Raw genomic sequence first — 288,358 nt, 5'->3', positions numbered from 1 at the left:
GCGTCTGTGCGCACAGAAGCAATAGCGGACCGTTTCCCTCGGAGTGAACGCGAAAGAGCCGTCTATATACTCGCAGACACGCGAACGTGCCTCAATGCGGTCACAGAGGCAGCAGCTTTTGCACAGATGCTCCTGGTGATTCTGGCACTTTCCAGGCACACTCCTGAAAGTCGCGCACACTGCTGTTCACTCGCTAAACGACCTCTTGGGAAACACGTCTCCGGTCGACGGACCGCTCAGATTGCTTCTCGTGTAACTGTGAACTGTGTCAGCGCAGGGAATCCGTCTCTGTTGAGCAGATGTCAATCCTGCCTCGCTTTTGCTTTGTTGCCTCTACCAAGATGATTTCCCGTTTCTCTCTTCACTGGAGCAGGCAGACACAGCCAACGCACATCAAGTGTCAAGAGACACGCTCTGCTGAGCTCAACGCTTGTGCAGATGCACATGTGCGACGAAGTCAACACACGTGCTTGTGGAGAGAAAGAAAGGGACTCCCAGGCGTGTGGAGCGACGGGGAGAAAGAGCGGGCGCTGAGGAACACAGTTTCAAACAGACTGTCTCCACACAAACAGGCACCTGTCTGCAGGTATCCTAGATCTTGATTCTTGAACTTGAGGAAACACGCGTCTGAGCAAAACTCCCAAACGCTTCCAGGAAAGACACAGGCTCTCCCACAAGCACACAAGTGTTTGCCCTCAGCTATAGATCAGGGACAAGCCTGTGAAGAGCAACCAAAGAGCTCGTCCGTCTTTCCCTCAATAGATGGGAGTAGGCGCGCTTGCGGATGTGTGCGTGTGTGTGGCCACGCGTTTGCTTAGGCATCAGTGTGTGAAAAGGTAGGTGCTTTTCTCTAGCTGCGTGTGCGTGCACGTGGTGCTGGGTGCACATCCCTGGGTGCTCGTGGAAAGGTTTCTGCATGGTTTTCGCTGAGGAATCGTGTGTGTGCACATGGACAAAGAGAAGGCGCAGCAACCAGGTTCCAGCGCCGAAGAAGGCAAAAGGCGAGGTTTCCGGCGCTATCTCCTTCTCTCCCCAGAGCTAGTCGCGCAAAGCAAGCCGCTAAGCCGGCGACCGGCAAGAGAGCTACAACGAAGCATGCCGAACGGAGAAAATAGCAGCAGCTCATCTGTTCACACCTTGTTTCTGCCATGTGCTTGAACGCCAAGACGTTCGCGCTTCTGTGAGATGAAAGACGTCCTTCTGCATATGTGGTTGCTCACACCGGTGCACTTGTTAGTGTATCCATTCAGTCCTGGGCTGCGGGGCATTCAGAAGTGGCTCTGTGGAGACGTCTGCATAGAGGCAGCTGTCAGAACACGCACACTCGATTGTTCACCAAAACATATGCAGACGCGTCCTTAGCCTGTAGATTTGGATGCACAGAGTTCCCTGTGTTCGCAAGAGACAAGGGAATCGCGTCTGTGCGCACAGAAGCAATAGCGGACCGTTTCCCTCGGAGTGAACGCGAAAGAGCCGTCTATATACTCGCAGACACGCGAACGTGCCTCAATGCGGTCACAGAGGCAGCAGCTTTTGCACAGATGCTCCTGGTGATTCTGGCACTTTCCAGGCACACTCCTGAAAGTCGCGCACACTGCTGTTCACTCGCTAAACGACCTCTTGGGAAACACGTCTCCGGTCGACGGACCGCTCAGATTGCTTCTCGTGTAACTGTGAACTGTGTCAGCGCAGGGAATCCGTCTCTGTTGAGCAGATGTCAATCCTGCCTCGCTTTTGCTTTGTTGCCTCTACCAAGATGATTTCCCGTTTCTCTCTTCACTGGAGCAGGCAGACACAGCCAACGCACATCAAGTGTCAAGAGACACGCTCTGCTGAGCTCAACGCTTGTGCAGATGCACATGTGCGACGAAGTCAACACACGTGCTTGTGGAGAGAAAGAAAGGGACTCCCAGGCGTGTGGAGCGACGGGGAGAAAGAGCGGGCGCTGAGGAACACAGTTTCAAACAGACTGTCTCCACACAAACAGGCACCTGTCTGCAGGTATCCTAGATCTTGATTCTTGAACTTGAGGAAACACGCGTCTGAGCAAAACTCCCAAACGCTTCCAGGAAAGACACAGGCTCTCCCACAAGCACACAAGTGTTTGCCCTCAGCTATAGATCAGGGACAAGCCTGTGAAGAGCAACCAAAGAGCTCGTCCGTCTTTCCCTCAATAGATGGGAGTAGGCGCGCTTGCGGATGTGTGCGTGTGTGTGGCCACGCGTTTGCTTAGGCATCAGTGTGTGAAAAGGTAGGTGCTTTTCTCTAGCTGCGTGTGCGTGCACGTGGTGCTGGGTGCACATCCCTGGGTGCTCGTGGAAAGGTTTCTGCATGGTTTTCGCTGAGGAATCGTGTGTGTGCACATGGACAAAGAGAAGGCGCAGCAACCAGGTTCCAGCGCCGAAGAAGGCAAAAGGCGAGGTTTCCGGCGCTATCTCCTTCTCTCCCCAGAGCTAGTCGCGCAAAGCAAGCCGCTAAGCCGGCGACCGGCAAGAGAGCTACAACGAAGCATGCCGAACGGAGAAAATAGCAGCAGCTCATCTGTTCACACCTTGTTTCTGCCATGTGCTTGAACGCCAAGACGTTCGCGCTTCTGTGAGATGAAAGACGTCCTTCTGCATATGTGGTTGCTCACACCGGTGCACTTGTTAGTGTATCCATTCAGTCCTGGGCTGCGGGGCATTCAGAAGTGGCTCTGTGGAGACGTCTGCATAGAGGCAGCTGTCAGAACACGCACACTCGATTGTTCACCAAAACATATGCAGACGCGTCCTTAGCCTGTAGATTTGGATGCACAGAGTTCCCTGTGTTCGCAAGAGACAAGGGAATCGCGTCTGTGCGCACAGAAGCAATAGCGGACCGTTTCCCTCGGAGTGAACGCGAAAGAGCCGTCTATATACTCGCAGACACGCGAACGTGCCTCAATGCGGTCACAGAGGCAGCAGCTTTTGCACAGATGCTCCTGGTGATTCTGGCACTTTCCAGGCACACTCCTGAAAGTCGCGCACACTGCTGTTCACTCGCTAAACGACCTCTTGGGAAACACGTCTCCGGTCGACGGACCGCTCAGATTGCTTCTCGTGTAACTGTGAACTGTGTCAGCGCAGGGAATCCGTCTCTGTTGAGCAGATGTCAATCCTGCCTCGCTTTTGCTTTGTTGCCTCTACCAAGATGATTTCCCGTTTCTCTCTTCACTGGAGCAGGCAGACACAGCCAACGCACATCAAGTGTCAAGAGACACGCTCTGCTGAGCTCAACGCTTGTGCAGATGCACATGTGCGACGAAGTCAACACACGTGCTTGTGGAGAGAAAGAAAGGGACTCCCAGGCGTGTGGAGCGACGGGGAGAAAGAGCGGGCGCTGAGGAACACAGTTTCAAACAGACTGTCTCCACACAAACAGGCACCTGTCTGCAGGTATCCTAGATCTTGATTCTTGAACTTGAGGAAACACGCGTCTGAGCAAAACTCCCAAACGCTTCCAGGAAAGACACAGGCTCTCCCACAAGCACACAAGTGTTTGCCCTCAGCTATAGATCAGGGACAAGCCTGTGAAGAGCAACCAAAGAGCTCGTCCGTCTTTCCCTCAATAGATGGGAGTAGGCGCGCTTGCGGATGTGTGCGTGTGTGTGGCCACGCGTTTGCTTAGGCATCAGTGTGTGAAAAGGTAGGTGCTTTTCTCTAGCTGCGTGTGCGTGCACGTGGTGCTGGGTGCACATCCCTGGGTGCTCGTGGAAAGGTTTCTGCATGGTTTTCGCTGAGGAATCGTGTGTGTGCACATGGACAAAGAGAAGGCGCAGCAACCAGGTTCCAGCGCCGAAGAAGGCAAAAGGCGAGGTTTCCGGCGCTATCTCCTTCTCTCCCCAGAGCTAGTCGCGCAAAGCAAGCCGCTAAGCCGGCGACCGGCAAGAGAGCTACAACGAAGCATGCCGAACGGAGAAAATAGCAGCAGCTCATCTGTTCACACCTTGTTTCTGCCATGTGCTTGAACGCCAAGACGTTCGCGCTTCTGTGAGATGAAAGACGTCCTTCTGCATATGTGGTTGCTCACACCGGTGCACTTGTTAGTGTATCCATTCAGTCCTGGGCTGCGGGGCATTCAGAAGTGGCTCTGTGGAGACGTCTGCATAGAGGCAGCTGTCAGAACACGCACACTCGATTGTTCACCAAAACATATGCAGACGCGTCCTTAGCCTGTAGATTTGGATGCACAGAGTTCCCTGTGTTCGCAAGAGACAAGGGAATCGCGTCTGTGCGCACAGAAGCAATAGCGGACCGTTTCCCTCGGAGTGAACGCGAAAGAGCCGTCTATATACTCGCAGACACGCGAACGTGCCTCAATGCGGTCACAGAGGCAGCAGCTTTTGCACAGATGCTCCTGGTGATTCTGGCACTTTCCAGGCACACTCCTGAAAGTCGCGCACACTGCTGTTCACTCGCTAAACGACCTCTTGGGAAACACGTCTCCGGTCGACGGACCGCTCAGATTGCTTCTCGTGTAACTGTGAACTGTGTCAGCGCAGGGAATCCGTCTCTGTTGAGCAGATGTCAATCCTGCCTCGCTTTTGCTTTGTTGCCTCTACCAAGATGATTTCCCGTTTCTCTCTTCACTGGAGCAGGCAGACACAGCCAACGCACATCAAGTGTCAAGAGACACGCTCTGCTGAGCTCAACGCTTGTGCAGATGCACATGTGCGACGAAGTCAACACACGTGCTTGTGGAGAGAAAGAAAGGGACTCCCAGGCGTGTGGAGCGACGGGGAGAAAGAGCGGGCGCTGAGGAACACAGTTTCAAACAGACTGTCTCCACACAAACAGGCACCTGTCTGCAGGTATCCTAGATCTTGATTCTTGAACTTGAGGAAACACGCGTCTGAGCAAAACTCCCAAACGCTTCCAGGAAAGACACAGGCTCTCCCACAAGCACACAAGTGTTTGCCCTCAGCTATAGATCAGGGACAAGCCTGTGAAGAGCAACCAAAGAGCTCGTCCGTCTTTCCCTCAATAGATGGGAGTAGGCGCGCTTGCGGATGTGTGCGTGTGTGTGGCCACGCGTTTGCTTAGGCATCAGTGTGTGAAAAGGTAGGTGCTTTTCTCTAGCTGCGTGTGCGTGCACGTGGTGCTGGGTGCACATCCCTGGGTGCTCGTGGAAAGGTTTCTGCATGGTTTTCGCTGAGGAATCGTGTGTGTGCACATGGACAAAGAGAAGGCGCAGCAACCAGGTTCCAGCGCCGAAGAAGGCAAAAGGCGAGGTTTCCGGCGCTATCTCCTTCTCTCCCCAGAGCTAGTCGCGCAAAGCAAGCCGCTAAGCCGGCGACCGGCAAGAGAGCTACAACGAAGCATGCCGAACGGAGAAAATAGCAGCAGCTCATCTGTTCACACCTTGTTTCTGCCATGTGCTTGAACGCCAAGACGTTCGCGCTTCTGTGAGATGAAAGACGTCCTTCTGCATATGTGGTTGCTCACACCGGTGCACTTGTTAGTGTTTCCATTCAGTCCTGGGCTGCGGGGCATTCAGAAGTGGCTCTGTGGAGACGTCTGCATAGAGGCAGCTGTCAGAACACGCACACTCGATTGTTCACCAAAACATATGCAGACGCGTCCTTAGCCTGTAGATTTGGATGCACAGAGTTCCCTGTGTTCGCAAGAGACAAGGGAATCGCGTCTGTGCGCACAGAAGCAATAGCGGACCGTTTCCCTCGGAGTGAACGCGAAAGAGCCGTCTATATACTCGCAGACACGCGAACGTGCCTCAATGCGGTCACAGAGGCAGCAGCTTTTGCACAGATGCTCCTGGTGATTCTGGCACTTTCCAGGCACACTCCTGAAAGTCGCGCACACTGCTGTTCACTCGCTAAACGACCTCTTGGGAAACACGTCTCCGGTCGACGGACCGCTCAGATTGCTTCTCGTGTAACTGTGAACTGTGTCAGCGCAGGGAATCCGTCTCTGTTGAGCAGATGTCAATCCTGCCTCGCTTTTGCTTTGTTGCCTCTACCAAGATGATTTCCCGTTTCTCTCTTCACTGGAGCAGGCAGACACAGCCAACGCACATCAAGTGTCAAGAGACACGCTCTGCTGAGCTCAACGCTTGTGCAGATGCACATGTGCGACGAAGTCAACACACGTGCTTGTGGAGAGAAAGAAAGGGACTCCCAGGCGTGTGGAGCGACGGGGAGAAAGAGCGGGCGCTGAGGAACACAGTTTCAAACAGACTGTCTCCACACAAACAGGCACCTGTCTGCAGGTATCCTAGATCTTGATTCTTGAACTTGAGGAAACACGCGTCTGAGCAAAACTCCCAAACGCTTCCAGGAAAGACACAGGCTCTCCCACAAGCACACAAGTGTTTGCCCTCAGCTATAGATCAGGGACAAGCCTGTGAAGAGCAACCAAAGAGCTCGTCCGTCTTTCCCTCAATAGATGGGAGTAGGCGCGCTTGCGGATGTGTGCGTGTGTGTGGCCACGCGTTTGCTTAGGCATCAGTGTGTGAAAAGGTAGGTGCTTTTCTCTAGCTGCGTGTGCGTGCACGTGGTGCTGGGTGCACATCCCTGGGTGCTCGTGGAAAGGTTTCTGCATGGTTTTCGCTGAGGAATCGTGTGTGTGCACATGGACAAAGAGAAGGCGCAGCAACCAGGTTCCAGCGCCGAAGAAGGCAAAAGGCGAGGTTTCCGGCGCTATCTCCTTCTCTCCCCAGAGCTAGTCGCGCAAAGCAAGCCGCTAAGCCGGCGACCGGCAAGAGAGCTACAACGAAGCATGCCGAACGGAGAAAATAGCAGCAGCTCATCTGTTCACACCTTGTTTCTGCCATGTGCTTGAACGCCAAGACGTTCGCGCTTCTGTGAGATGAAAGACGTCCTTCTGCATATGTGGTTGCTCACACCGGTGCACTTGTTAGTGTATCCATTCAGTCCTGGGCTGCGGGGCATTCAGAAGTGGCTCTGTGGAGACGTCTGCATAGAGGCAGCTGTCAGAACACGCACACTCGATTGTTCACCAAAACATATGCAGACGCGTCCTTAGCCTGTAGATTTGGATGCACAGAGTTCCCTGTGTTCGCAAGAGACAAGGGAATCGCGTCTGTGCGCACAGAAGCAATAGCGGACCGTTTCCCTCGGAGTGAACGCGAAAGAGCCGTCTATATACTCGCAGACACGCGAACGTGCCTCAATGCGGTCACAGAGGCAGCAGCTTTTGCACAGATGCTCCTGGTGATTCTGGCACTTTCCAGGCACACTCCTGAAAGTCGCGCACACTGCTGTTCACTCGCTAAACGACCTCTTGGGAAACACGTCTCCGGTCGACGGACCGCTCAGATTGCTTCTCGTGTAACTGTGAACTGTGTCAGCGCAGGGAATCCGTCTCTGTTGAGCAGATGTCAATCCTGCCTCGCTTTTGCTTTGTTGCCTCTACCAAGATGATTTCCCGTTTCTCTCTTCACTGGAGCAGGCAGACACAGCCAACGCACATCAAGTGTCAAGAGACACGCTCTGCTGAGCTCAACGCTTGTGCAGATGCACATGTGCGACGAAGTCAACACACGTGCTTGTGGAGAGAAAGAAAGGGACTCCCAGGCGTGTGGAGCGACGGGGAGAAAGAGCGGGCGCTGAGGAACACAGTTTCAAACAGACTGTCTCCACACAAACAGGCACCTGTCTGCAGGTATCCTAGATCTTGATTCTTGAACTTGAGGAAACACGCGTCTGAGCAAAACTCCCAAACGCTTCCAGGAAAGACACAGGCTCTCCCACAAGCACACAAGTGTTTGCCCTCAGCTATAGATCAGGGACAAGCCTGTGAAGAGCAACCAAAGAGCTCGTCCGTCTTTCCCTCAATAGATGGGAGTAGGCGCGCTTGCGGATGTGTGCGTGTGTGTGGCCACGCGTTTGCTTAGGCATCAGTGTGTGAAAAGGTAGGTGCTTTTCTCTAGCTGCGTGTGCGTGCACGTGGTGCTGGGTGCACATCCCTGGGTGCTCGTGGAAAGGTTTCTGCATGGTTTTCGCTGAGGAATCGTGTGTGTGCACATGGACAAAGAGAAGGCGCAGCAACCAGGTTCCAGCGCCGAAGAAGGCAAAAGGCGAGGTTTCCGGCGCTATCTCCTTCTCTCCCCAGAGCTAGTCGCGCAAAGCAAGCCGCTAAGCCGGCGACCGGCAAGAGAGCTACAACGAAGCATGCCGAACGGAGAAAATAGCAGCAGCTCATCTGTTCACACCTTGTTTCTGCCATGTGCTTGAACGCCAAGACGTTCGCGCTTCTGTGAGATGAAAGACGTCCTTCTGCATATGTGGTTGCTCACACCGGTGCACTTGTTAGTGTATCCATTCAGTCCTGGGCTGCGGGGCATTCAGAAGTGGCTCTGTGGAGACGTCTGCATAGAGGCAGCTGTCAGAACACGCACACTCGATTGTTCACCAAAACATATGCAGACGCGTCCTTAGCCTGTAGATTTGGATGCACAGAGTTCCCTGTGTTCGCAAGAGACAAGGGAATCGCGTCTGTGCGCACAGAAGCAATAGCGGACCGTTTCCCTCGGAGTGAACGCGAAAGAGCCGTCTATATACTCGCAGACACGCGAACGTGCCTCAATGCGGTCACAGAGGCAGCAGCTTTTGCACAGATGCTCCTGGTGATTCTGGCACTTTCCAGGCACACTCCTGAAAGTCGCGCACACTGCTGTTCACTCGCTAAACGACCTCTTGGGAAACACGTCTCCGGTCGACGGACCGCTCAGATTGCTTCTCGTGTAACTGTGAACTGTGTCAGCGCAGGGAATCCGTCTCTGTTGAGCAGATGTCAATCCTGCCTCGCTTTTGCTTTGTTGCCTCTACCAAGATGATTTCCCGTTTCTCTCTTCACTGGAGCAGGCAGACACAGCCAACGCACATCAAGTGTCAAGAGACACGCTCTGCTGAGCTCAACGCTTGTGCAGATGCACATGTGCGACGAAGTCAACACACGTGCTTGTGGAGAGAAAGAAAGGGACTCCCAGGCGTGTGGAGCGACGGGGAGAAAGAGCGGGCGCTGAGGAACACAGTTTCAAACAGACTGTCTCCACACAAACAGGCACCTGTCTGCAGGTATCCTAGATCTTGATTCTTGAACTTGAGGAAACACGCGTCTGAGCAAAACTCCCAAACGCTTCCAGGAAAGACACAGGCTCTCCCACAAGCACACAAGTGTTTGCCCTCAGCTATAGATCAGGGACAAGCCTGTGAAGAGCAACCAAAGAGCTCGTCCGTCTTTCCCTCAATAGATGGGAGTAGGCGCGCTTGCGGATGTGTGCGTGTGTGTGGCCACGCGTTTGCTTAGGCATCAGTGTGTGAAAAGGTAGGTGCTTTTCTCTAGCTGCGTGTGCGTGCACGTGGTGCTGGGTGCACATCCCTGGGTGCTCGTGGAAAGGTTTCTGCATGGTTTTCGCTGAGGAATCGTGTGTGTGCACATGGACAAAGAGAAGGCGCAGCAACCAGGTTCCAGCGCCGAAGAAGGCAAAAGGCGAGGTTTCCGGCGCTATCTCCTTCTCTCCCCAGAGCTAGTCGCGCAAAGCAAGCCGCTAAGCCGGCGACCGGCAAGAGAGCTACAACGAAGCATGCCGAACGGAGAAAATAGCAGCAGCTCATCTGTTCACACCTTGTTTCTGCCATGTGCTTGAACGCCAAGACGTTCGCGCTTCTGTGAGATGAAAGACGTCCTTCTGCATATGTGGTTGCTCACACCGGTGCACTTGTTAGTGTATCCATTCAGTCCTGGGCTGCGGGGCATTCAGAAGTGGCTCTGTGGAGACGTCTGCATAGAGGCAGCTGTCAGAACACGCACACTCGATTGTTCACCAAAACATATGCAGACGCGTCCTTAGCCTGTAGATTTGGATGCACAGAGTTCCCTGTGTTCGCAAGAGACAAGGGAATCGCGTCTGTGCGCACAGAAGCAATAGCGGACCGTTTCCCTCGGAGTGAACGCGAAAGAGCCGTCTATATACTCGCAGACACGCGAACGTGCCTCAATGCGGTCACAGAGGCAGCAGCTTTTGCACAGATGCTCCTGGTGATTCTGGCACTTTCCAGGCACACTCCTGAAAGTCGCGCACACTGCTGTTCACTCGCTAAACGACCTCTTGGGAAACACGTCTCCGGTCGACGGACCGCTCAGATTGCTTCTCGTGTAACTGTGAACTGTGTCAGCGCAGGGAATCCGTCTCTGTTGAGCAGATGTCAATCCTGCCTCGCTTTTGCTTTGTTGCCTCTACCAAGATGATTTCCCGTTTCTCTCTTCACTGGAGCAGGCAGACACAGCCAACGCACATCAAGTGTCAAGAGACACGCTCTGCTGAGCTCAACGCTTGTGCAGATGCACATGTGCGACGAAGTCAACACACGTGCTTGTGGAGAGAAAGAAAGGGACTCCCAGGCGTGTGGAGCGACGGGGAGAAAGAGCGGGCGCTGAGGAACACAGTTTCAAACAGACTGTCTCCACACAAACAGGCACCTGTCTGCAGGTATCCTAGATCTTGATTCTTGAACTTGAGGAAACACGCGTCTGAGCAAAACTCCCAAACGCTTCCAGGAAAGACACAGGCTCTCCCACAAGCACACAAGTGTTTGCCCTCAGCTATAGATCAGGGACAAGCCTGTGAAGAGCAACCAAAGAGCTCGTCCGTCTTTCCCTCAATAGATGGGAGTAGGCGCGCTTGCGGATGTGTGCGTGTGTGTGGCCACGCGTTTGCTTAGGCATCAGTGTGTGAAAAGGTAGGTGCTTTTCTCTAGCTGCGTGTGCGTGCACGTGGTGCTGGGTGCACATCCCTGGGTGCTCGTGGAAAGGTTTCTGCATGGTTTTCGCTGAGGAATCGTGTGTGTGCACATGGACAAAGAGAAGGCGCAGCAACCAGGTTCCAGCGCCGAAGAAGGCAAAAGGCGAGGTTTCCGGCGCTATCTCCTTCTCTCCCCAGAGCTAGTCGCGCAAAGCAAGCCGCTAAGCCGGCGACCGGCAAGAGAGCTACAACGAAGCATGCCGAACGGAGAAAATAGCAGCAGCTCATCTGTTCACACCTTGTTTCTGCCATGTGCTTGAACGCCAAGACGTTCGCGCTTCTGTGAGATGAAAGACGTCCTTCTGCATATGTGGTTGCTCACACCGGTGCACTTGTTAGTGTATCCATTCAGTCCTGGGCTGCGGGGCATTCAGAAGTGGCTCTGTGGAGACGTCTGCATAGAGGCAGCTGTCAGAACACGCACACTCGATTGTTCACCAAAACATATGCAGACGCGTCCTTAGCCTGTAGATTTGGATGCACAGAGTTCCCTGTGTTCGCAAGAGACAAGGGAATCGCGTCTGTGCGCACAGAAGCAATAGCGGACCGTTTCCCTCGGAGTGAACGCGAAAGAGCCGTCTATATACTCGCAGACACGCGAACGTGCCTCAATGCGGTCACAGAGGCAGCAGCTTTTGCACAGATGCTCCTGGTGATTCTGGCACTTTCCAGGCACACTCCTGAAAGTCGCGCACACTGCTGTTCACTCGCTAAACGACCTCTTGGGAAACACGTCTCCGGTCGACGGACCGCTCAGATTGCTTCTCGTGTAACTGTGAACTGTGTCAGCGCAGGGAATCCGTCTCTGTTGAGCAGATGTCAATCCTGCCTCGCTTTTGCTTTGTTGCCTCTACCAAGATGATTTCCCGTTTCTCTCTTCACTGGAGCAGGCAGACACAGCCAACGCACATCAAGTGTCAAGAGACACGCTCTGCTGAGCTCAACGCTTGTGCAGATGCACATGTGCGACGAAGTCAACACACGTGCTTGTGGAGAGAAAGAAAGGGACTCCCAGGCGTGTGGAGCGACGGGGAGAAAGAGCGGGCGCTGAGGAACACAGTTTCAAACAGACTGTCTCCACACAAACAGGCACCTGTCTGCAGGTATCCTAGATCTTGATTCTTGAACTTGAGGAAACACGCGTCTGAGCAAAACTCCCAAACGCTTCCAGGAAAGACACAGGCTCTCCCACAAGCACACAAGTGTTTGCCCTCAGCTATAGATCAGGGACAAGCCTGTGAAGAGCAACCAAAGAGCTCGTCCGTCTTTCCCTCAATAGATGGGAGTAGGCGCGCTTGCGGATGTGTGCGTGTGTGTGGCCACGCGTTTGCTTAGGCATCAGTGTGTGAAAAGGTAGGTGCTTTTCTCTAGCTGCGTGTGCGTGCACGTGGTGCTGGGTGCACATCCCTGGGTGCTCGTGGAAAGGTTTCTGCATGGTTTTCGCTGAGGAATCGTGTGTGTGCACATGGACAAAGAGAAGGCGCAGCAACCAGGTTCCAGCGCCGAAGAAGGCAAAAGGCGAGGTTTCCGGCGCTATCTCCTTCTCTCCCCAGAGCTAGTCGCGCAAAGCAAGCCGCTAAGCCGGCGACCGGCAAGAGAGCTACAACGAAGCATGCCGAACGGAGAAAATAGCAGCAGCTCATCTGTTCACACCTTGTTTCTGCCATGTGCTTGAACGCCAAGACGTTCGCGCTTCTGTGAGATGAAAGACGTCCTTCTGCATATGTGGTTGCTCACACCGGTGCACTTGTTAGTGTATCCATTCAGTCCTGGGCTGCGGGGCATTCAGAAGTGGCTCTGTGGAGACGTCTGCATAGAGGCAGCTGTCAGAACACGCACACTCGATTGTTCACCAAAACATATGCAGACGCGTCCTTAGCCTGTAGATTTGGATGCACAGAGTTCCCTGTGTTCGCAAGAGACAAGGGAATCGCGTCTGTGCGCACAGAAGCAATAGCGGACCGTTTCCCTCGGAGTGAACGCGAAAGAGCCGTCTATATACTCGCAGACACGCGAACGTGCCTCAATGCGGTCACAGAGGCAGCAGCTTTTGCACAGATGCTCCTGGTGATTCTGGCACTTTCCAGGCACACTCCTGAAAGTCGCGCACACTGCTGTTCACTCGCTAAACGACCTCTTGGGAAACACGTCTCCGGTCGACGGACCGCTCAGATTGCTTCTCGTGTAACTGTGAACTGTGTCAGCGCAGGGAATCCGTCTCTGTTGAGCAGATGTCAATCCTGCCTCGCTTTTGCTTTGTTGCCTCTACCAAGATGATTTCCCGTTTCTCTCTTCACTGGAGCAGGCAGACACAGCCAACGCACATCAAGTGTCAAGAGACACGCTCTGCTGAGCTCAACGCTTGTGCAGATGCACATGTGCGACGAAGTCAACACACGTGCTTGTGGAGAGAAAGAAAGGGACTCCCAGGCGTGTGGAGCGACGGGGAGAAAGAGCGGGCGCTGAGGAACACAGTTTCAAACAGACTGTCTCCACACAAACAGGCACCTGTCTGCAGGTATCCTAGATCTTGATTCTTGAACTTGAGGAAACACGCGTCTGAGCAAAACTCCCAAACGCTTCCAGGAAAGACACAGGCTCTCCCACAAGCACACAAGTGTTTGCCCTCAGCTATAGATCAGGGACAAGCCTGTGAAGAGCAACCAAAGAGCTCGTCCGTCTTTCCCTCAATAGATGGGAGTAGGCGCGCTTGCGGATGTGTGCGTGTGTGTGGCCACGCGTTTGCTTAGGCATCAGTGTGTGAAAAGGTAGGTGCTTTTCTCTAGCTGCGTGTGCGTGCACGTGGTGCTGGGTGCACATCCCTGGGTGCTCGTGGAAAGGTTTCTGCATGGTTTTCGCTGAGGAATCGTGTGTGTGCACATGGACAAAGAGAAGGCGCAGCAACCAGGTTCCAGCGCCGAAGAAGGCAAAAGGCGAGGTTTCCGGCGCTATCTCCTTCTCTCCCCAGAGCTAGTCGCGCAAAGCAAGCCGCTAAGCCGGCGACCGGCAAGAGAGCTACAACGAAGCATGCCGAACGGAGAAAATAGCAGCAGCTCATCTGTTCACACCTTGTTTCTGCCATGTGCTTGAACGCCAAGACGTTCGCGCTTCTGTGAGATGAAAGACGTCCTTCTGCATATGTGGTTGCTCACACCGGTGCACTTGTTAGTGTATCCATTCAGTCCTGGGCTGCGGGGCATTCAGAAGTGGCTCTGTGGAGACGTCTGCATAGAGGCAGCTGTCAGAACACGCACACTCGATTGTTCACCAAAACATATGCAGACGCGTCCTTAGCCTGTAGATTTGGATGCACAGAGTTCCCTGTGTTCGCAAGAGACAAGGGAATCGCGTCTGTGCGCACAGAAGCAATAGCGGACCGTTTCCCTCGGAGTGAACGCGAAAGAGCCGTCTATATACTCGCAGACACGCGAACGTGCCTCAATGCGGTCACAGAGGCAGCAGCTTTTGCACAGATGCTCCTGGTGATTCTGGCACTTTCCAGGCACACTCCTGAAAGTCGCGCACACTGCTGTTCACTCGCTAAACGACCTCTTGGGAAACACGTCTCCGGTCGACGGACCGCTCAGATTGCTTCTCGTGTAACTGTGAACTGTGTCAGCGCAGGGAATCCGTCTCTGTTGAGCAGATGTCAATCCTGCCTCGCTTTTGCTTTGTTGCCTCTACCAAGATGATTTCCCGTTTCTCTCTTCACTGGAGCAGGCAGACACAGCCAACGCACATCAAGTGTCAAGAGACACGCTCTGCTGAGCTCAACGCTTGTGCAGATGCACATGTGCGACGAAGTCAACACACGTGCTTGTGGAGAGAAAGAAAGGGACTCCCAGGCGTGTGGAGCGACGGGGAGAAAGAGCGGGCGCTGAGGAACACAGTTTCAAACAGACTGTCTCCACACAAACAGGCACCTGTCTGCAGGTATCCTAGATCTTGATTCTTGAACTTGAGGAAACACGCGTCTGAGCAAAACTCCCAAACGCTTCCAGGAAAGACACAGGCTCTCCCACAAGCACACAAGTGTTTGCCCTCAGCTATAGATCAGGGACAAGCCTGTGAAGAGCAACCAAAGAGCTCGTCCGTCTTTCCCTCAATAGATGGGAGTAGGCGCGCTTGCGGATGTGTGCGTGTGTGTGGCCACGCGTTTGCTTAGGCATCAGTGTGTGAAAAGGTAGGTGCTTTTCTCTAGCTGCGTGTGCGTGCACGTGGTGCTGGGTGCACATCCCTGGGTGCTCGTGGAAAGGTTTCTGCATGGTTTTCGCTGAGGAATCGTGTGTGTGCACATGGACAAAGAGAAGGCGCAGCAACCAGGTTCCAGCGCCGAAGAAGGCAAAAGGCGAGGTTTCCGGCGCTATCTCCTTCTCTCCCCAGAGCTAGTCGCGCAAAGCAAGCCGCTAAGCCGGCGACCGGCAAGAGAGCTACAACGAAGCATGCCGAACGGAGAAAATAGCAGCAGCTCATCTGTTCACACCTTGTTTCTGCCATGTGCTTGAACGCCAAGACGTTCGCGCTTCTGTGAGATGAAAGACGTCCTTCTGCATATGTGGTTGCTCACACCGGTGCACTTGTTAGTGTATCCATTCAGTCCTGGGCTGCGGGGCATTCAGAAGTGGCTCTGTGGAGACGTCTGCATAGAGGCAGCTGTCAGAACACGCACACTCGATTGTTCACCAAAACATATGCAGACGCGTCCTTAGCCTGTAGATTTGGATGCACAGAGTTCCCTGTGTTCGCAAGAGACAAGGGAATCGCGTCTGTGCGCACAGAAGCAATAGCGGACCGTTTCCCTCGGAGTGAACGCGAAAGAGCCGTCTATATACTCGCAGACACGCGAACGTGCCTCAATGCGGTCACAGAGGCAGCAGCTTTTGCACAGATGCTCCTGGTGATTCTGGCACTTTCCAGGCACACTCCTGAAAGTCGCGCACACTGCTGTTCACTCGCTAAACGACCTCTTGGGAAACACGTCTCCGGTCGACGGACCGCTCAGATTGCTTCTCGTGTAACTGTGAACTGTGTCAGCGCAGGGAATCCGTCTCTGTTGAGCAGATGTCAATCCTGCCTCGCTTTTGCTTTGTTGCCTCTACCAAGATGATTTCCCGTTTCTCTCTTCACTGGAGCAGGCAGACACAGCCAACGCACATCAAGTGTCAAGAGACACGCTCTGCTGAGCTCAACGCTTGTGCAGATGCACATGTGCGACGAAGTCAACACACGTGCTTGTGGAGAGAAAGAAAGGGACTCCCAGGCGTGTGGAGCGACGGGGAGAAAGAGCGGGCGCTGAGGAACACAGTTTCAAACAGACTGTCTCCACACAAACAGGCACCTGTCTGCAGGTATCCTAGATCTTGATTCTTGAACTTGAGGAAACACGCGTCTGAGCAAAACTCCCAAACGCTTCCAGGAAAGACACAGGCTCTCCCACAAGCACACAAGTGTTTGCCCTCAGCTATAGATCAGGGACAAGCCTGTGAAGAGCAACCAAAGAGCTCGTCCGTCTTTCCCTCAATAGATGGGAGTAGGCGCGCTTGCGGATGTGTGCGTGTGTGTGGCCACGCGTTTGCTTAGGCATCAGTGTGTGAAAAGGTAGGTGCTTTTCTCTAGCTGCGTGTGCGTGCACGTGGTGCTGGGTGCACATCCCTGGGTGCTCGTGGAAAGGTTTCTGCATGGTTTTCGCTGAGGAATCGTGTGTGTGCACATGGACAAAGAGAAGGCGCAGCAACCAGGTTCCAGCGCCGAAGAAGGCAAAAGGCGAGGTTTCCGGCGCTATCTCCTTCTCTCCCCAGAGCTAGTCGCGCAAAGCAAGCCGCTAAGCCGGCGACCGGCAAGAGAGCTACAACGAAGCATGCCGAACGGAGAAAATAGCAGCAGCTCATCTGTTCACACCTTGTTTCTGCCATGTGCTTGAACGCCAAGACGTTCGCGCTTCTGTGAGATGAAAGACGTCCTTCTGCATATGTGGTTGCTCACACCGGTGCACTTGTTAGTGTATCCATTCAGTCCTGGGCTGCGGGGCATTCAGAAGTGGCTCTGTGGAGACGTCTGCATAGAGGCAGCTGTCAGAACACGCACACTCGATTGTTCACCAAAACATATGCAGACGCGTCCTTAGCCTGTAGATTTGGATGCACAGAGTTCCCTGTGTTCGCAAGAGACAAGGGAATCGCGTCTGTGCGCACAGAAGCAATAGCGGACCGTTTCCCTCGGAGTGAACGCGAAAGAGCCGTCTATATACTCGCAGACACGCGAACGTGCCTCAATGCGGTCACAGAGGCAGCAGCTTTTGCACAGATGCTCCTGGTGATTCTGGCACTTTCCAGGCACACTCCTGAAAGTCGCGCACACTGCTGTTCACTCGCTAAACGACCTCTTGGGAAACACGTCTCCGGTCGACGGACCGCTCAGATTGCTTCTCGTGTAACTGTGAACTGTGTCAGCGCAGGGAATCCGTCTCTGTTGAGCAGATGTCAATCCTGCCTCGCTTTTGCTTTGTTGCCTCTACCAAGATGATTTCCCGTTTCTCTCTTCACTGGAGCAGGCAGACACAGCCAACGCACATCAAGTGTCAAGAGACACGCTCTGCTGAGCTCAACGCTTGTGCAGATGCACATGTGCGACGAAGTCAACACACGTGCTTGTGGAGAGAAAGAAAGGGACTCCCAGGCGTGTGGAGCGACGGGGAGAAAGAGCGGGCGCTGAGGAACACAGTTTCAAACAGACTGTCTCCACACAAACAGGCACCTGTCTGCAGGTATCCTAGATCTTGATTCTTGAACTTGAGGAAACACGCGTCTGAGCAAAACTCCCAAACGCTTCCAGGAAAGACACAGGCTCTCCCACAAGCACACAAGTGTTTGCCCTCAGCTATAGATCAGGGACAAGCCTGTGAAGAGCAACCAAAGAGCTCGTCCGTCTTTCCCTCAATAGATGGGAGTAGGCGCGCTTGCGGATGTGTGCGTGTGTGTGGCCACGCGTTTGCTTAGGCATCAGTGTGTGAAAAGGTAGGTGCTTTTCTCTAGCTGCGTGTGCGTGCACGTGGTGCTGGGTGCACATCCCTGGGTGCTCGTGGAAAGGTTTCTGCATGGTTTTCGCTGAGGAATCGTGTGTGTGCACATGGACAAAGAGAAGGCGCAGCAACCAGGTTCCAGCGCCGAAGAAGGCAAAAGGCGAGGTTTCCGGCGCTATCTCCTTCTCTCCCCAGAGCTAGTCGCGCAAAGCAAGCCGCTAAGCCGGCGACCGGCAAGAGAGCTACAACGAAGCATGCCGAACGGAGAAAATAGCAGCAGCTCATCTGTTCACACCTTGTTTCTGCCATGTGCTTGAACGCCAAGACGTTCGCGCTTCTGTGAGATGAAAGACGTCCTTCTGCATATGTGGTTGCTCACACCGGTGCACTTGTTAGTGTATCCATTCAGTCCTGGGCTGCGGGGCATTCAGAAGTGGCTCTGTGGAGACGTCTGCATAGAGGCAGCTGTCAGAACACGCACACTCGATTGTTCACCAAAACATATGCAGACGCGTCCTTAGCCTGTAGATTTGGATGCACAGAGTTCCCTGTGTTCGCAAGAGACAAGGGAATCGCGTCTGTGCGCACAGAAGCAATAGCGGACCGTTTCCCTCGGAGTGAACGCGAAAGAGCCGTCTATATACTCGCAGACACGCGAACGTGCCTCAATGCGGTCACAGAGGCAGCAGCTTTTGCACAGATGCTCCTGGTGATTCTGGCACTTTCCAGGCACACTCCTGAAAGTCGCGCACACTGCTGTTCACTCGCTAAACGACCTCTTGGGAAACACGTCTCCGGTCGACGGACCGCTCAGATTGCTTCTCGTGTAACTGTGAACTGTGTCAGCGCAGGGAATCCGTCTCTGTTGAGCAGATGTCAATCCTGCCTCGCTTTTGCTTTGTTGCCTCTACCAAGATGATTTCCCGTTTCTCTCTTCACTGGAGCAGGCAGACACAGCCAACGCACATCAAGTGTCAAGAGACACGCTCTGCTGAGCTCAACGCTTGTGCAGATGCACATGTGCGACGAAGTCAACACACGTGCTTGTGGAGAGAAAGAAAGGGACTCCCAGGCGTGTGGAGCGACGGGGAGAAAGAGCGGGCGCTGAGGAACACAGTTTCAAACAGACTGTCTCCACACAAACAGGCACCTGTCTGCAGGTATCCTAGATCTTGATTCTTGAACTTGAGGAAACACGCGTCTGAGCAAAACTCCCAAACGCTTCCAGGAAAGACACAGGCTCTCCCACAAGCACACAAGTGTTTGCCCTCAGCTATAGATCAGGGACAAGCCTGTGAAGAGCAACCAAAGAGCTCGTCCGTCTTTCCCTCAATAGATGGGAGTAGGCGCGCTTGCGGATGTGTGCGTGTGTGTGGCCACGCGTTTGCTTAGGCATCAGTGTGTGAAAAGGTAGGTGCTTTTCTCTAGCTGCGTGTGCGTGCACGTGGTGCTGGGTGCACATCCCTGGGTGCTCGTGGAAAGGTTTCTGCATGGTTTTCGCTGAGGAATCGTGTGTGTGCACATGGACAAAGAGAAGGCGCAGCAACCAGGTTCCAGCGCCGAAGAAGGCAAAAGGCGAGGTTTCCGGCGCTATCTCCTTCTCTCCCCAGAGCTAGTCGCGCAAAGCAAGCCGCTAAGCCGGCGACCGGCAAGAGAGCTACAACGAAGCATGCCGAACGGAGAAAATAGCAGCAGCTCATCTGTTCACACCTTGTTTCTGCCATGTGCTTGAACGCCAAGACGTTCGCGCTTCTGTGAGATGAAAGACGTCCTTCTGCATATGTGGTTGCTCACACCGGTGCACTTGTTAGTGTATCCATTCAGTCCTGGGCTGCGGGGCATTCAGAAGTGGCTCTGTGGAGACGTCTGCATAGAGGCAGCTGTCAGAACACGCACACTCGATTGTTCACCAAAACATATGCAGACGCGTCCTTAGCCTGTAGATTTGGATGCACAGAGTTCCCTGTGTTCGCAAGAGACAAGGGAATCGCGTCTGTGCGCACAGAAGCAATAGCGGACCGTTTCCCTCGGAGTGAACGCGAAAGAGCCGTCTATATACTCGCAGACACGCGAACGTGCCTCAATGCGGTCACAGAGGCAGCAGCTTTTGCACAGATGCTCCTGGTGATTCTGGCACTTTCCAGGCACACTCCTGAAAGTCGCGCACACTGCTGTTCACTCGCTAAACGACCTCTTGGGAAACACGTCTCCGGTCGACGGACCGCTCAGATTGCTTCTCGTGTAACTGTGAACTGTGTCAGCGCAGGGAATCCGTCTCTGTTGAGCAGATGTCAATCCTGCCTCGCTTTTGCTTTGTTGCCTCTACCAAGATGATTTCCCGTTTCTCTCTTCAGTGGAGCAGGCAGACACAGCCAACGCACATCAAGTGTCAAGAGACACGCTCTGCTGAGCTCAACGCTTGTGCAGATGCACATGTGCGACGAAGTCAACACACGTGCTTGTGGAGAGAAAGAAAGGGACTCCCAGGCGTGTGGAGCGACGGGGAGAAAGAGCGGGCGCTGAGGAACACAGTTTCAAACAGACTGTCTCCACACAAACAGGCACCTGTCTGCAGGTATCCTAGATCTTGATTCTTGAACTTGAGGAAACACGCGTCTGAGCAAAACTCCCAAACGCTTCCAGGAAAGACACAGGCTCTCCCACAAGCACACAAGTGTTTGCCCTCAGCTATAGATCAGGGACAAGCCTGTGAAGAGCAACCAAAGAGCTCGTCCGTCTTTCCCTCAATAGATGGGAGTAGGCGCGCTTGCGGATGTGTGCGTGTGTGTGGCCACGCGTTTGCTTAGGCATCAGTGTGTGAAAAGGTAGGTGCTTTTCTCTAGCTGCGTGTGCGTGCACGTGGTGCTGGGTGCACATCCCTGGGTGCTCGTGGAAAGGTTTCTGCATGGTTTTCGCTGAGGAATCGTGTGTGTGCACATGGACAAAGAGAAGGCGCAGCAACCAGGTTCCAGCGCCGAAGAAGGCAAAAGGCGAGGTTTCCGGCGCTATCTCCTTCTCTCCCCAGAGCTAGTCGCGCAAAGCAAGCCGCTAAGCCGGCGACCGGCAAGAGAGCTACAACGAAGCATGCCGAACGGAGAAAATAGCAGCAGCTCATCTGTTCACACCTTGTTTCTGCCATGTGCTTGAACGCCAAGACGTTCGCGCTTCTGTGAGATGAAAGACGTCCTTCTGCATATGTGGTTGCTCACACCGGTGCACTTGTTAGTGTATCCATTCAGTCCTGGGCTGCGGGGCATTCAGAAGTGGCTCTGTGGAGACGTCTGCATAGAGGCAGCTGTCAGAACACGCACACTCGATTGTTCACCAAAACATATGCAGACGCGTCCTTAGCCTGTAGATTTGGATGCACAGAGTTCCCTGTGTTCGCAAGAGACAAGGGAATCGCGTCTGTGCGCACAGAAGCAATAGCGGACCGTTTCCCTCGGAGTGAACGCGAAAGAGCCGTCTATATACTCGCAGACACGCGAACGTGCCTCAATGCGGTCACAGAGGCAGCAGCTTTTGCACAGATGCTCCTGGTGATTCTGGCACTTTCCAGGCACACTCCTGAAAGTCGCGCACACTGCTGTTCACTCGCTAAACGACCTCTTGGGAAACACGTCTCCGGTCGACGGACCGCTCAGATTGCTTCTCGTGTAACTGTGAACTGTGTCAGCGCAGGGAATCCGTCTCTGTTGAGCAGATGTCAATCCTGCCTCGCTTTTGCTTTGTTGCCTCTACCAAGATGATTTCCCGTTTCTCTCTTCAGTGGAGCAGGCAGACACAGCCAACGCACATCAAGTGTCAAGAGACACGCTCTGCTGAGCTCAACGCTTGTGCAGATGCACATGTGCGACGAAGTCAACACACGTGCTTGTGGAGAGAAAGAAAGGGACTCCCAGGCGTGTGGAGCGACGGGGAGAAAGAGCGGGCGCTGAGGAACACAGTTTCAAACAGACTGTCTCCACACAAACAGGCACCTGTCTGCAGGTATCCTAGATCTTGATTCTTGAACTTGAGGAAACACGCGTCTGAGCAAAACTCCCAAACGCTTCCAGGAAAGACACAGGCTCTCCCACAAGCACACAAGTGTTTGCCCTCAGCTATAGATCAGGGACAAGCCTGTGAAGAGCAACCAAAGAGCTCGTCCGTCTTTCCCTCAATAGATGGGAGTAGGCGCGCTTGCGGATGTGTGCGTGTGTGTGGCCACGCGTTTGCTTAGGCATCAGTGTGTGAAAAGGTAGGTGCTTTTCTCTAGCTGCGTGTGCGTGCACGTGGTGCTGGGTGCACATCCCTGGGTGCTCGTGGAAAGGTTTCTGCATGGTTTTCGCTGAGGAATCGTGTGTGTGCACATGGACAAAGAGAAGGCGCAGCAACCAGGTTCCAGCGCCGAAGAAGGCAAAAGGCGAGGTTTCCGGCGCTATCTCCTTCTCTCCCCAGAGCTAGTCGCGCAAAGCAAGCCGCTAAGCCGGCGACCGGCAAGAGAGCTACAACGAAGCATGCCGAACGGAGAAAATAGCAGCAGCTCATCTGTTCACACCTTGTTTCTGCCATGTGCTTGAACGCCAAGACGTTCGCGCTTCTGTGAGATGAAAGACGTCCTTCTGCATATGTGGTTGCTCACACCGGTGCACTTGTTAGTGTATCCATTCAGTCCTGGGCTGCGGGGCATTCAGAAGTGGCTCTGTGGAGACGTCTGCATAGAGGCAGCTGTCAGAACACGCACACTCGATTGTTCACCAAAACATATGCAGACGCGTCCTTAGCCTGTAGATTTGGATGCACAGAGTTCCCTGTGTTCGCAAGAGACAAGGGAATCGCGTCTGTGCGCACAGAAGCAATAGCGGACCGTTTCCCTCGGAGTGAACGCGAAAGAGCCGTCTATATACTCGCAGACACGCGAACGTGCCTCAATGCGGTCACAGAGGCAGCAGCTTTTGCACAGATGCTCCTGGTGATTCTGGCACTTTCCAGGCACACTCCTGAAAGTCGCGCACACTGCTGTTCACTCGCTAAACGACCTCTTGGGAAACACGTCTCCGGTCGACGGACCGCTCAGATTGCTTCTCGTGTAACTGTGAACTGTGTCAGCGCAGGGAATCCGTCTCTGTTGAGCAGATGTCAATCCTGCCTCGCTTTTGCTTTGTTGCCTCTACCAAGATGATTTCCCGTTTCTCTCTTCACTGGAGCAGGCAGACACAGCCAACGCACATCAAGTGTCAAGAGACACGCTCTGCTGAGCTCAACGCTTGTGCAGATGCACATGTGCGACGAAGTCAACACACGTGCTTGTGGAGAGAAAGAAAGGGACTCCCAGGCGTGTGGAGCGACGGGGAGAAAGAGCGGGCGCTGAGGAACACAGTTTCAAACAGACTGTCTCCACACAAACAGGCACCTGTCTGCAGGTATCCTAGATCTTGATTCTTGAACTTGAGGAAACACGCGTCTGAGCAAAACTCCCAAACGCTTCCAGGAAAGACACAGGCTCTCCCACAAGCACACAAGTGTTTGCCCTCAGCTATAGATCAGGGACAAGCCTGTGAAGAGCAACCAAAGAGCTCGTCCGTCTTTCCCTCAATAGATGGGAGTAGGCGCGCTTGCGGATGTGTGCGTGTGTGTGGCCACGCGTTTGCTTAGGCATCAGTGTGTGAAAAGGTAGGTGCTTTTCTCTAGCTGCGTGTGCGTGCACGTGGTGCTGGGTGCACATCCCTGGGTGCTCGTGGAAAGGTTTCTGCATGGTTTTCGCTGAGGAATCGTGTGTGTGCACATGGACAAAGAGAAGGCGCAGCAACCAGGTTCCAGCGCCGAAGAAGGCAAAAGGCGAGGTTTCCGGCGCTATCTCCTTCTCTCCCCAGAGCTAGTCGCGCAAAGCAAGCCGCTAAGCCGGCGACCGGCAAGAGAGCTACAACGAAGCATGCCGAACGGAGAAAATAGCAGCAGCTCATCTGTTCACACCTTGTTTCTGCCATGTGCTTGAACGCCAAGACGTTCGCGCTTCTGTGAGATGAAAGACGTCCTTCTGCATATGTGGTTGCTCACACCGGTGCACTTGTTAGTGTATCCATTCAGTCCTGGGCTGCGGGGCATTCAGAAGTGGCTCTGTGGAGACGTCTGCATAGAGGCAGCTGTCAGAACACGCACACTCGATTGTTCACCAAAACATATGCAGACGCGTCCTTAGCCTGTAGATTTGGATGCACAGAGTTCCCTGTGTTCGCAAGAGACAAGGGAATCGCGTCTGTGCGCACAGAAGCAATAGCGGACCGTTTCCCTCGGAGTGAACGCGAAAGAGCCGTCTATATACTCGCAGACACGCGAACGTGCCTCAATGCGGTCACAGAGGCAGCAGCTTTTGCACAGATGCTCCTGGTGATTCTGGCACTTTCCAGGCACACTCCTGAAAGTCGCGCACACTGCTGTTCACTCGCTAAACGACCTCTTGGGAAACACGTCTCCGGTCGACGGACCGCTCAGATTGCTTCTCGTGTAACTGTGAACTGTGTCAGCGCAGGGAATCCGTCTCTGTTGAGCAGATGTCAATCCTGCCTCGCTTTTGCTTTGTTGCCTCTACCAAGATGATTTCCCGTTTCTCTCTTCACTGGAGCAGGCAGACACAGCCAACGCACATCAAGTGTCAAGAGACACGCTCTGCTGAGCTCAACGCTTGTGCAGATGCACATGTGCGACGAAGTCAACACACGTGCTTGTGGAGAGAAAGAAAGGGACTCCCAGGCGTGTGGAGCGACGGGGAGAAAGAGCGGGCGCTGAGGAACACAGTTTCAAACAGACTGTCTCCACACAAACAGGCACCTGTCTGCAGGTATCCTAGATCTTGATTCTTGAACGTGAGGAAACACGCGTCTGAGCAAAACTCCCAAACGCTTCCAGGAAAGACACAGGCTCTCCCACAAGCACACAAGTGTTTGCCCTCAGCTATAGATCAGGGACAAGCCTGTGAAGAGATGCCCTGCTATTCTTTCGCCTTATGGCATCATGTGTTTCGTTCCTCTTGGAGATCGATTGTTAAACGTCTTTCCTCGGGCGACTGTGAAGCATTTGCCAGCGGAGGAGAAGTAGCACGGAGCAGCATTCAGTACTGCCTACGAGTGTCTTTGCTACCCTACTAGCGGAGCTCCAAGAACAGGCACACATCTTCAGGTACCTTCCAAATGTGGATTCCCCTGCAGCCCCGTAGGCGGGCGTGCAGTACGCCAACCGTCAACGGACGTTTTTCCCCTCAAGCCTGTCAGGACGTTGCTCGTCCGTCTTTCCCTCAATAGATGGGAGTAGGCGCGCTTGCGGATGTGTGCGTGTGTGTGGCCACGCGTTTGCTTAGGCTTCAGTGTGTGAAAAGGTAGGTGCTTTTCTCTAGCTGCGTGTGCGTGCACGTGGTGCTGGGTGCACATCCCTGGGTGCTCGTGGAAAGGTTTCTGCATGGTTTTCGCTGAGGAATCGTGTGTGTGCACATGGACAAAGAGAAGGCGCAGCAACCAGGTTCCAGCGCCGAAGAAGGCAAAAGGCGAGGTTTCCGGCGCTATCTCCTTCTCTCCCCAGAGCTAGTCGCGCAAAGCAAGCCGCTAAGCCGGCGACCGGCAAGAGAGCTACAACGAAGCATGCCGAACGGAGAAAATAGCAGCAGCTCATCTGTTCACACCTTGTTTCTGCCATGTGCTTGAACGCCAAGACGTTCGCGCTTCTGTGAGATGAAAGACGTCCTTCTGCATATGTGGTTGCTCACACCGGTGCACTTGTTAGTGTATCCATTCAGTCCTGGGCTGCGGGGCATTCAGAAGTGGCTCTGTGGAGACGTCTGCATAGAGGCAGCTGTCAGAACACGCACACTCGATTGTTCACCAAAACATATGCAGACGCGTCCTTAGCCTGTAGATTTGGATGCACAGAGTTCCCTGTGTTCGCAAGAGACAAGGGAATCGCGTCTGTGCGCACAGAAGCAATAGCGGACCGTTTCCCTCGGAGTGAACGCGAAAGAGCCGTCTATATACTCGCAGACACGCGAACGTGCCTCAATGCGGTCACAGAGGCAGCAGCTTTTGCACAGATGCTCCTGGTGATTCTGGCACTTTCCAGGCACACTCCTGAAAGTCGCGCACACTGCTGTTCACTCGCTAAACGACCTCTTGGGAAACACGTCTCCGGTCGACGGACCGCTCAGATTGCTTCTCGTGTAACTGTGAACTGTGTCAGCGCAGGGAATCCGTCTCTGTTGAGCAGATGTCAATCCTGCCTCGCTTTTGCTTTGTTGCCTCTACCAAGATGATTTCCCGTTTCTCTCTTCACTGGAGCAGGCAGACACAGCCAACGCACATCAAGTGTCAAGAGACACGCTCTGCTGAGCTCAACGCTTGTGCAGATGCACATGTGCGACGAAGTCAACACACGTGCTTGTGGAGAGAAAGAAAGGGACTCCCAGGCGTGTGGAGCGACGGGGAGAAAGAGCGGGCGCTGAGGAACACAGTTTCAAACAGACTGTCTCCACACAAACAGGCACCTGTCTGCAGGTATCCTAGATCTTGATTCTTGAACTTGAGGAAACACGCGTCTGAGCAAAACTCCCAAACGCTTCCAGGAAAGACACAGGCTCTCCCACAAGCACACAAGTGTTTGCCCTCAGCTATAGATCAGGGACAAGCCTGTGAAGAGCAACCAAAGAGCTCGTCCGTCTTTCCCTCAATAGATGGGAGTAGGCGCGCTTGCGGATGTGTGCGTGTGTGTGGCCACGCGTTTGCTTAGGCATCAGTGTGTGAAAAGGTAGGTGCTTTTCTCTAGCTGCGTGTGCGTGCACGTGGTGCTGGGTGCACATCCCTGGGTGCTCGTGGAAAGGTTTCTGCATGGTTTTCGCTGAGGAATCGTGTGTGTGCACATGGACAAAGAGAAGGCGCAGCAACCAGGTTCCAGCGCCGAAGAAGGCAAAAGGCGAGGTTTCCGGCGCTATCTCCTTCTCTCCCCAGAGCTAGTCGCGCAAAGCAAGCCGCTAAGCCGGCGACCGGCAAGAGAGCTACAACGAAGCATGCCGAACGGAGAAAATAGCAGCAGCTCATCTGTTCACACCTTGTTTCTGCCATGTGCTTGAACGCCAAGACGTTCGCGCTTCTGTGAGATGAAAGACGTCCTTCTGCATATGTGGTTGCTCACACCGGTGCACTTGTTAGTGTATCCATTCAGTCCTGGGCTGCGGGGCATTCAGAAGTGGCTCTGTGGAGACGTCTGCATAGAGGCAGCTGTCAGAACACGCACACTCGATTGTTCACCAAAACATATGCAGACGCGTCCTTAGCCTGTAGATTTGGATGCACAGAGTTCCCTGTGTTCGCAAGAGACAAGGGAATCGCGTCTGTGCGCACAGAAGCAATAGCGGACCGTTTCCCTCGGAGTGAACGCGAAAGAGCCGTCTATATACTCGCAGACACGCGAACGTGCCTCAATGCGGTCACAGAGGCAGCAGCTTTTGCACAGATGCTCCTGGTGATTCTGGCACTTTCCAGGCACACTCCTGAAAGTCGCGCACACTGCTGTTCACTCGCTAAACGACCTCTTGGGAAACACGTCTCCGGTCGACGGACCGCTCAGATTGCTTCTCGTGTAACTGTGAACTGTGTCAGCGCAGGGAATCCGTCTCTGTTGAGCAGATGTCAATCCTGCCTCGCTTTTGCTTTGTTGCCTCTACCAAGATGATTTCCCGTTTCTCTCTTCACTGGAGCAGGCAGACACAGCCAACGCACATCAAGTGTCAAGAGACACGCTCTGCTGAGCTCAACGCTTGTGCAGATGCACATGTGCGACGAAGTCAACACACGTGCTTGTGGAGAGAAAGAAAGGGACTCCCAGGCGTGTGGAGCGACGGGGAGAAAGAGCGGGCGCTGAGGAACACAGTTTCAAACAGACTGTCTCCACACAAACAGGCACCTGTCTGCAGGTATCCTAGATCTTGATTCTTGAACTTGAGGAAACACGCGTCTGAGCAAAACTCCCAAACGCTTCCAGGAAAGACACAGGCTCTCCCACAAGCACACAAGTGTTTGCCCTCAGCTATAGATCAGGGACAAGCCTGTGAAGAGCAACCAAAGAGCTCGTCCGTCTTTCCCTCAATAGATGGGAGTAGGCGCGCTTGCGGATGTGTGCGTGTGTGTGGCCACGCGTTTGCTTAGGCATCAGTGTGTGAAAAGGTAGGTGCTTTTCTCTAGCTGCGTGTGCGTGCACGTGGTGCTGGGTGCACATCCCTGGGTGCTCGTGGAAAGGTTTCTGCATGGTTTTCGCTGAGGAATCGTGTGTGTGCACATGGACAAAGAGAAGGCGCAGCAACCAGGTTCCAGCGCCGAAGAAGGCAAAAGGCGAGGTTTCCGGCGCTATCTCCTTCTCTCCCCAGAGCTAGTCGCGCAAAGCAAGCCGCTAAGCCGGCGACCGGCAAGAGAGCTACAACGAAGCATGCCGAACGGAGAAAATAGCAGCAGCTCATCTGTTCACACCTTGTTTCTGCCATGTGCTTGAACGCCAAGACGTTCGCGCTTCTGTGAGATGAAAGACGTCCTTCTGCATATGTGGTTGCTCACACCGGTGCACTTGTTAGTGTATCCATTCAGTCCTGGGCTGCGGGGCATTCAGAAGTGGCTCTGTGGAGACGTCTGCATAGAGGCAGCTGTCAGAACACGCACACTCGATTGTTCACCAAAACATATGCAGACGCGTCCTTAGCCTGTAGATTTGGATGCACAGAGTTCCCTGTGTTCGCAAGAGACAAGGGAATCGCGTCTGTGCGCACAGAAGCAATAGCGGACCGTTTCCCTCGGAGTGAACGCGAAAGAGCCGTCTATATACTCGCAGACACGCGAACGTGCCTCAATGCGGTCACAGAGGCAGCAGCTTTTGCACAGATGCTCCTGGTGATTCTGGCACTTTCCAGGCACACTCCTGAAAGTCGCGCACACTGCTGTTCACTCGCTAAACGACCTCTTGGGAAACACGTCTCCGGTCGACGGACCGCTCAGATTGCTTCTCGTGTAACTGTGAACTGTGTCAGCGCAGGGAATCCGTCTCTGTTGAGCAGATGTCAATCCTGCCTCGCTTTTGCTTTGTTGCCTCTACCAAGATGATTTCCCGTTTCTCTCTTCACTGGAGCAGGCAGACACAGCCAACGCACATCAAGTGTCAAGAGACACGCTCTGCTGAGCTCAACGCTTGTGCAGATGCACATGTGCGACGAAGTCAACACACGTGCTTGTGGAGAGAAAGAAAGGGACTCCCAGGCGTGTGGAGCGACGGGGAGAAAGAGCGGGCGCTGAGGAACACAGTTTCAAACAGACTGTCTCCACACAAACAGGCACCTGTCTGCAGGTATCCTAGATCTTGATTCTTGAACGTGAGGAAACACGCGTCTGAGCAAAACTCCCAAACGCTTCCAGGAAAGACACAGGCTCTCCCACAAGCACACAAGTGTTTGCCCTCAGCTATAGATCAGGGACAAGCCTGTGAAGAGATGCCCTGCTATTCTTTCGCCTTATGGCATCATGTGTTTCGTTCCTCTTGGAGATCGATTGTTAAACGTCTTTCCTCGGGCGACTGTGAAGCATTTGCCAGCGGAGGAGAAGTAGCACGGAGCAGCATTCAGTACTGCCTACGAGTGTCTTTGCTACCCTACTAGCGGAGCTCCAAGAACAGGCACACATCTTCAGGTACCTTCCAAATGTGGATTCCCCTGCAGCCCCGTAGGCGGGCGTGCAGTACGCCAACCGTCAACGGACGTTTTTCCCCTCAAGCCTGTCAGGACGTTGCTCGTCCGTCTTTCCCTCAATAGATGGGAGTAGGCGCGCTTGCGGATGTGTGCGTGTGTGTGGCCACGCGTTTGCTTAGGCTTCAGTGTGTGAAAAGGTAGGTGCTTTTCTCTAGCTGCGTGTGCGTGCACGTGGTGCTGGGTGCACATCCCTGGGTGCTCGTGGAAAGGTTTCTGCATGGTTTTCGCTGAGGAATCGTGTGTGTGCACATGGACAAAGAGAAGGCGCAGCAACCAGGTTCCAGCGCCGAAGAAGGCAAAAGGCGAGGTTTCCGGCGCTATCTCCTTCTCTCCCCAGAGCTAGTCGCGCAAAGCAAGCCGCTAAGCCGGCGACCGGCAAGAGAGCTACAACGAAGCATGCCGAACGGAGAAAATAGCAGCAGCTCATCTGTTCACACCTTGTTTCTGCCATGTGCTTGAACGCCAAGACGTTCGCGCTTCTGTGAGATGAAAGACGTCCTTCTGCATATGTGGTTGCTCACACCGGTGCACTTGTTAGTGTATCCATTCAGTCCTGGGCTGCGGGGCATTCAGAAGTGGCTCTGTGGAGACGTCTGCATAGAGGCAGCTGTCAGAACACGCACACTCGATTGTTCACCAAAACATATGCAGACGCGTCCTTAGCCTGTAGATTTGGATGCACAGAGTTCCCTGTGTTCGCAAGAGACAAGGGAATCGCGTCTGTGCGCACAGAAGCAATAGCGGACCGTTTCCCTCGGAGTGAACGCGAAAGAGCCGTCTATATACTCGCAGACACGCGAACGTGCCTCAATGCGGTCACAGAGGCAGCAGCTTTTGCACAGATGCTCCTGGTGATTCTGGCACTTTCCAGGCACACTCCTGAAAGTCGCGCACACTGCTGTTCACTCGCTAAACGACCTCTTGGGAAACACGTCTCCGGTCGACGGACCGCTCAGATTGCTTCTCGTGTAACTGTGAACTGTGTCAGCGCAGGGAATCCGTCTCTGTTGAGCAGATGTCAATCCTGCCTCGCTTTTGCTTTGTTGCCTCTACCAAGATGATTTCCCGTTTCTCTCTTCACTGGAGCAGGCAGACACAGCCAACGCACATCAAGTGTCAAGAGACACGCTCTGCTGAGCTCAACGCTTGTGCAGATGCACATGTGCGACGAAGTCAACACACGTGCTTGTGGAGAGAAAGAAAGGGACTCCCAGGCGTGTGGAGCGACGGGGAGAAAGAGCGGGCGCTGAGGAACACAGTTTCAAACAGACTGTCTCCACACAAACAGGCACCTGTCTGCAGGTATCCTAGATCTTGATTCTTGAACTTGAGGAAACACGCGTCTGAGCAAAACTCCCAAACGCTTCCAGGAAAGACACAGGCTCTCCCACAAGCACACAAGTGTTTGCCCTCAGCTATAGATCAGGGACAAGCCTGTGAAGAGCAACCAAAGAGCTCGTCCGTCTTTCCCTCAATAGATGGGAGTAGGCGCGCTTGCGGATGTGTGCGTGTGTGTGGCCACGCGTTTGCTTAGGCATCAGTGTGTGAAAAGGTAGGTGCTTTTCTCTAGCTGCGTGTGCGTGCACGTGGTGCTGGGTGCACATCCCTGGGTGCTCGTGGAAAGGTTTCTGCATGGTTTTCGCTGAGGAATCGTGTGTGTGCACATGGACAAAGAGAAGGCGCAGCAACCAGGTTCCAGCGCCGAAGAAGGCAAAAGGCGAGGTTTCCGGCGCTATCTCCTTCTCTCCCCAGAGCTAGTCGCGCAAAGCAAGCCGCTAAGCCGGCGACCGGCAAGAGAGCTACAACGAAGCATGCCGAACGGAGAAAATAGCAGCAGCTCATCTGTTCACACCTTGTTTCTGCCATGTGCTTGAACGCCAAGACGTTCGCGCTTCTGTGAGATGAAAGACGTCCTTCTGCATATGTGGTTGCTCACACCGGTGCACTTGTTAGTGTATCCATTCAGTCCTGGGCTGCGGGGCATTCAGAAGTGGCTCTGTGGAGACGTCTGCATAGAGGCAGCTGTCAGAACACGCACACTCGATTGTTCACCAAAACATATGCAGACGCGTCCTTAGCCTGTAGATTTGGATGCACAGAGTTCCCTGTGTTCGCAAGAGACAAGGGAATCGCGTCTGTGCGCACAGAAGCAATAGCGGACCGTTTCCCTCGGAGTGAACGCGAAAGAGCCGTCTATATACTCGCAGACACGCGAACGTGCCTCAATGCGGTCACAGAGGCAGCAGCTTTTGCACAGATGCTCCTGGTGATTCTGGCACTTTCCAGGCACACTCCTGAAAGTCGCGCACACTGCTGTTCACTCGCTAAACGACCTCTTGGGAAACACGTCTCCGGTCGACGGACCGCTCAGATTGCTTCTCGTGTAACTGTGAACTGTGTCAGCGCAGGGAATCCGTCTCTGTTGAGCAGATGTCAATCCTGCCTCGCTTTTGCTTTGTTGCCTCTACCAAGATGATTTCCCGTTTCTCTCTTCACTGGAGCAGGCAGACACAGCCAACGCACATCAAGTGTCAAGAGACACGCTCTGCTGAGCTCAACGCTTGTGCAGATGCACATGTGCGACGAAGTCAACACACGTGCTTGTGGAGAGAAAGAAAGGGACTCCCAGGCGTGTGGAGCGACGGGGAGAAAGAGCGGGCGCTGAGGAACACAGTTTCAAACAGACTGTCTCCACACAAACAGGCACCTGTCTGCAGGTATCCTAGATCTTGATTCTTGAACTTGAGGAAACACGCGTCTGAGCAAAACTCCCAAACGCTTCCAGGAAAGACACAGGCTCTCCCACAAGCACACAAGTGTTTGCCCTCAGCTATAGATCAGGGACAAGCCTGTGAAGAGCAACCAAAGAGCTCGTCCGTCTTTCCCTCAATAGATGGGAGTAGGCGCGCTTGCGGATGTGTGCGTGTGTGTGGCCACGCGTTTGCTTAGGCATCAGTGTGTGAAAAGGTAGGTGCTTTTCTCTAGCTGCGTGTGCGTGCACGTGGTGCTGGGTGCACATCCCTGGGTGCTCGTGGAAAGGTTTCTGCATGGTTTTCGCTGAGGAATCGTGTGTGTGCACATGGACAAAGAGAAGGCGCAGCAACCAGGTTCCAGCGCCGAAGAAGGCAAAAGGCGAGGTTTCCGGCGCTATCTCCTTCTCTCCCCAGAGCTAGTCGCGCAAAGCAAGCCGCTAAGCCGGCGACCGGCAAGAGAGCTACAACGAAGCATGCCGAACGGAGAAAATAGCAGCAGCTCATCTGTTCACACCTTGTTTCTGCCATGTGCTTGAACGCCAAGACGTTCGCGCTTCTGTGAGATGAAAGACGTCCTTCTGCATATGTGGTTGCTCACACCGGTGCACTTGTTAGTGTATCCATTCAGTCCTGGGCTGCGGGGCATTCAGAAGTGGCTCTGTGGAGACGTCTGCATAGAGGCAGCTGTCAGAACACGCACACTCGATTGTTCACCAAAACATATGCAGACGCGTCCTTAGCCTGTAGATTTGGATGCACAGAGTTCCCTGTGTTCGCAAGAGACAAGGGAATCGCGTCTGTGCGCACAGAAGCAATAGCGGACCGTTTCCCTCGGAGTGAACGCGAAAGAGCCGTCTATATACTCGCAGACACGCGAACGTGCCTCAATGCGGTCACAGAGGCAGCAGCTTTTGCACAGATGCTCCTGGTGATTCTGGCACTTTCCAGGCACACTCCTGAAAGTCGCGCACACTGCTGTTCACTCGCTAAACGACCTCTTGGGAAACACGTCTCCGGTCGACGGACCGCTCAGATTGCTTCTCGTGTAACTGTGAACTGTGTCAGCGCAGGGAATCCGTCTCTGTTGAGCAGATGTCAATCCTGCCTCGCTTTTGCTTTGTTGCCTCTACCAAGATGATTTCCCGTTTCTCTCTTCACTGGAGCAGGCAGACACAGCCAACGCACATCAAGTGTCAAGAGACACGCTCTGCTGAGCTCAACGCTTGTGCAGATGCACATGTGCGACGAAGTCAACACACGTGCTTGTGGAGAGAAAGAAAGGGACTCCCAGGCGTGTGGAGCGACGGGGAGAAAGAGCGGGCGCTGAGGAACACAGTTTCAAACAGACTGTCTCCACACAAACAGGCACCTGTCTGCAGGTATCCTAGATCTTGATTCTTGAACTTGAGGAAACACGCGTCTGAGCAAAACTCCCAAACGCTTCCAGGAAAGACACAGGCTCTCCCACAAGCACACAAGTGTTTGCCCTCAGCTATAGATCAGGGACAAGCCTGTGAAGAGATGCCCTGCTATTCTTTCGCCTTATGGCATCATGTGTTTCGTTCCTCTTGGAGATCGATTGTTAAACGTCTTTCCTAGGGCGACTGTGAAGCATTTGCCAGCGGAGGAGAAGTAGCACGGAGCAGCATTCAGTACTGCCTACGAGTGTCTTTGCTACCCTACTAGCGGAGCTCCAAGAACAGGCACACATCTTCAGGTACCTTCCAAATGTGGATTCCCCTGCAGCCCCGTAGGCGGGCGTGCAGTACGCCAACCGTCAGCGGACGTTTTTCCCCTCAAGCCTGTCAGGACGTTGCTCGTCCGTCTTTCCCTCAATAGATGGGAGTAGGCGCGCTTGCGGATGTGTGCGTGTGTGTGGCCACGCGTTTGCTTAGGCATCAGTGTGTGAAAAGGTAGGTGCTTTTCTCTAGCTGCGTGTGCGTGCACGTGGTGCTGGGTGCACATCCCTGGGTGCTCGTGGAAAGGTTTCTGCATGGTTTTCGCTGAGGAATCGTGTGTGTGCACATGGACAAAGAGAAGGCGCAGCAACCAGGTTCCAGCGCCGAAGAAGGCAAAAGGCGAGGTTTCCGGCGCTATCTCCTTCTCTCCCCAGAGCTAGTCGCGCAAAGCAAGCCGCTAAGCCGGCGACCGGCAAGAGAGCTACAACGAAGCATGCCGAACGGAGAAAATAGCAGCAGCTCATCTGTTCACACCTTGTTTCTGCCATGTGCTTGAACGCCAAGACGTTCGCGCTTCTGTGAGATGAAAGACGTCCTTCTGCATATGTGGTTGCTCACACCGGTGCACTTGTTAGTGTATCCATTCAGTCCTGGGCTGCGGGGCATTCAGAAGTGGCTCTGTGGAGACGTCTGCATAGAGGCAGCTGTCAGAACACGCACACTCGATTGTTCACCAAAACATATGCAGACGCGTCCTTAGCCTGTAGATTTGGATGCACAGAGTTCCCTGTGTTCGCAAGAGACAAGGGAATCGCGTCTGTGCGCACAGAAGCAATAGCGGACCGTTTCCCTCGGAGTGAACGCGAAAGAGCCGTCTATATACTCGCAGACACGCGAACGTGCCTCAATGCGGTCACAGAGGCAGCAGCTTTTGCACAGATGCTCCTGGTGATTCTGGCACTTTCCAGGCACACTCCTGAAAGTCGCGCACACTGCTGTTCACTCGCTAAACGACCTCTTGGGAAACACGTCTCCGGTCGACGGACCGCTCAGATTGCTTCTCGTGTAACTGTGAACTGTGTCAGCGCAGGGAATCCGTCTCTGTTGAGCAGATGTCAATCCTGCCTCGCTTTTGCTTTGTTGCCTCTACCAAGATGATTTCCCGTTTCTCTCTTCAGTGGAGCAGGCAGACACAGCCAACGCACATCAAGTGTCAAGAGACACGCTCTGCTGAGCTCAACGCTTGTGCAGATGCACATGTGCGACGAAGTCAACACACGTGCTTGTGGAGAGAAAGAAAGGGACTCCCAGGCGTGTGGAGCGACGGGGAGAAAGAGCGGGCGCTGAGGAACACAGTTTCAAACAGACTGTCTCCACACAAACAGGCACCTGTCTGCAGGTATCCTAGATCTTGATTCTTGAACTTGAGGAAACACGCGTCTGAGCAAAACTCCCAAACGCTTCCAGGAAAGACACAGGCTCTCCCACAAGCACACAAGTGTTTGCCCTCAGCTATAGATCAGGGACAAGCCTGTGAAGAGATGCCCTGCTATTCTTTCGCCTTATGGCATCATGTGTTTCGTTCCTCTTGGAGATCGATTGTTAAACGTCTTTCCTAGGGCGACTGTGAAGCATTTGCCAGCGGAGGAGAAGTAGCACGGAGCAGCATTCAGTACTGCCTACGAGTGTCTTTGCTACCCTACTAGCGGAGCTCCAAGAACAGGCACACATCTTCAGGTACCTTCCAAATGTGGATTCCCCTGCAGCCCCGTAGGCGGGCGTGCAGTACGCCAACCGTCAGCGGACGTTTTTCCCCTCAAGCCTGTCAGGACGTTGCTCGTCCGTCTTTCCCTCAATAGATGGGAGTAGGCGCGCTTGCGGATGTGTGCGTGTGTGTGGCCACGCGTTTGCTTAGGCATCAGTGTGTGAAAAGGTAGGTGCTTTTCTCTAGCTGCGTGTGCGTGCACGTGGTGCTGGGTGCACATCCCTGGGTGCTCGTGGAAAGGTTTCTGCATGGTTTTCGCTGAGGAATCGTGTGTGTGCACATGGACAAAGAGAAGGCGCAGCAACCAGGTTCCAGCGCCGAAGAAGGCAAAAGGCGAGGTTTCCGGCGCTATCTCCTTCTCTCCCCAGAGCTAGTCGCGCAAAGCAAGCCGCTAAGCCGGCGACCGGCAAGAGAGCTACAACGAAGCATGCCGAACGGAGAAAATAGCAGCAGCTCATCTGTTCACACCTTGTTTCTGCCATGTGCTTGAACGCCAAGACGTTCGCGCTTCTGTGAGATGAAAGACGTCCTTCTGCATATGTGGTTGCTCACACCGGTGCACTTGTTAGTGTATCCATTCAGTCCTGGGCTGCGGGGCATTCAGAAGTGGCTCTGTGGAGACGTCTGCATAGAGGCAGCTGTCAGAACACGCACACTCGATTGTTCACCAAAACATATGCAGACGCGTCCTTAGCCTGTAGATTTGGATGCACAGAGTTCCCTGTGTTCGCAAGAGACAAGGGAATCGCGTCTGTGCGCACAGAAGCAATAGCGGACCGTTTCCCTCGGAGTGAACGCGAAAGAGCCGTCTATATACTCGCAGACACGCGAACGTGCCTCAATGCGGTCACAGAGGCAGCAGCTTTTGCACAGATGCTCCTGGTGATTCTGGCACTTTCCAGGCACACTCCTGAAAGTCGCGCACACTGCTGTTCACTCGCTAAACGACCTCTTGGGAAACACGTCTCCGGTCGACGGACCGCTCAGATTGCTTCTCGTGTAACTGTGAACTGTGTCAGCGCAGGGAATCCGTCTCTGTTGAGCAGATGTCGATCCTGCCTCGCTTTTGCTTTGTTGCCTCTACCAAGATGATTTCCCGTTTCTCTCTTCAGTGGAGCAGGCAGACACAGCCAACGCACATCAAGTGTCAAGAGACACGCTCTGCTGAGCTCAACGCTTGTGCAGATGCACATGTGCGACGAAGTCAACACACGTGCTTGTGGAGAGAAAGAAAGGGACTCCCAGGCGTGTGGAGCGACGGGGAGAAAGAGCGGGCGCTGAGGAACACAGTTTCAAACAGACTGTCTCCAGACAAACAGGCACCTGTCTGCAGGTATCCTAGATCTTGATTCTTGAACTTGAGGAAACACGCGTCTGAGCAAAACTCCCAAACGCTTCCAGGAAAGACACAGGCTCTCCCACAAGCACACAAGTGTTTGCCCTCAGCTATAGATCAGGGACAAGCCTGTGAAGAGATGCCCTGCTATTCTTTCGCCTTATGGCATCATGTGTTTCGTTCCTCTTGGAGATCGATTGTTAAACGTCTTTCCTAGGGCGACTGTGAAGCATTTGCCAGCGGAGGAGAAGTAGCACGGAGCAGCATTCAGTACTGCCTACGAGTGTCTTTGCTACCCTACTAGCGGAGCTCCAAGAACAGGCACACATCTTCAGGTACCTTCCAAATGTGGATTCCCCTGCTGCCCCGTAGGCGGGCGTGCAGTACGCCAACCGTCAACGGACGTTTTTCCCCTCAAGCCTGTCAGGACGTTGCTCGTCCGTCTTTCCCTCAATAGATGGGAGTAGGCGCGCTTGCGGATGTGTGCGTGTGTGTGGCCACGCGTTTGCTTAGGCATCAGTGTGTGAAAAGGTAGGTGCTTTTCTCTAGCTGCGTGTGCGTGCACGTGGTGCTGGGTGCACATCCCTGGGTGCTCGTGGAAAGGTTTCTGCATGGTTTTCGCTGAGGAATCGTGTGTGTGCACATGGACAAAGAGAAGGCGCAGCAACCAGGTTCCAGCGCCGAAGAAGGCAAAAGGCGAGGTTTCCGGCGCTATCTCCTTCTCTCCCCAGAGCTAGTCGCGCAAAGCAAGCCGCTAAGCCGGCGACCGGCAAGAGAGCTACAACGAAGCATGCCGAACGGAGAAAATAGCAGCAGCTCATCTGTTCACACCTTGTTTCTGCCATGTGCTTGAACGCCAAGACGTTCGCGCTTCTGTGAGATGAAAGACGTCCTTCTGCATATGTGGTTGCTCACACCGGTGCACTTGTTAGTGTATCCATTCAGTCCTGGGCTGCGGGGCATTCAGAAGTGGCTCTGTGGAGACGTCTGCATAGAGGCAGCTGTCAGAACACGCACACTCGATTGTTCACCAAAACATATGCAGACGCGTCCTTAGCCTGTAGATTTGGATGCACAGAGTTCCCTGTGTTCGCAAGAGACAAGGGAATCGCGTCTGTGCGCACAGAAGCAATAGCGGACCGTTTCCCTCGGAGTGAACGCGAAAGAGCCGTCTATATACTCGCAGACACGCGAACGTGCCTCAATGCGGTCACAGAGGCAGCAGCTTTTGCACAGATGCTCCTGGTGATTCTGGCACTTTCCAGGCACACTCCTGAAAGTCGCGCACACTGCTGTTCACTCGCTAAACGACCTCTTGGGAAACACGTCTCCGGTCGACGGACCGCTCAGATTGCTTCTCGTGTAACTGTGAACTGTGTCAGCGCAGGGAATCCGTCTCTGTTGAGCAGATGTCAATCCTGCCTCGCTTTTGCTTTGTTGCCTCTACCAAGATGATTTCCCGTTTCTCTCTTCAGTGGAGCAGGCAGACACAGCCAACGCACATCAAGTGTCAAGAGACACGCTCTGCTGAGCTCAACGCTTGTGCAGATGCACATGTGCGACGAAGTCAACACACGTGCTTGTGGAGAGAAAGAAAGGGACTCCCAGGCGTGTGGAGCGACGGGGAGAAAGAGCGGGCGCTGAGGAACACAGTTTCAAACAGACTGTCTCCACACAAACAGGCACCTGTCTGCAGGTATCCTAGATCTTGATTCTTGAACTTGAGGAAACACGCGTCTGAGCAAAACTCCCAAACGCTTCCAGGAAAGACACAGGCTCTCCCACAAGCACACAAGTGTTTGCCCTCAGCTATAGATCAGGGACAAGCCTGTGAAGAGATGCCCTGCTATTCTTTCGCCTTATGGCATCATGTGTTTCGTTCCTCTTGGAGATCGATTGTTAAACGTCTTTCCTAGGGCGACTGTGAAGCATTTGCCAGCGGAGGAGAAGTAGCACGGAGCAGCATTCAGTACTGCCTACGAGTGTCTTTGCTACCCTACTAGCGGAGCTCCAAGAACAGGCACACATCTTCAGGTACCTTCCAAATGTGGATTCCCCTGCAGCCCCGTAGGCGGGCGTGCAGTACGCCAACCGTCAACGGACGTTTTTCCCCTCAAGCCTGTCAGGACGTTGCTCGTCCGTCTTTCCCTCAATAGATGGGAGTAGGCGCGCTTGCGGATGTGTGCGTGTGTGTGGCCACGCGTTTGCTTAGGCATCAGTGTGTGAAAAGGTAGGTGCTTTTCTCTAGCTGCGTGTGCGTGCACGTGGTGCTGGGTGCACATCCCTGGGTGCTCGTGGAAAGGTTTCTGCATGGTTTTCGCTGAGGAATCGTGTGTGTGCACATGGACAAAGAGAAGGCGCAGCAACCAGGTTCCAGCGCCGAAGAAGGCAAAAGGCGAGGTTTCCGGCGCTATCTCCTTCTCTCCCCAGAGCTAGTCGCGCAAAGCAAGCCGCTAAGCCGGCGACCGGCAAGAGAGCTACAACGAAGCATGCCGAACGGAGAAAATAGCAGCAGCTCATCTGTTCACACCTTGTTTCTGCCATGTGCTTGAACGCCAAGACGTTCGCGCTTCTGTGAGATGAAAGACGTCCTTCTGCATATGTGGTTGCTCACACCGGTGCACTTGTTAGTGTATCCATTCAGTCCTGGGCTGCGGGGCATTCAGAAGTGGCTCTGTGGAGACGTCTGCATAGAGGCAGCTGTCAGAACACGCACACTCGATTGTTCACCAAAACATATGCAGACGCGTCCTTAGCCTGTAGATTTGGATGCACAGAGTTCCCTGTGTTCGCAAGAGACAAGGGAATCGCGTCTGTGCGCACAGAAGCAATAGCGGACCGTTTCCCTCGGAGTGAACGCGAAAGAGCCGTCTATATACTCGCAGACACGCGAACGTGCCTCAATGCGGTCACAGAGGCAGCAGCTTTTGCACAGATGCTCCTGGTGATTCTGGCACTTTCCAGGCACACTCCTGAAAGTCGCGCACACTGCTGTTCACTCGCTAAACGACCTCTTGGGAAACACGTCTCCGGTCGACGGACCGCTCAGATTGCTTCTCGTGTAACTGTGAACTGTGTCAGCGCAGGGAATCCGTCTCTGTTGAGCAGATGTCGATCCTGCCTCGCTTTTGCTTTGTTGCCTCTACCAAGATGATTTCCCGTTTCTCTCTTCACTGGAGCAGGCAGACACAGCCAACGCACATCAAGTGTCAAGAGACACGCTCTGCTGAGCTCAACGCTTGTGCAGATGCACATGTGCGACGAAGTCAACACACGTGCTTGTGGAGAGAAAGAAAGGGACTCCCAGGCGTGTGGAGCGACGGGGAGAAAGAGCGGGCGCTGAGGAACACAGTTTCAAACAGACTGTCTCCACACAAACAGGCACCTGTCTGCAGGTATCCTAGATCTTGATTCTTGAACTTGAGGAAACACGCGTCTGAGCAAAACTCCCAAACGCTTCCAGGAAAGACACAGGCTCTCCCACAAGCACACAAGTGTTTGCCCTCAGCTATAGATCAGGGACAAGCCTGTGAAGAGATGCCCTGCTATTCTTTCGCCTTATGGCATCATGTGTTTCGTTCCTCTTGGAGATCGATTGTTAAACGTCTTTCCTAGGGCGACTGTGAAGCATTTGCCAGCGGAGGAGAAGTAGCACGGAGCAGCATTCAGTACTGCCTACGAGTGTCTTTGCTACCCTACTAGCGGAGCTCCAAGAACAGGCACACATCTTCAGGTACCTTCCAAATGTGGATTCCCCTGCAGCCCCGTAGGCGGGCGTGCAGTACGCCAACCGTCAACGGACGTTTTTCCCCTCAAGCCTGTCAGGACGTTGCTCGTCCGTCTTTCCCTCAATAGATGGGAGTAGGCGCGCTTGCGGATGTGTGCGTGTGTGTGGCCACGCGTTTGCTTAGGCATCAGTGTGTGAAAAGGTAGGTGCTTTTCTCTAGCTGCGTGTGCGTGCACGTGGTGCTGGGTGCACATCCCTGGGTGCTCGTGGAAAGGTTTCTGCATGGTTTTCGCTGAGGAATCGTGTGTGTGCACATGGACAAAGAGAAGGCGCAGCAACCAGGTTCCAGCGCCGAAGAAGGCAAAAGGCGAGGTTTCCGGCGCTATCTCCTTCTCTCCCCAGAGCTAGTCGCGCAAAGCAAGCCGCTAAGCCGGCGACCGGCAAGAGAGCTACAACGAAGCATGCCGAACGGAGAAAATAGCAGCAGCTCATCTGTTCACACCTTGTTTCTGCCATGTGCTTGAACGCCAAGACGTTCGCGCTTCTGTGAGATGAAAGACGTCCTTCTGCATATGTGGTTGCTCACACCGGTGCACTTGTTAGTGTATCCATTCAGTCCTGGGCTGCGGGGCATTCAGAAGTGGCTCTGTGGAGACGTCTGCATAGAGGCAGCTGTCAGAACACGCACACTCGATTGTTCACCAAAACATATGCAGACGCGTCCTTAGCCTGTAGATTTGGATGCACAGAGTTCCCTGTGTTCGCAAGAGACAAGGGAATCGCGTCTGTGCGCACAGAAGCAATAGCGGACCGTTTCCCTCGGAGTGAACGCGAAAGAGCCGTCTATATACTCGCAGACACGCGAACGTGCCTCAATGCGGTCACAGAGGCAGCAGCTTTTGCACAGATGCTCCTGGTGATTCTGGCACTTTCCAGGCACACTCCTGAAAGTCGCGCACACTGCTGTTCACTCGCTAAACGACCTCTTGGGAAACACGTCTCCGGTCGACGGACCGCTCAGATTGCTTCTCGTGTAACTGTGAACTGTGTCAGCGCAGGGAATCCGTCTCTGTTGAGCAGATGTCGATCCTGCCTCGCTTTTGCTTTGTTGCCTCTACCAAGATGATTTCCCGTTTCTCTCTTCACTGGAGCAGGCAGACACAGCCAACGCACATCAAGTGTCAAGAGACACGCTCTGCTGAGCTCAACGCTTGTGCAGATGCACATGTGCGACGAAGTCAACACACGTGCTTGTGGAGAGAAAGAAAGGGACTCCCAGGCGTGTGGAGCGACGGGGAGAAAGAGCGGGCGCTGAGGAACACAGTTTCAAACAGACTGTCTCCACACAAACAGGCACCTGTCTGCAGGTATCCTAGATCTTGATTCTTGAACTTGAGGAAACACGCGTCTGAGCAAAACTCCCAAACGCTTCCAGGAAAGACACAGGCTCTCCCACAAGCACACAAGTGTTTGCCCTCAGCTATAGATCAGGGACAAGCCTGTGAAGAGATGCCCTGCTATTCTTTCGCCTTATGGCATCATGTGTTTCGTTCCTCTTGGAGATCGATTGTTAAACGTCTTTCCTAGGGCGACTGTGAAGCATTTGCCAGCGGAGGAGAAGTAGCACGGAGCAGCATTCAGTACTGCCTACGAGTGTCTTTGCTACCCTACTAGCGGAGCTCCAAGAACAGGCACACATCTTCAGGTACCTTCCAAATGTGGATTCCCCTGCAGCCCCGTAGGCGGGCGTGCAGTACGCCAACCGTCAACGGACGTTTTTCCCCTCAAGCCTGTCAGGACGTTGCTCGTCCGTCTTTCCCTCAATAGATGGGAGTAGGCGCGCTTGCGGATGTGTGCGTGTGTGTGGCCACGCGTTTGCTTAGGCATCAGTGTGTGAAAAGGTAGGTGCTTTTCTCTAGCTGCGTGTGCGTGCACGTGGTGCTGGGTGCACATCCCTGGGTGCTCGTGGAAAGGTTTCTGCATGGTTTTCGCTGAGGAATCGTGTGTGTGCACATGGACAAAGAGAAGGCGCAGCAACCAGGTTCCAGCGCCGAAGAAGGCAAAAGGCGAGGTTTCCGGCGCTATCTCCTTCTCTCCCCAGAGCTAGTCGCGCAAAGCAAGCCGCTAAGCCGGCGACCGGCAAGAGAGCTACAACGAAGCATGCCGAACGGAGAAAATAGCAGCAGCTCATCTGTTCACACCTTGTTTCTGCCATGTGCTTGAACGCCAAGACGTTCGCGCTTCTGTGAGATGAAAGACGTCCTTCTGCATATGTGGTTGCTCACACCGGTGCACTTGTTAGTGTATCCATTCAGTCCTGGGCTGCGGGGCATTCAGAAGTGGCTCTGTGGAGACGTCTGCATAGAGGCAGCTGTCAGAACACGCACACTCGATTGTTCACCAAAACATATGCAGACGCGTCCTTAGCCTGTAGATTTGGATGCACAGAGTTCCCTGTGTTCGCAAGAGACAAGGGAATCGCGTCTGTGCGCACAGAAGCAATAGCGGACCGTTTCCCTCGGAGTGAACGCGAAAGAGCCGTCTATATACTCGCAGACACGCGAACGTGCCTCAATGCGGTCACAGAGGCAGCAGCTTTTGCACAGATGCTCCTGGTGATTCTGGCACTTTCCAGGCACACTCCTGAAAGTCGCGCACACTGCTGTTCACTCGCTAAACGACCTCTTGGGAAACACGTCTCCGGTCGACGGACCGCTCAGATTGCTTCTCGTGTAACTGTGAACTGTGTCAGCGCAGGGAATCCGTCTCTGTTGAGCAGATGTCAATCCTGCCTCGCTTTTGCTTTGTTGCCTCTACCAAGATGATTTCCCGTTTCTCTCTTCAGTGGAGCAGGCAGACACAGCCAACGCACATCAAGTGTCAAGAGACACGCTCTGCTGAGCTCAACGCTTGTGCAGATGCACATGTGCGACGAAGTCAACACACGTGCTTGTGGAGAGAAAGAAAGGGACTCCCAGGCGTGTGGAGCGACGGGGAGAAAGAGCGGGCGCTGAGGAACACAGTTTCAAACAGACTGTCTCCACACAAACAGGCACCTGTCTGCAGGTATCCTAGATCTTGATTCTTGAACTTGAGGAAACACGCGTCTGAGCAAAACTCCCAAACGCTTCCAGGAAAGACACAGGCTCTCCCACAAGCACACAAGTGTTTGCCCTCAGCTATAGATCAGGGACAAGCCTGTGAAGAGATGCCCTGCTATTCTTTCGCCTTATGGCATCATGTGTTTCGTTCCTCTTGGAGATCGATTGTTAAACGTCTTTCCTAGGGCGACTGTGAAGCATTTGCCAGCGGAGGAGAAGTAGCACGGAGCAGCATTCAGTACTGCCTACGAGTGTCTTTGCTACCCTACTAGCGGAGCTCCAAGAACAGGCAGACATCTTCAGGTACCTTCCAAATGTGGATTCCCCTGCAGCCCCGTAGGCGGGCGTGCAGTACGCCAACCGTCAACGGACGTTTTTCCCCTCAAGCCTGTCAGGACGTTGCTCGTCCGTCTTTCCCTCAATAGATGGGAGTGGGCGCGCTTGCGGATGTGTGCGTGTGTGTGGCCACGCGTTTGCTTAGGCATCAGTGTGTGAAAAGGTAGGTGCTTTTCTCTAGCTGCGTGTGCGTGCACGTGGTGCTGGGTGCACATCCCTGGGTGCTCGTGGAAAGGTTTCTGCATGGTTTTCGCTGAGGAATCGTGTGTGTGCACATGGACAAAGAGAAGGCGCAGCAACCAGGTTCCAGCGCCGAAGAAGGCAAAAGGCGAGGTTTCCGGCGCTATCTCCTTCTCTCCCCAGACCTAGTCGCGCAAAGCAAGCCGCTAAGCCGGCGACCGGCAAGAGAGCTACAACGAAGCATGCCGAACGGAGAAAATAGCAGCAGCTCATCTGTTCACACCTTGTTTCTGCCATGTGCTTGAACGCCAAGACGTTCGCGCTTCTGTGAGATGAAGGACGTCCTTCTGCATATGTGGTTGCTCACACCGGTGCACTTGTTAGTGTATCCATTCAGTCCTGGGCTGCGGGGCATTCAGAAGTGGCTCTGTGGAGACGTCTGCATAGAGGCAGCTGTCAGAACACGCACACTCGATTGTTCACCAAAACATATGCAGACGCGTCCTTAGCCTGTAGATTTGGATGCACAGAGTTCCCTGTGTTCGCAAGAGACAAGGGAATCGCGTCTGTGCGCACAGAAGCAATAGCGGACCGTTTCCCTCGGAGTGAACGCGAAAGAGCCGTCTATATACTCGCAGACACGCGAACGTGCCTCAATGCGGTCACAGAGGCAGCAGCTTTTGCACAGATGCTCCTGGTGATTCTGGCACTTTCCAGGCACACTCCTGAAAGTCGCGCACACTGCTGTTCACTCGCTAAACGACCTCTTGGGAAACACGTCTCCGGTCGACGGACCGCTCAGATTGCTTCTCGTGTAACTGTGAACTGTGTCAGCGCAGGGAATCCGTCTCTGTTGAGCAGATGTCAATCCTGCCTCGCTTTTGCTTTGTTGCCTCTACCAAGATGATTTCCCGTTTCTCTCTTCACTGGAGCAGGCAGACACAGCCAACGCACATCAAGTGTCAAGAGACACGCTCTGCTGAGCTCAACGCTTGTGCAGATGCACATGTGCGACGAAGTCAACACACGTGCTTGTGGAGAGAAAGAAAGGGACTCCCAGGCGTGTGGAGCGACGGGGAGAAAGAGCGGGCGCTGAGGAACACAGTTTCAAACAGACTGTCTCCACACAAACAGGCACCTGTCTGCAGGTATCCTAGATCTTGATTCTTGAACTTGAGGAAACACGCGTCTGAGCAAAACTCCCAAACGCTTCCAGGAAAGACACAGGCTCTCCCACAAGCACACAAGTGTTTGCCCTCAGCTATAGATCAGGGACAAGCCTGTGAAGAGATGCCCTGCTATTCTTTCGCCTTATGGCATCATGTGTTTCGTTCCTCTTGGAGATCGATTGTTAAACGTCTTTCCTACGGCGACTGTGAAGCATTTGCCAGCGGAGGAGAAGTAGCACGGAGCAGCATTCAGTACTGCCTACGAGTGTCTTTGCTACCCTACTAGCGGAGCTCCAAGAACAGGCACACATCTTCAGGTACCTTCCAAATGTGGATTCCCCTGCAGCCCCGTAGGCGGGCGTGCAGTACGCCAACCGTCAACGGACGTTTTTCCCCTCAAGCCTGTCAGGACGTTGCTCGTCCGTCTTTCCCTCAATAGATGGGAGTAGGCGCGCTTGCGGATGTGTGCGTGTGTGTGGCCACGCGTTTGCTTAGGCATCAGTGTGTGAAAAGGTAGGTGCTTTTCTCTAGCTGCGTGTGCGTGCACGTGGTGCTGGGTGCACATCCCTGGGTGCTCGTGGAAAGGTTTCTGCATGGTTTTCGCTGAGGAATCGTGTGTGTGCACATGGACAAAGAGAAGGCGCAGCAACCAGGTTCCAGCGCCGAAGAAGGCAAAAGTCGAGGTTTCCGGCGCTATCTCCTTCTCTCCCCAGAGCTAGTCGCGCAAAGCAAGCCACTAAGCCGGCGACCGGCAAGAGAGCTACAACGAAGCATGCCGAACGGAGAAAATAGCAGCAGCTCATCTGTTCACACCTTGTTTCTGCCATGTGCTTGAACGCCAAGACGTTCGCGCTTCTGTGAGATGAAAGACGTCCTTCTGCATATGTGGTTGCTCACACCGGTGCACTTGTTAGTGTATCCATTCAGTCCTGGGCTGCGGGGCATTCAGAAGTGGCTCTGTGGAGACGTCTGCATAGAGGCAGCTGTCAGAACACGCACACTCGATTGTTCACCAAAACATATGCAGACGCGTCCTTAGCCTGTAGATTTGGATGCACAGAGTTCCCTGTGTTCGCAAGAGACAAGGGAATCGCGTCTGTACGCACAGAAGCAATAGCGGACCGTTTCCCTCGGAGTGAACGCGAAAGAGCCGTCTATATACTCGCAGACACGCGAACGTGCCTCAATGCGGTCACAGAGGCAGCAGCTTTTGCACAGATGCTCCTGGTGATTCTGGCACTTTCCAGGCACACTCCTGAAAGTCGCGCACACTGCTGTTCACTCGCTAAACGACCTCTTGGGAAACACGTCTCCGGTCGACGGACCGCTCAGATTGCTTCTCGTGTAACTGTGAACTGTGTCAGCGCAGGGAATCCGTCTCTGTTGAGCAGATGTCAATCCTGCCTCGCTTTTGCTTTGTTGCCTCTACCAAGATGATTTCCCGTTTCTCTCTTCACTGGAGCAGGCAGACACAGCCAACGCACATCAAGTGTCAAGAGACACGCTCTGCTGAGCTCAACGCTTGTGCAGATGCACATGTGCGACGAAGTCAACACACGTGCTTGTGGAGAGAAAGAAAGGGACTCCCAGGCGTGTGGAGCGACGGGGAGAAAGAGCGGGCGCTGAGGAACACAGTTTCAAACAGACTGTCTCCACACAAACAGGCACCTGTCTGCAGGTATCCTAGATCTTGATTCTTGAACTTGAGGAAACACGCGTCTGAGCAAAACTCCCAAACGCTTCCAGGAAAGACACAGGCTCTCCCACAAGCACACAAGTGTTTGCCCTCAGCTATAGATCAGGGACAAGCCTGTGAAGAGATGCCCTGCTATTCTTTCGCCTTATGGCATCATGTGTTTCGTTCCTCTTGGAGATCGATTGTTAAACGTCTTTCCTAGGGCGACTGTGAAGCATTTGCCAGCGGAGGAGAAGTAGCACGGAGCAGCATTCAGTACTGCCTACGAGTGTCTTTGCTACCCTACTAGCGGAGCTCCAAGAACAGGCACACATCTTCAGGTACCTTCCAAATGTGGATTCCCCTGCAGCCCCGTAGGCGGGCGTGCAGTACGCCAACCGTCAACGGACGTTTTTCCCCTCAAGCCTGTCAGGACGTTGCTCGTCCGTCTTTCCCTCAATAGATGGGAGTAGGCGCGCTTGCGGATGTGTGCGTGTGTGTGGCCACGCGTTTGCTTAGGCATCAGTGTGTGAAAAGGTAGGTGCTTTTCTCTAGCTGCGTGTGCGTGCACGTGGTGCTGGGTGCACATCCCTGGGTGCTCGTGGAAAGGTTTCTGCATGGTTTTCGCTGAGGAATCGTGTGTGTGCACATGGACAAAGAGAAGGCGCAGCAACCAGGTTCCAGCGCCGAAGAAGGCAAAAGGCGAGGTTTCCGGCGCTATCTCCTTCTCTCCCCAGAGCTAGTCGCGCAAAGCAAGCCGCTAAGCCGGCGACCGGCAAGAGAGCTACAACGAAGCATGCCGAACGGAGAAAATAGCAGCAGCTCATCTGTTCACACCTTGTTTCTGCCATGTGCTTGAACGCCAAGACGTTCGCGCTTCTGTGAGATGAAAGACGTCCTTCTGCATATGTGGTTGCTCACACCGGTGCACTTGTTAGTGTATCCATTCAGTCCTGGGCTGCGGGGCATTCAGAAGTGGCTCTGTGGAGACGTCTGCATAGAGGCAGCTGTCAGAACACGCACACTCGATTGTTCACCAAAACATATGCAGACGCGTCCTTAGCCTGTAGATTTGGATGCACAGAGTTCCCTGTGTTCGCAAGAGACAAGGGAATCGCGTCTGTGCGCACAGAAGCAATAGCGGACCGTTTCCCTCGGAGTGAACGCGAAAGAGCCGTCTATATACTCGCAGACACGCGAACGTGCCTCAATGCGGTCACAGAGGCAGCAGCTTTTGCACAGATGCTCCTGGTGATTCTGGCACTTTCCAGGCACACTCCTGAAAGTCGCGCACACTGCTGTTCACTCGCTAAACGACCTCTTGGGAAACACGTCTCCGGTCGACGGACCGCTCAGATTGCTTCTCGTGTAACTGTGAACTGTGTCAGCGCAGGGAATCCGTCTCTGTTGAGCAGATGTCGATCCTGCCTCGCTTTTGCTTTGTTGCCTCTACCAAGATGATTTCCCGTTTCTCTCTTCACTGGAGCACGCAGACACAGCCAACGCACATCAAGTGTCAAGAGACACGCTCTGCTGAGCTCAACGCTTGTGCAGATGCACATGTGCGACGAAGTCAACACACGTGCTTGTGGAGAGAAAGAAAGGGACTCCCAGGCGTGTGGAGCGACGGGGAGAAAGAGCGGGCGCTGAGGAACACAGTTTCAAACAGACTGTCTCCACACAAACAGGCACCTGTCTGCAGGTATCCTAGATCTTGATTCTTGAACTTGAGGAAACACGCGTCTGAGCAAAACTCCCAAACGCTTCCAGGAAAGACACAGGCTCTCCCACAAGCACACAAGTGTTTGCCCTCAGCTATAGATCAGGGACAAGCCTGTGAAGAGATGCCCTGCTATTCTTTCGCCTTATGGCATCATGTGTTTCGTTCCTCTTGGAGATCGATTGTTAAAGGTCTTTCCTCGGGCGACTGTGAAGCATTTGCCAGCGGAGGAGAAGTAGCACGGAGCAGCATTCAGTACTGCCTACGAGTGTCTTTGCTACCCTACTAGCGGAGCTCCAAGAACAGGCACACATCTTCAGGTACCTTCCAAATGTGGATTCCCCTGCAGCCCCGTAGGCGGGCGTGCAGTACGCCAACCGTCAACGGACGTTTTTCCCCTCAAGCCTGTCAGGACGTTGCTCGTCCGTCTTTCCCTCAATAGATGGGAGTAGGCGCGCTTGCGGATGTGTGCGTGTGTGTGGCCACGCGTTTGCTTAGGCATCAGTGTGTGAAAAGGTAGGTGCTTTTCTCTAGCTGCGTGTGCGTGCACGTGGTGCTGGGTGCACATCCCTGGGTGCTCGTGGAAAGGTTTCTGCATGGTTTTCGCTGAGGAATCGTGTGTGTGCACATGGACAAAGAGAAGGCGCAGCAACCAGGTTCCAGCGCCGAAGAAGGCAAAAGGCGAGGTTTCCGGCGCTATCTCCTTCTCTCCCCAGAGCTAGTCGCGCAAAGCAAGCCGCTAAGCCGGCGACCGGCAAGAGAGCTACAACGAAGCATGCCGAACGGAGAAAATAGCAGCAGCTCATCTGTTCACACCTTGTTTCTGCCATGTGCTTGAACGCCAAGACGTTCGCGCTTCTGTGAGATGAAAGACGTCCTTCTGCATATGTGGTTGCTCACACCGGTGCACTTGTTAGTGTATCCATTCAGTCCTGGGCTGCGGGGCATTCAGAAGTGGCTCTGTGGAGACGTCTGCATAGAGGCAGCTGTCAGAACACGCACACTCGATTGTTCACCAAAACATATGCAGACGCGTCCTTAGCCTGTAGATTTGGATGCACAGAGTTCCCTGTGTTCGCAAGAGACAAGGGAATCGCGTCTGTGCGCACAGAAGCAATAGCGGACCGTTTCCCTCGGAGTGAACGCGAAAGAGCCGTCTATATACTCGCAGACACGGGAACGTGCCTCAATGCGGTCACAGAGGCAGCAGCTTTTGCACAGATGCTCCTGGTGATTCTGGCACTTTCCAGGCACACTCCTGAAAGTCGCGCACACTGCTGTTCACTCGCTAAACGACCTCTTGGGAAACACGTCTCCGGTCGACGGACCGCTCAGATTGCTTCTCGTGTAACTGTGAACTGTGTCAGCGCAGGGAATCCGTCTCTGTTGAGCAGATGTCGATCCTGCCTCGCTTTTGCTTTGTTGCCTCTACCAAGATGATTTCCCGTTTCTCTCTTCACTGGAGCACGCAGACACAGCCAACGCACATCAAGTGTCAAGAGACACGCTCTGCTGAGCTCAACGCTTGTGCAGATGCACATGTGCGACGAAGTCAACACACGTGCTTGTGGAGAGAAAGAAAGGGACTCCCAGGCGTGTGGAGCGACGGGGAGAAAGAGCGGGCGCTGAGGAACACAGTTTCAAACAGACTGTCTCCACACAAACAGGCACCTGTCTGCAGGTATCCTAGATCTTGATTCTTGAACTTGAGGAAACACGCGTCTGAGCAAAACTCCCAAACGCTTCCAGGAAAGACACAGGCTCTCCCACAAGCACACAAGTGTTTGCCCTCAGCTATAGATCAGGGACAAGCCTGTGAAGAGATGCCCTGCTATTCTTTCGCCTTATGGCATCATGTGTTTCGTTCCTCTTGGAGATCGATTGTTAAACGTCTTTCCTCGGGCGACTGTGAAGCATTTGCCAGCGGAGGAGAAGTAGCACGGAGCAGCATTCAGTACTGCCTACGAGTGTCTTTGCTACCCTACTAGCGGAGCTCCAAGAACAGGCACACATCTTCAGGTACCTTCCAAATGTGGATTCCCCTGCAGCCCCGTAGGCGGGCGTGCAGTACGCCAACCGTCAACGGACGTTTTTCCCCTCAAGCCTGTCAGGACGTTGCTCGTCCGTCTTTCCCTCAATAGATGGGAGTAGGCGCGCTTGCGGATGTGTGCGTGTGTGTGGCCACGCGTTTGCTTAGGCATCAGTGTGTGAAAAGGTAGGTGCTTTTCTCTAGCTGCGTGTGCGTGCACGTGGTGCTGGGTGCACATCCCTGGGTGCTCGTGGAAAGGTTTCTGCATGGTTTTCGCTGAGGAATCGTGTGTGTGCACATGGACAAAGAGAAGGCGCAGCAACCAGGTTCCAGCGCCGAAGAAGGCAAAAGGCGAGGTTTCCGGCGCTATCTCCTTCTCTCCCCAGAGCTAGTCGCGCAAAGCAAGCCGCTAAGCCGGCGACCGGCAAGAGAGCTACAACGAAGCATGCCGAACGGAGAAAATAGCAGCAGCTCATCTGTTCACACCTTGTTTCTGCCATGTGCTTGAACGCCAAGACGTTCGCGCTTCTGTGAGATGAAAGACGTCCTTCTGCATATGTGGTTGCTCACACCGGTGCACTTGTTAGTGTATCCATTCAGTCCTGGGCTGCGGGGCATTCAGAAGTGGCTCTGTGGAGACGTCTGCATAGAGGCAGCTGTCAGAACACGCACACTCGATTGTTCACCAAAACATATGCAGACGCGTCCTTAGCCTGTAGATTTGGATGCACAGAGTTCCCTGTGTTCGCAAGAGACAAGGGAATCGCGTCTGTGCGCACAGAAGCAATAGCGGACCGTTTCCCTCGGAGTGAACGCGAAAGAGCCGTCTATATACTCGCAGACACGCGAACGTGCCTCAATGCGGTCACAGAGGCAGCAGCTTTTGCACAGATGCTCCTGGTGATTCTGGCACTTTCCAGGCACACTCCTGAAAGTCGCGCACACTGCTGTTCACTCGCTAAACGACCTCTTGGGAAACACGTCTCCGGTCGACGGACCGCTCAGATTGCTTCTCGTGTAACTGTGAACTGTGTCAGCGCAGGGAATCCGTCTCTGTTGAGCAGATGTCGATCCTGCCTCGCTTTTGCTTTGTTGCCTCTACCAAGATGATTTCCCGTTTCTCTCTTCACTGGAGCAGGCAGACACAGCCAACGCACATCAAGTGTCAAGAGACACGCTCTGCTGAGCTCAACGCTTGTGCAGATGCACATGTGCGACGAAGTCAACACACGTGCTTGTGGAGAGAAAGAAAGGGACTCCCAGGCGTGTGGAGCGACGGGGAGAAAGAGCGGGCGCTGAGGAACACAGTTTCAAACAGACTGTCTCCACACAAACAGGCACCTGTCTGCAGGTATCCTAGATCTTGATTCTTGAACTTGAGGAAACACGCGTCTGAGCAAAACTCCCAAACGCTTCCAGGAAAGACACAGGCTCTCCCACAAGCACACAAGTGTTTGCCCTCAGCTATAGATCAGGGACAAGCCTGTGAAGAGATGCCCTGCTATTCTTTCGCCTTATGGCATCATGTGTTTCGTTCCTCTTGGAGATCGATTGTTAAACGTCTTTCCTAGGGCGACTGTGAAGCATTTGCCAGCGGAGGAGAAGTAGCACGGAGCAGCATTCAGTACTGCCTACGAGTGTCTTTGCTACCCTACTAGCGGAGCTCCAAGAACAGGCACACATCTTCAGGTACCTTCCAAATGTGGATTCCCCTGCAGCCCCGTAGGCGGGCGTGCAGTACGCCAACCGTCAACGGACGTTTTTCCCCTCAAGCCTGTCAGGACGTTGCTCGTCCGTCTTTCCCTCAATAGATGGGAGTAGGCGCGCTTGCGGATGTGTGCGTGTGTGTGGCCACGCGTTTGCTTAGGCATCAGTGTGTGAAAAGGTAGGTGCTTTTCTCTAGCTGCGTGTGCGTGCACGTGGTGCTGGGTGCACATCCCTGGGTGCTCGTGGAAAGGTTTCTGCATGGTTTTCGCTGAGGAATCGTGTGTGTGCACATGGACAAAGAGAAGGCGCAGCAACCAGGTTCCAGCGCCGAAGAAGGCAAAAGGCGAGGTTTCCGGCGCTATCTCCTTCTCTCCCCAGAGCTAGTCGCGCAAAGCAAGCCGCTAAGCCGGCGACCGGCAAGAGAGCTACAACGAAGCATGCCGAACGGAGAAAATAGCAGCAGCTCATCTGTTCACACCTTGTTTCTGCCATGTGCTTGAACGCCAAGACGTTCGCGCTTCTGTGAGATGAAAGACGTCCTTCTGCATATGTGGTTGCTCACACCGGTGCACTTGTTAGTGTATCCATTCAGTCCTGGGCTGCGGGGCATTCAGAAGTGGCTCTGTGGAGACGTCTGCATAGAGGCAGCTGTCAGAACACGCACACTCGATTGTTCACCAAAACATATGCAGACGCGTCCTTAGCCTGTAGATTTGGATGCACAGAGTTCCCTGTGTTCGCAAGAGACAAGGGAATCGCGTCTGTGCGCACAGAAGCAATAGCGGACCGTTTCCCTCGGAGTGAACGCGAAAGAGCCGTCTATATACTCGCAGACACGCGAACGTGCCTCAATGCGGTCACAGAGGCAGCAGCTTTTGCACAGATGCTCCTGGTGATTCTGGCACTTTCCAGGCACACTCCTGAAAGTCGCGCACACTGCTGTTCACTCGCTAAACGACCTCTTGGGAAACACGTCTCCGGTCGACGGACCGCTCAGATTGCTTCTCGTGTAACTGTGAACTGTGTCAGCGCAGGGAATCCGTCTCTGTTGAGCAGATGTCAATCCTGCCTCGCTTTTGCTTTGTTGCCTCTACCAAGATGATTTCCCGTTTCTCTCTTCACTGGAGCAGGCAGACACAGCCAACGCACATCAAGTGTCAAGAGACACGCTCTGCTGAGCTCAACGCTTGTGCAGATGCACATGTGCGACGAAGTCAACACACGTGCTTGTGGAGAGAAAGAAAGGGACTCCCAGGCGTGTGGAGCGACGGGGAGAAAGAGCGGGCGCTGAGGAACACAGTTTCAAACAGACTGTCTCCACACAAACAGGCACCTGTCTGCAGGTATCCTAGATCTTGATTCTTGAACTTGAGGAAACACGCGTCTGAGCAAAACTCCCAAACGCTTCCAGGAAAGACACAGGCTCTCCCACAAGCACACAAGTGTTTGCCCTCAGCTATAGATCAGGGACAAGCCTGTGAAGAGCAACCAAAGAGCTCGTCCGTCTTTCCCTCAATAGATGGGAGTAGGCGCGCTTGCGGATGTGTGCGTGTGTGTGGCCACGCGTTTGCTTAGGCATCAGTGTGTGAAAAGGTAGGTGCTTTTCTCTAGCTGCGTGTGCGTGCACGTGGTGCTGGGTGCACATCCCTGGGTGCTCGTGGAAAGGTTTCTGCATGGTTTTCGCTGAGGAATCGTGTGTGTGCACATGGACAAAGAGAAGGCGCAGCAACCAGGTTCCAGCGCCGAAGAAGGCAAAAGGCGAGGTTTCCGGCGCTATCTCCTTCTCTCCCCAGAGCTAGTCGCGCAAAGCAAGCCGCTAAGCCGGCGACCGGCAAGAGAGCTACAACGAAGCATGCCGAACGGAGAAAATAGCAGCAGCTCATCTGTTCACACCTTGTTTCTGCCATGTGCTTGAACGCCAAGACGTTCGCGCTTCTGTGAGATGAAAGACGTCCTTCTGCATATGTGGTTGCTCACACCGGTGCACTTGTTAGTGTATCCATTCAGTCCTGGGCTGCGGGGCATTCAGAAGTGGCTCTGTGGAGACGTCTGCATAGAGGCAGCTGTCAGAACACGCACACTCGATTGTTCACCAAAACATATGCAGACGCGTCCTTAGCCTGTAGATTTGGATGCACAGAGTTCCCTGTGTTCGCAAGAGACAAGGGAATCGCGTCTGTGCGCACAGAAGCAATAGCGGACCGTTTCCCTCGGAGTGAACGCGAAAGAGCCGTCTATATACTCGCAGACACGCGAACGTGCCTCAATGCGGTCACAGAGGCAGCAGCTTTTGCACAGATGCTCCTGGTGATTCTGGCACTTTCCAGGCACACTCCTGAAAGTCGCGCACACTGCTGTTCACTCGCTAAACGACCTCTTGGGAAACACGTCTCCGGTCGACGGACCGCTCAGATTGCTTCTCGTGTAACTGTGAACTGTGTCAGCGCAGGGAATCCGTCTCTGTTGAGCAGATGTCAATCCTGCCTCGCTTTTGCTTTGTTGCCTCTACCAAGATGATTTCCCGTTTCTCTCTTCACTGGAGCAGGCAGACACAGCCAACGCACATCAAGTGTCAAGAGACACGCTCTGCTGAGCTCAACGCTTGTGCAGATGCACATGTGCGACGAAGTCAACACACGTGCTTGTGGAGAGAAAGAAAGGGACTCCCAGGCGTGTGGAGCGACGGGGAGAAAGAGCGGGCGCTGAGGAACACAGTTTCAAACAGACTGTCTCCACACAAACAGGCACCTGTCTGCAGGTATCCTAGATCTTGATTCTTGAACTTGAGGAAACACGCGTCTGAGCAAAACTCCCAAACGCTTCCAGGAAAGACACAGGCTCTCCCACAAGCACACAAGTGTTTGCCCTCAGCTATAGATCAGGGACAAGCCTGTGAAGAGCAACCAAAGAGCTCGTCCGTCTTTCCCTCAAGAGATGGGAGTAGGCGCGCTTGCGGATGTGTGCGTGTGTGTGGCCACGCGTTTGCTTAGGCATCAGTGTGTGAAAAGGTAGGTGCTTTTCTCTAGCTGCGTGTGCGTGCACGTGGTGCTGGGTGCACATCCCTGGGTGCTCGTGGAAAGGTTTCTGCATGGTTTTCGCTGAGGAATCGTGTGTGTGCACATGGACAAAGAGAAGGCGCAGCAACCAGGTTCCAGCGCCGAAGAAGGCAAAAGGCGAGGTTTCCGGCGCTATCTCCTTCTCTCCCCAGAGCTAGTCGCGCAAAGCAAGCCGCTAAGCCGGCGACCGGCAAGAGAGCTACAACGAAGCATGCCGAACGGAGAAAATAGCAGCAGCTCATCTGTTCACACCTTGTTTCTGCCATGTGCTTGAACGCCAAGACGTTCGCGCTTCTGTGAGATGAAAGACGTCCTTCTGCATATGTGGTTGCTCACACCGGTGCACTTGTTAGTGTATCCATTCAGTCCTGGGCTGCGGGGCATTCAGAAGTGGCTCTGTGGAGACGTCTGCATAGAGGCAGCTGTCAGAACACGCACACTCGATTGTTCACCAAAACATATGCAGACGCGTCCTTAGCCTGTAGATTTGGATGCACAGAGTTCCCTGTGTTCGCAAGAGACAAGGGAATCGCGTCTGTGCGCACAGAAGCAATAGCGGACCGTTTCCCTCGGAGTGAACGCGAAAGAGCCGTCTATATACTCGCAGACACGCGAACGTGCCTCAATGCGGTCACAGAGGCAGCAGCTTTTGCACAGATGCTCCTGGTGATTCTGGCACTTTCCAGGCACACTCCTGAAAGTCGCGCACACTGCTGTTCACTCGCTAAACGACCTCTTGGGAAACACGTCTCCGGTCGACGGACCGCTCAGATTGCTTCTCGTGTAACTGTGAACTGTGTCAGCGCAGGGAATCCGTCTCTGTTGAGCAGATGTCAATCCTGCCTCGCTTTTGCTTTGTTGCCTCTACCAAGATGATTTCCCGTTTCTCTCTTCACTGGAGCAGGCAGACACAGCCAACGCACATCAAGTGTCAAGAGACACGCTCTGCTGAGCTCAACGCTTGTGCAGATGCACATGTGCGACGAAGTCAACACACGTGCTTGTGGAGAGAAAGAAAGGGACTCCCAGGCGTGTGGAGCGACGGGGAGAAAGAGCGGGCGCTGAGGAACACAGTTTCAAACAGACTGTCTCCACACAAACAGGCACCTGTCTGCAGGTATCCTAGATCTTGATTCTTGAACTTGAGGAAACACGCGTCTGAGCAAAACTCCCAAACGCTTCCAGGAAAGACACAGGCTCTCCCACAAGCACACAAGTGTTTGCCCTCAGCTATAGATCAGGGACAAGCCTGTGAAGAGCAACCAAAGAGCTCGTCCGTCTTTCCCTCAATAGATGGGAGTAGGCGCGCTTGCGGATGTGTGCGTGTGTGTGGCCACGCGTTTGCTTAGGCATCAGTGTGTGAAAAGGTAGGTGCTTTTCTCTAGCTGCGTGTGCGTGCACGTGGTGCTGGGTGCACATCCCTGGGTGCTCGTGGAAAGGTTTCTGCATGGTTTTCGCTGAGGAATCGTGTGTGTGCACATGGACAAAGAGAAGGCGCAGCAACCAGGTTCCAGCGCCGAAGAAGGCAAAAGGCGAGGTTTCCGGCGCTATCTCCTTCTCTCCCCAGAGCTAGTCGCGCAAAGCAAGCCGCTAAGCCGGCGACCGGCAAGAGAGCTACAACGAAGCATGCCGAACGGAGAAAATAGCAGCAGCTCATCTGTTCACACCTTGTTTCTGCCATGTGCTTGAACGCCAAGACGTTCGCGCTTCTGTGAGATGAAAGACGTCCTTCTGCATATGTGGTTGCTCACACCGGTGCACTTGTTAGTGTATCCATTCAGTCCTGGGCTGCGGGGCATTCAGAAGTGGCTCTGTGGAGACGTCTGCATAGAGGCAGCTGTCAGAACACGCACACTCGATTGTTCACCAAAACATATGCAGACGCGTCCTTAGCCTGTAGATTTGGATGCACAGAGTTCCCTGTGTTCGCAAGAGACAAGGGAATCGCGTCTGTGCGCACAGAAGCAATAGCGGACCGTTTCCCTCGGAGTGAACGCGAAAGAGCCGTCTATATACTCGCAGACACGCGAACGTGCCTCAATGCGGTCACAGAGGCAGCAGCTTTTGCACAGATGCTCCTGGTGATTCTGGCACTTTCCAGGCACACTCCTGAAAGTCGCGCACACTGCTGTTCACTCGCTAAACGACCTCTTGGGAAACACGTCTCCGGTCGACGGACCGCTCAGATTGCTTCTCGTGTAACTGTGAACTGTGTCAGCGCAGGGAATCCGTCTCTGTTGAGCAGATGTCAATCCTGCCTCGCTTTTGCTTTGTTGCCTCTACCAAGATGATTTCCCGTTTCTCTCTTCACTGGAGCAGGCAGACACAGCCAACGCACATCAAGTGTCAAGAGACACGCTCTGCTGAGCTCAACGCTTGTGCAGATGCACATGTGCGACGAAGTCAACACACGTGCTTGTGGAGAGAAAGAAAGGGACTCCCAGGCGTGTGGAGCGACGGGGAGAAAGAGCGGGCGCTGAGGAACACAGTTTCAAACAGACTGTCTCCACACAAACAGGCACCTGTCTGCAGGTATCCTAGATCTTGATTCTTGAACTTGAGGAAACACGCGTCTGAGCAAAACTCCCAAACGCTTCCAGGAAAGACACAGGCTCTCCCACAAGCACACAAGTGTTTGCCCTCAGCTATAGATCAGGGACAAGCCTGTGAAGAGCAACCAAAGAGCTCGTCCGTCTTTCCCTCAATAGATGGGAGTAGGCGCGCTTGCGGATGTGTGCGTGTGTGTGGCCACGCGTTTGCTTAGGCATCAGTGTGTGAAAAGGTAGGTGCTTTTCTCTAGCTGCGTGTGCGTGCACGTGGTGCTGGGTGCACATCCCTGGGTGCTCGTGGAAAGGTTTCTGCATGGTTTTCGCTGAGGAATCGTGTGTGTGCACATGGACAAAGAGAAGGCGCAGCAACCAGGTTCCAGCGCCGAAGAAGGCAAAAGGCGAGGTTTCCGGCGCTATCTCCTTCTCTCCCCAGAGCTAGTCGCGCAAAGCAAGCCGCTAAGCCGGCGACCGGCAAGAGAGCTACAACGAAGCATGCCGAACGGAGAAAATAGCAGCAGCTCATCTGTTCACACCTTGTTTCTGCCATGTGCTTGAACGCCAAGACGTTCGCGCTTCTGTGAGATGAAAGACGTCCTTCTGCATATGTGGTTGCTCACACCGGTGCACTTGTTAGTGTATCCATTCAGTCCTGGGCTGCGGGGCATTCAGAAGTGGCTCTGTGGAGACGTCTGCATAGAGGCAGCTGTCAGAACACGCACACTCGATTGTTCACCAAAACATATGCAGACGCGTCCTTAGCCTGTAGATTTGGATGCACAGAGTTCCCTGTGTTCGCAAGAGACAAGGGAATCGCGTCTGTGCGCACAGAAGCAATAGCGGACCGTTTCCCTCGGAGTGAACGCGAAAGAGCCGTCTATATACTCGCAGACACGCGAACGTGCCTCAATGCGGTCACAGAGGCAGCAGCTTTTGCACAGATGCTCCTGGTGATTCTGGCACTTTCCAGGCACACTCCTGAAAGTCGCGCACACTGCTGTTCACTCGCTAAACGACCTCTTGGGAAACACGTCTCCGGTCGACGGACCGCTCAGATTGCTTCTCGTGTAACTGTGAACTGTGTCAGCGCAGGGAATCCGTCTCTGTTGAGCAGATGTCAATCCTGCCTCGCTTTTGCTTTGTTGCCTCTACCAAGATGATTTCCCGTTTCTCTCTTCACTGGAGCACGCAGACACAGCCAACGCACATCAAGTGTCAAGAGACACGCTCTGCTGAGCTCAACGCTTGTGCAGATGCACATGTGCGACGAAGTCAACACACTTGCTTGTGGAGAGAAAGAAAGGGACTCCCAGGCGTGTGGAGCGACGGGGAGAAAGAGCGGGCGCTGAGGAACACAGTTTCAAACAGACTGTCTCCACACAAACAGGCACCTGTCTGCAGGTATCCTAGATCTTGATTCTTGAACTTGAGGAAACACGCGTCTGAGCAAAACTCCCAAACGCTTCCAGGAAAGACACAGGCTCTCCCACAAGCACACAAGTGTTTGCCCTCAGCTATAGATCAGGGACAAGCCTGTGAAGAGATGCCCTGCTATTCTTTCGCCTTATGGCATCATGTGTTTCGTTTCTCTTGGAGATCGATTGTTAAACGTCTTTCCTCGGGCGACTGTGAAGCATTTGCCAGCGGAGGAGAAGTAGCACGGAGCAGCATTCAGTACTGCCTACGAGTGTCTTTGCTACCCTACTAGCGGAGCTCCAAGAACAGGCACACATCTTCAGGTACCTTCCAAATGTGGATTCCCCTGCAGCCCCGTAGGCGGGCGTGCAGTACGCCAACCGTCAACGGACGTTTTTCCCCTCAAGCCTGTCAGGACGTTGCTCGTCCGTCTTTCCCTCAATAGATGGGAGTAGGCGCGCTTGCGGATGTGTGCGTGTGTGTGGCCACGCGTTTGCTTAGGCATCAGTGTGTGAAAAGGTAGGTGCTTTTCTCTAGCTGCGTGTGCGTGCACGTGGTGCTGGGTGCACATCCCTGGGTGCTCGTGGAAAGGTTTCTGCATGGTTTTCGCTGAGGAATCGTGTGTGTGCACATGGACAAAGAGAAGGCGCAGCAACCAGGTTCCAGCGCCGAAGAAGGCAAAAGGCGAGGTTTCCGGCGCTATCTCCTTCTCTCCCCAGAGCTAGTCGCGCAAAGCAAGCCGCTAAGCCGGCGACCGGCAAGAGAGCTACAACGAAGCATGCCGAACGGAGAAAATAGCAGCAGCTCATCTGTTCACACCTTGTTTCTGCCATGTGCTTGAACGCCAAGACGTTCGCGCTTCTGTGAGATGAAAGACGTCCTTCTGCATATGTGGTTGCTCACACCGGTGCACTTGTTAGTGTATCCATTCAGTCCTGGGCTGCGGGGCATTCAGAAGTGGCTCTGTGGAGACGTCTGCATAGAGGCAGCTGTCAGAACACGCACACTCGATTGTTCACCAAAACATATGCAGACGCGTCCTTAGCCTGTAGATTTGGATGCACAGAGTTCCCTGTGTTCCGAAGAGACAAGGGAATCGCGTCTGTGCGCACAGAAGCAATAGCGGACCGTTTCCCTCGGAGTGAACGCGAAAGAGCCGTCTATATACTCGCAGACACGCGAACGTGCCTCAATGCGGTCACAGAGGCAGCAGCTTTTGCACAGATGCTCCTGGTGATTCTGGCACTTTCCAGGCACACTCCTGAAAGTCGCGCACACTGCTGTTCACTCGCTAAACGACCTCTTGGGAAACACGTCTCCGGTCGACGGACCGCTCAGATTGCTTCTCGTGTAACTGTGAACTGTGTCAGCGCAGGGAATCCGTCTCTGTTGAGCAGATGTCAATCCTGCCTCGCTTTTGCTTTGTTGCCTCTACCAAGATGATTTCCCGTTTCTCTCTTCACTGGAGCAGGCAGACACAGCCAACGCACATCAAGTGTCAAGAGACACGCTCTGCTGAGCTCAACGCTTGTGCAGATGCACATGTGCGACGAAGTCAACACACGTGCTTGTGGAGAGAAAGAAAGGGACTCCCAGGCGTGTGGAGCGACGGGGAGAAAGAGCGGGCGCTGAGGAACACAGTTTCAAACAGACTGTCTCCACACAAACAGGCACCTGTCTGCAGGTATCCTAGATCTTGATTCTTGAACTTGAGGAAACACGCGTCTGAGCAAAACTCCCAAACGCTTCCAGGAAAGACACAGGCTCTCCCACAAGCACACAAGTGTTTGCCCTCAGCTATAGATCAGGGACAAGCCTGTGAAGAGATGCCCTGCTATTCTTTCGCCTTATGGCATCATGTGTTTCGTTCCTCTTGGAGATCGATTGTTAAACGTCTTTCCTAGGGCGACTGTGAAGCATTTGCCAGCGGAGGAGAAGTAGCACGGAGCAGCATTCAGTACTGCCTACGAGTGTCTTTGCTACCCTACTAGCGGAGCTCCAAGAACAGGCACACATCTTCAGGTACCTTCCAAATGTGGATTCCCCTGCAGCCCCGTAGGCGGGCGTGCAGTACGCCAACCGTCAACGGACGTTTTTCCCCTCAAGCCTGTCAGGACGTTGCTCGTCCGTCTTTCCCTCAATAGATGGGAGTAGGCGCGCTTGCGGATGTGTGCGTGTGTGTGGCCACGCGTTTGCTTAGGCATCAGTGTGTGAAAAGGTAGGTGCTTTTCTCTAGCTGCGTGTGCGTGCACGTGGTGCTGGGTGCACATCCCTGGGTGCTCGTGGAAAGGTTTCTGCATGGTTTTCGCTGAGGAATCGTGTGTGTGCACATGGACAAAGAGAAGGCGCAGCAACCAGGTTCCAGCGCCGAAGAAGGCAAAAGGCGAGGTTTCCGGCGCTATCTCCTTCTCTCCCCAGAGCTAGTCGCGCAAAGCAAGCCGCTAAGCCGGCGACCGGCAAGAGAGCTACAACGAAGCATGCCGAACGGAGAAAATAGCAGCAGCTCATCTGTTCACACCTTGTTTCTGCCATGTGCTTGAACGCCAAGACGTTCGCGCTTCTGTGAGATGAAAGACGTCCTTCTGCATATGTGGTTGCTCACACCGGTGCACTTGTTAGTGTATCCATTCAGTCCTGGGCTGCGGGGCATTCAGAAGTGGCTCTGTGGAGACGTCTGCATAGAGGCAGCTGTCAGAACACGCACACTCGATTGTTCACCAAAACATATGCAGACGCGTCCTTAGCCTGTAGATTTGGATGCACAGAGTTCCCTGTGTTCGCAAGAGACAAGGGAATCGCGTCTGTGCGCACAGAAGCAATAGCGGACCGTTTCCCTCGGAGTGAACGCGAAAGAGCCGTCTATATACTCGCAGACACGCGAACGTGCCTCAATGCGGTCACAGAGGCAGCAGCTTTTGCACAGATGCTCCTGGTGATTCTGGCACTTTCCAGGCACACTCCTGAAAGTCGCGCACACTGCTGTTCACTCGCTAAACGACCTCTTGGGAAACACGTCTCCGGTCGACGGACCGCTCAGATTGCTTCTCGTGTAACTGTGAACTGTGTCAGCGCAGGGAATCCGTCTCTGTTGAGCAGATGTCAATCCTGCCTCGCTTTTGCTTTGTAGCCTCTACCAAGATGATTTCCCGTTTCTCTCTTCACTGGAGCACGCAGACACAGCCAACGCACATCAAGTGTCAAGAGACACGCTCTGCTGAGCTCAACGCTTGTGCAGATGCACATGTGCGACGAAGTCAACACACGTGCTTGTGGAGAGAAAGAAAGGGACTCCCAGGCGTGTGGAGCGACGGGGAGAAAGAGCGGGCGCTGAGGAACACAGTTTCAAACAGACTGTCTCCACACAAACAGGCACCTGTCTGCAGGTATCCTAGATCTTGATTCTTGAACTTGAGGAAACACGCGTCTGAGCAAAACTCCCAAACGCTTCCAGGAAAGACACAGGCTCTCCCACAAGCACACAAGTGTTTGCCCTCAGCTATAGATCAGGGACAAGCCTGTGAAGAGATGCCCTGTTATTCTTTCGCCTTATGGCATCATGTGTTTCGTTCCTCTCGGAGATCGATTGTTAAACGTCTTTCCTAGGGCGACTGTGAAGCATTTGCCAGCGGAGGAGAAGTAGCACGGAGCAGCATTCAGTACTGCCTACGAGTGTCTTTGCTACCCTACTAGCGGAGCTCCAAGAACAGGCACACATCTTCAGGTACCTTCCAAATGTGGATTCCCCTGCAGCCCCGTAGGCGGGCGTGCAGTACGCCAACCGTCAACGGACGTTTTTCCCCTCAAGCCTGTCAGGACGTTGCTCGTCCGTCTTTCCCTCAATAGATGGGAGTAGGCGCGCTTGCGGATGTGTGCGTGTGTGTGGCCACGCGTTTGCTTAGGCATCAGTGTGTGAAAAGGTAGGTGCTTTTCTCTAGCTGCGTGTGCGTGCACGTGGTGCTGGGTGCACATCCCTGGGTGCTCGTGGAAAGGTTTCTGCATGGTTTTCGCTGAGGAATCGTGTGTGTGCACATGGACAAAGAGAAGGCGCAGCAACCAGGTTCCAGCGCCGAAGAAGGCAAAAGGCGAGGTTTCCGGCGCTATCTCCTTCTCTCCCCAGAGCTAGTCGCGCAAAGCAAGCCGCTAAGCCGGCGACCGGCAAGAGAGCTACAACGAAGCATGCCGAACGGAGAAAATAGCAGCAGCTCATCTGTTCACACCTTGTTTCTGCCATGTGCTTGAACGCCAAGACGTTCGCGCTTCTGTGAGATGAAAGACGTCCTTCTGCATATGTGGTTGCTCACACCGGTGCACTTGTTAGTGTATCCATTCAGTCCTGGGCTGCGGGGCATTCAGAAGTGGCTCTGTGGAGACGTCTGCATAGAGGCAGCTGTCAGAACACGCACACTCGATTGTTCACCAAAACATATGCAGACGCGTCCTTAGCCTGTAGATTTGGATGCACAGAGTTCCCTGTGTTCGCAAGAGACAAGGGAATCGCGTCTGTGCGCACAGAAGCAATAGCAGACCGTTTCCCTCGGAGTGAACGCGAAAGAGCCGTCTATATACTCGCAGACACGGGAACGTGCCTCAATGCGGTCACAGAGGCAGCAGCTTTTGCACAGATGCTCCTGGTGATTCTGGCACTTTCCAGGCACACTCCTGAACGTCGCGCACACTGCTGTTCACTCGCTAAACGACCTCTTGGGAAACACGTCTCCGGTCGACGGACCGCTCAGATTGCTTCTCGTGTAACTGTGAACTGTGTCAGCGCAGGGAATCCGTCTCTGTTGAGCAGATGTCAATCCTGCCTCGCTTTTGCTTTGTTGCCTCTACCAAGATGATTTCCCGTTTCTCTCTTCACTGGAGCACGCAGACACAGCCAACGCACATCAAGTGTCAAGAGACACGCTCTGCTGAGCTCAACGCTTGTGCAGATGCACATGTGCGACGAAGTCAACACACGTGCTTGTGGAGAGAAAGAAAGGGACTCCCAGGCGTGTGGAGCGACGGGGAGAAAGAGCGGGCGCTGAGGAACACAGTTTCAAACAGACTGTCTCCACACAAACAGGCACCTGTCTGCAGGTATCCTAGATCTTGATTCTTGAACTTGAGGAAACACGCGTCTGAGCAAAACTCCCAAACGCTTCCAGGAAAGACACAGGCTCTCCCACAAGCACACAAGTGTTTGCCCTCAGCTATAGATCAGGGACAAGCCTGTGAAGAGATGCCCTGCTATTCTTTCGCCTTATGGCATCATGTGTTTCGTTCCTCTTGGAGATCGATTGTTAAACGTCTTTCCTCGGGCGACTGTGAAGCATTTGCCAGCGGAGGAGAAGTAGCACGGAGCAGCATTCAGTACTGCCTACGAGTGTCTTTGCTACCCTACTAGCGGAGCTCCAAGAACAGGCACACATCTTCAGGTACCTTCCAAATGTGGATTCCCCTGCAGCCCCGTAGGCGGGCGTGCAGTACGCCAACCGTCAACGGACGTTTTTCCCCTCAAGCCTGTCAGGACGTTGCTCGTCCGTCTTTCCCTCAATAGATGGGAGTAGGCGCGCTTGCGGATGTGTGCGTGTGTGTGGCCACGCGTTTGCTTAGGCATCAGTGTGTGAAAAGGTAGGTGCTTTTCTCTAGCTGCGTGTGCGTGCACGTGGTGCTGGGTGCACATCCCTGGGTGCTCGTGGAAAGGTTTCTGCATGGTTTTCGCTGAGGAATCGTGTGTGTGCACATGGACAAAGAGAAGGCGCAGCAACCAGGTTCCAGCGCCGAAGAAGGCAAAAGGCGAGGTTTCCGGCGCTATCTCCTTCTCTCCCCAGAGCTAGTCGCGCAAAGCAAGCCGCTAAGCCGGCGACCGGCAAGAGAGCTACAACGAAGCATGCCGAACGGAGAAAATAGCAGCAGCTCATCTGTTCACACCTTGTTTCTGCCATGTGCTTGAACGCCAAGACGTTCGCGCTTCTGTGAGATGAAAGACGTCCTTCTGCATATGTGGTTGCTCACACCGGTGCACTTGTTAGTGTATCCATTCAGTCCTGGGCTGCGGGGCATTCAGAAGTGGCTCTGTGGAGACGTCTGCATAGAGGCAGCTGTCAGAACACGCACACTCGATTGTTCACCAAAACATATGCAGACGCGTCCTTAGCCTGTAGATTTGGATGCACAGAGTTCCCTGTGTTCGCAAGAGACAAGGGAATCGCGTCTGTGCGCACAGAAGCAATAGCGGACCGTTTCCCTCGGAGTGAACGCGAAAGAGCCGTCTATATACTCGCAGACACGCGAACGTGCCTCAATGCGGTCACAGAGGCAGCAGCTTTTGCACAGATGCTCCTGGTGATTCTGGCACTTTCCAGGCACACTCCTGAAAGTCGCGCACACTGCTGTTCACTCGCTAAACGACCTCTTGGGAAACACGTCTCCGGTCGACGGACCGCTCAGATTGCTTCTCGTGTAACTGTGAACTGTGTCAGCGCAGGGAATCCGTCTCTGTTGAGCAGATGTCAATCCTGCCTCGCTTTTGCTTTGTTGCCTCTACCAAGATGATTTCCCGTTTCTCTCTTCACTGGAGCAGGCAGACACAGCCAACGCACATCAAGTGTCAAGAGACACGCTCTGCTGAGCTCAACGCTTGTGCAGATGCACATGTGCGACGAAGTCAACACACGTGCTTGTGGAGAGAAAGAAAGGGACTCCCAGGCGTGTGGAGCGACGGGGAGAAAGAGCGGGCGCTGAGGAACACAGTTTCAAACAGACTGTCTCCACACAAACAGGCACCTGTCTGCAGGTATCCTAGATCTTGATTCTTGAACTTGAGGAAACACGCGTCTGAGCAAAACTCCCAAACGCTTCCAGGAAAGACACAGGCTCTCCCACAAGCACACAAGTGTTTGCCCTCAGCTATAGATCAGGGACAAGCCTGTGAAGAGATGCCCTGCTATTCTTTCGCCTTATGGCATCATGTGTTTCGTTCCTCTTGGAGATCGATTGTTAAACGTCTTTCCTAGGGCGACTGTGAAGCATTTGCCAGCGGAGGAGAAGTAGCACGGAGCAGCATTCAGTACTGCCTACGAGTGTCTTTGCTACCCTACTAGCGGAGCTCCAAGAACAGGCACACATCTTCAGGTACCTTCCAAATGTGGATTCCCCTGCAGCCCCGTAGGCGGGCGTGCAGTACGCCAACCATCAACGGACGTTTTTCCCCTCAAGCCTGTCAGGACGTTGCTCGTCCGTCTTTCCCTCAATAGATGGGAGTAGGCGCGCTTGCGGATGTGTGCGTGTGTGTGGCCACGCGTTTGCTTAGGCATCAGTGTGTGTAAAGGTAGGTGCTTTTCTCTAGCTGCGTGTGCGTGCACGTGGTGCTGGGTGCACATCCCTGGGTGCTCGTGGAAAGGTTTCTGCATGGTTTTCGCTGAGGAATCGTGTGTGTGCACATGGACAAAGAGAAGGCGCAGCAACCAGGTTCCAGCGCCGAAGAAGGCAAAAGGCGAGGTTTCCGGCGCTATCTCCTTCTCTCCCCAGAGCTAGTCGCGCAAAGCAAGCCGCTAAGCCGGCGACCGGCAAGAGAGCTACAACGAAGCATGCCGAACGGAGAAAATAGCAGCAGCTCATCTGTTCACACCTTGTTTCTGCCATGTGCTTGAACGCCAAGACGTTCGCGCTTCTGTGAGATGAAAGACGTCCTTCTGCATATGTGGTTGCTCACACCGGTGCACTTGTTAGTGTATCCATTCAGTCCTGGGCTGCGGGGCATTCAGAAGTGGCTCTGTGGAGACGTCTGCATAGAGGCAGCTGTCAGAACACGCACACTCGATTGTTCACCAAAACATATGCAGACGCGTCCTTAGCCTGTAGATTTGGATGCACAGAGTTCCCTGTGTTCGCAAGAGACAAGGGAATCGCGTCTGTGCGCACAGAAGCAATAGCGGACCGTTTCCCTCGGAGTGAACGCGAAAGAGCCGTCTATATACTCGCAGACACGGGAACGTGCCTCAATGCGGTCACAGAGGCAGCAGCTTTTGCACAGATGCTCCTGGTGATTCTGGCACTTTCCAGGCACACTCCTGAAAGTCGCGCACACTGCTGTTCACTCGCTAAACGACCTCTTGGGAAACACGTCTCCGGTCGACGGACCGCTCAGATTGCTTCTCGTGTAACTGTGAACTGTGTCAGCGCAGGGAATCCGTCTCTGTTGAGCAGATGTCAATCCTGCCTCGCTTTTGCTTTGTTGCCTCTACCAAGATGATTTCCCGTTTCTCTCTTCACTGGAGCAGGCAGACACAGCCAACGCACATCAAGTGTCAAGAGACACGCTCTGCTGAGCTCAACGCTTGTGCAGATGCACATGTGCGACGAAGTCAACACACGTGCTTGTGGAGAGAAAGAAAGGGACTCCCAGGCGTGTGGAGCGACGGGGAGAAAGAGCGGGCGCTGAGGAACACAGTTTCAAACAGACTGTCTCCACACAAACAGGCACCTGTCTGCAGGTATCCTAGATCTTGATTCTTGAACTTGAGGAAACACGCGTCTGAGCAAAACTCCCAAACGCTTCCAGGAAAGACACAGGCTCTCCCACAAGCACACAAGTGTTTGCCCTCAGCTATAGATCAGGGACAAGCCTGTGAAGAGATGCCCTGCTATTCTTTCGCCTTATGGCATCATGTGTTTCGTTCCTCTTGGAGATCGATTGTTAAACGTCTTTCCTAGGGCGACTGTGAAGCATTTGCCAGCGGAGGAGAAGTAGCACGGAGCAGCATTCAGTACTGCCTACGAGTGTCTTTGCTACCCTACTAGCGGAGCTCCAAGAACAGGCACACATCTTCAGGCACCTTCCAAATGTGGATTCCCCTGCAGCCCCGTAGGCGGGCGTGCAGTACGCCAACCGTCAACGGACGTTTTTCCCCTCAAGCCTGTCAGGACGTTGCTCGTCCGTCTTTCCCTCAATAGATGGGAGTAGGCGCGCTTGCGGATGTGTGCGTGTGTGTGGCCACGCGTTTGCTTAGGCATCAGTGTGTGAAAAGGTAGGTGCTTTTCTCTAGCTGCGTGTGCGTGCACGTGGTGCTGGGTGCACATCCCTGGGTGCTCGTGGAAAGGTTTCTGCATGGTTTTCGCTGAGGAATCGTGTGTGTGCACATGGACAAAGAGAAGGCGCAGCAACCAGGTTCCAGCGCCGAAGAAGGCAAAAGGCGAGGTTTCCGGCGCTATCTCCTTCTCTCCCCAGAGCTAGTCGCGCAAAGCAAGCCGCTAAGCCGGCGACCGGCAAGAGAGCTACAACGAAGCATGCCGAACGGAGAAAATAGCAGCAGCTCATCTGTTCACACCTTGTTTCTGCCATGTGCTTGAACGCCAAGACGTTCGCGCTTCTGTGAGATGAAAGACGTCCTTCTGCATATGTGGTTGCTCACACCGGTGCACTTGTTAGTGTATCCATTCAGTCCTGGGCTGCGGGGCATTCAGAAGTGGCTCTGTGGAGACGTCTGCATAGAGGCAGCTGTCAGAACACGCACACTCGATTGTTCACCAAAACATATGCAGACGCGTCCTTAGCCTGTAGATTTGGATGCACAGAGTTCCCTGTGTTCGCAAGAGACAAGGGAATCGCGTCTGTACGCACAGAAGCAATAGCGGACCGTTTCCCTCGGAGTGAACGCGAAAGAGCCGTCTATATACTCGCAGACACGGGAACGTGCCTCAATGCGGTCACAGAGGCAGCAGCTTTTGCACAGATGCTCCTGGTGATTCTGGCACTTTCCAGGCACACTCCTGAAAGTCGCGCACACTGCTGTTCACTCGCTAAACGACCTCTTGGGAAACACGTCTCCGGTCGACGGACCGCTCAGATTGCTTCTCGTGTAACTGTGAACTGTGTCAGCGCAGGGAATCCGTCTCTGTTGAGCAGATGTCAATCCTGCCTCGCTTTTGCTTTGTTGCCTCTACCAAGATGATTTCCCGTTTCTCTCTTCACTGGAGCACGCAGACACAGCCAACGCACATCAAGTGTCAAGAGACACGCTCTGCTGAGCTCAACGCTTGTGCAGATGCACATGTGCGACGAAGTCAACACACGTGCTTGTGGAGAGAAAGAAAGGGACTCCCAGGCGTGTGGAGCGACGGGGAGAAAGAGCGGGCGCTGAGGAACACAGTTTCAAACAGACTGTCTCCAGACAAACAGGCACCTGTCTGCAGGTATCCTAGATCTTGATTCTTGAACTTGAGGAAACACGCGTCTGAGCAAAACTCCCAAACGCTTCCAGGAAAGACACAGGCTCTCCCACAAGCACACAAGTGTTTGCCCTCAGCTATAGATCAGGGACAAGCCTGTGAAGAGATGCCCTGCTATTCTTTCGCCTTATGGCATCATGTGTTTCGTTCCTCTTGGAGATCGATTGTTAAACGTCTTTCCTAGGGCGACTGTGAAGCATTTGCCAGCGGAGGAGAAGTAGCACGGAGCAGCATTCAGTACTGCCTACGAGTGTCTTTGCTACCCTACTAGCGGAGCTCCAAGAACAGGCACACATCTTCAGGTACCTTCCAAATGTGGATTCCCCTGCAGCCCCGTAGGCGGGCGTGCAGTACGCCAACCGTCAACGGACGTTTTTCCCCTCAAGCCTGTCAGGACGTTGCTCGTCCGTCTTTCCCTCAATAGATGGGAGTAGGCGCGCTTGCGGATGTGTGCGTGTGTGTGGCCACGCGTTTGCTTAGGCATCAGTGTGTGAAAAGGTAGGTGCTTTTCTCTAGCTGCGTGTGCGTGCACGTGGTGCTGGGTGCACATCCCTGGGTGCTCGTGGAAAGGTTTCTGCATGGTTTTCGCTGAGGAATCGTGTGTGTGCACATGGACAAAGAGAAGGCGCAGCAACCAGGTTCCAGCGCCGAAGAAGGCAAAAGGCGAGGTTTCCGGCGCTATCTCCTTCTCTCCCCAGAGCTAGTCGCGCAAAGCAAGCCGCTAAGCCGGCGACCGGCAAGAGAGCTACAACGAAGCATGCCGAACGGAGAAAATAGCAGCAGCTCATCTGTTCACACCTTGTTTCTGCCATGTGCTTGAACGCCAAGACGTTCGCGCTTCTGTGAGATGAAAGACGTCCTTCTGCATATGTGGTTGCTCACACCGGTGCACTTGTTAGTGTATCCATTCAGTCCTGGGCTGCGGGGCATTCAGAAGTGGCTCTGTGGAGACGTCTGCATAGAGGCAGCTGTCAGAACACGCACACTCGATTGTTCACCAAAACATATGCAGACGCGTCCTTAGCCTGTAGATTTGGATGCACAGAGTTCCCTGTGTTCGCAAGAGACAAGGGAATCGCGTCTGTGCGCACAGAAGCAATAGCGGACCGTTTCCCTCGGAGTGAACGCGAAAGAGCCGTCTATATACTCGCAGACACGCGAACGTGCCTCAATGCGGTCACAGAGGCAGCAGCTTTTGCACAGATGCTCCTGGTGATTCTGGCACTTTCCAGGCACACTCCTGAAAGTCGCGCACACTGCTGTTCACTCGCTAAACGACCTCTTGGGAAACACGTCTCCGGTCGACGGACCGCTCAGATTGCTTCTCGTGTAACTGTGAACTGTGTCAGCGCAGGGAATCCGTCTCTGTTGAGCAGATGTCGATCCTGCCTCGCTTTTGCTTTGTTGCCTCTACCAAGATGATTTCCCGTTTCTCTCTTCACTGGAGCAGGCAGACACAGCCAACGCACATCAAGTGTCAAGAGACACGCTCTGCTGAGCTCAACGCTTGTGCAGATGCACATGTGCGATGAAGTCAACACACGTGCTTGTGGAGAGAAAGAAAGGGACTCCCAGGCGTGTGGAGCGACGGGGAGAAAGAGCGGGCGCTGAGGAACACAGTTTCAAACAGACTGTCTCCACACAAACAGGCACCTGTCTGCAGGTATCCTAGATCTTGATTCTTGAACTTGAGGAAACACGCGTCTGAGCAAAACTCCCAAACGCTTCCAGGAAAGACACAGGCTCTCCCACAAGCACACAAGTGTTTGCCCTCAGCTATAGATCAGGGACAAGCCTGTGAAGAGATGCCCTGCTATTCTTTCGCCTTATGGCATCATGTGTTTCGTTCCTCTTGGAGATCGATTGTTAAACGTCTTTCCTAGGGCGACTGTGAAGCATTTGCCAGCGGAGGAGAAGTAGCACAGAGCAGCATTCAGTACTGCCTACGAGTGTCTTTGCTACCCTACTAGCGGAGCTCCAAGAACAGGCACACATCTTCAGGTACCTTCCAAATGTGGATTCCCCTGCAGCCCCGTAGGCGGGCGTGCATTACGCCAAACGTCAACGGACGTTTTTCCCCTCAAGCCTGTCAGGACGTTGCTCGTCCGTCTTTCCCTCAATAGATGGGAGTAGGCGCGCTTGCGGATGTGTGCGTGTGTGTGGCCACGCGTTTGCTTAGGCATCAGTGTGTGAAAAGGTAGGTGCTTTTCTCTAGCTGCGTGTGCGTGCACGTGGTGCTGGGTGCACATCCCTGGGTGCTCGTGGAAAGGTTTCTGCATGGTTTTCGCTGAGGAATCGTGTGTGTGCACATGGACAAAGAGAAGGCGCAGCAACCAGGTTCCAGCGCCGAAGAAGGCAAAAGGCGAGGTTTCCGGCGCTATCTCCTTCTCTCCCCAGAGCTAGTCGCGCAAAGCAAGCCGCTAAGCCGGCGACCGGCAAGAGAGCTACAACGAAGCATGCCGAACGGAGAAAATAGCAGCAGCTCATCTGTTCACACCTTGTTTCTGCCATGTGCTTGAACGCCAAGACGTTCGCGCTTCTGTGAGATGAAAGACGTCCTTCTGCATATGTGGTTGCTCACACCGGTGCACTTGTTAGTGTATCCATTCAGTCCTGGGCTGCGGGGCATTCAGAAGTGGCTCTGTGGAGACGTCTGCATAGAGGCAGCTGTCAGAACACGCACACTCGATTGTTCACCAAAACATATGCAGACGCGTCCTTAGCCGGTAGATTTGGATGCACAGAGTTCCCTGTGTTCGCAAGAGACAAGGGAATCGCGTCTGTACGCACAGAAGCAATAGCGGACCGTTTCCCTCGGAGTGAACGCGAAAGAGCCGTCTATATACTCGCAGACACGGGAACGTGCCTCAGTGCGGTCACAGAGGCAGCAGCTTTTGCACAGGTGCTCTGGTGATTCTGGCACTTTCCAGGCACACTCCTGAAAGTCGCGCACACTGCTGTTCACTCGCTAAACGACCTCTTGGGAAACACGTCTCCGGTCGATGGACCGCTCAGATTGCTTCTCGTGTAACTGTGAACTGTGTCAGCGCAGGGAATCCGTCTCTGTTGAGCAGATGTCAATCCTGCCTCGCTTTTGCTTTGTTGCCTCTACCAAGATGATTTCCCGTTTCTCTCTTCACTGGAGCACGCAGACACAGCCAACGCACATCAAGTGTCAAGAGACACACTCTGCTGAGCTCAACGCTTGTGCAGATGCACATGTGCGACGAAGTCAACACACGTGCTTGTGGAGAGAAAGAAAGGGACTCCCAGGCGTGTGGAGCGACGGGGAGAAAGAGCGGGCGCTGAGGAACACAGTTTCAAACAGACTGTCTCCACACAAACAGGCACCTGTCTGCAGGTATCCTAGATCTTGATTCTTGAACTTGAGGAAACACGCGTGTGAGCAAAACTCCCAAACGCTTCCAGGAAAGACACAGGCTCTCCCACAAGCACACAAGTGTTTGCCCTCAGCTATAGATCAGGGACAAGCTTGTGAAGAGATGCCCTGCTATTCTTTCGCCTTATGGCATCATGTGTTTCGTTTCTCTTGGAGATCGATTGTTAAACGTCTTTCCTCGGGCGACTGTGAAGCATTTGCCAGCGGAGGAGAAGTAGCACGGAGCAGCATTCAGTACTGCCTACGAGTGTCTTTGCTACCCTACTAGCGGAGCTCCAAGAACAGGCACACATCTTCAGGTACCTTCCAAATGTGGATTCCCCTGCAGCCCCGTAGGCGGGCGTGCAGTACGCCAACCATCAACGGACGTTTTTCCCCTCAAGCCTGTCAGGACGTTGCTCGTCCGTCTTTCCCTCAATAGATGGGAGTAGGCGCGCTTGCGGATGTGTGCGTGTGTGTGGCCACGCGTTTGCTTAGGCATCAGTGTGTGAAAAGATAGGTGCTTTTCTCTAGCTGCGTGTGCGTGCACGTGGTGCTGGGTGCACATCCCTGGGTGCTCGAGGTAAGGTTTCTGCATGGTTTTCGCTGAGGAATCGTGTGTGTGCACATGGACAAAGAGAAGGCGCAGCAACCAGGTTCCAGCGCCGAAGAAGGCAAAAGGCAAGGTTTCCGGCGCTATCTCCTTCTCTCCGCAGACCTAGTCGCGCAAAGCAAGCCGCTAAGCCGGCGACCGGCAAGAGAGCTACAACGAAGCATGCCGAACGGAGAAAATAGCAGCAGCTCATCTGTTCACACCTTGTTTCTGCCATGTGCTTGAACGCCAAGACGTTCGCGCTTCTGTGAGATGAAAGACGTCCTTCTGCATATGTGGTTGCTCACACCGGTGCACTTGTTAGTGTATCCATTCAGTCCTGGGCTGCGGGGCATTCAGAAGTGGCTCTGTGGAGACATCTGCATAGAGGCAGCTGTCAGAACACGCACACTCGATTGTTCACCAAAACATGTGCAGACGCGTCTTTAGCCTGTAGATTTGGATGCACAGAGTTCCCTGTGTTCGCAAGAGACAAGGGAATCGCGTCTGTACGCACAGAAGCAATAGCGGACCGTTTCCCTCGGAGTGAACGCGAAAGAGCCGTCTATATACTCGCAGACACGGGAACGTGCCTCAGTGCGGTCACAGAGGCAGCAGCTTTTGCACAGGTGCTCTGGTGATTCTGGCACTTTCCAGGCACACTCCTGAAAGTCGCGCACACTGCTGTTCACTCGCTAAACGACCTCTTGGGAAACACGTCTCCGGTCGATGGACCGCTCAGATTGCTTCTCGTGTAACTGTGAACTGTGTCAGCGCAGGGAATCCGTCTCTGTTGAGCAGATGTCAATCCTGCCTCGCTTTTGCTTTGTTGCCTCTACCAAGATGATTTCCCGTTTCTCTCTTCACTGGAGCACGCAGACACAGCCAACGCACATCAAGTGTCAAGAGACACACTCTGCTGAGCTCAACGCTTGTGCAGATGCACATGTGCGACGAAGTCAACACACGTGCTTGTGGAGAGAAAGAAAGGGACTCCCAGGCGTGTGGAGCGACGGGGAGAAAGAGCGGGCGCTGAGGAACACAGTTTCAAACAGACTGTCTCCACACAAACAGGCACCTGTCTGCAGGTATCCTAGATCTTGATTCTTGAACTTGAGGAAACACGCGTCTGAGCAAAACTCCCAAACGCTTCCAGGAAAGACACAGGCTCTCCCACAAGCACACAAGTGTTTGCCCTCAGCTATAGATCAGGGACAAGCTTGTGAAGAGATGCCCTGCTATTCTTTCGCCTTATGGCATCATGTGTTTCGTTTCTCTTGGAGATCGATTGTTAAACGTCTTTCCTCGGGCGACTGTGAAGCATTTGCCAGCGGAGGAGAAGTAGCACGGAGCAGCATTCAGTACTGCCTACGAGTGTCTTTGCTACCCTACTAGCGGAGCTCCAAGAACAGGCACACATCTTCAGGTACCTTCCAAATGTGGATTCCCCTGCAGCCCCGTAGGCGGGCGTGCAGTACGCCAACCATCAACGGACGTTTTTCCCCTCAAGCCTGTCAGGACGTTGCTCGTCCGTCTTTCCCTCAATAGATGGGAGTAGGCACGCTTGCGGATGTGTGCGTGTGTGTGGCCACGCGTTTGCTTAGGCATCAGTGTGTGAAAAGATAGGTGCTTTTCTCTAGCTGCGTGTGCGTGCACGTGGTGCTGGGTGCACATCCCTGGGTGCTCGAGGTAAGGTTTCTGCATGGTTTTCGCTGAGGAATCGTGTGTGTGCACATGGACAAAGAGAAGGCGCAGCAACCAGGTTCCAGCGCCGAAGAAGGCAAAAGGCAAGGTTTCCGGCGCTATCTCCTTCTCTCCGCAGACCTAGTCGCGCAAAGCAAGCCGCTAAGCCGGCGACCGGCAAGAGAGCTACAACGAAGCATGCCGAACGGAGAAAATAGCAGCAGCTCATCTGTTCACACCTTGTTTCTGCCATGTGCTTGAACGCCAAGACGTTCGCGCTTCTGTGAGATGAAAGACGTCCTTCTGCATATGTGGTTGCTCACACCGGTGCACTTGTTAGTGTATCCATTCAGTCCTGGGCTGCGGGGCATTCAGAAGTGGCTCTGTGGAGACGTCTGCATAGAGGCAGCTGTCAGAACACGCACACTCGATTGTTCACCAAAACATGTGCAGACGTGTCTTTAGCCTGTAGATTTGGATGCACAGAGTTCCCTGTGTTCGCAAGAGACAAGGGAATCGCGTCTGTACGCACAGAAGCAATAGCGGACCGTTTCCCTCGGAGTGAACGCGAAAGAGCCGTCTATATACTCGCAGACACGGGAACGTGCCTCAGTGCGGTCACAGAGGCAGCAGCTTTTGCACAGGTGCTCTGGTGATTCTGGCACTTTCCAGGCACACTCCTGAAAGTCGCGCACACTGCTGTTCACTCGCTTAAACGACCTCTTGGGAAACACATCTCCGGTCGATGGACCGCTCAGATTGCTTCTCGTGTAACTGTGAACTGTGTCAGCGCAGGGAATCCGTCTCTGTTGAGCAGATGTCAATCCTGCCTCGCTTTTGCTTTGTTGCCTCTACCAAGATGATTTCCCGTTTCTCTCTTCACTGGAGCACGCAGACACAGCCAACGCACATCAAGTGTCAAGAGACACACTCTGCTGAGCTCAACGCTTGTGCAGATGCACATGTGCGACGAAGTCAACACACGTGCTTGTGGAGAGAAAGAAAGGGACTCCCAGGCGTGTGGAGCGACGGGGAGAAAGAGCGGGCGCTGAGGAACACAGTTTCAAACAGACTGTCTCCACACAAACAGGCACCTGTCTGCAGGTATCCTAGATCTTGATTCTTGAACTTGAGGAAACACGCGTCTGAGCAAAACTCCCAAACGCTTCCAGGAAAGACACAGGCTCTCCCACAAGCACACAAGTGTTTGCCCTCAGCTATAGATCAGGGACAAGCTTGTGAAGAGATGCCCTGCTATTCTTTCGCCTTATGGCATCATGTGTTTCGTTTCTCTTGGAGATCGATTGTTAAACGTCTTTCCTCGGGCGACTGTGAAGCATTTGCCAGCGGAGGAGAAGTAGCACGGAGCAGCATTCAGTACTGCCTACGAGTGTCTTTGCTACCCTACTAGCGGAGCTCCAAGAACAGGCACACATCTTCAGGTACCTTCCAAATGTGGATTCCCCTGCAGCCCCGTAGGCGGGCGTGCAGTACGCCAACCATCAACGGACGTTTTTCCCCTCAAGCCTGTCAGGACGTTGCTCGTCCGTCTTTCCCTCAATAGATGGGAGTAGGCGCGCTTGCGGATGTGTGCGTGTGTGTGGCCACGCGTTTGCTTAGGCATCAGTGTGTGAAAAGATAGGTGCTTTTCTCTAGCTGCGTGTGCGTGCACGTGGTGCTGGGTGCACATCCCTGGGTGCTCGAGGTAAGGTTTCTGCATGGTTTTCGCTGAGGAATCGTGTGTGTGCACATGGACAAAGAGAAGGCGCAGCAACCAGGTTCCAGCGCCGAAGAAGGCAAAAGGCAAGGTTTCCGGCGCTATCTCCTTCTCTCCGCAGACCTAGTCGCGCAAAGCAAGCCGCTAAGCCGGCGACCGGCAAGAGAGCTACAACGAAGCATGCCGAACGGAGAAAATAGCAGCAGCTCATCTGTTCACACCTTGTTTCTGCCATGTGCTTGAACGCCAAGACGTTCGCGCTTCTGTGAGATGAAAGACGTCCTTCTGCATATGTGGTTGCTCACACCGGTGCACTTGTTAGTGTATCCATTCAGTCCTGGGCTGCGGGGCATTCAGAAGTGGCTCTGTGGAGACATCTGCATAGAGGCAGCTGTCAGAACACGCACACTCAATTGTTCACCAAAACATGTGCAGACGTGTCTTTAGCCTGTAGATTTGGATGCACAGAGTTCCCTGTGTTCGCAAGAGACAAGGGAATCGCGTCTGTACGCACAGAAGCAATAGCGGACCGTTTCCCTCGGAGTGAACGCGAAAGAGCCGTCTATATACTCGCAGACACGGGAACGTGCCTCAGTGCGGTCACAGAGGCAGCAGCTTTTGCACAGGTGCTCTGGTGATTCTGGCACTTTCCAGGCACACTCCTGAAAGTCGCGCACACTGCTGTTCACTCGCTTAAACGACCTCTTGGGAAACACGTCTCCGGTCGATGGACCGCTCAGATTGCTTCTCGTGTAACTGTGAACTGTGTCAGCGCAGGGAATCCGTCTCTGTTGAGCAGATGTCAATCCTGCCTCGCTTTTGCTTTGTTGCCTCTACCAAGATGATTTCCCGTTTCTCTCTTCACTGGAGCACGCAGACACAGCCAACGCACATCAAGTGTCAAGAGACACACTCTGCTGAGCTCAACGCTTGTGCAGATGCACATGTGCGACGAAGTCAACACACGTGCTTGTGGAGAGAAAGAAAGGGACTCCCAGGCGTGTGGAGCGACGGGGAGAAAGAGCGGGCGCTGAGGAACACAGTTTCAAACAGACTGTCTCCACACAAACAGGCACCTGTCTGCAGGTATCCTAGATCTTGATTCTTGAACTTGAGGAAACACGCGTCTGAGCAAAACTCCCAAACGCTTCCAGGAAAGACACAGGCTCTCCCACAAGCACACAAGTGTTTGCCCTCAGCTATAGATCAGGGACAAGCTTGTGAAGAGATGCCCTGCTATTCTTTCGCCTTATGGCATCATGTGTTTCGTTTCTCTTGGAGATCGATTGTTAAACGTCTTTCCTCGGGCGACTGTGAAGCATTTGCCAGCGGAGGAGAAGTAGCACGGAGCAGCATTCAGTACTGCCTACGAGTGTCTTTGCTACCCTACTAGCGGAGCTCCAAGAACAGGCACACATCTTCAGGTACCTTCCAAATGTGGATTCCCCTGCAGCCCCGTAGGCGGGTGTGCAGTACGCCAACCATCAACGGACGTTTTTCCCCTCAAGCCTGTCAGGACGTTGCTCGTCCGTCTTTCCCTCAATAGATGGGAGTAGGCGCGCTTGCGGATGTGTGCGTGTGTGTGGCCACGCGTTTGCTTAGGCATCAGTGTGTGAAAAGGTAGGTGCTTTTCTCTAGCTGCGTGTGCGTGCACGTGGTGCTGGGTGCACATCCCTGGATGCTCGTGGAAAGGTTTCTGCATGGTTTTCGCTGAGGAATCGTGTGTGTGCACATGGACAAAGAGAAGGCGCAGCAACCAGGTTCCAGCGCCGAAGAAGGCAAAAGGCGAGGTTTCCGGCGCTATCTCCTTCTCTCCCCAGAGCTAGTCGCGCAAAGCAAGCCGCTAAGCCGGCGACCGGCAAGAGAGCTACAACGAAGCATGCCGAACGGAGAAAATAGCAGCAGCTCATCTGTTCACACCTTGTTTCTGCCATGTGCTTGAACGCCAAGACGTTCGCGCTTCTGTGAGATGAAAGACGTCCTTCTGCATATGTGGTTGCTCACACCGGTGCACTTGTTAGTGTATCCATTCAGTCCTGGGCTGCGGGGCATTCAGAAGTGGCTCTGTGGAGACGTCTGCATAGAGGCAGCTGTCAGAACACGCACACTCGATTGTTCACCAAAACATATGCAGACGCGTCCTTAGCCGGTAGATTTGGATGCACAGAGTTCCCTGTGTTCGCAAGAGACAAGGGAATCGCGTCTGTACGCACAGAAGCAATAGCGGACCGTTTCCCTCGGAGTGAACGCGGAAGAGCCGTGTATGTACTCGCAGACACGGGAACGTGCCTCAATGCGGTCACAGAGGCAGCAGCTTTTGCACAGGTGCTCTGGTGATTCTGGCACTTTCCAGGCACACTCCTGAAAGTCGCGCACACTGCTGTTCACTCGCTAAACGACCTCTTGGGAAACACGTCTCCGGTCGATGGACCGCTCAGATTGCTTCTCGTGTAACTGTGAACTGTGTCAGCGCAGGGAATCTGTCTCTGTTGAGCAGATGTCAATCCTGCCTCGCTTTTGCTTTGTTGCCTCTACCAAGATGATTTCCCGTTTCTCTCTTCACTGGAGCACGCAGACACAGCCAACGCACATCAAGTGTCAAGAGACACACTCTGCTGAGCTCAACGCTTGTGCAGATGCACATGTGCGACGAAGTCAACACACGTGCTTGTGGAGAGAAAGAAAGGGACTCCCAGGCGTGTGGAGCGATGGGGAGAAAGAGCGGGCGCTGAGGAACACAGTTTCAAACAGACTGTCTCCACACAAACAGGCACCTGTCTGCAGGTATCCTAGATCTTGATTCTTGAACTTGAGGAAACACGCGTCTGAGCAAAACTCCCTAACGCTTCCAGGAAAGACACAGGCTCTCCCACAAGCACACAAGTGTTTGCCCTCAGCTATAGATCAGGGACAAGCTTGTGAAGAGATGCCCTGCTATTCTTTCGCCTTATGGCATCATGTGTTTCGTTTCTCTTGGAGATCGATTGTTAAACGTCTTTCCTCGGGCGACTGTGAAGCATTTGCCAGCGGAGGAGAAGTAGCACGGAGCAGCATTCAGTACTGCCTACGAGTGTCTTTGCTACCCTACTAGCGGAGCTCCAAGAACAGGCACACATCTTCAGGTACCTTCCAAATGTGGATTCCCCTGCAGCCCCGTAGGCGGGCGTGCAGTACGCCAACCATCAACGGACGTTTTTCCCCTCAAGCCTGTCAGGACGTTGCTCGTCCGTCTTTCCCTCAATAGATGGGAGTAGGCGCGCTTGCGGATGTGTGCGTGTGTGTGGCCACGCGTTTGCTTAGGCATCAGTGTGTGAAAAGGTAGGTGCTTTTCTCTAGCTGCGTGTGCGTGCACGTGGTGCTGGGTGCACATCCCTGGGTGCTCGTGGAAAGGTTTCTGCATGGTTTTCGCTGAGGAATCGTGTGTGTGCACATGGACAAAGAGAAGGCGCAGCAACCAGGTTCCAGCGCCGAAGAAGGCAAAAGGCGAGGTTTCCGGCGCTATCTCCTTCTCTCCCCAGAGCTAGTCGCGCAAAGCAAGCCGCTAAGCCGGCGACCGGCAAGAGAGCTACAACGAAGCATGCCGAACGGAGAAAATAGCAGCAGCTCATCTGTTCACACCTTGTTTCTGCCATGTGCTTGAACGCCAAGACGTTCGCGCTTCTGTGAGATGAAAGACGTCCTTCTGCATATGTGGTTGCTCACACCGGTGCACTTGTTAGTGTATCCATTCAGTCCTGGGCTGCGGGGCATTCAGAAGTGGCTCTGTGGAGACGTCTGCATAGAGGCAGCTGTCAGAACACGCACACTCGATTGTTCACCAAAACATATGCAGACGCGTCCTTAGCCGGTAGATTTGGATGCACAGAGTTCCCTGTGTTCGCAAGAGACAAGGGAATCGCGTCTGTACGCACAGAAGCAATAGCGGACCGTTTCCCTCGGAGTGAACGCGGAAGAGCCGTGTATGTACTCGCAGACACGGGAACGTGCCTCAATGCGGTCACAGAGGCAGCAGCTTTTGCACAGGTGCTCTGGTGATTCTGGCACTTTCCAGGCACACTCCTGAAAGTCGCGCACACTGCTGTTCACTCGCTAAACGACCTCTTGGGAAACACGTCTCCGGTCGATGGACCGCTCAGATTGCTTCTCGTGTAACTGTGAACTGTGTCAGCGCAGGGAATCCGTCTCTGTTGAGCAGATGTCAATCCTGCCTCGCTTTTGCTTTGTTGCCTCTACCAAGATGATTTCCCGTTTCTCTCTTCACTGGAGCACGCAGACACAGCCAACGCACATCAAGTGTCAAGAGACACACTCTGCTGAGCTCAACGCTTGTGCAGATGCACATGTGCGACGAAGTCAACACACGTGCTTGTGGAGAGAAAGAAAGGGACTCCCAGGCGTGTGGAGCGATGGGGAGAAAGAGCGGGCGCTGAGGAACACAGTTTCAAACAGACTGTCTCCACACAAACAGGCACCTGTCTGCAGGTATCCTAGATCTTGATTCTTGAACTTGAGGAAACACGCGTCTGAGCAAAACTCCCTAACGCTTCCAGGAAAGACACAGGCTCTCCCACAAGCACACAAGTGTTTGCCCTCAGCTATAGATCAGGGACAAGCTTGTGAAGAGATGCCCTGCTATTCTTTCGCCTTATGGCATCATGTGTTTCGTTTCTCTTGGAGATCGATTGTTAAACGTCTTTCCTCGGGCGACTGTGAAGCATTTGCCAGCGGAGGAGAAGTAGCACGGAGCAGCATTCAGTACTGCCTACGAGTGTCTTTGCTACCCTACTAGCGGAGCTCCAAGAACAGGCACACATCTTCAGGTACCTTCCAAATGTGGATTCCCCTGCAGCCCCGTAGGCGGGCGTGCAGTACGCCAACCATCAACGGACGTTTTTCCCCTCAAGCCTGTCAGGACGTTGCTCGTCCGTCTTTCCCTCAATAGATGGGAGTAGGCGCGCTTGCGGATGTGTGCGTGTGTGTGGCCACGCGTTTGCTTAGGCATCAGTGTGTGAAAAGGTAGGTGCTTTTCTCTAGCTGCGTGTGCGTGCACGTGGTGCTGGGTGCACATCCCTGGGTGCTCGTGGAAAGGTTTCTGCATGGTTTTCGCTGAGGAATCGTGTGTGTGCACATGGACAAAGAGAAGGCGCAGCAACCAGGTTCCAGCGCCGAAGGAGGCAAAAGGCAAGGTTTCCGGCGCTATCTCCTTCTCTCCGCAGACCTAGTCGCGCAAAGCAAGCCGCTAAGCCGGCGACCGGCAAGAGAGCTACAACGAAGCATGCCGAACGGAGAAAATAGCAGGAGCGCATCTGTTCACACCTTGTTTCTGCCATGTGCTTGAACGCCAAGACGTTCGCGCTTCTGTGAGATGAAAGACGTCCTTCTGCATATGTGGTTGCTCACACCGGTGCACTTGTTAGTGTATCCATTCAGTCCTGGGCTGCGGGGCATTCAGAAGTGGCTCTGTGGAGACGTCTGCATAGAGGCAGCTGTCAGAACACGCACACTCGATTGTTCACCAAAACATATGCAGACGCGTCCTTAGCCGGTAGATTTGGATGCACAGAGTTCCCTGTGTTCGCAAGAGACAAGGGAATCGCGTCTGTACGCACAGAAGCAATAGCGGACCGTTTCCCTCGGAGTGAACGCGGAAGAGCCGTCTATGTACTCGGAGACACGGGAACGTGCCTCAATGCGGTCACAGAGGCAGCAGCTTTTGCACAGATGCTCTGTTGATTCTGGCACTTCCCAGGCACACTCCTGAAAGTCGCGCACACTGCTGTTCACTCGCTAAACGACCTCTTGGGAAACACGTCTCCGGTCGATGGACCGCTCAGATTGCTTCTCGTGTAACTGTGAACTGTGTCAGCGCAGGGAATCCGTCTCTGTTGAGCAGATGTCAATCCTGCCTCACTTTTGCTTTGTTGCCTCTACCAAGGTGATTTCCCGTTTCTCTCTTCACTGGAGCACGCAGACACAGCCAACGCACATCAAGTGTCAAGAGACACACTCTGCTGAGCTCAACGCTTGTGCAGATGCACATGTGCGACGAAGTCAACACACGTGCTTGTGGAGAGAAAGAAAGGGACTCCCAGGCGTGTGGAGCGACGGGGAGAAAGAGCGGGCGCTGAGGAGCACAGTTTCAAACAGACTGTCTCCACACAAACAGGCACCTGTCTGCAGGTATCCTAGATCTTGATTCTTGAACTTGAGGAAACGCGCGTCTGAGCAAAACTCCCAAACGCTTCCAGGAAAGACACAGGCTCTCCCACAAGCACACAAGTGTTTGCCCTCAGCTATAGATCAGGGACAAGCTTGTGAAGAGATGCCCTGCTATTCTTTCGCCTTATGGCATCATGTGTTTCGTTTCTCTTGGAGATCGATTGTTAAACGTCTTTCCTCGGGCGACTGTGAAGCATTTGCCACTGGAGGAGAAGTAGCACGGAGCAGCATTCAGTACTGCCTACGAGTGTCTTTGCTACCCTACTAGCGGAGCTCCAAGAACAGGCACACATCTTCAGGTACCTTCCAAATGTGGATTCCCCTGCAGCCCCGTAGGCGGGCGTGCAGTACGCCAACCATCAACGGACGTTTTTCCCCTCAAGCCTGTCAGGACGTTGCTCGTCCGTCTTTCCCTCAATAGATGGGAGTAGGCGCGCTTGCGGATGTGTGCGTGTGTGTGGCCACGCGTTTGCTTAGGCATCAGTGTGTGAAAAGGTAGGTGCTTTTCTCTAGCTGCGTGTGCGTGCACGTGGTGCTGGGTGCACATCCCTGGGTGCTCGTGGAAAGGTTTCTGCATGGTTTTCGCTGAGGAATCGTGTGTGTGCACATGGACAAAGAGAAGGCGCAGCAACCAGGTTCCAGCGCCGAAGAAGGCAAAAGGCAAGGTTTCCGGCGCTATCTCCTTCTCTCCGCAGACCTAGTCGCGCAAAGCAAGCCGCTAAGCCGGCGACCGGCAAGAGAACTACAACGAAGCATGCCGAACGGAGAAAATAGCAGCAGCTCATCTGTTCACACCTTGTTTCTGCCATGTGCTTGAACGCCAAGACGTTCGCGCTTCTGTGAGATGAAAGACGTCCTTCTGCATATGTGGTTGCTCACACCGGTGCACTTGTTAGTGTATCCATTCAGTCCTGGGCTGCGGGGCATTCAGAAGTGGCTCTGTGGAGACGTCTGCATAGAGGCAGCTGTCAGAACACGCACACTCGATTGTTCACCAAAACATATGCAGACGTGTCCTTAGCCTGTAGATTTGGATGCACAGAGTTCCCTGTGTTCGCAAGAGACAAGGGAATCGCGTCTGTACGCACAGAAGCAATAGCGGACCGTTTCCCTCGGAGTGAACGCGAAAGAGCCGTCTATGTACTCGGAGACACGGGAACGTGCCTCAATGCGGTCACAGAGGCAGCAGCTTTTGCACAGATGCTCCTGGTGATTCTGGCACTTTCCAGGCACACTCCTGAAAGTCGCGCACACTGCTGTTCACTCGCTAAACGACCTCTTGGGAAACACGTCTCCGGTCGATGGAGCGCTCAGATTGCTTCTCGTGTAACTGTGAACTGTGTCAGCGCAGGGAATCCGTCTCTGTTGAGCAGATGTCAATCCTGCCTCGCTTTTGCTTTGTTGCCTCTACCAAGATGATTTCCCGTTTCTCTCTTCACTGGAGCACGCAGACACAGCCAACGCACATCAAGTGTCAAGAGACACACTCTGCTGAGCTCAACGCTTGTGCAGATGCACATGTGCGACGAAGTCAACACACGTGCTTGTGGAGAGAAAGAAAGGGACTCCCAGGCGTGTGGAGCGACGGGGAGAAAGAGCGGGCGCTGAGGAACACAGTGTCAAACAGACTGTCTCCACACAAACAGGCACCTGTCTGCAGGTATCCTAGATCTTGATTCTTGAACTTGAGGAAACACGCGTCTGAGCAAAACTCCCAAACGCTTCCAGGAAAGACACAGGCTCTCCCACAAGCACACAAGTGTTTGCCCTCAGCTATAGATCAGGGACAAGCTTGTGAAGAGATGCCCTGCTATTCTTTCGCCTTATGGCATCATGTGTTTCGTTTCTCTTGGAGATCGATTGTTAAACATCTTTCCTCGGGCGACTGTGAAGCATTTGCCAGCGGAGGAGAAGTAGCACGGAGCAGCATTCAGTACTGCCTACGAGTGTCTTTGCTACCCTACTAGCGGAGCTCCAAGAACAGGCACACATCTTCAGGTACCTTCCAAATGTGGATTCCCCTGCAGCCCCGTAGGCGGGCGTGCAGTACGCCAACCATCAGCGGACGTTTTTCCCCTCAAGCCTGTCAGGACGTTGCTCGTCCGTCTTTCCCTCAATAGATGGGAGTAGGCGCGCTTGCGGATGTGTGCGTGTGTGTGGCCACGCGTTTGCTTAGGCATCAGTGTGTGAAAAGGTAGGTGCTTTTCTCTAGCTGCGTGTGCGTGCACGTGGTGCTGGGTGCACATCCCTGGGTGCTCGTGGAAAGGTTTCTGCATGGTTTTCGCTGAGGAATCGTGTGTGTGCACATGGACAAAGAGAAGGCGCAGCAACCAGGTTCCAGCGCCGAAGAAGGCAAAAGGCAAGGTTTCCGGCGCTATCTCCTTCTCTCCGCAGACCTAGTCGCGCAAAGCAAGCCGCTAAGCCGGCGACCGGCAAGAGAGCTACAACGAAGCATGCCGAACGGAGAAAATAGCAGCAGCTCATCTGTTCACACCTTGTTTCTGCCATGTGCTTGAACGCCAAGACGTTCGCGCTTCTGTGAGATGAAAGACGTCCTTCTGCATATGTGGTTGCTCACACCGGTGCACTTGTTAGTGTATCCATTCAGTCCTGGGCTGCGGGGCATTCAGAAGTGGCTCTGTGGAGACGTCTGCATAGAGGCAGCTGTCAGAACACGCACACTCGATTGTTCACCAAAACATATGCAGACGCGTCCTTAGCCTGTAGATTTGGATGCACAGAGTTCCCTGTGTTCGCAAGAGACAAGGGAATCGCGTCTGTACGCACAGAAGCAATAGCGGACCGTTTCCCTCGGAGTGAACGCGGAAGAGCCGTCTATATACTCGCAGACACGGGAACGTGCCTCAATGCGGTCACAGAGGCAGCAGCTTTTGCACAGATGCTCTGGTGATTCTGGCACTTTCCAGGCACACTCCTGAAAGTCGCGCACACTGCTGTTCACTCGCTAAACGACCTCTTGGGAAACACGTCTCCGGTCGATGGACCGCTCAGATTGCTTCTCGTGTAACTGTGAACTGTGTCAGCGCAGGGAATCCGTCTCTGTTGAGCAGATGTCAATCCTGACTCGCTTTTGCTTTGTTGCCTCTACCAAGATGATTTCCCGTTTCTCTCTTCACTGGAGCACGCAGACACAGCCAATGCACATCAAGTGTCAAGAGACACACTCTGCTGAGCTCAACGCTTGTGCAGATGCACATGTGCGACGAAGTCAACACACGTGCTTGTGGAGAGAAAGAAAGGGACTCCCAGGCGTGTGGAGCGACGGGGAGAAAGAGCGGGCGCTGAGGAACACAGTTTCAAGCAGACTATCTCCACACAAACAGGCACCTGTCTGCAGAAGCACGAACGTCTTGGCGTTCAAGCACATGGCAGAAACAAGGTGTGAACATATGTGCTGCTGCTATTTTCTCCGTTCGGCATGCTTCGTTGTAGCTCTCTTGCCGGTCGCCGGCTTAGCGGCTTGCTTTGCGCGACTAGGTCTGCGGAGAGAAGGAGATAGCGCCGGAAACCTTGCCTTTTGCCTTCTTTGGCGCTGGAACCTGGTTGCTGCGCCTTCTCTTTGTCCATGTGCACACACACGATTCCTCAGCGAAAACCATGCAGAAACCTTTCCACGAGCACCCAGGGATGTGCACCCAGCACCACGTGCACGCACACGCAGCTAGAGAAAAGCACCTACCTTTTCACACACTGATGCCTAAGCAAACGCGTGGCCACACACACGCACACATCCGCAAGCGCGCCTACTCCCATCTATTGAGGGAAAGACGGACGAGCAACGTCCTGACAGGCTTGAGGGGAAAAACGTCCGTTGATGGTTGGCGTACTGCACGCCCGCCTACGGGGCTGCAGGGGAATCCACATTTGGAAGGTACCTGAAGATGTGTGCCTGTTCTTGGAGCTCCGCTAGTAGGGTAGCAAAGACACTCGTAGGCAGTACTGAATGCTGCTCCGTGCTACTTCTCCTCCGCTGGCAAATGCTTCACAGTCGCCCGAGGAAAGACGTTTAACAATCGATCTCCAAGAGAAACGAAACACATGATGCCATAAGGCGAAAGAATAGCAGGGCATCTCTTCACAAGCTTGTCCCTGATCTATAGCTGAGGGCAAACACTTGTGTGCTTGTGGGAGAGCCTGTGTCTTTCCTGGAAGCGTTTGGGAGTTTTGCTCAGACGCGTGTTTCCTCAAGTTCAAGAATCAAGATCTAGGATACCTGCAGACAGGTGCCTGTTTGTGTGGAGACAGTCTGTTTGAAACTGTGTTCCAGGGTGTCACCATCGACCTTGGGGAGAAAGTGGGGTCCCCTGAATGTCACAATGGGCCTTGGGGACAATGGGGGGTCCTGGGATGTCACCATGGGCCCTGGGGGCAATGGGTGGTGCTGGGATGTCACAACTTTCCCTGGGGACAAAGGGGGTCCCCATGGTGCCACAAGGGGCCCTGGGACAAAGGGGGGTCCCCAGGATGTCACAATGGTCCCTGAGGACAAGGGGAGGTCCCCATGGTGTCACAATGGGTCCCCAGTGACAAGGGGGTCCCCCATGGTTCACAATGGGCCCTGGGGAGAAGGGGTTAGGGGGTTGGAGGATTAGGTGGTGCAGGATTTGGGGGTGCAAGGCCGGGGGAGCAGGATTTTGCGGGGCCTGATTTGGGGCTACAGGGTCTGGGGTTGCAGGTTCCAGGGGTGCAGGTTTTGGGGGTTCAGGGTGTAGGGCAGTAGGGTCTTTGGGTGCAGGAGTTTGGGGTGCCGGGTTTGGGGGCCAGGATTTGGGGTTGCAGGATTTAGGGGTGCAGTGGTTTGGAGTGCAGTGTTTTGGGGTGCAGGGTTTGGGGAAGGAGGATATGGGGGTGCAGGGTTTAGGGGAGCAGGATCTTGGGGTGCAGGGGTTTGGGGTGGGGGGCTTGGTAGGGCAGGATTTGGGGGTGGAAAGTTTTGGGGGTAGGGCTGGGGGTGCAGGATTTGGGGGTGAAGGGGTTGTGGGGTGCAGGGTTGTGGGGTGCAGGGTTTGGGAGATCGGTACGTGGGGCTGGAGGATTTGGGGGTGCAGGGTTTGGAGCAGCAGGATCTGGGGGTGCAGAGTTGGGGGGTGCAAGATTGGGGGTAGCAGGGTTTTGGGGAGCAGGGTTTCGGGGTCAGGCTTTAGGGGGACAGGGTTTGGGGGGCAGGGCTGGGAGGGATGATTTTGGGGTGCAGGGTTTAGGGCAGCAGGATCTTGGGGTGAAGGGGTTTGGGGTGAAGGGTTTGGTAGGACAGGATTTGGGGTGCAGGTTTTTAGGGTGCAACTTGTGGGGGTCAGGATTTGGGGTACAGGGTTTGGGGTGCAGGGTTTAGTGGTGCAGGGTTTGGGGGTGCAGGTCTTGTGGAGGCAGAATTGGGGGTGCAGGTTTTTGGAGTTAAGGGATTTGGGGGTGCAGATTTTGGGTGTTCAGGACCTGGGGGTGCAGGATTTGGGGATGTAGGTTTGGTGGGGGCAGGGCTTAGGGTTTCAGTATCTTGGGTTGAAGAGGTTTGGGGTGAAGGGTTGTGTACGGCAGGATTTGGGGGTGCAGGGCTTTGGGCTGCAGGTTTGGGGGTGCAGGGTTCGCATGTTCAGGAACTGGGGGTGCAGGATTTGGGTTTGCAGGTTTGGGGAATTTTGGGGTAAAGGATTTGGGGTGTAGGGTTGGGGGACGCAGGATCTGAGGGTGCAGCGTTTGGGGTGCAGAGTTAGCGGCTGCAGGAACTGGGGGTGCAGGGTTTGGGGGGCACTGTGTTGGGGGGAAGGATTTGGGGGATGCAGGGTTTAAGGGTTTAAGATTTGGAGGTGTCGAATTTTGGGGTGCAGGAGGTGCAGGATTTGCAGTTTGCAGGATTTGGGAGAGAACAGTTTGGGGTGCTGGGGTTTTGGGGATGCAAGATTTGAGGCTGCAGGGTTTCGGGGTTTGGGACATGGGGCTGGAGGATTCGGGGGTGCAGGATTTGGGGTGCAGTGTGTGGGGGTGCAAAATCTTGGGGTGTACGAGCTTTGGGTGTGGGATTTGAAGGACAATGATTTGGGGGTGCAGAGATTGGGGGTGCAGGGTTTGGGGTTGCTGCGTTTGGAGATTCGGGATGTGGAGGTCAAGGATTTAGGGGTACAGGGTTTGGTTGCAGGATTTGGGGTGCAGGGTTTGAAGTGCAGGGCTAAAGGGGGCAGGATTTGGAGGTGCAATATTTGGTGGTCTGGGGTATTGGGGTGCAGGGTTTTGGGGTGAGGGATTTGGGGGTCAGGATGTGGGGTGGAGGATTTGAGCGTGCGTGCTGTTGGGGCACAGAGTTTCGGGGGACAGATCTGGGGGTGCAGGGTTTGTGGGGCAGCATTTAGGGCTGTAGGCTTTGGGGGTGGAGTGTTTTGGGGAGGATTTGGGGTGCAGGGTTGAAGGGTTTAGATCTGGAGGTGCAGAGTTCTGGGGTGCAGGGTGTTGGGTGCAGGATCTGGGGCTCCAGGATTTATGGGTGCAGGCTCTTGGGGTTCAGGGTAGGAGGATCGTGGGGTGCGGGGCTGAAGGGTTTGGTAGGGCCGGATTTGGGGCTGCAGGGCTTTAGGGTGAGGCTTTGGGGGTGCAGGTTTCATGTCTTTAGGAACTGGGGGGGCAGGATTTTGTGGTGCGGACTTTTGAGTGCAAGTTTGAGGGGCCTTGATTTTGGGGTGCACGGTTTGGGGGGGCAGGATTCCGGGTGTAAGGTTTTGGGGTGCAGAACTTGGGGGTGTGGGTTTCACACATTAAGGAACTGGGGGCTGCAGAAGTTGGGGGTGCAGCGTTTTGGGGTGCAGGGTTGAAGGGTGCAGGATTCAGGGGTACAGGTTTTGGGAGATAAGGATCTGGGGGTGCAGGTTGTAGGGATCAGAATATGGGGGTGCATTGTTTGGGATTGCAGGATATTGGGTGCAGGATCTGAGGGTACAAGGTTTGGGGTAGCAGGGTTTTGGGGAGCAGGGTTTCGGGGTCAGGCTTTAGGGGGACAGGGTTTGGGGGGCAGGGCTGGGAGGGATGATTTGGGGGTGCAGGGTTTAGTTCAGCAGGATCTTGGGGTGAAGGGGTTTGGGGTGAAGGGTTGGGTAGGACAGGATTTGGGGTGCAGGATTTTAGGGTGCAACTTGTGGGGTTCAGGATTTGGGGTACAGGGGATTGGGGGTCCAGGGTTTGTGGGTGCAGGATTTAGTGGAGCAGGGATTGAGTTGCAGATCCTGGGGAGGCAGAATTGGGGGTGCAGGTTTTGGGAGTTAAGGGTTTGGGGGTGCAGATTTTGGGTGTTCAGGACCTGGGGGTGCATTATTTGGGGATGTAGGTTTTGGGGGGTAGATTTTGGGGTGCTGGGTTCGGGACATGGGTCTGGAGGATTTGAGGGTGCAGGGTTAAGGGGTTTAGGATTTTGGGGTGCACGGTTTAGGGTGCACACGTTTTGGGTGTGTATGATTTGAGAGTGCAGGGCTTTGGGGTACAGGATTTGGGGTGCAGGGTTTTGGGGTCAGGATCTGGGGGTGCAGGGTGTTGGGGAGAAGGATTCGGGGTGCAGCATTTTGAAGGGCAGGGTTTGGAGGAGGGAGGTTTTGGAGGTGCAAGGTTTGGTGCTTCAGGTTTTGAGGGTGCAAGATATGGTGGTGCAGGTTTTGGGGGTGCAGTGTTAAGGGGGTGGAGGATTAGAGGTGCAGGATTTGGGGGTGCAGGGTTGGGAGTGCAGGGTTTTTGGGGCCTGATTTGGGGGTACAGGGTCTGGGGGTGCAAGATCCTGGAGTTCAGGATTTGGGGGTTCAGGATGTGGGGGTGCAGGGTATGGGAGGGAAGGATCTGGGGCTTCAGGATTTGGGGGTGCACCGTTTGGGGGTGCAGGGTTTAGAAGTCAGGTCTAAGAGTGCAGGGTTTGGGGTGCAGGGGTTTGGGGGTGCAGGTTTCATGAGTTCAGGAACTGGGGGTGCAGGAATCAAGGGTGCAGGGTTTGGGAAAGAATTTGGGGGATCAGGGTTTTGGGGTGCAGAGTTTCAGAGTTCAGGGTTTGGGGGGAAGTTTAAGGTTGCAGAGTGTTAAGGGTGCAGAGCATTGGGGCAGAGGATTTGGGGGTGCGGGGTTTCAGGGTTCAGGATGTGGAGGGGTGGAGTTTTGGGGGGCAGGGTTTGGGGGTGAAGGATTTGGGGGTGCAGGGTGGTGGGGTACAGGCCTTCCTGTGTCACCTCAGCTGGGTGTTCCTGCTCCACGGGGGGATTGCACCGGATGAGCTTTCCAGGTCCCTTCCAACCCCTGACATTCTGGGACTCTGTGCGGAAGGATTTGGGGGTGAGAGATTTGGGGTGCAGCATTTGGGGGTGCAGAGTTTTGGGAGGCAAGGACCTGGGGCTGCAGGATTTGGGGGTTCATTGTTTAGGGCAGCACAATCTTGGGGTGCAGGAGTTTGCAGTGAAAGGTTTGGTAGGGCAGGATTTGGGGTGCAGGATTCTGGGGTGCTGGGTTTTGGGGCACAGGATTTGGTGTTGCAGGGATGGGGTTGAAGGGCTTGGGTTTCCAGGCCTTGGAGGTGCAGGATTTGGAGGTGCAAGGTTTGGGAGGGAATTCTTTCGGGGTGCTGTGTTTGGGGGTGCAGGGTTTGGGGGTGCAGGGTTTGGGTGTTCAGGACCTGGGGGTGCTGCATTGGGGGTGCAGTGGTTTGGGGAGCAGGGTTTAGGGAGGCAAATTATGGGGGTCCTGGGTTTTAGGAGGACAGGATTTAAAGGCGCGGGATTTGGGGGTGCAGGGTTTGGGGACTCAGGACCTGGGGATGCAGCTTTCAGGGTGCGAGGCTTAGGGGTGCATTATTAGAGGGTGGAATATTAGGGGTGCAGGACTGGGTGGGGAGGATCTGGGGTGCACATTTTGGGCGTTAAGGACGTGGGGGTGCAGGACTTGGGCATTCAGGGATTGGGAGTGCACGGTTTGGGGGTGCAGAGTGCAAGCTGGGGGGCAGGATTTGGGGTGCAGGGTTTGGGGGTGCATTGTTGGGGGACCGGATTTGGGGGTCCACGGTTTGGGGATGTAGGATTTAGGGTGCAGGACTTGGGGTTGTACGGCTGGGGGGTGAAGGGTTTGAGGGAAAGAATAATGGGGTGCATGGTTTAGGGGTACAGGGGCTTGGGGGGGACAATTTGGGGCTGCAGGGTTTTGAAGTGCAGGGTTTGAGGGGGCAGGATTTGGGGGTGCAAGATTTGGTGGTTCGGGATTCTGGGGTGCCGGGTTTTGAGGTGAAGGATTTGGGGGTGCAGGGTTTGGGGATGGATGATCACGGGGTGCAGACTTTGGAATTCAGGATCTTGGGGTGCAGGGGTCTGCAGTGAAGGGTTTGGTAGAGCAGGGTCTGGGGGTGCAGGACTTTCGGGTGAGGTTTGGGGTGCAGGGTTCGTGTGTTCAGGGTTAGGGGTGCAGGATTTGAGGGTGCAGGGCTCTGGGTGCAGAGTTTGGGAGTTCAGGGTTTGGGGTGCAGGGTTTTTGGCAGGAGCATCTGAGGGTGCAGGATCTGGGGATGCTGGATCTGGGGCTGCAGCGTTTTCAGTGCAGGTTTTGGGGGGACTTGATTTTGAGGTGCTCGCTGTGGGGCTGCAGGATCTGGGGGCAGGATTTGGGGTTTCAGGGTTGAGGGTAACAGGAATTTGGGGTGCAGGGGCTTGGGGTGAAGAGCATGGTAGGGCAGGATTTGGGGGGGCAGGATTGGGGAAAAAAAGGAAGGAAGGAAGGAAGGAAGGAAGGAAGGAAGGAAGGAAGGAAGGAAGGAAGGAAGGAAGGAAGGAAGGAAGGAAGGAAGGAAGGAAGGAAGGAAGGAAGGAAGGAAGGAAGGAAGGAAGGAAGGAAGGAAGGAAGGAAGGAAGGAAGACCTGGGGTTGCAGGGTTTACGGTAGCAGGATCTTGGGGTGCAGGATCTGGGGGTGCAGGGATCAGAATTTGGGGGTACAGGGTTTGGGGTGCAGGATATCAGCGAACAGGGCTTGGGGTGCAGAACCTTGTTGTTCAGGGTTTAGAGGCAGGATTTGGGGGTGCAGGGCTTTGGGGTGAGGGGTTGGGGTGCAGGGTTCAGGGCTCCAGGACCTGGGGGTCGGAGGATTTAGGGGGTTGCAGGATTTGGGGGTGCAGGGCAGGGCAAGGAAGGCTTTGAATGTGCAGTGTTTGAAGTTTCAGCACTTGGGGGTGCAGGATTTGGGGGTACAGGATTAATGGGGGCAGGGTGTCTGGGGGTAGAACTTGGGGTGCACATTTTGTGAGGATGCAAGATTTGAGAGTGCAGGGATTTGGGGTGAGGGATTTCAGGGTGCCGGGTTGGGGGGGGAAGGATCTGCGGGTGCAGGGTTTGTCAGTGCATTGATTGGGGGTCAGAATTTGGGGGTGCAGGGTTCGTGGGGCACGATTTTGGGTGCAGGTTTTGGGGAGCAGGATCTGGGGGTGATGGATTTGGGTGACAAGGTTTGGAGGAGCAGAGTTCAGGGGTTTGGGGGATGGGTTTGGACCTACAAGATTCGGGGGAAATGGTTTGGGGGAAGGATCTGGGGGCGAGATATTTGGGGGGCAGGGTTTGGGATGCCAGGTTTGGGGGTGAAGGGCTTGGGGGCAAGGATCTGGGGTGCAGGATTAGGGGGATTCAGGATTGGGGGGGTTAAGGTTGTATGGGGGACAATTTTGGGGTGCAGGTTTGGGGGGCAGGATTTACAGTGCAGGCTTTTGGGATGCACGGCTTCAGGGTACAGGGCTTGATGAGGCAGGATTTGGGGGTGCAGGATTTGGGGGCTCAGTGTTAGGAGGTGAATGTTTTGGGGGTGAAGGGTTTGGGAGTGTAAAATCTGGGCGTGCAGGATTTTGGAGTGCAGTATTTTGGGGTGCATGGTTTGGGACTGTAGATTTTGGGGTGCAGGGTTTGGGGGGCAGGGTTTGGGGGTACAAAGTTTAGGGGGCAGGGTTTTGGGGTGCAGGATCTTGGGGTGTACGAGTTTTGGGTGTGGGATTTGAAGGAAAATGATTTGTGGTGCAAGGTTTTGGGGTGCAGGGTTTGGGGGGCAGGTTTTGCGTGTTCAGGAACTGGGGGTGCGGGATTTTGCGTTGAAGGGCTCTGGGGTGCCGGGGTTGGCCTGCAGGGGTTGGGGTGCAGTATTTTGGGGTGCAGGGGTTTGGGTTTCAGGACCTGGGGGTGCAGGGTCTCAGGGAACAGGATTTCAGGGGTGCAGCATTTGAGGGGTGACGGCCTTGGGGATGAAGGATTGGGGAGTGCAGGGTTTGGGGGTGCAGATTTGGGGTGCAGGGTTTAGGGGGTGTAGGGTTTTGGAGGGGCAGGATATTGGGGTGCAGGATTTAGAGGAGCCGACTTTTGGGCAGCAGGATTGGGGGGCAAGGATTTGGGGGTGCAGGGTTTAGGGTAGCAGGGACTTTGGGTGCAGGGTTTGGTAGGGCAGGATCTTGGGGTGCAGGGTTTGGGGTTCAGGGTTCGGGATGTACATTTTTGGGAGGCAGGATTTGAGGGCGCAGGGTTTTGGGGCGAAGGGTTTAGAGAGCAGGATTTAGAGTGCAGGGTTTGGGGGTTCAGGGTCTAGGGTGGCAGGAATTTTGGGGTGCAGGCCTTTGGGGCAAAGGGTTCTGTGGTGCTGGGTTTTGGGGTGCAGGATTTGGGTGTGCAGGGTTGGGGGTTGGGGAGAAGGATTTTAGTGTGCAGGATTTTAGGGTGAAGGTTTGGTAGGGCTGAGTTTGGAGGTTCAGGGTTCTGGGGGGCAGGGTGTTGGGTGCAAGATCTGGGGGTACAGGATTTATGGGTGCAGGGTGTTGTGGGGTGCAGGGATTTTGAGTGAGGGATTGGAGGTTCAGAGTTAGGGGGTGCAGGCTTTGGGGGTGCAGGGTGTTCGGGTGAGGGATTTGGGGTTCAGGGTTAGGGGGTGCAAGATTTGAGGGGTGCATGGGTTTTGGGTGAGGGATTTGGGGTTCAGGGTTAGGGGGTGCAGGGTTTGGTGGGCAGGAATTGGGGGTGCAGGGTGTTGGGGGAAGGATTTGCTGGTGCAGGCTTTAGGGTAAAGGGGTTTGCGGTGCAGGGTTGCGGGGTGGAGGATTTGGGGGTGAAGGTTTGGGGGTGCAGGATTTGGGGGAAGGATCTGTTGGTTCAAGATCTGGGGGTTCAGGATTTTCTGGTGCAGAATTGGGGGTGCGGGATTTAGGGTGTAGGGTTGGAGGGTGAAGGGTTTGGGGAATAGAATTTCGACGTGAAGGGTTTGGGGTGAAGGGTTGGTAGGGCAGGATTTTGGGGTGCAGTGCTATGGGGGTGGAGGATCAGGTAGTGCAGGATTTGGGGGTGCAAGGCGTGTGGGGCTGCAGGGTTTTGGGGGGCCTGATTTGGTGCTACAGGGTCTGGGGGTGCAGCTTTTGAGAGTTAAGGGATTTGGGGATGAGAGTTCAGTGGTGCAGGATCTGGGGTGCAGGGTTCAGGGGGGCAGGGTTTGGGGGGGCAGGGTTTGGGGTTGCAGCTTTTGGAGATTCGGGTTGTGGGTGTCAAGGATTTGGGGGTACAGGGTTTGGGTGCAGGATTTGGGGGTACAGGGGTTTGAAGGGGACAGGATTTGCAGGTGCAAGATTTGGTGCGCTGGAGTACTGGGGTGCAGGGTTTGCAGGGTGCAGGGTTTTTGGGTGCACGGTTGTGGAAGGTGGGATTTGGGGGTGCAGCGTTTGGGGTTGCAGGATTTGGGGTGCAGGTTTGTGGAGAGCAGGAACAGAGGAGCAGGGTTGGGGGTGCAGGGTCTGGTGGGGCAGGAATTGGGGGTGCAGGGAGTTGGGGGAAGGATCTGCTGGTGCAGCTTTTAGGGTAAAGGGTTTTGGGGTACAGGGTTTTGGGGTGGAGGATTTGGGGGTGTAGGGTTGGGGGTTGAAGGGTTTGGGGGACAGAGCTGCAGGTGAAGGGTTTGGGGTGAAAGGTTTGCAGTGAAGGTTTTGGGGTGAAGGTTTTGGGGTGCAGAATCTGAGGGTGCAGGGCTTGGTAGGGCAGGATTTTGGGGTGAAGGATTTGGGGGTGTAGAGTTTTCGGGTGCAGGGTTTGGGACTGCAGGTTTTGGGGTGTAGGGTTTGGGGGCAGGGTGTGGGGTACAAAGTTTAGGGGGCAGGGTTTTGGGGTGCAGCATCTTGGGGTGTATGAGTTTTGGGTGTGGGATTTGAAGGAAAGTGATTTGGGCTGCAGGGTTTGGGGTTTCCATTGACAGGAACTGGGGGTGCAGGGCGTCGGGGTGCCGGGGTTGGTCTGCAGGGTTTGGGGTGCAGAATTTAGGGGTGCAGTATTTTGGGGTTCAGGGTTTTGGGGTGCAGGATTGGGGATTCAGGGTTTTGGGGGCATTATCTGGGGGGTCAGGATTTGGGGGTGCAGGGTTTGGGGCTGCAGGTTTTGGGTGGGGAATTTGGGGGTACAGGGTGTTGAGGAAGGATCTGGGGGTGCAATATTTGGGCTTTAAGGGTTACGGGGGGCAGGATCTGGCAGTGCAGAGTTTGGGGACAGGACCTGGGGGTGCAGCGTCTGGGGTTACAGGTTTTGGGGGTGCAGGGTGGAGGGAATTATTTGAGGTGCAGGGTTATGAGAGTACAGGATTTCCAGGTGCAGAGTTTGGGGTGCTGGGTATGGGGCAGCAGCATCTGGGGGTTCAGGTTCTGGGGGTGCATTCACTTGGGGGGATGGATCTAGGGGTGCAGGTTTTGGGGGTCCAAGGTTAGACGGGATTTGGGGCTGCAGGGATTTAGGGTGCAGGGTTTAGGGCTGCAGTGTTCTGGAGGAAGGATTTGGGGTGCAGTGTTTGAGGGGTAGGATTTGGGGTTTCAGTGTTTCAGGGTGTATGATTTTGGAGTGCAGGATTTGGGGTGCAGGGTTTGGGGGTGCAGGGTTGGAGGTGCAGGGTTTGGGGCTGCAGGGTTTGGGGTACAAAGTTTTGGTAGGGCATGCTTTGGGGTGCAGGACTTTAGGGTGCAGAATTCGGGGGTGTGCAGTTTAAGGGGGCAGGATGTGGCGTTGCAGCGTTCTGGGGTGTCAGGTTTGGGGTGCAGTGGTTTGGGGTGCAGGGTTTGGGGTGCAGGGTTTAGGGAAGGATGATAAGGGGGTGCAGGGTTTAGGGCAGCAGGATCTTGGGGTGCAGGGGTTTGGGGTGGAGGGCTCGGTAGGGCAGAGTTTGGGGGTGGACAGTTTAGGGGGGTAGGGTTTGGGGAGCAGGTTTTGGGGGTTCAGAACCTGGGGGGGCAGGGTATTGGGGTGCAGGATCTAGAAGGGCAGGGTTTGGGGGTGCAGTGTTTGGGGCACAGGGTTTGGGGGTGCAGGATCTTGGGGTGTACAAGTTTTGCAGGTAGGATTTGAAGGAAAATGATTTGGGGTGCAGGGATGGGGGTACAGGGTTTTGGGGTTGCTGGTTCTGGGGATTTGGGCTGTGGGGTTGGAGGATAACGGGAAGCAGGGTTTGGGGGGCAGTGTTTGGGGAGCCAGGGTTAGGGTTCGGTGGGGGCAGAATTTTGGGTGCACAGTTTTGACAGCTAAGTTTGGGGTGCAGGGCCTGGGAATTCAGGGTTTGGGGGTGCAGAGTTTTGGGGAGCAGGGTTTGGGGGTTCATGACGTGGGGATGGAGGAATTGGGGGTGCAGGGTTTGGTGGGGAAGGGTTTGGGGGTGCCTGGCTTAGGGTTGCAGGATTTGGGGGTCAAGGGTTTGGAGGTGCAGGGGTTTGGGGGCAGGATATAGGGGTGCAGGATTTGAGGGTGCAGGGTTGTGGAGTGCAGAGATTTAGGGGTGCAAGATCTGGGCTTGTACGGTTTTGGGGTGCAGGTTTTGGGGAGGGAGGATTTGGGGTGCAGAGTTTGGGCGTGCCAGGTCTGTGGTTGCAGGTTTTAGTACAGGGTTTGGGGGTTCAGGTTGTGGGGGCGGAGTTTTTGGGGGTGCAGGGTTGGGGAGAAGGATTTTGGGGGTGCAGGGTTTTAGGGTGCAGGATCTTAGGGTACAGAATTTGGGCAGGAATGCTTTCGGGATGCAGGTTTGGGGAGTGCAATATTTGAGGGTGCAAGGTTACCAAACCTTGCAGGATTTTGGGGTGCAGGGTTTTGGTATTTGGGGTTCAGGGTTAGGGGGTGCAGGGTGTTGGGGAACGATTTGGGGGTGCAGGGTTTGGAGGTGGAGTGTTTCAGGGATCAGGGTCTGGGAGGCAGAATTATGGGTGCAGGGTTTGGGATGGCAGGGTTTGGGGTGCAGAGTTTGCGTGTTCAGGACCTGGGGGTGCTGCCTTTGGGGGTGCAGGGTTTTGGGGTGCAGGGTTTGGGTGTTCAGGACCTGGGGGTGCTGGGTTTGGGGGTGCAGGGTTTTGGGGAGCAGGGTTTGGGGAGGCAAATTATGGGGGTCCTGGGTTTTAGGAGGACAGGATTTAAAGGCGCGGGATTTGGGGGTGCAGGGTTTGGGGACTCAGGACCTGGGGGTGCAGCTTTCAGGGTGCGAGGCTTAGGGGTGCATTATTAGAGGGTGGAATATTAGGGGTGCAGGACTGGGTGGGGAGGATCTGGGGTGCACATTTTGGGCGCTAAGGACGTGGGGGTGCAGGACTTGGGCGTTCAGGGATTGGGAGTGCACGGTTTGGGGGTGCAGAGTGCAAGCTGGGGGGGCAGGATTTGGGGTGCAGGGTTTGGGAAGACAGGATCGGGGGTGGAGGATTTGGGGGTGCAGGATTGAGGGGCAGGGTTTTGGTACAGGGCTTGGGGTCAGGATCTGGGGCTGCAGGATTTGGGGGTTCAGTGTTTAGGGCAGCACAATCTTGGGGTGCAGGGGTTTGCAGTGAAAGGTTTGGTAGGCAGGATTTGGGGTGCAGGATTCTGGGGTGCTGGGTTTGGGGTACAGGATTTGCTGTTGCAGGGATGGGGTTGAAGGGCTTGGGTTTCCAGGCCTTTGAGGTGCAGGATTTGGAGGTGCAAGGTTTGGGAGGGAATTCTTTGGGGTGCAGGGTTTGGGGGCAGGTTTAGGGGTGTAGGGTATAGGACGGAAGGATTTGGGAATGCAGGGTTTGGGGTGCACGTTTCGGGGTTCAGGAAGGTAGGGAGGGCAGGATTAGGGGGTGCAAGGTTTCAGTTGTAGGGTTTAGGGGTGCAGAGTTTGGTAGGGCCGAATTTGGGGGTGCAGGATTTGGGAAGACAGGATCGGGGGTGGAGGATTTGGGGTGAAGGATTGAGGGGCAGGGTTTTGGTGCAGGGCTTGGGGTCAGGATCTGGGGTGCGGGTTTGAGAAGAGTATTTTGGGGTGCAGGATTTTGGGTGCCGTGTCTGCGGGGCACGTTTGGGGTGATATCCCCCATATCCTGCTCCCCAGATCCTGCACCCCAGAATCCTGCACCCCCATACTGTGATCCCTGCACCCTGCACCCCCAGACCCTTCCCTCCCAAAACCTGTAGCCCCATAACCCTGCACCCCAAAACGCTGCACCTCCAGATCGTGAACCTTTAAACCCTGCACCCCAAATCCTTCCTCCCCAAAACCTGCACCCCAAAACCCTACAATCCCAGATCTTGCACCTGCAAATCTCTGCACTCCACAACCCTGCACCCTCAAATCCTGCACCCCTATATCCTGCCCCCCAAAACCCCGGCACCTCCAAACCCTGCACCCCAGATCCTGCAACCCTAAACCAGGCACCCCAAACCCTTCCCCACCAAACCCTGCACCCCTCAGACCCTGAAGCCCAAATCCCTCTCCCAAAGCCCCTGCACCCCTTAAATCCTGCACCCCTGAAATCCGGTTCCCTAAGACCCTGCACCCCCAGGTCCTGAACCCCAAACCCCTGCACCCCAAAATACTGCACCCCAATCCCTGCAGGCCAACCCCGGCACCCCAGAGCCCTTCAACGCAAAATCCTGCATCCCCAGTTCCTGAACACGCAAAACCTGCCCCCAAACCCTGCACCCCAAAACCTGCCCCCCAACACTGCAGCCCAAAGCCCAGCACCCCAAGACCCTTCATCCCCAAACCCTGAGCCCCCAAATCATGCACCCCCAGATCCTGACCCCCAAAACACTGCACCCCCATATCCTGCACCCCAAGATCCTGCTACCCTAAACCCTGAACCCCCAAATCCTGCACCCCCGATTCCTCTCTCACAAGCCCTGCACCCCAAAACTCTGCACCCCCAAGTCCTCTCCCCCCAAACAATGCACCTGGAACCTTGAACCCGCAAAGCCTGCACGCCCAGGTCCTGAACACCTGAACCCTGCCCCCGCAAATCCTTTAACCCCCAAACCCAGCACCCCAAACCCTGTACCCCCAGATCGTTCCCAAAACACCCTGCACCCCCAAACCCTGCACCCCAAATTCCTGCCCTACCAAGCCCTTCACCCAAACCCCCGCACCCTTAAATCCTGCACCCCTAAACCCTGCACACCAAATCCTGCACCTCCAGATCCTTCTTTCCTTCCTTCCTTCCTAAAGCCTGCACCCCAAATCGTGCCCTACCAAACCCTTCACCCCAAACCCCTGCACCCCACAGTCTTGCTCCCCCTAATCCTGCCATCCCAAACCCTGCACCCCAAATTCTGCCCCCCAAACCCCGGTCCCTGAAACACTGCACCTCCAAACCCTGTACCCCCAAATCCTTCCCCAACACCCTGCACCCCCAAACCCTGCACCCCTAAGCCTGAACCCTAAATCCCTCACCCAAAAGCCCTGCACCCCCAAACCCTGCACCCCAAGATCCTGCTCCCCTAAATCTTGAACACCCTAACCTTAAGCCCCCAAACCCTGCACCCCGAAATCCTGCAGCACCAAACCCTGCCCCCCAAATCCTGCACCCCTATAATTCAGCCCTACCAAGCTTTGCACCCCTAAACCCTGAAATCTCACACCCCCTAATCCTGCCCTCCCAAATCCTGAGCCCTGCACCCCCAAAGCCTGCATTCCCAAACGCAGCACCCCCAGGTCCTGAACACCCAAACACTGCACCCCCAAATTAGGCAGTCCCAAACCCAGCACCCCAAAATCCTCCATTCACAAACTCTGCACCCCCCAAACCTGGACCCCCACATGTGCACCCCCAAAACCATGCCCCCCTGAAACGCTGCACTTCAAAACCCTGCACCCCTAAATCCTTCCCCCAAAACCCTGCCCCCCAAACCCTACACCCCAAGGTCCTTCCCCCACCTCCTGGAACCCCAAACCCTGCACCCCAAAGAATTCCCTCCCAAACCTTGCACCTCCAAATCCTGCACCTCAAAGGCCTGGAAACCCAAGCCCTTCAACCCCATCCCTGCAACACCAAATCCTGTGCCCCAAACCCAGCACCCCAGAATCCTGCACCCCAAATCCTGCCTACCAAACCTTTCACTGCAAACCCCTGCACCCCGAGGTTGTGCTGCCGTAAACACTGAACCCCCAAATCCTGCAGCCCCAGATCCCTGCCTCCCAAAACTCTGCACCCCCACATCCTGCACCCCAAATCTCTCACCCCCAAATCCTCCCCCCACCACCCTGCAGCCTCAAATCCTTCACCCCCATCCCCTGCACCCCAAAACTCCACACCTCCAAATCCTGAACCCTGAAACCTCGCACCCCCAAATCCTGTGCCCCAGTCCTGTGCACCCCACACTCTGCAACCTTAAATTTCCCCCCAAGCCCCTGCACCCCAAACGCTGCACTCTTAGACCTGACTTCTAAACCCTGCACCCCCAAACAGTGCACCCCCAAATCCTGAAGCCCCAGATCCTTCCCTCCCATACCCTGCACCCCCAAATCCTGAACCCCCAGATCCTGAATTCCAGGATCTTGCACCCCCAGACCCTGCACCCCCAAATCAGACACACGAAAACTCTGCACCCCCAAATCTTGCACCTCTAAGCCTCCACCCCTTAACACTGCACCCCCAAATCTTTCACCCCAAAACCTCCACCCAGAACCCTGTACCCCAAAACCCTACACCTCCAAATCCTGAACCCTTAAACCCTGCACCCCCAGATCCTCCCCCCAAATGAATGCACCCCCAAAACCTGCACCCCCAGATCCTGCTGCCCCATACCCAGCACCCCAAACTCTGCACCCAGAAATCCTGCACTCTCATAACCCTGCACCTCAAACAATTCCCTTAACCCTGCACCCCCAAAACCTGTAACCCCAATCGCTGCACCCCCAGATCCTGTCCCCAAACTCTGCACTGCCAGATCCTGCCCCCCTAAGCCCTTAAAGCCCAAATATTGCACCCCCAGATCCTTCCTCATCACCCTGCACCCCCAAATTCCCCACCGCAAACCTGCACCCCCAGATCCTGCACCACCAAGTTCTGTGCCCTGAAGCCCTGCACTGAAAATCCTGCCCCCTAACTCTGCACCCCCAAATCCTGCACCCCCAAATCCTGCATTCCTAAACCCTGCACCCCCAAATCCTTCAACCCCCAAAGCCAATGCACTGCCAAACCCTGGACCCCCAGATACTGCACCCCAGAACCCTGCACGTTGAAATCCTGCACCCCCAAACCCTGCAGCCCAGAACCCTATACCCGATATCCTGCCGCCCCACAACTTGCACCCCCAAACCTGCAACCCCAAATACTGCACCCCAAATCCTGCATCTTGAAACCCTGCACCCCTAAATCCTTCCTCCCAAGCCATGATTCCCCAAAACCTGTAATACCAAATCCTGCACCCCCAAATCCTGCACCCCCAAATCGTTCCCCCAAACCATTCGCCCCCGAATCTTTTATGTCCAAACCTGTCCCCCAAAACCTTGCACCCCTGAACTCTGCTCCCCCAAAGCCGGCACCACGAAACCTTTCAACCAATTCCATCACCCCCAGATCCTGCTCCCCAAACCCTGCACCCAAAATCCTACCCCACAAACCCTGCACCCCCAAATTCTGACCCCCAATCAATGCACTGACAAACCCTGCACCCGCAGATCCTTCCCCCCCAAACCTGGCACCCTGAAATCGCTCACCCCAAATCCCTGCACTCTCAAATCTTGCACACCCCAAAAATGTGCACCCCCAAATCGTTCACCCCATATCCTGCCCCTTTAAACCCTGCACTTCAAAACCCTGCACCCCCAAATCCTTTCCCCAAACACCCTACACCCATTAATCCTGTACCCCCAAATCCTGCACCCCAAGTCCTGAAACTTCAAACCCTGCGCCCTCAGATCCTTCCTTACCCAACCCTGCACCCCCAAATCCTGCAACCCCCAAGTCCTGAACCCTGCACCCGCAACTCCTCACCCCAAAGCCCTGCACCCCCAAATCCTGCCTCTAAACCCTGAACAACAAGGTTCTGCACCCCAAACCCTGCTCCCCGGATCCTACACCCCCAAACCCTACAATCCCAGATCTTGCACCTGCAAATCTCTGCACTTCACAACCCTGCACCCCCAAACCCTGCACCCCAAATTCCTGCCCTACCAAGCCCTTCACCCAAACCCCCGCACCCTTAAATCCTGCACCCCTAAACCCTGCACACCAAATCCTGCACCTCCAGATCCTTCTTTCCTTCCTTCCTTCCTAAAGCCTGCACCCCAAATCGTGCCCTACCAAACCCTTCACCCCAAACCCCTGCACCCCACAGTCTTGCTCCCCCTAATCCTGCCATCCCAAACCCTGCACCCCAAATTCTGCCCCCCAAACCCTGATCCCTGAACGACTGCACCTCCAAACCCTGTACCCCCAAATCCTTCCCCAACACCCTGCACCCCCAAACCCTGCACCCCTAAGCCTGAACCCTAAATCCCTCACCCAAAAGCCCTGCACCCCCAAACCCTGCATCCCAAGATCCTGCTCCCCTAAATCTTGAACACCCAAACCTTGCACCCTCAAATCTTGCACCCCCAAACCCTGCACCCCCAAATCTCACAGCACCAAACCCTACACCCCAAATCCTGCACCCCTAAATTCAGCCCTACCAAACTTTGCACCCCTAAACCCTGAAATCTCACACCCCCTAATCCTGCCCTCCCAAATCCTGAGCCCTGCACCCCCAAAGCCTGCATTCCCAAACGCAGCACCCCCAGGTCCTGAACACCCAAACACTGCACCCCCAAATTAGGCAGTCCCAAACCCTGCACCCCAAAACCCTGAAATCTCACACCCCCTAATCCTGCCCTCCCAAATCCTGAGCCCTGCACCCCCAAAGCCTGCATTCCCAAACGCAGCACCCCCAGGTCCTGAACACCCAAACACTGCACCCCCAAATTAGGCAGTCCCAAACCCTGCACCCCAAAATCCTCCATTCACAAACTCTGCACCCCCCAAACCTGGACCCCACATGTGCACCCCCAAAACCATGCTCCCCTGAAACGCTGCACTTCAAAACCCTGCACCCCTAAATCCTTCCCCCAAAACCCTGCCCCCCAAACCCTACACCCCAAGGTCCTTCCCCCACCTCCTGGAACCCCAAACCCTGCACCCCAAAGAATTCCCTCCCAAACCTTGCACCTCCAAATCCTGCACCTCAAAGGCCTGGAAACCCAAGCCCTTCAACCCCATCCCTGCAACACCAAATCCTGTACCCCAAACCCAGCACCCCAGAATCCTGCAACCCAAATCCTGCCTACCAAACCTTTCACTGCAAACCCCTGCACCCCGAGGTTGTGCTGCCCTAAACACTGAACCCCCAAATCCTGCAGCCCCAGATCCTTGCCTCCCAAAACTCTGCACCCCCAAATCCTGCACCCCAAATTTCTCACCCCCAAATCCTTCCCCCACCACACTGCAGACTCAAATCCTTCACCCCCAACCCCTGCACCCCAAAACTCCACACCTCCAAATCCTGTGCTCCAGTCCTATGCACCCCACACTCTGCACCCCAAACCCTGCACTCTGAGACCTGACTTCTAAACCCTGCACCCCCAAACGGTACACCCCCAAATCCTGAAGCCCCAGATCCTTCCCTCCGATACCCTGCACCCCCAAATCCTGAACCCCCAAACCCTGCACCCCTAAACTTCCACCCCCTTAACACTGCACCCCCAAAACCTGAACCACCAAATCTTTCACCCCCAAAACCTCCCTCCTCCAAACCCTGCACTTCAAAATGCTGCACCCCCAAATCCTTCTCCCCAACACCCTGCACCCCCAGATCCTGACCCCAAAACCCTGCACCCCAAATCCTGTACCCCAAAGCCCTGCACTCTCAAATCATACAGGCCCAGAACGTGCACCCTAAACTGTGCACCCCAAAATCCTAAACCCCTTAACCCTGCACCCCCAAATCCTCCAGACCCATGTCCCGAACCCAGCACCCCAAAATCTACCCCCCAAAACCTACATCCCCAAATCCTGCACCCCCAGGTCCTGAACACCCAAAATCTGCACCCCCAATTCTGCCTCCACAAGACCTTCACCCCCAGTCCCTGCTCCACTAAATCCTACACCCCAAACCCTGCACCCCCAACCTCCTGTACCCCAAATCCTGCCCCCACAAGTTGCATCCTAAAATCCTGCACCCCCAAATCCTGTCCTACCCACCCTTCAGCCCAAACCCCTTCACCCCAAAATCCTGCTGCCCTAAACCCTGCACCCCCAAATCATCCCTCCCAACCCTGCCCCCCAAACCCTGTCCCCCTAAAGCCTGACCCCGAAACCCTGCTCCCCAAAACCCTGCTACCCCCAATCTTGTACCCCCAGATCCTTCCCCCAACACCCTGCAATCCCAAACCCTGCACCCCCAATTCTGGCGCTAAACCCTGCACCCCCAGAACCCTGCACCACTGAACCTTGCACCCCAAAACCCTGCTCCCCCAATCCTCCCCCCCAAAACTCTGCACCCCAAAACCCTATACCCAAAACCTTGCACCCCACAAGTTGCACCCATATCCCTGCACCCCCAAATTCCTGCACCCCCAAATCCTCCAACCCTCAGGTCCTGCACCCCCAGGTGCTGAACACCTGAACCCCTCACCCCAAACCCTGCACCCCCAAATCCTGCCTCTAAACACTGAACTACAAGGTTCTGTACCCCAACAGCCTGCTCACCCAGATCCTGCACCCCAGAACCCTGCACCCCCAAATTCTGATCCCTACAGTCTGCACCCCCAGCTCCTGCATCCCCAAAACCTGTACCCCTAAATCCTGCACCCTTCAACCCTGCAGCCCACAACGCTGCACCCCCAACCTCTGCAGCCCCAGTTCCTTAACGTGTGAAACCTGCACCCCCAAGTCCTGCACCTCAAAACCTTACACCCGGAATCCTGCCCCCCAAACCATGCACCCCAAAATCAAGGCCCCTCAAACTTGCACTCAAAAGTCCGCACCAAGAAACCCTCCCCGCCCAGTTCCTAAAGACGTGAAACCTGCACCCCGAAATCCCGCACCCCAAAACCCTGCACCCCAGTACCCCAGACCACCAAATCTTGCACCTCCAAATCCTGCCCCCTTTAGCCCTGCACTTCAAACCCTGCACCCCAAATCCTTGACACCCAAGTCACAAATCTCCAAACACAGCAACCCCAAAACCCTACACCCCCAGTCCCTGCACCCCCAAATAATTTTCCTTCAAATCCCACACCCAAAGCTCGTACACCCCAAGATCTTGCACCCCCACACACTGCACCCCAAATCCTGCAACCCCAGACCCTGCACCTCCTGCACCCCAAAATTTTACATCTCCAAATCCTAAAGCCTTAAACCCTGTATCCGACAAATCCTTCCCCCCAAAACAGTGCCCCCCAAACCCTGCACCCCAGATCCTGCAGCCCCTAACTCTGCGTGCCCCAACCACGAACCTCCAAATTCTTCCACCTCCAAACCCTACACCCCAAATCCTGTACCTCAAATATTCCCCCAACCCTGCACCCCAAAACCCTGCAACCCTGGTTCCTGAACATGTGAACCCTGCAACCCCAAACCCTCAGCCCATAGTCCTGCACCCCCAAATCCTGCCCTACCCAACCCTTCACCCCAAACCCCCTCACCCCAAGACCCTGTACTGACAAACCCTTCACCTCAAAATTCTGTCCCCCAAACCCTTCACCCCCAACCCTACACCCCTAAATCCCACACCCCCAGATCCTGCCCCCCAAACCCTACACCTCAACACCCTGCACCCCCAAACCCTGCACCCCCAAATCCTGCATCCCCAGATCCTTCTCACCCAAACTGCACCTCCAAAAACTGCACCCCCAGATCCAGATACTGTAAGCACTGAACCCTCAAATCCTGCACCCCAAATGCAGCCCCCCCAATCCTGCCTCCCCACACGCCATACTCAAATCCTGCACCCCCAAATCCTGCACCCCCAAATCCTGCTCCTCCAAACCCTTTGCCCTCCCATTTTGTCCCCTAAGACCTTCACCCCCAAGCCCTTCACCCTAAAACCCTACACCCCCATATCCTGCTCACCCAATTCTTGCACCCCCAGATCCTTCCTGCAAGACTCTGCACCCCAAAATAGGGCACCCCAGATCCCGCACTTCAAACCAATGCATCCCTGAACCCTGAAACCCCAAATCCTCCCCCCCAGATCCTGCACCCTCAGATCCTCCTGCCAAAAATCCTGCACCCCAAACCCTGAACTCCCAAACTCGGCACCCAAAGCCCTCAAACCCTGCACCCCCAGTTCCTGAACACATGAACCCTGCACCCCCAAACCCCACCCTAAAGTCCTGCACCCCCATATCCTACTCTACCAAACCCTTCAGTGCAGACCCCTGCACCCCAAGATCCTGAATTCCAAAGTCTGCACCCCCTAATCATCCACCCCCAAACCCTGCACCCCAAACCTTGAACCCCCACATCCTGCAGCCTCAAGTCCTGAACCTTCAAACCCTGCACCTGCAAATTGTGCCCCCAAACCTGGCAGCCACACTCCCTGAACACGGGAACCCTGCACCCCGAAACCCTGCACCCTCAAACCCTGCACCCCGAACCCTCACCCCAAGGTGCTGCTCCCCAAGGTCCTGCTCCCCAGATCCTGCATCCTCAGATCCTGCACCTCTAAATCCTGCACCCCCAGATCCTTCACCTCAAATCCCAGCACCCCAGAATCCCGAACCACCGAACCTTGCACTTCAAACCCTGCCCCCTTAAACCCTGCACTTCAAACCCTGCAGCCCCAAATCGTTCCCCCCAAGCCCCTGTGCCCCTAAACCATGCACCCCAATATTCTTCCCCCCAAAGCCTGCAGCCCCAGCCCTACACCCCCATACCCTGCACCCCAAAACTCCACACCTCCAAATCCTGAACCCTGAACCCCCGCACCCCCAAATCCTGTGCCCCAGTCCTGTGCACCCCACACTCTGCAACCTTAAATTTCCCCCCAAGCCCCTGCACCCCAAACCCTGCACTCTGAGACCTGACTTCTAAACCCTGCACCCCAAACAGTGCAACCCCAAATCCTGAAGCCCCAGATCCTTCCCTCCCATACCCTGCAGCCCCAAATCCTGAACCCCCAAACCCTGCACCCCTAATCCTCCACCCCCTTAACACTGCACCCCCAAAACCTGAACCACCAAATCTTGCACCCCCAAAACCTCCCTCCTCCAAACCCTGCACTTCAAAATGCTGCACCCCCAAATCCTTCTCCCCAACACCCTGCACCCCCAGATCCTGCACCCCAAAGCCCTGCACTCTCAAATCACGCACTCCCAAAACTTGTGCACCCTAAACCATGCTCCCCCAAACAGTGCACCCCAAATCCTGACTCTCCAGATCTTGCACCCCCAAAACCTGCAACTTCAAAAGCTGCGCCCCAGATCCTGCCTCCTGCAACCCCAAGTCCTGCACCCCAATACCCTGCACCCCCAGAACACTGCACCCCAGAACCCTGCACCCCTTAACCCTGCACCCCAAGGTCTTGAACACCCAAAATCTACACCCCAATTCTGCCTTCCCAAGACCTGCACTCCCAAACCCCTGTACCCCAAATCCTGCCCCCACAAGTTGCACCCTAAAAACCTGCACCCCAAATCCTGTCCTACCCAACCCTTCGCCCCAAACCCCTTCACCCCAAGATCCTGCTGCCCTAAACCCTGCACCCCCAAATCATCCCTCCCGGCCCTGCCCCCCAAACCCTGTCCCCCTAAAGCCTGACCCCGAAACCCTGCTCCCCAAAACCCTGCTACCCCAAACCTTGTACCCCCAGATCCTTCCCCCAACACCCTGCAATCCCAAACCCTGCACCCCCAATTCTGTCTCCCCAAACCCTTCACCCCCAAACCCCTGCACCACTGAACCTTGCACCCTGAAACCCCGTACTCCACAAGTTGCACCCTAAAAGCCCGAAGCCCCAAAACCTGTACCCCCAGATCCTTCCCTCCCAAACCCGGCACCCTGAAATCCCTCACCCCAAAGCCCTGCACCCCCAAATCCTGCCCTACCGAACCTTGCACTACAAACCCCTACATCCCAAAATCCTGCACACTTAAACCCTGCAGCCCCACATCCCACCTAACCCTGCCCCCCAAATCCTTCCCCCTGACCCTGCACCCTGAAACCCTTCACCCCCAGATCATACACCCCCAAACCCTGCCCCTCGAAAGCATTCACCCCCTAACACTGCACCCCCAAATCCTGGAACCCCAAACCTTGATTTCCCAAACCCTGCGCCCCAAAACCCTGCACTTCCAAACCTTGCACCCCCTGATCCTGCACCCCAAAACCCAGCACCCCAGACCCCTGCACACCTAAATTCTTCACCCCCAAGTCCTAAACATGTGAACCCTGCACCCACAAACCCTGCACCCCGAATTCCTCCATCCCCACGTCATGAACCCCCAAACTCTGCTCCCCAAAATCCTGCACCCCCAAACCCTGCCCTTCTAGATCCTGCTCCCCAATACCCTGCACCCTCAGGTTCTGAACCCGCAAATCCTGCTCCCCCAACCCCTGCCCTACCAAACCCTTCAGCCCAAACCCTGCCCCCCCAGATCCTTCTCTCCCAAATCCTGCACCCCACATTGTGCTGTCCAAACTGTGCCCCCCGAGGTCCTGACCCTTCCAAACCTGCACCCCCAAATTCTGCCTCCCCAAGCCTGCACCCCCAAACCCTGTACTCCAAAATCCTGCACTCCCAAGCCCGGATGCCCCGAAATCCTGCCCACCCAGACCCTGCACCCCGAAATTCTGCCCCACACAAACTTATCCCCCCAGCCCTGATTGCCCTAATCCTGCACCCCAGATCCTTGCCCCCAAACCCTTCACCCCAAACCTGGCATCCCAAACCCTGCACCCCAAATATCTCACCCCCAGATCCTTCCCCACTGCCTTTCACCCCCAGATCCTGACCCCCAAACCCCGCACCCCCAAATCCTTCACCCCAAAACCAATGCAACCCACACTGCGCAACGTTAAATTTCCCCCCAAACCCCTGCACCCCAAACCCCTGATCTCCCAAACTCTGCACCCCAGAACCCCGCAGCCCCACATTCTGCCAACAAACCCCTGCCCCCCAGGCTCTGCAGCCCTAAATCGTGCACCTCCTCATCCAGCCCCCCAAACAATGCACCCCCAGATCCTTCCTCAACACCCTGCACCCCAAATTCCCCACCCAAACCCCTGCACCCCCAAGTCCTGTACCCCAAAGCCCTGCACCAAAAATTCTGCCCCCCAACTCTGCACTCCCAAATCCTGCACCCCCACATCCTGCACCCTGAAACCCTGTGTCCCCCAGTCCTCCACCCCCAAAACCAATGCACCACCAAACCCTGCACCCCAAATCCCTGCAACCCCAAATCCCAACTAACCCTGCACCCCAAAATCCTCCACTCCAAAGCCCTGCACCTCCAGATCCTTTCCTCAAACCCTGAACACCTGAACCCTGCACCTCAAAACCCTGCACCCCAAATCCTGACCCCCAGATAATGTCCCCAAAACCCCTACATCTCCGATTCTTCCCCCTAAGCTCTGCACCCTTAAAACGTGCACCCCTAAATTCTGCACCCCCAAATCCTTCCTCCCAAGCCATGAACCCCTCAAACCTGTGATACCAAACCCTGCAACCCTGAACCCTGCGCCCCCAAACCCTGCACATCCCATAATCCTGTACCCCCAGATACTGCTCCCCAAAACCCTGCACCCCCAAACTGTATACCCGAAATGCTGCCATCCCCAAACTCGCACCCCAAACCCTGCACCCTAAAATCAAGTCCTCCCCCAACTTGCACTCAAAACGCTGCCCCCTAAGCTTTGCACCCCCAAATGCTGACCCCCAAACCCCGTGCCCCCAAATCCCACCACCCTAAATCCTTCCCCCTAATCAATGCACTTCCAAACCTTGCACCCCCAAATCCTCAACCCCATGTCCTGAACTCCAAAACCCTGCACCCCCAATTCTGCCTCCCCAAACCCGGTACCCACGGGTTCTGCACCCCAAACTCTGCACCCACAGGTTCTGAACCCCAAACTCCTGCTCCCCCAAGCCCTGCCGCCCAAACTCTGCACCCTCAATTCCCGCACTACCAAACCCTGCACCCCCAGATCCCTCACCCAGACCTGCACCCCAAATCTGGCCTCACCCAGCCCTGTGCCCCAAAACCCAAGATCCTGCTCGCCTACATCTTGAACACCCAAACCTTGCACCATCAGATTTTGCATCCTCAAATCCTGCACCCCGAAAGTATTCATGCCCAAATCCTGCACCCCCAGATCCTGCACCCCAAAACCTTCACTACAAACCCTGCACCCTCCACCACCTTAGCACTGCACGCCCAAACCCTGCACCCCCAAATCCTGCACCCCAAATCCTGCTCCTTCAAACCCTTTGCCCCCAAATTTTACCCCCCTAGACCTGCACCCCCAAGCCTTTCTCCCTAAAACCCTACACCCCCAAATTCTGCACCCTAAACCCTGCACCCCCAGATCCTTCCTGCAAGACTCTGCACCCCAAAATCGAGCACCCCAGATCCCGCACTTCACTGCATCCCTGAACCCCGAACCCTAAATCCTGCACCCAGATCCTGCAGCCCAAAGCGAGCACCCTAAAATCAAGTCCCCCCAAAACCTGCACTGAAAATGCTGAACCCCAAATCCTGCCCCCCAGATCCTGCACCCTCAGATCCTCCTGCCAAAAACCCTGCACCCCAAACCCTGAACTCCCAAACTCTGCACCCAGAGCCCTGCACCCTCAAATCCTGCACCCCCAGTTCCTGAACACATGAACCCTGCACCCCCAAACCTCACCCGAAAGTCCTGCACCCCCAAATCCTGCTCTACCAAACCCTTCAGTGCAGACCCCTGCACCCCAAGATTGTGCTGCCCTAAACACTGAACCCCCAAATCCTGCAGCCCCAGATCCTTGCCTCCCAAAACTCTGCACCCCCAAATCCTGCACCCCAAATCTCTCACCCCCAAATCCTTCCCCCACCACCCTGCAGCCTCAAATCCTTCACCCCATCCCCTGCACCCCAAAACTCCACACCTCCAAATCCTGAACCCTGAAACCCCGCACCCCCAAATCCTGTGCCCCAGTCCTGTGCACCCCACACTCTGCAACCTTAAATTTCCCCCCAAATCCCTGCACCCCAAACTCTGCACTCTTAGACCTGACTTCTAAACCCTGCACCCCCAACAGTGCACCCCCAAATCCTGAAGCCCCAGATCCTTCCCTCCCATACCCTGCAGCCCCAAATCCTGAACCCCACAAATCCTGCACCACTAATCCTCCACGCCCTTAACACTGCACCCCCAAAACCAGCACCACCAAATCCTTCACCCCCAAAACCTCCCTCCTCCAAACCCTGCACTTCAAAATGCTGCACCCCCAAATCCTTCTCCCCAACACCCTGCACCCCCAGATCCTGACCCCAAAACCCTGCACCCCAAATCCTGTACCCCAAAGCCCTGCACTCTCAAATCATACATGCCCAGAACGTGCACCCTAAACTGTGCACCCCAAAATCCTAAACCCCTTAACCCTGCACCCCCAAAACCTGTACCCCAGATCCTTCCCCCCCATAACTGGCACCCTGAAATCCCTCACCCCAAATCCCTGCACCCTCAAATCCTCCAGCCCACAAGTCCTGCACCCCCAGGTCTTGAACACCTGAACCCTGCAGACCCAAATGTTGCACCCAGAACTCTTGGTGCCCAAATCCCTGCACCCAAAAGTCTGTCTCCCGAACCTTCACACCAAAGCCCTGCACCCCAATATCCAAAAGCATTCCCTTGGGACTGGCCCAGATGCTCCGTGCATCCTTGGCATAGAGCACCATCATCATCCAACCACCATCATCATCCAACCACCACCATCATCATCCAACCACCACCATCATCATCCAACCACCATCATCATCATCCAACCAACCAATCCTGAACCCAACCAGTGACCCCATCACCCAATCAGTGACTCCACAACCCAACCAATGACCCCATCATTCAACCAATGACCCCATCACCCAATCAGTGACCCCATGACCCAACCAATGACCCCATCATTCAACCAATGACCCCATTATTCAACTAATGACCCCATCACCCAACCAGTGACTCCATGACCCAACCAATGACCCCAGGGACCACAGTGCTACCATCTGCCATGGGCTGATCCAGACCACGCTGGAGCAAGGTGAAGCTCCAGAACACTTGCAGTATATTGATGACATCATCGTATGGGGCGACACAGCGAAAGAAGTCTTCAAAAAAGGTGAGAGAATAATTCAGATTATTTGGGATGCTGGTTTTGCCATAAAACGAAGCAAGGTCAAGGGACATGCACGGGAGATCCAGTTTTTAGGAATAAAATGGCAAGATGGCCGTCGTCAGATCCCAATGGAGGTGATCAACAAAACTGCAGCAATGTCTCCACCTACTAATAAAAAGGAGACACAGACTTTCTTGGGCGTTGTAGGTTTTTGGAGAATGCACATTCCTGACTACAGCCACATTGTGAGCCTCTCTATCGAGTGACTCGTAAAAAAGAACCAATTTGAGTGGGGCCCTGAACAACGCCAAGCCTTTGAACAAATGAAGCGTGAGATAACTCATGCGGTGGCCCTTGGACCAGTTCGAACTGGACTAGATGTTAAAAATGTGCTCTACACCGCAGCCGGAGATAATGGACTTACCTGGAGCCTCTGGCAGAAAGCACCAGGAGAAACCCGAGGTCGACCCTTAGGTTTTTGGAGTCGAGGATACAAAGGATCTGAGGCCAACTGTACTGCAACTGAAAAGGAGATACTGGCAGCATATGAAGGAGTTCGAGCTGCTTCAGAAGTGATGGGCACTGAAGCACAGCTCCTCCTGGTACCTCGACTGCCGGTGCTGAGCTGGGTGTTCAAAGGGACGGTTCCCTCTCCACATCATGCAGCCGAAGTTACATGGAGTAAATGGATTGCACTGATCACGCAATGAGCTCGGATTGGAAGTCCCAACCGTCCAGGGATATTAGAAGTGATTACAGACTGGCCAGAAAGCAAAGACTTTGGGATGTCTCCAGATGAGGAGGAAGTAAAACGTGCTGAAGAAGCACCACCATATAATCCGCTTTCAGAGACTGATAAGCAGTGTGCACTGTTCACAGGTGGATCCTGTCGTCTGTAGGAAAACATCGACGGTGAAAGCTGCTGTGTGGAGTCCCACACGACAAGTTACAGAAGCCACTGAAGGACAAGGTGAATCCAGTCAGTTTGCAGCAGTGAAAGCCATCCAGCTGGCTTTGGACATTGCTGAACGAGAGAAGTGGCCAATGCTTTGTCTCTATACTGACTCATGGATGGGAGCAAATGCCTTGTGGGGGTGGCTACGGCAATGGAAGAAAAGTAACTGGCAGCGCAGAGGTGAAACCATTGGGAACCACGCTGTGGCAAGACATTGCTGCTCGGCTGGAGAGCCTGCCTGGGGAAGTTGGTCATGTAGATGCTCATGTGCCTAAAAGTCAAGCCACCGAGGAACATCGAAACAACCAACAAGCGGATCAAGCTGCTAAGATTAAAGTAGCTGAGGTGGACTTGGGCTGGCAACATAAAGGTGAACTTTTCCTAGCTCGGTGGGCCCATGGTGCTTCAGGGCATCAAGGTAGAGATGCAACATGAAAATGGGCTCGTGATCGAGGGGTGGATTTAACTATGGACACTGTTTCACACGTTATTCATGAATGTGAAACTTGCACCGAAATCAAACAAGCGAAACGGTTAAAGCCTGTATGGTATGGGGGGCGATGGTTAAAGTATAAGTATGGAGAAGCTTGGCAGATTGATTATATTACACTTCCACAAACACGTCAAGGTAAGCGTTATGTACTTACAATGGTGGAAGCAACCACTGGATGGTTGGAAACATCTGCCGTACCTCATGCTACAGCCCGAAATACCATCTTGGGCCTTGAGAAGCAAGTCCTTTGGTGGCCGGGTACGCCAGAAAGAATTGAATCAGACAATGGTACTCATTTCAAAAACAGTATTATAGACAATTGGGCCAAAGAACATGGTATTGAGTGGGTATATCATATTCCATATCATGCACCAGCCTCTGGGAAAACTGAAAGGTACAATGGTTTGTTAAAAACTACACTAAAGGCACTGGGTGGTGGAGCCTTTAAAAACTGGGATTCACATTTAGCAAAAGCCACTTGGTTGGTCAACACCAGGGGATCAACCAATCGAGCCGGGCCTGCCCAATCAGAAATTCTATGGACTGTAGAAGGAGATAAAGTCCCTGTAGTACACATGAAAAATATCTTAGGAAAGGCAGTCTGGGTTCCTCCTGCCTCAGGCACAGGCAAACCTATTCGTGGGATTGTTTTTGCCCAGGGACCTGGCAGCACCTGGTGGGTGATGCTTAAGGATGGAGAAGTTCGGTGTGCACCTCAAGGGGATTTGATTTTAGGTGAAAATGTGCAATGCTGAACTGTACGATGTGAATTGCCGCACTAACAATGTTTAATAAGTGTCTTTCAGATCAAGACAATGGTGATGAAACCAGCGCTGGCTTCTTCGAGTGGCGCCCGACACCTTCTTGGAAGTTGGTGTCCTTAACCCACCAACAGGGGTCATGAGATGCACTTGGACCATTTTCCCTGCCCTGGGAGACTGTGGTGACAAAATGAACTTAATGAACTTTTCAAAGGATGGTCCACTGATTAATTACTCCTGTGTATATATGTACATATGTATATATATATATATATATATATATAGTAGTAGTGATTAATTAGATTGTATTGATAGATTGTATTGATAAGGTTTAAGTATTCAGTGAATGTCATATTATAAGGGGTGGAATGTCCTGGTTTTGTTAAAAACAAGTTTCTCTTTTAGTGAATTTGCCTGTCAGCTCAAGCTTCATATTAGCTGCATTTTCCTGGAGAACCCAACACATGTTTTGGCAAACCCAGCAATGGAATGAAAACTTATTGATAAGCACGGATGGACATCTCGCGAGAGGGGCAACGAGAAACCGGTGACCAACTGTGTATAACATTCCATTCACGTGAATACTTCATATAAAAGCGGGAGATCACGAGGATCTCGGCCCTTTTTTCCTCATGGCTGACATTAGGAGAGGACCTTGCTGGTCGTCCCTGCGAACGGAGGCCAGTGAGAGACTGAATCCAGCTCCGGTTGGCTACAGAGTCCAATCCAGGACTTTGGGTGCTGGCTCCGCAGTTGCTCAGACTTACAAGATTGGTTTTGTATATTTGTATTATTTTCTCTGTTCTTATCAGTAGCATCAGTAAAACATCTTGAACTTTTCCAGCTCTCTCCCCTCTGTGCTTCTTCCCCTCCCAATCGCCTGTGCTGAGTGGGAAGGGGGGAGAGGGAGGGGAAAAAGGGGGAATTGGGGGGGGAGAGGACGTTGACAACACATCTGCCAGGGTTTGATTGTCACCCCGCAATCTTAACCCTCGACAGGGACAAAGGGGGTCCTGGGATGTCACAATGGGCCCTGGGGACAAAGAGTGTCCCCAGGATATCAGAATGGGCCCTGGGGACAAGCTGGGGTCCCCCGAATTTCACAATGGGTCCTGGGGACAATGGGGGGTCCTGAAACGTCACAATGGGCCCTGGGGACAAGCAGGGATCCACAGGATGTCACAATGGGCCCTGGGGACAATGGGGGGTCCTGGGACGTCACAATGGGCCCTGGGGACAATGGGGGGTCCCCAGGATGTCACAATGGGCCCTGGGGACAAAGAGGGGTCCCCTGAATGTCACAATGGGCCCTGGGGACAAGGGGGTGCAGTGGATGTCACAATGGGCCCTGGGGACAATGGGGGGTGTCCAGGATGTGAGAATGAGTCCTGAGGACAAGGGGGGGTCCCCATGGTGTCACAATGGGTCCCCAGTGACAAGGAGGGGTCCCCATGGTGTCACAATAGGCCCTGGGGACAAAGTGGGGTCCAAGAATGTCACAATGGGCCCTGGGGACAAAAGGGGTTGCCATGGTGCCACAATGGGCCCTGGGGTCAAAGGGGGTCCCCATGGTGCCACAATGGGCCCTGGGGACAAAGCGGGTGTCCCCATGGTGCCACAACGGGCCCTGGGAGCAAGGGGGTGGCCAGGATGTCACAATGGGTCCTGGAGAAAATGGGGGCATCCCCAGGATGTCACAATGGACCCTGAGGACAAGCGGGGGTCTCCATGGTGTCACAATGGGCCCCAGTGACAAAGGGGGTCCCCTGAATGTCACAATAGGTCCTGGGGACAATGGGGGGTCCTGGGACGTCACAATGGGCCCTGGGGACAAGGAGGGATCCCCAGGATGTCACAATGGGCCCTGGGGACAATGGTGGGTCCCCTGAATGTCAAAATGGGCCCTGGGGGCAAAGGGGGGTCCGCAGGATGTCCAAATGGGCACTGGGGACAAAGGGGGGGTCCCCAGGATGTCACAATGGGCCCTGGGGACAATGTGGGGTCCTGGGATGTCACAATGGGCCCCAGTGACAAACGGGGGCCCCTGAATGTCACAATGGGCCCTGGGGACAATGGGGGGTCCTGGGACGTCACAATGGGCCCTGGGGACAAGGAGGGATCCCCAGGATGTCACAATGGGCCCTGGGGACAATGGCGGGTCCTGGGACGTCACAATGGGCCCTGGGGACAAGGGGGGTCCCCAGGATGTCACAATGGGCCCTGGGGACAAAGAGGGGTCCCCTGAATGTCACAATGGGCCCTGGGGACAAGGGGGTGCCGAGGATGTTACAATGGGCCCTGCGGACAATGGGGGGTCCTGGGACGTCACAATGGGCCCTGAGGACAATTGTGGGTCCCCTGAATGTCACAATGCGCCCTGGGGACAAAGGGGGGTCCGCAGGATGTCACAATGGGCACTGGGGACAAAGGGGGGGTCCCCATGGTGTCACAATGGGCCCAAGTGACAAGGAGGGTCCCCACGGTGCCACGATGGGTCCTGGGGACAAGGGCGTCCCCCAGATGTCAAAATGGGCCCTGGGGACAATGGGAGTCCCCAAGGTGTCAGAACGAGCCCCGGGGAAAAAGTGGAATCCTGGAATGTCACAATGGCCCCCAGTGACAAAGGGGTTCCCCATGGTGCCACAATGGGCCCTGGGGACAAAAGGGGTCCCCAGGATTTCACAATAGCACTGGGGACAAAGAGGGGTCATGGGATGTCACAATGGGCCCTGGGGACAAGGGAGATCCCCATGGTGTCACAATAAGCCCTGGGGACAAAGTGGGGTCCTGGGATGTCACAATGGGCCCCAGTGACAAACGGGGTCCCCATGGTGCCACAATGGGCCGTGGGGACAAATGGGGTCCCCAGGATGTCACAATGAACCCTGGGGACAAAGGGTGGTCCTGGGACATTTCAATGGGCCCTGGAGACAAAGGGGGGACCCCAGGATGTCACAATGGGCCCTGGGGACAAAGGGGGGTCCCCAGGATGTCACGATGGGCCCTGGGGAAAAGGGGGGTCCCCATGGTGTCACAATGGGCCCTGGGGACAAGGGGGTCCCCCAGATATCGCAATGGGCCCTGGGGACAAAGTAAGGTCCTGGGCTGTCACAATGGACCATGAGGACAAGCGGGGTCCCCGGGATGTCACAATGGGCCCTGGGGACCAGGGGGGGTCCTGGGATGTCACAATGGGCCCCAGTGACAAAGGGGGTCCTCATGGTGCCACAATGGGCCCTGGGGAGAAAGGGGGTCCCCTGGATGTCACAATGGGCTCTGGGGACAAAGGGGGGTGTCGACGGTGTCAGAATGGGCCCTGGGGACAAAGGGCGTCCCCAGGATGTCACCATGGCCCCTGGAGACAATAGGGGGTCCTGGGATGTCACAATGGGCCCTGCGGACAAGGGTGGTACTCACGGTGTCACAATGGTCACTGGGCACAAGGGGGGGTCCCTATAGTGTCACAATGGGTCCTGGGGACAAGTGGGGTCCCCTGAAAGTCACAATGGGCCCTGGGGACGATGTGGGGTCCTGGGATGTCACAATGGGCCCCAGTGACAAACGGGGGCCCCTGAATGTCACAATGGGCCCCGGGGACAATGGGGGGTCCTGGGACGTCACAATGGGCCCTGGGGACAAGGAGGGCACCCCAGGATGTCACACAGGGCCCTGGGGACAATGGCGGGTCCTGGGACGTCACAATGGGCCCTGGGGACAAGGGGGGGTCCCCAGGATGTCACAATGGGCCCTGGGGACAAAGAGGGGTCCCCTGAATGTCACAATGGGCCCTGGGCACAAGGGGGTGCCGAGGATGTCACAATGGGCCCTGCGGACAATGGGGGGTCCTGGGACCTCACAATGGGCCCTGAGGACAATGGTGGGTCCCCTGAATGTCACAATGGGCCCTGGGGGCAAAGGGGGGTCCGCAGGATGTCACAATGGGCACTGGGGATAAAGGGGGGCGTCCCCATGGTGTCACAATGGGCCCAAGTGACAAGGAGGGTCCCCACGGTGCCACGATGGGTCCTGGGGACAAGGGCGTCCCCCAGATGTCACAATGGGCCCTGGGGACAATGGGGTTGCCCAGGATGTCACAATGGGCCCTGGGGACAATGGGAGTCCCCAAGGTGTCAGAAAGAGCCCTGGGGACAAAGTGGAATCCTGGAATGTCACAATGGCCCCCAGTGAAAAAGGGGTTCCCCATGGTGTCATAATGGGCCCTGGGGACAAAAGGGGTCCCCAGGATTTCACAATAGCACTGGGGACAAAGGGGGGTCATGGGATGTCACAATGGGCTCCAGTGACAAAGAGGGTCCTCATGGTGCCACAATGGGCCCTGGGGACAAAGGGGGTCCCCTGGATGTCACAATGGGCTCTGCGGACAAGGAGGGTCCCCAGGATGTCACAATGGGCCCTGGGGACAAAGAGCGTCCCCAGCATGTCACAATGGGCCCTGGGGACAAAGGTGGTCCCCACGGTATCAGAATGGGCCCTGGGGACAAAGGGGGGTCCCCTGAATGTCACAATGGGCCCTGGGGACAATGGGGGTCCTGGGACGTCACAATGGGCCCTGGGGACAAGGGGGTGCAGAGGATGTCACAATGGGCCCTGGGGACAATGTCGGGTCCTGGGACGTCACAATGGGCCCTGGGGACAAGGGGGGGTCCCCAGGATGTCACAATGGGCCCTGGGGACAAAGAGGGGTCCCCTGAATGTCACAATGGGCCCTGGGGACAAGGGGCTGCCGAGGATGTCACAATGGGCCCTGGGGACAATGGGGAGTCCTGGGACGTCACAATGGGCCCTGGGGACAAGGGGGGGTCCCCAGGATGTCACAATGGGCCCTGGGGACAAGGAGGGATCCCCTGGATGTCAGAATGGGCCCTGGGGACAAGGAGGGATCCCCAGGATGTCACAATGGCCCCTGGGGACAATGGGGGGTCCTGGGATGTCACAATGGGCCCTGGGAACAAGGGTGGGTCCCCAGGATGTCACGATGGGCCTTGGGAACAAGGGGGTCCCCCAGATATCACAATGGGCCCTGGGGACAATGTAAGGTCCTGGGCTGTCACAATGGACCCTGAGGACAAGGGGGGTCCCCAGGATGTCACAATGAAGTCTTGGGACAAAGGGGGTCCCCAGGATGTCACAATGGGGCCTGGGGACCAGGGTGGGTCCTGGGATGTGACAATGGGCCCTGCGGACAAAGGGGGTCCCTATGGTGCCACAATGGGCCCTGGGGACAAAGGGGGTCCCCTGGATGTCACAATGGGCTCTGGGGACAAGGAGGCTCCCCAGGATGTCACAATGGGCCCTGGGGACAAAGAGCGTCCCCAGGATGTCACAATGGGCCCTGGGGACTAGGGGGGGTCCTGGGATGTCACAATGGGCCCTAGTGACAAAGGGGGTCCCTATGGTGCCACAATGGGCCCTGGGGACAAAGGGGGTCCCCTGGATGTCACAATGGGCTCTGGGGACAAGGAGGGTCCCCAGGATGTCACAATGGGCCCTGGGGACAAAGAGCGTCCCCAGCATGTGACAATGGGCCCTGGGGACAAAGGGGGTCCCCACGGTATCAGAATGGGCCCTGGGGACAAAGGGGGGTCCCCTGAATGTCACAATGGGCCCTGGGGACAATGGGGGGTCCTGGGATGTCACAATGAGCCCTGCAGACAAGGGTGGTACCCACGGTGTCACAATGGGCCCTGGGCACAGGGGGGGGTCCCCATAGTGTCACAATGGATCCTGGGGACAAGTGGGGTCCCCAGGATGTCACAATGGGCCCTGGGGACAATGTGGGGTCCCCTGAATGTCACAATGGGCCCTGGGGACAAAGGGGGGTCCCGTGAATGTCACAATGGGCCCTAGGGACAAGGGGGTGCCGAGGAGGTCACAATGGGCCCTGGGGACAATGGGGGGTCCTGGGACGTCACAATGGGCCCTGGGGACAAGAGGGGATCCCTAGGATGTCACAATGGGCCCTGGGGACTAATGAGGTCCCCACGGTGTCACAATATGTCCTGGAGACAAAGGGGGGTCCCCAGGATGTCACAATGGGCCCTTGGGAAAATGGGGTTCGTTGGATGTCACAATGGGTCCCCAGTGACAAAGGGGGTCCCCAGGATGTCTCAATGGGCCCTGAGGACAATGGGAGGTCCCCATGGTGTCACAATGGGTCCCCAGTGACAAGGGAGGTCTCCACGGTGCCAGGATGGGTCCTGGGGACAAGGAGGTCCCCAGGATGTCACAATGGGCCCTGGGGACAAGGAGGGATCCCCTGGATGTCACAATGGGCCCTGGGGACAAGGAGGGATCCCCAGGATGTCACAATGGCCCCTGGGGACAATGGGGGGTCCTGGGATGTCACAATGGGCCCTGGGAACAAGGGTGGGTCCCCAGGATGTCACGATGGGCCTTGGGAACAAGGGGGTCCCCCAGATATCGCAATGGGCCCTGGGGACAATGTAAGGTCCTGGGCTGTCACAATGGACCCTGAGGACAAGGGGGGTCCCCAGGATGTCACAATGAAGTCTTGGGACAAAGGGGGTCCCCAGGATGTCACAATGGGGCCTGGGGACCAGTGGGGGTCCTGGGATGTCACAATGGGCCCCAGTGACAAAGGGTGTCCCTATGGTGCCACAATGGGCCCTGGGGACAAAGGGGGTCCCCTGGATGTCACAATGGGCTCTGTGGACAAGGAGGGTCCCCAGGATGTCACAATGGGCCCTGGGGACAAAGAGCGTCCCCAGGATGTCACAATGGGCCCTGGGGACTAGGGGGGGTCCTGGGATGTCACAATGGGCCCTAGTGACAAAGGGGGTCCCTATGGTGCCACAATGGGCCCTGGGGACAAAGGGGGTCCCCTGGATGTCACAATGGGCTCTGGGGACAAGGAGGGTCCCCAGGATGTCACAATGGGCCCTGGGGACAAAGAGCGTCCCCAGCATGTGACAATGGGCCCTGGGGACAAAGGGGGTCCCCACGGTATCAGAATGGGCCCTGGGGACAAAGGGGGGTCCCCTGAATGTCACAATGGGCCCTGGGGACAATGGGGGGTCCTGGGATGTCACAATGAGCCCTGCAGACAAGGGTGGTACCCACGGTGTCACAATGGGCCCTGGGCACAGGGGGGGGTCCCCATAGTGTCACAATGGATCCTGGGGACAAGTGGGGTCCCCAGGATGTCACAATGGGCCCTGGGGACAATGTGGGGTCCCCTGAATGTCACAATGGGCCCTGGGGACAAAGGGGGGTCCCGTGAATGTCACAATGGGCCCTAGGGACAAGGGGGTGCCGAGGAGGTCACAATGGGCCCTGGGGACAATGGGGGGTCCTGGGACGTCACAATGGGCCCTGGGGACAAGAGGGGATCCCTAGGATGTCACAATGGGCCCTGGGGACTAATGAGGTCCCCACGGTGTCACAATATGTCCTGGAGACAAAGGGGGGTCCCCAGGATGTCACAATGGGCCCTTGGGAAAATGGGGTTCGTTGGATGTCACAATGGGTCCCCAGTGACAAAGGGGGTCCCCAGGATGTCTCAATGGGCCCTGAGGACAATGGGAGGTCCCCATGGTGTCACAATGGGTCCCCAGTGACAAGGGAGGTCTCCACGGTGCCAGGATGGGTCCTGGGGACAAGGAGGTCCCCAGGATGTCACAATGGGCCCTGGGGACAAAGAGGCTCCCCAGGATGTCACAATGGGACCTGGGGACAAGGGGGTCTCCAGGAACTCACAATGGGCTCTGGGGACAATGGAGGTTCCCCAGGATGTTCAAAATAGGCCCTGAGGACAAGGGGTGGTCCCCATGCTGTCACAATGGGTCTCCAGTGACAAGGGGGTCCCCAAGGTGTCACAATGGGCCCTGGGGACAATGGGGGGTCCTGGGACGAAACAATAGGCCCTGGGGACAAGGGGGTTCCCCACAGTGTCACAATGGGTCCTGGGGATAAAGGGGGTCCCCACGGTGTTACAATGGTCCCGGGGGACAAAGGGGGATGCCCAGGATGTCACAATGGGCCCTGAGGACAAGGGGGGGTCCCCATGGTGTCAGAATGGGTCCCCAGTGCCAAGGAGGGTCCCCATGGTGTCATAATGGGTCCTGGGGACAAGGGGGTCCCCAGGATGTAACAATGGACCCTGGGGACAATAGGAGGTCCCCAGGATGTCACAATGGGCCCTGGGGACAACGGGGCGTCCTAAGACGTCACAATGGGCCCTGGGGTCAAGCAGGGATCCCCAGGATGTCACAATGGGCCCTGGACACAATGGGGGGTCCTGGGACGTCACAATGGGTCCCGGTGACAAGGGGGCATCCCCAGGATGTCAAAATGCACCCTGGGGCCAATGGGGGTCCTGCGATGTCACAATTGGCCCTGGGGACAAGGGGGGGTACCCATAGTGTCACAATGGGTCCTGGGGAAAATGGGGTCCCCAGGATGTCACAATGGGCTCTGGGGACAAGGAGGGTCCCCAGGATGTCACAATGGGCCCTGGGGACAAAGGGGGTCCCCATGGTATCAGAATGGGCCCTGGGGACAAAGCGGGGTCCCCAGGATGTCACAATGGGCCCTGGGGACAATGGGGGTTCCTGGGATGTCTCAATGAGCCCTGCGGACAAGGGTGGTACCCACGGTGTCACAATGGGCCCTGGGCACAACGGGGGGTCCCCATAGTGTCACAATGGGCCCTGGGGACAATGGGGGATCCTGGGACGTCACAATGGGCCCTGGGGACAAGGGGGGGTCCCCAGGACGTCACAATGGGCCCTGGGGACAAGGGGGGGTCCCCATAGTGTCACAATGGGCCCTGGGGACAATGGGGGATCCTGGGACGTCACAATGGGACCTGGGGACAAGGGGGTGCAGTGGATGTCACAATGGGCCCTGGGGACAATGGGGGGTGTCCAGGATGTCAGAATGAGTCCTGAGGACAAGGAGGGGTCCCCATGGTGTCACAATAGGCCCTGGGGACAAAGTGGGGTCCAAGAATGTCACAATGGGCCCTGGGGACAAAAGGGGTTGCCATGGTGCCACAATGGGCCCTGGGGTCAAAGGGGGTCCCCATGGTGCTACAATGGGCCCTGGGGACAAAGGGGGGTCCTAGGATGTCACAATGGGCCCTGGGGACAAAGGGGGTGTCCCCATGGTGCCAAAACGGGCCCTGCGAGCAAGGGGGTGGCCAGGATGTCACAATGGGTCCTGGGGAAAATGGGGGGTGCCCAGGATGTCACAATGGACCCTGAGGACAAGCGGGGGTCTCCATGGTGTCACAATGGGCCCCAGTGACAAAGGGGGTCCACTGAATGTCACAATAGGTCCTGGGGACAATGGGGGGTCCTGGGACGTCACAATGGGCCCTGGGGACAATGGGGGTTCCTGGCACGTCACAATGGGCCCTGGGGACAAGGGGGGGTCCCCAGGATGTCACAATGGGCCCTGGGGACAAGGGGGTGCAGAGGATGTCACAATGGGCCCTGGGGACTAGGGGGGGTCCTGGGATGTCACAATGGGCCCCAGTGACAAAGGGCGTCCCTATGGTGCCACAATGGGCCCTGGGGACAAAGGGGGTCCCCTGGATGTCACAATGGGTTCTGGGGACAAGGAGGGTCCCCAGGATGTCACAATGGGCCCTGGGGACAAAGAGCATCCCCAGCATGTCACAATGGGCCCTGGGGACAAAGGGGGTCCCCATGGTATCAGAATGGGCCCTGGGGACAAAGGGGGGTCCCCTGAATGTCACAATGGGCCCTGGGGACAATGGGGGGTCCTGGGATGTCACAATGAGCCCTGCAGACAAGGGTGGTACCCACAGTGTCACAATGGGCCCTGGGCACAAGGGGGGGTCCCCATAGTGTCACAATGGGCCCTGGGGACAAGGGGGTGCCGAGGATGTCACAATGGGCCCTGGGGACAATGGGGGGTCCTGGGACCTCACAATGGGCCCTGAGGACAATGGTCGGTCCCCTGAATGTCAAAATGGGCCCTGGGGACAAAGGGGGGTCCGCAGGATGTCACAATGGGCACTGGGGACAAAGGGGGGGTGCCCAGGATGTCACAATGGGCCCTGGGGACAATGTGGGGTCCTGGGATTTCACAATGGGCCCCAGTGACAAAGGGGGTCCCCTGAATGTCACAATGGGTCCTGGGACAATGGGGGGTCCTGGGACGTCACAATGGGCCCTGGGGACAAGGAGGGATTCCCAAAATGTCACAATGGGCCCTGGGGACAAGGGGATGTCCCCAGGATGGCACAATGGGCCCTGCGGACAAGGGTGGTACCCACGGTGTCACAATGGGCACTGGGCACAAGGGGGGGTCCCTATAGTGTCACAATGGGTCCTGGGGACAAGTGGAGTCCCCTGAAAGTCACAGTGGGCCCTTGGGGCAATGTGGGGTCCTGGGATCTCACAATGGGCCCCAATGACAAACGGGGGCCCCTGAATGTCACAATGGGCCCTGGGGACAATGGGGGGTCCTGGGACGTCACAATGGGCCCTGGGGACAAAGGGCGGTCCTCAGGATATCACAATGGGCCCTGGGGACAAAGGGTGGTCGCCAGGATATCACAATGGGCTCTGGTGACAATGGGGTCCCCCGGATGTCACAATGGGCCCTGAAGACAACAGGCGGTCCTGGGATGTCACAATGGGTCCTGGGGACAAAGAGTGTCCCCAGGATATCAGAATGGGCCCTGAGGACAAGTTGGGGTCCCCTGAATTTCACAATGGGCCCTGGGGACAAAGAGGGCTCCCCAGCATATCACAATGGGCCCTGGGGACAATGGGGGGTCCTGGGACGTCACAATGGGCCCTGGGGACAAGGAGGGATCCACAGGATGTCACAATGGGCCCTGGGGACAATGGGGGGTCTTGGGACATCACAATGGGCCCTGGGGACAATGGGGGGTCCCCAGGATGTCACAATGGGCCCTGGGGACAAAGAGGGGTCCCCTGAATGTCACAATGGGCCCTGGGGACAAGGGGGTGCAGTGGATGTCACAATGGGCCCTGGGGACAATGGGGGGCGTCCAGGATGTCAGAATGAGTCCTGAGGACAAGCGGAGGTCTCCATGGTGTCACAATGGGCCCCAGTGACAAAGGGGGTCCCCTGAATGTCACAATAGGTCCTGGGGACAATGGGGGGTCCTGGGACGTCACAATGGGCCCTGGGGACAAGGAGGGATCCCCAGGATGTCACAATGGGCCCTGGGGACAATGGGGGTTCCTGGGACATCACAACGGGCCCTGGGGACAAGGGGGGGTCCCCAGGATGTCACAATGGGCCCTGGGGACAAAGAGGGGTCCTCTGAATGTCACAATGGGCCCTGGGGACAAGGGGGTGCCGAGGATGTCACAATGGGCCCTGGGGACAATGGGGGGTCCTGGGATGTCACAATGGACCCTGGAAACAAGGAGGCATCCCCAGGATGTCACAATGGGCCCTGGGGACAATGGGGGGTCCTGGGACGTCACAATGGGCCCTGGGGACAAGGGGGGGTCCCCAGGATGTCACAATGGGCCCTGGGGACAAAGTAAGGTCCTGGGATGTCACAATGGGCCCTGGGGACAAGGGGGGGTCCCCAGGATGTCACAATGGGCCTTGGGAACAAGGGGGTCCCCCAGATATCACAATGGGCCCTGGGGACAATGTAAGGTCCTGGGCTGTCACAATGGACCCTGAGAACAAGGGGGGTCCCCAGGATGTCACAATGAAGTCTTGGGACAAAGGGGGTCCCCAGGATGTCACAATGGGCCCTGGGGACCAGGGGGGGTCGTGGGATGTCACAATGGGCCCCAGTGACAAGGGGGGTCCCTATGGTGCCACAATGGGCCATGGGGACAAAGGGGGTCCCCTGGATGTCACAATGGGCTCTGGGGACAAGGAGGGTCCCCAGGATGTCACAATGGGCCCTGGGGACAATGGGAGTCCCCAAGGTGTCAGAACGAACCCTGGGGACAAAGTGGAATCCTGGAATGTCACAATGGCCCCCAGTGACAAAGGGGTTCCCCATGGTGCCACAATGGGCCCTGGGGACAAAAAAGGTCCCCAGGATTTCACAATAGCACTGGGGACAAAGGGGGGTCGTGGGATGTCACAATGGGCCCTGGGGACAAGGGAGATCCCCATGGTGTCACAATGGGCCCTGGGGACAAGGGGGTCCCCCGGATGTCACAATGGGCCCTGGGGACCAGGGGGGTCCTGGGATGTCACAATGGGCCCCAGTGACAAAGAGGGTCCTCATGGTGCCACAATGGGCCCTGGGGACAAAGGGGGTCCCCTGGATGTCACAATAGGCTCTGGGGACAAAGGCGGGTGTCGACGGTGTCAAAATGGGCCCTGGGCACAAGGGGGGGTCCCCATAGTGTCACAATGGGTCCTGGGGACAAGTGGGGTCCCCAGGATGTCACAATAGGTCCTGGGGACAATGTGGGGTCCTGGGATGTCACAAAGGGCCCCAGTGACAAAGGGGGTCCCCTGAATGTCACAATGGGCCCCGGGGACACTGGGGGGTCCTGGGACGTCACAATGGGCCCTGGGGACAAGGAGGGATTCCCAGCATGTCACAATGGGCCCTGGGGACAAGGGTGGTACTCACGGTGTCACAATGGTCACTGGGCACAAGGGGGGGTCCCTATAGTGTCACAATGGTTCCTGGGGACAAGTGGGGTCCCCTGAAAGTCACAATGGGCCCTGGGGACAATGTGGGGTCCTGGGATGTCACAATGGGCCCCAGTGACAAACGGGGGCCCCTGAATGTCACAATGGGCCCCGGGGACAATGGGGGGTCCTGGGACGTCACAATGGGCCCTGGGGACAAGGAGGGCACCCCAGGATGTCACACAGGGCCCTGGGGACAATGGCGGGTCGTGGGACGTCACAGTGGGCCCTGGGAACAAGGGGGGGTCCCCAGGATGTCACAATGGGCCCTGGGGACAAAGAGGGGTCCCCTGAATGTCACAATGGGCCTTGGGGACAAGGGGGTGCCGAGGATGTCACAATGGGCCCTGGGGAAAACGGGGGACCTGGGCCGTCACGATGGGCCCTGGGGACAAGGAGGGATTCCCAGGATGTCACAATGGGCCCTGGGGACAAGGGTGGTACCCACGGTGCCACAATGGTCACTGGGCACAAGGGGGGGTCCCTATAGTGTCACAATGGGTCCTGGGGACAAGTGGGGTCCTGGGATGTCACAATGGGCCGCAGTGACAAACGGGGGCCCCTGAATGTCACAACGGGTCCTGGGGAAAATGGGGGGTCCTGGGACGTCAGAATGGGCCCTGGGGACAAGGGGGGATCCCCAGGATGTCACAATGGGCCCTGGGTACAAGGGGGTGCAGAGGATGTCACAATGGGACCTGGGGAAAATGGGGGGTCCTGGGATGTCACAATGGGCCCTGGGGACAAGGAGGGATCCCCAGGATGTCACAATGGGCCCTGGGGACAATGGGGGGTCCTGGGACGTCACAATGGGCCCTGGGGACAAGGGGGGGTCCCCAGGATGTCACAATGGGCCCTGGGGACAAAGTAAGGTCCTGGGATGTCACAATGGGCCCTGGGGACAAGGGGGGGTCCCCAGGATGTCACAATGGGCCTTGGGAACAAGGGGGTCCCCCAGATATCACAATGGGCCCTGGGGACAATGTAAGGTCCTGGGCTGTCACAATGGACCCTGAGGACAAGGGGGGTCCCCAGGATGTCACAATGAAGTCTTGGGACAAAGGGGGTCCCCAGGATGTCACAATGGGCCCTGGGGACCAGGGGGGGTCCTGGGATGTCAGAATGGGCCCCAGTGACAAAGGGGGTCCCTATGGTGCCACAATGGGCCCTGGGGACAAAGGGGGTCCCCTGGATGTCACAATGGGCTCTGGGGACAAGGAGGGTCCCCAGGATGTCACAATGGGCCCTGGGGACAAAGAGCGTCCCCAGCATGTCACAGTGGGCTCTGGGGACAAAGGGGGTCCCCACGGTATCAGAGTGGGCCCTGGGGACAAGGGGGGTCTCCTGAATGTCACAATGGGCCCTGGGGACAATGGAGGGTCCTGGGATGTCACAATGAGCCCTGCAGACAAGGGTGGTACCCACGGTGTCACAATGGGCCCTGGGCACAAGGGGGGGTCCCCATAGTGTCACAATGGACCCTGGGGACAAGGGGGTGCCGAGGATGTCACAATGGGCCCTGGGGACAATGGGGGGTCCTGGGACCTCACAATGGGCCCTGAGGACAATGGTGGGTCCCCTGAATGTCAAAATGGGCCCTGGGGACAAAGGGGGGTCCGCAGGATGTCACAATGGGCACTGGGGACAAAGGGGGGGTCCCCAGGATGTCACAATGGGCCCTGGGGACAATGTGGGGTCCTGGGATTTCACAATGGGCCCTGGGGACAAGGAGGGATCCCCAGGATGTCACAATGGGCCCTGGGGACAATGGGGGGTCCTGGGATTTCACAATGGGCCCTGGGGACAAGGAGGGATCCCCAGGATGTCACAATGGGCCCTGGGGACAAAGGGGGGGTCCCCTGAATGTCACAATGGGTCCTGGGGACAATGGGGGGTCCTGGGACGTCACAATGGGCCCTGGGGACAAGGAGGGATCCCCAGGATGTCACAATGGGCCCTGGGGACAAGGGGGTGTCCCCAGGATGTCACAATGGGCCCTGCGGACAAGGGTGGTACCCACGGTGTCACAATGGGCACTGGGTACAAGGGGGGGTCCCTATAGTGTCACAATGGGTCCTGGGGACAAGTGGAGTCTCCTGAAAGTCACAATGGGCCCTTGGGACAATGTGGGGTCCTGGGATGTCACAATGGGCCCCAGTGACAAACGGGGGCCCCTGAATGTCATAATGGGCCCTGGGGACAATGGGGGGTCCTGGGACGTCACAATGGGCCCTGGGGACAAAGGGCGGTCCTCAGGATATCACAATGGGCCCTGGGGACAAAGGGTGGTCACCAGGATATCACAATGGGCTCTGGTGGCAATGGGGTCCCCAGGATGTCACAATGGGCCCTGGGGACAACAGGCGGTCCTGGGATGTCACAATGGGCCCTGGGGACAAAGAGTGTCCCCAGGATATCAGAATGGGCCCTGAGGACAAGTTGGGGTCCCCTGAATTTCAAAATGGGCCCTGGGGACAAAGAGGGCTCCCCAGCATATCACAATGGGCCCTGGGGACAATGGGGGGTCCTGGGACGTCACAATGGGCCCTGGGGACAAGGAGGGATCCACAGGATGTCACAATGGGCCCTGGGGACAATGTGGGGTCCTGGGACGTCACAATGGGCCCTGGGGACAAGGGGGAGTCCCCAGGATGTCACAATGGGCCCTGGGGACAAAGAGGGGTCCCCTGAATGTCAAAATGGGCCCTGGGGACAAGGGGGTGCAGTGGATGTCACAATGGGCCCTGGGGACAATGCGGGGTGTCCAGGATGTGAGAATGAGTCCTGAGGACAAGGGGGGTCCCCATGGTGTCATAATGGGTCCCCAGTGACAAGGAGGGATCCCCATGGTGTCACAATAGGCCCTGGGGACAAAGTGGGGTCCAAGAATGTCACAATGGGCCCTGGGGACAAAAGGGGTTGCCATAGTGCCACAATGGGCCCTGGGGTCAAAGGGGGTCCCCATGGTGCTACAATGGGCCCTGGGGACAAAGGGGGGTCCTGGGATGTCACAATGGGCCCTGGGGACAAAGGGGGTGTCCCCATGGTGCCACAATGGGCCCTGGGAGGAAGGGGATGGCCAGGATGTCACAATGGGTCCTGGGGAAAATGGGGGGTGCCCAGGATGTCACAATGGACCCTGAGGACAATCGGGGGTCTCCATGGTGTCACAATGGGCCCCAGTGACAAAGGGGGTCCCCTGAATGTCACAATAGGTCCTGGGGACAATGGGGGGTCCTGGGACGTCATAATGGGCCCTGCGGACAAGGAGGGATCCCCAGGATGTCACAATGGGCCCTGGGGACAATGGGGGGTCCTGGGACGTCACAATGGGCCCTGGGGACAAGGGGGGGTCCCCTGGATGTCACAATGGACTCTGGGGACAAGGAGGGTCCCCAGGATGTCACAATGGGCCCTGGGGACAAAGGGGGTCCCCACGGTATCAGAATGGGCCCTGGGGACAAGGGGGTGTCCCCAGGATGTCACAATGGGCCCTGCGGACAAGGGTGGTACCCACGGTGTAACAATGGGCCCTGGGCACAAGGGGGGGTCCCCATAGTGTCACAATGGGTCCTGGGGACAAGTGGGGTCCCCAGGATGTCACAATGGGCCCTGGGGACAATGTGGGGTCCCCTGAATGTCACAATGGGCCCGGGGGACAAGGGGGTGCCGAGGATGTCACAGTGGGCCCTGGGGACAATGGGGGGTCCTGGGACCTCACAGTGGGCCCTGAGGACAATGGTGGGTCCCCTGAATGTCAAAATGGGCCCTGGGGACAAAGGGGGGTCCGCAGGATGTCACAATGGGCACTGGGGACAAAGGGGGTGTCCCCAGGATGTCACAGTGGGCCCTGGGGACAATGGCGGGTCCTGGGACGTCACAATGGGCCCTGGGGACAAGGGGGGGTCCCCTGGATGTCACAATGGGCCCTGGGGATAAGGAGGGATTCCCAGGATGTCACAATGGGCCCTGGGGACAAGGGGGGATTCCCAGGATGTCACAACGGGCCCTGGGGACAAGGGTGGTACCCACGGTGTCACAATGGGCACTGGGCACAAGGGGGGGTCCCTATAGTATCACAATGGGTCCTGGGGACAAGTGGGGTCCCCTGAAAGTCACAATGGGCCCTGGGGACAATGTGGGGTCCTGGGATGTCACAATGGGCCCCAGTGACAAACGGGGGCCCCTGAATGTCACAATGGGCCCTGGGGACAAGGGGGTGCAGAGGATGTCACAATGGGCCCTGGGGACAATGGGGGGTCCTGGGACATCACAATAGGCCCTGGGGACAAGGAGGGATCCCCAGGATGTCACAATGGGCCCTGGAGACAATGGGGGGTCATGGGACGTCACAATGGGCCCTGGGGACAAGGGTGGGTCCCCAGGATGTCACAATGGGCCTTGGGGACAAGGTGGTCCCGAGGATGTCACAATGGGCCCTGGGGACAATGGGGGGTCCTGGGATGTCACAATGGGCCCTGGGGACAATGTGGGGTCCCCAGGATGTCACAATGGGTACTGAAGACAAAGAGGGGGTCCCCATGGTGTCACAATGGGCCCAAGTGACAAGGAGGGTCCCCACAGTGCCACGATGGGTCCTGGGGACAAGGGCGTTCCCCAGATGTCACAGTGGGCCCTGGGGACAAAAGGGGTCCCCAGGATTTCACAATAGCACTGGGGATAAAGGGGGGTCATGGGATGTAACAATGGGCCCTGGGGACAAGGGAGATCCCCATGGTGTCACAATAAGCCCTGGGGACAAAGTGGGGTCCTGGGATGTCACAATGGGCCCCAGTGACAAACGGGGTCCCCATGGTGCCACAATGGGCCGTGGGGACAAATGGGGTCGCCAGGATGTCACAATGAACCCTGGGGACAAACGGTGGTCCTGGGACATTTCAATGGGCCCTGGGGACAAAGGGGGGACCCCAGGATGTCACAATGGGCCCTGGGGACAATGGGTGTCCTGGGACGTCACAATGGGCCCTGGGGACACAGAGGGGCCCTAGGACGTCACAATCAGCCCTGGGGACAAGGTGGGGTCCCCTGAGAGTCACAATGAGCCCTGGGAAGAGAGGGGGCTCCCACGGACATCAGAATGGCTCTGGGAACAATGGGGGGTCCTGGGACGTCACAAGTGGCCCTGGAGACAAGGGGGGGTACCCATAGTGTCACAATGGGTCCTGGGGAAAATGGGGTCCCCAGGATGTCACAATGGGCCCTGGGGACAATGTGGGGTCCTGGGATGTCACAATGGGCCCCAGTGACAAAGGTGGTCCCCTGAATGTTACAATGGGTCCTGAGGACAGTGGGGGGTCCTGGGATGTCACAATGGGCCCTGGGGACAAGGAGGGATCCCCAGGATGTCACAATGCGCCCTGGGGACAAGGGGGGGTCCCCAGGATGTCACAATGGGCCCTGGGGACAACGGGGGGTCCTAAGACGTCACAATGGGCCCTGGGGCCAAGCAGGGATCCCCAGGATGTCACAATGGGCCCTGGGGACAAGGGGGGGTCCCCAGGATGTCACAATGGGCCCTGGGGACAACGGGGGGTCCTAAGACGTCACAATGGGCCCTGGGGCCAAGCAGGGATCCCCAGGATGTCACAATGGGCCCTGGACACAATGGGGGGTCCTGGGACGTCACAATGGGCCCCGTTGACAAGGGGGCATCCCCAGGATGTCAAAATGCGCCCTGGGGCCCAGGGGGGTCCTGCGATGTCACAATGGGCCCTGGGGACAAAGGGGGTCCCCTGGATGTCACAATGGACTCTGGGGACAAAGGGGATCCCCACGGTATCAGAATGGGCCCTGGGGAAAAAGGGGGGTCCTGGGATGTCACAATGAGCCCTGCAGACAAGGGTGGTACCCACGGTGTCACAATGGGCCCTGGGGACAAGTGGGGTCCCCAGGATGTGACAATGTGTCCTGGGGACAATGTGGGGTCCTGGGATGTCACAATGGGCCCCAGTGACAAAGGGGCCCCCTGAATGTCACAATGGGTCCTGGGAACAATCGGGGGTCCTGGGACGTCACAATGGGCCCTGGGGACAAGGAGGGATCCCCAGGATGTCACAATGGGCCCTGGGGACAATGGGGGGTCCTGGGACGTCACAATGGGCCCCAGTGACAAGGGGGGGTCCCCAGGATGTCACAGTGTGCCCTGGGTACAAAGAGGCGTCCCCGGAATGTCAAAATCGGCCCTGGGGACAAAGGGCGGTCCTCAGGATATCACAATGGGCCCTGGGGACAAAGGGTGGTCGCCAGGATATCACAATGGGCTCTGGTGACAATGGGGTCCCCAGGATGTCACAATGGGCCCTGGGGCAAGTTGGGGTCCCCTGAATTTCACAATGGGCCCTGGGGACAAAGAGGGCTCCCCAGCATATCACAATGGGCCCTGGGGACAATGGGGGGTCCTGGGACGTCACAATGGGCCCTGGGGACAAGGGGGGGTCCCCAGGACGTCATAATGGGCTCTGGGGACAAGGAGGGTCCCCAGCATGTCACAATGGGCCCTGGGGACAAAGGGGGGGTCCCCAGGATGTCACAATGTGCGCTGGGGACAAAGAGAGTCCCCAGCATGTCACAATGGGCCCTGGGGACAAAGGGGGTCCCCACGGTATCAGAATGGGTCCTGGGGACAAGTGGAGTCCCCTGAAAGTCACAATGGACCCTGGGGACAAAGGGGGGTCCTGGGATCTCACAATGGGCCCTGGGGACAAAGGCGGTGTCCCCATGGTGCCACAATGGGCCCTGGGAGCAAGGGGGTGGCCAGGATGTCACAATGGACCCTGAGGACAAGCGGGGGTCTCCATGGTGTCACAATGGGCCCCAGTGACAAAGGGGGTCCCCTGAATGTCACAATAGGTCCTGGGGACAATGGGGGGTCCTGGGACGCAACAATGGGCCCTGGGGAAAAGGAGGGATCCCCAGGATGTCACAATGGGCCCTGGGGACAATGGGGGGTCCTGGGACGTCACAATGGGCCCTGGGGACAAGGGGGGGTCCCCAGGATCTCACAATGGGCCCTGAGGACAAAGAGGGGTCCCCTGAATGTCACAATGGGCCCTGGGGACAAGGGGGTGCAGAGGATGTCACAATGGGCCCTGGGGACAATGGGGGGTCCTGGGACATCACAATGGGCCCTGGGGACAAGGAGGGATCCCCAGGATGTCACAATGGGCCCTGGGGACAATGGGGGGTCCTGGGACGTCACAATGGGCCCTGGAGACAAGGGGGGGTCCCCAGGATGTCACAATGGGCCCTGGGGACAAGGGCGTGCCGAGGATGTCACAATGGGCCCTGGGGACAAGGGGGGGTCCCCAGGAAGTCACAATGGGCCTTGGGAACAAGGGGGTCCCCCAGATATCACAATGGGCCCTGGGGACAATGTAAGGTCCTGGCCTGTCACAATGGACCCTGAGGACAAGGGGGGACCCCAGGATGTCACAATGAAGTCTTGGGACAAAGGGGGTCCCCAGGATGTCACAATGGGCCCTGGGGACAAAGGGGGTCCCCACGGTGTCAGAATGGGCCCTGGGGACAAGGGGGGTCCCCTGAATATCACAATGGGCCATGGGGACAATGGGGGGTCCTGGGATGTCACAATGAGCCCTGGGGACAAGGGTGGTACCCACGGTGTCACAATGGGCCCTGGGCAAAAGGGGGGGTCCCCATAGTGTCACAATGGACCCTGGGGACAAGGGGGTGCCGAGTATGTCACAATGGGCCCTGGGGACAATGCGGGGTCCTGGGACCTCACAATGGGCCCTGACGACAATGGTGGGTCCCCTGAATGTCAAAATGGGCCCTGGGGACAAAGGGGGGTCCGCAGGATGTCACAATGGGCACTGGGGATAAAGGGGGGGTCCCCAAGGTGTCACAATGGGCCCAAGTGACAAGGAGGGTCCCCACGGTGCCACGATGGGTCCTGGGGACAAGGGCGTCCCCCAGATGTCACAATGGGCCCTGGGGACAATGGGGTTGCCCAGGATGTCACAATGGGCCCTGGGGACAATGGGAGTCCCCAAGGTGTCAGAACGAGCCCTGGGGTCAAAGTGGAATCCTGGAATGTCACAATGGCCCCCAGTGACAAAGGGGTTCCCCATGGTGCCACAATGGGCCCTGGGGACAAAAGGGGTCCCCAGGATTTCACAATAGCACTGGGGATAAAGGGGGGTCATGGGATGTCACAATGGGCCCTGGGGACAAGGGAGATCCCCATGGTGTCACAATAAGCCCTGGGGACAAAGTGGGGTCCTGGGATGTCACAATGGGCCCTGGGGACAATGGGGTTGCCCAGGATGTCACAATGGGCCCTGGGGACAATGGGAGTCCCCAAGGTGTCAGAACGAGCCCTGGGGTCAAAGTGGAATCCTGGAATGTCACAATGGCCCCCAGTGACAAAGAGGTTGCCAATGGTGCCACAATGGGCCCTGGGGACAAAAGGGGTCCCCAGGATTTCACAATAGCACTGGGGACAAAGGGGGGTCATGGGATGTCACAATGGGCCCTGGGGACAAGGGAGATCCCCATGGTGTCACAATAAGCCCTGGGGACAAAGTGGGGTCCTGGGATGTCACAATGGGCTCTGGGGACAAGGAGGGTCCCCAGGATGTCACAATGGGCCCTGGGGACAAAGGGGGGTCCTGGGATGTCACAATGGGCTCCAGTGACAAAGAGGGTCCTCATGGTGCCACAATGGGCCCTGGGGACAAAGGGGGTCCCCTGGATGTCACAATGGGCTCTGGGGACAAGGAGGGTCCCCAGGATGTCACAATGGGCCCTGGGGACAAAGAGCGTCCCCAGCATGTCACAATGGGCCCTGGGGACAAAGGGGGTCCCCACGGTATCAGAATGGGCCCTGGGGACAAAGGGGGGTCCCTGAATGTCACAATGGGCCCTGGGGACAATGGGGGGTCCTGGGACGTCACAATGGGCCCTGGGGACAAGGGGGGGGTCCCCAGGATGTCACAATGGGCCCTGGGGAAAAAGAGGGGTCCCCTGAATGTCACAATGGGCCCTGGGGACAAGGGGGTGCAGAGGATGTCACAATGGGCCCTGGGGACAATGGGGGGTCCTGGGACATCACAATGGGGCCTGAGGACAAGGAGGGATCCCCAGGATGTCACAATGGGCCCTGGGGACAATGGGGGGTCCTGGGACGTCACAATGGGCCCTGGGGACAAGGGGGGGTCCCCAGGATGTCACAATGGGCCCTGGGGACAAGGGGGTGTCGAGGATATCACAATGGGCCCTGGGGACAATGGGGGGTCCTGGGACGTCACAATGGGCCCTGGGGACAAGGGGGGGTCCCCAGGATCTCACAATGGGCCCTGGGGACAAAGAGGGGTCCCCTGAATGTCACAATGGGCCCTGGGGACAAGGGGGTGTAGAGGATGTCACAATGGGCCCTGGGGACAATGGGTTGTCCTGGGACATCACAATAGGCCCTGGGGACAAGGAGGGATCCCCAGGATGTCACAATGGGCCCTGGAGACAATGGGGGGTCCTGGGACGTCACAATGGGCCCTGGGGACAAGGGTGGGTCCCCAGGATGTCACAATGGGCCTTGGGGACAAGGGGGTCCCGAGGATGTCACAATGGGCCCTGGGGACAATGGGGGGTCCTGGGATGTCACAATGGGCCCTAGGGACAATGTGGGGTCGCCAGGATGTCACAATGAAGTCTTGGGACAAAGGGGGTCCCCAGGATGTCACAATGGGGCCTGGAAACCAGGGGGGGTCCTGGGATGTCACAATGGGTCCCAGTGACAAAAGGGGTCCCTATGGTGCCACAATGGGCCCTGGGGACAAAGGGGGTCCCCTGGATGTCACAATGGACTCTGGGGACAAGGAGGGTCCCCAGGATGTCACAATGGGCCCTGGGGACAAAGGGGGTCCCCACGGTATCAGAATGGGCCCTGGGGACAAGGGGGTGTCTCCAGGATGTCACAATGGGCCCTGCGGACAAGGGTGGTACCCACGGTGTCACAATGGGCCCTGGGCACAAGGGGGGGTCCCCATAGTATCACAATGGGTCCTGGGGACAAGTGGGGTCCCCAGGATGTCACAATGGGCCCTGGGGACAATGTGGGGTCCCCTGAATGTCACAATGGGCCCTGGGGACAAGGGGGTGCCGAGGATGTCACAATGGGCCCTGGGGACAATGGGGGGTCCTTGGACCTCACAGTGGGCCCTGAGGACAATGGTGGGTCCCCTGAATATCAAAATGGGCCCTGGGGACAAAGGGGGGTCCGCAGGATGTCACAATGGGCACTGGGGACAAAGGGGGTGTCCCCAGGATGTCACGGTGGGCCCTGGGGACAATGGCGGGTCCTGGGACGTCACAATGGGCCCTGGGGACAAGGGGGGGTCCCCTGGATGTCACAATGGGCCCTGGGGATAAGGAGGGATTCCCAGGATGTCACAATGGGCCCTGGGGACAAGGGGGGATTCCCAGGATGTCACAATGGGCCCTGGGGACAAGGGGGTGTCCCCAGGATGTCACAATGGGCCCTGCGGACAAGGGTGGTACCCACGGTGTCACAATGGGCACTGGGCACAAGGGGGGGTCCCTATAGTATCACAATGGGTCCTGGGGACAAGTGGGGTCCCCTGAAAGTCACAATGGGCCCTGGGGACAATGTGGGGTCCTGGGATGTCACAATGGGCCCCAGTGACAAACGGGGGCCCCTGAATGTCACAATGGGCCCTGGGGACAAGGGGGTGCAGAGGATGTCACAATGGGCCCTCCGGACAATGGGGGGTCCTGGGACATCACAATAGGCCCTGGGGACAAGGAGGGATCCCCAGGATGTCACAATGGGCCCTGGAGACAATGGTGGGTCATGGGACGTCACAATGGGCCCTGGGGACAAGGGTGGGTCCCCAGGATGTCACAATGGGCCTTGGGGACAAGGTGGTCCCGAGGATGTCACAATGGGCCCTGGGGACAATGGGTGGTCCTGGGATGTCACAACGGGCCCTAGGGACAATGTGGGGTCCCCAGGATGTCACAATGAAGTCTTGGGACAAAGGGGGTCCCCAGGATGTCACAATGGGGCCTGGAAACCAGGGGGGGTCCTGGGATGTCACAATGGGCCCCAGTGACAAAAGGGGTCCCTATGGTGCCACAATGGGCCCTGGGGACAAAGGGGGTCCCCTGGATGTCACAATGGACTCTGGGGACAAGGAGGGTCCCCAGGATGTCACAATGGGCCCTGGGGACAAAGGGGGTCCCCACGGTATCAGAATGGGCCCTGGGGACAAGGGGGGTCCCCTGAATATCACAATGGGCCATGGGGACAATGGGGGGTCCTGGGATGTCACAATGAGCCCTGGGGACAAGGGTGGTACCCACGGTGTCACAATGGGCCCTGGGCAAAAGGGGGGGTCCCCATAGTGTCACAATGGACCCTGGGGACAAGGGGGTGCCGAGGATGTCACAATGGGCCCTGGGGACAAGGGAGATCCCCATGGTGTCACAATAAGCCCTGGGGACAAAGTGGGGTCCTGGGATGTCACAATGGGCCCTGGGGACAATGGGGTTGCCCAGGATGTCACAATGGGCCCTGGGGACAATGGGAGTCCCCAAGGTGTCAGAACGAGCCCTGGGGTCAAAGTGGAATCCTGGAATGTCACAATGGCCCCCAGTGACAAAGAGGTTGCCAATGGTGCCACAATGGGCCCTGGGGACAAAAGGGGTCCCCAGGATTTCACAATAGCACTGGGGACAAAGGGGGGTCATGGGATGTCACAATGGGCCCTGGGGACAAGGGAGATCCCCATGGTGTCACAATAAGCCCTGGGGACAAAGTGGGGTCCTGGGATGTCACAATGGGCTCTGGGGACAAGGAGGGTCCCCAGGATGTCACAATGGGCCCTGGGGACAAAGGGGGGTCCTGGGATGTCACAATGGGCTCCAGTGACAAAGAGGGTCCTCATGGTGCCACAATGGGCCCTGGGGACAAAGGGGGTCCCCTGGATGTCACAATGGGCTCTGGGGACAAGGAGGGTCCCCAGGATGTCACAATGGGCCCTGGGGACAAAGAGCGTCCCCAGCATGTCACAATGGGCCCTGGGGACAAAGGGGGTCCCCACGGTATCAGAATGGGCCCTGGGGACAAAGGGGGGTCCCCTGAATGTCACAATGGGCCCTGGGGACAATGGGGGGTCCTGGGACGTCACAATGGGCCCTGGGGACAAGGGGGGGTCCCCAGGATGTCACAATGGGCCCTGGGGAAAAAGAGGGGTCCCCTGAATGTCACAATGGGCCCTGGGGACAAGGGGGTGCAGAGGATGTCACAATGGGCCCTGGGGACAATGGGGGGTCCTGGGACATCACAATGGGGCCTGAGGACAAGGAGGGATCCCCAGGATGTCACAATGGGCCCTGGGGACAATGGGGGGTCCTGGGACGTCACAATGGGCCCTGGGGACAAGGGGGGGTCCCCAGGATGTCACAATGGGCCCTGGGGACAAGGGGGTGTCGAGGATATCACAATGGGCCCTGGGGACAATGGGGGGTCCTGGGACGTCACAATGGGCCCTGGGGACAAGGGGGGGTCCCCAGGATCTCACAATGGGCCCTGGGGACAAAGAGGGGTCCCCTGAATGTCACAATGGGCCCTGGGGACAAGGGGGTGTAGAGGATGTCACAATGGGCCCTGGGGACAATGGGTTGTCCTGGGACATCACAATAGGCCCTGGGGACAAGGAGGGATCCCCAGGATGTCACAATGGGCCCTGGAGACAATGGGGGGTCCTGGGACGTCACAATGGGCCCTGGGGACAAGGGTGGGTCCCCAGGATGTCACAATGGGCCTTGGGGACAAGGGGGTCCCGAGGATGTCACAATGGGCCCTGGGGACAATGGGGGGTCCTGGGATGTCACAATGGGCCCTAGGGACAATGTGGGGTCGCCAGGATGTCACAATGAAGTCTTGGGACAAAGGGGGTCCCCAGGATGTCACAATGGGGCCTGGAAACCAGGGGGGGTCCTGGGATGTCACAATGGGTCCCAGTGACAAAAGGGGTCCCTATGGTGCCACAATGGGCCCTGGGGACGAAGGGGGTCCCCTGGATGTCACAATGGACTCTGGGGACAAGGAGGGTCCCCAGGATGTCACAATGGGCCCTGGGGACAAAGGGGGTCCCCACGGTATCAGAATGGGCCCTGGGGACAAGGGGGTGTCTCCAGGATGTCACAATGGGCCCTGCGGACAAGGGTGGTACCCACGGTGTCACAATGGGCCCTGGGCACAAGGGGGGGTCCCCATAGTATCACAATGGGTCCTGGGGACAAGTGGGGTCCCCAGGATGTCACAATGGGCCCTGGGGACAATGTGGGGTCCCCTGAATGTCACAATGGGCCCTGGGGACAAGGGGGTGCCGAGGATGTCACAATGGGCCCTGGGGACAATGGGGGGTCCTTGGACCTCACAGTGGGCCCTGAGGACAATGGTGGGTCCCCTGAATATCAAAATGGGCCCTGGGGACAAAGGGGGGTCCGCAGGATGTCACAATGGGCACTGGGGACAAAGGGGGTGTCCCCAGGATGTCACGGTGGGCCCTGGGGACAATGGCGGGTCCTGGGACGTCACAATGGGCCCTGGGGACAAGGGGGGGTCCCCTGGATGTCACAATGGGCCCTGGGGATAAGGAGGGATTCCCAGGATGTCACAATGGGCCCTGGGGACAAGGGGGGATTCCCAGGATGTCACAATGGGCCCTGGGGACAAGGGGGTGTCCCCAGGATGTCACAATGGGCCCTGCGGACAAGGGTGGTACCCACGGTGTCACAATGGGCACTGGGCACAAGGGGGGGTCCCTATAGTATCACAATGGGTCCTGGGGACAAGTGGGGTCCCCTGAAAGTCACAATGGGCCCTGGGGACAATGTGGGGTCCTGGGATGTCACAATGGGCCCCAGTGACAAACGGGGGCCCCTGAATGTCACAATGGGCCCTGGGGACAAGGGGGTGCAGAGGATGTCACAATGGGCCCTCCGGACAATGGGGGGTCCTGGGACATCACAATAGGCCCTGGGGACAAGGAGGGATCCCCAGGATGTCACAATGGGCCCTGGAGACAATGGTGGGTCATGGGACGTCACAATGGGCCCTGGGGACAAGGGTGGGTCCCCAGGATGTCACAATGGGCCTTGGGGACAAGGTGGTCCCGAGGATGTCACAATGGGCCCTGGGGACAATGGGTGGTCCTGGGATGTCACAACGGGCCCTAGGGACAATGTGGGGTCCCCAGGATGTCACAATGAAGTCTTGGGACAAAGGGGGTCCCCAGGATGTCACAATGGGGCCTGGAAACCAGGGGGGGTCCTGGGATGTCACAATGGGCCCCAGTGACAAAAGGGGTCCCTATGGTGCCACAATGGGCCCTGGGGACAAAGGGGGTCCCCTGGATGTCACAATGGACTCTGGGGACAAGGAGGGTCCCCAGGATGTCACAATGGGCCCTGGGGACAAAGGGGGTCCCCACGGTATCAGAATGGGCCCTGGGGACAAGGGGGGTCCCCTGAATATCACAATGGGCCATGGGGACAATGGGGGGTCCTGGGATGTCACAATGAGCCCTGGGGACAAGGGTGGTACCCACGGTGTCACAATGGGCCCTGGGCAAAAGGGGGGGTCCCCATAGTGTCACAATGGACCCTGGGGACAAGGGGGTGCCGAGTATGTCACAATGGGCCCTGGGGACAATGGGGGGTCCTGGGACCTCACAATGGGCCCTGACGACAATGGTGGGTCCCCTGAATGTCAAAATGGGCCCTGGGGACAAAGGGGGGTCCGCAGGATGTCACAATGGGCCCAAGTGACAAGGAGGGTCCCCACGGTGCCACGATGGGTCCTGGGGACAAGGGCGTCCCCCAGATGTCACAATGGGCCCTGGGGACAATGCGGGGTCCTGGGACCTCACAATGGGCCCTGACGACAATGGTGGGTCCCCTGAATGTCAAAATGGGCCCTGGGGACAAAGGGGGGTCCGCAGGATGTCACAATGGGCACTGGGGATAAAGGGGGGGTCCCCAAGGTGTCACAATGGGCCCAAGTGACAAGGAGGGTCCCCACGGTGCCACGATGGGTCCTGGGGACAAGGGCGTCCCCCAGATGTCACAATGGGCCCTGGGGACAATGGGGTTGCCCAGGATGTCACAATGGGCCCTGGGGACAATGGGAGTCCCCAAGGTGTCAGAACGAGCCCTGGGGTCAAAGTGGAATCCTGGAATGTCACAATGGCCCCCAGTGACAAAGGGGTTCCCCATGGTGCCACAATGGGCCCTGGGGACAAAAGGGGTCCCCAGGATTTCACAATAGCACTGGGGATAAAGGGGGTCATGGGATGTCACAATGGGCCCTGGGGACAAGGGAGATCCCCATGGTGTCACAATAAGCCCTGGGGACAAAGTGGGGTCCTGGGATGTCACAATGGGCCCCAGTGACAAACGGGGTCTCCATGGTGCCACAATGGGCCGTGGGGACAAATGGGGTCCCCAGGATGTCACAATGAACCCTGGGGACAAAGGGTGGTCCTGGGACATTTCAACGGGCCCTGGGGACAAGGGGGGGACCCCAGGATGTCACAATGGGCCCTGGGGACAAAGGGGGGTCCCCATGGTTTCACAATGGGCCCTGGGGACAAAGTAAGTTCCTGGGCTGTCACAGTGGACCATGAGGACAAGGTGGGTCCCCCGGATGTCACAATGGGCCCTTGGGACCAGGGTGGGTCCTGGGATGTCACAATGGGCCCCAGTGACAAAGAGGGTCCTCATGGTGCCACAATGGGCCCTGGGGACAAAGGGGGTCCCCTGGATGTCACAATGGGCTCTGGGGACAAAGGGGGGTGTCGACGGTGTCAAAATGGGCACTGGGGACAAAGGGCGTCCCCAGGATGTCACCATGGGCCCTGGGGACAACAGGGGGTCCTGGGATGTCACAATGAGCCCTGCGGACAAGGGGGGTACCCACGGTGTCACAATGGGCCCTGGACACAAGGGGGGGTCCGCATAGTGTCACAATGGGTCCTGGGGACAAGTGGGGTCCCCAGGATGTCACAATAGGTCCTGGGGACAATGTGGGGTCCCCTGAATGTCACAATGGGCCCTGGGGACAATGTGGGGTCCTGGGATGTCACAATGGGCCCCCGTGACAAACGGGGGCCCCTGAATGTCACAATGGGCCCTGGGGACAATGGGGGGTCCTGGGACGTCACAATGGGTCCTGGGGACAAGGAGGGATCCCCAGGATGTCACAATGGGCCCTGGGGACAATGGCGGGTCCTGGGACGTCACAATGGGCCCTGGGGACAAGGGGGGGGTCCCCAGGATGTCACAATGGGCCCTGGGGACAAAGAGGGGTCCCCTGAATGTCACAATGGGCCCTGGGCACAAGGGGGTGCCGAGGATGTCACAATGGGCCCTGGGGACAATGGAGGGTCCTCGGACCTCACAATGGGCCCTGAGGACAATGGTGGGTCCCCTGAATGTCACAATGGGCCCTCGGGACAAACGGGGGTCCGCAGGATGTCACAATGGGCACTGGGGACAAAGGGGGGCGTCCCCATGGTGTCACAATGGGCTCAAGTGACAAGGAGGGTCCCCACGGTGCCACGATGGGTCCTGGGGACAAGGGCGTCCCCCAGATGTCACAATGGGCCCTGGGGACAATGGGGTTGCCCAGGATGTCACAATGGGCCCTGGGGACAATGGGAGTCCCCAAGGTGACAGAACGAGCCCTGGGGACAAAGTGGAATCCTGGAATGTCACAATGGCCCCCAGTGACAAAGGGGTTCCCCATGGTGTCATAATGGGCCCTGGGGACAAAAGGGGTCCCCAGGATTTCACAATAGCACTGGGGACAAAGGGGGGTCATGGGATGTCACAATGGGCCCTGGGGACAAGGGAGATCCCCATGGTGTCACAATAAGCCCTGGGGACAAAGTGGGGTCGTGGGATGTCACAATGGGCTCTGGGGACAAGGAGGGTCCCCAGGATGTCACAATGGGCCCTGGGGACAAAGGGGGGTCCTGGGATGTCACAATGGGCTCCAGTGACAAAGAGGGTCCTCATGGTGCCACAATGGGCCCTGGGGACAAAGGGTGTCCCCTGGATGTCACAATGGGCTCTGGGGACAAGGAGGGTCCCCAGGATGTCACAATGGGCCCTGGGGACAAAGAGCGTCCCCAGCATGTCACAATGGGCCCTGGGGACAATGGGGGGTCCTGGGACGTCACAATGGGCCCTTGGGACAAGGGGGGGTCCCTAGGATGTCACAATGGGCCCTGGGGACAAAGAGGGGTCCCCTGAATGTCACAATGGGCCCTGGGGACAAGGTAGTGCAGTGGATGTCACAATGGGCCCTGGGGACAATGGGGGGTGTCCCGGATGTGAGAATGAGTCCTGAGGACAAGGGGGGGTCCCCATGGTGTCACAATGGGTCCCCAAGTGACAAGGAGGGGTCCCCATGGTGTCACAATAGGCCCTGGGGACAAAGTGGGGTCCAAGAATGTCACAATGGGCCCTGGGGACAAAAGGGGTTGCCATGGTGCCACAATGGGCCCTGGGGTCAAAGGGGGTCCCCATGGTGCTACAATGGGCCCTGGGGACAAAGGGGGGTCCTGGGATGTCACAATGGGCCCTGGGGACAAAGGGGGTGTCCCCATGGTGCCACAACAGGCCCTGGGACAAGGGGATGGCCAGGATGTCACAATGGGTCCTGGGGAAAATGGGGGGTGCCCAGGATGTCACAATGGACCCTGAGGACAAGCGGGGGTCTCCATGGTGTCACAATGGGCCCCAGTGACAAAGGGGATCCCCTGAATGTCACAATCGGTCCTGGGGACATTGGGGGGTCCTGGGACCTCACAATGGGCCCTGAGGACAATGGTGGGTCCCCTGAAGGTCACAATGGGCCCTGGGGACAAAGGGGGGTCCGCAGAATGTCACAATGGGCACTGGGGACAAAGGGGGGGTCCCCATAGTGTCACAATGGGCCCAAGTGACAAGGAGGGTCCCCACGGTGCCACGATGGGTCCTGGGGACAAGGGCGACCCCCAGATGTCACAATGGGCCCTGGGGACAATGGGGTTGCCCAGGATGTCACAATGGGCCCTGGGGACAATGGGAGTCCCCAAGGTGTCAGAACGAGCCCTGGGGTCAAAGTGGAATCCTGGAATGTCACAATGGCCCCCAGTGACAAAGAGGTTGCCAATGGTGCCACAATGGGCCCTGGGGACAAAAGGGGTCCCCAGGATTTCACAATAGCACTGGGGACAAAGGGGGGTCATGGGATGTCACAATGGGCCCTGGGGACAAGGGAGATCCCCATGGTGTCACAATAAGCCCTGGGGACAAAGTGGGGTCCTGGGATGTCACAATGGGTTCTGGGGACAAGGAGGGTCCCCAGGATGTCACAATGGGCCCTGGGGACAAAGGGGGGTCCTGGGATGTCACAATGGGCTCCAGTGACAAAGAGGGTCCTCATGGTGCCACAATGGGCCCTGGGGACAAAGGGGGTCCCCTGGATGTCACAATGGGCTCTGGGGACAAGGAGGGTCCCCAGGATGTCACAATGGGCCCTGGGGACAAAGAGCGTCCCCAGCATGTCACAATGGGCCCTGGGGACAAAGGGGGTCCCCACGGTATCAGAATGGGCCCTGGGGACAAAGGGGGGTCCCCTGAATGTCACAATGGGCCCTGGGGACAATGGGGGGTCCTGGGACGTCACAATGGGCCCTGGGGACAAGGGGGGGTCCCCAGGATGTCACAATGGGCCCTGGGGAAAAAGAGGGGTCCCCTGAATGTCACAATGGGCCCTGGGGACAAGGGGGTGCAGAGGATGTCACAATGGGCCCTGGGGACAATGGGGGGTCCTGGGACATCACAATGGGGCCTGAGGACAAGGAGGGATCCCCAGGATGTCACAATGGGCCCTGGGGACAATGGGGGGTCCTGGGACGTCACAATGGGCCCTGGGGACAAGGGGGGGTCCCCAGGATGTCACAATGGGCCCTGGGGACAAGGGGGTGCCGAGGATATCACAATGGGCCCTGGGGACAATGGGGGGTCCTGGGACGTCACAATAAGCCCTGGGGACAAGGGGGGGTCCCCAGGATCTCACAATGGGCCCTGGGGACAAAGAGGGGTCCCCTGAATGTCACAATGGGCCCTGGGGACAAGGGGGTGTAGAGGATGTCACAATGGGCCCTGGGGACAATGGGTTGTCCTGGGACATCACAATAGGCCCTGGGGACAAGGAGGGATCCCCAGGATGTCACAATGGGCCCTGGAGACAATGGGGGGTCCTGGGACGTCACAATGGGCCCTGGGGACAAGGGTGGGTCCCCAGGATGTCACAATGGGCCTTGGGGACAAGGGGGTCCCGAGGATGTCACAATGGGCCCTGGGGACAATGGGGGGTCCTGGGATGTCACAATGGGCCCTAGGGACAATGTGGGGTCCCCAGGATGTCACAATGAAGTCTTGGGACAAAGGGGGTCCCCAGGATGTCACAATGGGGCCTGGAAACCAGGGGGGGTCCTGGGATGTCACAATGGGTCCCAGTGACAAAAGGGGTCCCTATGGTGCCACAATGGGCCCTGGGGACAAAGGGGGTCCCCTGGATGTCACAATGGACTCTGGGGACAAGGAGGGTCCCCAGGATGTCACAATGGGCCCTGGGGACAAAGGGGGTCCCCACGGTATCAGAATGGGCCCTGGGGACAAGGGGGTGTCCCCAGGATGTCACAATGGGCCCTGCGGACAAGGGTGGTACCCACGGTGTCACAATGGGCCCTGGGCACAAGGGGGGGTCCCCATAGTATCACAATGGGTCCTGGGGACAAGTGGGGTCCCCAGGATGTCACAATGGGCCCTGGGGACAATGTGGGGTCCCCTGAATGTCACAATGGGCCCTGGGGACAAGGGGGTGCCGAGGATGTCACAATGGGCCCTGGGGACAATGGGGGGTCCTTGGACCTCACAGTGGGCCCTGAGGACAATGGTGGGTCCCCTGAATGTCAAAATGGGCCCTGGGGACAAAGGGGGGTCCGCAGGATGTCACAATGGGCACTGGGGACAAAGGGGGTGTCCCCAGGATGTCACAGTGGGCCCTGGGGACAATGGCGGGTCCTGGGACGTCACAATGGGCCCTGGGGACAAGGGGGGGTCCCCTGGATGTCACAATGGGCCCTGGGGATAAGGAGGGATTCCCAGGATGTCACAATGGGCCCTGGGGACAAGGGGGGATTCCCAGGATGTCACAATGGGCCCTGGGGACAAGGGGGTGTCCCCAGGATGTCACAATGGGCCCTGCGGACAAGGGTGGTACCCACGGTGTCACAATGGGCACTGGGCACAAGGGGGGGTCCCTATAGTATCACAATGGGTCCTGGGGACAAGTGGGGTCCCCTGAAAGTCACAATGGGCCCTGGGGACAATGTGGGGTCCTGGGATGTCACAATGGGCCCCAGTGACAAACGGGGGCCCCTGAATGTCACAATGGGCCCTGGGGACAAGAGGGTGCAGAGGATGTCACAATGGGCCCTGGGGACAATGGGGGTTCCTGGGACATCACAATAGGCCCTGGAGACAAGGAGGGATCCCCAGGATGTCACAATGGGCCCTGGAGACAATGGGGGGTCCTGGGACGTCACAATGGGCCCTGGGGACAAGGGTGGGTCCCCAGGATGTCACAATGGGCCTTGGGGACAAGGGGGTCCCGAGGATGTCACAATGGGCCCTGGGGACAATGGGGGGTCCTGGGATGTCACAATTGGTCCTGGGGACAATGTGGGGTCCCCAGGATGTCACAATGGGTACTGGAGACAAAGAGGGGGTCCCCATGGTGTCACAATGGGCCCAAGTGACAAGGAGGGTCCCCACAGTGCCACAATGGGTCCTGGGGACAAGGGCGTTCCCCAGATGTCACAGTGGGCCCTGGGGACAAAAGGGGTCCCCAGGATTTCACAATAGCACTGGGGATAAAGGGGGCTCATGGGATGTCACAATGGGCCCTGGGGACAAGGGAGATCCCCATGGTGTCACAATAAGCCCTGGGGACAAAGTGGGGTCCTGGGATGTCACAATGGGCCCCAGTGACAAAGGTGGTCCCCTGAATGTTACAATGGGTCCTGAGGACAGTGGGGGGTCCTGGGACGTCACAATGGGCCCTGGGGACAAGGAGGGATCCCCAGGATTTCACAATGGGCCCTGGGGACAAGGGGGGGTCCCCAGGATGTCACAATGGGCCCTGGGGACAACGGGGGGTCCTAAGACGTCACAATGGGCCCTGGGGCCAAGCAGGGATCCCCAGGATGTCGCAATGGGCCCTGGGGACAAGGGGGGGTCCCCAGGATGTCACAATGGGCCCTGGGGACAACGGGGAGTCCTAAGACGTCACAATGGGCCCTGGGGCCAAGCAGGGATCCCCAGGATGTCACAATGGGCCCTGGACACCATGCGGGGTCCTGGGACGTCACAATGGGCCCCGTTGACAAGGGGGCATCCCCAGGATGTCAAAATGCGCCTTGGGGCCCAGGGGGGTCCTGCGATGTCACAATGGGCCCTGGGGACAAAGGGGGTCCCCTGGATGTCACAATGGACTCTGGGGACAAAGGGGATCCCCACGGTATCAGAATGGGCCCTGGGGAAAAAGGGGGGTCCTGGGATGTCACAATGAGCCCTGCGGACAAGGGTGGTACCCACGGTGTCACAATGGGCCCTGGGCACAAGGGGGGGTCCCCATAATGTCACAATGGGTCCTGGGGACAAGTGGGGTCCCCAGGATGTGACAATGTGTCCTGGGGACAATGTGGGGTCCTGGGATGTCACAATGGGCCCCAGTGACAAAGGGGCCCCCTGAATGTCACAATGGGTCCTGGGAACAATCGGGGGTCCTGGGACGTCACAATGGGCCCTGGGGACAAAGAGGGATCCCCAGGATGTCACAATGGGCCCTGGGGACAATGGGGGGTCCTGGGACGTCACAATGGGCCCCAGTGACAAGGGGGGGTCCCCAGGATGTCACAGTGTGCCCTGGGTACAAAGAGGCGTCCCCGGAATGTCAAAATCGGCCCTGGGGACAAAGGGCGGTCCTCAGGATATCACAATGGGCCCTGGGGACAAAGGGTGGTCGCCAGGATATCACAATGGGCTCTGGTGACAATGGGGTCCCCAGGATGTCACAATGGGCCCTGGGGACAAGTTGGGGTCCCCTGAATTTCACAATGGGCCCTGGGGACAAAGAGGGCTCCCCAGCATATCACAATGGGCCCTGGGGACAATGGGGGGTCCTGGGACGTCACAATGGGCCCTGGGGACAAGGGGGGGTCCCCAGGATGTCACAATGGGCTCTGGGGACAAGGAGGGTCCCCAGCATGTCACAATGGGCCCTGGGGACAAAGGGGGGGTCCCCAGGATGTCACAATGTGCGCTGGGGACAAAGAGAGTCCCCAGCATGTCACAATGGGCCCTGGGGACAAAAGGGGTCCCCACGGTATCAGAATGGGTCCTGGGGACAGGTGGAGTCCCCTGAAAGTGACAATGGGCCCTGGGGACAAAGAGGGGTCCTGGGATCTCACAATGGGCCCTGGGGACAAAGGCGGTGTCCCCATGGTGCCACAATGGGCCCTGGGAGCAAGGGGGTGGCCAGGATGTCACAATGGACGATGAGGACAAGCGGGGGTCTCCATGGTGTCACAATGGGCCCCAGTGACAAAGGGGGTCCCCTGAATGTCACAATAGGTCCTGGGGACAATGGGGGGTCCTGGGACGCAACAATGGGCCCTGGGGAAAAGGAGGGATCCCCAGGATGTCACAATGGGCCCTGGGGACAATGGGGGGTCCTGGGACGTCACAATGGGCCCTGGGGACAAGGGGGGGTCCCCAGGATGTCACAATGGGCCCTGGGGACAAGGGGGGGTCCCCAGGATGTCACAATGGGCCCTGGGGACAAAGAGGGGTCCCCTGAATGTCACAATGGGCCCTGGGGACAAGGGGGTGCAGAGGATGTCACAATGGGCCCTGGGGACAATGGGGGGTCCTGGGACATCACAATGGGCCCTGGGGACAAGGAGGGATCCCCAGGATGTCACAATGGGCCCTGGGGACAATGGGGGGTCCTGGGATGTCACAATGGGCCCTGGGGACAAGGGGGGGTCCCCAGGAAGTCACAATGGGCCTTGGGAACAAGGGGGTCCCCCAGATATCACAATGGGCCCTGGGGACAATGTAAGGTCCTGGCCTGTCACAATGGACCCTGAGGACAAGGGGGGACCCCAGGATGTCACAATGAAGTCTTGGGACAAAGGGGGTCCCCAGGATGTCACAATGGGCCCTGGGGACAAAGGGGGTCCCCACGGTGTCAGAATGGGCCCTGGGGACAAGGGGGGTCCCCTGAATATCACAATGGGCCATGGGGACAATGGGGGGTCCTGGGATGTCACAATGAGCCCTGGGGACAAGGGTGGTACCCACGGTGTCACAATGGGCCCTGGGCAAAAAGGGGGGTCCCCATAGTGTCACAATGGACCCTGGGGACAAGGGGGTGCCGAGGATGTCACAATGGGCCCTGGGGACAATGGGGGGTCCTGGGACCTCACAATGGGCCCTGAGGACAATGGTGGGTCCCCTGAATGTCAAAATGGGCCCTGGGGACAAAGGGGGGTCCGCAGGATGTCACAATGGGCACTGGGGATAAAGAGGGGGTCCCCAAGGTGTCACAATGGGCCCAAGTGACAAGGAGGGTCCCCACGGTGCCACGATGGGTCCTGGGGACAAGGGCGTCCCCCAGATGTCACAATGGGCCCTGGGGACAATGGGGTTGCCCAGGATGTCACAATGGGCCCTGGGGACAATGGGAGTCCCCAAGGTGTCAGAACGAGCCCTGGGGACAAAGTGGAATCCTGGAATGTCACAATGGCCCCCAGTGACAAAGGGGTTCCCCATGGTGCCACAATGGGCCCTGGGGACAAAAGGGGTCCCCAGGATTTCACAATAGCACTGGGGATAAAGGGGGGTCATGGGATGTCACAATGGGCCCTGGGGACAAGGGAGATCCCCATGGTGTCACAATAAGCCCTGGGGACAAAGTGGGGTCCTGGGATGTCACAATGGGCCCCAGTGACAAACAGGGTCTCCATGGTGCCACAATGGGCCGTGGGGACAAATGGGGTCCCCAGGATGTCACAATGAACCCTGGGGACAAAGGGTGGTCCTGGGACATTTCAACGGGCCCTGGGGACAAGGGGGGGATCCCAGGATGTCACAATGGGCCCTGGGGACAAAGGGGGGTCCCCATGGTTTCACAATGGGCCCTGGGGACAAGGGGGTCCCCCAGATATCGCAATGGGCCCTGGGGACAAAGTAAGTTCCTGGGCTGTCACAGTGGACCATGAGGACAAGGTGGGTCCCCCGGATGTCACAATGGGCCCTTGGGACCAGGGTGGGTCCTGGGATGTCACAATGGGCCCCAGTGACAAAGAGGGTCCTCATGGTGCCACAATGGGCCCTGGGGACAAAGGGGGTCCCCTGGATGTCACAATGGGCTCTGGGGACAAAGGGGGGTGTCGACGGTGTCAAAATGGGCACTGGGGACAAAGGGCGTCCCCAGGATGTCACCATGGGCCCTGGGGACAACAGGGGGTCCTGGGATGTCACAATGAGCCCTGCGGACAAGGGGGGTACCCACGGTGTCACAATGGGCCCTGGACACAAGGGGGGGTCCGCATAGTATCACAATGGGTCCTGGGGACAAGTGGGGTCCCCAGGATGTCACAATAGGTCCTGGGGACAATGTGGGGTCCCCTGAATGTCACAATGGGCCCTGGGGACAATGTGGGGTCCTGGGATGTCACAATGGGCCCCCGTGACAAACGGGGGCCCCTGAATGTCACAATGGGCCCTGGGGACAATGGGGGGTCCTGGGACGTCACAATGGGTCCTGGGAACAAGGAGGGATCCCCAGGATGTCACAATGGGCCCTGGGGACAATGGCGGGTCCTGGGACGTCACAATGGGCCCTGGGGACAAGGGGGGGTCCCCAGGATGTCACAATGGGCCCTGGGGACAAAGAGGGGTCCCCTGAATGTCACAATGGGCCCTGGGCACAAGGGGGTGCCGAGGATGTCACAATGGGCCCTGGGGACAATGGAGGGTCCTGGGACCTCACAATGGGCCCTGAGGACAATGGTGGGTCCCCTGAATGTCACAATGGGCCCTGGGGACAAAGGGGGGTCCGCAGGATGTCACAATGGGCACTGGGGACAAAGGGGGGCGTCCCCATGGTGTCACAATGGGCTCAAGTGACAAGGAGGGTCCCCACGGTGCCACGATGGGTCCTGGGGACAAGGGCGTCCCCCAGATGTCACAATGGGCCCTGGGGACAATGGGGTTGCCCAGGATGTCACAATGGGCGCTGGGGACAATGGGAGTCCCCAAGGTGTCAGAACGAGCCCTGGGGACAAAGTGGAATCCTGGAATGTCACAATGGCCCCCAGTGACAAAGGGGTTCCCCATGGTGTCATAATAGGCCCTGGGGACAAAAGGGGTCCCCAGGATTTCACAATAGCACTGGGGATAAAGGGGGGTCATGGGATGTCACAATGGGCTCCAGTGACAAAGAGGGTCCTCATGGTGCCACAATGGGCCCTGGGGACAAAGGGGGTCCCCTGGATGTCACAATGGGCTCTGGGGACAAGGAGGGTCCCCAGGATGTCACAATGGGCCCTGGGGACAAACAGCGTCCCCAGCATGTCACAATGGGCCCTGGGGACAAAGGGGGTCCCCACGGTATCAGAATGGGCCCTGGGGACAAAGGGGGGTCCCCTGAATGTCACAATGGACCGTGGGGACAATGGGGGGTCCTGGGACGTCACAATGGGCCCTTGGGACAAGGGGGGGTCCCTAGGATGTCACAATGGGCCCTGGGGACAAGGTAGTGCAGTGGATGTCACAATGGGCCCTGGGGACAATGGGGGGTGTCCAGGATGTGAGAATGAGTCCTGAGGACAATGGGGGGTCCCCATGGTGTCACAATGGGTCCCCAGTGACAAGGAGGGGTCCCCATGGTGTCACAATAGGCCCTGGGGACAAAGTGGGGTCCAAGAATGTCACAATGGGCCCTGGGGACAAAAGGGGTTGCCATGGTGCCACAATGGGCCCTGGGGTCAAAGGGGGTCCCCATGGTGCTACAATGGGCCCTGGGGACAAAGGGGGGTCCTGGGATGTCACAATGGGCCCTGGGGACAAAGGGGGTGTCCCCATGGTGCCACAACAGGCCCTGGGAGCAAGGGGATGGCCAGGATGTCACAATGTGTCCTGGGGAAAATGGGGGGTGCCCAGGATGTCACAATGGACCCTGAGGACAAGCGGGGGTCTCCATGGTGTCACAATGGGCCCCAGTGACAAAGGGGATCCCCTGAATGTCACAATCGGTCCTGGGGACAATGGGGGGTCCTGGGACCTCACAATGGGCCCTGAGGACAATGGTGGGTCCCCTGAAGATCACAATGGGCCCTGGGGACAAAGGGGGGTCCGCAGAATGTCACAATGGGCACTGGGGACAAAGGGGGGGTCCCCATAGTGTCACAATGGGCCCAAGTGACAAGGAGGGTCCCCACGGTGCCACGATGGGTCCTGGGGACAAGGGCGTCCCCCAGATGTCACAATGGGCCCTGGGGACAATGGGGTTGCCCAGGATGTCACAATGGGCCCTGGGGACAATGGGAGTCCCCAAGGTGTCAGAACGAGCCCTGGGGTCAAAGTGGAATCCTGGAATGTCACAATGGCCCCCAGTGACAAAGAGGTTGCCAATGGTGCCACAATGGGCCCTGGGGACAAAAGGGGTCCCCAGGATTTCACAATAGCACTGGGGACAAAGGGGGGTCATGGGATGTCACAATGGGCCCTGGGGACAAGGGAGATCCCCATGGTGTCACAATAAGCCCTGGGGACAAAGTGGGGTCCTGGGATGTCACAATGGGCTCTAGGGACAAGGAGGGTCCCCAGGATGTCACAATGGGCCCTGGGGACAAAGGGGGGTCCTGGGATGTCACAATGGGCTCCAGTGACAAAGAGGGTCCTCATGGTGCCAAAATGGGCCCTGGGGACAAAGGGGGTCCCCTGGATGTCACAATGGGCTCTGGGGACAAGGAGGGTCCCCAGGATGTCACAATGGGCCCTGGGGACAAAGAGCGTCCCCAGCATGTCACAATGGGCCCTGGGGACAAAGGGGGTCCCCACGGTATCAGAATGGGCCCTGGGGACAAAGGGGGGTCCCCTGAATGTCACAATGGGCCCTGGGGACAATGGGGGGTCCTGGGACGTCACAATGGGCCCTGGGGACAAGGGGGGGTCCCCAGGATGTCACAATGGGCCCTGGGGAAAAAGAGGGGTCCCCTGAATGTCACAATGGGCCCTGGGGACAAGGGGTTGCAGAGGATGTCACAATGGGCCCTGGGGACAATGGGGGGTCCTGGGATATCACAATGGGGCCTGAGGACAAGGAGGGATCCCCAGGATGTCACAATGGGCCCTGGGGACAATGGGGGGTCCTGGGACGTCACAATTGGCCCTGGGGACAAGGGGGGGTCCCCAGGATGTCACAATGGGCCCTGGGGACAAGGGGGTGCCGAGGATATCACAATGGGCCCTGGGGACAATGGGGGGTCCTGGGACGTCACAATGGGCCCTGGGGACAAGGGGGGGTCCCCAGGATCTCACAATGGGCCCTGGGGACAAAGAGGGGTCCCCTGAATGTCACAATGGGCCCTGGGGACAAGGGGGTGCAGAGGATGTCACAATGGGCCCTGGGGACAATGGGGGGTCCTGGGACATCACAATAGGCCCTGGGGACAAGGAGGGATCCCCAGGATGTCACAATGGGCCCTGGAGACAATGGGGGGTCCTGGGACGTCACAATGGGCCCTGGGGACAAGGGTGGGTCCCCAGGATGTCACAATGGGCCTTGGGGACAAGGGGGTCCCGAGGATGTCACAATGGGCCCTGGGGACAATGGGGGGTCCTGGGATGTCACAATGGGCCCTAGGGACAATGTGGGGTCCCCAGGATGTCACAATGAAGTCTTGGGACAAAGGGGGTCCCCAGGATGTCACAATGGGGCCTGGAAACCAGGGGGGGTCCTGGGATGTCACAATGGGCCCCAGTGACAAAAGGGGTCCCTATGGTGCCACAATGGGCCCTGGGGACAAAGGGGGTCCCCTGGATGTCACAATGGACTCTGGGGACAAGGAGGGTCCCCAGGATGTCACAATGGGCCCTGGGGACAAAGGGGGTCCCCACGGTATCAGAATGGGCCCTGGGGACAAGGGGGTGTCCCCAGGATGTCACAATGGGCCCTGGGCACAAGGGTGGTACCCACGGTGTCACAATAGGCCCTGGGCACAAGGGGGGGTCCCCATAGTGTCACAATGGGTCCTGGGGACAATGTGGGGTCCCCAGGATGTCACAATGGGCCCTGGGGACAATGTGGGGTCCCCTGAATGTCACAATGGGCCCTGGGGACAAGGGGGTGCCGAGGATGTCACAATGGGCCCTGGGGACAATGGGGGGTCCTGGGACATCACAGTGGGCCCTGAGGACAATGGTGGGTCCCCTGAATGTCAAAATGGGCCCTGGGGACAAAGGGGGGTCCGCAGGATGTCACAATGGGCACTGGGGACAAAGGGGGTGTCCCCAGGATGTTACAGTGGGCCCTGGGGACAATGGCGGGTCCTGGGACGTCACAATGGGCCCTGGGGACAAGGGGGGGTCCCCTGGATGTCACAATGGGCCCTGGGGATAAGGAGGGATTCCCAGGATGTCACAATGGGCCCTGGGGACAAGGGGGGATTCCCAGGATGTCACAATGGGCCCTGGGGACAAGGGGGTGTCCCCAGGATGTCACAATGGGCCCTGCGAACAAGGGTGGTACGCACGGTGTCACAATGGGCACTGGGCACAAGGGGGGGTCCCTATAGTATCACAATGGGCCCCAGTGACAAACGGGGGCCCCTGAATGTCACAATGGGCCCTGGGGACAATGGGGGGTCCTGGGATGTCACAATGGGCCCTGGGGACAAGGGGGTGCAGAGGATGTCACAATGGGCCCTGGGGACAATGGGGGGTCCTGGGACATCACAATAGGCCCTGGGGACAAGGAGGGATCCCCAGGATGTCACAATGGGCCCTGGAGACAATGGGGGGTCCTGGGACGTCACAATGGGCCCTGGGGACAAGGGTGGGTCCCCAGGATGTCAATATGGGCCTTGGGGACAAGGGGGTCCCGAGGATGTCACAATGGGCCCTGGGGACAATGGGGGGTCCTGGGATGTCACAATAGGCCCTGGGGACAAGGAGGGATCCCCAGGATGTCACAATGGGCCCTGGAGACAATGGGGGGTCCTGGGACGTCACAATGGGCCCTGGGGATAAGGGTGGGTCCCCAGGATGTCACAATGGGCCTTGGGGACAAGGGGGTCCCGAGGATGTCACAATGGGCCCTGGGGACAATGGGGGGTCCTGGGATGTCACAATGGGTCCTGGGGACAAGGTGGGGTCCCCAGGATGTCACAATGGGTACTGGAGACAAAGAGGGGGTCCCCATGGTGTCACAATGGGCCCAAGTGACAAGGAGGGTCCCCACAGTGCCACGATGGGTCCTGGGGACAAGGGCGTTCCCCAGATGTCACAGTGGGCCCTGGGGACAAAAGGGGTCCCCAGGATTTCACAATAGCACTGGGGATAAAGGGGGGTCATGGGATGTCACAATGGGCCCTGGGGACAAGGGAGATCCCCATGGTGTCACAATAAGCCCTGGGGACAAAGTGGGGTCCTGGGATGTCACAATGGGCCCCAGTGACAAAGGTGGTCCCCTGAATGTTACAATGGGTCCTGAGGACAGTGGGGGGTCCTGGGACGTCACAATGGGCCCTGGGGACAAGGAGGGATCCCCAGGATGTCACAATGGGCCCTGGGGACAAGAGGGGGTCCCCAGGATGTCACAATGGGCCCTGGGGACAACGGGGCGTCCTAAGACGTCACAATGGGCCCTGGGGCCAAGCAGGGATCCCCAGGATGTCACAATGGGCCCTGGGGACAAGGGGGGGTCCCCAGGATGTCACAATGGGCCCTGGGGACAACGGGGGGTCCTAAGACGTCACAATGGGCCCTGGGGCCAAGCAGGGATCCCCAGGATGTCACAATGGGCCCTGGACACAATGGGGGGTCCTGGGATGTCACAATGGGCCCCGTTGACAAGGGGGCATCCCCAGGATGTCAAAATGCGCCCTGGGGCCCAGGGGGGTCCTGCGATGTCACAATGGGCCCTGGGGACAAAGGGGGTCCCCTGGATGTCACAATGGACTCTGGGGACAAAGGGGATCCCCACGGTATCAGAATGGGCCCTGGGGAAAAAGGGGGGTCCTGGGATGTCACAATGAGCCCTGCGGACAAGGGTGGTACCCACGGTGTCACAATGGGCCCTGGGCACAAGGGGGGGTCCCCATAGTGTCACAATGGGTCCTGGGGACAAGTGGGGTCCCCAGGATGTGACAATGTGTCCTGGGGACAATGTGGGGTCCTGGGATGTCACAATGGGCCCCAGTGACAAAGGGGCCCCCTGAATGTCACAATGGGTCCTGGGAACAATCGGGGGTCCTGGGACGTCACAATGGGCCCAGGGGACAAGGAGGGATCCCCAGGATGTCACAATGGGCCCTGGGGACAATGGGGGGTCCTGGGACGTCACAATGGGCCCCAGTGACAAGGGGGGGTCCCCAGGATGTCACAGTGTGCCCTGGGTACAAAGAGGCGTCCCCGGAATGTCAAAATCGGCCCTGGGGACAAAGGGCGGTCCTCAGGATATCACAATGGGCCCTGGGGACAAAGGGTGGTCGCCAGGATATCACAATGGGCTCTGGTGACAATGGGGTCTCCAGGATGTCACAATGGGCCCTGGGGACAAGTTGGGGTCCCCTGAATTTCACAATGGGCCCTGGGGACAATGGGGGGCCCTGGGACGTCACAATGGGCCCTGGGGACAAGGGGGGGTCCCCAGGATGTCACAATGGGCTCTGGGGACAAGGAGGGTCCCCAGCATGTCACAATGGGCCCTGGGGACAAAGGGGGGGTCCCCAGGATGTCACAATGTGCGCTGGGGACAAAGAGAGTCCCCAGCATGTCACAATGGGCCCTGGGGACAAAGGGGGTCCCCACGGTATCAGAATGGGTCCTGGGGACAAGGGGGGTCCCCTGAATATCACAATAGGTCCTGGGGACAATGGGGGGTCCTGGGACGCAACAATGGGCCCTGGGGAAAAGGAGGGATCCCCAGGATGTCACAATGGGCCCTGGGGACAATGGGGGGTCCTGGGACGTCACAATGGGCCCTGGGGACAAGGGGGGGTCCCCAGGATGTCACAATGGGCCCTGGGGACAAGGGGGGGTTCCCAGGATGTCACAATGGGCCCTGGGGACAAAGAGGGGTCCCCTGAATGTCACAATGGGCCCTGGGGACAAGGGGGTGCAGAGGATGTCACAATGGGCCCTGGGGACAATGGGGGGTCCTGGGACATCACAATGGGCCCTGGGGACAAGGAGGGATCCCCAGGATGTCACAATGGGCCCTGGGGACAATGGGGGGTCCTGGGACGTCACAATGGGCCCTGGGGACAAGGGAGGGTCCCCAGGATGTCACAATGGGCCCTGGGGACAAGGGCGTGCCGAGGATGTCACAATGGGCCCTGGAGACAATGGGGGGTCCTGGGATGTCACAATGGGCCCTGGGGACAAGGGGGGGTCCCCAGGAAGTCACAATGGGCCTTGGGAACAAGGGGGTCCCCCAGATATCACAATGGGCCCTGGGGACAATGTAAGGTCCTGGCCTGTCACAATGGACCCTGAGGACAAGGGGGGACCCCTGGATGTCACAATGACGTCTTGGGACAAAGGGGGTCCCCAGGATGTCACAATGGGCCCTGGGGACAAAGGGGGTCCCCACGGTGTCAGAATGGGCCCTGGGGACAAGGGGGGTCCCCTGAATATCACAATGGGCCATGGGGACAATGGGGGGTCCTGGGATGTCACAATGAGCCCTGGGGACAAGGGTGGTACCCACGGTGTCACAATGGGCCCTGGGCAAAAGGGGGGGTCCCCATAGTGTCACAATGGACCCTGGGGAAAAGGGGGTGCCGAGTATGTCACAATGGGCCCTGGGGACAATGGGGGGTCCTGGGACCTCACAATGGGCCCTGAGGACAATGGTGGGTCCCCTGAATGTCAAAATGGGCCCTGGGGACAAAGGGGGGTCCGCAGGATGTCACAATGGGCACTGGGGATAAAGGGGGGGTCCCCAAGGTGTCACAATGGGCCCAAGTGACAAGGAGGGTCCCCACGGTGCCACGATGGGTCCTGGGGACAAGGGCGTCCCCCAGATGTCACAATGGGCCCTGGGGACAAAGGGGGTCCCCACGGTATCAGAATGGGCCCTGGGGACAAAGGGGGGTCCCCTGAATGTCACAATGGGCCCTGGGGACAATAGGGGGCCCTGGGACGTCACAATGGGCCCTGGGGACAAGGAGGGATCCCCAGGATGTCACAATGGGCCCTGGGGACAAAGAGGCGTCCCCTGAATGTCACAATGGGCCCTGGGGACAAGGGGGTGCCGAGGATGTCACAATGGGCCCTGGGGACAAGGGAGATCCCCATGGTGTCACAATAAGCCCTGGGGACAAAGTGGGGTCCTGGGATGTCACAATGGGCCCTGGGGACACAGGTGGTCCCCAGGATGTCACAATGGGCCCTGGGGACAAAGTGGGGTCCTAAGATGTCACAATGGGCACTGGGGACAAAGGGGGTCCCCATGGTGTCACAATCGGCCTTGAGGACAATGGGGTCTCCCCAGGATGTCACAATGGGCCTTGGGGACAAAGGGGTGTCCCCTGAATGTGCATAATGGGCCCTGGGGACAAAGGGTGGTCGCCAGGATGTCTCAGTGGGCCCTGGGGACAATGGGGTGTCCTGGGATGTCACAATGGGCCCCAGTGACAAATGGGGTCTCCATGGTGTCACAATGGGCCCTGGGGATAAAGGGGGTTCTCCAGGATGTCACAATGGGCCCAAGTGATGAGTCCCCACAGTGCCACTATGGGCCCTGGAGACAAGGGGGTCCCACGGATGTCACAATGGGCCCTGGGGACAAGGGGGGTCCCCAGGATGTCACGATGGGGCCTGGGGACAACGAGGGGTCCTGGGACGTCACAATGAGCCCTGGGGAAAAAGGGTGGTCCCCATGATGTCACAATGGGCACTGGAGACAGTGGGGGGTCCTGGGATGTCACAATGGGCCCTGGGGACAAAGTAAGGTCCTCGGCTGTCACAATGAGCCCTGAGGACAAGGGGGGTCCCCAGAATTTCACAATGAGCACTGGGGACAAAGTGGGGTCCTGGGATGTCAAAATGGGCCCTGGGGACAAGGGGGGTCCCTTAATTGTCACAATGGGCCCTGGGGACAAAGTGGGGTCCTGGAATGTCACAATGGGCCCAGAGGACAAAGGGGGTCCCCATGGTGCCACAGTGGGCCCTGGGGACAAAGGGGGTCCTGAGACGTCACAATGGGCCCTGGGGAAAAGGCGGGGTCCCCACGGTGTCACAATGGGCCCTGGGGACAATGGGGGGTCCTGGGATGTCACAATGGGCCCCAGTGACAAAGGGGGTCCCCATGGTGCGACAACGAGCTCTGGGGATAAAGGGGGTCTCCAGGATGTCACAATGGGCCCTGGGGACAAAGGAAGTCCCCAGAATGCCACAATGGGTCCTGGAAAGAAGTGGGGTCCCCACCGTGTCACAATGGGCCTTGGGGACAAAGGGGGGTCCCCAGGATGTCACAATGGGCCCCGGGGACAAAGGGGTCCCCAGGATGTCACAATGGGTACTGGGGACAAAGGCGGGGTCCCCATGGTGTCACAATGGACCCAAGTGACAGGACGAGTCCCCACGGTACCACTATGGGCCCTGGAGACCAGGGGGTTCCCCGGATTTCACAATGGGCCCTGGGGACTAGGGGGTGGGGGTTCCCTCGGTGCCACGATGGGCCCTGGGGACAAGGGGGTCCCCAGGATGTCACAATGGGCCCTGAGGACAAATTGGGGTTCTGGGATGTCACAATGGGCCCTGGGGACAAAGGGGGTATCCATGGTGCCACAATGGGCCCAGGGGACAAAGAGGGGTCCCCAGAATGTCACAATGGGCCCTGGGGACATTTGGGGTCCTCAGAATGTCACAATGGGCCGTGGGAACAATAGGGGGTCCTGGGACGTCACAATGGGCCCTGGAGTAAAGGGGGGTCCCCAGGATGTCACAATAGGCCCTGGGGACAAAGAGGAGTCCCCTGAATGTCATAATGGGCCCTGAGGACAAGGAGGGTCTCCACGGTGTCATAATGGGCCCTGGGGACAATGGGGGGTCCTGGGATGTCACAATAGGCCCTGGGGACAAAGAGGAGTCCCCTGAATGTCATAATGGGCCCTGAGGACAAGGAGGGTCTCCACGGTGTCACAATGGGCCCTGGGGACAATGGGGGGTCCTGGGATGTCACAATAGGCCCTGGGGACAAAGGGGGTCCCCATGATTTCACAATGGGCCCAGGGGACAATGGGGCATCCTGGGACGTCACAATGGGCCCTGGGGACAAAGGGGGTCTCCATGGTGTCACAACGGCCCTGGGGATAAAGGGGGACCCCAGGATGTGTATAATGGGGCCTGGGGACAATGGGGGGTCCTGGGATGTCACAATGGGCTCTGGGGACAATAGGGGGTCCTGGGACGTCACAATGGGCCCTGGAGAAAAGGGGGGGTCCTGGCATGTCACAATAGGCCCTGGGGACAAAGGGGGTCTTCAGGATGTCACAATGGGCCCGGGGGACAAAGGGGGTCCCCAGGATGTCACAATAGGCCCTGGGGAAAAAGAGGGCTCCCCAGGATATCACAATGGGCCCTGGGGACAAAGAGGGGTCCACAGGATGTGCACAATGGGCCCTGGGGACAAAGGGGGCTCCCCAGCATATCACAATGGGCTCTGGTGACATAGGGGTCCCCAAGATGTCACAACGGGTCCTGGGGACAAGGGGGGTCCCAAGGATGTCACAATGGGCACTGGAGACAAAGGGGGGGTCCCCACGGTGCCACGATGGGCCCTGGGGACAAGGGGGTCCCCAGGATGTAACAATGTGCCCTTGGGACAATGGGGGCTCCTGCGATGTCACAATGGGCCCTGGGGACAAAGGGAGGCCCCAGGATGTCACAATGGACCCTGGGGACAAAAGGGGTCCCCGGGATGTCACAATGGGCCCAGGGGACAACGAAGCATCCTGGGACGCCACAATGGGCCCGGGGAAAAAGGGGGGTCCCCAGGTTGTTCACAATGGGCCCTGGGGACAATGGGGGTCCTGGGATGTCACAATGAACCCTAGGGACAAAGGGGGTCCCCAGGATGTCACAATGGGCCCTGGGGATAAAGGGGACTCCCCAGGATGTCACAATAGGCCCTGGGGACAAAGGGGGTCCCCAGGATGTCACAACGGGCCCTGGGTACAAGGGGGGTCTCACCCTGTCACAATGAGCACTGGGGACAAAGGGGGTCCCCAGGATGTCACAATGGGCACTGGAGACAAAGGGGGGGTCTCCACGGTGCCACAATGGGCCCTGGGGACAAGAGGGTCCCCACGGTTTCACAATGGGCCCTGGGGACAAGGGGGATCCCCGCCCTGTCACAATGGGCCCTGGGGCCAAAGGGATCCCCAGGATGTCACAATGGGCCCTGGGGACTGCGGGGGGTACTAGGATGTCACAATGGGTCTTGGGGACAAAGGGGGTACCCAGGATGTCACAATGGGCCCTGGGGACAATGGGGGGTCCCTTGAAGGTCACAATGGGCCCATGGGACAAAGAGGGTGCCCACGGTGTCACAGTGGGCCCTGGCGACAAAGGGGGATCCCCAGGATGTCACAATGGGCCCCGGCGACAAAGTAAAATCCTGGAATGTCACAATGGTCCCCAGTGACAAAGGCGCTCCCCATGGTGCCACAATGGGCCCTGGGGACAAAGTGGGTCCCCAGGATTTCACAATGAGCACTGGGGACAAAGGGGGGTCCCAGGATGTCACAATGGCCCCTGGGGACAAGGGGGGGTTCCCATGGAGTCACATTGGGTCCTGGGGACAACGAGGCGTCCTGGGACGTCACAATGGGACTTGGGGACAAAGGGGGTCTTCCACAGTCTCACAATGGGCCCTAGAGACAAGGGGAGATCCCCAGGATGACACAATAGGCCCTGGAGACAAAGAGGAGTCCCCCTAAATGTCACAATGGGCCCTGGGGACAAGGGGGGTCCCCATGGTATCACAATAAGCCCTGGGGACAAAGTGGGGTCCTGGGATGTCACAACTGGCCCCAGTGACAAAGGGTGTCCCCATGGTGCCACAATGGGCCCTGGGGACAAAGAGGGTCCCCAGGATGTCACAATGGGCTTTAAGGACAAGGCGGGGTCCCCAGGATGTCACAATGGGGTCTTGGGACAAAGGGGGTCCCCAGGATGTCACAATGGTCCCTGGGGACAATGGGGGGTCCTGGGACATCACAGTGGGCCCTGGGGACAAAGGCGGTCCCAGGGTGTCACAATAAGCCATGGGGACAAGGGGGGTCCCCAGGATGTCACAATGGGCCCTGGGGACAACGCGGGGTCCTGGGATGTCACAATGGGCCACGGGGACAAAGGCGATCCCCATGGTGTCACAATGGGCCCTGGGGACAAGGGGGTCCCCAGGATGTCACAATGGGCTCATGGGATAAAGGGGGTACCCACGGTGTCACTATAGGCCCTGGGGACAATGGGGGGTCCCCACGGTGCCACGATGGGTCGTGTGGACAAGGGGGTCCCCAGGATGTTCACAACGGGCCCTGAGGACAAAGGGGGTCCCCACGGTGTCTCAATGGTTCCCTGGGGACAACTTGGGGTCCTGGGATGTCACAATGGGCCCTGGGGACAAAGGCGGTCCCCAGGATGTCACAATAAGCCCTGGGGAGAAGGGGGGTCCCCAGGATGTCACAATGGGCACTGGGGACAAAGGGGGTACCCACGGTGTCACTATAGGCCCTGGGGACAACGGGGGGTCCCCACGGTGCCACGATGGGCCCTGGGGACAAGGGGGTCCCCAGGATGTTCACAATGGGCCCTGGAGACAATGGGGTGTCCCCAGGATGTCACAATGGGCCCTGGGGACAAAGAGGGTCCCCAGGATGTCACAATCGGCCCTGGGCACAAAGGGGGGTGCACATGGTGTCAAAATGGGCCCTGGGGACAAAGGGCGTCCCCAGGATGTCACAGTGGGCCCTGGGGACAAAGTGGTCCCCATGGTATCAGAATGGGCCCTGGGGACAAAGAGGGGTGCCCTGAATGTCACAATGGGCCCTGAGGACAAAGGGGGGTCCCCAGGATGTCGCAATGGGCCTTGGGGACAATGGGGGGTCCTAGGATGTCACAATGCGCCCGAGTGACAAATGGGGTCTCCATGGTGTCACAATGGGACCTGAAGACAAAGGGGGTCCCCTGAATGTCACAATGGGCCCTGAGGACAATGGGGGTTCCTGGAACGTCACAATGGGCCCTGGGGAGAAAGGGAGGTCCCCAGGATGTCACAATGGGCCCTGGAGACAATTGGGGGTTTTGGGATGTCTCGATGGGCTCTGACGACAAGGGGAGGTGCCCATGGTGTCACAATGGGTCCTCAGTGACAAGGGGGGTCCCTATAGTGTCACAATGGGCTCTGCAGACAATGGGGGGTCCTGGGATGTCACAATGGGCACCAGTGACAAAGGGGGTCCTCATGGTGCCACAATGGGCCCTGGGGAGTAAGTGGGGTCCTGGGATGTCACAATGGGTCCTGGGGACAAAGGGTGATCCTTTGATGTCACAAGGGGCCCTGGAGGCAAGGGGGTCCCCAGGATGTTACAATGGGCCCTGGGCAAAAGGGGGGTCCCCATAGTGTCACAATGGGTCCCCAGTGACAAGGGGGTCCCCACGGTGCCACGATGGGCCCTGGGGACAAGAGGGGGTCCCCATGGTGTCACAATGGACCCTGGGGTCAAACGGGGTTCCCAGGACATCACAATGGGCTCTGGGGACAATGGGGATCCTGGGACATCACAATGAGCCCTGGGGACAAGGGGGGGTCCTGGGACGTCACAATGGGTCCTGGGGACAAAGCGGTTCCCCAGGATGTCACAATGGGCCCCGGGGACAAAGCAGGGTCCTGGGACGTCACAATGGGCCCTGGAGACAAAGGGATTCCCCAGGATGTCACAATGGGCCCTGGGGACAAAGGGGGTCCCCACAGTGTCACAATGGTCCCTGGGGACAAAGGAGATCCCCACAGTGTCACAATGGGCCCAGGGGACAAAAGGGGGACCCCAGGATGTCACAATGGGCCCAGGGGACAATGAGGGGTCCTGGGACGTTATAATGGGCCCTCGGGAAAAAGGGGGTCCACATGGTGCCACAATGGGCCCTGGGGACAACGGGGGTCCCAGGATGCCACAATGGACACTGGGGACAAGGGGGTCCCCAGGATGTCACAATGGGCCCTGGGGACAACGGTGGCTCCTGGGATGTCACAATGGGCCCTGGGGACACAGGTGGTCCCCAGGATGTCACAATGGGCCCTGGGGACAAAGTGGGGTCCTAAGATGTCACAATGGGCACTGGGGACAAAGGGGGTCCCCATGGTGCCACAATGGGCCTTGGGGACAATGGGGTCTCCCCAGGATGTCACAATGGGCCTTGGGGACAAAGGGGTGTCCCCTGAATGTGCATAATGGGCCCTGAAGACAAAGGGTGGTCGCCGGGATGTCTCAGTGGGCCCTGGGGACAATGGGGTGTCCTGGGATGTCACAATGGGCCCCAGTGACAAATGGGGTCTCCACGGTGTCACAATGGGCCCTGGAGTAAAGGGGCGTCCCCAGGATGTCACAATAGTCCCTGGGGACAAAGAGGAGTCCCCTGAATGTCATAATGGGCCCTGAGGACAAGGAGGGTCTCCACGGTGTCACAATGGGCCCTGGGGACAATGGGGGGTCCTGGGATGTCACAATAGGCCCTGGGGACAAAGGGGGTCCCCATGATTTCACAATGGGCCCAGGGGACAATGGGGCATCCTGGGACGTCACAATGGGCCCTGGGGACAAAGGGGGTCTCCATGGTGTCACAATGGCCCTGGGGATAAAGGGGGACCCCAGGATGTGTATAATGGGGCCTGGGGACAATGGGGGGTCCTGGGATGTCACAATGGGCTCTGGGGACAATAGGGGGTCCTGGGACGTCACAATGGGCCCTGGAGAAAAGGGGGGGTCCTGGCATGTCACAATAGGCCCTGGGGACAAAGGGGGTCTTCAGGATGTCACAATGGGCCCGGGGGACAAAGGGGGTCCCCAGGATGTCACAATAGGCCCTGGGGAAAAAGAGGGCTCCCCAGGATATCACAATGGGCCCTGGGGACAAAGAGGGGTCCACAGGATGTGCACAATGGGCCCTGGGGACAAAGGGGGCTCCCCAGGATATCACAATGGGCTCTGGTGACATAGGGGTCCCCAAGATGTCACAACGGGTCCTGGGGACAAGGGGGGTCCCAAGGATGTCACAATGGGCACTGGAGACAAAGGGGGGGTCCCCACGGTGCCACGATGGGCCCTGGGGACAAGGGGGTCCCCAGGATGTAACAATGTGCCCTTGGGACAATGGGGGCTCCTGCGATGTCACAATGGGCCCTGGGGACAAAGGGAGGCCCCAGGATGTCACAATGGACCCTGGGGACAAAAGGGGTCCCCGGGATGTCACAATGGGCCCAGGGGACAACGAAGCATCCTGGGACGCCACAATGGGCCCGGGGAAAAAGGGGGGTCCCCAGGTTGTTCACAATGGGCCCTGGGGACAATGGGGGTCCTGGGATGTCACAATGAACCCTAGGGACAAAGGGGGTCCCCAGGATGTCACAATGGGCCCTGGGGATAAAGGGGACTCCCCAGGATGTCACAATAGGCCCTGGGGACAAAGGGGGTCCCCAGGATGTCACAACGGGCCCTGGGTACAAGGGGGGTCCCACCCTGTCACAATGAGCACTGGGGACAAAGGGGGTCCCCAGGATGTCACAATGGGCACTGGAGACAAAGGGGGGGTCTCCACGGCGCCACAATGGGCCCTGGGGACAAGAGGGTCCCCACGGTTTCACAATGGGCCCTGGGGACAAGGGGGATCCCCGCCCTGTCACAATGGGCCCTGGGGCCAAAGGGATCCCCAGGATGTCACAATGGGCCCTGGGGACTGCGGGGGGTACTAGGATGTCACAATGGGTCTTGGGGACAAAGGAGGTACCCAGGATGTCACAATGGGCCCTGGGGACAATGGGGGGTCCCTTGAAGGTCACAATGGGCCCATGGGACAAAGAGGGTGCCCACGGTGTCACAGTGGGCCCTGGCGACAAAGGGGGATCCCCAGGATGTCACAATGGGCCCCGGGGACAAAGTAAAATCCTGGAATGTCACAATGGTCCCCAGTGACAAAGGCGCTCCCCATGGTGCCACAATGGGCCCTGGGGACAAAGTGGGTCCCCAGGATGTCACAATGGGCTCTGGGGACAATAGGGGGTCCTGGGACGTCACAATGGGCCCTGGAGAAAAGGGGGGGTCCTGGCATGTCTCAATAGGCCCTGGGGACAAAGGGGGTCTTCAGGATGTCACAATGGGCCCGGGGGACAAAGGGGGTCCCCAGGATGTCACAATAGGCCCTGGGGAAAAAGAGGGCTCCCCAGGATATCACAATGGGCCCTGGGGACAAAGAGGGGTCCACAGGATGTGCACAATGGGCCCTGGGGACAAAGGGGGCTCCCCAGGATATCACAATGGGCTCTGGTGACATAGGGGTCCCCAAGATGTCACAACGGGTCCTGGGGACAAGGGGGGTCCCAAGGATGTCACAATGGGCACTGGAGACAAAGGGGGGGTCCCCACGGTATCAGAATGGGCCCTGGGGACAAAGGGGGGTCCCCTGAATGTCACAATGGGCCCTGGGGACAATGGGGGGTCCTGGGACGTCACAATGGGCCCTGGGGACAAGGGGGGGTCCCCTGGATGTCACAATGGGCCCTGGGGATAAGGAGGGATTCCCAGGATGTCACAATGGGCCCTGGGGACAAGGGGGGATTCCCAGGATGTCACAATGGGCCCTGGGGACAAGGGGGTGTCCCCAGGATGTCACAATGGGCCCTGCGGACAAGGGTGGTACCCACGGTGTCACAATGGGCACTGGGCACAAGGGGGGGTCCCTATAGTATCACAATGGGTCCTGGGGACAAGTGGGGTCCCCTGAAAGTCACAATGGGCCCTGGGGACAATGTGGGGTCCTGGGATGTCACAATGGGCCCCAGTGACAAACGGGGGCCCCTGAATGTCACAATGGGCCCTGGGGACAATGGGGGGTCCTGGGACGTCACAATGGGCCCTGGGGACAAGGAGGGATCCCCAGGATGTCACAATGGGCCCTGGGGACAAAGAGGCGTCCCCTGAATGTCACAATGGGCCCTGGGGACAAGGGGGTGCCGAGGATGTCACAATGGGCCCTGGGGACAAGGGAGATCCCCATGGTGTCACAATAAGCCCTGGGGACAAAGTGGGGTCCTGGGATGTCACAATGGGCCCTGGGGACACAGGTGGTCCCCAGGATGTCACAATGGGCCCTGGGGACAAAGTGGGGTCCTAAGATGTCACAATGGGCACTGGGGACAAAGGGGGTCCCCATGGTGTCACAATGGGCCTTGAGGACAATGGGGTCTCCCCAGGATGTCACAATGGGCCTTGGGGACAAAGGGGTGTCCCCTGAATGTGCATAATGGGCCCTGGGGACAAAGGGGGTCCCTTAATTGTCACAATGGGCCCTGGGGACAAGGGGGGTCCCTTAATTGTCACAATGGGCCCTGGGGACAAAGTGGGGTCCTGGAATGTCACAATGGGCCCAGAGGACAAAGGGGGTCCCCATGGTGCCACCGTGGGCCCTGGGGACAAAGGGGGTCCTGAGACGTCACAATGGGCCCTGGGGAAAAGGCGGGGTCCCCACGGTGTCACAATGGGCCCTGGGGACAATGGGGGGTCCTGGGATGTCACAATGGGCCCCAGTGACAAAGGGGGTCCCCATGGTGCGACAATGAGCTCTGGGGATAAAGGGGGTCTCCAGGATGTCACAATGGGCCCTGGGGACAAAGGAAGTCCCCAGAATGCCACAATGGGTCCTGGAAAGAAGTGGGGTCCCCACCGTGTCACAATGGGCCTTGGGGACAAAGGGGGGTCCCCAGGATGTCACAATGGGCCCCGGGGACAAAGGGGTCCCCAGGATGTCACAATGGGTACTGGGGACAAAGGCGGGGTCCCCATGGTGTCACAATGGACCCAAGTGACAGGACGAGTCCCCACGGTACCACTATGGGCCCTGGAGACCAGGGGGTTCCCCGGATTTCACAATGGGCCCTGGGGACTAGGGGGGGGGGGTTCCCTCGGTGCCACGATGGGCCCTGGGGACAAGGGGGTCCCCAGGATGTCACAATGGGCCCTGAGGACAAATTGGGGTTCTGGGATGTCACAATGGGCCCTGGGGACAAAGGGGGTGTCCATGGTGCCACAATGGGCCCTGGGGACAAAGAGGGGTCCCCAGAATGTCACAATGGGCCCTGGGGACATTTGGGATCCTCAGAATGTCACAATGGGCCGTGGGAACAATAGGGGGTCCTGGGACGTCACAATGGGCCCTGGAGTAAAGGGGGGTCCCCAGGATGTCACAATAGGCCCTGGGGACAAAGAGGAGTCCCCTGAATGTCATAATGGGCCCTGAGGACAAGGAGGGTCTCCACGGTGTCACAATGGGCCCTGGGGACAATGGGGGGTCCTGGGATGTCACAATAGGCCCTGGGGACAAAGGGGGTCCCCATGATTTCACAATGGGCCCAGGGGACAATGGGGCATCCTGGGACGTCACAATGGGCCCTGGGGACAAAGGGGGTCCCCATGGTGTCACAACGGCCCTGGGGATAAAGGGGGACCCCAGGATGTGTATAATGGGGCCTGGGGACAATGGGGGGTCCTGGGATGTCACAATGGGCTCTGGGGACAATAGGGGGTCCTGGGACGTCACAATGGGCCCTGGAGAAAAGGGGGGGTCCTGGCATGTCACAATAGGCCCTGGGGACAAAGGGGGTCTTCAGGATGTCACAATGGGCCCGGGGGACAAAGGGGGTCCCCAGGATGTCACAATAGGCCCTGGGGAAAAAGAGGGCTCCCCAGGATATCACAATGGGCCCTGGGGACAAAGAGGGGTCCACAGGATGTGCACAATGGGCCCTGGGGACAAAGGGGGCTCCCCAGGATATCACAATGGGCTCTGGTGACATAGGGGTCCCCAAGATGTCACAACGGGTCCTGGGGACAAGGGGAGTCCCAAGGATGTCACAATGGGCACTGGAGACAAAGGGGGGGTCCCCACGGTGCCACGATGGGCCCTGGGGACAAGGGGGTCCCCAGGATGTAACAATGTGCCCTTGGGACAATGGGGGCTCCTGCGATGTCACAATGGGCCCTGGGGACAAAGGGAGGCCCCAGGATGTCACAATGGACCCTGGGGACAAAAGGGGTCCCCGGGATGTCACAATGGGCCCAGGGGACAACGAAGCATCCTGGGACGCCACAATGGGCCCGGGGAAAAAGGGGGGTCCCCAGGTTGTTCACAATGGGCCCTGGGGACAATGGGGGTCCTGGGATGTCACAATGAACCCTAGGGACAAAGGGGGTCCCCAGGATGTCACAATGGGCCCTGGGGATAAAGGGGACTCCCCAGGATGTCACAATAGGCCCTGGGGACAAAGGGGGTCCCCAGGATGTCACAACGGGCCCTGGGTACAAGGGGGGTCTCACCCTGTCACAATGAGCACTGGGGACAAAGGGGGTCCCCAGGATGTCACAATGGGCACTGGAGACAAAGGGGGGGTCTCCACGGTGCCACAATGGGCCCTGGGGACAAGAGGGTCCCCACGGTTTCACAATGGGCCCTGGGGACAAGGGGGATCCCCGCCCTGTCACAATGGGCCCTGGGGCCAAAGGGATCCCCAGGATGTCACAATGGGCCCTGGGGACTGCGGGGGGTACTAGGATGTCACAATGGGTCTTGGGGACAAAGGGGGTACCCAGGATGTCACAATGGGCCCTGGGGACAATGGGGGGTCCCTTGAAGGTCACAATGGGCCCATGGGACAAAGAGGGTGCCCACGGTGTCACAGTGGGCCCTGGCGACAAAGGGGGATCCCCAGGATGTCACAATGGGCCCCGGCGACAAAGTAAAATCCTGGAATGTCACAATGGTCCCCAGTGACAAAGGCGCTCCCCATGGTGCCACAATGGGCCCTGGGGACAAAGTGGGTCCCCAGGATTTCACAATGAGCACTGGGGACAAAGGGGGGTCCCAGGATGTCACAATGGGCCCTGGGGACAAGGGGGGGTTCCCATGGAGTCACAATGGGTCCTGGGGACAATGAGGCGTCCTGGGACGTCACAATGGGACTTGGGGACAAAGGGGGTCTTCCACAGTCTCACAATGGGCCCTAGAGACAAGGGGAGATCCCCAGGATGACACAATAGGCCCTGGGGACAAAGAGGAGTCCCCCTGAATGTCACAATGGGCCCTGGGGACAAGCGGGGTCCCCATGGTATCACAATAAGCCCTGGGGACAAAGTGGGGTCCTGGGATGTCACAACTGGCCCCAGTGACAAAGGGTGTCCCCATGGTGCCACAATGGGCCCTGGGGACAAAGAGGGTCCCCAGGATGTCACAATGGGCTTTGGGGACAAGGCGGGGTCCCCAGGATGTCACAATGGGGTCTTGGGACAAAGGGGGTCCCCAGGATGTCACAATGGTCCCTGGGGACAATGGGGGGTCCTGGGACATCACAATGGGCCCTGGGGACAAAGGCGGTCCCAGGGTGTCACAATAAGCCATGGGGACAAGGGGGGTCCCCAGGATGTCAGAATGGGCCCTGGGGACAACGCGGGGTCCTGGGATGTCACAATGGGCCACGGGGAGAAAGGCGATCCCCATGGTGTCACAATGGGCCCTGGGGACAAGGGGGTCCCCAGGATGTCACAATGGGCCTTGGGGACAAGGGGGTCCCGAGGATGTCACAATGGGGCCTGGAAACCAGGGGGGGTCCTGGGATGTCACAATGGGCCCCAGTGACAAAAGGGGTCCCTATGGTGCCACAATGGGCCCTGGGGACAAAGGGGGTCCCCTGGATGTCACAATGGACTCTGGGGACAAGGAGGGTCCCCAGGATGTCACAATGGGCCCTGGGGACAAAGGGGGTCCCCACGGTATCAGAATGGGCCCTGGGGACAAGGGGGGTCCCCAGGATGTCACAATGGGCCCTGGGGACAAGGGGGTGTCCCCAGGATGTCACAATGGGCCCTGCGGACAAGGGTGGTACCCACGGTGTCACAATGGGCCCTGGGCACAAGGGGGGGTCCCCATAGTGTCACAATGGGTCCTGGGGACAAGTGGGGTCCCCAGGATGTCACAATGGGCCCTGGGGACAATGTGGGGTCCCCTGAATGTCACAATGGGCCCGGAGGACAAGGGGGTGCCGAGGATGTCACAATGGGCCCTGGGGACAATGGGGGGTCCTGGGACCTCACAGTGGGCCCTGAGGACAATGGTGGGTCCCCTGAATGTCAAAATGGGCCCTGGGGACAAAGGGGGGTCCGCAGGATGTCACAATGGGCACTGGGGACAAAGGGGGTGTCCCCAGGATGTCACAGTGGGCCCTGGGGACAATGGCGGGTCCTGGGACGTCACAATGGGCCCTGGGGACAAGGGGGGGTCCCCTGGATGTCACAATGGGCCCTGGGGATAAGGAGGGATTCCCAGGATGTCACAATGGGCCCTGGGGACAAGGGGGGATTCCCGGGATGTCACAATGGGCCCTGGGGACAAGGGGGTGTCCCCAGGATGTCACAATGGGCTCTGCGGACAAGGGTGGTACCCACGGTGTCACAATGGGCACTGGGCACAAGGGGGGGTCCCTATAGTATCACAATGGGTCCTGGGGACAAGTGGGGTCCCCTGAAAGTCACAATGGGCCCTGGGGACAATGTGGGGTCCTGGGATGTCACAATGGGCCCCAGTGACAAACGGGGGCCCCTGAATGTCACAATGGGCCCTGGGGACAATGGGGGGTCCTGGGACGTCACAATGGGCCCTGGGGACAAGGAGGGATCCCCAGGATGTCACAATGGGCCCTGGGGACAAAGAGGCGTCCCCTGAATGTCACAATGGGCCCTGGGGACAAGGGGGTGCCGAGGATGTCACAATGGGCCCTCGGGACAAGGGAGATTCCCATGGTGTCACAATAAGCCCTGGGGACAAAGTGGGGTCCTGGGATGTCACAATGGGCCCTGGGGACACAGGTGGTCCCCAGGATGTCACAATGGGCCCTGGGGACAAAGTGGGGTCCTAAGATGTCACAATGGGCACTGGGGACAAAGGGGGTCCCCATGGTGTCACAATGGGCCTTGAGGACAATGGGGTCTCCCCAGGATGTCACAATGGGCCTTGGGGACAAAGGGGTGTCCCCTGAATGTGCATAATGGGCCCTGGGGACAAAGGGTGGTCGCCAGGATGTCTCAGTGGGCCCTGGGGACAATGGGGTGTCCTGGGATGTCACAATGGGCCCCAGTGACAAATGGGGTCTCCACGGTGTCACAATGGGCCCTGGGGATAAAGGGGGTTCTCCAGGATGTCACAATGGGCCCAAGTGATGAGTCCACACAGTGCCACTATGGGCCCTGGAGACAAGGGGGTCCCACGGATGTCACAATGGGCCCTGGGGACAAGGGGGGTCCCCAGGATGTCACGATGGGGCCTGGGGACAACGAGGGGTCCTGGGACGTCACAATGAGCCCTGGGGAAAAAGGGTGGTCCCCATGATGTCACAATGGGCACTGGAGACAGTGGGGGGTCCTGGGATGTCACAATGGGCCCTGGGGACAAAGTAAGGTCCTCGGCTGTCACAATGAGCCCTGAGGACAAGGGGGGTTCCCAGAATTTCACAATGAGCACTGGGGACAAAGTGGGGTCCTGGGATGTCAAAATGGGCCCTGGGGACAAAGGGGGTCCCTTAATTGTCACAATGGGCCCTGGGGATAAGGGGGGTCCCTTAATTGTCACAATGGGCCCTGGGGACAAAGTGGGGTCCTGGAATGTCACAATGGGCCCAGAGGACAAAGGGGGTCCCCATGGTGCCACAGTGGGCCCTGGGGACAAGGGGGTCCCCAGGATGTCACAATGGGCCTTGGGGACAAGGGGGTCCCGAGGATGTCACAATGGGCCCTGGGGACAATGGGGGGTCCTGGGATGTCACAATGGGCCCTGGGGACAATGTGGGGTCCCCAGGATGTCACAATGAAGTCTTGGGACAAATGGGGTCCCCAGGATGTCACAATGGGGCCTGGAAACCAGGGGGGGTCCTGGGATGTCACAATGGGCCCCAGTGACAAAAGGGGTCCCTATGGTGCCACAATGGGCCCTGGGGACAAAGGGGGTCCACTGGATGTCACAATGGACTCTGGGGACAAGGAGGGTCCCCAGGATGTCACAATGGGCCCTGGGGACAAAGGGGGTCCCCACGGTATCAGAATGGGCCCTGGGGACAAGGGGGGTCCCCAGGATGTCACAATGGGCCCTGGGGACAAGGGGGTGTCCCCAGGATGTCACAATGGGCCCTGCGGACAAGGGTGGTACCCACGGTGTCACAATGGGCCCTGGGAACAAGGGGGGGTCCCCATAGTGTCACAATGGGTCCTGGGGACAAGTGGGGTCCCCAGGATGTCACAATGGGCCCTGGGGACAATGTGGGGTCCCCTGAATGTCACAATGGGCCCTGGGGACAAGGGGGTGCCGAGGATGTCACAATGGGCCCTGGGGACAATGGGGGGTCCTGGGACCTCACAGTGGGCCCTGAGGACAATGGTGGGTCCCCTGAATGTCAAAATGGGCCCCGGGGACAAAGGGGGGTCCGCAGGATGTCACAATGGGCACTGGGGACAAAGGGGGTGTCCCCAGGATGTCACAGTGGGCCCTGGGGACAATGGCGGGTCCTGGGACGTCACAATGGGCCCTGGGGACAAGGGGGGGTCCCCTGGATGTCACAATGGGCCCTGGGGATAAGGAGGGATTCCCAGGATGTCACAATGGGCCCTGGGGACAAGGGGGGATTCCCAGGATGTCACAATGGGCCCTGGGGACAAGGGGGTGTCCCCAGGATGTCACAATGGGCCCTGCGGACAAGGGTGGTACCCACGGTGTCACAATGGGCACTGGGCACAAGGGGGGGTCCCTATAGTATCACAATGGGTCCTGGGGACAAGTGGGGTCCCCTGAAAGTCACAATGGGCCCTGGGGACAATGTGGGGTCCTGGGATGTCACAATGGGCCCCAGTGACAAACGGGGGCCCCTGAATGTCACAATGGGCCCTGGGGACAATGGGGGGTCCTGGGACGTCACAATGGGCCCTGGGGACAAGGAGGGATCCCCAGGATGTCACAATGGGCCCTGGGGACAAAGAGGCGTCCCTTGAATGTCACAATGGGCCCTGGGGACAAGGGGGTGCCGAGGATGTCACAATGGGCCCTGGGGACAAGGGAGATCCCCATGGTGTCACAATAAGCCCTGGGGACAAAGTGGGGTCCTGGGATGTCACAATGGGCCCTGGGGACACAGGTGGTCCCCAGGATGTCACAATGGGCCCTGGGGACAAAGTGGGGTCCTAAGATGTCACAATGGGCACTGGGGACAAAGGGGGTCCCCATGGTGTCACAATGGGCCCTGGGGACAAAGGGGGTCCCCATGGTGTCACAATGGGCCTTGAGGACAATGGGGTCTCCCCAGGATGTCACAATGGGCCTTGGGGACAAAGGGGTGTCCCCTGAATGTGCATAATGGGCCCTGGGGACAAAGGGTGGTCGCCAGGATGTCTCAGTGGGCCCTGGGGACAATGGGGTGTCCTGGGATGTCACAATGGGCCCCAGTGACAAATGGGGTCTCCACGGTGTCACAATGGGCCCTGGGGATAAAGGGGGTTCTCCAGGATGTCACAATGGGCCCAAGTGATGAGTCCCCACAGTGCCACTATGGGCCCTGGAGACAAGGGGGTCCCACGGATGTCACAATGGGCCCTGGGGACAAGGGAGGTCCCCAGGATGTCACGATGGGGCCTGGGGACAACGAGGGGTCCTGGGACGTCACAATGAGCCCTGGGGAAAAAGGGTGGTCCCCATGATGTCACAATGGGCACTGGAGACAGTGGGGGGTCCTGGGATGTCACAATGGGCCCTGGGGACAAAGTAAGGTTCTCGGCTGTCACAATGAGCCCTGAGGACAAGGGGGGTTCCCAGAATTTCACAATGAGCACTGGGGACAAAGTGGGGTCCTGGGATGTCAAAATGGGCCCTGGGGACAAAGGGGGTCCCTTAATTGTCACAATGGGCCCTGGGGACAAGGGGGGTCCCTTAATTGTCACAATGGGCCCTGGGGACAAAGTGGGGTCCTGGAATGTCACAATGGGCCCAGAGGACAAAGGGGGTCCCCATGGTGACACAGTGGGCCCTGGGGACAAGGGGGTCCCCAGGATGTCACAATGGGCCTTGGGGACAAGGGGGTCCCGAGGATGTCACAATGGGCCCTGGGGACAATGGGGGGTCCTGGGATGTCACAATGGGCCCTGGGGACAATGTGGGGTCCCCAGGATGTCACAATGAAGTCTTGGGACAAATGGGGTCCCCAGGATGTCACAATGGGGCCTGGAAACCAGGGGGGGTCCTGGGATGTCACAATGGGCCCCAGTGACAAAAGGGGTCCCTATGGTGCCACAATGGGCCCTGGGGACAAAGGGGGTCCCCTGGATGTCACAATGGACTCTGGGGACAAGGAGGGTCCCCAGGATGTCACAATGGGCCCTGGGGACAAAGGGGGTCCCCACGGTATCAGAATGGGCCCTGGGGACAAGGGGGGTCCCCAGGATGTCACAATGGGCCCTGGGGACAAGGGGGTGTCCCCAGGATGTCACAATGGGCCCTGCGGACAAGGGTGGTACCCACGGTGTCACAATGGGCCCTGGGCACAAGGGGGGGTCCCCATAGTGTCACAATGGGTCCTGGGGACAAGTGGGGTCCCCAGGATGTCACAATGGGCCCTGGAGACAATGTGGGGTCCCCTGAATGTCACAATGGGCCCTGGGGACAATGGGGGGTCCTGGGACCTCACAGTGGGCCCTGAGGACAATGGTGGGTCCCCTGAATGTCAAAATGGGCCCTGGGGACAAAGGGGGGTCCGCAGGATGTCACAATGGGCACTGGGGACAAAGGGGGTGTCCCCAGGATGTCACAGTGGGCCCTGGGGACAATGGCGGGTCCTGGGACGTCACAATGGGCCCTGGGGACAAGGGGGGGTCCCCTGGATGTCACAATGGGCCCTGGGGATAAGGAGGGATTCCCAGGATGTCACAATGGGCCCTGGGGACAAGGGGGGATTCCCAGGATGTCACAATGGGCCCTGGGGACAAGGGGGTGTCCCCAGGATGTCACAATGGGCCCTGCGGACAAGGGTGGTACCCACGGTGTCACAATGGGCACTGGGCACAAGGGGGGGTCCCTATAGTATCACAATGGGTCCTGGGGACAAGTGGGGTCCCCTGAAAGTCACAATGGGCCCTGGGGACAATGTGGGGTCCTGGGATGTCACAATGGGCCCCAGTGACAAACGGGGGCCCCTGAATGTCACAATGGGCCCTGGGGACAATGGGGGGTCCTGGGACGTCACAATGGGCCCTGGGGACAAGGAGGGATCCCCAGGATGTCACAATGGGCCCTGGGGACAAAGAGGCGTCCCTTGAATGTCACAATGGGCCCTGGGGACAAGGGGGTGCCGAGGATGTCACAATGGGCCCTGGGGACAAGGGAGATCCCCATGGTGTCACAATAAGCCCTGGGGACAAAGTGGGGTCCTGGGATGTCACAATGGGCCCTGGGGACACAGGTGGTCCCCAGGATGTCACAATGGGCCCTGGGGACAAAGTGGGGTCCTAAGATGTCACAATGGGCACTGGGGACAAAGGGGGTCCCCATGGTGTCACAATGGGCCTTGAGGACAATGGGGTCTCCCCAGGATGTCACAATGGGCCTTGGGGACAAAGGGGTGTCCCCTGAATGTGCATAATGGGCCCTGGGGACAAAGGGTGGTCGCCAGGATGTCTCAGTGGGCCCTGGGGACAATGGGGTGTCCTGGGATGTCACAATGGGCCCCAGTGACAAATGGGGTCTCCACGGTGTCACAATGGGCCCTGGGGATAAAGGGGGTTCTCCAGGATGTCACAATGGGCCCAAGTGATGAGTCCCCACAGTGCCACTATGGGCCCTGGAGACAAGGGGGTCCCACGGATGTCACAATGGGCCCTGGGGACAAGGGGGGTCCCCAGGATGTCACGATGGGGCCTGGGGACAACGAGGGGTCCTGGGACGTCACAATGAGCCCTGGGGAAAAAGGGTGGTCCCCATGATGTCACAATGGGCACTGGAGACAGTGGGGGGTCCTGGGATGTCACAATGGGCCCTGGGGACAAAGTAAGGTCCTCGGCTGTCACAATGAGCCCTGAGGACAAGGGGGGTCCCCAGAATTTCACAATGAGCACTGGGGACAAAGTGGGGTCCTGGGATGTCAAAATGGGCCCTGGGGACAAAGGGGGTCCCTTAATTGTCACAATGGGCCCTGGGGACAAGGGGGGTCCCTTAATTGTCACAATGGGCCCTGGGGACAAAGTGGGGTCCTGGAATGTCACAATGGGCCCAGAGGACAAAGGGGGTCCCCATGGTGCCACAGTGGGCCCTGGGGACAAAGGGGGTCCTGAGACGTCACAATGGGCCCCAGTGACAAAGGGGGTCCCCATGGTGCGACAACGAGCTCTGGGGATAAAGGGGGTCTCCAGGATGTCACAATGGGCCCCGGGGACAAAGGGGTCCCCAGGATGTCACAATGGGTACTGGGGACAAAGGCGGGGTCCCCATGGTGTCACAATGGACCCAAGTGACAGGACGAGTCCCCACGGTACCACTATGGGCCCTGGAGACCAGGGGGTTCCCCGGATTTCACAATGGGCCCTGGGGACTAGGGGGGGGGGTTCCCTCGGTGCCACGATGGGCCCTGGGGACAAGGGGGTCCCCAGGATGTCACAATGGGCCCTGAGGACAAATTGGGGTTCTGGGATGTCACAATGGGCCCTGGGGACAAAGGGGGTGTCCATGGTGCCACAATGGGCCCTGGGGACAAAGAGGGGTCCCCAGAATGTCACAATGGGCCCTGGGGACATTTGGGGTCCTCAGAATGTCACAATGGGCCGTGGGAACAATAGGGGGTCCTGGGACGTCACAATGGGCCCTGGAGTAAAGGGGGGTCCCCAGGATGTCACAATAGGCCCTGGGGACAAAGAGGAGTCCCCTGAATGTCATAATGGGCCCTGAGGACAAGGAGGGTCTCCACGGTGTCACAATGGGCCCTGGGGACAATGGGGGGTCCTGGGATGTCACAATAGGCCCTGGGGACAAAGGGGGTCCCCATGATTTCACAATGGGCCCAGGGGACAATGGGGCATCCTGGGACGTCACAATGGGCCCTGGGGACAAAGGGGGTCCCCATGGTGTCACAACGGCCCTGGGGATAAAGGGGGACCCCAGGATGTGTATAATGGGGCCTAGGGACAATGGGGGGTCCTGGGATGTCACAATGGGCTCTGGGGACAAAGGGGGTCCCCACGGTATCAGAATGGGCCCTGGGGACAAGGGGGTCCCCAGGATGTCACAATGGGCCTTGGGGACAAGGGGGTCCCGAGGATGTCACAATGGGCCCTGGGGACAATGGGGGGTCCTGGGATGTCACAATGGGCCCTGGGGACAATGTGGGGTCCCCAGGATGTCACAATGAAGTCTTGGGACAAATGGGGTCCCCAGGATGTCACAATGGGGCCTGGAAACCAGGGGGGGTCCTGGGATGTCACAATGGGCCCCAGTGACAAAAGGGGTCCCTATGGTGCCACAATGGGCCCTGGGGACAAAGGGGGTCCCCTGGATGTCACAATGGACTCTGGGGACAAGGAGGGTCCCCAGGATGTCACAATGGGCCCTGGGGACAAAGGGGGTCCCCACGGTATCAGAATGGGCCCTGGGGACAAGGGGGGTCCCCAGGATGTCACAATGGGCCCTGGGGACAAGGGGGTGTCCCCAGGATGTCACAATGGGCCCTGCGGACAAGGGTGGTACCCACGGTGTCACAATGGGCCCTGGGAACAAGGGGGGGTCCCCATAGTGTCACAATGGGTCCTGGGGACAAGTGGGGTCCCCAGGATGTCACAATGGGCCCTGGGGACAATGTGGGGTCCCCTGAATGTCACAATGGGCCCTGGGGACAAGGGGGGTGCCGAGGATGTCACAATGGGCCCTGGGGACAATGGGGGGTCCTGGGACCTCACAGTGGGCCCTGAGGACAATGGTGGGTCCCCTGAATGTCAAAATGGGCCCCGGGGACAAAGGGGGGTCCGCAGGATGTCACAATGGGCACTGGGGACAAAGGGGGTGTCCCCAGGATGTCACAGTGGGCCCTGGGGACAATGGCGGGTCCTGGGACGTCACAATGGGCCCTGGGGACAAGGGGGGGTCCCCTGGATGTCACAATGGGCCCTGGGGATAAGGAGGGATTCCCAGGATGTCACAATGGGCCCTGGGGACAAGGGGGGATTCCCAGGATGTCACAATGGGCCCTGGGGACAAGGGGGTGTCCCCAGGATGTCACAATGGGCCCTGCGGACAAGGGTGGTACCCACGGTGTCACAATGGGCACTGGGCACAAGGGGGGGTCCCTATAGTATCACAATGGGTCCTGGGGACAAGTGGGGTCCCCTGAAAGTCACAATGGGCCCTGGGGACAATTTGGGGTCCTGGGATGTCACAATGGGCCCCAGTGACAAACGGGGGCCCCTGAATGTCACAATGGGCCCTGGGGACAATGGGGGGTCCTGGGACGTCACAATGGGCCCTGGGGACAAGGAGGGATCCCCAGGATGTCATAATGGGCCCTGGGGACAAAGAGGCGTCCCTTGAATGTCACAATGGGCCCTGGGGACAAGGGAGATCCCCATGGTGTCACAATAAGCCCTGGGGACAAAGTGGGGTCCTGGGATGTCACAATGGGCCCTGGGGACACAGGTGGTCCCCAGGATGTCACAATGGGCACTGGGGACAAAGTGGGGTCCTAAGATGTCGCAATGGGCACTGGGGACAAAGGGGGTCCCCATGGTGTCACAATGGGCCTTGAGGACAATGGGGTCTCCCCAGGATGTCACAATGGGCCTTGGGGACAAAGGGGTGTCCCCTGAATGTGCATAATGGGCCCTGGGGACAAAGGGTGGTCGCCAGGATATCTCAGTGGGCCCTGGGGACAATGGGGTGTCCTGGGATGTCACAATGGGCCCCAGTGACAAATGGGGTCTCCACGGTGTCACAATGGGCCCTGGGGATAAAGGGGGTTCTCCAGGATGTCACAATGGGCCCAAGTGATGAGTCCCCACAGTGCCACTATGGGCCCTGGAGACAAGGGGGTCCCACGGATGTCACAATGGGCCCTGGGGACAAGGGGGGTCCCCAGGATGTCACGATGGGGCCTGGGGACAACGAGGGGTCCTGGGACGTCACAATGAGCCCTGGGGAAAAAGGGTGGTCCCCATGATGTCACAATGGGCACTGGAGACAGTGGGGGGTCCTGGGATGTCACAATGGGCCCTGGGGACAAAGTAAGGTCCTCGGCTGTCACAATGAGCCCTGAGGACAAGGGGGGTTCCCAGAATTTCACAATGAGCACTGGGGACAAAGTGGGGTCCTGGGATGTCAAAATGGGCCCTGGGGACAAAGGGGGTCCCTTAATTGTCACAATGGGCCCTGGGGACAAGGGGGGTCCCTTAATTGTCACAATGGGCCCTGGGGACAAAGTGGGGTCCTGGAATGTCACAATGGGCCCAGAGGACAAAGGGGGTCCCCATGGTGCCACAGTGGGCCCTGGGGACAAAGGGGGTCCTGAGACGTCACAATGGGCCCCAGTGACAAAGGGGGTCCCCATGGTGCGACAACGAGCTCTGGGGATAAAGGGGGTCTCCAGGATGTCACAATGGGCCCTGGGGACAAAGGAAGTCCCCAGAATGCCACAATGGGTCCTGGAAAGAAGTGGGGTCCCCACCGTGTCACAATGGGCCTTGGGGACAAAGGGGGGTCCCCAGGATGTCACAATGGGCCCCGGGGACAAAGGGGTCCCCAGGATGTCACAATGGGTACTGGGGACAAAGGCGGGGTCCCCATGGTGTCACAATGGACCCAAGTGACAGGACGAGTCCCCACGGTACCACTATGGGCCCTGGAGACCAGGGGGTTCCCCGGATTTCACAATGGGCCCTGGGGACTAGGGGGGGGGGGTTCCCTCGGTGCCACGATGGGCCCTGGGGACAAGGGGGTCCCCAGGATGTCACAATGGGCCCTGAGGACAAATTGGGGTTCTGGGATGTCACAATGGGCCCTGGGGACAAAGGGGGTGTCCATGGTGCCACAATGGGCCCTGGGGACAAAGAGGGGTCCCCAGAATGTCACAATGGGCCCTGGGGACATTTGGGGTCCTCAGAATGTCACAATGGGCCGTGGGAACAATAGGGGGTCCTGGGACGTCACAATGGGCCCTGGAGTAAAGGGGGGTCCCCAGGATGTCACAATAGGCCCTGGGGACAAAGAGGAGTCCCCTGAATGTCATAATGGGCCCTGAGGACAAGGAGGGTCTCCACGGTGTCACAATGGGCCCTGGGGACAATGGGGGGTCCTGGGATGTCACAATAGGCCCTGGGGACAAAGGGGGTCCCCATGATTTCACAATGGGCCCAGGGGACAATGGGGCATCCTGGGACGTCACAATGGGCCCTGGGGACAAAGGGGGTCCCCATGGTGTCACAACGGCCCTGGGGATAAAGGGGGACCCCAGGATGTGTATAATGGGGCCTAGGGACAATGGGGGGTCCTGGGATGTCACAATGGGCTCTGGGGACAAAGGGGGTCCCCACGGTATCAGAATGGGCCCTGGGGACAAGGGGGTCCCCAGGATGTCACAATGGGCCCTGGGGACAATGGGGGGTCCTGGGATGTCACAATGGGCCCTGGGGACAATGTGGGGTCCCCAGGATGTCACAATGAAGTCTTGGGACAAATGGGGTCCCCAGGATGTCACAATGGGGCCTGGAAACCAGGGGGGGTCCTGGGATGTCACAATGGGCCCCAGTGACAAAAGGGGTCCCTATGGTGCCACAATGGGCCCTGGGGACAAAGGGGGTCCCCTGGATGTCACAATGGACTCTGGGGACAAGGAGGGTCCCCAGGATGTCACAATGGGCCCTGGGGACAATGGGGGGTCCTGGGATGTCACAATGGGCTCTGGGGACAATAGGGGGTCCTGGGACGTCACAATGGGCCCTGGAGAAAAGGGGGGGTCCTGGCATGTCACAATAGGCCCTGGGGACAAAGGGGGTCTTCAGGATGTCACAATGGGCCCGGGGGACAAAGGGGGTCCCCAGGATGTCACAATAGGCCCTGGGGAAAAAGAGGGCTCCCCAGGATATCACAATGGGCCCTGGGGACAAAGAGGGGTCCACAGGATGTGCACAATGGGCCCTGGGGACAAAGGGGGCTCCCCAGGATATCACAATGGGCTCTGGTGACATAGGGGTCCCCAAGATGTCACAACGGGTCCTGGGGACAAGGGGGGTCCCAAGGATGTCACAATGGGCACTGGAGACAAAGGGGGGGTCCCCACGGTGCCACGATGGGCCCTGGGGACAAGGGGGTCCCCAGGATGTAACAATGTGCCCTTGGGACAATGGGGGCTCCTGCGATGTCACAATGGGCCCTGGGGACAAAGGGAGGCCCCAGGATGTCACAATGGACCCTGGGGACAAAAGGGGTCCCCGGGATGTCACAATGGGCCCAGGGGACAACGAAGCATCCTGGGACGCCACAATGGGCCCGGGGAAAAAGGGGGGTCCCCAGGTTGTTCACAATGGGCCCTGGGGACAATGGGGGTCCTGGGATGTCACAATGAACCCTAGGGACAAAGGGGGTCCCCAGGATGTCACAATGGGCCCTGGGGATAAAGGGGACTCCCCAGGATGTCACAATAGGCCCTGGGGACAAAGGGGGTCCCCAGGATGTCACAACGGGCCCTGGGTACAAGGGGGGTCCCACCCTGTCACAATGAGCACTGGGGACAAAGGGGGTCCCCAGGATGTCACAATGGGCACTGGAGACAAAGGGGGGGTCTCCACGGTGCCACAATGGGCCCTGGGGACAAGAGGGTCCCCACGGTTTCACAATGGGCCCTGGGGACAAGGGGGATCCCCGCCCTGTCACAATGGGCCCTGGGGCCAAAGGGATCCCCAGGATGTCCCAATGGGCCCTGGGGACTGCAGGGGGTACTAGGATGTCACAATGGGTCTTGGGGACAAAGGGGGTACCCAGGATGTCACAATGGGCCCTGGGGACAATGGGGGGTCCCTTGAAGGTCACAATGGGCCCATGGGACAAAGAGGGTGCCCACGGTGTCACAGTGGGCCCTGGCGACAAAGGGGGATCCCCAGGATGTCACAATGGGCCCCGGGGACAAAGTAAAATCCTGGAATGTCACAATGGTCCCCAGTGACAAAGGCGCTCCCCATGGTGCCACAATGGGCCCTGGGGACAAAGTGGGTCCCCAGGATTTCACAATGAGCACTGGGGACAAAGGGGGGTCCCAGGATGTCACAATGGGCCCTGGAGACAAGGGGGGGTTCCCATGGAGTCACAATGGGTCCTGGGGACAACGAGGCGTCCTGGGACGTCACAATGGGACTTGGGGACAAAGGGGGTCTTCCACAGTCTCACAATGGGCCCTAGAGACAAGGGGAGATCCCCAGGATGACACAATAGGCCCTGGGGACAAAGAGGAGTCCCCCTGAATGTCACAATGGGCCCTGGGGACAAGGGGGGTCCCCATGGTATCACAATAAGCCCTGGGGACAAAGTGGGGTCCTGGGATGTCACAACTGGCCCCAGTGACAAAGGGTGTCCCCATGGTGCCACAATGGGCCCTCGGGCCAAAGAGGGTCCCCAGGATGTCACAATGGGCTTTGGGGACAAGGCGGGGTCCCCAGGATGTCACAATGGGGTCTTGGGACAAAGGGGGTCCCCAGGATGTCACAATGGTCCCTGGGGACAATGGGGGTTCCTGGGACATCACAGTGGGCCCTGGGGACAAAGGCGGTCCCAGGGTGTCACAATAAGCCATGGGGACAAGGGGGGTCCCCAGGATGTCAGAATGGGCCCTGGGGACAACGCGGGGTCCTGGGATGTCACAATGGGCCACGGGGACAAAGGCGATCCCCATGGTGTCACAATGGGCCCTGGGGACAAGGGGGTCCCCAGGATGTCACAATGGGCTCATGGGATAAAGGGGGTACCCACGGTGTCACTATAGGCCCTGGGGACAATGGGGGGTCCCCACGGTGCCACGATGGGTCGTGTGGACAAGGGGGTCTCCAGGATGTTCACAACGGGCCCTGAGGACAAAGGGGGTCCCCACGGTGTCACAATGGTCCCTGGGGACAACTTGGGGTCCTGGGATGTCACAATGGGCCCTGGGGACAAAGGCGGTCCCCAGGATGTCACAATAAGCCCTGGGGACAAGGGGGGTCCCCAGGATGTCACAATGGGCACTGGGGACAAAGGGGGTACCCACAGTGTCACTATAGGCCCTGGGGACAACGGGGGGTCCCCACGGTGCCACGATGGGCCCTGGGGACAAGGGGATCCCCAGGATGTTCACAATGGGCCCTGGAGACAATGGGGTGTCCCCAGGATGTCACAATGGGCCCTGGGGACAAAGAGGGTCCCCAGGATGTCACAATCGGCCCTGGGCACAAAGGGGGGTGCACATGGTGTCAAAATGGGCCCTGGGGACAAAGGGCGTCCCCAGGATGTCACAGTGGGCCCTGGGGACAAAGTGGTCCCCATGGTATCAGAATGGGCCCTGGGGACAAAGAGGGGTGCCCTGAATGTCACAATGGGCCCTGAGGACAAAGGGGGGTCCCCAGGATGTCGCAATGGGCCTTGGGGACAATGGGGGGTCCTAGGATGTCACAATGCGCCCGAGTGACAAATGGGGTCTCCATGGTGTCACAATGGGACCTGAAGACAAAGGGGGTCCCCTGAATGTCACAATGGGCCCTGAGGACAATGGGGGTTCCTGGAACGTCACAATGGGCCCTGGGGAGAAAGGGAGGTCCCCAGGATGTCACAATGGGCCCTGGAGACAATTGGGGGTTTTGGGATGTCACGATGGGCTCTGACGACAAGGGGAGGTGCCCATGGTGTCACAATGGGTCCTCAGTGACAAGGGGGGTCCCTATAGTGTCACAATGGGCTCTGCAGACAATGGGGGGTCCTGGGATGTCACAATGGGCACCAGTGACAAAGGGGGTCCTCATGGTGCCACAATGGGCCCTGGGGAGTAAGTGGGGTCCTGGGATGTCACAATGGGTCCTGGGGACAAAGGGTGATCCTTTGATGTCACAAGGGGCCCTGGAGGCAAGGGGGTCCCCAGGATGTTACAATGGGCCCTGGGCACAAAGGGGGGTCCCCATAGTGTCACAATGGGTCCCCAGTGACAAGGGGGTCCCCACGGTGCCACGATGGGCCCTGGGGACAAGAGGGGGTCCCCATGGTGTCACAATGGACCCTGGGGTCAAAGGGGGTTCCCAGGACATCACAATGGGCTCTGGGGACAATGGGGATCCTGGGACATCACAATGAGCCCTGGGGACAAGGGGGGGTCCTGGGACGTCACAATGGGTCCTGGGGACAAAGCGGTTCCCCAGGATGTCACAATGGGCCCCGGGGACAAAGCAGGGTCCTGGGACGTCACAATGGGCCCTGGAGACAAAGGGATTCCCCAGGATGTCACAATGGGCCCTGGGGACAAAGGGGGTCCCCACAGTGTCACAATGGTCCCTGGGGACAAAGGAGATCCCCACAGTGTCACAATGGGCCCAGGGGACAAAAGGGGGACCCCAGGATGTCACAATGGGCCCAGGGGACAATGGGGGGTCCTGGGACGTTATAATGGGCCCTCGGGAAAAAGGGGGTCCACATGGTGCCACAATGGGCCCTGGGGACAACGGGGGTCCCAGGATGCCACAATGGACACTGGGGACAAGGGGGTCCCCAGGATGTCACAATGGGCCCTGGGGACAACGGTGGCTCCTGGGATGTCACAATGGGCCCTGGGGACACAGGTGGTCCCCAGGATGTCACAATGGGCCCTGGGGACAAAGTGGGGTCCTAAGATGTCACAATGGGCACTGGGGACAAAGGGGGTCCCCATGGTGCCACAATGGGCCTTGGGGACAATGGGGTCTCCCCAGGATGTCACAATGGGCCTTGGGGACAAAGGGGTGTCCCCTGAATGTGCATAATGGGCCCTGAAGACAAAGGGTGGTCGCCGGGATGTCTCAGTGGGCCCTGGGGACAATGGGGTGTCCTGGGATGTCACAATGGGCCCCAGTGACAAATGGGGTCTCCACGGTGTTACAATGGGCCCTGGAGTAAAGGGGCGTCCCCAGGATGTCACAATAGTCCCTGGGGACAAAGAGGAGTCCCCTGAATGTCATAATGGGCCCTGAGGACAAGGAGGGTCTCCACGGTGTCACAATGGGCCCTGGGGACAATGGGGGGTCCTGGGATGTCACAATAGGCCCTGGGGACAAAGGGGGTCCCCATGATTTCACAATGGGCCCAGGGGACAATGGGGCATCCTGGGACGTCACAATGGGCCCTGGGGACAAAGGGGGTCTCCATGGTGTCACAATGGCCCTGGGGATAAAGGGGGACCCCAGGATGTGTATAATGGGGCCTGGGGACAATGGGGGGTCCTGGGATGTCACAATGGGCTCTGGGGACAATAGGGGGTCCTGGGACGTCACAATGGGCCCTGGAGAAAAGGGGGGGTCCTGGCATGTCACAATAGGCCCTGGGGACAAAGGGGGTCTTCAGGATGTCACAATGGGCCCGGGGGACAAAGGGGGTCCCCAGGATGTCACAATAGGCCCTGGGGAAAAAGAGGGCTCCCCAGGATATCACAATGGGCCCTGGGGACAAAGAGGGGTCCACAGGATGTGCACAATGGGCCCTGGGGACAAAGGGGGCTCCCCAGGATATCACAATGGGCTCTGGTGACATAGGGGTCCCCAAGATGTCACAACGGGTCCTGGGGACAAGGGGGGTCCCAAGGATGTCACAATGGGAACTGGAGACAAAGGGGGAGTCCCCACGGTGCCACGATGGGCCCTGGGGACAAGGGGGTCCCCAGGATGTAACAATGTGCCCTTGGGACAATGGGGGCTCCTGCGATGTCACAATGGGCCCTGGGGACAAAGGGAGGCCCCAGGATGTCACAATGGACCCTGGGGACAAAAGGGGTCCCCGGGATGTCACAATGGGCCCAGGGGACAACGAAGCATCCTGGGACGCCACAATGGGCCCGGGGAAAAAGGGGGGTCCCCAGGTTGTTCACAATGGGCCCTGGGGACAATGGGGGTCCTGGGATGTCACAATGAACCCTAGGGACAAAGGGGGTCCCCAGGATGTCACAATGGGCCCTGGGGATAAAGGGGACTCCCCAGGATGTCACAATAGGCCCTGGGGACAAAGGGGGTCCCCAGGATGTCACAACAGGCCCTGGGTACAAGGGGGGTCCCACCCTGTCACAATGAGCACTGGGGACAAAGGGGGTCCCCAGGATGTCACAATGGGCACTGGAGACAAAGGGGGGGTCTCCACGGCGCCACAATGGGCCCTGGGGACAAGAGGGTCCCCACGGTTTCACAATGGGCCCTGGGGACAAGGGGGATCCCCGCCCTGTCACAATGGGCCCTGGGGCCAAAGGGATCCCCAGGATGTCACAAAGGGCCCTGGGGACTGCGGGGGGTACTAGGATGTCACAATGGGTCTTGGGGACAAAGGGGGTACCCAGGATGTCACAATGGGCCCTGGGGACAATGGGGGGTCCCTTGAAGGTCACAATGGGCCCATGGGACAAAGAGGGTGCCCACGGTGTCACAGTGGGCCCTGGCGACAAAGGGGGATCCCCAGGATGTCACAATGGGCCCCGGGGACAAAGTAAAATCCTGGAATGTCACAATGGTCCCCAGTGACAAAGGCGCTCCCCATGGTGCCACAATGGGCCCTGGGGACAAAGTGGGTCCCCAGGATTTCACAATGAGCACTGGGGACAAAGGGGGGTCCCAGGATGTCACAATGGGCCCTGGGGACAAGGGGGGGTTCCCATGGAGTCACAATGGGTCCTGGGGACAACGAGGCGTCCTGGGACGTCACAATGGGACTTGGGGACAAAGGGGGTCTTCCACAGTCTCACAATGGGCCCTAGAGACAAGGGGAGATCCCCAGGATGACACAATAGGCCCTGGGGACAAAGAGGAGTCCCCCTGAATGTCACAATGGGCCCTGGGGACAAGGGGGGTCCCCATGGTATCACAATAAGCCCTGGGGACAAAGTGGGGTCCTGGGATGTCACAACTGGCCCCAGTGACAAAGGGTGTCCCCATGGTGCCACAATGGGCCCTGGGGACAAAGAGGGTCCCCAGGATGTCACAATGGGCTTTGGGGACAAGGCGGGGTCCCCAGGATGTCACAATGGGGTCTTGGGACAAAGGGGGTCCCCAGGATGTCACAATGGTCCCTGGGGACAATGGGGGGTCCTGGGACGTCACAATGGGCCCTGGGGACAAAGGCGGTCCCAGGGTGTCACAATAAGCCATGGGGACAAGGGGGGTCCCCAGGATGTCACAATGGGCACTGGGGACAAAGGGGGGTCCCCACGGTGCCATGATGGGCCCTGGCGACAAGGGGGTCCCCAAGATGTCACAATGGGCCATGGGACAAAGGGGGTACCCATGGTGTCACAATGGGCACTGGGGACAAGGGGGGTCCCCAGGATGTCACAAGTGGCCCTGGGGATAAAGGGGGTCCCCATGGTGCCACAATGTGCCCCTGGGACAAAGGGGTCCCCAGGATGTCACAATAAGCCCTGGGGAGAAAGGGGGTCCCCAGGATGTCACAATGGGCACTGGGGACAAAGGGGGTACCCACAGTGTCACTATAGGCCCTGGGGACAACGGGGGGTCCCCACGGTGCCACGATGGGCCCTGGGGACAAGGGGATCCCCAGGATGTTCACAATGGGCCCTGGAGACAATGGGGTGTCCCCAGGATGTCACAATGGGCCCTGGGGACAAAGAGGGTCCCCAGGATGTCACAATCGGCCCTGGGCACAAAGGGGGGTGCACATGGTGTCAAAATGGGCCCTGGGGACAAAGGGCGTCCCCAGGATGTCACAGTGGGCCCTGGGGACAAAGTGGTCCCCATGGTATCAGAATGGGCCCTGGGGACAAAGAGGGGTGCCCTGAATGTCACAATGGGCCCTGAGGACAAAGGGGGGTCCCCAGGATGTCGCAATGGGCCTTGGGGACAATGGGGGGTCCTAGGATGTCACAATGCGCCCGAGTGACAAATGGGGTCTCCATGGTGTCACAATGGGACCTGAAGACAAAGGGGGTCCCCTGAATGTCACAATGGGCCCTGAGGACAATGGGGGTTCCTGGAACGTCACAATGGGCCCTGGGGAGAAAGGGAGGTCCCCAGGATGTCACAATGGGCCCTGGAGACAATTGGGGGTTTTGGGATGTCACGATGGGCTCTGACGACAAGGGGAGGTGCCCATGGTGTCACAATGGCTCCTCAGTGACAAGGGGGGTCCCTATAGTGTCACAATGGGCTCTGCAGACAATGGGGGGTCCTGGGATGTCACAATGGGCACCAGTGACAAAGGGGGTCCTCATGGTGCCACAATGGGCCCTGGGGAGTAAGTGGGGTCCTGGGATGTCACAATGGGTCCTGGGGACAAAGGGTGATCCTTTGATGTCACAAGGGGCCCTGGAGGCAAGGGGGTCCCCAGGATGTTACAATGGGCCCTGGGCACAAAGGGGGGTCCCCATAGTGTCACAATGGGTCCCCAGTGACAAGGGGGTCCCCACGGTGCCACGATGGGCCCTGGGGACAAGAGGGGGTCCCCATGGTGTCACAATGGACCCTGGGGTCAAAGGGGGTTCCCAGGACATCACAATGGGCTCTGGGGACAATGGGGATCCTGGGACATCACAATGAGCCCTGGGGACAAGGGGGGGTCCTGGGACGTCACAATGGGTCCTGGGGACAAAGCGGTTCCCCAGGATGTCACAATGGGCCCCGGGGACAAAGCAGGGTCCTGGGACGTCACAATGGGCCCTGGAGACAAAGGGATTCCCCAGGATGTCACAATGGGCCCTGGGGACAAAGGGGGTCCCCACAGTGTCACAATGGTCCCTGGGGACAAAGGAGATCCCCACAGTGTCACAATGGGCCCAGGGGACAAAAGGGGGACCCCAGGATGTCACAATGGGCCCAGGGGACAATGGGGGGTCCTGGGACGTTATAATGGGCCCTCGGGAAAAAGGGGGTCCACATGGTGCCACAATGGGCCCTGGGGACAACGGGGGTCCCAGGATGCCACAATGGACACTGGGGACAAGGGGGTCCCCAGGATGTCACAATGGGCCCTGGGGACAACGGTGGCTCCTGGGATGTCACAATGGGCCCTGGGGACACAGGTGGTCCCCAGGATGTCACAATGGGCCCTGGGGACAAAGTGTGGTCCTAAGATGTCACAATGGGCACTGGGGACAAAGGGGGTCCCCATGGTGCCACAATGGGCCTTGGGGACAATGGGGTCTCCCCAGGATGTCACAATGGGCCTTGGGGACAAAGGGGTGTCCCCTGAATGTGCATAATGGGCCCTGAAGACAAAGGGTGGTCGCCGGGATGTCTCAGTGGGCCCTGGGGACAATGGGGTGTCCTGGGATGTCACAATGGGCCCCAGTGACAAATGGGGTCTCCACGGTGTCACAATGGGCCCTGGAGTAAAGGGGCGTCCCCAGGATGTCACAATAGTCCCTGGGGACAAAGAGGAGTCCCCTGAATGTCATAATGGGCCCTGAGGACAAGGAGGGTCTCCACGGTGTCACAATGGGACCTGGGGACAATGGGGGGTCCTGGGATGTCACAATAGGCCCTGGGGACAAAGGGGGTCCCCATGATTTCACAATGGGCCCAGGGGACAATGGGGCATCCTGGGACGTCACAATGGGCCCTGGGGACAAAGGGGGTCTCCATGGTGTCACAATGGCCCTGGGGATAAAGGGGGACCCCAGGATGTGTATAATGGGGCCTGGGGACAATGGGGGGTCCTGGGATGTCACAATGGGCTCTGGGGACAATAGGGGGTCCTGGGACGTCACAATGGGCCCTGGAGAAAAGGGGGGGTCCTGGCATGTCACAATAGGCCCTGGGGACAAAGGGGGTCTTCAGGATGTCACAATGGGCCCGGGGGACAAAGGGGGTCCCCAGGATGTCACAATAGGCCCTGGGGAAAAAGAGGGCTCCCCAGGATATCACAATGGGCCCTGGGGACAAAGAGGGGTCCACAGGATGTGCACAATGGGCCCTGGGGACAAAGGGGGCTCCCCAGGATATCACAATGGGCTCTGGTGACATAGGGGTCCCCAAGATGTCACAACGGGTCCTGGGGACAAGGGGGGTCCCAAGAGTGTCACAATGGGAACTGGAGACAAAGGGGGAGTCCCCACGGTGCCACGATGGGCCCTGGGGACAAGGGGGTCCCCAGGATGTAACAATGTGCCCTTGGGACAATGGGGGCTCCTGCGATGTCACAATGGGCCCTGGGGACAAAGGGAGGCCCCAGGATGTCACAATGGACCCTGGGGACAAAAGGGGTCCCCGGGATGTCACAATGGGCCCAGGGGACAACGAAGCATCCTGGGACGCCACAATGGGCCCGGGGAAAAAGGGGGGTCCCCAGGTTGTTCACAATGGGCCCTGGGGACAATGGGGGTCCTGGGATGTCACAATGAACCCTAGGGACAAAGGGGGTCCCCAGGATGTCACAATGGGCCTTGGGGACAAAGGGGTGTCCCCTGAATGTGCATAATGGGCCCTGGGGACAAAGGGTGGTCGCCGGGATGTCTCAGTGGGCCCTGGGGACAATGGGGTGTCCTGGGATGTCACAATGGGCCCCAGTGACAAATGGGGTCTCCACGGTGTCACAATGGGCCCTGGGGATAAAGGGGGTTCTCCAGGATGTCACAATGGGCCCAAGTGATGAGTCCCCACAGTGCCACTATGGGCCCTGGAGACAAGGGGGGTCCCCAGGATGTCACGATGGGGCCTGGGGACAACGAGGGGTCCTGGGACGTCACAATGAGCCCTGGGGAAAAAGGGTGGTCCCCATGATGTCACAATGGGCACTGGAGACAGTGGGGGGTCATGGGATGTCACAATGGGCCCTGGGGACAAAGTAAGGTCCTCGGCTGTCACAATGAGCCGGGAGGACAAGGGGGGGTCCCCAGAATTTCACAATGAGCACTGGGGACAAAGTGGGGTCCTGGGATGTCAAAATGGGCCCTGGGGACAAAGGGGGTCCCTTAATTGTCACAATGGGCCCTGGGGACAAGGGGGGTCCCCACGGTGTCACAATGGGCCCTGGGGACAAAGTGGGGTCCTGGAATGTCACAATGGGCCCAGAGGACAAAGGGAGTCCCCATGGTGCCACAGTGGGCCCTGGGGACAAAGGGGGTCCTGAGACGTCACAATGAGCCCTGGGGAAAAGGCGGGGTCCCTACGGTGTCACAATGGGCCCTGGGGACAAAGTGGGGTCCTGGAATGTCACAATGGGCCCAGAGGACAAAGGGGGTCCCCACGGTGTCACAATGGGCCCTGGGGACAATGGGGGGTCCTGGGATGTCACAATGGGCCCCAGTGACAAAGGGGGTCCCCATGGTGCGACAACGAGCTCTGGGGATAAAGGGGGTCTCCAGGATGTCACAATGGGCCCTGGGGACAAAGGAAGTCCCCAGAATGCCACAATGGGTCCTGGAAAGAAGTGGGGTCCCCACCGTGTCACAATGGGCCTTGGGGACAAAGGGGGGCCCCCAGGATGTCACAATGGGCCCCGGGGACAAAGGGGTCCCCAGGATGTCACAATGGGTACTGGGGACAAAGGCGGGGTCCCCATGGTGTCACAATGGACCCAAGTGACAGGACGAGTCCCCACGGTACCACTATGGGCCCTGGAGACAAGGGGGTTCCCCGGATTTCACAATGGCCCTGGGGACAAGGGGGGTCCCCAGGATGTCACAATGGGCACTGGGGACGAGGGGTCCTGGGACGTCACAATGAGCCCTGGGGAGAAAGGGGGGTCCCCACCCTGTCAGAAGGGACCCTGGGGACAAGGTGGGGTCCTGGGATGTCACAATGGGCCCTGGGGACAAAGGGGGTGTCCATGGTGCCACGATGGGCCCTGGGGACAAGGGGGTCCCCAGGATATCACAATGGGCCCTGGGGACAAGGGGGTCCCCAGGATGTCACAATGGGCCCTGAGGACAAATTGGGTTCTGGGATGTCACAATGGGCCCTGGGGACAAAGGGGTTCCCCATGGTGCCACAATGGGCCCTGGGGACAAAGAGGGGTCCCCAGAATGTCACAATGGGCCCTGGGGACATTTGGGGTCCCCAGAATGTCACAATGGGCCCTGGGAACAATAGGGGGTCCTGGGACGTCACAATGGGCCCTGGAGTAAAGGGGGGTCCCCAGGATGTCACAATAGGCCCTGGGGACAAAGAGGAGTCCCCTGAATGTCATAATGGGCCTGAGGACAAGGAGGGTCTCCACGGAGTCACAATGGGCCCTGGGGACAATGGGGGGTCCTGGGATGTCACAATAGGCCCTGGGGACAAAGGGGGTCTTCAGGATGTCACAATGGGCCCGGGGGACAAAGGGGGTCCCCAGGATGTCACAATAGGCCCTGGGGAAAAAGAGGGCTCCCCAGGATATCACAATGGGCCCTGGGGACAAAGAGGGGTCCACAGGATGTGCACAATGGGCCCTGGGGACAAAGGGGGCTCCCCAGGATATCACAATGGGCTCTGGTGACATAGGGGTCCCCAAGATGTCACAACGGGTCCTGGGGACAAGAGGGGTCCCAAGGATGTCACAATGGGCACTGGAGACAAAGGGGGGGTCCCCACGGTGCCACGATGGGCCCTGGGGACAAGGGGGTCCCCAGGATGTAACAATGTGCCCTTGGGACAATGGGGGCTCCTGCGATGTCACAATGGGCCCTGGGGACAAAGGGAGGCCCCAGGATGTCACAATGGACCCTGGGGACAAAAGGGGTCCCCGGGATGTCACAATGGGCCCAGGGGACAACGAAGCATCTTGGGACGCCACAATGGGCCCGGGGAAAAAGGGGGGTCCCCAGGTTGTTCACAATGGGCCCTGGGGACAATGGGGGTCCTGGGATGTCACAATGAACCCTAGGGACAAAGGGGGTCCCCAGGATGTCACAATGGGCCCTGGGGATAAAGGGGACTCCCCAGGATGTCACAATAGGCCCTGAAAACAAAGGGGGTCCCCAGGATGTCACAACGGGCCCTGGGTACAAGGGGGGTCCCACCCTGTCACAATGAGCACTGGGGACAAAGGGGGTCCCCAGGATGTCACAATGGGCACTGGAGACAAAGCGGGGGTCTCCACGGTGACACAATGGGCCCTGGGGACAAGAGGGTCCCCACGGTTTCACAATGGGCCCTGGGGACAAGGGGGATCCCCGCCCTGTCACAATGGGCCCTGGGGCCAAAGGGATCCCCAGGATGTCCCAATGGGCCCTGGGGACTGCGGGGGGTACTAGGATGTCACAATGGGTCTTGGGGACAAAGGGGGTACCCAGGATGTCACAATGGGCCCTGGGGACAATGGGGGGTCCCTTGAAGGTCACAATGGGCCCATGGGACAAAGAGGGTGCCCACGGTGTCACAGTGGGCCCTGGCGACAAAGGGGGATCCCCAGGATGTCACAATGGGCCCCGGGTACAAAGTAAAATCCTGGAATGTCACAATGGTCCCCAGTGACAAAGGCGCTCCCCATGGTGCCACAATGGGCCCTGGGGACAAAGTGGGTCCCCAGGATTTCACAATGAGCACTGGGGACAAAGGGGGGTCCCAGGATGTCACAATGGGCCCTGGGGACAAGGGGGGGTTCCCATGGAGTCACAATGGGTCCTGGGGACAACGAGGCGTCCTGGGACGTCACAATGGGACTTGGGGACAAAGGGGGTCTTCCACAGTCTCACAATGGGCCCTAGAGACAAGGGGAGATCCCCAGGATGACACAATAGGCCCTGGGGACAAAGAGGAGTCCCCCTGAATGTCACAATGGGCCCTGGGGACAAGGGGGGTCCCCATGGTATCACAATAAGCCCTGGGGACAAAGTGGGGTCCTGGGATGTCACAACTGGCCCCAGTGACAAAGGGTGTCCCCATGGTGCCACAATGGGCCCTGGGGACAAAGAGGGTCCCCAGGATGTCACAATGGGCTTTGGGGACAAGGCGGGGTCCCCAGGATGTCACAATGGGGTCTTGGGACAAAGGGGGTCCCCAGGATGTCACAATGGTCCCTGGGGACAATGGGGGGTCCTGGGACATCACAATGGGCCCTGGGGACAAAGGCGGTCCCAGGGTGTCACAATAAGCCATGGGGACAAGGGGGGTCCCCAGGATGTCAGAATGGGCACTGGGGACAACGCAGGGTCCTGGGATGTCACAATGGGCCACGGGGACAAAGGCGATCCCCATGGTGTCACAATGGGCCCTGGGGACAACTTGGGGTCCTGGGATGTCACAATGGGCCCCGGTGACAAAGGGGGTCCCCGTGGTGCCACAATGTGCCCCTGGGACAAAGGGGGTCCCCAGAATGTCATAATGGGCACTGGGGACAAGGGGGGTCCCCAGGATGTCACAAGTGGCCCTGGGGATAAAGGGGGTCCCCATGGTGCCACAATGTGCCCCTAGGACAAAGGGGTCCCCAGGATGTCACAATAAGCCCTGGGGACAAGGGGGGTCCCCAGGATGTCAGAATGGGCCCTGGGGACAACGCGGGGTCCTGGGATGTCACAATGGGCCACGGGGACAAAGGCGATCCCCATGGTGTCACAATGGGCCCTGGGGACAAGGGGGTCCCCAGGATGTCACAATGGGCTCATGGGATAAAGGGGGTACTCACGGTGCCACTATAGGCCCTGGGGACAACGGGGGGTCCCCACGGTGCCACGATGGGTCGTGTGGACAAGGGGGTCCCCAGGATGTTCACAACGGGCCCTGAGGACAAAGGGGGTCCCCACGGTGTCACAATGGTCCCTGGGGACAACTTGGGGTCCTGGGATGTCACAATGGGCCCTGGGGACAAAGGCGGTCCCCAGGATGTCACAATAAGCCCTGGGGACAAGGGGGGTCCCCAGGATGTCACAATGGGCACTGGGGACAAAGGGGGTACCCACGGTGTCACTATAGGCCCTGGGGACAACGGGGGGTCCCCACGGTGCCACGATGGGCCCTGGGGACAAGGGGGTCCCCAGGATGTTCACAATGGGCCCTGGAGACAATGGGGTGTCCCCAGGATGTCACAATGGGCCCTGGGGACAAAGAGGGTCCCCAGGATGTCACAATCGGCCCTGGGCACAAAGGGGGGTGCACATGGTGTCAAAATGGGCCCTGGGGACAAAGGGCGTCCCCAGGATGTCACAGTGGGCCCTGGGGACAAAGTGGTCCCCATGGTATCAGAATGGGCTCTGGGGACAAAGAGGGGTGCCCTGAATGTCACAATGGGCCCTGAGGACAAAGGGGGGTCCCCAGGATGTCGCAATGGGCCTTGGGGACAATGGGGGGTCCTAGGATGTCACAATGGGCCCGAGTGACAAATGGGGTCTCCATGGTGTCACAATGGGCCCTGAAGACAAAGGGGGTCCCCTGAATGTCACAATGGGCCCTGAGGACAATGGGGGTTCCTGGAACGTCACAATGGGCCCTGGGGAGAAAGGGAGGTCCCCAGGATGTCACAATGGGCCCTGGAGACAATTGGGGGTTTTGGGATGTCACGATGGGCTCTGACGACAAGGGGAGGTGCCCATGGTGTCACAATGGGTCCTCAGTGACAAGGGGGGTCCCTATAGTGTCACAATGGGCTCTGCAGACAATGGGGGGTCCTGGGATGTCACAATGGGCACCAGTGACAAAGGGGGTCCTCATGGTGCCACAATGGGCCCTGGGGAGTAAGTGGGGTCCTGGGATGTCACAATGGGTCCTGGGGACAAAGGGTGATCCTTTGATGTCACAAGGGGCCCTGGAGGCAAGGGGGTCCCCAGGATGTTACAATGGGCCCTGGGCACAAAGGGGGGCTCCCCATAGTGTCACAATGGGTCCCCAGTGACAAGGGGGTCCCCACGGTGCCACGATGGGCCCTGGGGACAAGAGGGGGTCCCCATGGTGTCACAATGGACCCTGGGGTCAAAGGGGGTTCCCAGGACATCACAATGGGCTCTGGGGACAATGGGGATCCTGGGACATCACAATGAGCCCTGGGGACAAGGGGGGGTCCTGGGACGTCACAATGGGTCCTGGGGACAAAGCGGTTCCCCAGGATGTCACAATGGGCCCCGGGGACAAAGCAGGGTCCTGGGACGTCACAATGGGCCCTGGAGACAAAGGGATTCCCTAGGATGTCACAATGGGCCCTGGGGACAAAGGGGGTCCCCACAGTGTCACAATGGTCCCTGGGGACAAAGGAGATCCCCACAGTGTCACAATGGGCCCAGGGGACAAAAGGGGGACCCCAGGATGTCACAATGGGCCCAGGGGACAATGGGGGGTCCTGGGACGTTATAATGGGCCCTCGGGAAAAAGGGGGTCCACATGGTGCCACAATGGGCCCTGGGGACAACGGGGGTCCCAGGATGCCACAATGGACACTGGGGACACTGGGGGTCCCCAGGATGTCACAATGGGCCCTGGGGACACAGGTGGTCCCCAGGATGTCACAATGGGCCCTGGGGACAAAGTGGGGTCCTAAGATGTCACAATGGGCACTGGGGACAAAGGGGGTCCCCATGGTGCCACAATGGGCCTTGGGGACAATGGGGTCTCCCCAGGATGTCACAATGGGCCTTGGGGACAAAGGGGTGTCCCCTGAATGTGCATAATGGGCCCTGGGGACAAAGGGTGGTCGCCGGGATGTCTCAGTGGGCCCTGGGGACAATGGGGGGTCCTGGGATGTCACAATGGGCCCCAGTGACAAAGGGGGTCCCCATGGTGCGACAACGAGCTCTGGGGATAAAGAGGGTCTCCAGGATGTCACAATGGGCCCAAGTGATGAGTCCCCACAGTGCCACTATGGGCCCTGGAGACAAGGGGGGTCCCCAGGATGTCACGATGGGGCCTGGGGACAACGAGGGGTCCTGGGACGTCACAATGAGCCCTGGGGAAAAAGGGTGGTCCCCATGATGTCACAATGGGCACTGGAGACAGTGGGGTGTCCTGGGATGTCAAAATGGGCCCTGGGGACAATGGGGGTCCCTTAATTGTCACAATGGGCCCTGGGGACAAGGGGGGTCCCCACGGTGTCACAATGGGCCCTGGGGACAAAGTGGGGTCCTGGAATGTCACAATGGGCCCAGAGGACAAAGGGGGTCCCCATGGTGCCACAGTGGGCCCTGGGGACAAAGGGGGTCCTGAGACGTCACAATGGGCCCTGGGTAAAAGGCGGGGTCCCCACGGTGTCACAATGGGCCCTGGGGACAATGGGGGGTCCTGGGATGTCACAATGGGCCCCAGTGACAAAGGGGGTCCCCATGGTGCGACAACGAGCTCTGGGGATGAAGGGGGTCTCGAGGATGTCACAATGGGCCCTGGGGACAAAGGAAGTCCCCAGAATGCCACAATGGGTCCTGGAAAGAAGTGGGGTCCCCAGGATGTCACAATGGGCACTGGGGACAACGAGGGGTCCTGGGACGTCACAATGAGCCCTGGGGAGAAAGGGGGGTCACCACCCTGTCAGAAGGGACCCTGGGGAGAAGGTGGGGTCCTGGGATGTCACAATGGGCCCTGGGCACAAAGGGGGTGTCCATGGTGCCACAATGGGCCCTGGGGACTAGGGGGGGGGGTCCCCTCGGTGCCACGATGGGCCCTGGGGACAAGGGGGTCCCCATGGTGCCACAATGGGCCCTGGGGACAAAGAGGGGTCCCCAGAATGTCACAATGGGCCCTGGGGACATTTGGGGTCCCCAGAATGTCACAATGGGCCCTGGGAACAATAGGGGGTCCTGGGACGTCACAATGGGCCCTGGAGTAAAGGGGGGTCCCCAGGATGTCACAATAGGCCCTGGGGACAAAGAGGAGTCCCCTGAATGTCATAATGGGCCCTGAGGACAAGGAGGGTCTCCACGGTGTCACAATGGGCCCTGGGGACAATGGGGGGTCCTGGGATGTCACAATAGGCCGTGGGGACAAAGGGGGTCCCCATGATTTCACAATGGGCCCAGGGGACAATGGGGCATCCTGGGACATCACAATGGGTCCTGGGGACAAAGTGGGTCCCCATGGTGTCACAATGGCCCTGGGGATACAGGGGGACCCCAGGATGTGTATAATGGGGCCTGGGGACAATGGGGGGTCCTGGGATGTCACAATGGGCTCTGGGGACAATAGGGGGTCCTGGGACGTCACAATGGGCCCTGGAGAAAAGGGGGGGTCCTGGCATGTCACAATAGGCCCTGGGGACAAAGGGGGTCTTCAGGATGTCACAATGGGCCTGGGGGACAAAGGGGGTCCCCAGGATGTCACAATAGGCCCTGGGGAAAAAGAGGGCTCCCCAGGATATCACAATGGGCCCTGGGGACAAAGAGGGGTCCACAGGATGTGCACAATGGGCCCTGGGGACAAAGGGGGCTCCCCAGGATATCACAATGGGCTCTGGTGACATAGGGGTCCCCAAGATGTCACAACGGGTCCTGGGGACAAGGGGGGTCCCAAGGATGTCACAATGGGCACTGGAGACAAAGGGGGGGTCCCCACGGTGCCACGATGGGCCCTGGGGACAAGGGGGTCCCCAGGATGTAACAATGTGCCCTTGGGACAACGGGGGCTCCTGCGATGTCACAATGGGCCCTGGGGACAAAGGGAGGCCCCAGGATGTCACAATGGACCCTGGGGACAAAAGGGGTCCCCGGGATGTCACAATGGGCCCAGGGGACAACGAAGCATCCTGGGACGCCACAATGGGCCCGGGGAAAAAGGGGGGTCCCCAGGTTGTTCACAATGGGCCCTGGGGACAATGGGGGTCCTGGGATGTCACAATGAACCCTAGGGACAAAGGGGGTCCCCAGGATGTCACAATGGGCCCTGGGGATAAAGGGTACTCCCCAGGATGTCACAATAGGCCCTGGGGACAAAGGGGGTCCCCAGGATGTCACAACGGGCCCTGGGTACAAGGGGGGTCCCACCCTGTCACAATGAGCACTGGGGACAAAGGGGGTCCCCAGGATGTCACAATGGGCACTGGAGACAAAGGGGGGGTCTCCACGGTGCCACAATGGGCCCTGGGGACAATGGGGGGTCCCCACGGTTTCACAATGGGCCCTGGGGACAAGGGGGATCCCCGCCCTGTCACAATGGGCCCTGGGGCCAAAGGGATCCCCAGGATGTCCCAATGGGCCCTGGGGACTGCGGGGGGTACTAGGATGTCACAATGGGTCTTGGGGACAAAGGGGGTACCCAGGATGTCACAATGGGCCCTGGGGACAATGGGGGGTCCCTTGAAGGTCACAATGGGCCCATGGGACAAAGAGGGTGCCCACGGTGTCACAGTGGGCCCTGGCGACAAAGGGGGATCCCCAGGATGTCACAATGGGCCCTGGGGACAAGGGGGGGTTCCCATGGAGTCACAATGGGTCCTGGGGACAACGAGGCGTCCTGGGACGTCACAATGGGACTTGGGGACAAAGGGGGTCTTCCACAGTCTCACAATGGGCCCTAGAGACAAGGGGAGATCACCAGGATGACACAATAGGCCCTGGGGACAAAGAGGAGTCCCCCTGAATGTCACAATGGGCCATGGGTCAAGGGGGGTCCCCATGGTATCACAATAAGCCCTGGGGACAAAGTGGGGTCCTGGGATGTCACAACTGGCCCCAGTGACAAAGGGTGTCCCCATGGTGCCACAATGGGCCCTGGGGACAAAGAGGGTCCCCAGGATGTCACAATGGGCTTTGGGGACAAGGCGGGGTCCCCAGGATGTCACAATGGGGTCTTGGGACAAAGGGGGTCCCCAGGATGTCACAATGGTCCCTGGGGACAATGGGGGGTCCTGGGACATCACAATGGGCCCTGGGGACAAAGGCGGTCCCAGGGTGTCACAATAAGCCATGGGGACAAGGGGGGTCCCCAGGATGTCACAATGGGCACTGGGGACAAAGGGGGGTCCCCACGGGGCCATGATGGGCCCTGGCGACAAGGGGGTCCCCAGGATGTCACAATGGGCCCATGGGACAAAGGGGGTACCCATGGTGTCACAATGGGCCCTGGGGACAACTTGGGGTCCTGGGATGTCACAATGGGCCCCGGTGACAAAGGGGGTCCCCGTGGTGCCACAATGTGCCCCTGGGACAAAGGGGGTCCCCAGAATTTCATAATGGGCACTGGGGACAAGGGGGGTCCCCAGGATGTCACAAGTGGCCCTGGGGATAAAGGGGGTCCCCATGGTGCCACAATGTGCCCCTGGGACAAAGGGGTCCCCAGGATGTCACAATAAGCCCTGGGGACAAGGGGGGTCCCCAGGATGTCAGAATGGGCCCTGGGGACAACGCGGGGTCCTGGGATGTCACAATGGGCCACAGGGACAAAGGCGATCCCCATGGTGTCACAATGGGCCCTGGGGACAAGGGGGTCCCCAGGATGTCACAATGGGCTCATGGGATAAAGGGGGTACCCACGGTGTCACTATAGGCCCTGGGGACAACGGGGGGTCCCCACGGTGCCACGATGGGTCGTGTGGACAAGGGGGTCCCCAGGATGTTCACAACGGGCCCTGAGGACAAAGGGGGTCCCCACGGTGTCACAATGGTCCCTGGGGACAACTTGGGGTCCTGGGATGTCACAATGGGCCCTGGGGACAAAGGCGGTCCCCAGGATGTCACAATAAGCCCTGGGGACAAGGGGGGTCCCCAGGATGTCACAATGGGCACTGGGGACAAAGGGGGTACCCACGGTGTCACTATAGGCCCTGGGGACAACGGGGGGTCCCCACGGTGCCACGATGGGCCCTGGGGACAAGGGGGTCCCCAGGATGTCACAATCGGCCCTGGGCACAAAGCGGGGTGCACATGGTGTCAAAATGGGCCCTGGGGACAAAGGGCGTCCCCAGGATGTCACAGTGGGCCCTGGGGACAAAGTGGTCCCCATGGTATCAGAATGGGCCCTGGGGACAAAGAGGAGTGCCCTGAATGTCACAATGGGCCCTGAGGACAAAGGGGGGTCCCCAGGATGTCGCAATGGGCCTTGGGGACAATGGGGGGTCCTAGGATGTCACAATGCGCCCGAGTGACAAATGGGGTCTCCATGGTGTCACAATGGGACCTGAAGACAAAGGGGGTCCCCTGAATGTCACAATGGGCCCTGAGGACAATGGGGGTTCCTGGAACGTCACAATGGGCCCTGGGGAGAAAGGGAGGTCCCCAGGATGTCACAATGGGCCCTGGAGACAATTGGGGGTTTTGGGATGTCACGATGGGCTCTGACGACAAGGGGAGGTGCCCATGGTGTCACAATGGCTCCTCAGTGACAAGGGGGGTCCCTATAGTGTCACAATGGGCTCTGCAGACAATGGGGGGTCCTGGGATGTCACAATGGGCACCAGTGACAAAGGGGGTCCTCATGGTGCCACAATGGGCCCTGGGGAGTAAGTGGGGTCCTGGGATGTCACAATGGGTCCTGGGGACAAAGGGTGATCCTTTGATGTCACAAGGGGCCCTGGAGGCAAGGGGGTCCCCAGGATGTTACAATGGGCCCTGGGCACAAAGGGGGGTCCCCATAGTGTCACAATGGGTCCCCAGTGACAAGGGGGTCCCCACGGTGCCACGATGGGCCCTGGGGACAAGAGGGGGTCCCCATGGTGTCACAATGGACCCTGGGGTCAAAGGGGGTTCCCAGGACATCACAATGGGCTCTGGGGACAATGGGGATCCTGGGACATCACAATGAGCCCTGGGGACAAGGGGGGGTCCTGGGATGTTCAATGGGTCCTGGGGACAAAGCGGTTCCCCAGGATGTCACAATGGGCCCCGGGGACAAAGCAGGGTCCTGGGACGTCACAATGGGCCCTGGAGACAAAGAGATTCCCCAGGATGTCACAATGGGCCCTGGGGACAAAGGGGGTCCCCACAGTGTCACAATGGTCCCTGGGGACAAAGGAGATCCCCACAGTGTCACAATGGGCCCAGGGGACAAAAGGGGGACCCCAGGATGTCACAATGGGCCCAGGGGACAATGGGGGGTCCTGGGACGTTATAATGGGCCCTCGGGAAAAAGGGGGTCCACATGGTGCCACAATGGGCCCTGGGGACAACGGGGGTCCCAGGATGCCACAATGGACACTGGGGACAACGGTGGCTCCTGGGATGTCACAATGGGCCCTGGGGACACAGGTGGTCCCCAGGATGTCACAATGGGCCCTGGGGACAAAGTGGGGTCCTAAGATGTCACAATGGGCACTGGGGACAAAGGGGGTCCCCATGGTGCCACAATGGGCCTTGGGGACAATGGGGTCTCCCCAGGATGTCACAATGGGCCTTGGGGACAAAGGGGTGTCCCCTGAATGTGCATAATGGGCCCTGGGGACAAAGGGTGGTCGCCGGGATGTCTCAGTGGGCCCTGGGGACAATGGGGTGTCCTGGGATGTCACAATGGGCCCCAGTGACAAATGGGGTCTCCACGGTGTCACAATGGGCCCTGGGGATAAAGGGGGGTCTCCAGGATGTCACAATGGGCCCAAGTGATGAGTCCCCACAGTGCCACTATGGGCCCTGGAGACAAGGGGGGTCCCCAGGATGTCACGATGGGGCCTGGGGACAACGAGGGGTCCTGGGACGTCACAATGAGCCCTGGGGAAAAAGGGTGGTCCCCATGATGTCACAATGGGCACTGGAGACAGTGGGGGGTCCTGGGATGTCACAATGGGCCCTGGGGACAAAGTAAGGTCCTCGGCTGTCACAATGAGCCCTGAGGACAAGGGGGGTCCCCAGAATTTCACAATGAGCACTGGGGACAAAGTGGGGTCCTGGGATGTCAAAATGGGCCCTGGGGACAAAGGGGGTCCCTTAATTGTCACAATGGGCCCTGGGGACAAGGGGGGTCCCCACGGTGTCACAATGGGCCCTGGGGACAAAGTGGGGTCCTGGAATGTCACAATGGGCCCAGAGGACAAAGGGGGTCCCCATGGTGCCGCAGTGGGCCCTGGGGACAAAGGGGGTCCTGAGACGTCACAATGGGCCCTGGGAAAAAGGCGGGGTCCCCACGGTGTCACAATGGGCCCTGGGGACAATGGGGGGTCCTGGGATGTCACAATGGGCCCCAGTGACAAAGGGGGTCCCCATGGTGCGACAACGAGCTCTGGGGATAAAGGGGGTCTCCAGGATGTCACAATGGGCCCTGGGGACAAAGGAAGTCCCCAGAATGCCACAATGGGTCCTGGAAAGAAGTGGGGTCCCCACGGTGTCACAATGGGCCTTGGGGACAAAGGGGGGTCCCCAGGATGTCACAATGGGCCCCGGGGACAAAGGGGTCCCCAGGATGTCACAATGGGTACTGGGGACAAAGGCGGGGTCCCCATGGTGTCACAATGGACCCAAGTGACAGGACGAGTCCCCACGGTACCACTATGGGCCCTGGAGACCAGGGGGTTCCCCGGATTTCACAATGGGCCCTGGGGACAAGGGGGGTCCCCAGGATGTCACAATGGGCACTGGGGACAAAGAGGGGTCCTGGGACGTCACAATGAGCCCTGGGGAGAAAGGGGGGTCCCCACCCTGTCAGAAGGGACCCTGGGGACAAGGTGGGGTCCTGGGATGTCACAATGGGCCCTGGGGACAAAGGGGGTGTCCATGGTGCCACAATGGGCCCTGGGGACTGGGGGGGGGGTCCCCTCGGTGCCACGATGGGCCCTGGGGACAAAGGGGGTCCCCAGAATGTCACAATGGGCCCTGGGGACATTTGGGGTCCCCAGAATGTCACAATGGGCCCTGGGGACAATGGGGGATCCTGAGACGTCACAATGGGCCCTGGGGACAAAGTGGGTCCCCATGGTGTCACAACACCCTGGGGACAATGCAGGGTCCCCAGGATGTCACAATGGCCCCTGGGGACATTAGGGGTCCCCACGGTTTCACGATCTTAACCCTTGACACCCCCCAACTACTGGGTCCTTAGGGTTACTCCCGGGTCCCTCCTGAACTGAATCCCCGCCCGAACTCCTGGGTCTGATAGAGGGCACGAACATTTTAAGGGTTAACAAAACATAATTGGGTGCCCACTAACGAGCCAACACTTTAGGGCTGAGCCACACGAGCCCTTAGTTCAGAGCTTTAGGTGAACTCATGGTAAGGAAACCAGAACCCAGCAGTGCCAGGATCAGGAGTTTTACGGCACCAGCTGTGAACGCGAGGGGACGAGAGAACCGAGATTTACAGCAAAAAGGGGGCGCCAGGCTGGGTTCAACCGACCTGGAGCTTGGGTCCCAGTCCATTCAACACAAGGAGCCAAACCTGAGGAAGCTGAAGGAGCCTTCATCCAAAGACCCCTCCTCCAGAGCACCAGGTGGCGCCGCGCAGGCGAACAGGGGGCGTCCAGGCGGAGACTACGGCAGTGATGAGCGGGAAAGGTTCTGGATGTGTGCGGGCGCTCTGGGGTCGTTGGGACACGAGCACCTCGCTGTATTTAAACGCAGCTCCTGCCGCTCGGAGCGGCGCACGAGGGGTGGAACCATCGCTCCCCTTGCGCCCGACGGCGAAACGAACGCAGCTGCTCTGGAACCCTGCGGGGTGTGAAGGTTCATGGCTCCGGAGGCTGTAAAGTTGTTTCTGCGCCTCCGTTCCCCTCATGCCCCCCCATTCCCTTCACACCGACCCTCAATCCACCCCCCACCCGACCCCCAGCTCCCCCCAAACCCCGACCCCCAGCTCCCCCCAAACCCCGACCCCCAGCTCCCCCCCACCGACCCCCAAATGCCCCCCCGACCCCCAATTCCTCCCCAGACTGACCCCCAATGCCCCCTCACACCGACCCCCAAGGCCGCCCCCGCACACCAACCCCCCAGTTCCCCCCTCAAACACCGACCCCCAATCCCCCCCCGGACCCTAATTCCCCCTCGCACTGACCCCCAACGCCCCCCACACCAACCCCTAATGCCCCTCACATCGACCCCCAAATCCTCCCCAGACTGACCCCTCAAATCCTCCCCAGACCAACCCCCAACTTCCCCCCCACACCGACCCCCAATTCCCCCTCACACCGACCCCCAATGTCCCCCCCCCCACACCAGACCCCAATTCCCCCACACACCGACCCCCAATTCCCCCCCACACTGATCCCCAATGCCCCCCCACACACCGACCCCCAATTCCTCCCCAGACTGACCCCCAATGCCCCCTCACACCGACCCCCAAGGCCCCCCCTGCACTGACCCCCCACACCGACGCCCCAATTCCCCCCTCAAACACCGACCCCCAGTGCCCCCCCACTGGACCCTAATTCCCCCTCGCACCGACCCCCAATGCCCCCCCACACACTGACCCCCAGTTCCTGCCCCCCACACCAACCCCTAATGCCCCTCACATCGACCCCCAAATCCTCCCCACACTGACCCCTCAAATCCTCCCCAGACCAACCCCCAACTTCCCCCACACCGACCCCCAATTCCCCCTCACACCGACCCCCCAAGCCCCCCCCACCGATCCTCAATTCCTCCCCACACCGACCCCCAATGTCCCGCTCACACCGACCCTCAGTTCCTCCCCCACACCGACCCCCAATTCCCCCCTCACACCGACCCCAAATCCCCACCACCACACTGCCCCCCAAATCCCCCCCTCACACCGACCCCCAATGCCCCTCACGCCGACCCCAATTCCTCCCCCCACACCGACCCCCAATGCCCCTCACGCCGACCCCCAGTTCCCCTCACAACCTCCACCAAAACGGCAGCGCCTCCCTCTCCTCCCTCCCGCCTTTTCCCGCCACACACTCCCGGACGTGACGCCGGCGAGGGGGCGTGGCCGGCGGCGAGGGGGCGTGGCCGCGGCGCCGGCGGGCGGGAAGCGCCGGGGCGGGAAACACCGGGTGGGGAGATCGCGTCCCCTCGGGTCCCTCGTGTCCCTTCATGTCCCTTCATGTCCCCTCGTGTCCCCTCGTGTCCCTCGGGTCCCCTCATCGTCCCCTCGTGTCCCTCGGGGCCCCTCGTGTCCCCTCATCTCCTCAGCACCCCCACTGGAGCCCGCCCGTCCCTCCCCTCCAGGAGAGACCCCGGGGCTGGGGCGGATCCGCCATCAATCCCCCCACAGACTTTTTCTCTCTTTCATCCCCCTTTTCCCTCTTTTCCCTCTTTCCCCCTTTATCCCTCTTTCCCCCCTTTTTCCCTTCCCCCCCTTTTTCCCTCTTTTCCCTCTTTCCACCGTTTTTCCCTCTTTTCCCTCTTTCCCCCCTTTTCCCTCTTCCCCCTTTTCCCCCCCTTTTTCCCTCTTTTCCCTCTTTCCCCCTTTATCCCTGTTTCCCCCCTTTTTCTCCCTTTCCCCCCTTTTTCCCTCTTCCCCCTCTTTTCCCCCTTTTTCTCCCTTTTTCCTTCTTCCCCCCCTTTTCCGCCTTTTCCCTCTTTCCCCCTTTATCCCTCTTTTCCCTCTTTCCGCCCTTTTCCCTCTTCCCCCCTTTTTCCCTCTTTTCCCTCTTTCCCCTTTATCCCTCTTTGCCCCCTTTTTCCTCTTCACCCCCTCTTCCCCCTCTTCCCCCTTTTTCCCTTTTCCCCCCTTTTCCCCCTTTTTCCTCTTTCCCCCCTTTTCTCCCCTTTTCCCTCTTCCCTCTTTTCCCTTCTTTCCCCCCTTTCCCTCTTCCCCCCTCTTTCCATCTTATCCCTCTTTTCCCCCTTTATCCCTGTTTCTTCCCTTTTCCCCCCCTTTCCCTCTTTCCTCGCTTTTTCCCTATTTTTCCCTCTTTCCCCCCTTTTTCCCTCTTTTCCCTCTTTCCTCGCTTTTTCCCTCTTTTTCCCTCTTTCCCCCCTTTTTCCCTCTTTCCCCCCTTTTTCCCCCTTTTCCCTCTTTCCTTGCTTTTTCCCCCTTTTCCCTCTTTCCCCCCTTTTCCCCCCTTTTCCCTTTTTCCCCCTTTTCCCCCTTTTTCCCTCTTTCCCCCCTTTTTCCCCCTATCCCCCCTTTTCCCTCTTCCCCCGTTTCCCTCTCCCGTTTTCCCGTCCCTCCTCCCATTCCCGTGCAGCCCAACCCCTTCCCCCCTTTTCCCCAGAGCAGTTTTCATACAGATCCCCCCTTTCCCCCCAGCCCCGAACCCCCGGGGGTTTCTCAGCATCAGCAGCCACTTCACTCCCCCCAATTTAACTCTTTGTGTCCCTTTTCCAGGCTCTTTGGGAGCCCGGGTGTCCTGGGGCCGCTCTGGTTTTTGCTCCGGGGTGTTTGGAGCCCGGTGACCATGGACCTGTTTCCCTTGGGCGACGAGCTGCGTGGCTTTGCCCAGAGCCCCGGGCTGCTCTGCGGGGAAGCGCTGGACCTGAGCCTGGAGCCCAGTCTGAGCCTGGAGCCCGACCTGGAGCCCAACCTGAGCCTGGAGCCTGACCTGAGCCTGGAGCCCAACCTGGAGCCCAACCTGAGCCTGGAGCCCAATCTGAGCCTTGAGCCCAACCTGGAGCCCAACCTGAGCCTGGTTACTAATGATCAGTATTTACCAATGATGGTCATAATTTATTAATAGTGATCAGTATTTATTAATAACAACCAGTATTTATTAATGATGGTTAGTATTTATTAATGACAATTAGTATTTATTAATAACCACCAGTATTTATTAATAACGGCCAGTATTTATTAATGGCGGTCAGTATTTCTTAATGACAATCAGTATTGATTAATGATGGTATTTATTAAGGATGATTATTATTTATTAATGATGATCAGTATTTGTTAATGGTGATCGGCATTTATTAATAATGGTTAGTATTTATTAATGACGATCAGTATTTATTAATGACCGTCACTATTAATGATGATCAGTATTGATTAATGATGGCGAGTATTTATTAATGATGATCAGTATTTATTAATAACAGTCAGTATTTATTAATGACAATCAGTATTGATTAATGATTGTGAGTATTTATTAATGATGATCAGTATTTATTAATGATGGTCAGTATTTATTAATAACGATCAGTATTTATTAGTGACGGTCACTATTTATTAATGACAATCAGTAATTATTAATGAGGGTCAGTATTTATTAATCCTTGCTATTTAACCCTTTTGGGTTGAAACCTTTGAGACCGAACGCCGATTGATTCCACCGGGCAAGCTCCACCTGCCTGGAGCTTCAGTGCCGACTACGCCATCTGTTCTAAAAGCGCCGCGGCTTTATCATGTTGATTTTTTTACCTATTTATCCTGATTTTTGTCACTTCAGCCACTTGGCGGCTGCTCCGGTTGAGGATGGCGGCGTCTCCATGTGCCGGAACCACGGGTGGTCGGTGGACGCCGAGAGGGGGCAGGTAACGGGCACCCATGGGTGCTGCTCATTGAGCGGGGATCTGAGCGAAGGCGGCGGGGGGGACGGCGGTGCCGTCGAAGCCCTTTGCGGGGGTCGTTACCAAATTGTGCGTAACTGGATGATTTGTGAAAGTCGCTGCCGATTGAGTGGAGACGACGGGGTGAGAAAACGAGAAACAGGGAATCGCTGCGGTGTAAAGATTCGCGTTGCGCGCTCCCGCCCGGTTTGGGTCGTGTTTAGCGTAGCGGGTTTTATTATCCTCGTTATATAATGGAGAAATAATTGGGAAGAGCAGTTTGCAAAGCGCTTTGATATCCTCCAGCGCCACCGACGCTCCCGGTTCCGTTTGTGCTCAGGTGCGCGACGCGGGCGATGCAAACACCGCGAAACCATCGTTGGGAGATGGAAACGGCGCCTCCGAACCCCCGACGCTGTCCGAAAACCCCCCTGGTGATCCCGGTGTTGGTTCCGGTGACAAGAAACAAGGTGGGTGAGGAGTACTTGGATGGTTGTGCGATGATTCGGCAACCGGCGGTGCCGGAGTCGCTTCCCGGAGCACCCGTGTGTGTGTCCCTGGCTGAACCAAGGGTGCTACGTGCCCCCAAACCCCCCATATTACACCCAAATAACGCTATGGGGACGCGCTCGGCGGCCGCTACCCCAGGGACGGGCTCTGGGAGGCTCCAGGCTCCCGCTGGGTTATTGATCCGAAATATGGAACCCGGCGATCGCCTCGAGTTGGGTGGAAGGGAGGAAGCATCAGCAGGACCGGAGGGTCCCCAGACCCCTCATTTTGGGGTTCGCCGCTTGCTTTTGAGCCAAAAAAGGAGGAAAAGCAGATAAACGCCCGTGTGATTTTGTGCGTTTTCCACCTTTAACCCTTTTCTCGTTCGATGTTGCCCAGATCACCGAAAATGCGTCTCCGGATGGGAAGATCTCGCAGCAAAAAGGCGACGGAGGCCGAAACCCCTCGTGATCCCGACACCGGGATTGAAGCGCTTTCGGCCGCCCCGCGGGGTTAATTCGGTGCGATGCGGATGTCCCCACGTAGCGCTTTGGGGGGAACACCCCGCTTTATGGTTGTGGTTTACGGGGGGTTTATCTCAACCCGGGCCGAGCGATCCCGGTGTAAAACCGCCCGGTGAACCCGGTTTGGGTTCGGCGTCCCCTCGCTGGTTTGTGGTGACAAACGCAGAGCTTGTGCTCCCCAAAAACCCCCAAAATGGGTGATTTTGTGGAATATGGGATGGAAACAACCCCCCCAGGGTTTCGCTGTGATATCGGGTGTAAAAACCACCCGAGTGCTGCGATCGACTGCAAAACCCCATTGGGATGATCCATCAGCGACCGATTTCACCAAAACGATGGGAATTGGGACAATTTGTGGTTGTGACGCCGAGGAACGGTCTCGGCACGATGATTTTGATCCTGAGCGTTGCTTTTCCCCTCTATTTCTCAATATCCCGCAGGCAGAATGGACGGCGACTTGGGATTGTGCCTGGTGAAGGACGCCCCCAAAATCAGCGTCCGGCCGTGAGTCCCCAAACCACCAAAAACGGGCGCAAAACGGGTGCGTCGCGCTTTTCCTGCCCCTCGTTTGGCCCACCAGGACCCATTGACGTCCATTCCGAACGGAACACGAGGCGCTGATGTCACCGGCGGCGCTGATGTCGCGGCGGAACCCCAGCAACGCTTTGTTGTTCCGAGCCCTCGCAGGGCGTCTCTCCCACTCTGCCGCGTCTCGGAGCGAATCCCTGTGGTTTTCGGCCGAACCGCGCGGTTTCGGTGCCGATCGGAGGGGACATGGACACCGACCCGCAGGCGCCCGACCCAGGTATCGCACGCATTGGGTGCCTGGCCCACCCCACCTGGGCCCCGGGGGGGTCGTCGCTGCTCTTGGGGCTCCCAACGCTGCCTTTTGGGTAGAAATAGTGACGTTTCTCCGTGTCTTTCTTGCTCTCCGCTCCACCTGGTTGGCTCGTTTTCCGCTGTCCCGTATCGCGCCTTTTGTCCCCAAAACCCAACTTTTCCTTCTCGTATCGTACCCATTATCATGTCGCACCTTTTCTTGACCAACCCCAACGTTTCCATTGTCCTATCGCACCTTTTCTTGACAAAACCCAACTTTTCCTTGTTGTAGCGCGTCTTTTCTTGACATAAACCCAACTTTTCCTTCTCGTATCGTACCCATTGTTGTATCGCACCTTTTCTTGACGAAACCTGACGTTTCCATTGTCCTATCGCATCTTTTCTCAACAAAACCCAACTTTTCCTTGTCCTATCGCATCTTTTCTCAACAAAACCCAACTTTTCCTTGTCTTATCACGTCTTTTCTTGACAGAACCCAACGTTTCTGTTGTCCTATCGCGTCTTTTCTTGACATACACCCAACTTTTCCTTGTCCTATTGGTTCTTATTTTGACCAACTCCAACTCTTCCTTGACCTATCGTGTCTTTTCTTGACAAAAGCCAACTTTTCCTTGTCCTATTGCACCTTTTCTTGACAAAAGCCAACTTTTCCTTGTCCTATTGTCTTTTCTTGACATAAACCCAACTTTTGCTTGTCCTATCGTGTCTTTTCTTGACAAAACCCAACGTTTCCATTGTCCTATCACGTCTTTTCTCAACAAAACCCAACTTTTCCTTGTCCTATTGCACCTTTTCTTGACAAACCCCAACATTTCCTTTATCATATCGCATCTTTTCTTGACCAACTCCAACTTTTCCTTGAATCGTACCCATTGTCGTATCACGCTTTTCCTTGAAAAACCCCAGCTTTTCCTTGTTGGATCCCATATTTCCACCCCCAAACCCCAACACCCCCATGTCACATCCCCCTTTCCCCAAACCCCAACACCCCCATGTCACATCCCCCTTTCCCCCAACACCCCCATGTCACATCCCCCTTTCCCCAAACCCCAACACCCCCATGTCACATCCCCCTTTCCCCAAACCCCAACACCCCCATGTCACATCCCCCTTTCCCCCAACACCCCCATGTCACATCCCCCTTTCCCCAAACCCCAACACCCCCATGTCACATCCCCCTTTCCCCCCAACACCCCCATGTCACATCCCCCTTTCCCCCCCAAACCCCAACATCCCCACCTCATATCACCCCATTTCCCCCCCGAACCCCAACATCCCCATGTCCCATCACCCCGTTTCCCCCACCCCGTGTCGGTTGCAGTGTTGACCCTGCTGTCCATGGCAAGCTCCAGCACCATCCCCGGGAGCTCCAGCACCATCCCCGGGAGCTCCAGCACCGTCCCCGGGAGCTCCAGCGCCATCCCCAGGAGCTCCAACGCCATCCTCAGGAGCTCCAGTGCCGTCCCTGGGAGCTCCAGTGCCATCCTCGGGAGCTCCAGTGCCATCCCTGGAAACTCCAGCGCCATCCCCAGGAGCTCCAGTGCCATCCCCGGGAGCTCCAGTGCCATCCCTGGGAGCTCCAGTGCCATCCCTGGAAACACGAGCGCCATCCCTGGGAGCTCCAGTGCCAACCTCGGGAGCTCCAGTGCTGTTCCCGGGAGCTCCAGTGCCGTCCCCGGGAGCTCCAGTGCCATCCCTGGGAGCTCCAGTGCCATCCCCAGGAGCTCCAGTGCCATCCCCAGGAGCTCCACTGCCATCCCTGGGAGCTCCAGTGCCATCCTCGGGAGCTCCAGTGCCATCCCTGGAAACTCCAGCGCCATCCCCAGGAGCTCCAGTGCCATCCCCGGGAGCTCCAGTGCCATCCCTGGGAGCTCCAGTGCCATCCCTGGAAACTCGAGCGCCATCCCCGGGAGCTCCAGTGCCATCCCTGGGAGCTCCAGTGCTGTCCCCGGGAGCTCCAGTGCCGTCCCCGGGAGCTCCAGTGCCGTCCCCGGGAGCTCCAGTGCCATCCTCGGGAGCTCCAGTGCCATCCTCGGGAGCTCCAGTGCCGTCCCCGGGAGCTCCAGTGCCGTCCCCGGGAGCTCCAGTGCCGTCCCCGGAAGCTCCAGTGCCATGCTCGGGAGTGTGTGTGAAGATTGAGGAGAAAGCAGCTGAAATGGAGATGCCGGAGCCAGAGCCGCAGGCCGGGACTGAGCCACCACCAAAGTGCCTGAATATTGAGGAGAAACCAGCTAAAATGGAGATTGTGGTGCCAGCACCAGAGCCACCGGCCGGGACCGAGCCGCCCCCAAAATGCGTTAAAATTGAGGAGAAAGCAGCTGAAATGGTGATTGCAGCGCTGGTGCTGGAGCCGCAGGCCGGGACCAAGCAGCCCCCAAAACGCTGGAGAATTGAGGACAAACCATCCGAAATGGCGATGCCGGAGCCGCAAGCCGGGACCGAGCCGCCCCCGAAGCGCCTTAAAATGGAGGAACCAGCCGAAATGGGGATCGCGGCGCCGGAGCAGCGCCCGGGGTAGGTTTGCGCCCTCAGGAAACCCCCGCGCCGAAACCACCGTCGGCTTTCCCACCGGACGGCGCATCCAGAGGGGGTTTTTGGGGAGAAAAGGGGTGAATCTGCGCGTGTGTTTGAAGAAGCGACCGCGGGGGGTTTGGTTTCTCGGCATCGGGTTTGATGGGAAGAGCTGGCGCCCGATCGTCATCTCCGGCACCAGGGGGCGCACGGAACGGGGCCGGAATTGGGCTGAAATCCTGCGAGATTGGGAAAAAACGCCGCTGTGAGATCAACGGGCAGCGGCTGCTCGCGGTGGGAAGAACCGGAAAGGGAAATGGTGGCAAAATGGTGCCGTAAAGCGCCCCGATCTGAGCCGAGAAACAGGGGTTTTGGTGTTTTTCTTTCTATTTAACGCGCTTTCTGCTTTGCTTAATAAACTGGGTTCTGGAATGAGTTGAAGTTCGTTAATGCAGCGATTTGTGACAACGGGGGGGTTGAGTTGTTTGATTAATGAAATGTTAATTAAGGGTCTTGTCACACCAGGAGGGATGGAAGGGGGATTTATTTTGGGAGGTCTTGAGATTTATTGCTGTCACGATACCGGGGCCGTCGGTGCCACCCATTGCGATACCGGGGCTGTCGGTGCCACCCATTGCGATACCAGGGCCGTCGGTGCCACCCATTGCGATACCGGGGCTGTCGGTGCCACCCATTGCGATACCAGGGCCGTCGGTGCCACCCATTGCGATACCAGGGCCGTCGGTGCCACCCATTGCGATACCGGGGCTGTCGGTGCCACCCATCGCGATACCAGGGCCGTCGGTGCCACCCATTGCGATACCAGGGCCGTCGGTGCCACCCATCGCGCTACCAGGACCATCGTCGCTGCCCATCACGATACTGGGGCCGTCGTCACTGCTGTTGTGACGATACCAGCGCTGTTGTTGCCACCTGTCGCGATACCAGGACCATCAGTGCTCCCTATTGCGATACTGGGGCCGTCGGTGCCACCCTTCGCGATACCGGGGCTGTCGGTGCCACCCATCACGATACCGGGGCTGTCGGTGCCACCCATCGCAATACCGGGGCCGTCGGTGCCACCCATCGCGATACCGGGGCCGTCGGTGCCACCCATCGCGATACCGGGGCCGTCGGTGCCACCCATCGCGATACCGGGGCCGTCGGTGCCACCCATCGCGATAGCGGGGCCGTCGGTGCCACCCATCGCGATAGCGGGGCTGTTGGTGCCACCCATCGCGATAGCGGGGCTGTTGGTGCCACCCATCGCGATAGCGGGGCGATACCGGCCCCTCCTGGGGCAGCAGGGGTCCAGTACCAGCACGGTTTGGGGGTGGACCCGCTGGAAAGCAGCTCTGCAAGAAGGACTTGGGAGTTCTGGGTGACATCAGGTTGGCCACAAGTCACCAATGTGTCCTTGTGGTCACGAGGCCGAGGGTACCTGGGGGATATTTATTAAGAAGAGTGTGAGCAGCAGGTGAGAGAGGTGAATCCTCCCCCTCTGCTCCACCCTGGGGAAGCTGCATCTGCAGTTCTGGGTCCAGTTCTGGGCTCCCCAGTTGAAGAAGGACAAGGAGTTACTGGAGGGAGTCCAGTGGAGGGACACAGAGATGCTGAGGGGTCTGGAGCATCATTCTGATCAGGAGAGACTGAGAGAGATGGGGCTGTTGAGCTGGAGAAGAGAAGCTGAGAGGGATGTGATCAATGGGATCAATATCTCAGGTGGGTGTCAGGATGGAGCAGACTCTGTTCAGTGGTGCCCAGCGCCGGGGTGAGGGGCATCGGGCACAGACTGAAACCCAGGAGGCTCCATCTGAACGTAAGGAGAAACTTGCTTGCTGGGAGGTGCCAGAGCCCGGCCCAGGCTGCCCAGAGCGGGTGTGGAGTCTCCTTCTGTGAGACATTCAGACCCCTGGGATCCTGTGTGATCTGCTCTGGGACCCCGCGGGAGCAGGGGGGTTGGACTGGATGATCTCCAGAGGTCCCTTCATCCCAAACCAGAATGGGGTTCTGAGGGAAGGGGAGGGAAGGAAGGGGAGGGAAGGAAGGGGAGGGAAGGAAGGGGAGGGAAGGAAGGGGAGGGAAGGAAGGGGAGGGAAGGAAGGGGAGAGAAGAGAAGCCTCCGGGGAGACCCCATTGTGTCCCATGTTGGGCACATCTCCAGGACCGCCACGGCAACGCATTTTCAGCCCACTTGGTCCTGTCCTGAGAATTCAGATTTGCGGTTGACAGGACAGAACTAACTCCATCAGCTCAGCCAAGAAATAGATTCATTTTATGAATATACAGAATTCTATATGAATATATAGAATATGTGAATATGGATATATATTAATTACATATGGAGGAGAGGAGGAGATGGAAAGGGAGAGGGAGATGGAGAGAGGATGATGAAGACAGGAGGGAAGATGGGATCAAAAAACAGAAAGGAGAGAGGAAGAAAGAAGAGATGACAGCAGGGAAAGAGACTTGAGAGGGGTATAAGGCAGAAAAAGGGGAAATGATGAAGGAAAGGAAGAGGGGAGGAAATGAGAAAAAAGATACCTGTATGGGAGGAGCAGCAGGGGAGGATGAGACGCTCGCCCAGCAGCATCACGAGGCTGTGACCAGCACGGCACCAGGACCCAGGGGCTCCTCAGGGCTCCGTGCCGGCCTGTCCAGGAGAGCAGCGAGCGCCTGCTGGCCGCGTCCTGCCCGCTGGCTCCGTCCTGCCCAGTGTTCCTGAACCACGTTCTCCAGCCGCCTGACACGAGCTGGGCGATCAGCGGGGCGGGAGGTGCTGGTGATGAAGGAGAAGGTGCGGAGCACAGCCGGGAGGGAGCTCGGGGGAAGCCGGATGTGGCATCTCGGGGCTGTCATCGTGTTTTCGGGATCTTTTCCTTCCCACGTGCCCTCGATCACCTCTTTGCCCCAGGAACCGTCGTCCACCTCGCGCTGGGGGACATCAGTGGCCGTTCTCTCCCTTCCCTCGGGCGCCTTCCTCCCAGCGAGTGACGAAGAGGATCAGCAGCAGCACGGTCCTTGACTCTTGGCCCCATTTCCCACGGGATCCAGCCTTCCCTTTCCGTTTTCCCTCGGCTCCCATCACGGCCGTGACCAACCCAGAGGTGTCGATCGTCTGGTGCCCTGCAGCAAAACGGCCGGGAAGGGACGAGGGACATCAGGCGCATGAAGGTGGTTTCCACAGCTTCCCCTTGCGCCAGAGCTGGGACGGTATCAGTGTCTGGAGTTACTTTTGCTTTCTCGGAGAGAACGCGGATAATGAGACGTCGACATCAACACCTCGTGAATGCATTACCACTATGGGGCCTGGAGACCAGGGGGTTCCCCGGATTTCACAATGGGCCCTGGGGACTAGGGGGGGGGGGTCCCCTCGGTGCCACGATGGGCCCTGGGGACAAGGGGGTCCCCAGGATGTCACAATGGGCCCTGAGGACAAATTGGGGTTCTGGGATGTCACAATGGGCCCTGGGGACAAAGAGGGGTCCCCAGAATGTCACAATGGGCCCTGGGGACATTTGGGGTCCCCAGAATGTCACAATGGGCCCTGGGAACAATAGGGGGTCCTGGGACGTCACAATGGGCCCTGGAGTAAAGGGGGGTCCCCAGGATGTCACAATAGGCCCTGGGGACAAAGAGGAGTCCCCTGAATGTCATAATGGGCCCTGAGGACAAGGAGGGTCTCCACGGTGTCACAATGGGCCCTGGGGACAATGGGGGGTCCTGGGATGTCACAATAGGCCCTGGGGACAAAGGGGGTCCCCATGATTTCACAATGGGCCCAGGGGACAATGGGGCATCCTGGGACGTCACAATGGGCCCTGGGGACAAAGGGGGTCCCCATGGTGTCACAATGGCCCTGGGGATAAAGGGGGACCCCAGGATGTGTATAATGGGGCCTGGGGACAATGGGGGGTCCTGGGATGTCACAATGGGCTCTGGGGACAATAGGGGGTCCTGGGACGTCACAATGGGCCCTGGAGAAAAGGGGGGGTCCTGGCATGTCACAATAGGCCCTGGGGACAAAGGGGGTCTTCAGGATGTCACAATGGGCCCGGGGGACAAAGGGGGTCCCCAGGATGTCACAATAGGCCCTGGGGAAAAAGAGGGCTCCCCAGGATATCACAATGGGCTCTGGTGACATAGGGGTCCCCAAGATGTCACAACGGGTCCTGGGGACAAGGGGGGTCCCAAGGATGTCACAATGGGCACTGGAGACAAAGGGGGGGTCCCCACGGTGCCACGATGGGCCCTGGGGACAAGGGGGTCCCCAGGATGTAACAATGTGCCCTTGGGACAATGGGGGCTCCTGCGATGTCACAATGGGCCCTGGGGACAAAGGGAGGCCCCAGGATGTCACAATGGACCCTGGGGACAAAAGGGGTCCCCGGGATGTCACAATGGGCCCAGGGGACAACGAAGCATCCTGGGACGCCACAATGGGCCCGGGGAAAAAGGGGGGTCCCCAGGTTGTTCACAATGGGCCCTGGGGACAATGGGGGTCCTGGGATGTCACAATGAACCCTAGGGACAAAGGGGGTCCCCAGGATGTCACAATGGGCCCTGGGGATAAAGGGGACTCCCCAGGATGTCACAATAGGCCCTGGGGACAAAGGGGGTCCCCAGGATGTCACAACGGGCCCTGGGTACAAGGGGGGTCCCACCCTGTCACAATGAGCACTGGGGACAAAGGGGGTCCCCAGGATGTCACAATGGGCACTGGAGACAAAGGGGGGGTCTCCACGGTGCCACAATGGGCCCTGGGGACAAGAGGGTCCCCACGGTTTCACAATGGGCCCTGGGGACAAGGGGGATCCCCGCCCTGTCACAATGGGCCCTGGGGCCAAAGGGATCCCCAGGATGTCACAATGGGCCCTGGGGACTGCGGGGGGTACTAGGATGTCACAATGGGTCTTGGGGACAAAGGGGGTACCCAGGATGTCACAATGGGCCCTGGGGACAATGGGGGGTCCCTTGAAGGTCACAATGGGCCCATGGGACAAAGAGGGTGCCCACGGTGTCACAGTGGGCCCTGGCGACAAAGGGGGATCCCCAGGATGTCACAATGGGCCCCGGGGACAAAGTAAAATCCTGGAATGTCACAATGGTCCCCAGTGACAAAGGCGCTCCCCATGGTGCCACAATGGGCCCTGGGGACAAAGTGGGTCCCCAGGATTTCACAATGAGCACTGGGGACAAAGGGGGGTCCCAGGATGTCACAATGGGCCCTGGGGACAAGGGGGGGTTCCCATGGAGTCACAATGGGTCCTGGGGACAACGAGGCGTCCTGGGACGTCACAATGGGACTTGGGGACAAAGGGGGTCTTCCACAGTCTCACAATGGGCCCTAGAGACAAGGGGAGATCCCCAGGATGACACAATAGGCCCTGGGGACAAAGAGGAGTCCCCCTGAATGTCACAATGGGCCCTGGGGACAAGGGGGGTCCCCATGGTATCACAATAAGCCCTGGGGACAAAGTGGGGTCCTGGGATGTCACAATTGGCCCTGGGCACAAAGGGGGGTGCACATGGTGTCAAAATGGGCCCTGGGGACAAAGGGCGTCCCCAGGATGTCACAGTGGGCCCTGGGGACAAAGTGGTCCCCATGGTATCAGAATGGGCCCTGGGGACAAAGAGGGGTGCCCTGAATGTCACAATGGGCCCTGAGGACAAAGGGGGGTCCCCAGGATGTCACAATGGGGTCTTGGGACAAAGGGGGTCCCCAGGATGTCACAATGGTCCCTGGGGACAATGGGGGTTCCTGGGACATCACAGTGGGCCCTGGGGACAAAGGCGGTCCCAGGGTGTCACAATAAGCCATGGGGACAAGGGGGGTCCCCAGGATGTCAGAATGGGCCCTGGGGACAACGCGGGGTCCTGGGATGTCACAATGGGCCACGGGGACAAAGGCGATCCCCATGGTGTCACAATGGGCCCTGGGGACAAGGGGGTCCCCAGGATGTCACAATGGGCTCATGGGATAAAGGGGGTACCCACGGTGTCACTATAGGCCCTGGGGACAACGGGGGGTCCCCACGGTGCCACGATGGGTCGTGTGGACAAGGGGGTCCCCAGGATGTTCACAACGGGCCCTGAGGACAAAGGGGGTCCCCACGGTGTCACAATGGTCCCTGGGGACAACTTGGGGTCCTGGGATGTCACAATGGGCCCTGGGGACAAAGGCGGTCCCCAGGATGTCACAATAAGCCCTGGGGACAAGGGGGGTCCCCAGGATGTCACAATGGGCACTGGGGACAAAGGGGGTACCCACGGTGTCACTATAGGCCCTGGGGACAACGGGGGGTCCCCACGGTGCCACGATGGGCCCTGGGGACAAGGGGATCCCCAGGATGTTCACAATGGGCCCTGGAGACAATGGGGTGTCCCCAGGATGTCACAATGGGCCCTGGGGACAAAGAGCGTCCCCAGGATGTCACAATCGGCCCTGGGCACAAAGGGGGGTGCACATGGTGTCAAAATGGGCCCTGGGGACAAAGGGCGTCCCCAGGATGTCACAGTGGGCCCTGGGGACAAAGTGGTCCCCATGGTATCAGAATGGGCCCTGGGGACAAAGAGGGGTGCACTGAATGTCACAATGGGCCCTGAGGACAAAGGGGGGTCCCCAGGATGTCGCAATGGGCCTTGGGGACAATGGGGGGTCCTAGGATGTCACAATGGGCCCGAGTGACAAATGGGGTCTCCATGGTGTCACAATGGGCCCTGAAGACAAAGGGGGTCCCCTGAATGTCACAATGGGCCCTGAGGACAATGGGGGTTCCTGGAACGTCACAATGGGCCCTGGGGAGAAAGGGAGGTCCCCAGGATGTCACAATGGGCCCTGGAGACAATTGGGGGTTTTGGGATGTCACGATGGGCTCTGACGACAAGGGGAGGTGCCCATGGTGTCACAATGGCTCCTCAGTGACAAGGGGGGTCCCTATAGTGTCACAATGGGCTCTGCAGACAATGGGGGGTCCTGGGATGTCACAATGGGCACCAGTGACAAAGGGGGTCCTCATGGTGCCACAATGGGCCCTGGGGAGTAAGTGGGGTCCTGGGATGTCACAATGGGTCCTGGGGACAAAGGGTGATCCTTTGATGTCACAAGGGGCCCTGGAGGCAAGGGGGTCCCCAGGATGTTACAATGGGCCCTGGGCACAAAGGGGGGTCCCCATAGTGTCACAATGGGTCCCCAGTGACAAGGGGGTCCCCACGGTGCCACGATGGGCCCTGGGGACAAGAGGGGGTCCCCATGGTGTCACAATGGACCCTGGGGTCAAAGGGGGTTCCCAGGACATCACAATGGGCTCTGGGGACAATGGGGATCCTGGGACATCACAATGAGCCCTGGGGACAAGGGGGGGTCCTGGGACGTCACAATGGGTCCTGGGGACAAAGCGGTTCCCCAGGATGTCACAATGGGCCCCGGGGACAAAGCAGGGTCCTGGGATGTCACAATGGGCCCTGGAGACAAAGGGATTCCCCAGGATGTCACAATGGGCCCTGGGGACAAAGGGGGTCCCCACAGTGTCACAATGGTCCCTGGGGACAAAGGAGATCCCCACAGTGTCACAATGGGCCCAGGGGACAAAAGGGGGACCCCAGGATGTCACAATGGGGTCAGGGGACAATGGGGGGTCCTGGGACGTTATAATGGGCCCTCGGGAAAAAAGGGGTCCACATGGTGCCACAATGGGCCCTGGGGACAACGGGGGTCCACATGGATGCCACAATGGACACTGGGGACAAGGGGGTCCCCAGGATGTCACAATGGGCCCTGGGGACAACGGTGGCTCCTGATGTCACAATGGGCCCTGGGGACACAGGTGGTCCCCAGGATGTCACAATGGGCCCTGGGGACAAAGTGGGGTCCTAAGATGTCACAATGGGCACTGGGGACAAAGGGGGTCCCCATGGTGCCACAATGGGCCTTGGGGACAATGGGGTCTCCCCAGGATGTCACAATGGGCCTTGGGGACAAAGGGGTGTCCCCTGAATGTGCATAATGGGCCCTGGGGACAAAGGGTGGTCGCCGGGATGTCTCAGTGGGCCCTGGGGACAATGGGGTGTCCTGGGATGTCACAATGGGCCCCAGTGACAAATGGGGTCTCCACGGTGTCACAATGGGCCTTGGGGACAAAGGGGGGTCCCCAGGATGTCACAATGGGCCCCGGGGTCAAAGGGGTCCCCAGGATGTCACAATGGGTACTGGGGACAAAGGCGGGGTCCCCATGGTGTCACAATGGACCCAAGTGACAGGACGAGTCCCCACGGTACCACTATGGGCCCTGGAGACCAGGGGGTTCCCCGGATTTCACAATGGGCCCTGGGGACAAGGGGGGTCCCCAGGATGTCACAATGGGCACTAAGGACAACGAGGGGTCCTGGGATGTCACAATGAACCCTAGGGACAAAGGGGGTCCCCAGGATGTCACAATGGGCCCTGGGGATAAAGGGTACTCCCCAGGATGTCACAATAGGCCCTGGGGACAAAGGGGGTCCCCAGGATGTCACAACGGGCCCTGGGGACATTTGGGGTCCCCAGAATGTCACAATGGGCCCTGGGAACAATAGGGGGTCCTGGGACGTCACAATGGGCCCTGGAGTAAAGGGGGGTCCCCAGGATGTCACAATAGGCCCTGGGGACAAAGAGGAGTCCCCTGAATGTCATAATGGGCCCTGAGGACAAGGAGGGTCTCCACGGTGTCACAATGGGCCCTGGGGACAATGGGGGGTCCTGGGATGTCACAATAGGCCCTGGGGACAAAGGGGGTCCCCATGGTGTCACAATGGCCCTGGGGATAAAGGGGGACCCCAGGATGTGTATAATGGGGCCTGGGGACAATGGGGGGTCCTGGGATGTCACAATGGGCTCTGGGGACAATAGGGGGTCCTGGGACGTCACAATGGGCCCTGGAGAAAAGGGAGGGTCCTGGCATGTCACAATAGGCCCTGGGGACAAAGGGGGTCTTCAGGATGTCACAATGGGCCCATGGGACAAAGGGGGTCCCCAGGATGTCACAATAGGCCCTGGGGAAAAAGAGGGCTCCCCAGGATATCACAATGGGCTCTGGTGACATAGGGGTCCCCAAGATGTCACAACGGGTCCTGGGGACAAGGGGGGTCCCAAGGATGTCACAATGGGCACTGGAGACAAAGGGGGGGTCCCCACGGTGCCACGATGGGCCCTGGGGACAAGGGGGTCCCCAGGATGTAACAATGTGCCCTTGGGACAATGGGGGCTCCTGCGATGTCACAATGGGCCCTGGGGACAAAGGGAGGCCCCAGGATGTCACAATGGACCCTGGGGACAAAAGGGGTCCCCGGGATGTCACAATGGGCCCAGGGGACAACGAAGCATCCTGGGACGCCACAATGGGCCCGGGGAAAAAGGGGGGTCCCCAGGTTGTTCACAATGGGCCCTGGGGACAATGGGGGTCCTGGGATGTCACAATGAACCCTAGGGACAAAGGGGGTCCCCAGGATGTCACAATGGGCCCTGGGGATAAAGGGGACTCCCCAGGATGTCACAATAGGCCCTGGGGACAAAGGGGGTCCCCAGGATGTCACAACGGGCCCTGGGTACAAGGGGGGTCCCACCCTGTCACAATGAGCACTGGGGACAAAGGGGGTCCCCAGGATGTCACAATGGGCACTGGAGACAAAGGGGGGGTCTCCACGGTGCCACAATGGGCCCTGGGGACAAGAGGGTCCCCACGGTTTCACAATGGGCCCTGGGGACAAGGGGGATCCCCGCCCTGTCACAATGGGCCCTGGGGCCAAAGGGATCCCCAGGATGTCACAATGGGCCCTGGGGACTGCGGGGGGTACTAGGATGTCACAATGGGTCTTGGGGACAAAGGGGGTACCCAGGATGTCACAATGGGCCCTGGGGACAATGGGGGGTCCCTTGAAGGTCACAATGGGCCCATGGGACAAAGAGGGTGCCCACGGTGTCACAGTGGGCCCTGGCGACAAAGGGGGATCCCCAGGATGTCACAATGGGCCCCGGGGACAAAGTAAAATCCTGGAATGTCACAATGGTCCCCAGTGACAAAGGCGCTCCCCATGGTGCCACAATGGGCCCTGGGGACAAAGTGGGTCCCCAGGATTTCACAATGAGCACTGGGGACAAAGGGGGGTCCCAGGATGTCACAATGGGCCCTGGGGACAAGGGGGGGTTCCCATGGAGTCACAATGGGTCCTGGGGACAACGAGGCGTCCTGGGACGTCACAATGGGACTTGGGGACAAAGGGGGTCTTCCACAGTCTCACAATGGGCCCTAGAGACAAGGGGAGATCCCCAGGATGACACAATAGGCCCTGGGGACAAAGAGGAGTCCCCCTGAATGTCACAATGGGCCCTGGGGACAAGGGGGGTCCCCATGGTATCACAATAAGCCCTGGGGACAAAGTGGGGTCCTGGGATGTCACAATTGGCCCTGGGCACAAAGGGGGGTGCACATGGTGTCAAAATGGGCCCTGGGGACAAAGGGCGTCCCCAGGATGTCACAGTGGGCCCTGGGGACAAAGTGGTCCCCATGGTATCAGAATGGGCCCTGGGGACAAAGAGGGGTGCCCTGAATGTCACAATGGGCCCTGAGGACAAAGGGGGGTCCCCAGGATGTCACAATGGGGTCTTGGGACAAAGGGGGTCCCCAGGATGTCACAATGGTCCCTGGGGACAATGGGGGTTCCTGGGACATCACAGTGGGCCCTGGGGACAAAGGCGGTCCCAGGGTGTCACAATAAGCCATGGGGACAAGGGGGGTCCCCAGGATGTCAGAATGGGCCCTGGGGACAACGCGGGGTCCTGGGATGTCACAATGGGCCACGGGGACAAAGGCGATCCCCATGGTGTCACAATGGGCCCTGGGGACAAGGGGGTCCCCAGGATGTCACAATGGGCTCATGGGATAAAGGGGGTACCCACGGTGTCACTATAGGCCCTGGGGACAACGGGGGGTCCCCACGGTGCCACGATGGGTCGTGTGGACAAGGGGGTCCCCAGGATGTTCACAACGGGCCCTGAGGACAAAGGGGGTCCCCACGGTGTCACAATGGTCCCTGGGGACAACTTGGGGTCCTGGGATGTCACAATGGGCCCTGGGGACAAAGGCGGTCCCCAGGATGTCACAATAAGCCCTGGGGACAAGGGGGGTCCCCAGGATGTCACAATGGGCACTGGGGACAAAGGGGGTACCCACGGTGTCACTATAGGCCCTGGGGACAACGGGGGGTCCCCACGGTGCCACGATGGGCCCTGGGGACAAGGGGGTCCCCAGGATGTTCACAATGGGCCCTGGAGACAATGGGGTGTCCCCAGGATGTCACAATGGGCCCTGGGGACAAAGAGCGTCCCCAGGATGTCACAATCGGCCCTGGGCACAAAGGGGGGTGCACATGGTGTCAAAATGGGCCCTGGGGACAAAGGGCGTCCCCAGGATGTCACAGTGGGCCCTGGGGACAAAGTGGTCCCCATGGTATCAGAATGGGCCCTGGGGACAAAGAGGGGTGCCCTGAATGTCACAATGGGCCCTGAGGACAAAGGGGGGTCCCCAGGATGTCGCAATGGGCCTTGGGGACAATGGGGGGTCCTAGGATGTCACAATGGGCCCGAGTGACAAATGGGGTCTCCATGGTGTCACAATGGGCCCTGAAGACAAAGGGGGTCCCCTGAATGTCACAATGGGCCCTGAGGACAATGGGGGTTCCTGGAACGTCACAATGGGCCCTGGGGAGAAAGGGAGGTCCCCAGGATGTCACAATGGGCCCTGGAGACAATTGGGGGTTTTGGGATGTCACGATGGGCTCTGACGACAAGGGGAGGTGCCCATGGTGTCACAATGGGTCCTCAGTGACAAGGGGGGTCCCTATAGTGTCACAATGGGCTCTGCAGACAATGGGGGGTCCTGGGATGTCACAATGGGCACCAGTGACAAAGGGGGTCCTCATGGTGCCACAATGGGCCCTGGGGAGTAAGTGGGGTCCTGGGATGTCACAATGGGTCCTGGGGACAAAGGGTGATCCTTTGATGTCACAAGGGGCCCTGGAGGCAAGGGGGTCCCCAGGATGTTACAATGGGCCCTGGGCACAAAGGGGGGTCCCCATAGTGTCACAATGGGTCCCCAGTGACAAGGGGGTCCCCACGGTGCCACGATGGGCCCTGGGGACAAGAGGGGGTCCCCATGGTGTCACAATGGACCCTGGGGTCAAAGGGGGTTCCCAGGACATCACAATGGGCTCTGGGGACAATGGGGATCCTGGGACATCACAATGAGCCCTGGGGACAAGGGGGGGTCCTGGGACGTCACAATGGGTCCTGGGGACAAAGCGGTTCCCCAGGATGTCACAATGGGCCCCGGGGACAAAGCAGGGTCCTGGGATGTCACAATGGGCCCTGGAGACAAAGGGATTCCCCAGGATGTCACAATGGGCCCTGGGGACAAAGGGGGTCCCCACAGTGTCACAATGGTCCCTGGGGACAAAGGAGATCCCCACAGTGTCACAATGGGCCCAGGGGACAAAAGGGGGACCCCAGGATGTCACAATGGGGTCAGGGGACAATGGGGGGTCCTGGGACGTTATAATGGGCCCTCGGGAAAAAAGGGGTCCACATGGTGCCACAATGGGCCCTGGGGACAACGGGGGTCCACATGGATGCCACAATGGACACTGGGGACAAGGGGGTCCCCAGGATGTCACAATGGGCCCTGGGGACAACGGTGGCTCCTGATGTCACAATGGGCCCTGGGGACACAGGTGGTCCCCAGGATGTCACAATGGGCCCTGGGGACAAAGTGGGGTCCTAAGATGTCACAATGGGCACTGGGGACAAAGGGGGTCCCCATGGTGCCACAATGGGCCTTGGGGACAATGGGGTCTCCCCAGGATGTCACAATGGGCCTTGGGGACAAAGGGGTGTCCCCTGAATGTGCATAATGGGCCCTGGGGACAAAGGGTGGTCGCCGGGATGTCTCAGTGGGCCCTGGGGACAATGGGGTGTCCTGGGATGTCACAATGGGCCCCAGTGACAAATGGGGTCTCCACGGTGTCACAATGGGCCTTGGGGACAAAGGGGGGTCCCCAGGATGTCACAATGGGCCCCGGGGTCAAAGGGGTCCCCAGGATGTCACAATGGGTACTGGGGACAAAGGCGGGGTCCCCATGGTGTCACAATGGACCCAAGTGACAGGACGAGTCCCCACGGTACCACTATGGGCCCTGGAGACCAGGGGGTTCCCCGGATTTCACAATGGGCCCTGGGGACAAGGGGGGTCCCCAGGATGTCACAATGGGCACTAAGGACAACGAGGGGTCCTGGGATGTCACAATGAACCCTAGGGACAAAGGGGGTCCCCAGGATGTCACAATGGGCCCTGGGGATAAAGGGTACTCCCCAGGATGTCACAATAGGCCCTGGGGACAAAGGGGGTCCCCAGGATGTCACAACGGGCCCTGGGGACATTTGGGGTCCCCAGAATGTCACAATGGGCCCTGGGAACAATAGGGGGTCCTGGGACGTCACAATGGGCCCTGGAGTAAAGGGGGGTCCCCAGGATGTCACAATAGGCCCTGGGGACAAAGAGGAGTCCCCTGAATGTCATAATGGGCCCTGAGGACAAGGAGGGTCTCCACGGTGTCACAATGGGCCCTGGGGACAATGGGGGGTCCTGGGATGTCACAATAGGCCCTGGGGACAAAGGGGGTCCCCATGGTGTCACAATGGCCCTGGGGATAAAGGGGGACCCCAGGATGTGTATAATGGGGCCTGGGGACAATGGGGGGTCCTGGGATGTCACAATGGGCTCTGGGGACAATAGGGGGTCCTGGGACGTCACAATGGGCCCTGGAGAAAAGGGAGGGTCCTGGCATGTCACAATAGGCCCTGGGGACAAAGGGGGTCTTCAGGATGTCACAATGGGCCCATGGGACAAAGGGGGTCCCCAGGATGTCACAATAGGCCCTGGGGAAAAAGAGGGCTCCCCAGGATATCACAATGGGCTCTGGTGACATAGGGGTCCCCAAGATGTCACAACGGGTCCTGGGGACAAGGGGGGTCCCAAGGATGTCACAATGGGCACTGGAGACAAAGGGGGGGTCCCCACGGTGCCACGATGGGCCCTGGGGACAAGGGGGTCCCCAGGATGTAACAATGTGCCCTTGGGACAATGGGGGCTCCTGCGATGTCACAATGGGCCCTGGGGACAAAGGGAGGCCCCAGGATGTCACAATGGACCCTGGGGACAAAAGGGGTCCCCGGGATGTCACAATGGGCCCAGGGGACAACGAAGCATCCTGGGACGCCACAATGGGCCCGGGGAAAAAGGGGGGTCCCCAGGTTGTTCACAATGGGCCCTGGGGACAATGGGGGTCCTGGGATGTCACAATGAACCCTAGGGACAAAGGGGGTCCCCAGGATGTCACAATGGGCCCTGGGGATAAAGGGGACTCCCCAGGATGTCACAATAGGCCCTGGGGACAAAGGGGGTCCCCAGGATGTCACAACGGGCCCTGGGTACAAGGGGGGTCCCACCCTGTCACAATGAGCACTGGGGACAAAGGGGGTCCCCAGGATGTCACAATGGGCACTGGAGACAAAGGGGGGGTCTCCACGGTGCCACAATGGGCCCTGGGGACAAGAGGGTCCCCACGGTTTCACAATGGGCCCTGGGGACAAGGGGGATCCCCGCCCTGTCACAATGGGCCCTGGGGCCAAAGGGATCCCCAGGATGTCACAATGGGCCCTGGGGACTGCGGGGGGTACTAGGATGTCACAATGGGTCTTGGGGACAAAGGGGGTACCCAGGATGTCACAATGGGCCCTGGGGACAATGGGGGGTCCCTTGAAGGTCACAATGGGCCCATGGGACAAAGAGGGTGCCCACGGTGTCACAGTGGGCCCTGGCGACAAAGGGGGATCCCCAGGATGTCACAATGGGCCCCGGGGACAAAGTAAAATCCTGGAATGTCACAATGGTCCCCAGTGACAAAGGCGCTCCCCATGGTGCCACAATGGGCCCTGGGGACAAAGTGGGTCCCCAGGATTTCACAATGAGCACTGGGGACAAAGGGGGGTCCCAGGATGTCACAATGGGCCCTGGGGACAAGGGGGGGTTCCCATGGAGTCACAATGGGTCCTGGGGACAACGAGGCGTCCTGGGACGTCACAATGGGACTTGGGGACAAAGGGGGTCTTCCACAGTCTCACAATGGGCCCTAGAGACAAGGGGAGATCCCCAGGATGACACAATAGGCCCTGGGGACAAAGAGGAGTCCCCCTGAATGTCACAATGGGCCCTGGGGACAAGGGGGGTCCCCATGGTATCACAATAAGCCCTGGGGACAAAGTGGGGTCCTGGGATGTCACAATTGGCCCTGGGCACAAAGGGGGGTGCACATGGTGTCAAAATGGGCCCTGGGGACAAAGGGCGTCCCCAGGATGTCACAGTGGGCCCTGGGGACAAAGTGGTCCCCATGGTATCAGAATGGGCCCTGGGGACAAAGAGGGGTGCCCTGAATGTCACAATGGGCCCTGAGGACAAAGGGGGGTCCCCAGGATGTCACAATGGGGTCTTGGGACAAAGGGGGTCCCCAGGATGTCACAATGGTCCCTGGGGACAATGGGGGTTCCTGGGACATCACAGTGGGCCCTGGGGACAAAGGCGGTCCCAGGGTGTCACAATAAGCCATGGGGACAAGGGGGGTCCCCAGGATGTCAGAATGGGCCCTGGGGACAACGCGGGGTCCTGGGATGTCACAATGGGCCACGGGGACAAAGGCGATCCCCATGGTGTCACAATGGGCCCTGGGGACAAGGGGGTCCCCAGGATGTCACAATGGGCTCATGGGATAAAGGGGGTACCCACGGTGTCACTATAGGCCCTGGGGACAACGGGGGGTCCCCACGGTGCCACGATGGGTCGTGTGGACAAGGGGGTCCCCAGGATGTTCACAACGGGCCCTGAGGACAAAGGGGGTCCCCACGGTGTCACAATGGTCCCTGGGGACAACTTGGGGTCCTGGGATGTCACAATGGGCCCTGGGGACAAAGGCGGTCCCCAGGATGTCACAATAAGCCCTGGGGACAAGGGGGGTCCCCAGGATGTCACAATGGGCACTGGGGACAAAGGGGGTACCCACGGTGTCACTATAGGCCCTGGGGACAACGGGGGGTCCCCACGGTGCCACGATGGGCCCTGGGGACAAGGGGGTCCCCAGGATGTTCACAATGGGCCCTGGAGACAATGGGGTGTCCCCAGGATGTCACAATGGGCCCTGGGGACAAAGAGCGTCCCCAGGATGTCACAATCGGCCCTGGGCACAAAGGGGGGTGCACATGGTGTCAAAATGGGCCCTGGGGACAAAGGGCGTCCCCAGGATGTCACAGTGGGCCCTGGGGACAAAGTGGTCCCCATGGTATCAGAATGGGCCCTGGGGACAAAGAGGGGTGCCCTGAATGTCACAATGGGCCCTGAGGACAAAGGGGGGTCCCCAGGATGTCGCAATGGGCCTTGGGGACAATGGGGGGTCCTAGGATGTCACAATGGGCCCGAGTGACAAATGGGGTCTCCATGGTGTCACAATGGGCCCTGAAGACAAAGGGGGTCCCCTGAATGTCACAATGGGCCCTGAGGACAATGGGGGTTCCTGGAACGTCACAATGGGCCCTGGGGAGAAAGGGAGGTCCCCAGGATGTCACAATGGGCCCTGGAGACAATTGGGGGTTTTGGGATGTCACGATGGGCTCTGACGACAAGGGGAGGTGCCCATGGTGTCACAATGGGTCCTCAGTGACAAGGGGGGTCCCTATAGTGTCACAATGGGCTCTGCAGACAATGGGGGGTCCTGGGATGTCACAATGGGCACCAGTGACAAAGGGGGTCCTCATGGTGCCACAATGGGCCCTGGGGAGTAAGTGGGGTCCTGGGATGTCACAATGGGTCCTGGGGACAAAGGGTGATCCTTTGATGTCACAAGGGGCCCTGGAGGCAAGGGGGTCCCCAGGATGTTACAATGGGCCCTGGGCACAAAGGGGGGTCCCCATAGTGTCACAATGGGTCCCCAGTGACAAGGGGGTCCCCACGGTGCCACGATGGGCCCTGGGGACAAGAGGGGGTCCCCATGGTGTCACAATGGACCCTGGGGTCAAAGGGGGTTCCCAGGACATCACAATGGGCTCTGGGGACAATGGGGATCCTGGGACATCACAATGAGCCCTGGGGACAAGGGGGGGTCCTGGGACGTCACAATGGGTCCTGGGGACAAAGCGGTTCCCCAGGATGTCACAATGGGCCCCGGGGACAAAGCAGGGTCCTGGGACGTCACAATGGGCCCTGGAGACAAAGGGATTCCCCAGGATGTCACAATGGGCCCTGGGGACAAAGGGGGTCCCCACAGTGTCACAATGGTCCCTGGGGACAAAGGAGATCCCCACAGTGTCACAATGGGCCCAGGGGACAAAAGGGGGACCCCAGGATGTCACAATGGGGTCAGGGGACAATGGGGGGTCCTGGGACGTTATAATGGGCCCTCGGGAAAAAAGGGGTCCACATGGTGCCACAATGGGCCCTGGGGACAACGGGGGTCCACATGGATGCCACAATGGACACTGGGGACAAGGGGGTCCCCAGGATGTCACAATGGGCCCTGGGGACAACGGTGGCTCCTGATGTCACAATGGGCCCTGGGGACACAGGTGGTCCCCAGGATGTCACAATGGGCCCTGGGGACAAAGTGGGGTCCTAAGATGTCACAATGGGCACTGGGGACAAAGGGGGTCCCCATGGTGCCACAATGGGCCTTGGGGACAATGGGGTCTCCCCAGGATGTCACAATGGGCCTTGGGGACAAAGGGGTGTCCCCTGAATGTGCATAATGGGCCCTGGGGACAAAGGGTGGTCGCCGGGATGTCTCAGTGGGCCCTGGGGACAATGGGGTGTCCTGGGATGTCACAATGGGCCCCAGTGACAAATGGGGTCTCCACGGTGTCACAATGGGCCTTGGGGACAAAGGGGGGTCCCCAGGATGTCACAATGGGCCCCGGGGTCAAAGGGGTCCCCAGGATGTCACAATGGGTACTGGGGACAAAGGCGGGGTCCCCATGGTGTCACAATGGACCCAAGTGACAGGACGAGTCCCCACGGTACCACTATGGGCCCTGGAGACCAGGGGGTTCCCCGGATTTCACAATGGGCCCTGGGGACAAGGGGGGTCCCCAGGATGTCACAATGGGCACTAAGGACAACGAGGGGTCCTGGGATGTCACAATGAACCCTAGGGACAAAGGGGGTCCCCAGGATGTCACAATGGGCCCTGGGGATAAAGGGTACTCCCCAGGATGTCACAATAGGCCCTGGGGACAAAGGGGGTCCCCAGGATGTCACAACGGGCCCTGGGGACATTTGGGGTCCCCAGAATGTCACAATGGGCCCTGGGAACAATAGGGGGTCCTGGGACGTCACAATGGGCCCTGGAGTAAAGGGGGGTCCCCAGGATGTCACAATAGGCCCTGGGGACAAAGAGGAGTCCCCTGAATGTCATAATGGGCCCTGAGGACAAGGAGGGTCTCCACGGTGTCACAATGGGCCCTGGGGACAATGGGGGGTCCTGGGATGTCACAATAGGCCCTGGGGACAAAGGGGGTCCCCATGGTGTCACAATGGCCCTGGGGATAAAGGGGGACCCCAGGATGTGTATAATGGGGCCTGGGGACAATGGGGGGTCCTGGGATGTCACAATGGGCTCTGGGGACAATAGGGGGTCCTGGGACGTCACAATGGGCCCTGGAGAAAAGGGGGGGTCCTGGCATGTCACAATAGGCCCTGGGGACAAAGGGGGTCTTCAGGATGTCACAATGGGCCCATGGGACAAAGGGGGTCCCCAGGATGTCACAATAGGCCCTGGGGAAAAAGAGGGCTCCCCAGGATATCACAATGGGCCCTGGGGACAAAGGGGGCTCCCCAGGATATCACAATGGGCTCTGGTGACATAGGGGTCCCCAAGATGTCACAACGGGTCCTGGGGACAAGGGGGGTCCCAAGGATGTCACAATGGGCACTGGAGACAAAGGGGGGGTCCCCATGGTGCCACGATGGGCCCTGGGGACAAGGGGGTCCCCAGGATGTAACAATGTGCCCTTGGGACAATGGGGGCTCCTGCGATGTCACAATGGGCCCTGGGGACAAAGGGAGGCCCCAGGATGTCACAATGGACCCTGGGGACAAAAGGGGTCCCCGGGATGTCACAATGGGCCCAGGGGACAACGAAGCATCCTGGGACGCCACAATGGGCCCGGAGAAAAAGGGGGGTCCCCAGGTTGTTCACAATGGGCCCTGGGGACAATGGGGGTCCTGGGATGTCACAATGAACCCTAGGGACAAAGGGGGTCCCCAGGATGTCACAATGGGCCCTGGGGATAAAGGGGACTCCCCAGGATGTCACAATAGGCCCTGGGGACAAAGGGGGTCCCCAGGATGTCACAACGGGCCCTGGGTACAAGGGGGGTCCCACCCTGTCACAATGAGCACTGGGGACAAAGGGGGTCCCCAGGATGTCACAATGGGCACTGGAGACAAAGGGGGGGTCTCCACGGTGCCACAATGGGCCCTGGGGACAAGAGGGTCCCCACGGTTTCACAATGGGCCCTGGGGACAAGGGGGATCCCCGCCCTGTCACAATGGGCCCTGGGGACAAGGGGGATCCCCGCCCTGTCACAATGGGCCCTGGGGCCAAAGGGATCCCCAGGATGTCACAATGGGCCCTGGGGACTGCGGGGGGTACTAGGATGTCACAATGGGTCTTGGGGACAAAGGGGGTACCCAGGATGTCACAATGGGCCCTGGGGACAATGGGGGGTCCCCAGGATGTCACAATGGGCCCCGGGGACAAAGTAAAATCCTGGAATGTCACAATGGTCCCCAGTGACAAAGGCACTCCCCATGGTGCCACAATGGGCCCTGGGGACAAAGTGGGTCCCCAGGATTTCACAATGAGCACTGGGGACAAAGGGGGGTCCCAGGATGTCACAATGGGCCCTGGGGACAAGGGGGGGTTCCCATGGAGTCACAATGGGTCCTGGGGACAACGAGGTGTCCTGGGACGTCACAATGGGACTTGGGGACAAAGGGGGTCTTCCACAGTCTCACAATGGGCCCTAGAGACAAGGGGAGATCCCCAGGATGACACAATAGGCCCTGGGGACAAAGAGGAGTCCCCCTGAATGTCACAATGGGCCCTGGGGACAAGGGGGGTCCCCATGGTATCACAATAAGCCCTGGGGGCAAAGTGGGGTCCTGGGATGTCACAACTGGCCCCAGTGACAAAGGGTGTCCCCATGGTGCCACAATGGGCCCTGGGGACAAAGACGGTCCCCAGGATGTCACAATGGGCTTTGGGGACAAGGCGGGGTCCCCAGGATGTCACAATGGGGTCTTGGGACAAAGGGGGTCCCCAGGATGTCACAATGGTCCCTGGGGACAATGGGGGGTCCTGGGACATCACAATGGGCCCTGGGGACAAAGGCGGTCCCAGGGTGTCACAATAAGCCATGGGGACAAGGGGGGTCCCCAGGATTTCACAATGGGCACTGGGGACAAAGGGGGGTCCCCACGGTGCCATGATGGGCCCTGGGGAAAAGGGGGTCCCCAGGATGTCACAATGGGCCCATGGGACAAAGGGGGTACCCATGGTGTCACAATGGGCCCTGGGGACAACTTGGGGTCCTGGGATGTCACAATGGGCCCCGGTGACAAAGGGGGTCCCCGTGGTGCCACAATGTGCCCCTGGGACAAAGGGGGTCCCCAGAATGTCATAATGGGCACTGGGGACAAGGGGGGTCCCCAGGATGTCACAAGTGGCCCTGGGGATAAAGGGGGTCCCCATGGTGCCACAATGTGCCCCTGGGACAAAGGGGACCCCAGGATGTCACAATAAGCCCTGGGGACAAGGGGGGTCCCCAGGATGTCAGAATGGGCCCTGGGGACAACGCGGGGTCCTGGGATGTCACAATGGGCCACGGGGACAAAGGCGATCCCCATGGTGTCACAATGGGCCCTGGGGACTGCGGGGGGTACTAGGATGTCACAATGGGTCTTGGGGACAAAGGGGGTACCCAGGATGTCAGAATGGGCCCTGGGGACAATGGGGGGTCCCTTGAAGGTCACAATGGGCCCATGGGACAAAGAGGGTGCCCACGGTGTCACAGTGGGCCCTGGCGACAAAGGGGGATCCCCAGGATGTCACAATGGGCCCCGGGGACAAAGTAAAATCCTGGAATGTCACAATGGTCCCCAGTGACAAAGGCGCTCCCCATGGTGCCACAATGGGCCCTGGGGACAAAGTGGGTCCCCAGGATTTCACAATGAGCACTGGGGACAAAGGGGGGTCCCAGGTTGTCACAATGGGCCCTGGGGACAAGGGGGGGTTCCCATGGAGTCACAATGGGTCCTGGGGACAACGAGGCGTCCTGGGACGTCACAATGAAACTTGGGGACAAAGGGGGTCTTCCACAGTCTCACAATGGGCCCTAGAGACAAGGGGAGATCCCCAGGATGACACAATAGGCCCTGGGGACAAAGAGGAGTCCCCCTGAATGTCACAATGGGCCCTGGGGACAAGGGGGGTCCCCATGGTATCACAATAAGCCCTGGGGACAAAGTGGGGTCCTGGGATGTCACAATTGGCCCCAGTGACAAAGGGTGTCCCCATGGTGCCACAATGGGCCCTGGGGACAAAGAGGGTCCCCAGGATGTCACAATGGGCTTTGGGGACAAGGCGGGGTCCCCAGGATGTCACAATGGGGTCTTGGGACAAAGGGGGTCCCCAGGATGTCACAATGGTCCCTGGGGACAATGGGGGTTCCTGGGACATCACAGTGGGTCCTGGGGACAAAGGCGGTCCCAGGGTGTCACAATAAGCCATGGGGACAAGGGGGGTCCCCAGGATGTCAGAATGGGCCCTGGGGACAACGCGGGGTCCTGGGATGTCACAATGGGCCACGGGGACAAAGGCGATCCCCATGGTGTCACAATGGGCCCTGGGGACAAGGGGGTCCCCAGGATGTCACAATGGGCTCATGGGATAAAGGGGGTACCCACGGTGTCACTATAGGCCCTGGGGACAACGGGGGGTCCCCACGGTGCCACGATGGGTCGTGTGGACAAGGGGGTCCCCAGGATGTTCACAACGGGCCCTGAGGACAAAGGGGGCCCCCACGGTGTCACAATGGTCCCTGGGGACAACTTGGGGTCCTGGGATGTCACAATGGGCCCTGGGGACAAAGGCGGTCCCCAGGATGTCACAATAAGCCCTGGGGACAAGGGGGGTCCCCAGGATGTCACAATGGGCACTGGGGACAAAGGGGGTACCCACGGTGTCACTATAGGCCCTGGGGACAACGGGGGGTCCCCACGGTGCCACGATGGGCCCTGGGGACAAGGGGGTCCCCAGGATGTTCACAATGGGCCCTGGAGACAATGGGGTGTCCCCAGGATGTCACAATGGGCCCTGGGGACAAAGAGCGTCCCCAGGATGTCACAATCGGCCCTGGGCACAAAGGGGGGTGCACATGGTGTCAAAATGGGCCCTGGGGACAAAGGGCGTCCCCAGGATGTCACAGTGGGCCCTGGGGACAAAGTGGTCCCCATGGTATCAGAATGGGCCCTGGGGACAAAGAGGGGTGCCCTGAATGTCACAATGGGCCCTGAGGACAAAGGGGGGTCCCCAGGATGTCGCAATGGGCCTTGGGGACAATGGGGGGTCCTAGGATGTCACAATGGGCCCGAGTGACAAATGGGGTCTCCATGGTGTCACAATGGGCCCTGAAGACAAAGGGGGTCCCCTGAATGTCACAATGGGCCCTGAGGACAATGGGGGTTCCTGGAACGTCACAATGGGCCCTGGGGAGAAAGGGAGGTCCCCAGGATGTCACAATGGGCCCTGGAGACAATTGGGGGTTTTGGGATGTCACGATGGGCTCTGACGACAAGGGGAGGTGCCCATGGTGTCACAATGGCTCCTCAGTGACAAGGGGGGTCCCTATAGTGTCACAATGGGCTCTGCAGACAATGGGGGGTCCTGGGATGTCACAATGGGCACCAGTGACAAAGGGGGTCCTCATGGTGCCACAATGGGCCCTGGGGAGTAAGTGGGGTCCTGGGATGTCACAATGGGTCCTGGGGACAAAGGGTGATCCTTTGATGTCACAAGGGGCCCTGGAGGCAAGGGGGTCCCCAGGATGTTACAATGGGCCCTGGGCACAAAGGGGGGTCCCCATAGTGTCACAATGGGTCCCCAGTGACAAGGGGGTCCCCACGGTGCCACGATGGGCCCTGGGGACAAGAGGGGGTCCCCATGGTGTCACAATGGACCCTGGGGTCAAAGGGGGTTCCCAGGACATCACAATGGGCTCTGGGGACAATGGGGATCCTGGGACATCACAATGAGCCCTGGGGACAAAGGGGGGTCCTGGGACGTCACAATGGGTCCTGGGGACAAAGCGGTTCCCCAGGATGTCACAATGGGCCCCGGGGACAAAGCAGGGTCCTGGGACGTCACAATGGGCCCTGGAGACAAAGGGATTCCCCAGGATGTCACAATGGGCCCTGGGGACAAAGGGGGTCCCCACAGTGTCACAATGGTCCCTGGGGACAAAGGAGATCCCCACAGTGTCACAATGGGCCCAGGGGACAAAAGGGGGACCCCAGGATGTCACAATGGGCCCAGGGGACAATGGGGGGTCCTGGGACGTTATAATGGGCCCTCGGGAAAAAGGGGGTCCACATGGTGCCACAATGGGCCCTGGGGACAACGGGGGTCCACATGGATGCCACAATGGACACTGGGGACAAGGGGGTCCCCAGGATGTCACAATGGGCCCTGGGGACAACGGTGGCTCCTGGGATGTCACAATGGGCCCTGGGGACACAGGTGGTCCCCAGGATGTCACAATGGGCCCTGGGGACAAAGTGGGGTCCTAAGATGTCACAATGGGCACTGGGGACAAAGGGGGTCCCCATGGTGCCACAATGGGCCTTGGGGACAATGGGGTCTCCCCAGGATGTCACAATGGGCCTTGGGGACAAAGGGGTGTCCCCGAATGTGCATAATGGGCCCTGGGGACAAAGGGTGGTCGCCGGGATGTCTCAGTGGGCCCTGGGGACAATGGGGTGTCCTGGGATGTCACAATGGGCCCCAGTGACAAATGGGGTCTCCACGGTGTCACAATGGGCCCTGGGGATAAAGGGGGGTCTCCAGGATGTCACAATGGGCCCAAGTGATGAGTCCCCACAGTGCCACTATGGGCCCTGGAGACAAGGGGGGTCCCCAGGATGTCACGATGGGGCCTGGGGACAACGAGGGGTCCTGGGACGTCACAATGAGCCCTGGGGAAAAAGGGTGGTCCCCATGATGTCACAATGGGCACTGCAGACAGTGGGGGGTCCTGGGATGTCACAATGGGCCCTGGGGACAAAGTAAGGTCCTCGGCTGTCACAATGAGCCCTGAGGACAAGGGGGGTCCCCAGAATTTCACAATGAGCACTGGGGACAAAGTGGGGTCCTGGGATGTCAAAATGGGCCCTGGGGACAAAGGGGGTCCCTTAATTGTCACAATGGACCCTGGGGACAAGGGGGGTCCCTTAATTGTCACAATGGGCCCTGGGGACAAAGTGGGGTCCTGGAATGTCACAATGGGCCCAGAGGACAAAGGGGGTCCCCATGGTGCCACAGTGGGCCCTGGGGACAAAGGGGGTCCTGAGACGTCACAATGGGCCCTGGGGAAAAGGCGGGGTCCCCACGGTGTCACAATGGGCCCTGGGGACAATGGGGGGTCCTGGGATGTCACAATGGGCCCCAGTGACAAAGGGGGTCCCCATGGTGCGACAACGAGCTCTGGGGATAAAGGGGGTCTCCAGGATGTCACAATGGGCCCTGGGGACAAAGGAAGTCCCCAGAATGCCACAATGGGTCCTGGAAAGAAGTGGGGTCCCCACGGTGTCACAATGGGCCTTGGGGACAAAGGGGGGTCCCCAGGATGTCACAACGGGCCCTGGGGACATTTGGGGTCCCCAGAATGTCACAATGGGCCCTGGGAACAATAGGGGGTCCTGGGACGTCACAATGGGCCCTGGAGTAAAGGGGGGTCCCCAGGATGTCACAATAGTCCCTGGGGACAAAGAGGAGTCCCCTGAATGTCATAATGGGCCCTGAGGACAAGGAGGGTCTCCACGGTGTCACAATGGGCCCTGGGGACAATGGGGGGTCCTGGGATGTCACAATAGGCCCTGGGGACAAAGGAGGTCCCCATGATTTCACAATGGGCCCAGGGGACAATGGGGCATCCTGGGACGTCACAATGGGCCCTGGGGACAAAGGGGGTCCCCATGGTGTCACAATGGCCCTGGGGATAAAGGGGGACCCCAGGATGTGTATAATGGGGCCTGGGGACAATGGGGGGTCCTGGGATGTCACAATGGGCTCTGGGGACAATAGGGGGTCCTGGGACGTCACAATGGGCCCTGGAGAAAAGGGGGGGTCCTGGCATGTCACAATAGGCCCTGGGGACAAAGGGGGTCTTCAGGATGTCACAATGGGCCCGGGGGACAAAGGGGGTCCCCAGGATGTCACAATAGGCCCTGGGGAAAAAGAGGGCTCCCCAGGATATCACAATGGGCCCTGGGGACAAAGAGGGGTCCACAGGATGTGCACAATGGGCCCTGGGGACAAAGGGGGCTCCCCAGGATATCACAATGGGCTCTGGTGACATAGGGGTCCCCAAGATGTCACAACGGGTCCTGGGGACAAGGGGGGTCCCAAGGATGTCACAATGGGCACTGGAGACAAAGGGGGGGTCCCCACGGTGCCACGATGGGCCCTGGGGACAAGGGGGTCCCCAGGATGTAACAATGTGCCCTTGGGACAATGGGGGCTCCTGCGATGTCACAATGGGCCCTGGGGACAAAGGGAGGCCCCAGGATGTCACAATGGACCCTGGGGACAAAAGGGGTCCCCGGGATGTCACAATGGGCCCAGGGGACAACGAAGCATCCTGGGACGCCACAATGGGCCCGGGGAAAAAGGGGGGTCCCCAGGTTGTTCACAATGGGCCCTGGGGACAATGGGGGTCCTGGGATGTCACAATGAACCCTAGGGACAAAGGGGGTCCCCAGGATGTAACAATGGGCCCTGGGCACAAACGGGATCCCCATGATGTCACAATGGGCCTTGGAGACAAGGGGTGTCCCGCCCTGTCACAATGGTGCCTGGGGACAAAGGGCTCCCCAGGATGTCACAATGGGCCCTGGGGACAAGGGGGGTCATGGGATGTCACAATGGGTCCTGGGGACAAAGGGGTCCCCACGGTGTCACAATGGGCCCTGGGGACAAAGTGGAGTCCTGGTATGCCACAATGAGCCCCAGTGACAAAGGGGGTCCCACGGTGTCACAATGGGCCCTTGAGACAACAGGGTCCCCAGGATGTCACAATGGGCCTGGGGACAAAGGGGGCTGCCCAGGATGTCACAATGGACTCTGGGGACAAGGGTGGGTCCTGGTATGTCACAATGGCCCCTGGGGACAAAGGGGGTCCCCAGGATGTCACAATGCGCCCTGGGGAAAATGGGGGGTCCTGGGATGTCACAATGGGCACTGGGGACAAGGGGGGCTCCCCAGGATGTCACAATGGGCTCTGAGGACAAGAGGGGTCCCAAGGATGTCACAATTGGCACTGGAGAAAAAGGGGAGGGTCCCCACGGTGCCACGATGGGCCCTGGGGACAATGGGGGGTCCTGGGATGTCACAATGGGCCCTGGGGACAAAGTGAGTCCCCAGGATGTCACAATGGGCCCTGGGGACAAAGGGGGTTCACCTGAACGTCACAATGGGCCCTGGAGACAAAGGGGGGTCCCCAGGATGTCACAATGGGCACTGGAGAAAAAGGGGGGGTCCCCACGGTGTCACAATGAGCCCTGGGGACAACGGGGGATTCTGGGATGTCACAATAGGCCCTGGGGACAAAGGGGGTCCCCAGGATGTCACAATGGGTCCTGGGGACAACGGGGGTCCCCACAGTGTCAGAATGGGGCCGGGGGATAAAGGGGGACCGCAGGATGTGCATAATGGGGCCTGGGGACAATGGGGGGTCGTGGGATGTCACAATGGGCCTTGGGGAAAAAGAGGGTATCTCCAGGATTTCACAATGGGCCGGGGGAACAACAGGGGGTCCTGGGACGTCACAATGGGCCCTGGAGAAAAGGGGGGTCCCCAGGATGTCACAATAGGCCCTGGGGACAAAGAGGAGTCCCCTGAATGTCATAATGGGCCCTGAGGACAAGGAGGGTCTCCACGGTGTCACAATGGGCCCTGGGGACAAAGGGAGTCCCCAGGATATCACAATGGGCCCTGGGGACAAAGAAGGTCCCCATGGTGTCAGAATGGGCCCTGGGGACAAAGGGGGGTCCCCAGGATGTCACAATGGGCCCTGGGGACAATGGGGGGTCCTGGGATGTCACAATAGGCCCTGGGGACAAAGGGGGTCCCCATGATTTCACAATGGGCCCAGGGGACAATGGGGCATCCTGGGACGTCACAATGGGCCCTGGGGACAAAGGGGGTCCCCATGGTGTCACAATGGCCCTGGGGATAAAGGGGGACCCCAGGATGTGTATAATGGGGCCTGGGGACAATGGGGGGTCCTGGGATGTCACAATGGGCTCTGGGGACAATAGGGGGTCCTGGGACGTCACAATGGGCCCTGGAGAAAAGGGGGGGTCCTGGCATGTCACAATAGGCCCTGGGGACAAAGGGGGTCTTCAGGATGTCACAATGGGCCCGGGGGACAAAGGGGGTCCCCAGGATGTCACAATAGGCCCTGGGGAAAAAGAGGGCTCCCCAGGATATCACAATGGGCCCTGGGGACAAAGAGGGGTCCACAGGATGTGCACAATGGGCCCTGGGGACAAAGGGGGCTCCCCAGGATATCACAATGGGCTCTGGTGACATAGGGGTCCCCAAGATGTCACAACTGGTCCTGGGGACAAGGGGGGTCCCAAGGATGTCACAATGGGCACTGGAGACAAAGGGGGGGTCCCCATGGTGCCACGATGGGCCCTGGGGACAAGGGGGTCCCCAGGATGTAACAATGTGCCCTTGGGACAATGGGGGCTCCTGCGATGTCACAATGGGCCCTGGGGACAAAGGGAGGCCCCAGGATGTCACAATGGACCCTGGGGACAAAAGGGGTCCCCGGGATGTCACAATGGGCCCAGGGGACAACGAAGCATCCTGGGACGCCACAATGGGCCCGGGGAAAAAGGGGGGTCCCCAGGTTGTTCACAATGGGCCCTGGGGACAATGGGGGTCCTGGGATGTCACAATGAACCCTAGGGACAAAGGGGGTCCCCAGGATGTCACAATGGGCCCTGGGGATAAAGGGGACTCCCCAGGATGTCACAATAGGCCCTGGGGACAAAGGGGGTCCCCAGGATGTCACAACGGGCCCTGGGTACAAGGGGGGTCCCACCCTGTCACAATGAGCACTGGGGACAAAGGGGGTCCCCAGGATGTCACAATGGGCACTGGAGACAAAGGGGGGGTCTCCACGGTGCCACAATGGGCCCTGGGGACAAGAGGGTCCCCACGGTTTCACAATGGGCCCTGGGGACAAGGGGGATCCCTGCCCTGTCACAATGGGCCCTGGGGCCAAAGGGATCCCCAGGATGTCACAATGGGCCCTGGGGACTGCGGGGGGTACTAGGATGTCACAATGGGTCTTGGGGACAAAGGGGGTCCCCAGGATGTCACAAGTGGCCCTGGGGATAAAGGGGGTCCCCATGGTGCCACAACGTGCCCCTGGGACAAAGGGGTCCCCAGGATGTCACAATAAGCCCTGGGGACAAGGAGGGTCCCCAGGATGTCAGAATGGGCCCTGGGGACAATGCGGGGTCCTGGGATGTCACAATGGGCCACGGGGACAAAGGCGATCCCCATGGTGTCAAAATGGGCCCTGGGGACAAAGGGCGTCCCCAGGATGTCACAGTGGGCCCTGGGGACAAAGTGGTCCCCATGGTATCAGAATGGGCCCTGGGGACAAAGAGGGGTGCCCTGAATGTCACAATGGGCCCTGAGGACAAAGGGGGGTCCCCAGGATGTCGCAATGGGCCTTGGGGACAATGGGGGGTCCTAGGATGTCACAATGGGCTCGAGTGACAAATGGGGTCTCCATGGTGTCACAATGGGCCCTGAAGACAAAGGGGGTCCCCTGAATGTCACAATGGGCCCTGAGGACAATGGGGGTTCCTGGAACGTCACAATGGGCCCTGGGGAGAAAGGGAGGTCCCCAGGATGTCACAATGGGCCCTGGAGACAATTGGGGGTTTTGGGATGTCACGATGGGCTCTGACGACAAGGGGAGGTGCCCATGGTGTCACAATGGGTCCTCAGTGACAAGGGGGGTCCCTATAGTGTCACAATGGGCTCTGCAGACAATGGGGGGTCCTGGGATGTCACAATGGGCACCAGTGACAAAGGGGGTCCTCATGGTGCCACAATGGGCCCTGGGGAGTAAGTGGGGTCCTGGGATGTCACAATGGGTCCTGGGGACAAAGGGTGATCCTTTGATGTCACAAGGGGCCCTGGAGGCAAGGGGGTCCCCAGGATGTTACAATGGGCCCTGGGCACAAAGGGGGGTCCCCATAGTGTCACAATGGGTCCCCAGTGACAAGGGGGTCCCCACGGTGCCACGATGGGCCCTGGGGACAAGAGGGGGTCCCCATGGTGTCACAATGGACCCTGGGGTCAAAGGGGGTTCCCAGGACATCACAATGGGCTCTGGGGACAATGGGGATCCTGGGACATCACAATGAGCCCTGGGGACAAGGGGGGGTCCTGGGACGTCACAATGGGTCCTGGGGACAAAGCGGTTCCCCAGGATGTCACAATGGGCCCCGGGGACAAAGCAGGGTCCTGGGACGTCACAATGGGCCCTGGAGACAAAGGGATTCCCCAGGATGTCACAATGGGCCCTGGGGACAAAGGGGGTCCCCACAGTGTCACAATGGTCCCTGGGGACAAAGTGGGGTCCTAAGATGTCACAATGGGCACTGGGGACAAAGGGGGTCCCCATGGTGCCACAATGGGCCTTGGGGACAATGGGGTCTCCCCAGGATGTCACAATGGGCCTTGGGGAGAAAGGGGTGTCCCCTGAATGTGCATAATGGGCCCTGGGGACAAAGGGTGGTCGCCGGGATGTCTCAGTGGGCCCTGGGGACAATGGGGTGTCCTGGGATGTCACAATGGGCCCCAGTGACAAATGGGGTCTCCACGGTGTCACAATGGGCCCTGGGGATAAAGGGGGGTCTCCAGGATGTCACAATGGGCCCAAGTGATGAGTCCCCACAGTGCCACTATGGGCCCTGGAGACAAGGGGGGTCCCCAGGATGTCACAATGGGGCCTGGGGACAACGAGGGGTCCTGGGACGTCACAATGAGCCCTGGGGAAAAAGGGTGGTCCCCATGATGTCACAATGGGCACTGGAGACAGTGGGGGGTCCTGGGATGTCACAATGGGCCCTGGGGACAAAGTAAGGTCCTCGGCTGTCACAATGAGCCCTGAGGACAAGGGGGGTCCCCAGAATTTCACAATGAGCACTGGGGACAAAGTGGGGTCCTGGGATGTCAAAATGGGCCCTGGGGACAAAGGGGGTCCCTTAATGGTCACAATGGGCCCTGGGGACAAGGGGGGTCCCTTAATTGTCACAATGGGCCCTGGGGACAAAGTGGGGTCCTGGAATGTCACAATGGGCCCAGAGGACAAAGGGGGTCCCCATGGTGCCACAGTGGGCCCTGGGGACAAAGGGGGTCCTGAGACGTCACAATGGGCCCTGGGGAAAAGGCAGGGTCCCCACGGTGTCACAATGGGCCCTGGGGACAATGGGGGGTCCTGGGATGTCACAATGGGCCCCAGTGACAAAGGGGGTCCCCATGGTGCGACAACGAGCTCTGGGGATAAAGGGGGTCTCCAGGATGTCACAATGGGCCCTGGGGACAAAGGAAGTCCCCAGAATGCCACAATGGGTCCTGGAAAGAAGTGGGGTCCCCACCGTGTCACAATGGGCCTTGGGGACAAAGGGGGGTCCCCAGGATGTCACAATGGGCCCCGGGGACAAAGGGGTCCCCAGGATGTCACAATGAGTACTGGGGACAAAGGCGGGGTCCCCATGGTGTCACAATGGACCCAAGTGAAAGGACGAGTCCCCACGGTACCACTATGGGCCCTGGAGACCAGGGGGTTCCCCGGATTTCACAATGGGCCCTGGGGACAAGGGGGGTCCCAGGATGTCACAATGGGCACTGGGGACAACGAGGGGTCCTGGGACGTCACAATGAGCCCTGGGGAGAAAGGGGGGTCCCCACCCTGTCAGAAGGGACCCTGGGGACAAGGTGGGGTCCTGGGATGTCACAATGGGCCCTGGGGACAAAGGGGGTGTCCATGGTGCCACAATGGGCCCTGGGGAGTAGGGGGGGGGGGGTCCCCTCGGTGCCACGATGGGCCCTGGGGACAAGGGGGTCCCCAGGATGTCACAATGGGCCTTGAGGACAAATTGGGGTTCTGGGATGTCACAATGGGCCCTGGGGACAAAGGGGGTCCCCAGAATGTCACAATGGGCCCTGGGGACATTTGGGGTCCCCAGAATGTCACAATGGGTCCTGGGGACAATGGGGGATCCTGAGACGTCACAATGGGCCCTGGGGACAAAGTGGGTCCCCATGGTGTCACAATGGCCCTGGGGACAATGCAGGGTCCCCAGGATGTCACAATGGCCCCTGGGGACATTAGGGGTCCCCACAGTTTCACGATCTTAACCCTTGACACCCCCCAACTACTGGGTCCTTAGGGTTACTCCCGGGTCCCTCCTGAACTGAATCCCCGCCCGAACTCCTGGGTCTGATAGAGGGCACGAACATTTTAAGGGTTAACAAAACATAATTGGGTGCCCACTAACGAGCCAACACTTTAGGGCTGAGCCACACGAGCCCTTAGTTCAGAGCTTTAGGTGAACTCATGGTAAGGAAACCAGAACCCAGCAGTGCCAGGATCAGGAGTTTTACGGCACCAGCTGTGAACTCGAGGGGACGAGAGAACCGAGATTTACAGCAAAAAGGGGGTGCCAGGCTGGGTTCAACCGACCTGGAGCTTGGGTCCCAGTCCATTCAACACAAGGAGCCAAACCTGAGGAAGCTGAAGGAGCCTTCATCCAAAGACCCCTCCTCCAGAGCACCAGGTGGCGCCGCGCAGGCGAACAGGGGGCGTCCAGGCGGAGACTACGGCAGTGATGAGCGGGAAAGGTTATGGATGTGCGCGGGCGCTCTGGGGTCGTTGGGACACGAGCACCTCGCTGTATTTAAACGCAGCTCCTGCCGCTCGGAGCGGCGCACGAGGGGTGGAACCATCGCTCCCCTTGCGCCCGACGGCGAAACGAACGCAGCTGCTCTGGAGCCCTGCGGGGTGTGGAGGTTCATGGCTCCGGAGGCTGTAAAGTTGTTTTTGCGCCTCCGTTCCCCTCATGCCCCCCCCATTCCCTTCACACCGACCCCCAATCCACCCCCCACCCGACCCCCAGCTCCCCCCCCCACCCCGACCCCCAATCCACCCCCCACCCCGACCCCCAGCTCCCCCCCCCCACCCCGACCCCCAATCCACCCCCCACCCGACCCCCAGCTCCCCCCACCCCGACCCCCCAATGCCCCCCAGTTCCTCCCCAGACTGACCCCCAATGCCCCCTCACACCGACCCCCAAGGCCGCCCCCGCACACCAACCCCCCAGTTCCCCCCTCAAACACCGACCCCCAATCCCCCCCCGGACCCTAATTCCCCCTCGCACTGACCCCCAACGCCCCCCACACCAACCCCTAATGCCCCTCACATCGACCCCCAAATCCTCCCCAGACTGACCCCTCAAATCCTCCCCAGACCAACCCCCAACTTCCCCCCCACACCGACCCCCAATTCCCCCTCACACCGACCCCCAATGTCCCCCCCCCCACACCAGACCCCAATTCCCCCACACACCGACCCCCAATTCCCCCCCACACTGATCCCCAATGCCCCCCCACACACCGACCCCCAATTCCTCCCCAGACTGACCCCCAATGCCCCCTCACACCGACCCCCAAGGCCCCCCCTGCACTGACCCCCCCACACCGACCCCCCAATTCCCCCCTCAAACACCGACCCCCAGTGCCCCCCCACTGGACCCTAATTCCCCCTCGCACCGACCCCCAATGCCCCCCCACACACTGACCCCCAGTTCCTGCCCCCCACACCAACCCCTAATGCCCCTCACATCGACCCCCAAATCCTCCCCACACTGACCCCTCAAATCCTCCCCAGACCAACCCCCAACTTCCCCCACACCGACCCCCAATTCCCCCTCACACCGACCCCCCAAGCCCCCCCCACCGATCCCCAATTCCTCCCCACACCGACCCCCAATGTCCCGCTCACACCGACCCCCAGTTCCTCCCCCACACCGCCCCCCAATTCCCCCCTCACACCGACCCCAAATCCCCCCCTCACGCCGACCCCAATTCCTCCCCCCACACCGACCCCCAATGCCCCTCACGCCGACCCCCAGTTCCCCTCACAACCTCCACCAAAACGGCGGCGCCTCCCCCTCCTCCCTCCCGCCTTTTCCCGCCACACACTCCCGGCACGTGACGCCGGCGAGGGGGCGTGGCCGGCGGCGAGGGGGCGTGGCCGCGGCGCCGGCGGGCGGGAAGCGCCGGGGCGGGAAGCACCGGGTGAGGAGATCGCGTCCCCTCGGGTCCCTCGTGTCTCTTCATGTCCCATCGCGTCCCCTCGGGTCCCTCGGGTCCCCTCGTGTCCCCTCATCTCCTCAGCACCCCCGCTGGAGCCCGCCCGTCCCTCCCCTCCAGGAGAGACCCCGGGGCTGGGGCGGATCCGCCATCAATCCCCCCACAGACTTTTTCTCTCTTTCATCCCCCTTTTCCCTCTTTTCCCTCTTTCCCCCTTTATCCCTCTTTCCCCCCTTTTTCCCTTCCCCCCCTTTTTCCCTCTTTTCCCTCTTTCCGCCGTTTTTCCCTCTTTTCCCTCTTTCCCCCCTTTTCCCTCTTCCCACTTTTCCCCCCCTTTTTCCCTCTTTTCCCTCTTTCCCCCTTTATCCCTGTTTCCCCCCTTTTTCTCCCTTTCCCCCCTTTTTCCCTCTTCCCCCTCTTTTCCCCCTTTTTCTCCCTTTTTCCTTCTTCCCCCCCTTTTCCGCCTTTTCCCTCTTTCCCCCTTTATCCCTCTTTTCCCTCTTTCCGCCCTTTTCCCTCTTCCCCCCTTTTTCCCTCTTTTCCCTCTTTCCCCTTTATCCCTCTTTGCCCCCTTTTTCCCTCTTTTTCCTCTTCCCCCCCTCTTCCCCCTCTTTTCCCTCTTCCCCCTTTTTCCCTTTTCCCCCCTTTTCCCCCTTTTTCCTCTTTCCCCCCTTTTCTCCCCTTTTCCCTTCTTTCCCCCCTTTCCCTCTTTCCCCCTCTTTCCATCTTATCCCTCTTTTCCCCCTTTATCCCTGTTTCTTCCCTTTTCCCCCCCTTTCCCTCTTTCCTCGCTTTTTCCCTATTTTTCCCTCTTTCCCCCCTTTTTCCCTCTTTTCCCTCTTTCCTCGCTTTTTCCCTCTTTTTCCCCTCTTTCCCCCCTTTTTCCCTCTTTCCCCCCTTTTTCCCCCTTTTCCCTCTTTCCTTGCTTTTTCCCCCTTTTCCTTCTTTCCCCCCTTTTCCCCTCTTTTCCCTTTTTCCCCCTTTTCCCTCTTTCCCCCCTTTTTCCCCCTTTCCCCCCTTTTCCCTCTTCCCCGTTTCCCTCTCCCGTTTTCCCGTCCCTCCTCCCATTCCCGTGCAGCCCAACCCCTTCCCCCCTTTTCCCCAGAGCAGTTTTCATACAGATCCCCCCTTTCCCCCCAGCCCCGAACCCCCGGGGGTTTCTCAGCATCAGCAGCCACTTCACTCCCCCCAATTTAACTCTTTGTGTCCCTTTTCCAGGCTCTTTGGGAGCCCGGGTGTCCTGGGGCCGCTCTGGTTTTTGCTCCGGGGTGTTTGGAGCCCGGTGACCATGGACCTGTTTCCCTTGGGCGACGAGCTGCGTGGCTTTGCCCAGAGCCCCGGGCTGCTCTGCGGGGAAGCGCTGGAGCCCGACCTGGAGCCCAGTCTGAGCCTGGAGCCCGACCTGAGCCTGGAGCCCGACCTGGAGCCCAACCTGAGCCTGGAGCCCAACCTGAGCCTGGAGCCCGACCTGAGCCTGGAGCCCAACCTGAGCCTTGAGCTCAGTATTTACTACTGATCAGTATTTAGTAATGATGGTCAGTATTTATTAATGATGATCAGTATTTATTAATGGTGATCAGTAATTATTAATAACGGCTAGTATTTATTAATGACGCTCAGTATTTATTAATGATGGTCAGTATTTATTAATGACGATCAGTATTAGTGGTGATCAGTAATTATTAATAACGGTATTTATTAATGACGATCAGTATTTATTAATGATGGTCAGTATTTATTAGGGACAATCAGCATTTATTAATGATGGTCAGTATTTATTAATGACGATCAGCATTATTAATAAGGATCAATATTTATTAATGGTGATCAGTATTTATTAATAACGACCAGTGTTTATTAGTGATGGTCAGTATTTATTAATGGTGATCAGTATTTATTAATGATGGTCAGTATTTATTAAGGACGATCAGTATTTATTAATGGTGATCAGTAATTATTAATAACAGTCAGTATTTATTAATGACGATCACTATTTATTAATGATGGTCAGTATTTATTAATGACGATCAGTATTATTAATGATGATCATTATTTATTAATGATGATCAGTATTTATTAATAACAATCAGTATTTATTAGTGACAGTCAGCATTTATTAAGGACAGTCAGTATTTATGAATGGTGGTCAGTATTTATTAAGGACATCAGTATTTATTAATGATAGTCAGTATTTATTAAGGACAATCAGTATTTATTAATGATGGTCAGTTTTTATTAATGGTGATCAGTATTTATTAATAAGGATCAGTATTAATGATGATCAGTATTTATTAATGATGGTCAGTATTTATTAATGACAATCGGCATTATTAATAAGGATCAATATTTATTAATGGTGATCATTTATTAATAACGATCAGTATTTATTAGTGATGGTCAGTATTTATTAATGGCGATCAGTATTTATTAATGATGGTCAGTATTTATTAATAGCGATCAGTATTTATTAATGACAATCAGTATTTATTAATGACGGTCAGTATTTATTAATAACGATTGGTATTTATTAATGATGATCAGTATTTATTAATGATGGTCAGTATTTATTAATGATGATCAGCAATATGAATAAGGATCAATATTTATTAATGGTGATCAGCATTTATTAATAATGATCAGTATGTATTAATAACGATCAGTATTAATGATAACCAGTATTTATTAATGATGGTCAGTATTTATTAATGGCGATCAGTATTTATTAATAACGATCAGTATTAATGATGATCAGTATTCATTAATGATGATCAGTATTTATTAATGACAATCAGCATTATTAATAAAGACCAATATTTATTAATGGTGATCAGCATTTATTAATAATGATCAGTATTTATTAATGATGGTCGGTATTTATTAACGGCGATCAGTATTTATTAAGGATGATCAGTATTTACTAATGACGGTCAGTATTTATTAACGGTGGCTGGTATTTATCAACAATCGGTATTGATTAACGGTCGCTATCTATTAATGATGAGCATTTATTAACGGCAGAGCAACCCCTGCCCGCCACCGTTGCTTCTCTCGTGCAGGGTGGGAACATCTACCGCCTGCCGACCGCGGCTGGGAGGAAAACGCCTGCGCCGGGCGGTGAGTGAACCCGTGGGAGCTTGAGGGCACGTTTGCCTTAAATCCTTGTTATTTAACCCTTTTGGCTTGAAACCTTTGAGACCGAACGCCGATTGATTCCACCGGGCAAGCTCCACCTGCCTGGAGCTTCAGTGCCGACTACGCCATCTGTTCTAAAAGCGCCGTGACTTTATCATGTTGATTTTTTTACCTATTTATCCTGATTTTTGTCACTTTAGCCACTTGGCGGCTACTCCGGTTGAGGATGGCGGCGTCTCCATGTGCCGGAACCACGGGTGGTCGGTGGACGCCGAGAGGGGGCAGGTAACGGGCACCCATGGGTGCTGCTCATTGAGCGGGGATCTGAGCGAAGGCGGCGAGGGGGACGGCGGTGCCGTCGAAGCCCTTTGCGGGGGTCGTTACCAAATTGTGCGTAACTGGATGATTTGTGAAAGTCGCTGCCGATTGAGTGGAGACGACGGGGTGAGAAAACGAGAAATAGGGAATCGCTGCGGTGTAAAGATTCGCGTTGCGCGCTCCCGCCCGGTTTGGGTCGTGTTTAGCGTAGCGGGTTTTATTATCCTCGTTATATAATGGAGAAATAATTGGGAAGAGCAGTTTGCAAAGCGCTTTGATATCCTCCAGCGCCACCGACGCTCCCGGTTCCGTTTGTGCTCAGGTGCGCGACGCGGGCGATGCAAACACCGCGAAACCATCGTTGGGAGATGGAAACGGCGCCTCCGAACCCCCGACGCTGTCCGAAAACCCCCCTGGTGATCCCGGTGTTGGTTCCAGTGACAAGGAACGAGGTGGGTGAGGAGTACTTGGATGGTTGTGCGATGATTCGGCAACCGGCGGTGCCGGAGTCGCTTCCCAGAGCACCCGTGTGTGTGTCCCTGGCTGAACCAAGGGTGCTACGTGCCCCAGAACCCCCCAAATTACACCCAAATAACACCCAAATACACCCGGGAGTAACCCTAAGGACCCAGGAGTTGGGGGGTGTCAAGGGTTAAGATCGTGAAACTGTGGGGACCCCTAATGTCCCCAGGGGCCATTGTGACATCCTGGGGACCCTGCATTGTCCCCAGGGCCATTGTGACACCATGGGGACCCACTTTGTCCCCAGGGCCCATTGTGACGTCTCAGGATCCCCCATTGTCCCCAGGGCCCATTATGACATTCTGGGGACCCCAAATGTCCCCAGGGCCCATTGTGACATTCTGGGGACCCCCTTTGTCCCCAGGGCCCATTGTGACATCCCAGAACCCCAATTTGTCCTCAGGGCCCATTGTGACATCCTGGAGACCCCCTTTATCCCCAGAGCTCGTTGTCGCACCATGGGGACCCCCTTTGTCACTGGGGCCCATTGTGACATCCCAGGACCCCCCATTGTCCCCAGGGCCCATTGTGACACCGTGGGGACACCGCCTTTTCCCCAGGGCCCATTGTGACGTCTCAGGACCCCCTTTGTCCCCAGGGCCCACTGTGGCACCATGGGGACCCCCTTTGTCCTCTGGGCCCATTGTGACATTCCAGGACCCCACTTTGTCCCCAGGGCCCATTGTGACACCGTGGGGACCCCCCTTGTCCCCAGGGCCCATTGTGACAATTAAGGGACCCCCTTTGTCCCCAGGGCCCATTTTGACATCCCAGGACCCCACTTTGTCCCCAGTGCTCATTGTGAAATTCTGGGGACCCCCCTTGTCCTCAGGGCTCATTGTGACAGCCGAGGACCTTACTTTGTTCCCAGGGCCCATTGTGACATCCCAGGACCCCCCACTGTCTCCAGTGCCCATTGTGACATCATGGGGACCACCCTTTTTCCCCAGGGCTCATTGTGACGTCCCAGGACCCCTCGTTGTCCCCAGGCCCCATCGTGACATCCTGGGGACCCGCCTTGTCTCCAGGGCCCATAGTGGCACTGTGGGGACTCATCACTTGGGCCCATTGTGACATCCTGGAGACCCCCCTTTATCCCCAGGGCCCATTGTGACACCGTGGAGACCCCATTTGTCACTGGGGCCCATTGTGACATCCCAGGACACCCCATTGTCCCCAGGGCCCACTGAGACATCCCGGCGACCACCCTTTGTCCCCAGGCCCATTATGCACATTCAGGGGACACCCCTTTGTCCCCAAGGCCCATTGTGACATCCTGGGGAGACCCCATTGTCCCCAAGGCCCATTGTGGCACCATGGGGACCCCCTTTGTCCCCAGTGCCCATTGTGACATCTTAGGACCCCACTTTGTCCCCAGGGCCCATTGTGACATCCCAGGAGCCACCGTTGTCCCCAGTGTCCATTGTGGCATCCTGGGACCCCCGTTGTCCCCAGGGCCCATTGTGGCACCATGTGGACCCCCTTTTTCCCGAGGGCCCATTATAACGTCCCAGGACCCCCCATTGTCCCCAGGGACCATTGTGACACTGTGGGGACCCCCTTTGTCCCCAGGGCCCATTGTGACATCCTGGGGAATCCCTTTGTCTCCAGGGCCCATTGTGACGTCCCAGGACCCTGCTTTGTCCCTGGGGCCCATTGTGACATCCTGGGGAACCGCTTTGTCCCCAGGACCCATTGTGACGTCCCAGGACCCCCCCTTGTCCCCAGGGCTCATTGTGATGTCCCAGGATCCCCATTGTCCCCAGAGCCCATTGTGATGTCCTGGGAACCCCCTTTGACCCCAGGGTCCATTGTGACACCATGGGGACCCCCTCTTGTCCCCAGGGCCCATCGTGGCACCGTGGGGACCCCCTTGTCACTGGGGACCCATTGTGACACTATGGGGACCCCCCCTTGTCCCCAGGGCCCATTGTGACATCCTGGGACCCCCCTTTGTCCCCAGTGCTCATTGTGAAATCCTGGGGACCCACTTTGTCCCCAGGGCCCATTGTGGCACCATGGGGAGCGCCTTTGTCACTGGGGACCATTGTGACATTCCAGGATTTTACTTTGTCCCCGGGGCCCATTGTGACATCCTGGGGATCCCCCTTTGTCGCCAGGGCCCACTGTGACACCGTGGGCACCCTCTTTGTCCCATGGGCCCATTGTGACCTTCAAGGGACCCCCCATTGTCCCCAGGGCCCATTGTGACATCCTGGGTACCCCCTTTGTCCCCAAGACCCATTGTGACATCCTAGTACCCCCCGCAGTCCCCAGGGCCCATTGTGACATCCTGGGGATCCCTTTGGCCCCAGGGCCCATTGTGACAGGGCGGGGATCCCCCTTGTCCCCAGGGCCCATTGTGAAACCGTGGGGACCCTCTTGTCCCCAGGGCCCATTGTGGCACCGTGGAGACCCCCCCTTTGTCTCCAGTGCCCATTGTGACATCCTGGGGACCCCCTTTGTCCCCAGTGCTCATTGTGACAGGGTGGGACCCCCCTTGTACCCAGGGCCCGTTGTGACATCCTGGGGACCCCCTTTGTCCCCAGGGCCTATTGTGACATCCTGGGGAGTCCCCTTTATCCCCAGGGCCCATTGTGACATCCTGGGGACCCCCTTTGTCCCTAGGGTTCATTGTGACATCCCAGGACCCCCATTGTCCCCAGGGCCCATTGTGAACAACCTGGGGACCCCCCTTTTTCCCCGGGCCCATTGTGGCGTCCCAGGATGCTTCGTTGTCCCCTGGGCCCATTGTGACATCCCGGGGACCCCTTTTGTCCCCAGGGTCCATTGTGACATCCTGGGGCCTCCCTTTGTCCCCAGGGCCCATTGTGACATCGCAGGAGCCCCCATTGTCCCAAGGGCACATTGTTACATCCTGGGGACCCCCTTGTCCCCAGGGCCCATCGTGGCACCATGGGGACCCCCCCTTTGTCTCCAGTGCCCATTGTGACATCCTTGGGACCCCCCTTGTCCCCAGGACCCATTGTGCACATCCTGTGGACCCCTCTTTGTCCCCAGGGCCCATTGTGATATCCTGGGGAGCCCTCTTTTTCCCCAGGGCCTATTGTGACATCCTGGGGACCCCCTTTGTCCCCCGGGCCCATTGTGACATCCTGAAGACCCCCTTTGTCCCCAGGGCCTATTGTGACATCCCAGGACCCCCCCTTTTCTCCAGGGCCCATTGTGACGTCCCAGGACCCCCTATTGTCCCCAGAGCCCATTGTGACATCCCAGGACCCCCATTGTCCCCAGGCCCCATTATACACATCCTGGGGTCCCCCTTTATCCCCAGGGCCATTGTGACACCATGGGGACCCCCTTTGTCCCCAGGGCCCATTGTGACGTCCCAGGATGCCCCATTGTCCCCTGGGCCCATTGTGAAATCATGGGGACCCCCTTTGTCCCCAGGGCCTATTGTGACATCCCAGGACCCCCCATTGTCCCCAGGGCCCATTGTGACACCGTGGAGACCCTCCTTGTCCTCAGGGCCCATTATGACATTCAGGGGACTCCTCTTTGTCCCCAGGGACTATTGTGACATCCTGGGGACCCCCCTTTACTCCAGGGCCCATTGTGACACCGTGGAGACCCCATTTGTCACTGGGGCCCATTGTGACATCCCAGGACACCCCATTGTCCCCAGGGCCCACTGAGACATCCCGGCGACCACCCTTTGTCCCCAGGGCCCATTATGCACATTCAGGGGACACCCCTTTGTCCCCAAGGCCCATTGTGACATCCTGGGGAGACCCCATTGTCCCCAAGGCCCATTGTGGCACCATGGGGACCCCCTTTATCCCCAGTGCCCATTGTGACATCTTAGGACCCCACTTTGTCCCCAGGGCCCATTGTGACATCCTGGGGACCACCTGTGTCCCCAGGGCCCATTGTGACATCAGGAGCCACCGTTGTCCCCAGGGCCCATTGTGACATCCCAGGACCCCCCATTTTCCCCAGGGCGCATTGTGACATCCTGGGGACCCCCTTTGTCCCCAGGGGCCATTGTGACATACCAGGACCCACCCTTGTCCCCAGAGTCCATTGTGACATCCTGAGCAGCCCCCTTTGTCCCCAGGCCCATTGTGACATCCTGGGGACCCTGTTGTCTCAAGGGCCCATTGTGACACCGTGGGGACCCCCTTTGTCACTGGGGCCCATTGTGGCATACCAGGACTCCACTTTGTCCCCAGGGCCCATTGTGACATCCTGGGGACCCCTTTGTCCCCAGGCACCATTGTGACAGGGCGGGACACCCCTTGTCTCCAAGGCCCATTGTGACATCATGGGGATCCCATTTGTGCCCAGGGCCCATTGTTACATCCTGGGGACCCCCTTTGTCCCTAGGGTTCATTGTGACATCCCAGGACCCCCATTGTCCCCAGGGCCCATTGTGAACAACCTGGGGACCCCCCTTTTTCCCCGGGCCCATTGTGGCGTCCCAGGATGCTTCGTTGTCCCCTGGGCCCATTGTGACATCCCGGGGACCCCTTTTGTCCCCAGGGTCCATTGTGACATCCTGGGGCCTCCCTTTGTCCCCAGGGCCCATTGTGACATCGCAGGAGCCCCCATTGTCCCAAGGGCACATTGTTACATCCTGGGGACCCCCTTGTCCCCAGGGCCCATCGTGGCACCGTGGGGACCCCCCCTTTGTCTCCAGTGCCCATTGTGACATCCTTGGGACCCCCCTTGTCCCCAGGACCCATTGTGCACATCCTGTGGACCCCTCTTTGTCCCCAGGGCCCATTGTGATATCCTGGGGAGCCCTCTTTTTCCCCAGGGCCTATTGTGACATCCTGGGGACCCCCTTTGTCCCCCGGGCCCATTGTGACATCCTGAAGACCCCCTTTGTCCCCAGGGCCTATTGTGACATCCCAGGACCCCCCCTTTTCTCCAGGGCCCATTGTGACGTCCCAGGACCCCCTATTGTCCCCAGAGCCCATTGTGACATCCCAGGACCCCCATTGTCCCCAGGCCCCATTATACACATCCTGGGGTCCCCCTTTATCCCCAGGGCCATTGTGACACCATGGGGACCCCCTTTGTCCCCAGGACCCATTGTGACGTCCCAGGATGCCCCATTGTCCCCTGGGCCCATTGTGAAATCATGGGGACCCCCTTTGTCCCCAGGGCCTATTGTGACATCCCAGGACCCCCCATTGTCCCCAGGGCCCATTGTGACACCGTGGAGACCCTCCTTGTCCTCAGGGCCCATTATGACATTCAGGGGACTCCTCTTTGTCCCCAGGGACTATTGTGACATCCTGGGGACCCCCCTTTACTCCAGGGCCCATTGTGACACCGTGGAGACCCCATTTGTCACTGGGGCCCATTGTGACATCCCAGGACACCCCATTGTCCCCAGGGCCCACTGAGACATCCCGGCGACCACCCTTTGTCCCCAGGGCCCATTATGCACATTCAGGGGACACCCCTTTGTCCCCAAGGCCCATTGTGACATCCTGGGGAGACCCCATTGTCCCCAAGGCCCATTGTGGCACCATGGGGACCCCCTTTGTCCCCAGTGCCCATTGTGACATCTTAGGACCCCACTTTGTCCCCAGGGCCCATTGTGACATCCTGGGGACCACCTGTGTCCCCAGGGCCCATTGTGACATCCCAGGAGCCACCGTTGTCCCCAGGGCCCATTGTGACATCCTGGGGACCCCCTTGTCCCCAGTGTCCATTGTGGCATCCTGGGACCCCCGTTGTCCCCAGGGCCCATTCTGGCACCATGTGGACCCCCTTTTACCCGAGGGCCCATTATAACGTCCCAGGACCCCCCATTGTCCCCTGGGCCCATTGTGACATCCTGGGGTCCCCCTTTTGTCCCCTGGGCCCATTGTGACACCATGGGTACCCCCTTTGTCCCATGGGCCCATTGTGACATCCTGAAGACCCCCTTTGTCCCCAGGGCCTATTGTGACATCCCAGGACCCCCCCTTTTCTCCAGGGCCCATTGTGACGTCCCAGGACCCCCTATTGTCCCCAGAGCCCATTGTGACATCCCAGGACCCCCCATTGTCCCCAGGCCCCATTATACACATCCTGGGGTCCCCCTTTATCCCCAGGGCCATTGTGACACCATGGGGACCCCCTTTGTCCCCAGGGCCCATTGTGACGTCCCAGGATGCCCCATTGTCCCCTGGGCCCATTGTGAAATCATGGGGACCCCCTTTGTCCCCAGGGCCTATTGTGACATCCCAGGACCCCCCATTGTCCCCAGGGCCCATTGTGACACCGTGGAGACCCTCCTTGTCCTCAGGGCCCATTATGACATTCAGGGGACTCCTCTTTGTCCCCAGGGACTATTGTGACATCCTGGGGACCCCCCTTTACTCCAGGGCCCATTGTGACGTCCCAGGACCCCCTATTGTTCCCAGGGCCCATTGTGACATTCTGGGGACCCCAAATGTCCCCAGGGCCCGTTGTGACATCCTGGGGACCCCCTTTGTCCCCAGGGCCTATTGTGACATCCTGGGGAGTACCCTTTATCCCCAGGGACCATTATGACACTGTGGGGATCTCCTTTGTCCCCAGGGACCATTGTGACACTGTGGGGACCCCCTTTGTCCCCAGGGCCCATTGTGACATCCTGGGGACCCCCCTTGTCCCCAGGGCCCATTGTGAAATCCGGGGAACCCCCTGGTCTCCAGGGCCCATAGTGGTACCGTGGGGACTCGTCCTCTCACTTGGGTCCATTGTGACACCATGGGGACCCCGCCTTTGTCTCCAGTACCCATTGTGACATCCTGGGGACCCCTTTGTCCCCGGGGCCCATTGTGACATCCTGGGGACCCCCCTTTGTCCCCAGGGCCCATTGTGACATCCCAGAACCCCAATTTGTCCTCAGGGCCCATTGTGACATCCTGGGGACCCCCTTGTCCCCAGGGCCCATCGTGGCACCGAGGGGACCCCCCCCCCCCCCAGTCCCCAGGGCCCATTGTGGCACCATGGACACCCCCTTTGTCCCCAGGGCCCATTGTGACATCCCAGGACCCCACCTTCTCCCCAGGGTCCCTTCTGACAGGGTGGGGACCCCCCTTTCTCCCCAGGGCTCATTGTGACGTCCCAGGACCCCTCGTTGTCCCCAGTGCCCATTGTGACATCCTGGGGACCCCCCTTGTCCCCAGGGCCCATTGTGAAATCCGGGGAACCCCCTGGTCTCCAGGGCCCATGGTGGTACCGTGGGGACTCGTCCTGTCACTTGGGTCCATTGTGACACCATGGGAACCCCGCCTTTGTCCCCAGTACCCATTGTGACATCCTGGGGACCCCTTTGTCCCCGGGGCCCATTGTGACATCCTGGGGACCCCCCTTTGTCCCCAAGGCCCATTGTGACACCGTGGGGACCCCACTTCTTTCCAGGACCCATTGTGGCATTCTGGGGACTTCCTTTGTCCCCAGGGCCCATTGTGACATCCTGGAGACCCCCTTTATCCCCAGAGCTCGTTGTCGCACCATGGGGACCCCCTTTGTCACTGGGGCCCATTGTGACATCCCAGGACCCCCCATTGTCCCCAGGGCCCATTGTGACACCGTGGGGACCCCGCCTTTTCCCCAGGGCCCATTGTGACGTCTCAGGACCCCCTTTGTCCCCAGGGCCCACTGTGGCACCATGGGGACCCCCTTTGTCCTCTGGGCCCATTGTGACATTCCAGGACCCCACTTTGTCCCCAGGGCCCATTGTGACAATTAAGGTACCCCCTTTGTCCCCAGGGCCCATTTTGACATCCCAGGACCCCACTTTGTCCCCAGTGCTCATTGTGAAATTCTGGGGACCCCCCTTGTCCTCAGGGCTCATTGTGACAGCCGAGGACCTTACTTTGTCCCCAGGGCCCATTGTGACATCCCAGGACCCCCCACTGTCTCCAGTGCCCATTGTGACATCATGGGGACCACCCTTTTTCCCCAGGGCTCATTGTGACGTCCCAGGACCCCTCGTTGTCCCCAGGCCCCATCGTGACATCCTGGGGACCCCCCTTGTCTCCAGGGCCCATAGTGGCACTGTGGGGACTCATCACTTGGGCCCATTGTGACATCCTGGAGACCCCCCTTTATCCCCAGGGCCCATTGTGACACCGTGGAGACCCCATTTGTCACTGGGGCCCATTGTGACATCCCAGGACACCCCATTGTCCCCAGGGCCCACTGAGACATCCCGGCGACCACCCTTTGTCCCCAGGCCCATTATGCACATTCAGGGGACACCCCTTTGTCCCCAAGGCCCATTGTGACATCCTGGGGAGACCCCATTGTCCCCAAGGCCCATTGTGGCACCATGGGGACCCCCTTTGTCCCCAGTGCCCATTGTGACATCTTAGGACCCCACTTTGTCCCCAGGGCCCATTGTGACATCCTGGGGACCACCTGTGTCCCCAGGGCCCATTGTGACATCAGGAGCCACCGTTGTCCCCAGGGCCCATTGTGACATCCCAGGACCCCCCATTTTCCCCAGGGCGCATTGTGACATCCTGGGGACCCCCTTTGTCCCCAGGGGCCATTGTGACATACCAGGACCCACCCTTGTCCCCAGAGTCTATTGTGACATCCTGGGCAGACCCTTTGTCCCCAGGCCCATTGTGACATCCTGGGGACCCTGTTGTCTCAAGGGCCCATTGTGACACCGTGGGGACCCCCTTTGTCACTGGGGCCCATTGTGGCATACCAGGACTCCACTTTGTCCCCAGGGCCCATTGTGACATCCTGGGGACCCCTTTGTCCCCAGGCACCATTGTGACAGGGCGGGACACCCCTTGTCTCCAAGGCCCATTGTGACATCATGGGGATCCCATTTGTGCCCAGGGCCCATTGTTACATCCTGGGGACCCCCTTTGTCCCTAGGGTTCATTGTGACATCCCAGGACCCCCATTGTCCCCAGGGCCCATTGTGAACAACCTGGGGACCCCCCTTTTTCCCCGGGCCCATTGTGGCGTCCCAGGATGCTTCGTTGTCCCCTGGGCCCATTGTGACATCCCGGGGACCCCTTTTGTCCCCAGGGTCCATTGTGACATCCTGGGGCCTCCCTTTGTCCCCAGGGCCCATTGTGACATCGCAGGAGCCCCCATTGTCCCAAGGGCACATTGTTACATCCTGGGGACCCCCTTGTCCCCAGGGCCCATCGTGGCACCGTGGGGACCCCCCCTTTGTCTCCAGTGCCCATTGTGACATCCTTGGGACCCCCCTTGTCCCCAGGACCCATTGTGCACATCCTGTGGACCCCTCTTTGTCCCCAGGGCCCATTGTGATATCCTGGGGAGCCCTCTTTTTCCCCAGGGCCTATTGTGACATCCTGGGGACCCCCTTTGTCCCCCGGGCCCATTGTGACATCCTGAAGACCCCCTTTGTCCCCAGGGCCTATTGTGACATCCCAGGACCCCCCCTTTTCTCCAGGGCCCATTGTGACGTCCCAGGACCCCCTATTGTCCCCAGAGCCCATTGTGACATCCCAGGACCCCCATTGTCCCCAGGCCCCATTATACACATCCTGGGGTCCCCCTTTATCCCCAGGGTCATTGTGACACCATGGGGACCCCCTTTGTCCCCAGGGCCCATTGTGACGTCCCAGGATGCCCCATTGTCCCCTGGGCCCATTGTGAAATCATGGGGACCCCCTTTGTCCCCAGGGCCTATTGTGACATCCCAGGACCCCCATTGTCCCCAGGGCCCATTGTGACACCGTGGAGACCCTCCTTGTCCTCAGGGCCCATTATGACATTCAGGGGACTCCTCTTTGTCCCCAGGGACTATTGTGACATCCTGGGGACCCCCCTTTACTCCAGGGCCCATTGTGACACCGTGGAGACCCCATTTGTCACTGGGGCCCATTGTGACATCCCAGGACACCCCATTGTCCCCAGGGCCCACTGAGACATCCCGGCGACCACCCTTTGTCCCCAGGGCCCATTATGCACATTCAGGGGACACCCCTTTGTCCCCAAGGCCCATTGTGACATCCTGGGGAGACCCCATTGTCCCCAAGGCCCATTGTGGCACCATGGGGACCCCCTTTGTCCCCAGTGCCCATTGTGACATCTTAGGACCCCACTTTGTCCCCAGGGCCCATTGTGACATCCTGGGGACCACCTGTGTCCCCAGGGCCCATTGTGACATCCCAGGAGCCACCGTTGTCCCCAGGGCCCATTGTGACATCCTGGGGACCCCCTTGTCCCCAGTGTCCATAGTGGCATCCTGGGACCCCCGTTGTCCCCAGGGCCCATTCTGGCACCATGTGGACCCCCTTTTACCCGAGGGCCCATTATAACGTCCCAGGACCCCCCATTGTCCCCTGGGCCCATTGTGACATCCTGGGGTACCCCTTTTGTCCCCTGGGCCCATTGTGACACCATGGGTACCCCCTTTGTCCCATGGGCCCATTGTGACATCCTGAAGACCCCCTTTGTCCCCAGGGCCTATTGTGACATCCCAGGACCCCCCCTTTTCTCCAGGGCCCATTGTGACGTCCCAGGACCCCCTATTGTCCCCAGAGCCCATTGTGACATCCCAGGACCCCCCATTGTCCCCAGGCCCCATTATACACATCCTGGGGTCCCCCTTTATCCCCAGGGCCATTGTGACACCATGGGGACCCCCTTTGTCTCCAGGGCCCATTGTGACGTCCCAGGATGCCCCATTGTCCCCTGGGCCCATTGTGAAATCATGGGGACCCCCTTTGTCCCCAGGGCCTATTGTGACATCCCAGGACCCCCCATTGTCCCCAGGGCCCATTGTGACACCGTGGAGACCCTCCTTGTCCTCAGGGCCCATTATGACATTCAGGGGACTCCTCTTTGTCCCCAGGGACTATTGTGACATCCTGGGGACCCCCCTTTACTCCAGGGCCCATTGTGACGTCCCAGGACCCCCTATTGTTCCCAGGGCCCATTGTGACATTCTGGGGACCCCAAATGTCCCCAGGGCCCGTTGTGACATCCTGGGGACCCCCTTTGTCCCCAGGGCCTATTGTGACATCCTGGGGAGTACCCTTTATCCCCAGGGACCATTATGACACTGTGGGGATCTCCTTTATCCCCAGGGACCATTGTGACACTGTGGGGACCCCCTTTGTCCCCAGGGCCCATTGTGACATCCTGGGGACCCCCCTTGTCCCCAGGGCCCATTGTGAAATCCGGGGAACCCCCTGGTCTCCAGGGCCCATAGTGGTACCGTGGGGACTCGTCCTGTCACTTGGGTCCATTGTGACACCATGGGGACCCCGCCTTTGTCCCCAGTACCCATTGTGACATCCTGGGGACCCCTTTGTCCCCGGGGCCCATTGTGACATCCTGGGGACCCCCCTTTGTCCCCAGGGCCCATTGTGACATCCCAGAACCCCAATTTGTCCTCAGGGCCCATTGTGACATCCTGGGGACCCCCTTGTCCCCAGGGCCCATCGTGGCACCGAGGGGACCCCCCCCCCCCCCTAGTCCCCAGGGCCCATTGTGGCACCATGGACACCCCCTTTGTCCCCAGGGCCCATTGTGACATCCCAGGACCCCACCTTCTCCCCAGGGTCCCTTCTGACAGGGTGGGGACCCCCCTTTCTCCCCAGGGCTCATTGTGACGTCCCAGGACCCCTCGTTGTCCCCAGTGCCCATTGTGACATCCTGGGGACCCCCCTTGTCCCCAGGGCCCATTGTGAAATCCGGGGAACCCCCTGGTCTCCAGGGCCCATGGTGGTACCGTGGGGACTCGTCCTGTCACTTGGGTCCATTGTGACACCATGGGGACCCCGCCTTTGTCCCCAGTACCCATTGTGACATCCTGGGGACCCCTTTGTCCCCGGGGCCCATTGTGACATCCTGGGGACCCCCCTTTGTCCCCAAGGCCCATTGTGACACCGTGGGGACCCCACTTCTTTCCAGGACCCATTGTGGCATTCTGGGGACTTCCTTTGTCCCCAGGGCCCATTGTGACATCCTGGAGACCCCCTTTATCCCCAGAGCTCGTTGTCGCACCATGGGGACCCCCTTTGTCACTGGGGCCCATTGTGACATCCCAGGACCCCCCATTGTCCCCAGGGCCCATTGTGACACCGTGGGGACCCCGCCTTTTCCCCAGGGCCCATTGTGACGTCTCAGGACCCCCTTTGTCCCCAGGGCCCACTGTGGCACCATGGGGACCCCCTTTGTCCTCTGGGCCCATTGTGACATTCCAGGACCCCACTTTGTCCCCAGGGCCCATTGTGACAATTAAGGTACCCCCTTTGTCCCCAGGGCCCATTTTGACATCCCAGGACCCCACTTTGTCCCCAGTGCTCATTGTGAAATTCTGGGGACCCCCCTTGTCCTCAGGGCTCATTGTGACAGCCGAGGACCTTACTTTGTCCCCAGGGCCCATTGTGACATCCCAGGACCCCCCACTGTCTCCAGTGCCCATTGTGACATCATGGGGACCACCCTTTTTCCCCAGGGCTCATTGTGACGTCCCAGGACCCCTCGTTGTCCCCAGGCCCCATCGTGACATCCTGGGGACCCCCCTTGTCTCCAGGGCCCATAGTGGCACTGTGGGGACTCATCACTTGGGCCCATTGTGACATCCTGGAGACCCCCCTTTATCCCCAGGGCCCATTGTGACACCGTGGAGACCCCATTTGTCACTGGGGCCCATTGTGACATCCCAGGACACCCCATTGTCCCCAGGGCCCACTGAGACATCCCGGCGACCACCCTTTGTCCCCAGGGCCCATTATGCACATTCAGGGGACACCCCTTTGTCCCCAAGGCCCATTGTGACATCCTGGGGAGACCCCATTGTCCCCAAGGCCCATTGTGGCACCATGGGGACCCCCTTTGTCCCCAGTGCCCATTGTGACATCTTAGGACCCCACTTTGTCCCCAGGGCCCATTGTGACATCCTGGGGACCACCTGTGTCCCCAGGGCCCATTGTGACATCCTGGGGACCCCCTTGTCCCCAGGGCCCATTGTGGCACCATGTGGACCCCATTTTTCCCTAGGGCCCATTATAACGTCCCAGGACCCCCCCTTGTCCCCTGGGCCCATTGTGACATCCTGGGGTCCCCCTTTTGTCCCCTGGGCCCATTGTGACACTGTGGGGATCTCCTTTGTCCCCAGGGACCATTGTGACACTGTGGGGACCCCCTTTGTCCCCAGGGCCCATTGTGACATCCTGGGGAATCCCTTTGTCTCCAGGGCCCATTGTGACGTCCCAGGACCCTGCTTTGTCCCCGGGGCCCATTGTGACATCCTGGGGAACCGCTTTGTCCCCAGGACCCATTGAACATCCCAGGACCCCCCCTTGTCCCCAGGGCTCATTGTGATTTCCCAGGATCCCCATTGTCCCCAGAGCCCATTGTGATGTCCTGGGAACCCCCTTTGACCCCAGGGTCCATTGTGACACCATGGGGACCCCCTCTTGTCCCCAGGGACCATCGTGGCACCGTGGGGACCCCCTTGTCACTGGGGTCCCATTGTGACACTATGGGGACCCCCCTTTTTTCCCAGGGCCCATTGTAACATCCTGGGGACCCCCTTGCCTCCAGGGCCCCTTGTGACATCAAAGGATCACCCTTTGTCCCCAGGACCCATTGTGACATCCCAGGACCCCACTTACTCCCCAGGGCCCATTGTGGCACCATGAGGACCCCCTTTGTCACTGGTGCCCATTGTGACATCCCAGGACCCCCCATTGTCTGCAGAGCCCATTGTGACACTATAGGGACCCCCCTTGTCACTGAGGACCCATTGTGACACCATGGGCACCTCCCCTTGTCGTCAGAGCCCATCGTGACATCCCAAAACCCCCAATTGTCTCCAGGGCCCATTGTGACATCCTGGGGACCTCCCTTTCTCCCCAGGGCCCATTGTGACGTTCCAGGAACCCCCATTGTCCTCAGGGCCCATTGTGACATTCAGGGGACCCCCTTTGTCTTCAGGGCCCATTGTGACACCATGGAGACCCCATTTGTCACTCGGGCCCATTGTGACATCCTAGGACCCCCCATTGTCCCCAAGGCCCATTGCGACATCCTGGGGACCCCCCTTTGTCCTCAGGGCCCATTGTGACATTCAGGGCACCCCTCTTTGTCCCCAGGGCCCATTCTGATACCATGGGGACCACTTTGTCCCCAGGGCCCACTGTGACATCCTGGGGACGCCCTTTGTCCCCAGGGCCCATTTTGACACCATGTGCACCCCCCTTTGTGCCCAGGGCCGATTGTGACATCCTGGAGACCCTCTTTGTCCCCAGGGCCCATTGTGACATCCTGGGGACACCCCATTGTCTCCAGGGCCCATTGTGAACATCCTGGGGACCCCCTTGTCCCCAGGGCCCATCGTGGCACCGTGGGGACCCCCCGTTGTCCCCAGGGCCTATAGTGACACCGTGGGTACCCCCTTTGTCCCCAGTGCCCATTGTGACATCCTGGGGACCCCCCTTGTCCCCAGGGCTTATTGTGACATCCTGGGGACCGCCTTTGTCCCCAGGGCCCATTGTGACATCCCAGGACCCCAAGTTGTCCCCAGGGCCCATTGTGACATCCCAGGACCCCAAGTTGTCCCCAGGGACCATTGTGACACCGTGGGGACCCCCTTTGTCCTCAGGGCCCGTTGTGAACATCCTGGGGACCCCTTTGTCCACACGACCCATCGTGGCACCGTGGGGACCCCCCGTTGTCCCCAGGGCCTATAGTGACACCGTGGGTACCCCCTTTATCCCATGAGCCCATTGTGACATCCTGGGGACCCCCTTGTCCCCAGGGCCCATTGTGACACCATGGGGATCGCCTTTGTCCCTGTGGCCCATTGTGACATCCCAGGACCCCGCGTTGTCCCCAGGGCCCATTCTGACATCCTGGGGACCCCCCTTGTCTCCAGGGCTTATTGTGACATCCTGGGGACCCCTTTGTCCCAGGGGCACATTGTGGCACCATGGGGACCCCCTTTATCCCCAGGGCCACTTGTGACATCCTGGGGACCCCCCTTGTCCCCAGTGCCCATTATGACATTCTGGGGACCCCCTTTGTCCCAGGGGCACATTGTGGCACCACGGGGACCCCCTTTGTCACCGGGGCCCATTGTGACATCCCAGGACCCCAAGTTGTCCCCAGGGCCCATTGTGACACCATGGGTACCCCCTTTGTCCCATGGGCCCATTGTGACATCCTGGGGACCCCCTTGTCGCCAGGGCCCATCATGGCACCGTGGGGACCCCCCTTTGTCCCCAGTGCCCATTGTGACATCCTGGGGACCCCCCTTGTCCCCATGGCTTATTGTGACACCCTGGGACCGCCTTTGTCCCCAGGGCCCATTGTGATGTCCCAGGACCCCCCATTGTCCCCAGGGACCATTGTGACATCCTGGGGACCCCCTTTGTCCCAAGACCCCATTGTGACATCCTGGGGACCCCGCCTTGTCCCCAAAGCCCATTGTGACATCCTGGGGACCCTCTTTGTCCCCAGGGCCCATTGTGGCACCATGGGGACACCCTTTGTCACTGGGGCCAGTTGTGACATCCCAGGACCCCACTTTGTCCCCAGGGCTTATTGTGATACCATGGGGAACCCCCTTGTCCCCAGGGCCCATTGTGACATTCAGGGGGACTCCTCTTTGTCCCCAGGGCCTATTGTGTCATCCTGGGGATCTCCCCTTGTCTCTAGGGCCCATTGTGAGACTGTGGAAGACCCCCTTTGTCCCCAAGTCCCATTGTGACGTCCCAGGACGCCTCGTTGTCCCCAGGACCCATTGTGACTCCATGGGAACCCCCCCTTGTCCCCAGGGCCCATTGTGACATCCTGGGACCCCCCTTTGTCCCCAGTGCTCATTGTGAAATCCTGGGGACCCACTTTGTCCCCAGGGCCCATTGTGGCACCATGGGGAGCGCCTTTGTCACTGGGGACCATTGTGACATTCCAGGATTTTACTTTGTCCCCGGGGCCCATTGTGACATCCTGGGGATCCCCCTTTGTCGCCAGGGCCCACTGTGACACCGTGGGCACCCTCTTTGTCCCATGGGCCCATTGTGACCTTCAAGGGACCCCCCATTGTCCCCAGGGCCCATTGTGACATCCTGGGTACCCCCTTTGTCCCCAAGACCCATTGTGACATCCTAGTACCCCCCGCAGTCCCCAGGGCCCATTGTGACATCCTGGGGATCCCTTTGGCCCCAGGGCCCATTGTGACAGGGCGGGGATCCCCCTTGTCCCCAGGGCCCATTGTGAAACCGTGGGGACCCTCTTGTCCCCAGGGCCCATTGTGGCACCGTGGAGACCCCCCCTTTGTCTCCAGTGCCCATTGTGACATCCTGGGGACCCCCTTTGTCCCCAGTGCTCATTGTGACAGGGTGGGACCCCCCTTGTACCCAGGGCCCGTTGTGACATCCTGGGGACCCCCTTTATCCCCAGGGCCCATTGTGACATCCTGGGGACCCCCTTTGTCCCTAGGGTTCATTGTGACATCCCAGGACCCCCATTGTCCCCAGGGCCCATTGTGAACAACCTGGGGACCCCCCTTTTTCCCCGGGCCCATTGTGGCGTCCCAGGATGCTTCGTTGTCCCCTGGGCCCATTGTGACATCCCGGGGACCCCTTTTGTCCCCAGGGTCCATTGTGACATCATGGGGCCTCCCTTTGTCCCCAGGGCCCATTGTGACATCGCAGGAGCCCCCATTGTCCCAAGGGCACATTGTTACATCCTGGGGACCCCCTTGTCCCCAGGGCCCATCGTGGCACCGTGGGGACCCCCCCTTTGTCTCCAGTGCCCATTGTGACATCCTTGGGACCCCCCTTGTCCCCAGGACTCGTTGTGACATCTTGGGGACCCCTATGTCACCAGAGCCCATTGTGATATCCTGGGGAGCCCCCTTTGTCCCCAGGGCCCATTGTGCACATCCTGTGGACCCCTCTTTGTCCCCAGGGCCCATTGTGATATCCTGGGGAGCCCTCTTTTTCCCCAGGGCCTACTGTGACATCCTGGGGACCCCCTTTGTCCCCCGGGCCCATTGTGACATCCTGAAGACCCCCTTTGTCCCCAGGGCCTATTGTGACATGCCAGGACCCCCCCTTTTCTCCAGGGCCCATTGTGACGTCCCAGGACCCCCTATTGTCCCCAGAGCCCATTGTGACATCCCAGGACCCCCCATTGTCCCCAGGCCCCATTATACACATCCTGGGGTCCCCCTTTGTCCCCAGGGCCCATTGTGACACCATGGGGTCCCCCTTTATCCCCAGGGCCATTGTGATACCATGGGGACCCCCTTTGTCCCCAGGACCCATTGTGACGTCCCAGGATGCCCCATTGTCCCCTGGGCCCATTGTGAAATCATGGGGACCCCCTTTGTCCCCAGGGCCTATTGTGACATCCCAGGACCCCCCATTGTCCCCAGGGCCCATTGTGACACCGTGGAGACCCTCCTTGTCCTCAGGGCCCATTATGACATTCAGGGGACTCCTCTTTGTCCCCAGGGCCTATTGTGACATCCTGGGGACCCCCCTTTACTCCAGGGCCCATTGTGACGTCCCAGGACCCCCTATTGTTCCCAGGGCCCATTGTGACATTCTGGGGACCCCAAATGTCCCCAGGGCCCATTGTGACATTCTGGGGACCCCTCTTTGTCCCCAGGGCCCATTGTGGCACCATGGGGACCCCCTTTGTCCCCAGGGCCCATTGTGACATCCCAGAACCCCAATTTGTCCTCAGGGCCCATTGTGACATCCTGGGGACCCCCTTGTCCCCAGGGCCCATCGTGGCACCGAGGGGACCCCCCCCACCTAGTCCCCAGGGCCCATTGTGGCACCATGGACACCCCCTTTGTCCCCAGGGCCCATTGTGACATCCCAGGACCCCACCTTCTCCCCAGGGTCCCTTCTGACAGGGTGGGGACCCCCCTTTCTCCCCAGGGCTCATTGTGACGTCCCAGGACCCCTCGTTGTCCCCAGTGCCCATTATGACATCCTGGGGACCCCACTTCTTTCCAGGACCCATTGTGGCATTCTGGGGACTTCCTTTGTCCCCAGGGCCCATTGTGACATCCTGGAGACCCCCTTTATCCCCAGAGCTCGTTGTCGCACCATGGGGACCCCCTTTGTCACTGGGGCCCATTGTGACATCCCAGGACCCCCCATTGTCCCCAGGGCCCACTGAGACATCCCGGCGACCACCCTTTGTCCCCAGGGCCCATTATGCACATTCAGGGGACACCCCTTTGTCCCCAAGGCCCATTGTGACATCCTGGGGAGACCCCATTGTCCCCAAGGCCCATTGTGGCACCATGGGGACCCCCTTTGTCCCCAGTGCCCATTGTGACATCTTAGGACCCCACTTTGTCCCCAGGGCCCATTGTGACATCCTGGGGACCACCTGTGTCCCCAGGGCCCATTGTGACATCCTGGGGACCCCCTTGTCCCCAGTGTCCATTGTGGCATCCTGGGACCCCCGTTGTCCCCAGGGCCCATTGTGGCACCATGTGGACCCCCTTTTTCCCGAGGGCCCATTATAACGTCCCAGGACCCCCCATTGTCCCCTGGGCCCATAGTGACATCCTGGGGTCCCCCTTTTGTCCCCTGGGCCCATTGTGACACTGTGGGGATCTCCTTTGTCCCCAGGGACCATTGTGACACTGTGGGGACCCCCTTTGTCCCCAGGGCCCATTGTGACATCCTGGGGAATCCCTTTGTCTCCAGGGCCCATTGTGACGTCCCAGGACCCTGCTTTGTCCCCGGGGCCCATTGTGACATCCTGGGGAACCGCTTTGTCCCCAGGACCCATTGTGACGTCCCAGGACCCCCCCTTGTCCCCAGGGCTCATTGTGATGTCCCAGGATCCCCATTGTCCCCAGAGCCCATTGTGATGTCCTGGGAACCCCCTTTGACCCCAGGGTCCATTGTGACACCATGGGGACCCCCTCTTGTCCCCAGGGACCATCGTGGCACCGTGGGGACCCCCTTGTCACTGGGGACCCATTGTGACACTATGGGGACGCCCCTTTGTGCCCAGGGCCCATTGTAACATCCTGGGGACCCCCTTGCCTCCAGGGCCCCTTGTGACATCAAAGGATCACCCTTTGTCCCCAGGACCCATTGTGACATCCCAGGACCCCACTTACTCCCCAGGGCCCATTGTGGCACCATGAGGACCCCCTTTGTCACTGGTGCCCATTGTGACATCCCAGGACCCCCCATTGTCTGCAGAGCCCATTGTGACACTATAGGGACCCCCCTTGTCACTGAGGAGCCATTGTGACACCATGGGCACCTCCCCTTGTCGTCAGAGCCCATCGTGACATCCCAAAACCCCCAATTGTCTCCAGGGCCCATTGTGACATCCTGGGGACCTCCCTTTCTCCCCAGGGCCCATTGTGACGTTCCAGGAACCCCCATTGTCCTCAGGGCCCATTGTGACATTCAGGGGACCCCCTTTGTCTTCAGGGCCCATTGTGACACCATAGAGACCCCATTTGTCACTCGGGCCCATTGTGACATCCTAGGACCCCCCATTGTCCCCAAGGCCCATTGCGACATCCTGGGGACCCCCCTTTGTCCTCAGGGCCCATTGTGACATTCAGGGCACCCCTCTTTGTCCCCAGGGCCTATAGTGACACCGTGGGTACCCCCTTTGTCCCCAGTGCCCATTGTGACATCCTGGGGACCCCCCTTGTCCCCAGGGCTTATTGTGACATCCTGGGGACCGCCTTTGTCCCCAGGGCCCATTGTGACATCCCAGGACCCCAAGTTGTCCCCAGGGCCCATTGTGACATCCCAGGACCCCAAGTTGTCCCCAGGGACCATTGTGACACCGTGGGGACCCCCTTTGTCCTCAGGGCCCGTTGTGAACATCCTGGGGACCCCTTTGTCCACACGACCCATCGTGGCACCGTGGGGACCCCCCGTTGTCCCCAGGGCCTATAGTGACACCGTGGGTACCCCCTTTATCCCATGAGCCCATTGTGACATCCTGGGGACCCCCTTGTCCCCAGGGCCCATTGTGACACCATGGGGATCGCCTTTGTCCCTGTGGCCCATTGTGACATCCCAGGACCCCGCGTTGTCCCCAGGGCCCATTCTGACATCCTGGGGACCCCCCTTGTCTCCAGGGCTTATTGTGACATCCTGGGGACCCCTTTGTCCCAGGGGCACATTGTGGCACCATGGGGACCCCCTTTATCCCCAGGGCCACTTGTGACATCCTGGGGACCCCCCTTGTCCCCAGTGCCCATTATGACATTCTGGGGACCCCCCTTTGTCCCAGGGGCACATTGTGGCACCACGGGGACCCCCTTTGTCACCGGGGCCCATTGTGACATCCCAGGACCCCAAGTTGTCCCCAGGGCCCATTGTGACACCATGGGTACCCCCTTTGTCCCATGGGCCCATTGTGACATCCTGGGGACCCCCTTGTCGCCAGGGCCCATCATGGCACCGTGGGGACCCCCCCTTTGTCCCCAGTGCCCATTGTGACATCCTGGGGACCCCCCTTGTCCCCATGGCTTATTGTGACACCCTGGGACCGCCTTTGTCCCCAGGGCCCATTGTGATGTCCCAGGACCCCCCATTGTCCCCAGGGACCATTGTGACATCCTGGGGACCCCCTTTGTCCCAAGACCCCATTGTGACATCCTGGGGACCCCGCCTTGTCCCCAAAGCCCATTGTGACATCCTGGGGACCCTCTTTGTCCCCAGGGCCCATTGTGGCACCATGGGGACACCCTTTGTCACTGGGGCCAGTTGTGACATCCCAGGACCCCACTTTGTCCCCAGGGCTTATTGTGATACCATGGGGAACCCCCTTGTCCCCAGGGCCCATTGTGACATTCAGGGGGACTCCTCTTTGTCCCCAGGGCCTATTGTGTCATCCTGGGGATCTCCCCTTGTCTCTAGGGCCCATTGTGAGACTGTGGAAGACCCCCTTTGTCCCCAAGTCCCATTGTGACGTCCCAGGACGCCTCGTTGTCCCCAGGACCCATTGTGACTCCATGGGAACCCCCCCTTGTCCCCAGGGCCCATTGTGACATCCTGGGACCCCCCTTTGTCCCCAGTGCTCATTGTGAAATCCTGGGGACCCACTTTGTCCCCAGGGCCCATTGTGGCACCATGGGGAGCGCCTTTGTCACTGGGGACCATTGTGACATTCCAGGATTTTACTTTGTCCCCGGGGCCCATTGTGACATCCTGGGGATCCCCCTTTGTCGCCAGGGCCCACTGTGACACCGTGGGCACCCTCTTTGTCCCATGGGCCCATTGTGACCTTCAAGGGACCCCCCATTGTCCCCAGGGCCCATTGTGACATCCTGGGTACCCCCTTTGTCCCCAAGACCCATTGTGACATCCTAGTACCCCCCGCAGTCCCCAGGGCCCATTGTGACATCCTGGGGATCCCTTTGGCCCCAGGGCCCATTGTGACAGGGCGGGGATCCCCCTTGTCCCCAGGGCCCATTGTGAAACCGTGGGGACCCTCTTGTCCCCAGGGCCCATTGTGGCACCGTGGAGACCCCCCCTTTGTCTCCAGTGCCCATTGTGACATCCTGGGGACCCCCTTTGTCCCCAGTGCTCATTGTGACAGGGTGGGACCCCCCTTGTACCCAGGGCCCGTTGTGACATCCTGGGGACCCCCTTTATCCCCAGGGCCCATTGTGACATCCTGGGGACCCCCTTTGTCCCTAGGGTTCATTGTGACATCCCAGGACCCCCATTGTCCCCAGGGCCCATTGTGAACAACCTGGGGACCCCCCTTTTTCCCCGGGCCCATTGTGGCGTCCCAGGATGCTTCGTTGTCCCCTGGGCCCATTGTGACATCCCGGGGACCCCTTTTGTCCCCAGGGTCCATTGTGACATCATGGGGCCTCCCTTTGTCCCCAGGGCCCATTGTGACATCGCAGGAGCCCCCATTGTCCCAAGGGCACATTGTTACATCCTGGGGACCCCCTTGTCCCCAGGGCCCATCGTGGCACCGTGGGGACCCCCCCTTTGTCTCCAGTGCCCATTGTGACATCCTTGGGACCCCCCTTGTCCCCAGGACTCGTTGTGACATCTTGGGGACCCCTATGTCACCAGAGCCCATTGTGATATCCTGGGGAGCCCCCTTTGTCCCCAGGGCCCATTGTGCACATCCTGTGGACCCCTCTTTGTCCCCAGGGCCCATTGTGATATCCTGGGGAGCCCTCTTTTTCCCCAGGGCCTACTGTGACATCCTGGGGACCCCCTTTGTCCCCCGGGCCCATTGTGACATCCTGAAGACCCCCTTTGTCCCCAGGGCCTATTGTGACATGCCAGGACCCCCCCTTTTCTCCAGGGCCCATTGTGACGTCCCAGGACCCCCTATTGTCCCCAGAGCCCATTGTGACATCCCAGGACCCCCCATTGTCCCCAGGCCCCATTATACACATCCTGGGGTCCCCCTTTGTCCCCAGGGCCCATTGTGACACCATGGGGTCCCCCTTTATCCCCAGGGCCATTGTGATACCATGGGGACCCCCTTTGTCCCCAGGACCCATTGTGACGTCCCAGGATGCCCCATTGTCCCCTGGGCCCATTGTGAAATCATGGGGACCCCCTTTGTCCCCAGGGCCTATTGTGACATCCCAGGACCCCCCATTGTCCCCAGGGCCCATTGTGACACCGTGGAGACCCTCCTTGTCCTCAGGGCCCATTATGACATTCAGGGGACTCCTCTTTGTCCCCAGGGCCTATTGTGACATCCTGGGGACCCCCCTTTACTCCAGGGCCCATTGTGACGTCCCAGGACCCCCTATTGTTCCCAGGGCCCATTGTGACATTCTGGGGACCCCAAATGTCCCCAGGGCCCATTGTGACATTCTGGGGACCCCTCTTTGTCCCCAGGGCCCATTGTGGCACCATGGGGACCCCCTTTGTCCCCAGGGCCCATTGTGACATCCCAGAACCCCAATTTGTCCTCAGGGCCCATTGTGACATCCTGGGGACCCCCTTGTCCCCAGGGCCCATCGTGGCACCGAGGGGACCCCCCCCACCTAGTCCCCAGGGCCCATTGTGGCACCATGGACACCCCCTTTGTCCCCAGGGCCCATTGTGACATCCCAGGACCCCACCTTCTCCCCAGGGTCCCTTCTGACAGGGTGGGGACCCCCCTTTCTCCCCAGGGCTCATTGTGACGTCCCAGGACCCCTCGTTGTCCCCAGTGCCCATTATGACATCCTGGGGACCCCACTTCTTTCCAGGACCCATTGTGGCATTCTGGGGACTTCCTTTGTCCCCAGGGCCCATTGTGACATCCTGGAGACCCCCTTTATCCCCAGAGCTCGTTGTCGCACCATGGGGACCCCCTTTGTCACTGGGGCCCATTGTGACATCCCAGGACCCCCCATTGTCCCCAGGGCCCACTGAGACATCCCGGCGACCACCCTTTGTCCCCAGGGCCCATTATGCACATTCAGGGGACACCCCTTTGTCCCCAAGGCCCATTGTGACATCCTGGGGAGACCCCATTGTCCCCAAGGCCCATTGTGGCACCATGGGGACCCCCTTTGTCCCCAGTGCCCATTGTGACATCTTAGGACCCCACTTTGTCCCCAGGGCCCATTGTGACATCCTGGGGACCACCTGTGTCCCCAGGGCCCATTGTGACATCCTGGGGACCCCCTTGTCCCCAGTGTCCATTGTGGCATCCTGGGACCCCCGTTGTCCCCAGGGCCCATTGTGGCACCATGTGGACCCCCTTTTTCCCGAGGGCCCATTATAACGTCCCAGGACCCCCCATTGTCCCCTGGGCCCATAGTGACATCCTGGGGTCCCCCTTTTGTCCCCTGGGCCCATTGTGACACTGTGGGGATCTCCTTTGTCCCCAGGGACCATTGTGACACTGTGGGGACCCCCTTTGTCCCCAGGGCCCATTGTGACATCCTGGGGAATCCCTTTGTCTCCAGGGCCCATTGTGACGTCCCAGGACCCTGCTTTGTCCCCGGGGCCCATTGTGACATCCTGGGGAACCGCTTTGTCCCCAGGACCCATTGTGACGTCCCAGGACCCCCCCTTGTCCCCAGGGCTCATTGTGATGTCCCAGGATCCCCATTGTCCCCAGAGCCCATTGTGATGTCCTGGGAACCCCCTTTGACCCCAGGGTCCATTGTGACACCATGGGGACCCCCTCTTGTCCCCAGGGACCATCGTGGCACCGTGGGGACCCCCTTGTCACTGGGGACCCATTGTGACACTATGGGGACGCCCCTTTGTGCCCAGGGCCCATTGTAACATCCTGGGGACCCCCTTGCCTCCAGGGCCCCTTGTGACATCAAAGGATCACCCTTTGTCCCCAGGACCCATTGTGACATCCCAGGACCCCACTTACTCCCCAGGGCCCATTGTGGCACCATGAGGACCCCCTTTGTCACTGGTGCCCATTGTGACATCCCAGGACCCCCCATTGTCTGCAGAGCCCATTGTGACACTATAGGGACCCCCCTTGTCACTGAGGAGCCATTGTGACACCATGGGCACCTCCCCTTGTCGTCAGAGCCCATCGTGACATCCCAAAACCCCCAATTGTCTCCAGGGCCCATTGTGACATCCTGGGGACCTCCCTTTCTCCCCAGGGCCCATTGTGACGTTCCAGGAACCCCCATTGTCCTCAGGGCCCATTGTGACATTCAGGGGACCCCCTTTGTCTTCAGGGCCCATTGTGACACCATAGAGACCCCATTTGTCACTCGGGCCCATTGTGACATCCTAGGACCCCCCATTGTCCCCAAGGCCCATTGCGACATCCTGGGGACCCCCCTTTGTCCTCAGGGCCCATTGTGACATTCAGGGCACCCCTCTTTGTCCCCAGGGCCTATAGTGACACCGTGGGTACCCCCTTTGTCCCCAGTGCCCATTGTGACATCCTGGGGACGCCCTTTGTCCCCAGGGCCCATTTTGACACCATGTGCACCCCCCTTTGTGCCCAGGGCCGATTGTGACATCCTGGGGACGCTCTTTGTCCCCATGGCCCATTGTGACATCCTGGGGACACCCCATTGTCTCCAGGGCCCATTGTGAACATCCTGGGGACCCCCTTGTCCCCAGGGCCCATCGTGGCACCGTGGGGACCCCCCGTTGTCCCCAGGGCCTATAGTGACACCGTGGGTACCCCCTTTGTCCCCAGTGCCCATTGTGACATCCTGGGGACCCCCCTTGTCCCCAGGGCTTATTGTGACATCCTGGGGACCGCCTTTGTCCCCAGGGCCCATTGTGACATCCCAGGACCCCAAGTTGTCCCCAGGGACCATTGTGACACCGTGGGGACCCCCTTTGTCCTCAGGGCCCGTTGTGAACATCCTGGGGACCCCCTTGTCCACACGACCCATCGTGGCACTGTGGGGACCCCCCGTTGTCCCCAGGGCCTATAGTGACACCGTGGGTCCCCCGTTTATCCCATGAGCCCATTGTGACATCCTGGGGACCCCCTTGTCCCCAGGGCCCATTGTGACACCATGGGGATCGCCTTTGTCCCCGTGGCCCATTGTGACATCCCAGGACCCCGCGTTGTCCCCAGTGCCCATTCTGACATCCTGGGGACCCCCCTTGTCCCCAGGGCTTATTGTGACATCCTGGGGACCCCTTTGTCCCAGGGGCACATTGTGGCACCATGGGGACCCCCTTTATCCCCAGGGCCACTTGTGACATCCGGGGGACCCCCCTTGTCCCCAGGGCCGATTGTGAAATCCGGGGAACCCCCTGGTCTCCAGGGCCCATAGTGGTACCGTGGGGACTCGTCCTGTCACTTGGGTCCATTGTGACACCATGGGGACCCCGCCTTTGTCCCCAGTACCCATTGTGACATCCTGGGGACCCCTTTGTCCCCGGGGCCCATTGTGACATCCTGGGGACCCCCCTTTGTCCCCAAGGCCCATTGTGACACCGTGGGGACCCCACTTCTTTCCAGGACCCATTGTGGCATTCTGGGGACTTCCTTTGTCCCCAGGGCCCATTGTGACATCCTGGAGACCCCCTTTATCCCCAGAGCTCGTTGTTGCACCATGGGGACCCCCTTTGTCACTGGGGCCCATTGTGACATCCCAGGACCCCCCATTGTCCCCAGGGCCCATTGTGACACCGTGGGGACCCCGCCTTTTCCCCAGGGCCCATTGTGACGTCTCAGGACCCCCTTTATCCCCAGGGCCCACTGTGGCACCATGGGGACCCCCTTTGTCCTCTGGGCCCATTGTGACATTCCAGGACCCCACTTTGTCCCCAGGGCCCATTGTGACAATTAAGGGACCCCCTTTGTCCCCAGGGCCCATTTTGACATCCCAGGACCCCACTTTGTCCCCAGTGCTCATTGTGAAATTCTGGGGACCCCCCCTTGTCCTCAGGGCTCATTGTGACAGCCGAGGACCTTACTTTGTCCCCAGGGCCCATTGTGACATCCCAGGACCCCCTACTGTCTCCAGTGCCCAGTGTTCAGTGTTCATTGGTTACTGGCCTTTTGCATTTGTTAGTATTTGGTTTATTATTTGTGAACGTTTTCTTGCAATAGTTGAGCCTTGCAGTAGCCAGCAGGCTCTGATTTAGGAGAAACATGGATGATCATTTTTTGCCCTGGTGCTCCATGCTCCCACGTTAGTGTGGGTTTCCTTTTGTGTGTGTGAGAGGTCTCCTGGTCAGAAGGCCCTGAGAGGCCCCGTGTTGGTCCATCTGGTCCTTGAGGGGTGTTGCATGTGGCCTGGACACAGTAGTTTGGAAGCTGCCAGGTCCCAGACAAGGGGTCTGCAGCCCCTCTGCAGCTTTGGCAATTTCAGCATGCGTCTGGGTCCCGTGTTGTTGCCTGACCCCCGTCCAGGCGCTGCAGGTCATTTCACAACGTGAAATGGAAACGCTTTTCCTTTCTGCTCGATTCCAGCCGTCCCTGTAGGCAGCGGCTCCTTGACTGCTTCACCTGAGTGTGTCCGTGAGCCTCGGGGCGATCCCACAGGTACGACCTGGGAACAAATGAGCGTTTCCATGTTAATTTTCCGTTCCTGTGAAATTTAGCTTGCTGCTTTCTTGGCTGACGCTCGGTCACGCAGAGGGGAAGTGGGTCCAGCTCAGTGCTGTGCCCCAGAGGGCTCTGCCTTGCAAAGCTCTTTGCCAACTGCTCCGTCTCTGCGCCGCTCGCAGTGCCGGCTGCCGAGGCAGCAGCAGGTTGGGGCTGAGTTTAGAGCTGGGTGAGCTCCAGGGAGTCCTTTCTCCTGACAGCTCCAGGCCTGCTTAGTGGCCACTGAGTTTGGGTTTGGGTTAGGGTTAGGCTTAGGTTTTGGAGTTTGGGTTAGGGTTAGGCTTAGGAGTTTGGGTTAGGCTTAGTCTTAAGCTTAGGAGTTTGGTTTAGGCTTAGACTTAGGGTTAGGAGTTTGAGTTAGGATTTAGGGTTAGTCTTAAGGCTAGGAGTTTGGGTTAGGGTTAGGAGTTTCCGTTAGGGTTAGGCTTAGTGTTAGGAGTTTGGCTTAGGCGTCTGGGTTGGGCTTAGGCGTCTGGGTTGGGCTTAGGCTTAGAGTTAGGAGTTTGGGTTAGGGTTAAGGGATTGGGATAAGGGTTAAGAGATTGGGTTAGGGTTAAGGGATTGGGTTAGGATTGGGTTTAGGGTTAGGAATTAGGCTTAGGTTTAGGATTAGGATTAGCGTTATGGTCTGGGTTAGGAGTTGGGGTTAGGAGTTGGGGTTAGGAATCTTAACCCTCGACAGGGACAAAGGGGGTCCCCAGGATGTCACAATGGGCCCTGGGGACAACATGGGGCCCTGGGAATTCACAATGGGCCCTGGGGACAAAGTAAGGTCCTGGAATGTCACATTGGGACCCAGTAACAAAGGGGGTCCCCATGGTGCGAAAATGGGCCCTGGGGACAAAGGGGGTCCCTAGGATGTCACAATGGGCTCTGGGGACAATGGGGGGTCCTGGGATGTCACAATGGGCCCTGGGGACAAATGGGGGTCCCCCGAATATCACAATGGGCCCTGGGGACAAAGGGGGTCCCCACGGTGTCCCAATGATCCCTGGGGACAATGGGGGGTCCTAGGAAGTCACAATGCGCCCAGGGGAGAAAGCGGGGTCCTCTGGATGTCACAATGGGCCCTGGGGACAAGGGGGAGTCATGGGACGTCCAATGGGCCCTGGGGACAAAGGGGGTCCCCAGGATGTCACAATGGGCTCTGGGGACAAGGCGGGGTCCCCATGGTGTCACAAAACACCGTCCTCAGGGATACGGGTCAGTGCCAGGGGTGGGTTATGCTTGGCCTCCATGACCTCGAGGGTCTTTTCCAACCAAAATGAGTTTTTAGGGTTTATCCCAAATGATGGGAACCCCCGCTTCCAGCTCTGCTCTTCACCAAACACCTTTTAGAGGATGAAGAGGAAGGAGACGCAACACCTCAGCATACGGAGGGTCTTCCCCAAAGGGGTGGTCTGGGGTATCCAAAACACAAGGGGTGCTGTGGGCATCCGAAGCACAAGGGGTGGTCTGGGGTATCCAAAACACAAGGGGTGGTGTGGGCATCTGAAGCACAAGGGGTGGTCTGGGGTATCCAAAGCTCTCCTGGAGCGACTGCTGCTTCTTCTTGCTTTCCATCAGCTTCTTGATGTCTTCCCGCGTGGGGACACGCTCGTCATCTTCATCATCTTCATCATCTTCGTCATCTTCGTCATCTTCGCCATCAGATTCAGAGGATTCTGGAGGAGCGAACAGAGAGAAATGGGCTGGGGAGGGTCCAGCACCGGCCCTGGCTCTTCCTGCCCAGCATCCCAGGCCCATCCCCAGCTGCTCCAGCTTCATCCAAAAGAGGTGGCGAGCTCCAAAAACTCAGTGGCTCCTCCAAGAGCGTCCAATGGGAAGAGGCCCCAGGCAGAGAAGTCGTGGGCTCAAAGGAAAGCACCACGTTGCGAGGATCTCCAGAGGATCCCTGGCCTGCTCCAGAAGATCCCCATCATCAACAAGATGAGGTCGTCCATGTTGTTTTCAAAGGCGAGGAGGAGCTCAAGGGCCCTCAGCATCGGGGCTCACGTGCGGTTATGAGAGGGCAAGGAGGGAAGGAAGGAGGGAAGGAAGGAAGGAAGGAAGGAAGGAAGGAGGGAAGGAAGGAAGGAAGGAAGGAAGGAAGGAAGGAAGGAAGGAAGGAAGGAAGGAAGGAAGGAAGGAAGGAAGGAAGGAAGGAAGGAAGGAAGGAAGGAAGGAAGGAAGGAAGGAAGGAAGGAACCGGGGGTTCCCATCATTTGGGATAAACCCTAAAAACTCATTAATCACTTTGGTTGGAAAAAAGCACCCACCTCCATAGGACCCCATAGGGACCCATAGAGACCATAGAGGCCCATAGGGAGCCACAGAGCCCCATGGAACCCCATAGAGACCCATAGGGACCGTAAAGCCTGTAGAGACCCATAGGGACCCATAGAGACCCATAGAGCTCCATAGGACCCCATAGGGACCCATAGAGACCATAGAGGCCCATAGGGAGCCGCAGAGCCCCATGGAACCCCATAGGGACCCATAGAGACCCAAAGGGACCCATAGGGACCCATAGAGACCATAGAGACCCATAGGGACCCATAGGGACCGTAGAGCCTGTAGAGACCCATAGGGACCCATAGAGCTCCATAGGACCCCATAGGGACCCATAGAGACCATAGAGGCCCATAGGGAGCCACAGAGCCCCATGGAACCCCATAGGGACCCATAGAGACCCAAAGGGACCCATAGGGACCCATAGAGACCATAGAGACCCATAGGGACCCATAGGGACCGTAGAGCCTGTAGAGACCCATAGGGACCCATAGAGCTCCATAGGACCCCAGAGGGACCCATAGAGACCATAGAGGCCCATAGGGAGCCACAGAGCCCCATGGAACCCCATAGAGACCCATAGGGACCGTAGAGCCTGTAGAGACCCATAGGGACCCATAGAGCTCCGTAGGACCCCATAGGGACCCATAGAGACCATAGAGGCCCATAGGCAGCCACAGAGCCCCATGGAACCCCATAGAGACCCATAGGGACCGTAGAGCCTGTAGAGACCCATAGGGACCCATAGAGCTCCGTAGGACCCCATAGGGACCCATAGAGACCATAGAGGCCCATAGGGAGCCACAGAGCCCCATGGAACCCCATAGAGACCCATAGGGACCCATAGAGACCCAAAGGGACCCATAGAGAGGGAGGGTTTTAGGACCCTGGGGGTTCCATAGAGACCCATAGAGCATCAAGGAGCCCCATAGGGACCCATAGAGCCTGTAGAGACCCATAGAGACCCATAGGGACCCGTAGAGACCCATAGAGACCCATAGGGACCCATAGAGACCCAAGGAGCCCCATAGAGACCCATTAAGACCCATAGGGACCCATAGGGACCCATAGGGACCCATAGAGCCCCATAGAGGCCCATAGGAAACCACAGAGCCCCATGGAACCCCATAGGGACCTAGAGAGCTCCATAGGGACCCATAGGGACCCATAGAGCTCCATAGGGACCCATAGAGCCCCATAGGGACCCATAGAGAGGGAGGGTTTTAGGACCCCGGGGGTTCCTGCTGGGCTCAACTATGGCAAGAAAACCTTAACGAATAATTAACCGAATATTAATGAATGCAAAAGGCCAGGAACCAATGAGGAGTGAGCACTGAGCCCTGGGACAGCGGGGACAGGGACAGCGGGAATGCGACCCTGGGACCCATTGACCCCATTGACTCCCATTGACCCCATTGACCCCATTGACTGACCCCATTGACCCCCATTGATCCCCATTGACCGATTGACCCCCATTGACCCATTGACCCCATTGACCCCATTGACCCATTGATCCCCATTGCCCCCCATTGATCCCTATTCACCCATTGACCCCATTGACCCATTGATCCCCATTGACCCATTGACCCCATTGACCCATTGACCCCATTGACTCCCATTGACCCATTGATCCCCATTGACCCCATTGACCCCCATTGACCCCATTGACTCCCATTGACCCATTGACCCCACTGACCCCATTGACCCATTGATCCCCATTGACCCCCATTGAGTCATTGAGTCATTGACTTCATTGACCCCCCATTGACCCCCATTGCCCCCCATTGATCACCATTGATCCCCATTGCCCCCCATTGCCCCCCATTGATCCCCATTGCCCCCATTGCCCCCATTGACCCATTGACCCCCATTGACCCCCATTGACCCCGTTGACCCATTGATCCCCATTGCCCCCCATTGACTCCCATTGCCCCCATTGACCGCATTGACTCCCATTGCCCCCATTGACCCCATTGCCCCCCATTGTCCCATTGCCCCCCACTGCCCCCATTGCCCCCCATTGCCCCCCATTGCCCCCCATTGCCCCCCATTGCCCCCATTGCCCCCCATTGCCCCCATTGTACCCACTGCCCCCATTGTCCCCCATTGTCCCCCATTGCCCCCCACTGACCCCATTGCCCCCCACTGACCCCATTGCCCCCCATTGACCCCATTGCCCCCCATTGCCCCCATTGTCCCATTTCAGGTAAAAGAGGACATAAACAAGAGAGAAAAAACAAAACACAACACATTTGGGTACTCCTGGGTCCTTTGGGGCACTCCTGGGTCCCTCCTGAACTCCTGGGTCCTTTGGGGCACTCCTGGGTCCCTCCTGAACTCCTGGGTCCTTTGGGGCACTCCTGGGTCCCTTGGGGTACTCCTGGGTCCCTCCTGAACTCCCCATAGACCCCCATAATTTCCCCCTTAGGGACCCAGGAGTGCCCCATAGTGACCCATAAGTGACTCATGGAGCCCCCTAAGTGTGTTCGGGTCCCTTCGGGTCCCTTCGGGTGAGTGCGGGCCCCACTCGGGTCCCTTCGGGTCCCTTCGGGTGTGTTCGGGTCCCACTCGGGTCCCTTCGGGTGCGTTCGGGTCCCTTCGGGTGCGTTCGGGTCCCTTTGGGTGCCTTCGGGTGCCTTCGGGTCCCCTCGGGTGCGTTCGGAGCCCCACTCGGGTCCCTTCGGGTGCGTTCGGGTCCCTTCGGGTGCGTTCGGGTCCCTTCGGGTGCGTTCGGGTCCCTTCGGGTCCCCTCGGGTCCCTTCGGCTCCCTTCGTGTATCTTCGGCTCCTCTCGGAGCCGCCTCCGCGCACGCCACGCACAGTGGGCGTGGCCACGCACCCCCCCCGCTTCCCATTGGCCGCCGCCTGAGGAAGGGGGCGTGGCCTCGCTCGCAGCCACCGCCGCGGCGGGAAACGATCGTGAGGCGGGAAAAGGGGAAGAAAGGGGGCGGGGGGAGGAAGAGGAGGGGCCGGGGGGGGAGCGGAACACGGGTTTTGGGGTAAAAAGGGGGGGATTTGGGAGTTTGGCGCCTTTTGGGGCACTTTCGGGTGGGTTCGGGTCCCTTCGGGGAGACTTCGGGTCCCTTCGGGGAGACTTCGGGTCCCTTCGGGGAGACTTCGGGCCCCTTCGGGTGGGTTCGGGCCCCTTCGGGGAGACTTCGGGTCCCTTCGGGTGCGTTCGGGTCCCTTCGGGTGCGTTCGGCTCCACTCGGACCCCTTCGGGTGCGTTCGGGTCCCTTCGGGTGCGTTCGGGTCCCTTCGGGTGCGTTCGGGTCCCTTCGGGTGGGTTCGGGTCCCTTCGGGTGGGTTCGGGTCCCTTCGGGTTTGTTCGGCTCCACTCGGGCCCCTTCGGGTGGGTTCGGGTCCCTTCGGGTGCGTTCGGCTCCACTCGGACCCCTTCGGGAAGACTTCGGGTCCCTTCGGGTGCGTTCGGCCCCTTCGGGTGCGTTCGGGTGCGTTCGGCTCCACTCGGACCCCTTCGGGAAGACTTCGGGTCCCTTCGGGTGCGTTCGGCCCCGGCCGGGACTCGGGCGCCGCTCGGCTCCGCTCGGGCGCCGCTCGGCTCCGCTCGGGCGCCGCTCGGCTCCGCTCGGGCGCCGTTCGGCTCCGCTCGGGCGCCGTTCGGTTCCGCTCGGGCCCATTCGGCTCCGCTCGGGCCCATTCGGCTGCGCTCGGCTCTTTCCGTCTCCGCTCGTTTTCCCGCGCTTTCCCTCAGAGCGCGAAGCGAAGCGCGGGGACCCCCGGGGCCGCTTTTTTCGCGCTTTTCCCGAGGTGACAACAGCGGGGGCTTTGGGGACACAGCTCGGGGAGCCTCAGCGGGAGGGTTTTGGGTTGAAAAAGCGCTATTTTGGGTCAATTTTGAGGTGGTTTGTGGCCCTCCCGGCGGGGCAAGATGGCGGCTGCGGACATCG

This window comes from Patagioenas fasciata, chromosome 23, assembly GCF_037038585.1.
Source record: "Patagioenas fasciata isolate bPatFas1 chromosome 23, bPatFas1.hap1, whole genome shotgun sequence".
Taxonomy (NCBI): Eukaryota; Metazoa; Chordata; class Aves; order Columbiformes; family Columbidae; genus Patagioenas; species Patagioenas fasciata.
The sequence above is the reverse complement of the archived record's forward strand: the minus strand, read 5'-3'. Positions refer to the sequence as shown.